Raw genomic sequence first — 288358 nt, 5'->3', positions numbered from 1 at the left:
CGGGGCTGAAGCGGGTGAGTGTCGATCCCTTGGCTGAGGCGGATTGAGGTGGGGAATAGCCCACCGTTAGCCGAGCTAGCTTAGCATTAAAGGGGGGGTAAGACACACACACACACGGGCAGACAATGGGGTTAACGCCAGTGCAAGACGCGGGGTGTGTATTTTTAGGAGCTGGTTTCGGGGTTTTGTGTTGAAGCGAGGAGACCTGGAGGCTGTGGAAGAGTGGACGGAGTCATTGGTATTCCTAACAGACAGACAGTGGTGCAGTGGCCGAATCCACCCCTCTCTGATCCCATCTGATCCTGTGGTAGGTGCAAAGGTCCAACAGCACTCCTAACGAGATGTTATTAATAATGCAGTGGTTTTGTTGATGAATGAGTTGCTCAGACTGAGATTTGCTGTTTGGGTTCGAGACAAAAGGAGGCAGATCCGACTTAACCTGAGCGTCTCAAGTGTTTTTTTTTGTCACACACAGTACTGTGCACTCACTGGGGCTTTGGGTTTATTGATGTGCATTATTATTTCAAGCAGGTCCAGATTGAGGACCACACAACATTATTCGAACCATCCTTGGTAGGATTACTCTGAAATGTCTCTGAAATGCACAGAGCTGTTTTTAATATGGTGCCCAGCAGCTCTTGTGGATGTGATTTGACATTTGAGTCTCTGGGATTTGGGAGTCAAAGCTGCCTCTGTCCTGTCTCCTTCAGATTTCAGTTTTCCTGCCTTTTCCCCCTTCTTGTTTCCTGCCTTCATACGACTGTCGCCCCGCATCACATCCCTGCACATGCTCCACCAGCCACACCGGAGGGTCAGGACCCAGAGTGTGTCCTCACATGTTTTGACACAACTGCGGATAAAAAGACTGATATTAAATGAAACTGCGAACGTATTATTATTCCTGTAAAGTCAGAAAAGGGTAGCATCAGATCCCTCTTCAGTGAATAAACTCAACATTGTCTTCATGTAAGTGAATCATCCAGCTGTTTCACTTTCCATTGGCCTTTTCATTCAGTCGCTTCCATTTCCATGGCCGTCCACAACCGCTTTCCTGTCAAGATATTACTGAAAGGCTAGTTTAATGTTTGCTGGATTGCTTATCCAGTCAGTGCTGCAACTCCTGGCTTTCCTCCCGTAGCTTAAACATATGTGCAGTCGGATGGATAAAAGCCTGACTTGTGCGTATACCTTTTTTGCCCTATCTGTCTTTCAGCATGTGCTTTTATTTAATTTCTGATCATTGAGTCCATATGCAGAATACATTTCACTTGGATTGCATTTGTAAGAATAAATCAAATTGTGTTTACACTTGATGCTCATTGATTTATAAGGAAGCTTGTGGTTTGCATTACTTCTCTCCTTCCTCTGCCTTGCCCTATCTCATCCGTTTCCACTAGTCTGAAGTGTTCAGGATAGGGTTAGCGACGCTGAGGATGGATCGATCTTTACACCTGTATGTTTTCAGTCAGAGGCAGATAAGGACACATGTTAAGATGAGAAGTGAGTAAAGGAACTGAGAAACCAAGGCTTGGGAGAAGGGAACCAGCGGTTTGGACAGGAAACTCAGCCCCCAGGTGTGTCAGTCAGAAACAATCAGTGGGCGGGTGTTTTCCCTAACCTATAAGTGACAGCATACAGTACAACAAGGAAGTGGAGAGGCAGCAGAGGGGTGGCTGCGAGTGAGCAGAGGTCCGCTCCTCTGTGAAACCAACTGCCAACATGCAGTTCTGGGATTTCCTGGGCTGCACCGACACAGGTATGAGCGTGTGTAGTCGCACTGACGGCTCACAGTGACTGCGTTTGGCTGGGATTGGACTGGTCTATGGGTCCTCTGTGTCAGGCAGGTAGAGAGGGCTACTGGCAGGATGAGGGCTGGAAAGGAATTTGTGCTGTTCACCGCTGTGCAAGCAGTTGCATGTGAAAACCTCACACACAGGTAGAGTGTGGAGCACAAAGAAAGACGCAGAAGGCTTTGATAAAGTGTTCTTCTGTGGAGTTTTCCTTTTTCCTAAACCAGGTCAACTGCTTTTGACCAACCGATTGACAAGGAAGCGTGTGTTTGTATCTGTTGATCTGGCTGGTTTTGGATCTGTGCTCACCATGCTTTCCAGAAAACCTGGCTTGAATGTGTGCGATCCCGCATGTGTGGAGTGTTGTGTGTGTCTGTGATTTTGTATTTTATGATTGTTTAAATCTCCACAAACGAGGGACTAATAATGGGATAGAACAACCATTTCTATTACAACATATTGCTGTACTTACAGTGACTATAGTTCTCAGAAAGGGCTGTCAAACTATCTCAACATAAGACAGAAAATCCTTACTTGTAGGGGTTCATTTGACTGTTCCTAAGATGAGCATTGATTCATTGTGCCCGGACGACGCCTCACACTCATCCTGTGCATCTGAACTTGTAATAGTATCGTCAATTCCATTTACCACACAGAGAAGCAACATAAAGACCGATCTTCTGGTCACTTCTAAACACTGACAGCCAGGTCCGGTCAGACCTGTACCACAAGGAGTTAAACATCAGATTTCTGTTCCTGTATACACAGAGCCAAACAACCACAGGCCACAGAGATCAAATGTCACTTGACTTGTCCACGAAGGCTACACGTAGATGTGCAACCGGCAGCAGAGTATGTGGAGCAGATGTCTGGCTATTGATAAAGTAGTGAATAGTTTTGGTCAAAAGGGAGTGGGTTGTCTTGTGTCTTGTCTCACTTGTGGTTATTTTATTCGTTTTGTATTAAATTCCATTGACGGTTCTACCACCAACACCCATCCTGTGCCCCGGGCTATGTGTTCTGTTATTGCACTAATAGCTACGGCTAAGATACCTGACGGCTGGTGTCATGTTCTTCACTCTTTCTGACAAGTATCGCACATGGCAAAAAAAGCATTGTCGGACACAGTTCTGAATTTTTAAGTTGCCTTTTACATTTAGTTTTGCGCTTCAGCTGATTCTTTCATTCATGACGGTTTCCTGGAAGAAGTTGTCAAATTATAAATAATAGAAAACAAATGTGATTTTAATATCGAGCATATTTTCAGTTCCCAGTCCAAAGTCTGAAAAGAACCGAGGTTTTGTTGGGACGGTGTTTTTCAACGGGACAATACAGCAGCTCTGTCTGGAAAGAACAGTGAAAGGATTACTGGAAACATGTGCTCATGTTGTGTCATCGTCAGTCTTCCCCCGATTTGCATCCATAGCTTACAATTTTGTTTAACTTGTGCCCTGCGGCTAGCACTCACTGCCAGGCACTTTGATTGTGAAATGACTCATATCACAGATCATCAAAAGAGTTTTCCTCACCAGGTTTACATAAGGCTCTTGATGTTATGTGAAATCTAGAGCTATGGTTACACTAAGCAAGTTTATGTGACATATTTGACATTCCCTAATGGCTGACATCACTTTTATTCTCTGTGATATGGAAACAAATCAAATATATAGGTAATTAGAACATCTGCTTCTAAAAATCCACATACATTTGCAACATCTGTTAGGGCGTGGAAAATCCTGTGCCAGGTTTTGTAGCCGATGTTTATCTCACTGGTATATGGTAATAGGAAGTAAAGCTGAGAATTTCGGTATCATTCATTGTCTCCTGAGTAAAAGCAGATGAAGAAGTGATGATACCCTGTCTTTACTGCTAAATCGGTTGGGGGCGATGTGACTAAATTTACATCAAGATTTTTTTAAAAATCAGTCTATATAAAATGTTCACATTATTATTTATTTTATGTTTAAAGAAAGACAATGATATATCAAAATCCATGGTTATTCTACAGCAAGATCCTGATTTCTCACTTCCAGAAAGAATTGAGAGATGTGACGTTTCTGTGAGACTCCAGAGATATGGTGGTTTAGATCAGTGTATTTGTGAATATCTGAACATTAGCTTAGTTGCCTTGCGATGCATGCTGAGGTAGAGCCATAAAACAGCTTGTAAAAAAGGCTTGTTTGTGTAAAAAAAAGAAGAGGGTGGATGTAAAAAAAATCAAACTATAAATCTGTGAATTCAGAGGAAGGCAGCAATAACGAGAGATCATAAATCTATACGAGTGCATTACTGCAGTTCAGCCGTGTAAAAACAGTCTTAAAAGCCTAATACCCGCTCCTTTCAAATGAAGCGGATAAAGGTACTAATAACTGACCCATTAGGACATTAGTAATTTGGTTCATTTCACCAATAAATAGACCCGTCTATAACATAATTATTTGCTTGAAATAACTCATGTTAGAATGACTCGGAAAAAGTATCAGTTTGGATCTGATAGATTATCCCAAGTTGGTCAAACATCTGGATTTGTTATGTTGAGTATCTAACACATTTCGACTGATGTTCGTTTTACTCCTTTGCAAAGAGCAATTTAAAAACATTAAGCTAGTATGTAAATTATAGGAAAATACAATCTGTAGAAAAATTTTTTTGAGTGTCTTTTATTTAGTTCAGGTTCAGATACCCTTTTACCTTCCTAGTACCGATTCCCATTCCTGGGATACGGAGTATGGATCATTACGATGCATACAAAATCAGAATATCGTATTTTAACGCCTTTATGCTAGTAATCCTGTATGGAAGTGATGATTGTTGTCTTTGTTGTCAGGCCTGGCTCAAGTTAAATCCACAAATACACAACAATTCTCTACATTAAATAGGTTGAAAATAAAGTCTTGCATATGGTTCACATTGCCATTTTATCTGTGGGACTTTCCAGCATTAAATATTGCCATATCGCTGACATTTCAGCTAGCTCTGGCTAATGCTAAACTACTGGAAATAAATAAAAAAGGCACTTCTGATGCTGCTATCGGAAAATCTTTATATTGAAATAATCCAATATTTTAGCATTGTCAGAAAATATAATAATTTAATCAAGTCTTTGCAGTAGATTTTGTTGTTTTTAAAAGAGGAGCATGTGATTTTGTTTGGAGGAATGCTCTGTGTGCTCTTGGACTCCGGATTCCTATTGATGAATTGGAATGTGTATTAATGCATTATGTTCAAGCACTTATGTCAATGCACTGTTTAACAAATTGAGCGTACAGCTTCATCTGATTGAGTGTGCACACATACTTGAACCTACAGGGTGGCCTTCCTCGCATTATATCGAGGGTCCATGAAGATTATCAACACTTGTGTTAACAGATACCAAGGTAAAATGTTCAGCGAGGTATATTCTTCTGCCACATGAAAATTCAGATGTGAAAAAGGGGCCTTGGTGTAAACCAGAAAGTCCTCTGCCTCACTTTCGTATCACTGCAGTAGTCCAAATACCACAATAATGTTGTTAGAGCTTCTCCTTACAATGACAGCCACCTCATTAAAGCTGTCGCTGCCACTGTGGTGATTCTATTCTGCGCTCTGATGTCGCACTCGGTGCACCCTGCGTTCTAATAGATCTGTGCTGAGGAGCGGCAAAAAGGCTGTTGTTGTTTTCTTGATGAGAATGGAGTTGTGCAATGCCCTCAGCAGGGTGTCAGCTGTACCGTAGTCTCCACGCTTTACAGCCAGAGGCAGTAGTTTTCGAGAGAGAGAGAGAGAGATCGAGTAGGAGGGAGAAGTGTTTATGCAAGTGAAAATGTTTTAAGCTGCTTCTAGTGACAGATGTTTCAGCGCTGTTTTAATAACAGGTTCTCGTTTGGGGTCGTTATTTGTGGATGTGAAAGATCAAAGTTGGCTTTAGAGCGAGGTCAAATCCTTGTTTCACTGAGGACATGTCACTGCCAAGAGGTTTGTTTGGAACCAGGAAAGGAAGTCTTTTTACCAAAATATGTACGAGTGGTGATGAGCATGTTGTGGCACTTCTGCTGCTTGAAGCATTCCAGTACTACAGTAACTGTATAAACTACACGTAAATGTGTAGGGAAAATGTGTCACTAAATTTCTAGGGCAGTAGTGCTATAGGCATATTTTTAACACCATGAACAATTTCAATACACGCTGGAGCCTTCTTTACCTAATGTTCTGCCAGTCCAGGCTTAATATGTCTCAGTGTGTCAATGCTTTAAATATTACATAAGTCACGAGTGAATATAGAGACAAACTAAGAGAGAGAGAGAATAATGCCACTGCTGCTGTTGTGTTGCTGTTTGTTAATAACATCCTCCTTGTAGCCAACATTTTGGACAAAACCGTGCCAGGAACAAATTGGATTATGTGATTAGGGGAAATTATGTGGAATGGCAGAACACACACGGTACAACAGTGAATCAAACCAAGTAAAATGTATGTATGTGTGTGTTGTATCTCAGTAACACATAGAGTTTATTCATACACTTAATATTATGTTCTTATTCTGGCCAAACTCAAAAACATCATTTTGTGGCTGTGTACGATCTGGCCAAAAAATGACATCAAGATAACATTTTCACATCAGTCAATATTGCTGATTATCACAATAAATATCGCATTACTTTTCATATAAGTTTGAAGACAGAATATTGATCCTGAGTGAAGGATGTGTACAGAGAAAAAAAACTTGATAAATAAGTAGATGAATTATGTGTTATGCCCCTTCACTGCAATGGATGAGCATTACATTGATATAGAACATTTCAGTGTTCACACTCAAAACCTAGTAGAAAATCTATCTGGAATCAGGGCACAACTACAAGTTCAGTTGCATTTTTGAGTTGCTTGTATCTTTTGTAGCTTTTCAAGCCTCAATTTGGTGTGCCTGTCATATTTGCCCTACTAAGAAGTATCTTTTAATTCCTGCATACTGTCTGCATCAAGAACGTACTTTAGGTGATGGTATATAGCTCAGAATGCACGGTAGTACTGGGTCATGTAAAATTGGGACAAAGCTTTTATCTTTCATATATCATAAGACAAAGCCCTGGCAGCCTCCTAAATCATTCCTGCTTCCTGGCTGTTGCTTAGTAACAGATGTCAGCATAGCTTCACAGGGTTGGACATTTCATCATGTTGCTCATTTCGGTGTCATGATAATGTAGCACAGAGCCAGTGAGAAGATGAGATAGAGGAGCAGGGAGAGGAAGCCGACTGAGGGTTCTGAAACAGATTTGATTCGGGCTGAATGAACCCAGCAGGTGTAGTTCCAGAATGACGGCGCATATATATAATTTGCCATGTCATGACTCTCGCCTCCCTCCGGTCGTCTGGAATGTGGCTCATATCAGATCCTCCTGATCATGATTCATTAGAGCTGCTGCCCCGTCAGTGGTTGGTCAGTGCTGACAAACATCTAAAGGCCTATTCATGGTTCTGCGTCGAAGCTACGCTGTAGGTACGCATGTAGCCTGTGCACGGGGCCTATGCCATTGTGAGGATTCCTAGCAATGCGTAGGTGTTTGTGTGCGTCGCTCTGCAATAACACCGAAAGGCTAGTGACTGTAGAGTTTCTATGCTACTGTGTTGAATTTCTTCCAGCTTCCAGTCTGCTTATTTAGTAATTCTATGGTGTCTGTTTATTTCAGAACAATGGCGAGTGTTGGAGTTAGAGCTGATCGATTTTTGATAAATGGCTTTTTAACTACAACAAAGATAGGCGTCAGAGGAAATAGTCTTTACGAATATTAAACTTAGTGTAGCAGGAGTTTCCCGCAAATACTGTCTGCCTCGCGTCACATCCTTGGGGAGGTGCACGTCAGGGTGCATTGTAGGGTTCTGCTTAGGATACACATCTACACTCAGGTTACTCCGGAGAACGGCTAGATTCAATGCAGAAGCAGAAAATGGGCTAAAAGCAGTGGATCTGCTCATTGGGATAAGAAATGGACCCTTGTCTGTCAAACAGAGCAGCGAAGCACTGTAATTATGTGGATTGGAAAGGTGGACTTAACAAGTGATGAATGTCCTCTTTAGTGGAACTGTTGTAGTTACACGCTAAGTTATAAGTAATTAGTCCTTCATTGCACATAAAAGTAAAATGATCATCATGATAAGCGATCAATGTTGTTATTACTGTAATTCGTAATTTATGGCAAATCGGAGAGTTCTTTCTGCCAATGGTTGCATTTATCTTAGCTCTGCTATCATGACCTTTTCTAATCTCTATAAACACATTCTACATGTGAATATGCAGAATCTCTATGTGAGTGACTAGATTATGTTGCCAGTGGCCTCCTAGTTTCATCTTGACCAATCACGTTTGAGCAGGCTTTGATTGCCCGCAGGTAAAAGAGGAGGACACATTGATGGAAATTCATCAGCGATCGGCTTTTTAATTTATTTGCATTCATGTGCAGATAACTGTTAATGGTGATGAGCCAAAATGTTGTCTGGACCTAAAACACCTAGAATATCTCCTTATCACTGTTTTGTTCAACTCATTAAAGCTCTACACTGGAAACCCCAATGTATTGCTGTTGCTCCAGAGACAATTTTTTTGTCGTCAAGGCGTGATTGAGACTTTTCTAGCTCACATCTTCTGTTACGCCTCTACCATCATCATCATCTATTTGAAAACTCTTTATTGCATCTGCCAAGGAGGTTATGTCTTCATTGCTTTTTGTCTGTCTTATTACGTTAAAGTCACTGAACGAATTTTATTGAAACTGACCCTAACCCTAACCCTAACCCTGAGAGGATGTGATTAAGGGGGTAGATCTGAGTTGTTGTTTTTTTTCTTCACTTTCTTTTATATTTATAGGCTGTTGGTAAGCATTTTGTGAAGTTTGTAGGGAATAATTCATGGATATTAATGAAAAATATCATGCATATTCAGAGTACTGATATCTGAATGTGAGCAATGTCGGGGCTTGATTGAAGTTAAAGGGATTGTGCGCTACAAAATGCCATTCTAGCTTTATTCTTTTTCCTTTTCATCCATTCTCTTCCACCTTTGAGCTCCCTTTTTGTCATGTTGTGGAAGGATAGGGAGACGCTCTTGAAATATAAAAACATCCTTAATCTACATCTTGGAACACTTTATCTCACTTAATTTAAGAAATTTCTTGGGGTTCGATAAAAAGAGACACCACATTATTGTGCTATTGTGTCACTTCTAGGCATGCTGTAGTACAATGCTGTATAACAATGATTATCCCTTATACATGACATATACATATATATAGTTGAATAATTTATTGCAAACGTTCCCTTCACAAATGTATTTAAGTAAAATCTTGTTTTTCTTCACTCTTTTCAGATATTTCCAGAATATCATACTACACTGGTGAGTAAAAAGTTAACCATGTCTTTCTTTTTAGTACAAGCGTCTTTAAACCAATCACAGTTGTCTTGTGTAGCACAAAGCTCATGCAGGGGGAAACTTGTTTTAGTGGAATATTGGACGTGAAGGCAATTACTGTTATTGAAAGTGCTAATTCCCAAAAATGAAATCATAAAAAAGTAAAAGAGAAGTTCATTGCGTGATTGCAAAGTCCCAACAATTGTAAAAACTTGCCATTTTTAGAGGGAGTGTTGCAGCTTGGAGATTGTTGTTGTTTACCTTAGCAAAGAGGATTTAAAACCAGTCAATAGACAGGAAGTGGAAAGAGATGAGAATGCCATGTGAAATACGCAGCCATTTGCAGGCGTATATGCCTGCAGATATAGACTGCAGGCAAAACATGTATAACATGCCTAATGAGATGACAGCTAGTACAACAACACAAAACATCAAGTGTGTGTGTGTGTGTGTGTGTGTGTGTGTGTGTGTGTGTGTGTGTGTGTGTGTGTGTGTGTGTGTGTGTGTGTGTGTGTGTGTGTGTGTGTGTGTGTGTGTGTGTGTGTGTGTGTGTGTGTGTGTGTGTGTGTGTGTGTGTGTGTGTGTTCATTCATGCATCAGCCTTTCTTCTGTCAGAAGTTGTATTAATTCAATGTAACTTTCAGTATGAACAGACATGATGCCAGCCTCTGAAATTAAAATTACATCATCCATTCAATTTAACTCTTCTTTTTTATTTTATTAAGACAGAACTTATTTGGTGTTAGTCATTTTATGGTCCTTAGCTCCAACCTGTCTCCATGGCTGTTGCTAGGTAACTGTTGGTCCTTTGTCTTCCAGCAGGGTGTTTTCTATTTGGAGCCAGCAGTTTATCATTCCTGAGAAGGACAGAAACACAATTTACGTATTAACCATAACCCTGGCCACTCTCTGAGTTGCCAAAGTTGAGATCAAGTTTGAGGTTAACTGAAACTTATAATGAGATGATGCTCTCTAAGTCTGGTCGAAAGTAAAAGCAGCATGGTACCCAGTGTACAGAGTGGTTAAAGGGAGCCTGTGAAAACACTCAGTAATGCTGATAACAGTGATTATTTACTAGCTTATTTTGAGTGGTGAGGATAGTGAACTTAACGTTTAGCCTCTGTATCTCCGTCTGAACAGAATTTATGTCAGCTAACAATTTTAAATGGTGATTAGATTTAAAACACAAAAGAAAACATCTGGAGTTGTGTTTTTTTAGTTTCTAAACAATCTAAGTGCCACTTGTGGTTTAGGAGCCATTACATCAGTGAAAGCTGAGGAGATTCCATGAAACATTTGCATTTACATTTAACATTTAAACATTTTGTCTTTAAATGTTAATAAATTGTTATTATAATTATTATTATTGTAAAGTAAATATTCTAATCACTGTGATGGTCTCCTAAACCTAACCAAGTTGTTTTTGTGATTGAACTTAACACGTCTTCAACATTATCACAATATAAAAGAGATTCATTTTTCAGCCCCGATTTGTTTCAGTCTTGAAAGGTACTGACAAACAATGTTGTCATGCTGATTTGGGAGATTCGGTTATTAATAAGCTATTGTGAATCATGTGAGGGTTCATGGACACATAAAATATTACATATTTTATTTCTAATTATTCTTATCCTAAGCAAAACCTAAAATTGTATTGATCTAAATCAGGTCGTTGTTGTCAGTGTTTTGCAGCTGGAGGCGTATAGCTGTAAAGTGTTCTCGAGCATCTCTGGCACATCAGACAAATTGAATGTCAGAGTGCTTTACTGCCGATGAAGAACGTAGCTGCTGCAGAAGCCGGTGAAATGTGTGTGAAAAGGAGACGAGGGAGGACAGAGGGCAGCAGTGACCCGTTGCCTGCAGAGACGGACATTAAGAGAGAGACAGACAAGTTAGGAGTTGTAAGGGGTCAAAGAGTGGAATGTACTCGTCCGTCGGTCCATCCGTCCGTCCATCTCTGTTTGTAAAAGTTGTAGTGTTGATTGAACAGTTTCAACCTATAGCATATTTATAATATATTTATTTATTTAGTATTTAAGTACTGTCCTACCAGTTTGCTCTCTTTCAACTGCATCAAGTCTCAATTACAACATTTCTGTCTCTCCTCCCTCTCCTTCACTGGCCTCCACGAACACACACGCACACACACCCCTTCCTGCCTGTTAGTTAGTGGAGCAGCCTTTTTCGCAGCGTGGTAGCTGCAGCCTATACTGAAAACACAGCAGAGGGGAAACACTTTGCTCACATATGCGCAAACTCACTTTGAGTATATCGCACACTCAAACACACATTCACATATGTATGTGCCCAATCGCATACCTGCTTATCCACACCGAATGCATTCTTGTGTACATTCACTCTCTCTCTCTCTCTCTCTCTCTCTCTCTCTCTCTCTCTCTCTCTCTCTCTGGCTTAAGCACATATTCTCTCACTGTACAGTCTCTATGCTGCACTCATTTGACTGCTCAAGGATTGCGCTAGATATACTGTGTGTGTGTGAGTGGCTGCGGCTGTATGTGTGTGAGTTTAAGGATAGAAATGATGTTGTGATCTAGTTGCTCTTCCGCTGCTGTAGAGGAAAGCCTTCAGATGCCAGACGGAACAATACACAAATGACTGACTTCCATAAGGATTTATTGCATCAAATCTTTTTATCCAGGCGACTCCTGTGAAATTCTTTTCTCTTCATATTTATTCGTCATGCTGTCTGACTGAATCCGAGCACAGCAAATGTCCTTTGCTGTTTTTTCACTCCACCTCGCCCTTCAGGACGCTGTCGCTTTATGTCTCTCTCTGACATCAGACACCTGCTATGACCTGATTTACTCCTACAGGCTCAGAGCATTGTGGGAACGCTTCGGAGGATGTGGGGATCTTCTTCTTACTGGGATTTCGCCGCTCTCTCTTTCTTCTCTTTTCCCATTCTTGTCTTTTTAATTGGCTCTCTTTTTTCATAATTCTGCTCTTTCAAAGCTCATCTTTTAGTCTCTCTGTGCCTCATCTTTCTACTTTGTACATCCTTCTTTCCCCCTCTTTCTCTCATTTTTCCCTTCTGCGTCGGCCACTCTCATACCTCACGTTCACTCTGCTCCATTTCTCTACGCCCCTCTATGCCCTACATTTCCTCTCTATATTCACTGAGGCCAGTTTCTTCTTTTTCGAATCCATCTTTCCATCTCCTTGAGACAACGTTTTGGATATACCGACCAAACTACTTCTTCTCTTGGGAACTGCTACTTTGCTGAGGTTTACTTTGCCAGCAAGGGCTGTCAGCGTTATTTTGTAACCTGCGACTTGAGACTCATTGCTTCAGGGCAGCTGCCTTCTTTGAGTTTCACATCAAGGATTGATTAATTGAATCAGCAGCCCCACGGAAGACCTGCATCTGATATTTATTGGGGATTTAGTGGACTGCAGCAGAGCTTAATTGGAAGAGAGGCATCGCCCGGCCACAGAAGCCTGGCTTGAATGTCTTGTTTTGTGAAGCTTACACCCTGCTGAAGTGTCCTTGGGCAACTTACTGAATCTGCTGCAGCCCAGAGGGCTCAATCTCCTTGACGGGAAGGAGCAAAGAAAGAGCTGCCTTACAGGGATCATTACATATCGCATTGCACAATGGTAAAGGAATTTGGTGGGACTAAAGTTCACAACATAAACTAGGACGGATTGATGACTGAAACCTGGACCCCAAGCCACTTCAACAAGTCTTGAAGTAACATTATGTTTTAGGAAGGCTTAGAAGAGGTTGTCACAGTCCTGTGTTCAGTAACTCGGATTCCTGCACCAGATACTGCACATTTGTTTTTGGAGAATTCAGTGGTTTTAGTATTGGAGAAGAGTGAAAGAAAGCCTGTCCTTTATTGATTTGGATCATTTCTGCATCCTGGACCATTGTGAGAAGCTGAGTCAGACCTTTATCTCAGTATTGTTTAAGGTAAAAGATTTTGAACATCTCTATCAACTGGATCTGGAGCCAGATGATCGATGTCTGCATCCATCGTGGAGTGATGCAGAAGTGGAGCGGATGCTAGAGAGTTGTCAGTTACGGACTGGTGTTCTCTCAACCTCTTGTGGGTTCACTTGCTGTGTCACCACATTTTATAGTACAAAGAATATTTGACATCCTCTGTTTCCTCTCACCGGGCTGTCTGCTTTACTGGAATTACAACCCTGCGGGAAACTGTCTTTGATTGATTTTTCTTTTTTCTCTATTGCATTTCCTGTGGCTGTCTCGTGGCTAAAAGTTACAAATGGATATTACCACCCCTGTTACCATGCTGTGACAGTCCTGGTACCAGCACAGCAAGTCTCACTGTCAAGCTTTTTTGGGAATATTTTTGGATATCTCAATTTGCACATTGTTAGCTTGTTTAAATTCAAAAAAATACATTTTCCCTGGTTGCAAACAAGCCACATCAGCAGCCAGTCTTGCGATCTATGCTGTACTCGGGATTCAAGAGTTTTGGCTGGAGACCTGTGAATAGATCTGGACCTGAACCCTCACAGCACAAATGGAAAACAGCGGCTGTATCCCTCTCTGCTGGAGCAAGGGGGCTTGCATCTATGCACAGCACCCCCTACCAAGTATGTACTTAACAGAATATCGATACAAACATGCTGCAGACCTCAGTAATAGAGAATATTAAAGTCTGTAGTTAAATATGCTGTTGCTTACTGTCCACTGGTCATTTCATTAAATATTAATAAGATAGATCGTAAACATTCATCATAAAATATTCAGCTTTATAATTACAGTGCACCTGCCTTTCTTCCAATATCGTTATATATGAATGAAAAATAAGCTTTAATTCATCATGACAGTGGGTTGGACTCAGTTTAACTGAGCCACAGTATATCTGCTGCTTCGTGAAGTCAGGATCAGCCACTGGCATGGATCTAATTTGTATTCTTGGTTTTGGGAGACATTTTGATCATACGTAATAATTTATATCCATATAATTAATCAGACAATGAAAAAAGTAAAAGTGCTGCATATTTAAGCTTTGTTTTGACATTTCACAGCCGCTTTTTGTTCAGTATAGCTACAGCATGACAGGTTGCTGAAACTGCCCAGAGAGTGCGTAACTTGATGCATCAAACTCCACAGGATATTATTAAGATTATTTCTCCAGAGGCAGCAACACATCACCTCATGTCTCTCATGTGAGCTCATAGGGGAGCGGATGTAAGCAAAATGGAGAGGGGCTAGCTGAGGTTGTAATATAATGGCCTCATAATGTTTACCGTTGCATTGACAGCACCATCAGCTGGTCCGCTCTCCAATTAGCTGTTGGAGAGCTGATTCTGCTTGGAAACAACTTGGGTAGTTAACAGGGTCTTCCTTGGTCCACACCCCACCCGTTCACCAAGTTTCAAGAAAATCGGAATAGTAGTTTTTGTGTAATCCTGTTCACAAACAGACCAACAGCAATGAAAACATAACCTCCTTGTTGGAAAATGAATCGCAAAGATGTTTCCTTTTTCTTTTGGTTTAAGCCTCGGCTGAACCAACTGATCAACAGTGGAGAATCCTTCTCTGTTCGCCAAGGTTACAGCGAATATAAGTGGTGGGAGGTGGTGGCTGTATTCACTCGCCCTTGAAGCTTTGATGTCATTGGAACAACGCAGATCTCACACACACACAAACACACACATACTTTTATTGCATCAGAAGTGACATTAAGACCAGCACTGAACAGTCACACACCATGTCACATATGTTGATAGACAACCAGTGTCAAGCTTTATTCAGTCGCCTCAATGAGAGAGTGAGAGGAAGAGAGAGGGGGAGGTTAGAGGAAATTGTTTGAGGATGAGAGAAAGATGAGAGGGAGGAAGGAAGAGAGTGGTTCAATAGGACGGAAGGATGAAATGGAGATGTGAAGGCCGGAACTAAAAGGTCTGCGAGCATGTGTGACGAGTGGCAGGAGGAGATTAAGCAAGGTGGGGAGGAAAAGAGTTGCTGATGAAGAGAGAGGGATGCAGAAAGAGAGAAGTTCCAGTAGAATTGGGTTGTGGGAAGTGAAAGAGGGGAGAAGATGCACACTTTAGAAAGCAGGACATGAAAGAAGGGATAAATGTGAGGAACGAGAGGAGGGGGGCGGTAAAAAAAAAATGCCAAAGCATCCCAGGCTCCCCTTAGGATTGTGCTAACCAAAGTAACCCAGATACCAGCTAGGGGAGAAGATAAACCATCCTGCTGCTGCTACGGGACAGAGCTCAACTCCAGCCTTCTGTGGTTTAACAGGCTGAGTGTCAGTCAGTGGAGCCCCACTGAGAGAGAGAGGGGGGTGGCGGTGGGCCTGGCAGCAGCCTGCACCCCTCCTGGCTGCCTCCATGGCCTAGTTGATTTGATTCCTCTCTTGTGAGGCGGTGAGAGCATGCATGTGGGGATTTTGTGCAGTTATGCTGAGTAGAAAGTGGTGCAGTGAGATATGGTTTCATTTGTCCTGTTTTTAAGACGTTCATTATTGCAGCTTAGGATCCATATGGTTTACTGCCTTGAATCAATTTTGCTAGGTACTCGGTTGGGACAGCATCAGTAATGTGTTTCGTTTTTATGGCCGTTAAAGAAGTTTTCAGATATGGACTCAGGAAAATCTACAGACCCAATTTAAGTTTGCCCTTAGAAGCCTCACAGCTGGAGATTGTCTGGAACACAACAACAGGAAACATTTCCGAACACACAGGCGAGCAGTGAGGCCCTGTAGAGCATGCATTCAGAATCTCAAGGTCTTTTTAGGTGACATGTCCGTCAGTGTCTTTTACGTGTATGGTACCTCTTTTTCATCCTGACACATTTGTATTCTTCCAATATAATGTCTGCTGGGAGTTTGAAACGTCATCAACTCTCCGACGTGCTCTGGAACAACTGACTCTTACATGTGCATTCTCACATACAGCCCCTCCAGAGAACTTTTGGAAAATGTCCCGACATCAGTGCATGTCTTAGTTGAAAGCATTGTACGTCTGTCATTTGATTTGACGGCATTATGTCCATCACTAGCGAAACCCTTTCAAAACTATTTCAGATATTTTGCTAAGGAACAGACTCAGTGAATGTCGGATAACATTTAATTTCCACTTCCATTTCATTAACTCCATCACACACTCGCTGGAAGTTTTATTTGCAGGTCATATATACTGACGCTCTTTTGATAAAGGCTTCTTAGAAACTACACTTACTCATTTCCTACATGTGATGTACAGCACAGCAGTAAGTAGCTGTGTGTACAATCTGTAGGAATGTCCACTTTTCTAATAGGATTTCATTAAGCTCTCTGTAGTATTTAGGGTTAAGGTTATGTTGTTGGTTTTTGCACCACTATTGTGTTTGTGTCCCCGTGTGCTGTGGTGTAAACAATATTTGCTTAAAGTCTAACCTGATTACTGAATGAATGAGCAGCAGCAGATGGCTGACTGTGGTTTGTGACTCTGTTTCTCCCCTGGTGAACCTACTTCTATTTAAAAATGAGTTCCAGTCAAAATAATGTCCCCAATACATTTTTCAAAGTTGCCCCCCTGAGAGGAGGCATGGAAGCCAGAGCTGGTGCCGTTAAAACAACTGTGTTGGGCAACTGTAACAGATCTTATGTGGACAGCAAATCTTGATATTTGGAATTAAGTAAAATGTTTTGTAGTCAACATAATTCTAATGTGTTTTTCTCGATTTTCAACTCTAATGTCCACTAAACACAACCTGACATCTGCTCTCTCGCACAGTCTGAATTCATACAGTTGCACAGTGACAACAGAACATTGGAGGTAGAGACATTTGTCAATTATGTGAAACAGTAGTGGTTGTTATTGGTAAACATTACTCAATTAAAATGATGAGCTGTGCACTGCATTGTATTGTGTGTATAAGATTAATCAGAAAATTGATTTTTGCATATTTTTGCTTTGTTATAAAAATCATCTGAAGAATCAGATTGGTACAGAAGCTTATATTTTTTAGGAGGAAGTAAAAACCAGGTTTAATGCACCGGCACTGCAAATAAAGTGACAAGAACAACTGGAAGGGTTAAGAGTTTAAACCATCTTCCTTTTCAAGCACTTCACTAAGGTTGTAAAAAATTATAAAAGCTAACAGCAACTATTAAAGTGACAGTGACTATAAGTGATCTGCTCAATAAAACACTGCTGATATGATTATTAGGACCAATAATCATTTTAATAAATTGCACCTTTTATATCTGTAATTATAAAGGAGTTATATAGTGGTAATGTTAAAGGATTTAGAGCACTAGCACACTCTGTTTTAGGGATTAAATAATAATCCAGTAGTATCACAGCCAAAGTACTGTAGTATCATTTAATTGGATGATGTTAGTAATTGTGTTTGAGTGACATTTTTATTTTAATCTAAATCTGCATTAATCTGTTGTAATAAAGCCTTGAGTGAGGGATCTTTGGCTATTATACAATGACCTCAGTTTATCAATTCTCCTGTATGAGATCATATTTACACAAAGAATAGGCTGTTGTAAAATCTAGAATTTATTATTATTATTATAATCATTATTATTATTATTAGCAAAAGAAAACAAAGTTTGTCCAGTTACCATTCTAACAACTTCAAAGTATGCACAGCTCAAGTGGAGGTAAGAAAGATGTGATTGATTCATAGAACAATAAAACTATAAGCTTAATAACACAAAATTAGTTTGACAATATGAATGCAATCTCGAGAGTATAGACTAAAAAAGAAAGCGAGCGCATTCACACACACACACACACACACACACACACACACACACACTATTGATACAGCCAGTTCTTAAGATAATGCTGAGTCAAGTTTCAAGATGCTTGATGTCATCCAATACACTTCTGTTGTACTTGCCGTGTTTGAAAAGTCAACTGTAAGTCAAGCTGTTAAAAGTGCTGAGCAAACTTTCCCTGGATCAGTTTCTATACTTCTGTTGCTGTGTTTCCTCCTTTTTTCTCAGTATGGAGCCTTCTGGCCGTAACCTTAGCACAATACAGAAAAATGCTGATGTGATTTATTTGGCTCACTACTGAACTGTATTGAAACAACCAAGGTCGACGGTAACAGTAAAACACCATTTGGGAGTTTTGAAAAATTTACTGACTGACTAAATTTTCAATGGGTATTTTGTAATAACATTTTGTTTTTGATAACATTCACGATTCTGGAAATGAGCCATGATAATATTCTCTCAGACTTGTTTCACCACCGTGACAGCCAGAATTCACAGTTAGCTGAAACCAGTCACTGGAGTGACGATGACTCAACAAGGCCTGCTGGGATATCCACAAAGTCACAATATGACACAGGAATAACAGGGAGCTGCAGAGAGCGAGTCTCTCAAGACATGTGAGGATCAACCTGCAGTAGAAAGAAGATGTTACATAAACAACTTACAAAGGGAGTCAATGGGTTAAAAGGGAGCAGAGAGAATTTCTAGCAGGATGGTTTGTCCCTTCCTCTGCCAAGCAGGTTATGCTTCAACCCCTGTTTGTTGGTTGGTTTGTCTCTAAGCAAGATTGATGTAAAATGTTTCATCATAAGGGGATTGCTGAGCCTTTATGGACGTATGCTCTCCACCGAGTGCCATTCTAGTTCTGGTTTGCAGTACTTTAAATATATTCAATGAGATTTCATTTGGTTTTGTAGGCTCCTCTTATCCGTATAAATTATTATTTAGACCTCCACCTAATAGTAGTATCGAGTTACTGACATGTGCTGGGAACCTGGACATACACTGACCAACTTGTCTGATCCACATTAAATACTGTTGATTAATCAGTGTCTCTGTAAAATTTGTCACATCCTTTTCTAGATGTTGGAAACAGAGATCAACTAGTGTTGGCAGAAGACTTGGGTAACATGAGCCAGAGCCGATCCAAGTCCACTAAAGTGTGTCCAGAGCAATTAGGTAATCCTCCTACTGCAGACCCTAGCAGGTCTAGCCGTATTATTTTTTTCAAACCACCAGATTGCAAAGTGTAGCTGAGTAGCCACGCAGGCAGGGCAGAGTAAATGTGCTTCCAAAAGAGTTCAAATGTGGCTTTTGCCTGTTGGCAAGTTCTGCTCTCCGCTGCATGGAGGACTGAATGATCAGACCACTGAGTGACTGGAGCTGCTCAAAGATTTATTTATTTATCGAAACTCAACTGATTTAAGTGGAACGGCGTGTCCAATAGGTCCTTCGGAAAAGACCTTGAGTCTGTATTCTGCAGGGTTATATTGACTCTTTGCTGACTGACTGTCTGGTTAACCCCTCCTTATCACGGCGGCTCATTTCGATAAAGTTCAATGCCAGCGGTCTTGTTTTTTTCTGCTCACTAACAACAGCCGTTTGTTGAGTTTCGTCCCAGTCTTTCTGTCTCTTCTCCAGCTGGATTTGTTGTGCATCAGTGATCTTTTCTGTCTTACTGATTATTAATGCAGCTTGTTTTGTGTCATGATAAATGTGTATAGTGTAGCTTTAATGAAAGGCTGCCGATGACGTTTGTGTGGGTGTTTCATTGTCTTTATCAGATTTGTATTTACATTTTTGAAGTTTTTTTTTTTTAAAATATCTTTTTATTTTTTTAACTTTTGACTACCCCCCCCCCACCCCCCCGCCCATATAAACTCATTTCACAGATTACTTGTCAACTATGAAGTCATGTTTTTTGACCTTCTATGTATTTGCTTCTCTTTTTCAGAATATGACGGACAGTTAGCCCCAGCAGCAGCATTTGAGTCAGGCATGGCGTCGTCTTCCTACCTGGAGCCCAACCTCAATCACTCGGCAGCGGGTGGTTGTGGGGTGAAATCCCGGTCCGGGATGCCTGGCGTTGGTACCAGCAGCTCTGCCGGCGGCCTCGAGCGCCCCGCTGGCTCCATGGACCGGGTGCTCAAGATCTTCCATTACTTTGAGACAAATAGTGAACCAAGTATTTGGGCTAGTAATATCAGGCATGGAGATGCCACCGATGTCAGGGTAAGTCACACAAATGTTTATTTTCTTTCCATCTTTCCATTGTCATTTTCTCAACCCTCAACTTCTCCTTTATTTATCGCTGTTTTAACAGGGTGTTATCCAGAAGATAGCGGAGATCCACAAATTGCGCTGTGTGTCCTCTCTGGGTCTCCGTCTCACCCATCTGCACTCTGATGCTCTCCATTGGTTACACCCAGATTTGGGCGTGTCGCACGTCCGGGAGAAATATGAGAAACAGCACCCCCAGGAGGAGTGGAGGTAGAACTACAATAACGTTCGATGTTTCAGATTCATACTTCTGCGTCAAAACTACTAAAACTAGCCACACGCAGGGCTGAGCATTCATAGTTGTCTGTTTAAGTTGCTCTGCAATTACACTGCCGAAAGCTAGTGGCAGTAGAGTTTCTAAGCTTGTGTTGAGTGTCTTCCGGTTTCTGGTCCACTTCTTTACAACTTCTCTGGCATCACTGTTTACTTCAGAACAATGGCGAGTGTTACTAAGCTGATCATGTTGAAGTTGGAGCTGATAGCTGATAAAACACTGCAGCGAAGAAAATAAATTCCAAAATGGCGGCGAGTCTGCCTGAGATGCGATGTGTAGTTACATTTTTGGGGAGCTGCACATCAAGGCTCTGCGTAGGGTACAGGTCTACATGTAGGCTACGGCGCAGTTTCAACACAGAAGCATGAATTGGGCTTTACGCTGTTTGCTCCCCCTCCCCATTTCTTCCCTTGTCTCAGTAGGAGTGTCAGGATGTAATGTGTTTGTGTGCTCACTCAGTCGATGAGCGGGGCTGGATGTCGCAGTCCCTTAAAGACCATTAGTACACACTCATGCTTGATGATGCCTCTGTATGTGTTTGTAGCTCAGGTAGCTGTGGGTCGATACCTTTAGGGTAATCAGGAGGGCACTCACCTTCCCTAATGGTATTCTAGTACCAAAGATCAGGCGTAGTACGTTTGATTATTTTCAGAGGAGAACAAGAGATCGTTACTATAAAGTCATCTTTACAAATTCCCTGTTTGACTGTATAGAAGCTACACAGCTTCAAGCTACTAACCTGCCAACCAACCATATGAAATTGATACCTTTACAAGGTTACAGATATATAATATGGTCCCAATTAAACCATTTTATAGACACTAAAACCCGAAGCACACAGAATATACGCATAAATAAATACAACAACCAAGTAGTTAATATTAATTTCCTCCTTTTACCAAGGCTCTTGTTGAGATTTTCTTGAAATTCAAGTCTGTATATAATGTGTTTCCTCATTCATCCATATCTAATATCTAAACTTGAATATAGAGGACATGATAGCCAACAGGGATTATGGCATTAATCTAAAGTCACCTGGTCAAGGTGGCAATGAGTAGTTTATGTTGATACTATTGGTTTGCCTATTATAATTCCTCATGCCTTAATCTACACATTTAATTATCTGTTCTATAATAAAGAACATCCATTGGTTCTCTGTGCTTCTCATGATTTGAAAGCAGCTCTGTCTGTTTTCCACCTACAGTCCGACTGCGCTGGCGCTCTGCCACGCTACACTGATATTGTTAACAGCTTTCTGACAATTCAGTCCATTGTCCTGCAGTCAATGTGTGACACCCAAAGTCATGAAAAATTTAAATGTATTTACAATGAACCTGTTGTTCACACCACTGACATGCAGCAGAGCAGCACTGCCAGTTGTTGCAGCTCTGCCTCCGAGGGTGACGGAGCTGCAAGCCCACAGGAGCTTCTGCTGTTGCCAAGCTATTGTTAGAACAGCAGCAGTAGCCCAGGGGATGGACCGACTCTATCTCACTCCTCTCTCACTCCCTCGCATGCTCTCCCTCTCTTATGCTGTCTTGCGTGCTCGCAGTCACTCTTTTTCACTTTGATCCTTCTCTCCATCCTTCTTTTCCCTATCTAGCATCTGTTTCCTTTCTCCTCCACTTTTTGGGGTTCATTCATTATAGAACAGGGATTTTTTATTCATTTTGTCCTCAACCTTGATTACTTTTGTTATCTAGCTGCAGGCCTGTAGCATCACATCAGCTTGGAGCTCACTACTCCCCTGACCCATTTCTCTCAACCCTAGTCACTGCAATATGTCAGTCATAAAATAATATTTGACTATAAACAGGGATGACACATCTGAATACGTCCGTGACACGGCTAACTGGCAAGTGAAACAGTGGGAATTTCGTTTTGCTATATGGTATCATATTCGGTTAGTTCACTGTCAGCTTAATATAAAAACCACGTCTCACTGTGCCACCAGACACTGACATAGTGATTAGAAAGGGAATTTTAAAATGTTAAAACCGGGTTTCAAACGCCCTTGATGGCAGTCAGCCATCATGCCTAAGTGACTCTGACTCAGAATCTACCAGATGCTGGGATGCTCATGGGTCGCTGACATTAACTTTAGCCTTTTTTGCAAAAGAGTGCAAACAGCAGTGTCATTGCTAAAAAAAAAGCAACTTCCCTGTGATAATTTACAACATGCATATATATCAGATATGTATGTATAATCTCTGAAAAGATGTGAGATTGAAATGCAAACTTCTGTGTTAAAGGTTGGTGGGTATTGTTTGTCTAAACATGCCAGTTTTCACACTGTTGACAATTTCTAGGTTGAGGCACAAATATTTGAGCTATAAGTGAGACACTTTTCTATTGGAAAGTGTTTAAAAATGTTAATAAAATGTGTTGATCAATAAAATACATTGTTAAAAATAATATTGCCAAAAACCACAGAGATCTGTTTTTTAAATCCGAGCTTGTCGTGCCTTTCATCTCTTCTATAGTTCACACTGGGCCAGAGCAAGGCCTTTATATGCGTTGAGGTTTGTGTATGCGTCAGCTGCATGAATGAGTAATCACGATCCTTCTATGCGTCAGACATGCATTGAATATGGATGCTGCAGGTTGTGCGTGCGTGTGTGTGTTAATGTTATTTATCCAGATTGTCTCTGTCATTCTCAGGTATGAGTTGCGGATACGGTACCTTCCTAAAGGTTACCTCAGCCATTTCTGTGAAGACAAACCCTCTCTCAACTACCTCTATCACCAGGTGAGACACCACAGTGGGATCATAGAAAAATAGGTGATAGAAAGCTGTCCTCCTTGTGAAATAAAAAAAATAAAATTTGGTTTAATTGCTGTGTATAATTTTCTTGAACCTGCCTCATCTTCTCTGTCACCTCCTCCATCACCTTATGTCCATCAAGGGGTATCTTTAAACAGGTGGATAAAAAGATACCAATCCACTCAGCTCTTACCTGACACTACTGTCAAAGACTACGTGTATTGCATTAGTAAATTTAATCTGTTCAACAGTGTTGTTATTAAATGTTGGGCTGCTTCTCTGTGTTTCTCCAGGTAAAGAGTGATTATATGCAGCATATAGCTGATCGGGTGGATCAAGATGTTGCCTTGAAACTGGGGTGTTTGGAAATTAGGTAAGAAACACGCACACATTTTTTCTTATGCCATAATAATGACAAAAACCAACAGTACTGTTTTCCAGAGTGTCTGGAATAAAATTTAAATGTTTACCATTTAATCCTGTTTGTTAAAAGAATGTTTCCTTCTCTGTGTTATCATACAGGAGGTTCTTCAGAGAGATGCCAGGCAACGCCTTGGATAAGAAATCAAACTATGAACTACTAGAGTAAGAATTTAAATTTTTATAACGTTACTTCTAATTTAAATTAATGTATTATAATGATTTATCTGAAGGGAAACTTTAACTACTCAAATATAAATGTTCCAATTCTGTTTCTCATTTTAGGAAAGATGTTGGTTTGAGAAGGTTCTTCCCCAAAAGCCTGTTGGACTCTCTCAAGGTGAGAATAAAACACTTATAAAAACTAAATAGAATCAGTAAGTTTCAAGTGGCCAAAGTGTCCTATTGAAACTCCATAGCCTGAAGTGACTGAGGAAGAAATGTCTTTGGGAATCCTCGTTCTGCTCAGTCAGCTGGATGCTCTAATGGCTATTTGACTGAGTGACCGGCTGACTGGCAGGGAGAGCGGCTTGATGACCGACTGGATGTCTGGCTGAATGTCTGATTATCTGATTGTCTTGAATTAAGTTAAAGCTCCTGTTGTCACTCGCACTGGGCCTCGTCACTTGTCTGTTGTGCATTTTCTTGGCTCTCAACCAACTTTCTCGCAGACAGACTGAACCCTTGGGAATGTTTTTTTTCTTCCTTCTCTCCCTCTCTCCCTCTCTCCTCTCTTTGTTAGGCGAAGACTCTTCGTAAGCAGATCCAGCAAACCTTCAAGCAGTTCGCCAACTTCAACGATGAGCAGAGCATCCACAAGTTCTTTGAGATACTCTCGCCCATCTACCGCTTCGACAAGGAGTGCTTCAAATGTGCTTTAGGGGTAGGACCACATTTAATGCATGGACACGATGTTGCATGTGAAGATGAACGGAAAACAGTTCATTCATGCATTGTCAGTAAGATGTATTCATAGTCATGGCGTGGGAGGTTGGAGCCTGTTTAACATGCACAGGGTAGGAAACACGCAGAGTGAGGCTTCATCTTTAATTTAAATGGCTTGCAGAGCTACACAAGAGAGGTTAGCATTTGTAGTTTTTGCATTTTTCCACATTCATACTAAGCACCAGTATATGGTTATTATCTACAATGTTTTATCACTGTCATCTACAGAACGCACATAATCCTCCGTCCTAAATCGATCTGAAGTAATATTGAAAATAGATGAGAATGTTTAAATCGCTTAATGGAAGCTATATTACAGTCATTATTGTGTATAGTTTATAAAGCAGATGATATGATTAAATATGATATTTTATTATAAATCTATTTTAATGCTGTATTTCTTTCTCTCACTCTCTCACTCTCTCACTCTCTCTCTCCCTCCCTCCCTCCCTCCCTCCCTCCCTCTCTCTCTCTCTCTCCAGTCTAGTTGGATAATATCAGTAGAGTTAGCTATTGGACCAGAGGAAGGAATCAGCTACCTCACAGATAAGGGCTCAATGGTGAATAAGTACACACACGTACACACACGTACACACACACACACACACACACACACACACACACACACACACACATACACACACACACTTTCATACCATAAAAGTTTCCTCTCAGCAGCACTGTATACAACATGCTTTTTTATTAAAGATCATTTTGAGGACATGGTGTTAATCACCTGTACTGCCCTCTACTGGTTGATCCGGCCTCTCTGATAGTTGTCCAGGTCGAAACGAGTCTTGAAATACCGACGGCCTCGTAGGTTTTGTAACAAAACAGACAGTAAAAGTAGAACAAGACAGATGTTTGAGCAGCAGATGACGTTATTATGAAAAGTGCACAGCTGCATGAAGGAGGTGCTCAGTGCATTGACAACTGGAAATGTGTAGCTATTACTTCAGTGTACAGATTTAGTTATTAAATTCTGAAACAGTGAAGACAGACTGTCTGTCATAATGTCAGTGGTTAATTAATTGAATTAATCTTTCCATTAAAAACGAACAAGCACTTTTCCTGTAAGGTCTTTATGAACACATTCAAATTCCCTCTTGATGACACAGTGTTAAATGATTTACTTCTGTAGTCAGCATTGTTTTATTGAAAAAATACAACATATCAACATACGTTACACGTGTTTTTTAATATTTCTTTGTATCTGTCTTTTCCCCTGCAGCCCACACACTTAGCTAACTTCACCCAGGTTCAGTCAATCCAGTACTCTTCCTTAGAAGAGAAGGACAGGAAAGGCATGCTGCAGCTCAACGTAGCAGGAGCTCCAGAGGTAAAAAACCACACAATACACACACACACACACCTTGCAAACCATTCTGTCAGCTGGAGTTTGGATATTAAGTTTGGAGTAATACTTCGTGTTGTATGTGACTTAAATCATAAAGGATAAAGAGCTGTTATTTTATTGAATCAAATGGACTCGATGCATGTGATCAGTAACACAGTTCCTACATATGAAAATAAGGCAAAAGTATGTGTTTTTAGTTTCTTTTTTACTCACCCTGATATCCGGCTAATCAGATTTATTTTCATGTTTAACAAATCTTATGTAGCTTTTTGGAAGTACCACATTAACTTAAGTTTAAAGACATGTACGGCTATAGAAAGGATCAGGGCGGGTTTTGCCATCTGCACTGGAGTGTCAGGCTGAGTGTGTCTGTTTAGAATGTGTGTTGATCACAGGAGGCTTGTACCAGAAAAAGAATGTGTGCAGCCAGAGCATCTGTGTAGCTTGTGCATGTGTTAAACTGTGTGTATACGTATGTGCACCGCTAGAAGACTTTATCAATTATAATGCTCTCATTGTGTCACTGTGAAGCAGTTCTCTGCCCTACTCACACTAATCCTTCTGTGTCTCTCTCTGTGTGTGTGTGTGTGTGTATGTGTGTGTGTAGCCTCTCACAGTCACGACGGCATTGCTGACTACAGCAGAAAACATGGCTGACTTGATTGACGGATACTGTCGGCTTGTCTCCTCAGCTACACACTCCTTCATCGTCAGAGTCCACAAAGGTAGGATCCACTTATTACATGTATTTGATGCTTAATACAAATCCTAAGTAAATAGATTTCATGGGGTCTTTTGCACTACGTGGGACAGTTGTTTGGGATTATTGAGACATTATTTTGTATTATTCAGATGAAAACTTAAAGCACCATTTTTTTTTTTCCAAACATGTTTTCCCTTCTGCTATAAATAGTTCACAGGACTGAAATCAGTTTCAGCCATGTTTCTAATAGTTGTCAGGTCTGACTGTGGCTGTTGAGGCTTTGTGCTTGTCACTTTGAATAACCTGCACAAGTTTGGTTGGGCTTGTCTAAAAATAACTATGGCAGCAGAGTATTTGTTAGAATCATGTTGTTGCTCTAACATGAAGTCGGCCGGTTCTATTCTCTGATTCGTGTTTTCTTTTTGTGTCTGCAGAGGGGGACAGAGCTCTGCCTTCTATACCCAAGTAAGTAAACTGCTTCATTTTTCATCTGATCAACTCTTGTTTGTTTAGCACTTTTATTTAGCATTATCACTTATTGTATACATTTTTTTATTATCTGAATATGAATGTTGAACCGTGAAGCTGCCATGTCAACCTTCACAGATTTTGAGATAAAAATGTTTGGCTTTTGTAATATAATACAATTGTCATCTTTAGATATAAAAGGGTCTTAGTTTTTGACTTTGTGAAGCAGCACACATGACAGGATGTGGGAGGATCCCTCATTACTCTGGCTCCGCTGATATCTTCATGACTGTGACTGGAGGGGCATTCAGAATACATAGACCTGTCACCAAATGCCAAAAATCTTTTTTCTCATCTCTATTGCAGAGTTTCAAATCATGAGAGGCGAATGGAGAAGCGGATGGAAGGAGTACGGACCAGAGCTGTTTGCGTCTCAGGTATAAATCCCTGTCTCGCCTTCTTTGCCTGTTTGTCTCTTTCTCTTCTGTCGGTTCGCCTCTGCTCTGTCCGCCGCTCTAAATGTCATGAATGACAGTGACTGCTAAGAGTGAGATAAAGGGACCATAGATTATGTGTGCACACCCTACTTCCCTTATAAAGCCTAATCTGTGTGCGGAGTGAAGGGCCCTTGTCTCGCCAGATGTCCCCATGGAGAGTTATAGTCCCACTGTCTACTCGCCTCTGATAAACTCCCAGCTACACAGAATTAAATGATAATAACAAACATATCTCATAACATTTAACCTATAAAATTAAAACTAACACTTCTCTCCCTTTCCTTCTTCTTGCTGCATGTGCAGGTCAAACTAGTGGCGATGGTAAACAACATACTTTCTCTTAAACTAGTAACACAATATAATTCCTGCTCTATGTCTGGATTTAATGTGTATGTGAGAACAATCTGCATGGAACAGTTTCTGCCTTATCCATGACTCAACCTGTTTTTCTCCAGCTTGTTTCTCTGGAAAGAATGAACTTTCCATCCCTCCCCTTTCCTCATGTCAGTCTCTCTTTATCTCTCTTGCTCTCTCTCTCTCTCGTTGCATTGTTGTTAGCAGTTCAATAGTCCATGAGCATATTAATTGTTGTGCATGTGTCTGGAGTCAGGTATGGTGACAGGCTTTTGGAAAGGTACTTATTGTCTGACAATGTTGTGTTTCTGTTGCTATTTGAGTGTGAACGGGTGTTCACTCGACTTATTGAGCTCCACATTGTGTGTCGTGTGTGTGTGTGTGTGTGATTTGGGAGGAGGTGGAAGTAGAGACGAGGAATATAACTACAGGAATAGATCCCGGTGATACAAATCCTTTTGTATTGATGACAGAAATTGCACTTTGTTTTGTTGAGCTAGTTCAATGTGAATGCTGTCCATAGGTCTCTGCTTGTCACATCACGGTGTGAGTTGTAGATTTGATCTTGCTGTCAACTCTTCTCTGCAGAAACGGACGACTATGCTGAGATCATAGACGAGGAGGACACCTACACCATGCCTTCAAGTAAGTGGACATGCACATGCTGGCATAAGTGTGGGAGTCAATGGGGTGATTAAGAAATTAAATGTGTGGTGGAGTTGTATAATTATTTATATGATGGGTTTAGATCAGAGTGAAGAGACTATAAAAAAAAAAAAAAGACGTGAGTGTGCCTTGACCTTATTTTGATTATGTTTGTGTTGGGGGGCTAAAATTTCTTTCCCAAAACCGATACGGATTATCATATTAAAGTCGCATGCACAACAAAGATTTACATCAATATAAAGGGTGAAGAAATGAACTTAGAATACAGAATATAACTCTTTTCAGATGGGGTGATAACAGCGTGACTGATGCTTTAGTGAACATATATTTTCCGAGGACACATGCAGCAATCTAACCTAAAAGGGGAAGCCACTTGAGCCACGTACTGTATGTGTGTAATATTGGGCAGGAAAGCTATACTTGTCTGTGTGAGTTGTCAGAAGATTTAAGGAGAATCACAGCTTCCTCAGGCTGTATTTACACATTGTGTAACCACAATGCTACAGAGCACTTCCCCATATCTGTTCCATCTAACAATGTGCTGTCAGTTCAGTTTGAGGTATCTGTGTCAATGCTGCTCTGGCCTTAAAATATCAATTGATTTGATATTGAAATTGAATTTGATCTGAGTGATATGAGGGTCTGCTGTGCTGTTGCTGTGTAGTGCGTTATCACCAGGTTTAGGCCTGTTGTTTTTATATATATATATATATATATATATATATATATATATATATATATATATATATACAATACTTAAGTGGTGATGCTACATAGGAAACATTTAGAGGCAGTGAACATGGATTTGGTCGAGACAAGGTAAATGTGAATAACTTGCTGTGTTGCGGAAATTAACTACTTTAATTTAAACTGCCTCAAAAAAAAATTGTTTTATGCAGCCAAATCCCTGCGTGGCTTTGTTTTTTGACCATTCATGAATAACAGCTTTCATTTTATTCCTGTGGATTGAGCTGTGAAAGTTGTGCAGAGAAAACAAGAGTCAAACAGCACACAGATAGTGAGCTTCATTCACAGTAAAGGATTAGTAACAAAAATGACTGTATCCATGTTATTTACTGGTCTGTTAAACACGTTTCATGACTTTTTCTGATTTCTAAATGACTCTTGACATATTATCTAGTTAGAACATTGCACTGACACAGAACACAGAAGCCAGCAGAGGTCAGATTTAGTTGTTCATGTCTAGAATATTTTTGTTTTTGTTACATAGCAGGTTGCGAAGCAGTTAGATAGATAGACTGTAAGGGTACTCAGAGTGTATATCTCCGCCAAGGCCCTACAGTCTCCTTATGAAACCACATTTCATTCTCTAGATCCTGATTTTTGGGGGGATCTGCATTAAATTCAACACACTCATCAATATCAGTCCCCTAAATGTATATCTGAAAGTACATTTTATGTAGAGTTTTTTTTGCAATTCAATACTCTCTCCTTTTTGAGTGTGTAATGGTGAGTGTGAGGGTTTGTTGCTTTGTTTGCTCTTTGTATGTTCACAACAAAATTACCTTCTTCAGACAAAACACACTAAAAGCCTTTAACTATTCAAGAGCTGGTTACTTGATATTATTATCAGTGACATTAAACAGGCTTAAGGAACCTTTAATGTAGCTGCATCACTGACACACTCACAGTAACGGAAATTGTTATTCTATGGCTGTCTGTACTCACAGCTAGTTATTTCTGTCTCCTATCACTAACCCATTTTCCCAGAATACTATGGACTAGATCAAGGTAAAGATTGGAACGTGCCATAACTATGGTTTCATTGTGATGGCTCTTTCAGTTGATGGCTGTTGTGATCCTTTTTTTTTCTGTTATACTTTTGCTTGCGACTGGAAATTAAAATTCAGAATTTATATCTGTGTTTGAACCCCGTTGATTTCCCTCCCCCCTTTTTTCTATGTTGATGTGTGCCGTGCTGTCAGTTGTTGACAAACTAGTTGTACCTTCAGAGCTGAGACCTGGTGGTTGGACTTCAAATTTGGCCTGAAGGAGGAGGTGCAGTGACATAAAGGGTTCAAATAGAAACTCACATCCACTAGACAAACAAGCTAGTCTCACTCCTTCCTTTAATTATAGTTTAACTGTAGTGTTTGACTTTTTAAACATCAGGTTACACCAGCGACATTTAGAGGCTAAGCTTTAATCTCGGCCCACTGTTTTTGTCACTGTGTGTTTTTGCCGATTTCCAAATTTAGCTCCAGAGATCTTATTGCCTGACATCATTGCCTCTAAATCTACACATGTGCTGGACGTTTTTACAACAGTGATCATTATGAAAGAGAAACGTGAGGTTTTCTAAATGTAATCTGACATGTATGGTTTATTCGACTGTTGATTACATGGACAAAGTCAGGTCAACAGTGTCGTACCTCACAGAGCAAAGCAAACCACCAGCCTCTCAACAGCCAATATCTCACACAATTGAGATATCAAGATTTCAGATAAGAAAATTGACAAACTACAGTAACACGTACAAATTTGCTTTTGGACCAAGAAAATGTAAAATCTGTCCCATTACAGCCTGTTAGATTTCACCATGATCTCCAGTTATCTTTCAGCCCTATACAATCAAACTGACTTTATCCGTATTACATTTGAATTACTATAGAGGTTCATGTTCATATATCCATTCGGTGTAACTGGCTGTTGTTTGTCTGTTACTTGGCATGTCTGGCTGTGGTTTGATGATGTTGTTGCATGCTGTTGACACTGAGCCATGCTGATTGCTGTGAAGCCAAGATTGTCAGAGTCGAGATGTAGATTATTATGATTCATCCAAAAACTTAAAATAGATTTACGATACAAAATTATACAAAATGTTCACATCCACATGAAATTGAGGAATTTGTTTCTCACTGTGTTGTCATGTCTGAAATGTTCAGAAAGGAGCATCTTTAAAATATATATATATATATATATATATTATTTCCCAGAATTGGTTTCAGAACAGAACAAACCTGCACAGTGTAAATCACTCTGACAAGCTTGGTAGATGCCTGACTGAAAAGTGAACGTGTGTGTGTAATATGAAGTTGTTCTCTGTTTGTTCTCGCTGTGCGTCTGTATCTGGGTGCATTCATGTTCGTCTTCATTGTCTGTCTAGCTCGGGACTATGAGATTCAGCGGGATCGTATTGAGCTGGGACGCTGCATAGGAGAAGGTCAGTTTGGAGACGTCCACCAAGGAATCTACATCAGCCCGGTATGTACACTGGTCTCATGTTCTCTGTCTCATACTGTGTGAAACTAGTTTTCATCCTTTTTGCATAGAGGACACCACTGGCCTTGCTTTCCCCTTAAATCATGTGTTACAAAATGTGAATTGAGACCCGGTGTGCAGTTGCACATCAGGAGATAATTATTGTGTTGAAGGCAGTGAAATAGCTTTTGAATCAGTAGCTATTCATTTCAATTTAAATAATCTAATAAATCCCTTTTAAAGTCTAAACCAAAAGTAATATGCTAATCTTAGTATATTTTAATAGGCCACTATTTAAAGGTCATAGGTAATTTTGTGGCCACATAATATCTTAAATTTTGAGTTACTTATTTTCTTTTGCTCTATGAGCAGACGCTGGATATGCTGAATATAGATGTTTCTGTCGTGATGCTGATACTGTTATTTTGTGTTGTCATATACGTGTCTTGCAGGAGAACCCGGCTCTTTCTGTGGCAGTGAAGACGTGTAAGAACTCGACATCAGACAGCGTCAGGGAAAAGTTTCTCCAAGAAGCACGTAAGTTCATCATGTGGATGCATTTGTCACGTTGCCTAAGAGTATTTACTCATCCTCGGCATCAATTTGCAGAATAGCTTCTCTAGTAATGTAAAAGTTGTGAACTGACCTCTACTCCTCCCTGCAGTGACCATGCGTCAGTTTGATCATCCGAACATCGTGAAGCTGATGGGAGTAATCACAGAGAATCCAGTTTGGATCATCATGGAGCTCTGTACACTCGGAGAGGTAGGAGACTTGTATGATTTGGTAGAAGTATCTATCTTGTATTTAATTGGTCTGTGGGCTTACATAAAACATAGAGCACGTTTTATTCAATAATTGTTAAAAAAAATATTTATTTACTATATTATATATTATATTAATTTAATATGATCTGCAATTTTACCTATTAGCTTTTTAAATGAGTAAGATTGTCTATGGTACATAACCAGTAGCTCATCTTAGATTTTCACTCACATTTTTCGCTGAATCTGTGAAGACAAAAATCCGACAGAAAAGCTACATTTTTATATTTAGGTATTTATGGAAAATTGTTTTCATTTTCCAACAAATTTCTCCTCAGATGTTTCTTTTTCTTTGTAGCTGTGGCTCAGTTTGTTTATTGAAGTGTTTAATTGGCTGTTATTGTTTTCACACTGTGCTCGTCTCTCTCTCCCACCACTCTACCTCAGTTTCTCTTTGTCTCACTCATTAAATCTCTATTCAGTGTCTTTGTGTGTTTTCAATGGGTCTTACACTCTCCTAACATTTTATTTCTCTGTCTGTCTCTCTCTCTCTCTGTGTTCTCTATAGTTGCGCTCATTTCTCCAGGTGAGGAAGTACAGTTTAGACCTGGCCAGTCTCATCCTTTACTCCCACCAGCTCAGCACAGCGCTGGCCTATCTGGAGAGCAAACGCTTTGTACACAGGTAGATAAGAAACCACAGAACACCAGAATTGTAATACATCATAAAACTGTTGTTCCAAATACAAGCCTTGGGCCAAGCTGTAGTTTTCAGTTTTTAGTTTATGGTTTATCTGACCAAATTATTGACAGATTATTTTTTCCAAATAGTAATTCATCATGAAATAAAGCAGGTGCTGCCATCTATTGGTAGGACCCTTACAAGTTCTGTCCTTCTCAAAAATGTATATTACTTCCTCTAACGCTGGTTCTGTCGTCTTTAGGGACATTGCAGCGCGGAACGTGTTGGTGTCTACAGTCGACTGTGTGAAGCTGGGAGACTTTGGTCTGTCGCGATACATGGAAGATAGCTCTTATTACAAAGGTAACAGAATCATTTCCATAGTCACAGGTTACCCATACGAGCACACTCTCTATGTAATGTTATCTCTTACAACATTTATAAGAAAAAGACGATTTTATTTGTCGGAATCATGTGACCTAAACGGAGCAGTTTAACAAAGTTCTTCTGAATCCTGTCTTTTAGCATCCAAAGGTAAACTGCCCATTAAATGGATGGCTCCAGAATCAATAAACTTCAGACGCTTTACCACAGCCAGCGACGTCTGGATGTTCGGTGAGTTTAAAGCCCTCGTTGCTTTCTTTCTGTGTCAGTTTTGTCCTGTAACAATGTGTTTTCACTTAATCACCTGTTTCACCTTCAATAGGTGGTTTCATTATTATTATTATGTTTTTCTGTCTTTCCGTAGGCGTCTGTATGTGGGAGGTTCTAATGTACGGCATAAAGCCTTTCCAGGGTGTGAAGAACAACGACGTAATCGGCAGGATAGAGAACGGCGAGCGGCTGGCGATGCCCCCTCAGTGCCCGCCTACTCTGTACAGCTTGATGACAAAGTGCTGGTCTTATGATCCAAGCAAGAGGCCGCGCTTCACTGAACTCAAAACACAACTCAGGTACTAAATATGTGTGTGAGTCTCTTTTTTTAACCTCTTGGCTTTGGTACGAGTACATCGAGTGAAAGTAACACAAAGATCAATTGGACTTGTGGAAGAAAAGATCCACTTAGTGCATTTACCAGATTAGGTTAATTAAATTTGCTCATGAACTGAACATTTTAAATGATTGTCTTTACTTAGACAGCCTCTCAATACATATACCCTCTATTGCTCTATATTTCTCGATTTTGCAGTAAATGTATTATGCAGTTAGAGATAAAGAAATTGAATATAGTCTTTTATGAGATTGGAGATTTGACTCGATTTGAAACAATTTCTAGCTGCTCTCTAACAGCAGGTGTCACTGTCAGTCTGTATCGATGTGATAGAGGTAGAGCAGACAGAGTGACAGCAGATGTTCCACCTTTTTAAATTCAAGACATGTGCTGTGTCTTTGTGTGTGTGTGTTGCTGGTTTAACACCAGACCAGAGTGAACAGTTAAAGATGGGCGTGAAAGAGAAGCAGATGATATTTCAGTCTGTTACAGGCGAATAAGCAAAAAAGGCAGTAATTTCATCCAGCTGAGGTCACTTTTACATACCTCCTTATTTTCATTGGAGAGGACAGGGTGGATCATTTCAGTGTGGTCGCAGGAAGGTGATTCATCTGCTCGGATTTAATCCACTTTTCAATTTACTACTTGTTTTACTTTTGACACATGGATGTAGTGGGGAAATCATTTCCTGTGTGGTTAGAGTATATAATGAATTAATGAATGAATAATGAACAAAATATATTCTGATGTTGTACAAATGTTATTAATATCCTCAAATACTCTGTTGATTTTTAGATTTTGGCAGTAGTTACCAGAAGTTTTGAATTTTGCCCATTCCTTCCCTGCAACAGCGTAATTTAAAGTGTAGACTATAACTAGACGAACACTAATATATTTTTCTTTATTTTGGCTAAACCCTAGCACACTGGAATTTAAATATATATAAGAGCTATACAGGTTTTTTGTGATGTCTTTTATATTAAGTGAACAGTGTAGGACTAGTACGATTTCCTCTCGGGAATAATTGTAGGTCATACAAACTTTTTGGGGGTTTATGGTTGATTTGATGTGGATTTGAATTAAACATGAAAGTCAGCTCTTTATCCTCCTTCGTAAAGTTTCAGTGTGTAAGATTTAGGTGAATATAATATAATTCTAGTGATGTTTTCACTGGGTGTTTCATCTAAATTGTATAATTTGTTGTTTTATTTACCCGAGAAAGGGCCCTTTATATTTACATACTTTGTATTTACATCTGGACCGGGTCCTCTCTACGGAGGCCGCCATGTTTTTTACAGTAGCCCAAACTGAACAGACTAAACACCTTTTTGCGTTTTTATCACAACTGAAGGCTACCACAGGCTCTGTTTCATGTTTGAAAAGGGAGGATGAGGTGAGGGGTGTTCAGCTGCAACATGCAACTTCACCACTAGATCTCACTAAATTCTACACACTGAACCTTTAAAAGACTGCTCTGTACCTCCAGTTTGGTCGAATGGCATTACTGTTGGCATAGCAAAACAAATTTGATGATGACAGAGATGGATTAAATGAAACACGCCTTGCATCCTTAAATGACACATCACTGTCTTGTTACCAGCTTTGCCTGGAGACAGATTTGCAGTGATCTTATCTATCAAGAGTCCCGGGCATGTTGCAATCAGATAAGTAGGAGCTAGACAACGCCGCTGGTAAACCTGCTGCGTAAGCCCCAGAATAATACATCACTATGATATTTCCATTCAACAGAACAAACCAGCCTATTGATTAGTCATGTAATGAAACTAGACCAGACAATTAATCATTTATTAAAAGTTTGACAAATACTGATTGAAATACCTTCATTTCAATCCCAAGAACAGTGGGGCAAGGTGTCATTCATCTTCTGTCTGGAGGAGAAAAATGAAAAGCAAGGAAAGAAAGTCATTGACTCCATAAAACTGACGTGTGATTTATGTCTTGCTAGTGAAAGGCTACAGTATGTGATTATAATTAATGCTAATCATAGGATCCTTACTGCCAGGGTAGCACAACCAGCACTCTGATTATAATTTTCCACAACACGCATGCACTAAAAGAAGGAACACCAACGAACTCAATGTTGCTGTGTAAGATCTGTTCCTGCATGATGATGCTTGATAAGACCATTCACTCTGCCTTGTGTCACAGATTCAGGATTCCTGTTAGAACAGAGATTAAGGGATCCCCCTTCTCACCGCCAGCTCAACTAAAATAAGTAAAGTATCACTCAAATGTCTCGAAGACGTAGTAAAACAAGAGTGGAACATATTTCGTTTTACAATGAGGCCAAATTACATATTCTCCTTTTTATTGTTATACAGTGTACAGGATAAGAAGGTGTACAGGAGGGGTAGAGCTTTCCTCAGCCACCATGATACAACAATTCTTAATCATTCAGGCATGTACAGACCTGTAGTCTTTGGGAAGTGATGTTTCCTCATCGTCTATGATGGTGAAATAGATTATAATAGCAGGAGTGGTCGCGATGAAAGAGCTACCCTGTGAGTCTGAGACTGCTGCTGTAAAAGCACAACCCGTCAACGGCTCATTACACTGAATCGTGAAAGAGGTTTTACATGAGTTGTACATCAGATAAAGTCATTATCTGTACCTGAAATCAGCCATTACTGGAGCTTAATAATACACATGTAGTGAGGTTGTTTTCTCTTTTATTTAGACAGTATTACTGGGGTCTGAGGTCAGTTTAGTTTTCTTTTACACAAGCAAGAATTGCCAGATTTATAGAAGAAGGCAGTTTTCACAGCACTGATAGAAGTTGGATCAGTACTCCATCTAAGTAATAATTATACTAAAGATGTTCTCCCCTTAAATACCAACTCCCTCTCTTCTTTAACATTTCCATGCAACTAGGTTTTATTTAAATTGTTGTTTTTTAATGGTTTAAATAGTCATTTGCACATTTATTTTTACTACGCTTGCTTATCAGACCTGGTCAGGTTGAAACTTGAAGGAACTATAGTGGGAATTTATGATGTCACAAAAGACCAAGTACCATTAAGTCATTATGTGCACACTTAACAGATGCTGCAAAAGTAACTGGAGAGAGGAGATGTCACTCATACCCAATTTGTCCCATAGCCCTGGCCAATGGAGGGTTGGAATATAGATGTGCAGTATGGAATGAAATAATCTCATATTTTAAGCTTGCGAAATGATCTTGTAGTTGTACATCAACCTTTTGTGTGCGGGTAAAAGAGTTATCCATTATACTGTATGTGAAAAGTATGTGCATCAACTTCAATAGATGATATATCATGTATATACTAACACACAGGATATCATGAAGAGTTGAAGTGAATGTTTTCATGCAGTGCGATTGCTTATCATACCAAACTTAATTAGCCACGAGAAAACTAAATATAATTTACTGCATGTAAAGTTGTAGATTAGTTCACATTATTTGAGCTAAAGCTTGAAGCAGTTTTCTACACACACTCACATACACCAGTAGAAAAACGCAGGTTTCAGGAGCACAGCAAGATGCCATCATTGTTTCCTTCAGCAAGCACATTCTCTCTCCACCTTGTTCTCTCTCTCTTACGCTCACAGAAACGGGGAAAATAAAAAGTGCACATTAAACACCCGTAGTTTTACGAGTTCGCTTAAAACCAGCATGACTCACACCTTAAATTCCACCACGATTCCTCTTCCAATTTTGTCGATGTCAGCTTTCCTCTCTCTCCCTCTCTCTCCCCCTAATTCCGCTCCTCTACTGCAAACTCTCTTCTACTCCATCGCTTGTCTTTTGAATCCTGAACTCTTTCACCGTTTACCCTGTGTCCTCCTGCTTCTCACTTTCTGTCTTTGGTGCCAGAAGAGTTAGAGGCCTCCAAATCACAGAGGTCCACTCATCTGACAAATGTACAGTATGTTTGCGGTCGTATGTTTTAATGGGCTGAAAACCCAGTGTGGAAAAGCACATGGGAACTGCCTTTGGGTGCAAAACTGACATTTATTCTATTGTAATTGACTATGAAACCTTGGCATGAAGAAATAGCGAGGAACCCCTTATGTGCCCCATCCAGTGTCTTGGAAACCAAGTCAATATTGACCATGTCCACTGTGGTCACTGGTTATTAATAGGAGAAACTCATGCCATATAAGGTTCTGCAGTTTGGTGTACTTTGGGTTTGGCTGGCTTATATATCATAATATCAATTATAGGTCTCTCCTGCCAAATATGCAGCTCTCAGCTACTAATGCAGCTTTCCTAGACGGCAGACCAACGTTTGTGTGTGTGTGCGCGTGTATGTGTGTGTGTGTGTTTGTGTGTGTGTGTTTACACAGTGGGCAGCTGCCAGGAGCTACAGCTTTCCAACAGAGAGGGAGAGAGAGAGAGAGAGAATGTAAGAAGGAAGGAAAAAGAGGAGCAGAACTAGTTTAGCTCTGTACTTCCATGGTCAAAGCTCGCCGACCCAGGTTTCCAATCCTCAGATCTTATTAGCCTCATAGTGAAGTATGCGTGGTGATGTACTGCAGTTAGTGAAGTAAATAATTGCATCGTCCTGCCAAGAGGAGTAGGTTTTATCTGTGTTGAGTGTTGCTGGGACCCAGTTATTCATATGGAGTATTAGTGCTGAGTGCTGCTGGCCCATCATCAGCATTCTAGCGGCTAAGAGGATGTTCTTCTAAAAGGTCTCGACGGGAAATACTGCTGTGCACTCTGACAAGCCTTTTTTTGTTTAAGGTAAAGTATGGTCACTTCTGTCTCATTAAGGATTTTCTCAACTTTATCAGCCTCTAGTAAAATTAATGGTTTATTTGTTTGTTTGTGTGGACGAGTGTTCTGCATTCAGTGGATGCTACAGTGCCAAAGCTGTTTTTGAGGAACCATGTTGAACGTTTCTGCAACAAACTCTTAGTTGATTGCTCGCCTACCCTCTACAGAGGCATGCATGTCCCACTTAAAGAGTGGGTTCTTCTTATCTTGTCATATGTACATTGTTACAGTGACTGGTTTCTTTGATTGTTACCGGTACTGGCTGCTAAGCGATCACCAATAATGATGACAAATTCTTATATGAGGGTTCAATGGATAATTCATGTTTTTTCATAGATGATGTTTCCTTACCGCTGCAGTGAGTTGTTAAAACAAATAAGGAATTATTTATCTTTAACAAGAACAATTGATTAACAAGTCAATGTCTAATTGCATGAGTTTCAGTCTGATTTAAAGGTGAGGAGTACGTGAGATTGAAGCAGGGTGGAGCTGAAAAGCCTAAGATTGTGCAGTCAGCCTCAGCCTGAGTCAATAAACTTAAAAGGCTGTGTTATTCCATGTGGTGTCGTAGTGTATGTGGGGGAGGAGACAGTTAGTGTTAATGTTGCTAGGTGCTGGTGTTGTCATCATCACCCATGCATACATACATACATACACATTGTGTCATTTACTGTTAATCTCCGAGGCAAGGTTTGCAGATTAATCGAGGACTGATCCCATTTGGAGTTGGTTTGTAAATGCTTTTTCAAACAAGGCCATGGCCTTTACACGCAGATACAAACCATTGTAAGATTTAATGCTGCTATTGTGTTTATGTTTAATTCACAGGGTTAGTATGATTTAGATTAGAAGAGGAAATGAGAAACACAACTACAGGATTGTTTTCACAAGGCATAGGGAAATGTTTTTAAACAAAAATGAAAGTTTTGTGTTTCTAACCTTATAATTTAAGTTTTTGTATAATATAAGATATCATTTGTTTTATGAATTTTTAGGGTAAATTATTGAAACATTATGGATTGGGTCAGGGTTATTTCAGTGTAAAAATATTATCCTTAAAATATTTGTGTTGTGATGGAAAAGGACAAAACGTGACGAGAGACTGACCAGGACAGGTGCAAGGACACACACACACACACACACACACACACACACAGCAGGGGACAACAGAACAGGAGGATAATGATGTTACTAGAAATAGCTTTAACCCTTGTTGAGGAAAGGAGAGCTTTGTGTGTGTGTGTCTTCGTGTGTGTGTGTGACTACTCAGTTTTCTGTTTTGTGGAAGCATCGACTCTTAAGCAGCAGCTCGTTCCTCTGGGAACCTGGTTTTGGTTTAGCAGCCGTTTTCCTCAGGGAACAGGTCAGTGAGTTATTTAAGTAGGTCAATTCAATTGAGTATCTTTGGCTACATTAGTCCTAAAAATGCTTTGCTTGAGTTGTGGGACGTTGCTTAGTTTGCAAGTGATTTAGTTTAATTTGCTAATTTCTTAAGCAATATCACCCAACTATTACTGTTGTAATTGTTGTCAGAGTTTTGTCTGACACAGCAAAAAGATGTCGGTAGTTTTTGTCAAATTTACAATAAAGAGTAAAATCCTAAATTTTCACTTTGAACAGTTCAGTTGTTTTCAAGAAGTAAATGTACAAATTTAACTAAACGCCTGATACAACAGTGACGAGCTCAGCACCCCTGCAAAGAAGAGAGATTCAAAATGTAGTTCATAAAGCATCTGAGGCCAAAGCTGCTGACACAGCTGTTGAATTGGTTCTATTACTGTAGCTGGCAGAATTCACTGTAGTTGAACACTGGTGGGAATTATGGGTTTTCGGAGATGGACTGTTGTGGTGGTAAGAGACTGAGCAATAAGACATTTCATAACTAAATGGAATTAGTTTTTTTGTGTTTTGACATTGTGTACGTGTGAATGCATCAGTTTGTGTGTCATGAAAATCTGAAACTTTATCTCTAAAATTGCAGATAGAAATTCACATTTTGTTATTCTGTCTGGGAAGACCCTCACATGTGGATACCTGACCTCAGCTAGTCAGGACTGTTTGGAACCCGTCCGAATCCATCGGGACCTGACGAGTGGAATTGGTGAAATGATATTCACTTTTGGATTCTCTCACATGTCAGGCTTAGGTTTGGTCACAAAAAACAGAATGCCTCCAGGTTCGGGTCAGGCTTTGGTTTTTGTTTCTGGCTGGGTTGTGTTCAGACAAGGTATAGAGTAGTGTGTACCTCATATTTTCCAGGTCAGGTGTTTGAGTGTGTCAATAGCTCAACTTGGAAGTGGTATTATACTGTCTTACAGTACGTTAGTAAAAAGAGAAGTCTTCTGTGACTTTTTGTGAAGAGATATCAGTCCCAGATGTTCTAATATCAGGATTTATAGACATTATAGCAGCAGATGGTGTTGCACTGTTTGGTGTGTATTAATAACAGCCCATAGTGTTTAAAGTCATGTCCTCACGGTTGCATTAGTACTGGAGATTGTGGCAGAGACAACCCTTTCTATTTATTTATCATATGCAAGCCTTCACTTTGCCTCTCTCCAGTGCCGGAGTAAAATACTCAACAATTCCGTGAAAAAGAAAAAAAAAACACCAGCACCATGTTTGTCTCACAGGCTCTTTTTACCTTGATTTGCAGCACTATCCTAGAGGAGGAGAAGCTCCAGCAGAAGGAGAGGAACAGGATGGAGATGAGGAGACAAGTCACTGTGTCTTGGGACTCCGGAGGGTCTGATGAAGCACCACCAAAGGTAAAACATACATCACACAAGTGTGTATCTTTGTGTCTATTCGTGTTTGTTTTGTCTGTGTGCAGGAATACAAAAAGTCTGTGGCTTGCATTCTTTAGTTTTAGATGCTCAGATATGGTTTCATGTGGAGTTTTCTGCATTGCACTTTGACTTTAAGTGGCCCAACATGTACATTAAGGGTTCTGATGGACCCTGGTGACATCCTTAATTCAGTTCATGTTGAAGTCATCATTCAAGGGAGTTTTTCTCACCATAGCTGTTTGTAGACATGATCTCAGGAAAATGTCCGGAAAATTGTGCTCGGACATTCTCCGGAGTTTGTCTTTCAATATGAAGGAAGCAGCAGGATACTGTCCGGGTCAGACATGTCCACAACAACAGGAACAGGTACATCAGTAGAGGATTCAGTGAGCAGGACATAACGTTTACATTTTGCAACAGACATCACATGTTTGTTTACAGAGCATCAACGAAATCTAATTAATCTTATTTTCTGTATGGCACCTTTTCCCCCTGAGAAATGTGTATTCTTCTTGTTTTCTCAGTTTCTCTGGCTTGCTGTGAATTCTCCAGAAATTTTCCCGCTGTATTCTCACACACACACACAGACAAGACTCTGGAGAAAGTGAATATTACTGTTGTGATGCAAAAGTATATATTTTAAATGATCAAACATCAAGGAAAAGAGCTTTTTGTTACTTGCTCCCTTAAAACATCTAAAAAAGGTGGACATCTTTAATAATCACCTTTTTACAAATGTGATTAGTAATTTTACTAAGACCGTAAACCCTACCCCCACCCCTTCCTCCTCCACTAGTACCATCCCACACCTCACAGCTTGTTGCCCCAGCTGCTGGCTGCTTCACCCACACTCACTGCCCCCCCCCCCCCCTGCTGTTTTCGCATCTGTTACCTGTTTCTTTTGGTTACAACTAAAGCCATATGTGCTGAACACTAGCTTTTGGATTAAGAGATTAGATTTCTTTTTCTTCTTTATGTCAGTGATGCAGTTGCCCCAAACTCAACTTAGTTTCCACTATGTTTTCATTAATTTGACAATAAGTAACAATTTAAATGTTGTTTCTTTTACTTTTATTTTCACATCACTCTGTATGGCTTTGGTTATAGTCGTGCACATTTTGTGTCTGTCCCTCCCTGTCTCTCTCACCTGTCAACTCTTACCTCTATGATACTTTTTTATTTCCATTCCCCCCTCCTCTACTTTTGTCTTTCTGTACGCAGCCCAGCCGTCGGCCCTCCCTGCAGCCGACCTTCAGTCTGGATTGTCTTTCTGCTCCTTCTTCTCACCACCATTGCCATCAAAACCAGCACTTTGCCTCCCAGCTTTCCCTTTACCATGGAAACCCTGCTTCTTTATCCACCTACGCCTCCTCTCACTCACCCGCTCCTCCACTCTACCCCTCCTCTTTGCAATTTCCCCATCACTTTTCCTCTTCTCCTAATCCACAGTTTGTACCGGCTCCCCTTCAAAACACCACTCAGTACAATCGCTCTTTCTCTCCACACCACACTAGATTGAATCCCGACTCCAAAGCTTGTCCGAGCTCGTTGCAACAGTTTCAAACAAACCACTGTTCTCTACCTCGCGCAAATTCAGACAGCATGTCCAACGGCAGCTGCCCCCACAAGATAAATCCCTCTTCTAACAGCCACCTGCTCTGTTCGTCTCAGCCAGCGTCACACATCTCCCACTCCCATCCCAGGAACTTCTCTCCGCTCCTCTCCCTCTCCAGTCCTAACATTAACTCTCTGCCCAGCAGGATGTCAGATGTCTGTCCCCTCACCCTCCAAAACAACCATCCCAAGTCAAACTCTAATCTTAAAACCCCGCTGTCATCCAGCTTTCACCACGGCTGCCAGACTAATCCCAGAACCTCACTCCAACCTGACTCTGACCCCCAGGCCCAACACCATGCGGTGCAGTCATGTGGGAGACCCCCGCTGGTCTCTGTTGCTCCCCTCACTCCCTATACTCTACCCTCCACTAACCTTCATCCCCCCAGTAGAAAACCAAGTCCCGCTGTAACTGCCCACATGCCATTTTCCATCCCCTGCTCTGAAAGACCCATGTCCATACCTCTGAAGGCAGGTGGTGTTAAGCTACTCTGCTCAATGTCTGTTTTTAATAACTGAAACAAGGCTGTGTGTGTCCGCATCAAAGAAGGTTGCAACATTCTTGGTAGTGGAGCTTCTGAAAAAGGTCCAGGGGGATTCCAGAAGAAAATTACATGATTTCGATTGTGGTTAAGGTTTCGATTCGGAGGAACTGATAACAGCCAGAGCTAATGTTAAAGTTTAAAAAGACAGTGAAATTTAATAAGCCAGTTTTATAGAAAAACAAACAAACTTTTTTGCCTGAAGGCACATAACCAACCCCAAACAATCCACAACCAAAATGTTGCAAACATCTTAGACGTACAACTTTAATCGTCACCACCTCTGACTAAACTCAATTAAGGCTGCGAGTCATCGATTGGAACTAAGTGCAGTGATGTCGATGCCAGTAACTGTGCAGTCAGCATGTTTGTGCTTATCCTGGTGGCATGTGCTTTACAACATGAAGGACGTGCTGTCAGAACGTCCTCAGCTGTGATTGAATGTGGTTACATGTATCGCTGTTTGTCTACGTCAGGCCTTGTGTTGATGTGTCCTGGGATTATTGTAGCCTATTTCTAGCCTGTGCCGGATGCCTGTGCAAAAACCTAATTCCGACTCTGACTCACCTCACACACTTGGAGCCTAAATGCTGTATTTCATGCATAAGCAAACTCGCCACCTCCTGGTCCCATTTATGTCCAAGAGGAAAGACTTTAAACCTCTGTAATACTGAGGATCCTCATTTTGTATTGAATTCTGCCACGTTATATTTATACACACCTGGAGCTCAGAAGAATGCATGTGACTCTTGTTTGTTTCTATCAATAGCATCTATGTGAGCGTGTTTACACAGGGTACGCTCTCTTTCACCTTGACCCAGCTGTTGTGTTCTAACACTCGATGAAATCATGAGCTTGATTTTGCCGGTGACTCGGTTTCAGGGTGAAAGTTCAGTCGGCCCTCGTAACTGTAGCAGTACTGTACCCTGAGAGGTTTCTTGTAAACATTTGAAATGCTGCTGCGATCAGAGATAGTGGTACCATTGACAAACAAGAGATTGAAAGTTGTGAACAAAATGGAAGTTATATAGAAGATATCAAGTTGTATGAGACAACTGAAGGATGGGTTGAAGTAAATTTCCTGAAGAAAACTCATCTCTGTGATAAGTGACTGTGGGTCCTCCCTGTTCCAGAGCTGCTGGTGTGGGTTTGTGCAGCACTGTGACCCTTGTAATGGTGATAGATGTGTCTCTGTGGAGGAGGCTATGAGTCGTACCCCAGAGATACATGAGGCAAAAAGAAAATCTTAATTACACCTCGCTGCTCAACATTCCTGAAATTCTTCATTGAGTTATGCCATTGGGCGATGTGCTAGTAACGGGTATGCGCCTCACGACAACAGATTCATGTTAACAAGAATTCCAATGACTGCGTGGGCGGCCCTGACATTTTGAGTTCTTGATTTATACAATCAGTTTAAATGCTCGAGGTGATGACACATTTAAAAACAGTATTTTCTGGCAACACATAGACATAAGTGTTATTAGGTGCAAAGTACCTCATGGAGACAGATTATACAGGGTTTCTGCAGGGTCTTAAAAAGCCTAAATAGGTCTAAAATTTAATAATCTCATAACCGAGTCTAAAAACCTCCTAGTCAGAACTTATCTTAGTACACTCAGCTTGGCTGTGGAAAACACATACTTACTGTCTCCGTCTGTAGCTTGCAAGATAATGTAGCCTATCAAGTGTTATTCTCTACTAGGCTTAGTTCACCTTAGCTTCAATTATGTGAAAGTGTCTTCTATTTATTCATTATCATCTAAAAAGGATTTAGAACGTCTCAAATTAAACTTGTTGAAACCTGCAGAAACCCTGTTCCAGTAAACGCACACTGTTTTGCACATTTACTTTCGACACGTTGCGGACGCTCCACAAGGTGACCCCCAACGGTTCATCTGGTGGTTTATGTGTATAATTGTATTTTTGCCCGCAGATGGTGTTCATTGGAACATCTGCAGTTGTAGAATGGCAGTCATTTGGTCATTAATCCTGTATAAGTATTCATCCATACGTCTCCAGATAGAAACAAGTGTCTGTGTGTCAGTCCCGTCTGATTAACCTCCCGTCTGTTCGTCTGTCTGTCTGCCGTCCCTCTGTTTATCTTACTATCTTTAAACTGGGTATTCCCAGGGTAACCTCTCCTGACATGGACTCACTGTGACAGGGCTGTGAATTTGGAGCACATCGAAACTTAGGATATAATTTTCCTCTTGTGTAAGAACAGTGTGTCCTTCCAAGTGCGAGCACGTCCACAAACTTGCTCATGTTGGTCTGACTCTGTCTGAAAGTGTTGCAGCTCCCTTTTGTCTCGTCTTGAGTTTCTTTGTCTTGTCTGCTTCTTTGTCCTACCCCCTTTTTTTCTTTCCTTGTCATCCCTCCCTGTCTTTCTTTGCTGTCTGTCTCCTTTCCTCCCCGTGTGTCTTTGTTTCTGTCTTGCTGTCGGAGGTGTGGTCCAGAGAAAGCTACTATGAGAGACTGTGGAAGGTAGAAGTCACTGTAATATTGTACTGTAGACACTGGCTCTGTGTGAGAGCAGTTTGAATCATTAAGACAAACATGTCCCCCCCGGTCATTTAAAGAGAAGAGGGGAAACTGTTCATCAGCTTCTAACAGCTTCATGTCGACAAATCACCTGAAACCAAGAAAAGAAACAAGGCTGTGGGTTCACCAAGGACTTCTGTTTTTATCTACAAGTGTTAACCAAAGGAGTAGGAAAGAATATAATATAATCTATACTCTGTCCTCTACTAAACCTTAATCCTTTTGCATCTCATTGTCTTACAGTCAAACGTCTTTTAGCATGTGAAATCCAATTATTATCTTGATAGGAAATGTTTTACACCCCATTTAGCCTGGTTACAAATGTACTGAAAATAGTGGTTTTTGGTGAACATCATAACACACTGTTTACACCCCTGTATCACATCTAATCCGATTTCCCAGGAACTAGTTATCCAGGAATATAACATAGATTGCACCGGTGACCCGTGGATGTTGATGTTTAGCATAGGGACAGTTGCTCATGCCAGTCCAACTAACAGCTTGCTGGACTTGCAGCCCAGTGGGTAGTCCCTTTTGATTGACAGCTAACCCAGCCACACAAACAGCTCCTGGAGGTTTGTGTGTTGATTGTCTGAATGACCTGGTGTCCCGTCCTCCACCGTTCAGTCTGGAAAAACAATTAACAAGCATTTTAACTTTGTTTTTGTTTTTCCTTCTCAACCTCTCCTCCTCTGTTTTTCTTCGACCCTCTGTCTTTCTCTCTCTCTCTCTCTCTTCTTTGGTTCTCTCCATCTCTTTCTGTAGCCGAGTAGACCAGGCTACCCCAGTCCTCGCTCAAGTGAAGGTTTTTACCCCAGTCCCCAGCATCCTGGACACTACCAGGTATGTTCACAAACTCCACAACTCGTGCTACTGAACTACAACTCATATGGTGTAATACAAAGTGTTCTGAGTTACAGTCATGAAAACAGAAAGAACTGATAAAAGACGTTTTGTCTCTGTTCCTGTGTCAGATGGCGGGGTACCCTGGCCCTCACACGCTTCCCTCAGTGCCCAGCGCCCTGTACCCGCCACAGGCAGCCATGCTGGACACGCACCACGCGCACACACACCCTCGCCACAACGTTCACACACACTCGCACTCGCAACTCCTTCCCCAGCCCCATGGACAGGACATGGCACTGTGGGGCTCTGCAATGGAGGTAGGAGACATCGTACTTGTAAAAACTCTATTTTCATACATTTGTTTTGAATTTTCAAGACCTCTGTCATATGCGGCTCTAAGAAGTTAAATATTATTATTTTTTACATTATAGTAAATTCTCTTTTGACTCCTTTGAACAAAATCTGCCATTTTGCAAGAATTGCATTTGTTGCCTGGTAGCCGTAAGAGACTGATCAATCTTTGAGAAAATATTGTGAAGGGGAAAAAAACTTGAGCATCATGAGTTCAGACGATAAAACCTATAATCCATATATGAAAATATTACAGATTATAAAACCATTATTTTTAGTTTGTATGTGTGTCGATTGCCTCCCTTCAGCCTCTCATCAGTCTGGTGTATGTGTCTGTTTGTCTCCATGTCCTGTGTGTTTGTGATTGTGCATGTCTCTCTTCATTTGTGTGTCCCTGTGTCGGTGTGCATGTCTGCTGCTACGCCTTGTTTTCTTTTGTTGCACGTTTGTTTGTTTGTGTTGTGTGCTTGTGTGTAGGACAGGGCAGTAGACATGCAGCAGTGTGTAGGCCAGCAGTGCCTGTTAATGGAGGAACAGCTGATGATACAACAACAGCAGATGGAGGAGGATCAGAGGTGGCTGGAACAGGAGGAAATGCTGCTGGTAACACACACACCACACGGTGCAAAACACACAGACAGACACATTTGCATCACACGCAATAACACACAATACTAACAATTATGGTATATTCACATACTAATACTAACAAGTACATTTGACTTAACTGGAAAGTTTCCTCCTCAAATTACCTTAAACATAACTAAGCAATCTCAGAAGATTACTGAGAAACAGGTCTCCAGTCTCCTCTGTGTGTTGTTGTGCATGACACAGTGTGTTATCCTTACTGTAATGCAAAGCTATAAGTTGCCATCTTCGACTTGTCAGTTGTGTTCTTGAGTTTTTTTTAAGTTCCAAGATGCATGTTGTTGTGTTTTTGTTATTTTGTTGAAGGTTTCTCTGAAACTCATCACATCCGTATTAATTGTCTTAATAAATAAAAAATATCATCATTTAATCTACCTCAGATCAGGAATAATTCTTAAGTAATATTAGATTTATATTTTCTAATAACAGTGCCAATGAAGTTCCCAGCTGTCGTGGCAGTAATAATATACTTGCTTAGAATTTTTTACATTAACTAAGATTTTTGATCAATATAATCAATGATCAACAGCCATCTCTGCTGCTTATAACAGGAGTGTTGAGCAAACTGCTGCTCAGTTTGTTTCAGAGCTCGGCACAGCCAACCAGCCACCGCGGCTTCTTCTCGTAAAACTCAAACTCAATTGTTGCTGCTTCGTTGATAAAGTGTGAAAATGTTAAATGTTTTGATGGAGGGAGCCTCGACAAGAAGAGCGGGGGAGAGAGGAGGGAGGAAACGTTTCATGTAGGATGCATATTTCTGTGAACGCTGATTGAGGATGTCTGGGGTATTTTGCTCAAGAATTTAATTTTGTTGTGTTTTGTGTGTGTGAGTGTGTCTGTGTGAGAGAGAGAGAGTTTGTAGGCTTGTGAATTCCAGGCTAATGATAGGCTTAGAGAATCTAACAGCCCTTTCAACAGTCTGTATTTGACCCACAACCACTAACTGACAACAGACAAGATTACTGAAAAGTTTGGGAGGTGTGTGTAAGTGTTGCAGGCTGATTGTTTTTATAAAACTGTCACTTGGGAGGGGCGAGTAAAGGAGGAGGGTGGGGGGAGAAAGGGTGGAGAAATGAAGGTTTTTGGAAAGAAGTGTAGGCATTCTCGTGGACTGTTGGCAGCGCGTTCCATCCCTCCTCCCTCCCTCCCTCCCTTCTGTCTCTCTCTCTCTCTCTCTCTCTCTCTCTCTCTCTCTCTCTCTCTCTCTCTCTCTCTCTCTCTGCGTCAGAGTCAAATATAAGTGTGGTGGAGGCAGGAAGCCGGAGTTGAATTTGAATTCTTGTCTTGATGAAACCGCTGGCACAGACAGGGGTGAAGGCTCAAATTCAGACAGGGAAAACCCTCAGTTCCAGAGGCAGACGGAGCTACAGCTAAATATAATAGGGCCAGAAGACAACAACACAGACACAACCTTTCAAAAACAAACTTGGACATAAACAATTCATCAGGGAACGTTGATGAACTCAGTGGCAATGCTGGTCTTCAAGTCCTGTCTTGGAAAACTGGTAGGCGAGGATGGGTGTGTGTGAGAGCGAGGTGGATTGATATGGTTATTCGTATGTACGGAAGTTGTATATGTAGACGTGGGTATGTTTTTTTATATTTTGGGGTTAAATTTGGGTCTGAAAAGTTCTTGAAAAGTTGGAAATGTTAGTCGGTTGAAAGTTGTGGATGTTTTTATCCCGAGCTTTGAACAGTGTGTTCCTGTTTGGAGGTTTCATGCAGGGAAAGAGTGTTCTGATGATTTTCTTTTTCGTGTGAGCTTCACTGTTGCGGTTCATTTCCTCATCTACTTAATCATTGGTAATTATATGGAGAGCAGGATTCTGCCCACTTGCTCTGTTTTCAAACCATCACTCATTTACTGATGTCATGGTGACTTGTTTTCATGTGTTCCTAAACTGGCTGCACGTGGTTGTCATTCGGTGGTAAAAGATCTTTTAGGAATCAGTAAATCAACCGGATTATTGATGGAGCTTGCACCCTGTAATGCATCATTCTGACAACAGCATGGGACATGAGCTCACAGCATGCCTTAAAAGGGTAAATGTCTCCAAGAATATCCCAGGAATCGAAATCCATCACTGCTTGGAAAGATATTTACAGAGAAGCAATGTGATTTTCTGCTCAGTGGAAAAAACAACGGGAATCATTTTGAATAACCTGATCTGTCTCTCTCTCTCTCTCTAATCGATTGATCCACTGCTGCCCTGAGCCCCTGAACTTCAATACTGATGATATGCCGAGGCGTCTAATTGAATCTTTCTTATTTGTGTGTGTTTAGAAACCGGACGCCAGGACTTCTCGAGGGAGTCTGGACAGAGAGGACGGTGGACTCCAACCTCCAGTGAGTTGTTGTTTCTGTGTTAGTTGGTGCTCTTCATGCAAGCAAAAGGATGATATCCCTGAGATTTGTAAATGAGTAAAGATGTGGTGAAGGGAGGTGTTTTCTTTTTCTTCCTGGATGAACTTTGTTTCACCCTCAAACTTTATCTTCACTGTCAAAAATCCTGACCTCCATCACGTGTCCTCCTGCTTCACATGCACATCTCAAAAATAGAAGTTGTTTTTCTGAGCTGCTTGTTTTTGAAGCGAGGAGGATGTCCGATAGAGACACACGCAGACGGAAGTTCACACTCTGCTCGGACTCGCTGCGATTGGCCGAAGCATGTGTTTGTTTTGATTAGAGCAGAGGGGATTGATCCAGGGACAGGAAGTGACCTGCGAGGGGGGTGGGGTCATCAGTGAGGGGGTCAATAGATTCCCATAACAAGCCTGAGTCAGCTCTCCATCTGACTGGTGCACAAAGTACCTCAGCCTGCTGCAATCTACTGTGCTCTCACTAATTGCACAGGTTACAGTGTGAAAATGTGTTAAACCATTAGAGGAGGAAATGGTGAATGGGGACTCTTAGAAAGTCGTGGGCTTCGTCAATTTGAAATAACTTACAAAATGTATGAAAGAAAGCGCATAGTGTTAGTTTTCTCAATTGTTTTTTTTGGTCTTATTTGACAGTAAACAGGATATGTTCATGTTTTTTACTGTTGAGTAACAAGAACATTTTAATCTGGTGCATCACCTTGCGCTTTAGGGAGTTGGGAGAGGCAACACACACAAATGATTACTAGTTGAACCAAGTAGCAGATTAATCGATCATGAAAATAATCTGCAGCAGTAGTCACATGAATAATTAAAAACTTGCCTCAGTCCCAGTGTGTGTGTGTGTTTGTTTGTGTGTGAGCCCCCTTCAGAGAGCTCACCACATCAATCTTACATTCAGAAGAGATGACACAAATGATTTGCACAGTGACAGATGCACATTTTTATTCAGAAACCTCCTGATGGTGAGCAGCTGATGTTGATGCCTCTTACGTCTCATGGTTCTAATCAAAGAGTTCAAATAGGAGTCCATTCTGTAATTCATCCTGACATCAAAACGTGTTGTTAATCTGCGATTTTACATAGCGTTAAAAAATTCGAGGAGCCGATTTCTGAGTTGTGTGTTGATGTACGTTGTGTCCTTGATGCCAGCAGAGCTTGTGACAGAAGTTACCATAAGAAAGACAGATATTTTTATCTCTGTAATTCATCTCGCTGCTAGTCCTCCTCCTCCTCCTCCTCCTCCTCCCATCGAATGGCTGTGGTTTGTGGTGGGAAAACCTCCTTCGTTTGTATGTGAATGAGTGTCTTTGTGTGTCTTTGTGTGGGTAAAATGCTGTAGTAGAGTATTTTGGGGTGTTGGTGGTTGTCAGACCATGACTTTTTGAAGGCTGTTTCAAGCTCTCTGTGCTGTTTTCTCACACAGAGGAAACAACAGAGATGCAGTCAGTAATAATGCAACAGAGTTAAAATATGAAATATTTCTGGTGCCACAAAAGAGTTTGTGGCATTGCTTTATTCTCACGACCATCAAATGATAAAGAGCTGCTCTCAGAGGTTTGTTTCTGGTTTTCAAAGAGTTGCACTAACAAAGGAAACCCATATTCCTGTCATCCCTGCGTCGCCAGACAGAATATCTTTCTTAGAAACACAGTGCTCGACCACACACCACTGGAAACAGAAATGGCTCCTTGACTGGTTTTACAAGAACAAATTGAGACTTGATGTCGTGTAACATGAAAATTAAATTGGATTCCCTGAATTTTTCAGAAGCAGCTGGTGGTTTTTGCTTGTGAGGTTCTCATTTCCTCTCAAGCTTTGGACCGTGCAATTTCTAACCCAATATTTTGTTGTTTATGTTTGTTTGTGCAGACGGGAAACCAGCACATATACCAGCCCGTTGGCAAAGCAGGTAATACACAGACCTTTAACCCTCTATAATTACAGTCAAGCAACTGCTGTTGTTTCTCTCGCTCCTCTTTTCCCGTCTTCTAATCGAAGTTCACACATCACATGGCTTTCCAGCTCTTCTTCACTCTCTGTAAACAGATCCTTTATCTTCAGATAGTGTCAGTGTGTGTGTGTGTCAGTGTGTGTGTCAGTGTCTGCCGACAGAGTTCACAGTCTGTTGCCACAATATGACAAAATCCGCCTGTTGGCTTAAAATGAGTAAATGTATTTCAAAGGACGCAACATGTCAAGATTGATATTCTGGGAGAAAACACCACAGCCCTGCAAGCAGCCGAGTGCAGAGGACATAGAAAAACATTCTGCTGAAAATAGTTCCGCAGTGTGGAGACAGTTTTCTTTTTTTAGTATGAAGAATTGCATTTTTCCACTGTAGCTTAAGTTTTTTGTTTTTCTTTTTAGACTGGGACAAAGCAGAAAAACACTGTAACAGTTGTTTTAGCCGTAGGAACTTGATACTCATGCACTGCCCGGGCTAATCCCTGGTTTATGCTTTTCCAATCTAAATATGTCACAATACATTATTATTATAGAAGTATAAGTAAGGGCCGGGTCATATGTGAATATATTTCAGTGCTGAAGCTTCACACACCTCTACCTATAGCTGTGTGAAGCTTCAGATAATCACTTCGCATTTCCTATGTGTGACCGTGCCCTTAACCTGATACACATAAAAAACATTTGTTTTTGTTTACTTATTTTTTATTGTGGAATTGTCGTGACTGGAGATTAATTAATTCATTCACTTTTAGTTTTAGGTTTATCTATAAACAACCAAGAGTTGAGTGTTCAAACATGAATAAAATGTATAAGGAATACAGGAGTAAAATACAGTTAATTAAAATTTAACTAAATTAATATGATTAACCACAAAAACAGTCAAAAGCCTGAGAGAACATGTGGGTCTGTGGAGAGGGAATGTAAAAGGTCAAATGTTCCAAAGCTTTCTGAGCAGCATGAGACCATCTGCCTTTTTCCCATGAGTTATACTTTTTAGATTTGATTAAACCGATAGACCAACAGAACAACGCATTGGAAGCTTCAGGAAAACAAAGTGATTATGAAAATAATCTTTAGTCGCAGCACCATGATGTGAACTAGCACTAAGAGGACAGACTCTAGGCTGAGAGCCGCTGAGGGATCAATGTACAGTCTGTCCAGAACATCTTTAACATGTAACACGAGATTTAATTCTCACTTTTTTTGTCGTTTCCTGCAGAGCATGCAGCTCCTCCAAAGAAACCCCCACGACCTGGAGCCCAAAGCCAAGTGGGCAGTCTGGCCTGTCTAAATACTGGAGACAGTTACAATGATGGAGTAAAGGTATACACAAACATTACAAGCGATGTAAACAAAAATCAAACATGTGACTTTTTAACACACAAACCCAAGAAGAAAATATTTTAATGCAAATATGCATGGACATTTTGATAAAAACACACTTTTGTATAAAATATACACAAATACACACAGTGCATGTTTTAAATGCTTTGAGCATTAATATTTTCCTGTTATCTTCTTCTCCTTTGGCTGCTCCCCCTCTTCTCCCTCCTCTTCCTCCTCCTGCACTCTGCCTTAATGCTGAACCTAGCCCTGGCGGGTAAGCAGCACACTGTCTGTGTGGGTTTACTGTGCGTCTTGTCTCCTGGTGGATCACACACTGACTCATTTGCTCCTTTTTCTTCCATCAGTGCAACAGATCAAGTTTCTGTTAACTAGACAAAACAAATATGTGTCATCCCTGTAGTTGTCGTGTGGGAAGCTTTTATCGTTTCGATTTTCTTTTCCTCTTAAAACTAACATCTCAAACTAAATGGTTTGGTTTTGTTACACTAACGATATCTAACCCCCGTCACACTGGAAATCCTGCGTAATTAATTTACTTTACTCTCAATAGACGGGATTTTTGAAAATTTAGATTTACCTCTGTACGATTAATATTACCAGTGGTTTCTTTATGCTAATAATGGAGGGTGTCGTTTTCTGTTAACCTTGTAAAAAGCCTGTGGAGGGAAATTTGTGTTTTTCGACTATAAATTACAAAACTCCACTCTAACGTACTTATAGTATGTTAATCTACATGAATATGAGAAGCAGAAGTAACAGGCCATAATGTGAGCACGGATCAGGGCTGTAGTGTTTTTTTAGATCCTGTGTCTCAAAAGTAATTTAGCACTGGAGGGAGAATTGGGTCGAGGGTGATTAAGAAGAAATAAGATGAAGATGATGATGATGATGATGAGGAGGAGGGAAATTGTTCTGAGGAACAGAGGATTAGATTCTAAACAATCATACATTGATTCAGGAACAGGTCATAACTACAACAGGACACAATTAATCAATGTATAAATAATCTGCTTCGGGATTATTTTTAGATTCAACTGACATGATTAATATACAGTAACTGACTGGACCGGTGTGACACCACCATCTAGTGGCCAAAATAGAGAATTGATAACTTCTGTAGTCTGCACGAATGTCGAGGCATGTCCTAGATCCGAATAAACTACTGACACATCCATTCATCCATTCATCCAATCATCCATTCATCCATTCATCCATTCAATCAATCATCCATTAATCCACTGGTTCACCTCTGTGATGTAGTTTAAAAGTCGACAGTGCTCCAGCTGTGGCTTCACCTCTCCATCTATTTGAAAAGCAGTGTTGTTAGTGAGTTAGTGTGATGCATGATGCATGATTCATGTTCTCTATAATCATGCAGAACTTGCAACTCTAAATGATAATTGTTAGGATGTTTTTCTTCCATATTGTCTCAAGTGGTTTTCTGTGTTTAGTTGCTTGATTCTCAGCATCAGTCTCCGTCCACAGATCTTCATTCAGTAAACAAAGCACTAACTGGTTTTCTTTCTTCCTCGCTGTTTAGCTGCAGCCCCACGAGATAAGCCCGCCCCCCACCGCCAACCTGGACCGCTCCAACGACAAGGTGTACGAGAACGTGACGGGCCTGGTCAAAGCCGTGATCGAGATGTCAAGCAAGATTCAGCCGGCTCCTCCAGAGGAATACGTTCCTATGGTCAAGGTAGCAGATGCAGTCGGAGTGTTTTCCCCTCAGCAGCTCACGTTGAATCACAGATTAAAACTATATTTCAGCCCATGAAACATCATCTAGGCTTTAACCAATTTAGTAAAAATGTGTTTGATTTTGTTTTAATGTATTCGTAGAGGTTTCAATGTGTTTTAATTAGATTAAATATATTTCTGTGATGTTTGACATTTTTTTAATGAATACATAATTTTGCCCTGATCACAAACGCAATGTGTGTTTCTGTGCCTTCCAGGATGTGGGCCTGGCATTAAGGACGTTATTGGCCACAGTGGATGAGACATTACCACAACTTCCAGCCAGTACACACAGAGAGGTATGAAAACAGGCACTTACACAGTGATACGTGCAGGTTCCTTATCTGTTTTACAGCAACAAAGGGTTGGTAAGGACGCTGTGTCTTATTTTTCTTTAACAGATCGAGATGGCTCAGAAACTGTTGAACTCTGACTTGGCTGAGCTGATCGGGAAGATGAAGTTAGCCCAACAGTATGTGATGACCAGGTAGGATCACACACCAACTTCACTACGTGCAAAGAATAGTTTTGCTGCCTTATGAGACAAAATCCAGCAGCTTCAATGTAATAACTACCGTATTACATTTTTTGTCAATTTACTGGATAAATGCGATAAAAGTGTAGAACACCGCAGAAGCCATAGAATAATTATGAATGTTCTTTTTATTGATTTCTGGGAAAAAATATTTGGTAACAGCCGAAAAAGGCATCTACTCACTTGGATTAATTTTATTATGGGGGGTTTGTTGGTATTTTTGATCTCTGCTGCATTGACTTTTTTCATGCTACCACTGGGAGGCGCTAAATCGCTACACCTAGCTTCCTTTTATAATCGCTACCCTTCTACCCACTAGTTAAAATCTGTTGTATTATAAATGTATTTGTCTGTGTCTCTGCCCCAGTCTCCAGCAGGACTATAAGAAACAGATGTTGACGGCGGCTCACGCCCTCGCAGTCGACGCCAAGAACCTGCTGGATGTTATTGACCAATCCCGGCTCAAGATGATGGCCCAGTCCCGCCCACACTAGCCGGGCCAACAGGAGCTGGTCTGCTGTTTGAGGGACAGCATGGTGACGGTTCCTGCCGGCGGTGGAGAACAAAAGACTCCTGAGTCGTGACTCCTGATACGGGAGAAACAGTGGCTCTGTTCATTACATGTTGAACCCTGCTTTAACCGAGGTCGTCCGTTCATCTGGGATTAAACTATCCACCACTGTGACTTTCTTTGTACAAGAAACCTCTTCCTGAATCAGGGACTTTACAGCTTCGCTCTCTTTGGACATATATTTAAACTGAGCCGGATTCCCGAGGGGGCAGAAGCTCCACCGTGGGCGACTGGATCTGGATTTGATGACATCAGGTAGATCAGTCTTGGTGGAATCCAACAATAAGCAGGGCCATCAGATCGGACTGCCTCTGGTCGGCAGTGGGAATAGGCTTCAGACATCAGCCAGCAGCCATGATGACGTCACGTGTTCTGACCCGTGGATGTGAAGCCTCCAGCTCAGTTGAAAATACCTCCACATCTCCATGGATGCTCATGTTGTGCACGGTGCTTTTTACGATGGACGCTCCAACAGGAAACCTCCCAGTAAAGAGACACTCCTCGGTTTGGTCAGGAGCTGCAGCCTCACGCCCTCCTCTCTTTTCTCTCCTCCACTCCCGTCTTCCCTCTGTCTCACCAGCTTTTATTTATAGACTCAGAAATTGCTGAGGAGGAGACAGAGGGAGAGGCAGGAAGAGTCGGTTGAAGTTGAGCACGGTGCAGCGCCAGTCTACTCCCTGAAGAAAGAATCCACTTATCCTCCACTCTCCCTCTTTCATTCACTTTCCATCCTCACTGCTCCTCTCCCTCCTGCAGTCTTCCTCAGCTCTTACCTGAGCAGATTTTTAAGACTCCAAATGTGAAGAATCAAACTCCCTGCTCGCACTCAGTTTGGTCTGCCCTTTTTATCGGCTGCCTCCATGATTTTGTGTTATTTTCCGTGGTCACAGTCTTCTTCCTCGACACTGAAAACTGTTTAGGACTTGGAATACAAGCAAATATTCAATCCCAGCATGGAAAGAAAAAACAAACAATATGTGGACTTTGAGGAGTCGGTCTGAGTGACTGGATACTTTCAGATGTGTTTCGTCTTGACCTGGTGTCACACCTTTAACAGCCCCTTTCCACCAGTGTCGTAAAAGGAATTTTCCTGCAAACAAACCTCACAGCTGGAACCTTTGTGCTTTGAGTCCCAGTTTCTGTCAGGTGTTACACTTTAAAAATGTCCCTCCCAAACAACAGTCCCTAGGGAAATAAACACACATGAAATGTGGAGCCACATGAGTGGAACTCGTCTCGCACACGCAAAACACTGAACTGAAAATACAGCAGATCCCACGTCTCTTTGTTAATACCAACCCCACATGGAATATGACATACTGCTATATGACATATACTGGTGACTGTACTAGTGTAGCATGGTATACTGGTATGGAGAAGAGCATATTTGCACAGCAAACAGCTAATTTTCTGGCCCTTCTTTACACCCAGATTTGATTCAATGTTTAGCCAGCAATGAAACTATCAAAAATGTGGGTGTTATAGGGTTAAAAATGAAAAAAAATGAAAAAACACATCTATTTTATGTTGTTGCGTAAATCTGCTCATGTTGGTATATTGTAAACTATACTGGCGTGTATCACTGGTGAATTGTACAGAAGTCGTACTAGTAAACACTGGTTTTTATTTTGTCTGCTGGGCTCAATCAGCCACCTTGTCAAATAGGAGGAAAAAACAATGAAATAAAATAATGATGAATGGAAATCCGTCTGTCCACTTTCTTATCCAAGATAGATTTATTATTTTTCATCCTTTCAGATTCTTTATTTCTAGAAACTAGAGTTGGTAAATGTTGGTGTGTGAAGGGAGGCTCCATGTTGTAGTCCATTTTGATTCTTTCCAAAAAGGAGGGAAAATGATACCTGAACATAAAATGACATTTCATTTCGTTTCTACTATAATATTTACAAAATATTTAAGCCCAAAACTAGACTTTATCAGACTGCATGGGCCCAGGATTGTGTCATCTGGTGAAGGGTTAATACTGGAGAGCCTGAAACCTGTATTTTCTTGAATGACCAGAACAGGGCGTCTATATTTGCTGCAAAATGTTTATGAATATGGTGCTGGACAAAATCCCAACCTCCAGGCTAGTTAAGGTCAAAAATCTAATCAGACTTTCAAAGATTCGTACAGTTTTCACCAAAATATTGACCAATAAATTCAAAATGGCAGATCTCCTGCTGAGTTTAGAGTAGGGATCCAATTAGGCCACACCCATACTTAAGACCCATACAATACATTTATCCTTCTCATGATGTGCAGTACAACCACAGGATGGTACATAGACTGTATGTTAAGAGGGATGAACAGGTTCATATGTCAATCATGTATATACAGGAGTATTAATATGAGCTTTGTGTGTTTACAGCACAGTCTTCAATATAATTAGAAACAGTTTTAAATAATATAATATTACATCATATTACAGCCTGTATAGATCCATTCTATTCAGAGACATTTATCCCAGCAATGTCCTATACAGAGCAGCAGGGTAACTTAGAGCATCCTCCGCTTTTATACAGAGTTGGCACATCACAGTGACAACAGTCGTAACACAACTCCAGTGAGCAGCAGAAGGGTCGTGTGCACGCGGACGGACTCGGCGCCGCTAAAGTTACACAAGTTGAAGCTGTTGCAGCAGCTGACGGAGTTTCCGTTTCCGTTTGCATCGACTGAGGAGGACGCGGCAGCTCCGCTGCACGTGGCCTCACTGGCACATTGCTTCACTATGGCTTTGGCTTGACCTGAACAACACAAACACAGGAAGCAGGATGAAATGTTTATACTTTTATTATTCAACCAAACCTTTTACTTACTACCAAGAAGCGTTAGAGAAACACTGACAGAATGCTGAAAGGCTGCAGGTCTTGTGTTCTCTGCTTGTTTGTGTTTCTGAGTCACAGTCACCTTCAGTGTCGACGGACGTCATGCACGTGTCCAGCGGTGACTGACAGTCCTGAGAGTTCTGGTTGCATTGTTCGTTGGTGGAAGAAGCACTGCACACGTAGCACTCCAGTGCCAAAGCTGAAGGTGGGACAACAAAAAACATTGACACAGATAAAGAGAGAGACAAGATGGAGTCCACAAGACGAGGACATGTTTAAAACCCGATGATGAAGGCCCAATTGAGAACATAGAGTCGTATTAAAAAGCCTAAAGCAGGGAAGGCAATATTGTGACTGTGTCTGAAAGTTAACCCCATTAGCAGTTTATACATTTAGTTATGTTTTAGAATATGGTTGGTTACTGATGATCAGGTGAATAGGAACAGGTAAGCACGTCCTCTGTTACAGTGAAGCTCTTAATTTGTATTCATCACACACTGTAGATCTGGGTCGTTTACACTGTGAGACTGTGAGAAATTGTTCAGTTGACAACTCACCAGTGAAATACGTACAACTCACTGAGTCACGTGATATCTCTCGTCTACTTTCAAGAGACGGTATCAAACAATCTCTACAGACATAAACACAAATGAGTGATCTGCGATCGTCGGTGCTAATCTTGTCCATCTTTATGTCAGGAATCCAGATGTTTCAGAGAATGACGCACAGCTAAAGCATAAAGAATTGCTCCTGTTCTCGGAAGAAATTCTGAATCAGATTAAGGCTCCTGATCGTCTGCTCCTGTTTTTAACCAAGACCAAGCTTGTTAAGGGTTTCAATGTGGCTGCAGAGGAAGTCATAAAAAGGGAGAGACCTTTGTGTCACGCCAAAAATGTACCCAGAAATACTACTCCCAAACTTGTCAGGCTCGCTTCTCTAATTCTAAAGACAATTGAAGAGGAGGTCGAGCGCTGCTCCTCCCATCCACTGGTGGTTGTTCTGCTGTCGCCTGTCATCAGGCAGATTCGTCGCAGTAAACTCTGCTTTCTCACGTTCATGAAAATAACCTGGATGAGTCATTTGATTCAGTGAAAGTGTTAGAAGTGCATTCTGTTCGTCTGTGATGAATGCTTTGGAATGACTGATAGAAATCTTTCCAAACAAGATTGTGGATTTAATCTTTGCTAAAAGAGTCTCAGGATTGGTAAAAGGACTGAAGCGGCTAATATTATTCTCTGCACGTTCTGAGACTTCAAATCTCTTCTTGTTAGAGACACATCGAGACGACCAGGACATGTGAGGTTATTGAATGAGTCACTGAACTAAGACTTTCTACAGACACAGCCTGACGTGCTTGGTTGAATCCGGGATGGTGGAGCAATGCACGAGTGCTATATTGACTCAGTTGTTGCAGTGTTTTTGGTCTTGCCACTATACACACAATATGACTTTAACTCTTAATGGGACTGGAGTGATTAATATTGTTCAAATTATATAGGAAAATCTTCTGCAGGTCACAGAGACGTTCTTAATTATGTGTACAAATCTCTTCTCGGTATAGAATCATGAACACTTTGGAACCCTGAGGAACTCGTGCACATCTAATGTTTGCACCATACTGGGATTGATTTCAAAGATTATTCATTTATTCCGATGAGAATAATCCACAAAACACTTTAAAACGTATTCTTCATCTTACCGAACCGCGTTATGTTACATGTCTTAAGAATGAATGCTATAGTTGCACAGTTCCAGTCTTACAGCAGCATTAACCTGTTGCAGAACCACTGCAACAAACAATACAAACACAATTAAAGTACACAGTTGAACACATGCCTAAACCAGTGATACCAGTTTATTTAAGTTCAGGTAAAGACACAGCAAAATATAGTATGCAGCCTCCCTTTTAACAGCACAGCCAGTATGAGGGTTTTTCGTGCTACTCTAAATAAATCTCCAGAAAAATGAATCTCAATTTACAATAAGAAAACATATGACAGTGTTTTAATTTTGTTTAGTCTTTCAGTTTCAACAAAAGGCCGGAAACACTCAAGAACCCTTGAGTTTTAATGACAAAACACAAATTCCTACCTATGACCCTAAAGCGCAAACTCACAACCACAACAAACCTTTTTAAGGATCGAGGGATATGGGTGTTTTTTTGTAACCCCGAGAAAGATTTACACACACGTCTCCGAACTGAGTACCACCCTCACCCTGCCGCTGTATGAATGTCCCTGACCTCTGACCTGTAGCCAGTCTGAAGTGAATGTATGCGTACCTGGGGGGAAGAGGAGGGAGAGGAGCACAAAGCTGAGGAGCATCTTCATCACGGCTGTTGGCGTGTGTTCACCTGCTGAACCTCCGCTATCTCCTGTCGAGCCCGCTGTGCCCTGCCCTGTGTTTTGGTGTGTGTCTGACGGAAGCACTACAGCTGATCCACCAATAACATGAAAGCATCTCATTAATGTTGTTCCTATGTGTGTGTGTGTGTGTGTGTGCGCGCGCGTGTGTGGAGAGGACATTCCTGGATCGTGCTCTGGTTTCACAGATACCTGTCCTGTATTTATCTTTTGTCAGTTACAGTCACACCGAGGCTATTAACTGTAACATTGTGTGTCTGTGAAGATAAACATGTGTTATGTCATTATTGTTAGCTCAACGTGTGCAGCAGGACACGCCAAGAACTGTTGGCTTTATTTTCTTGAGTCCGGAGGTGAATCCTATCTTTATCTCACGTCCAAAAATATTAAATGAAGAAACAGGAATCATTTAAGTGCGGACATTAAAATTGACATTGGCAAAATGATCTTGCAGCCAAGAACACAAAATCGAAATCTAAGCGTCTCTAGTCCATGAAGGTGCAGTTGCAGTGAAACTAAATATCAACTTTGAATATGGAACATGATCCTAAATATTGTAAGTATACAACTTATTTGTCTCTGGAATAATTTGTGGATTTTTAAAGTATATCTGACTTGAAGTGACTTCATATCTGTCACATCACATCTGTCCAGTGTCAACAGAGGAATGCAGCGACACACCCAGACCTCACCTAAGCTGCAACTGCACACACCCACTTTTATAGAGACAACCCCGTCAATTAACTTTCATACCAACAGGCCAAACCTGAAAGTCAAAGGGGCACATCGAGCATATTTTATTTTGATATATTTATACTCACAACAAAACAAAACAAAAAAAACACAAACACACACAGTCACACCCACACACCCACCGATATGTCCTCAATAGAAACCAGTCGGCTGAATGGGTTGTGTTGTCTCCTGATTCCATGTGTTGATAGACTCAAGCACATCAGTGCGTTCTCAAAGTGGCCGATCAAATTTAGATAACTGCTTATATTATTCCCCCTTTTTAAATGTTTAGCTTCCAAAGTGATGACAAATAAAATAAAATAAGCTGTTCAGTCAGTGGACAAGCAGAATTTAGTTCTGAGCTCAATGTGATACAAAACAGTACTCAGAGTACTCAGAGTAATACTACAAGTAGGTCATACCCCTCCCATCTTAAAGCTCTGCGCTCATTTTGATCTCACATACACACCTGCAAAGATTTCTCTGTCCATAGAGACTCACATGGACACACACAAACACACAAACACACACACACACACACACACACACATACCAAAGTACTTGACACCAAGTCTCCAGGACACAATTTTGCCATGGCAACAAACAAACACACACCAAATACCAGCCCTGCTGTTACGGCTGATAAATATGAAGTACTCATATAATAAAGTAGTAGTTACTACCGAGTACTTCGTTGTCAGAACATCACCATGCTGAATCTATTGCAGCTGGTGGGATCCCAGCACAAGTTGTACTTTTACCTCATGCCTGAGTGGATGGGAATGATTGACCCTAAAAATGAATGTGGCCCCTTCCCTTCTGTTCCACCCTTCCACTTCCAGCACCCTCGGTCTGACCACAACCATCTTTCCTTCAATTTGATCTCAGCTTCACAGTTTAGTGACGGCATCTTGTGACGCTCTAGCTGATAGAAGAAAATCTGTCCACAGATGAACACACTAAAACTGTGTGGTAATAGAAACAATTTGTATAGTTCCATCTTAGTGCTGTGTTTATGTCTTCTCAAGGTAAATGCTTCCTGTGATGCTACTGGGTGAAAGGAAGCAGACTTATTCTTCAGTCAGGCAACTACATTGTAAATTGTCAAACTGCTTTGTGAGGATTTTACAAACACAAACCATCTGCAGCAACTTGTCGGGAGCAGTCGTCTCTCTTTATAGATTATCTATCCATGATCACGATGCAAATTATTTTTTAAATCATTTTACAGTACAATGACAGAGCAAATACAGTAACTCAGTATGTAATACATTGTGGTGAACATTACGAATGACAAAATACAAAATAAACGTAAGTATTGGCATTTTACACTTAAGAGACATTATATCGATACATCTGGTCGTAGGACCCTGTGACCTGTTCACCAGCTGATCAGCTCGGACTGAACTTCCATGCACCTTGATGTAAATACAATTTCAGGATTTGGAGGAACCTAATGTGGGTTGTCAATTAACAAAAATATAAAACAATAATTTGATTTATTTCCCCAAATGGATAATCAAAAGAAAATTGCTTCTCATTGCTGATGTGTTTAAAGTTGTGAACTTTGCTCAGAATAACAAAGTTTCCAAAGAACCTAAAAATGCTGCTCTGAGCTGATGCATTTGTGCAGAATAACTTACATTTGATGTAATGGTGCATCCATAAATTGATGTGATACAAGAGTATAGCTTCATGTAGCTCAAATGAAATGCTTTCACATTTTATTGGGCATTTTATGCCATTATTAAAAGCGATCCCAGCTTCAGTTAAATGTTGGATCAAGCATACAGAATATATTCAATGCATATAAATCGATACAAAAAATATGTCAGATTATTTTTTTTTGTCTTTGGAGCCTCACAAAGTTAAGAAGAATAATCATGATTCAAGCTTTTGAGACAGCAATATAAAAACCAGTGAAGCAAAAGAGCGAAACTCAGTCTAGTCTAATCGAGTCTGGTTAAAGCAGATGGGAACTGATGGATCAAGCTATCTGTGCTGTGGGAAGCTCCGTCCTTCACAATGTTTCAGGAAACACCCACATGTGCATATAGAGCAGAATAAAGCATTGCATGTGCAGCAGAGAGAACCTAGAGATGAATGAGTCACTGTCGATCCCAGTATCGGTAACAGAGGAATCATGAATGTCAAGCAGAAAGCAGCAGCACTGTGAGTGTACAGCAGCAAGGATCCAGACGCAGAACCACTGGCCTCGGATCTGACGATGGTTAGTCTCTGTTTCACATCTTCCCTTTTTTTTGTTTTTCATAAATGAGTTTCACCACATTCACTTCGGGAAATATATCATTTCTCGCCTCCTCACTGAGTTTTTACTTTCTTGCTGTGGCTCCCAGAGTCTCGCCTCCTGGCCTTGGCGGCGTAAAACCTAGTGGAAACATGAGAAGAGAGCAGTTATCTTAGCAACACAATAATAAAAGCAAACTAATCATTGAAGTGAGAGACCATAGACTGAATGATGGACAACTAGTGGCCACTATCCAGAAATGAAGCCAAAATATGCTGGAAATGAACGTCGCCATCTTGTGCATTAGGAGCCAGAGTCTGCGCAGTAGAGATCGAGGGATGGAGCTGCCTTAGCGAGGTCCCACCAATACACAAGCTCCACCAATCACGTGTCAGTCTCAGCTGTCAATCACGGCGTTTAACTCTTTTTTAGCATCAAAAAACTAATTAATACAAAACTTACGTGAAAAATAAACACTTGTGGGTTATAAGAGCTTCCCTAAAATTACAGAAAAGTCCTCTTACAAAAAGTTTTATTTGACTTTTTAGTTCGACCCATGTCCCATTTGCTAATATGGAGTAAGTAGGGGTTATGACCTATACTGTAGCCAGCCACCAGGAGGCGATCGAGATGCTTTGGCTTCACTTTCAGGGAGCCCTCATGCCGTCCATCTTTATACACAGTCTACGGTTTACATGTCATACCTTCGCTGGTAGAGGTAGAGGAGGAACAGCAGCTCATCTCTGAAGCAGGAGAGTTGATGAGAGGAGGAGAAGGATCCGGAGGTAAAGAAAAAGGAGGCGCAGGAGCACAGATCTGAGATAAGGGTGTTCACTCCCTGGTGGAGAGAAGGGCAGAAGGAGAAAGAGAATAATGATCGTCATTATGAAGCAAAGTCTCTCTAGAGGGTAAAACTGGTCACAGAGCTAATGGCCTTCATCAAGGTGATGTTTCCAGCTGTGTTTATCTGTTAGTTAGCAGGAATACACAAAAACTAACAGACGGATTTACACAGGACTTGTTTAAATTATGCAGCATGGGTCAGAGAGGAACCCAGTCAATATTGGTGTGAATTTTCTTTCACTCTCTTTAACATTGCAAGCTTCTTTTTCTGCTTTTTACCAGACATGTTTAGAGGACTAATATCTATGAGTGTGTGTAATTTGGTGCAGCTTGAATGAAATTAAAGGGATTATTTTGCTAAGCTAATTTTGTCTGACAGCAGGAAACAAGTGAATGTAAAACTCAGTATAAAACACAGGAGATTAAATAACTTGCAAACTGGGACTATTTTGCAGTAAAGTAAGAAGTGCTGGGTGCACATGAGTATGATGGAGCCCGAAAGTGTTTGTACTCACTCTGTACATCAACACCGTCCCCTGCAGGTGACTCACAGACTTCAACTGACAACCAGACAACCGGAAACACAAGACAGAGCCATAAAAAGAGAGGATAGAGTTCAGTGTCACTCAGCACGATCATCAGGTTATTATAGATACTTAATACACTTATGGTTTTCCTGCCTCTGATGAGGTTTGCAGAACAGACCTTGTGGTTAATGAAGAGCTGAGGGGCCATAGACAGGAAGCCAAAGGCGTAAACTCCTGCGAGGAGATAAGCGATGTAAAAGTAAAGGTGTCAACTGACACTAATTCAATTAAGTCATCATTATAAATATTAATATATACCATTCAGTCATATAGATGAGGCTGTTTTATAAAGACTCACCGGTCACCAGGCTGTTGATCAACCAGGAATAATAACTGTCAACATACAATACAATTTAATGTTAGTTTAACAATCACGAAAACAGATAGTATATCTACCAGCTTTCAATATACAGTACATTTGGTAGTAATGCTACACAATAATCACTAAAAACATCTTACTTCACAGGTCTGATTTGAATCTTACTGGATAAAGCAGATGCTTGTACTGAAATGTTTGCACAGGACCTGGATATTTGCTGGCACTGCACTAAGACCGCATTTGAATTATGCGGCAAAGCAGAATAATGGTGATCAGCTCACCTCTTTTGGCGTAAGTAGGCCAGAGAGAAAATAGCTCCACTGATACACAAAGGATAAACCAAGTAGGACAAGTATCTGGACGCCTGCAGAGAGAACCAGATAGAACATTCAAATGAATTAAAGATGGAGGCCGAGACGTAGAATCAAGAGCTCTGACAGACGAGACAGAAACATACTGATACCTGTGTGTCATACTCCAGCGTCTTCCTCTCTTCTTCATCCAGTTTGTTTAACTGCACAGTGAGAGAAGAGGACGTGTTAGAAATAAATAAATTAATAGAGTAACAGGGCTGGAGCCAGGAGGCTGGACTAAGCTATTTTATAAGAGACTTTGAAAGTTGTTTATACCACAACAGCTCTGCCACTTCATTTTAACTATTAACTAAGTTTGAACACAAATCAGTGACTCACGTGCAGGTTGGAGCTTTTCCACAGCAACTTGAACTTAAACACTTTAAACACCTTCCACACCTGGTGAGAAAACACTCTTAGTGTCATGATCTTTACATCACTCTTGTTTTGTTGGAGGTGACAGATAAAAACCCTAAATACCTCCACACAGGCGCCCAGTCCAACAGGGAGCAGCACCAGCAGACTGGTCTCCTCCAGCAGATGGAGGAAAATCAGCAAAGTACTGAGACTACGCCACAGAACTGCAAATACAGGGGGGGGAGAGAGAGACACTAACTGTTTCAACATTTCTCAGGTGATGTCTTAAGTTGTGTTCCCAATGTGGGAACTCTCCCCAGGAACCAAGAACCCTTGCAGGGAGGTGATTTCAAATTTTCTCTATGTTTTCTGTTTCTGTGTTGCTCGATTAAAACCGCTCATTTACACCGCCACCTGGTGCACCAGAGATGAACTGCTCGATGTAGCTGTTGGTTCTTCAAACATCAGCAGGCCGAGTTGTCTTACCTCCCCTGGTCTTTAGATCGAAGTGGAAACGTAGAACTTTTAGTTCCTTGAAGAAGTTGCTGGGACCACAGAGACCAGGTGATTTTGGTCGAAACCAGACTTACTGTTACCTACTGTTTTAGATCATTAACATCAAAACTGTAATGATTCTTGTCACTGCTCTCAATTCCTCCGACATTATCTCATTGAAGCCTTAAGTGATGCAAACTTATTTAAAAAGTCAAGCTTGAATAATGTGAAGATGTTCTCACCTGACTTTCGGGACATTCCCACCAAGTTCTTCTTTTTTCTCCAAGAGCTGATGTCATTTTTAAGAGCCAGGAATTCACAGATGAGCTTAAGAAGAATAAACAAACACAGAAAAACAACATGCTTTTAATTTTACAATGCCTCAGTTGCCATTTTCCCTCATGACACTCACAAACTGTGCTCTATGAAGTAATACATGACATTTTGTTTCAGGTGCATTCCAATATGTGTGGTACGGTGTTTTACTAGGTGTAACATCATCTTACTTGCAGAGCTGTGATGAGTGCAGTCAGCACTAACAGGTAGAGGTTGGATCCCATCAGAGTTTCTTTAATTTCATCAATGTTTTCCTCAGTGAAGCCTTAATAAATACAAAGAGGCAGCAACAGAGGATTCAGATCAGTTTCGTGGTTATGAACATCAACAGGCCTATATTTAAAAAATGTATCATTTGCTAAATATTGTGCGAAAGTCATTCCTCAAACATAACAAGTTTCTATTACAATGAAAAATACTAAATAACCCTGAACCCAATCAGTATTTGTGTTAATCAACTTTCCCTTGATCGTCATATAACAAAATATCTGTTGTGTTATTAACTCACCAAACTGTCGAAGGGAATAAACCACATCCTGCAGATGAACCCAGAACCTGAATCCCCTGAGAGAGATTCCCTCGTAGGACACCGTCAGAGGGAGGTGGACAGTGCTGCTGTTGATCTCCTGTTGAAGGACGGATACATACATGTGTGATCAAGTTAAACTAACTGACCCAGTATTTAATGGAAAAAGATTTGACTTGGCGTCATGTGGATAAAAGTCTCCAACCATGAGGTCTCTGACTCTGACGCTGAGTTCATTAACCAGCAGCAGAGGGAGGTAGATCATGTGATGTCTGTCCTGAGACCTACGATGGGAGGCAGAGAAAAACAGTTATATTCAAGCACGTGTGCTCCTACAGAGCTGCAATCATCTGGTGATGCTGCACTGTATTTTCTGAAGTATGTGATTTGTGAAAAACAAAATGATCTATGCTGGTTATTGCTAACTTTGGATACAAGTGTTCATAAAGTGTTATACAAGTAAATACAAATTAAAAAATATTCTTACTTCGTTGTCATCTTTTTCTTGTTGATTATTAGATCATTTTACCTCTGTATAAAATATGATATATATATATATATGTATGCTACTGGTGTATGAAGAGTATAAGCAGCAGGGTGTACAGATGAAATAAATGCTTATTTCTCTAGTTTGCCACAGCACATTAATATTGAGAAGTTTGGACTCTCCCATGCTTCTCTTGATATCATTCAGTTCATCATTTTTTTGTATTTTCTCATTCTCAAATACTATATATAATCCACTTAATTCTCTTGCAAACGGCTAATAGAAGAGCTTCTTAAAGCGTAGCTCCAACTCTCATGGTGAGCATCAGTGCTAAAGCAGTGATCAGCAGAACTTTGCCTGATCCCCTGGCGTCGACCTCCAAAGGTTCCTGTGGACACTTACACTCTCATGTATCGCCGCACATCACTGGGAAGCCCCGCCTTGTTGAAGGTGAAGTCCTCTGACATCATGGTGACTGACAGGTGAGGTCTCCAATGGGACACAGGATTCTCTACTCTGGGGCTGGACCTCTGATGGGGCCAGAAAAACGAACGTATACGTACATGGCGCCTCACATGGCTTCTGACACATGAAAACACTTTGAGAGAGGAAGCTGAGTTGCATTTTTACCTTGTGCGGGTCCCTCGGCCCCTCAGTGTGTGTGGCCGTGATGTGGGTGGTGAGCTGAGCCGCGTAGTGGACTTCTCTGCTGTCCTCCAGAGGGGAAACACTGGCTTTGTGAACATAGACCACTGCGAAAAGAGTGCCATTAGACCGAGTCTGCTCTGGCAGAGAGACATTCACCTGCCTATGAAGAGAGACAGAGAAAGAGAGAGAGCGGGGGAATGAGGGAGGAAAAAAGAGGAAAGGGGATAAACATTCATAATATACTAATGTTGCGCTTTACAAATGTTATTTTAAAATGTACATGTTTCTATGCTTTTGGTTTAAGTTTTACCTCTTTATGCTCTGAGTCTATGCAAGATGCAGTTGTGGAGGATGTACTACTGAAGTAAAAGTACAAATAAATAGACAAAACTGTAATCAAGTAAAAGTACTACATTTACTTTTCTAGTGGAGTAAAAGTAGGTCTCTACTTGCTTTTTAATATACCTTAGTTAAAAGTTAAAGTACTCGCAGAGTGTGACCCATTTCCTAATGCAACAGTCTACTAAATCATTATGGTGACCTACAGTGGTACAGATATTTGCTAAGCATCCATGAAATAAATCTACTTAAGTAAAGTAGAGATACATGAAAAGTGTACTTAGGTACATTAATGACGTAAATGTACTTTATGCATCCCACCACTGGCAAGAGGTTTACAGCTTTGTAACTGCTCCTTTAAATTTTACACATAAAACTAAACTTTCCGTCTTCTGTGTTGCAACTATTATTGACCTGACTAATTTGCATGAATAAGCGAACTCTGTGTGTTGTTTAACAAGTTGGGGATACATGGCTGTATTATTAACTTCTCAAACTCACCTTTCAAATGCAGAATGTGGGTCAAATGGGTCTATTTTTACAGCGAGGCTGAGTTGGCTGTTGTCTGGCATGAGGCAGGTAAACACACTCAGCTGGATGAAAAGAGGAGAAGCAGTGAGTTTATCGGGAGCAGCAGAAAATATAATGCGGTGGATTTTTAAGTCATTCACTGAAATTAAACACTGCATATCATAAATACCTAACAAAGTTGACCCTGAGGCAGAGAAATAATCATTATTCATTTTAAAGAGAACAATGCATCAGGGGGTTTCCTGATTATAGTACATGATCAAAGATAAACCCAACTCAACCGGCCGTGTCTTGTTCAGAATAATAAAACGTGTGGTGATTTCCAACATCACCAAATCAGGCCAGAGGTTCAGACTGATCTAGAATCTTCTCTGTTGACAGGTCCATGTTGTAATAAATGATAATTATCATGATAAAAGATACATTATTATTTCTTTCATGTTTACAGGTTGAATTAGGTTGAATTAGGATGTGGTTTCAAACTCTACTTATTAAATCTTAGTTTAAATTATACAACAGATACCAACAACAATAGATTACAGTTAAATAGTGTCATAGGTTATTCCTAGAATGGAGCACAAAATGTAGACAACTATATAACTTACATTCAAATGAAATAAGATTGGAATGAACATTTTAAACTCGGTTTTATGAGCAGAGAACAACAAACACTTGATAAACAGCAAAACCGTTTACAGATCGGATATTGGCCAACTTCTACTTCCTCACTGTGATAACACAATGCATAATTATTATATTGATACACACTGGTCCTTTGTTATATTTCTATGGATGAAAATGATAGTGCACTAGTGGTTGATACTGTTTTATGGCCCAGCCCTGTGCGTTGCAGTGGTCTCGACCTGGATGTCACAGAAATGAAAGGCTCGTTTTATTACTGATGGCTGACTGATCTGCATGCTTGCTGGGATCAGAGGCCCGTGCTGACCTGGAGTCTGGGTCTGCCTGTCAGGTAGGAGGTGATGCAGGTCTCTCCTCTGTCTTCGTCGCAGGGTCTGGTGTTGAGGAAGCCGTACAGCAGCCAGGCTGTGTGCAGCGAGTACACCACAAACACACCGAGCAGCAGCTTGGCCACGGAGCTGCTCTTCTTACCGCTGCCGTCCGCCGCGGGTTTGGAGCAGCACGACGGAAGCATGGCGTCGATGCCGACGCAGGTCTTCAACAAGAACAATACTAGATCGTTTTTTTTTTTAAATGTCGGGTTTGAAACGTTTATAATCCGATCAGATGGTCAAAGCGACACAATCCCCCACGCTTCCTCCTCGCTGCAGCATCCTTCCGGTGATCTGTGTCCGGCAGAGGATGCTGATGCTGACTAAACTCCGCCGGCTCAGCACAGACACGTCTGAGGAGATAGTCTCGCGATACCGGGAACGAACTACACGTGGTATCACAGTCTGTGTGAATGGCTGCGGTAGAATGGTCCTGAGCTTTTTATATCCAGTCTATGGTCCTGATCAGGCACGTGCACAGATAGACCCCTATGGTGCTCAAGCACTGGTCCTTTTGCCCTGGATGAGAAAAGTGCCCTTCTGCTGGAGCCCAACTTTTTCTTCATTCATCAATATTTAAGAATAAAAATTACTCTCTGTGTCATCAATTCCCCCCAAATGTGTTTTTATATCTGACAGGGCATTTATTTGAGTTCTTGCGTTCATTGAAGACGTTCACCTTTATGAGAACGATGAACTGAACGCAACTCAATGACAAATAATGAATTTGAACGGTGAACACGTTCATATTGTAGCGTCCTCGCATATAGACGTCGGGAAACTTCTCTCTTTATGTCTAACTTTATTAAAGTCCAGCGAACACGACACACTTCTTGTTCGTAACTCCGACACTCCTATCATCCACCACTAGTGTTGTGTCGTTCGTGAACGATTCGTTCGTTTTGAACGAATCCTTACAAGCAGGGGCGTTTTCTAGGATTGAAAGAAAGGGGGGACTTAGCCCCTAAGGATGCCCCGAAGGAGGCTCATTTGGGGCTGCGGATATCCATGTTTCATACAGTTCATAGATTGGCTCAATCAGAAAGAGTGTGATTTTTCTCTGTATCTTTGCTTGCATTCATTCAGTATAAGATAACAGAAAAGACAGAATTTCAGGGTCATTGTGAAATTTGACAACACAATTATGAACTGATTATAAACAACAACATTCTATAGGCACTGATATTATTGTTTTAAAATACTAAAGATAGATATTAATGCAAAGAATAGAGAGCTGTCGATAGTTATTTCTTACATTTTAAATTTACTCGTTCACACTCTTGCTCACTGGAGACGTTTTCTAACAAAATAGCTAGCTAGCTAGCTTAGTTAGGGTGACCATACGTCCGTATTTCCCGGGACATGTCCGTATTTCACGACCTGTCCCGGGTGTCCCAGGTTATTTTTAGAAAGTGAGGAAATGTCCTGGTTTTTAAAATTACCTTCTTTGGACCATTACATTTACATGCACTTGCACTAGGGCACTGCCCACGGCGCTGCGTGCGACGTAGCCTAATCCCCGCCCCTATGCTGTCAGCCCTATTAATCAGAACGTAGACAACGTGACTGTCAGTCATACGCAAGCAACATGCCGAAGCGCAAGTGCTCGTTTACCGACGAATTACTAAAGAGTTTCCCGGCTTTCAGACCGGGTCGAGACAAATGAGAAGCCTTGTGCACAGTGTGCAAAGCAGGCACATATGTCTCGGTGTCCAATGGAGGTGCAAGAGATCTGAAAATCCACCTGGACACCGAGAAGCACAAAACAGCTGTCCGAGGCGAGGGTAGTGCTAGCTCGATCACACAGTACTTTCTCAGAACAGGGAACGAGGATGCAGTGAATGCAGCGGAGGCTGCATGGTCATTTCACACAGTGAAACACCACAACAGTTACAGATCCATGGACTGCACTAGTGCATTGCTCAAAAAGACCCTCCCCGATTCAGTCATTATTGGAGTTATTGTTATTGACTTTTACTGAAAAGCATTTTTAATAAACCAACTGTAAATATCTTGTTCTATCTATATAATATAATATACCGGTATAATTGAATAATAATAAAATACTATTAAAGCAGCAGCATCCTCCACATGACCGCCCACCCCCCAGCCCCCCCCCCCCCCCCCCGCCCCGCCCCAGCCACATTCTGTAACTACCTGTACTTATCATTTCACTCCGTGCATCATTTACTATGAGCTAAACTCCTTGGCTGTAATCCTGCTGTCTTGATGAGAGACGTTACTTGGCAGAGTGAGAAAGCCAGCGCAGCAGCGATGCAGACTCCCCAAGGTCCTAGTGCCTGGTCTTTTATTGTTAAGTATGATGAGAGGCTATTGGATTGTAATTTGAAGGGGGAGAAAACATACGAACCAGAAACGCATTTACATATGTAGCATGTTAGAGTTATAAATAATTTGTCCATGTGTAAAACAATAGTTTAATTAAAAAAAAATCTAAAAAAATTCCAATAATTATTTTGGGGGGCTGAAGAACATTTTAGGGGGGCTTCAGCTTCAGCCCCCCTAAAAACAGGCCTAAGGACGCCCCTGCTATCTATTATAGTATAATATATTCTATTTGTATTTTTTAATTGTTTTTATATTTCATTGCATTAGTAGATGTTACGGTTTGGTGGAGGAGATGGACCCAGGATGCAGAGGTTATAACAAAAAGGGGATTTAATATACAAAAAGGTCTTTAAACAAGACAATAAACAAAACACTAACACTAACAGGTCAACTTCTGACGACAAGGCGCTCGGAGAACAAAGAACGAGGAAGCTGGTCGAGACAGCAGAAAAGACTAACCATATCTGACACGTGTAGACAACGAATACGAACCCACAAAGGGCTTGGGGAACACAGAGGCTTAAAATAGACAGACAGAGGGAAGGCAGGAGCAATTACAACAGGTGAACCACATGAGGATTGGAGAAGACAATCAATGACAGGAAGTGAGACACCGAGAAGCTGAAACAAGACAGTGACAGCGGGGCTACAAAATAAAACAGGAAATAGAAAACACAAGACAGAAAACCATAAACATAAATGACTGAGCGTCACAGTAGAAAGTATTACATGTTCACTTATTATTACTTTTCTGGTGTCTATTTCTGACTGTCCCCTTTGCTGCTTTATCAAGGTAGAGGGTGTCGCTCCTTGTACAGGTTGTTGAGCCCTATGAGGCAAAATGTGATTTGTGAATACTGACTATGCAAATAAAAGAAAGTATTGATTTGATTCTGGGTCTCCATCAACTAAGATGCTAAATGGGAAAGACAGTTTAGAAAATTGATGGAATTATTACTCTGATTCATCACTCGCACGTATATACAACAAGAAACAGTACAAATTATTATCAAAATGTTTATTTACAATTGGGACTCAGTAGTAGATTTCTGTATGAACAGAACTCTCCACAGCTCACAAACCCCTATCGTGCACAACAGAACAGATCATTTATAAAGTGGATAGAAGTTTTATATAAAGAGTTAAAGCCTGAAAATAACTTTATTATCTGGATTTCAACTTGAGAAATTTGTAAAGTTAGAGTTTAAATGTGTTATATCATCTTAAATAAAACCTCTATTTAGTTCTCAAGTAAACAAATGAAGAGGACAACATGATCAGATTAACTCAACTTGGAGCTGCACTATCAGAAAATGTATGAATATGAGTCTGTTATCAGGATTTGTTATGTTTCCTTCTCTTCCTTCATAATTACTGGATGCAGCAGTTTTTCAGAAGCACATATTACGGCGATAAGACATCACAAACCAAAATCACACTCTGTGTAATATCATGTCATATCCTTTATTTAGAATAGAAAAAAGCACAAGTGTATTTACATTCACAAGTACAATACAATTTTACAATAACGGCGTTCTCCAAAGTCTGTACAGGGTTAAAGTGACAAATGTTGAGTTACAGTGTGGAGCGATGAAGACGAGCTGGAAACTTTCAAACCGCTGACTGAAGGAACTATTCACCTGAGGATCAGAAACATGATGTAAAAGTTTTGAAAATATCTCATCTCTCATTTGCTATTTGACACATTTTCATAAAATCAGACACTGATAATAATAATTATTCTTGCTGACAATGTGGCTGATGATACAAACAGATCTCTGCCTGTTTTACTCTGTTTCTCTGCAGCACTGCGTAAAGTAGCCAGGTGGATAGTATCATGTTGTGGTCACCTTGCCTTCACCGTGTCCTTCAACAAAAGGGAGAGCCTTGGTGCCCTCCTCCCTTTCTCTGCGACGAACTTCAGCTGGTCATAGTACGAGTCCATCACCTCCCTGGATGTGACCACCTCCAGGTCCTGCTGGATGAGCAGGAGGAGCTCACAGAGGCTCTCGAGAGACGGCCCGTCTCCATTTTGCAGCAGCGTCCTGATGCAGTAGTGCATTGCTTTCTCATCCAGAACCTTGGAGAGGAACAGCTCCCCAATAAACCGGATGGTATGTATGGAGCAACAGGAGGGTTTGGCGTTGTTTTTCTCTTCCCTCAGTCGATCAATAACCCTCACGTCCCTGACTGGCTCTAGGCAGGACCCCCCCTTCCGAGAAATGTCCTCCCTTTCAAAGTTCTTCTTAAACTCTGCCTGGCAGTGTTTGACCAGCAGGGACCTGAAGGAGACGCTGGCCGACCAGTCGGACAAGGATTGGAATTCCACCTGAAGAGAAGAAAACCATAAGGAAATATTAACACAAATGCAACTCACATACTTAGGAAAACATTGTGATTATTTATGTGTAAAGAATAACTTTATACAGCAAACACCAAATGCAGTCAGCAATTATCAGTGTGTGCTGATTATTATCCTCAAATCTAAATTAACTTATTGTTTGATTAACCAAAGTGACGATTCATTTTGATTAATTTAGTATTTCAGGTATTCCTCAATTATCTTGTTTTTGATTAACACAAATCATTATTTTCTTTTTTCCTTTCTTACCTGATGAACAAATGTAAATTATTATTAAGAGTTTCTTCACAATCCAGTACTAGTGAGAAAGAATAATATGTCCAATACAAAATATATGTTTGTTCATAAAGTGATAAAGGAAAAATAAAGATCAATATTTCTGGTAATCAAAACCTGGATATTTAATGAATACCTGGAATATTAAATTATATAATACATTTATCTCAAAGATATGAGCCATGGTGTGCATTAAGGGGTTAGCATAGCCTGTTTATCAAAGTTTTAAATGAATGTTACAACCTGCAAAAAAAGATCAACTTCTCAACTAAGTAAGAATCAGGATAAAAGTAGCTTCCAGTCATAGATGCATCACTTACTGTTGAGAGGCGCTGACACAGCTCCGCGAAGACTGCAGCAGAGTCTGGTTTCTGCACGGCCCTCTTGAAGATGAGCTCAACCGTTTCCTGCAGGCTCTCCTCACCGTCCATCTCCTCGTGACTTATGAACGCTTGAAAGTTGTCCGTGAAACAGCTGACGGTCTCCTCAGGCCGGACCTGCTCCTTCCTCACAGCTTCCTCCTCCGTCTTCTCGGTCCTCTGGATGGATGGAAAGCCAAAGGCGATGTTCACCTGCGGCTGATGCTCGTAGGAGGCAGCGTGGAGAAAGCCCACGGGCTTGGATGGAACGATGCCACTTCTCGCCCCTCCGATCAGGTGGGGTCCATGGCTTCTTGCTATGGCAACAGTAAACGACGTTAGCAGCTCTTAGCTAGCTTAGCTAAATCATCTGAACAATAATAACCCATAATATCACAATTCAGCATATTAAAACAAAATCAAAAACGTTTCCTACTTTGTTTTGGACATGTCTCAAAAATGTAGCCTAGCCAGCCCCAACGTTACTTACCATAGGTCCGTCAGTTTGGCACAATTAGCAGCCTCCACCCACAGAGACTTCAGCTTTTTTTTTCGTTGCTTCTCAGCGCCACCCGGGCATTTTTTACTCTTAATATCCATTTTAAGTTTCTGTCTCAGCAGCAGCCCGTCCCGCGACTCCCCCCGCCAATGCCATGAGGTCCCGCCCCACCCTGGTTTGTGTTGTGATTGACAGCACTGTCAGCCCATGATTGATTGACAATGACAAACAATAGACCAATAATATGTGTCGATGCTGGCAACACACCGCTAGCCCTCTGTAGCCAATTGGCCGGCCAAATTGGAGGGAATTTAGAGAGGAAGAAGAGAAAAAAACATAGCGGACCAGACTGGCCCACATTGGGTCAACGGCCCACCGGGACGATGCCCGGTATGCCAGATGGCCAGTCCACCCCTGTATGCAGACCAAACAAGCAACGTATTCCAAGTGTTTTCTTCTCTGGCCAATGTCTCGGCTCCGAACCGTAGTTGGGAGCTCAGCTCACTGGTCAAGAACTTTTGGACTGTAAACAGATGCACACACAGGCAGACAAATTTGTAAGCTATAAAAACAATAAAAATATATAATAAAATATATCAAAAGAGTCCTGTACTGATAGCATATCATGTCATGTCGACACAAATAAACATTAATGATGTCCACAATCGGGGTGATTCTTGCCTCTATATTGTTCTTTCCTCTCCAGGGCTACTTTGCGGTGCTTTCTGAATTGTGCACCTGGGTTACGTCAGGGACACACCTGAGACGGAAGCGCAACTTCTGTGCGAGCCGCCGCCTGACTGTTCACACAGGGAGCCATCCTAGAGGATGTTTTAGATGCTGGCTTGCATGTCCACGGAGCCTCGGGTGGTGACATCAGCAAATGTCCCTACTATGCTGCCAAAAGGAGTGGGTTTTTATACCTCTCTTTGTATGCATCATGCTTCTATGAGGAACTGTTGTGAAGTGAAATGAAACTCTCTTCTTTTTTTTCTGTTCACGCTGAAATAAAGTGGATTCACTTGGTCTGACGTTTTCGATCACATCTTTATAAAACACCTCATTAGCTTCCCACTACAAACCCTATGGGGGGGGAAATATTTTTTGAGAAAAGATTCCAGATTCATTCATTCACAACAGGAAATTAAAAGTAGATTAGAATATCTAAATAGTTGATGAGTAATTTTCGGTAGGTCGACTTATCAGTTCATTTATTAAAAGCTAATTTCCCCCTGCTACTTAGTCTATAGGGTTTTTATATTGTGTTTTATTTACATTGTTTATATTGGTTTATTTTTGTTGTGCACTGATTGCTGGTTGTACATCAAATTGCCCTTGAAGGATATTAAAAATTGTCTTTTATGGACAACTTTAGTTAATCACAAGCTGCACAAACCAAGCTAGAGCAGCAGAGGAACCCAGCAGCCAGCAGGGGGCAGCCTCAGGACATCACAGCAGACTGTGATTCTTGTAAGGCGTTCAAAGACAAGGTTGGAAAACGTACTGGGTTATTCTCTAACAATCATCCAGTATCTAAAAGGCACAAATATAAAAGTAACTTTTAACTAAGGCTGTCAAATATATGTAGTAAAGTATAAAATCTTTTCTGTGAAGCAGCATAAAATAACACGGACATACACACATGATAATTTGTCCATCTTCTTGGTGTGCTTAGTTCCTCACAGCAATCATCAGGCGGTGTGGCCTAGTTTTTAGAGCGTCCGTTCTTCGACAAGAAGGACCCGGGGCAAATCCCACTCCTTCCCATCTTTAAGCTGAAAATATATTGAACTCTTAAAATTTATAGGATTTCACTTATTAATTGCAAAATATCTTACACTATGTAAATTTAAATTAATTAAATATAAAAACAGGGGAAACATTTTATTGAAAAAAAAAAAAGAAAAAAAAACTGCGCACGCAATTTCTGCGCAATAGGCTTCTGCGCAGCATGTGCGCAATGGGCTTCTGAGCAGGATGTGCGCAATGGGCTTCTGAGCAGGATGTGCGCAATGGGCTTCTGCGCAGCATGTGCGCAATGGGCTTCTGCGCAGGATGTTTGCGCGCAGTTTTTTTTTTTTTAATTTTATTTAATTTAATTTAATTTGATTTTTTTATATTTAATTTGTCATCATTATCATCATTTCTCCGCGCTGGTTCAGGGGTAAATGATGCTGGTCTTCACAGGAGATTATATGCGTATGTGTGGCCGCGGAGCTTCCTGGTTCTTCCCAGCACTACGCTGCCGGTGCGAACATGGGCGAGGAAAGGAAGCGGACCGCTTTTCGCAGCGCTTCTACCTCCGGTGCGTCCCCGGGGTTAAGAGAATGATGGTGTGACTTAATGTATTGTTTTACATTGCATGTGTCACGTCATGAGAAATCCGTCTCCTATGTCGCCTGTACCAGGAGCCGCCCCTGTCACTGGTTATCTTGGCTCGCTGTCTGGCCGGTAACCAGCTGTCCAGACCGCTCCGTGAAGAAGGGGGAGGAGATGTTTCTTTACTTGGAATGCGGCCACTCTATTTCTCGGATATACAGCAGGAGCAACACTGGCATCACCTCCAGTTGGTCCGTCACTTCTCGTTATACACACACTTTTAGCGTCTTTACCCACAATACCCAGGTGCACTACGTCACACACTACAAACTTTCCTTAAAGGGGCAGGCCATACCTGCAACACATCAGCTCTTGGTCTCATATACAGATGGCAAGAGAAAGCAGAGAGGGATTTTTACACACACTGATAAAGATTCCGACAGTAAAGGCAAGGGGTAGTGATGAATAAGGTTTTCTTTAACAAGTTAAGTCTTTCATTCTCACTTTCCACCTTAAAACTATGACATGAACTGAACTATGAATTGAACTGAAACCAGAATTTAAATGGTGAACTATGAACGTGAACTATTCATGTTTACTTGTATGAACTGAACTTTGAACTAGTTCACGAGAGGTGTGAACTTGCACAGCACTACCCGCAGCATCAGCCAACATGTAATGACGGTGTTTGTGCAATCCCCGACGTTGTTTGGTTATAAATTTACCACATTTTCTAGAAAATAAACAAACAAAAAACTCTGTGATTTCAAAGCCTTGTCCAGCTGTTTTCTGACGTTTGTCATGTTTAATGAAGAGAGAGAGGGAGAGAGATACAGACAGACAGACAGACACACCGACAGACAGACAGAATTTAAAGGCAGTTTTACTGTTCTACAAATTAGACAACTTCATTAGTTTTGTTTCACTTAAAATCGTAATTATTGAAATGAAAGGTAGGTCTTAAGTTGAGCTACATGACAGTCTGGTGAGGTATATTGTGGTATATTACTAGTGTAATGCTGCTTATGCTTCAACTCTGTCAGAAAACAGTAAAACAATAATGTGTGTGTACTGTGCTGTCAGCTTTATAGAGATATGTAAGTCACTCTTGATAATTATGCCCAACATTGATTTATCCTATTTACAAAATGTCCAGCATAATGCCAAGAAAAGAGAAACTCCAAAAGCAGAAGGATAGGGGTCTGCAGCAAGCAGCTCAGGATAGCAGCTCTCTTTTATCTTGGATCAGGCCATCAACTAGTAAAACAAATGAGGGAGAATCAATAACCCTACCTGGTCCAGAGGAGCCCATCACATCACGAACCCTAACCCTAACATATTATTTGGTTATTCAATATGGCCTTGTTTTGTCTGTTTTTGCCTGTTATTCATTTATTTATTCAAATTGATAATTTGAGTTAGTTTGTTAACAAAAATAGATATATAAGTTGAAAATATCTTACTGTGTTTTTTATTTATTTATTATTATTATTATTTTTAATTTCATAAATAATTTTGGCGATGGGTGCCCTTTTTTTTGGTTTGAGTATCTGCCCCCCAAAATGTCTGTGCACGTGCCTGGTCCTGATAGAGGAACTACTTTATTGAGGGTCACCTTAACATAGGTAAACATGACAACACTTGTACATGCCACCCCGTAGTTATGCTGCTATAGGTCTGGACTGCAGAGGAAACTCCCATCATGCACTGAGCACTATTTTTATTTATTCGACTACTTGTCACTATCTCTGTCTGTCTGTCTGTCTGTCTGTCTGTCTGTCTGTCTGTCTCTCTCTCTCTCTCTCTCTCTCTCTCTCTCTCTCTCTCTCTCTCTCTCTCTCTCTCTCTCTCTCTCTCTCTCTCTCTCCCTCTCTCTTCTCTCCATCCCCCCGATCTCTTTTCCACCCATCTCTCCTCTCTTCCCCATTTTTCTCTACTCTAAAAGCTGGTTAAAATTCTCCAAAATGATCAAGGAGATAAAAAGCTGAATATTTTTCTGAACTGTCATTATGTTGAGGTGAAGGGTCGGGTTTATTCTTTTTTTCAGTTCGAGTGATTCACTTTCCCACAGACGATCTTTGCCCGTTGGTCCCTGTCACCGCGGTGCATTGTGGTCAGGCACGCTGCTCTTGCTAGTGTCCTCTCCATCATGCTAACACCTGCGAGCTGCGTTTTGGGACCAAAGCACAGCGTCACGTGTTGATTCACTTCAGTCTGTTGTCATCCACAGGCAACATACGTGTGTCCGTTGTGTCCTCGTTCCATGTCATGGGGGATTTTAAACGGATAATTAGCAAAAAAAACAAGCTAACGGAGCTAGCATAACACGGAGGAGCTGCTGAAAACACCGTGAGGAAAGTTCGAAAGTGGCTCAGGCAGGAGTGTGTGACTGGTGTCACTGGAGTTGAACCAGTGGCTACACCAACTAGGTCTGTCATGTTAACTTGGGAACACTTGTCATCCTCCTCGTGCCTGTGGATTCGGACTGTCACCACACAAACAGCTGGAGGAAGAGACCACCAATGACACGGCTCAAGGATTTGACACATTCAACCCGAGTCTGAGCGCCTGAGAGGAACACCAGCCGCCATGTCCGCCTGGGTGAAGGCTGTGTGTGGGTGTGCTGGTGGTGGTGGTGGTGGTGTGGAGACCAGGCTGCATAGACTGCTGCTGGCTGGCTGCAGGAGCTGCATCAGGATGTACCCCCCCTTCAGTGGGAACTTTTATCCAAAGCGACCCTTCACTTGTCTCAATGCTTTTCCCCCCTGGAGACATGGCGTCCGCCGAGGCCTCTGCCCACTGAAGTACAGTGTGCCAGCAGGAAACAGGAACGTGTCTGTGCACAGCAGGATCTGGAGTGATGCTGGATCAAGGCATCAACACAAAACATGTCAGTCCGGTGTGGGGAGGAAGGAGAAGCTGCTACAAGAAGGAGCATCGTGGCCTGGTGAGCATGAGGGATTGGTTAGTTAAAGACATACTGACAACAGGTGACCTCACTGTTACAGCTGGTATGAGACATGTGCACATCTTTCACTGTCCAGTTTGTTGTAACACATAATCGTAGACTGATATTAGTCAATCACAGATATATTTGCTGTGTGTGTTTCTAAGGTTAAGTAAAAAGACTCTGCAGGACATAACTGCCACGTTGTAGATCATGTTTGTGTATGTAATGTGTTAACGTCTAAAATATCAATATCACCATTAATCTCTTAAAATCCAGTATCACTCAGGCTCTACACTACTTGTGCCTGTAGATGAGAGTAACTCTATTTAGGATTCATATTTCTTTCCACTGTAGAGGGATATTAAAACCATGAAGAACCAGTTACACAATAGCCCAGACCTAATGTCATCCTCTGTCAATAATTGTCATCAGTGTCTTTAATAAGAGTATCTATGAAACTGACATATATTAAAGATTAACCCTAATTGATTTTGCAGGTTCAATACGCATCTGCAGGGTTGTTTTTAGACATAGAAATTCCTTTGCCATCCTTTGTAGCTCCTCTACTGTAAATGTTAATTTTATGCAACTGCTTTTGACACCTTCAAAAAGCTCCTGAAACAGAACATGGAGAGGTTACTTTGTGATCGAGTATCCTTGAAAGTCCCCCCAATCGTAGCCAGTTAGCTGTTCAACATCATTGGGATTTAAAAGCTAAAATGAGTTCATTAATGTCAATCCAGTCAAATAACAGAGCTCAGTATATTCATATTTTAACTATCATATGGGTATAGTCAAGCATAAAAACAATAATTTCCCAGTGCCTACATCGCTCTAGTAAATCTCTACAATTGTGCAGCTTCATGGTTGAAATATTTAGCTTCACATGTAGTTTTCCTTGTCTTTTTTTTAACAGTGTCCCTTGTCCGCTGCAGAGTGACAGATGCCCCGATTTCCAGCGTGCTTCCAGCTTTCGTAGTGGTAAGAAATTCACAGAGAGCAGTTGGCCAGGATAATTTCAGTGGTTGCTGAACAAACTGTTTTTAATGGAAAGGTGCTAATGTGAAAACAGAGGCAGATTGGAAATAATCTAGATTCCCAAAGAATCTTAAACCAATCTACTGTTGTACACTTATGTATTGAAATGTTTTAAAGCTGGCTGTTTGAAAAACTGCAATCCCTCGATGTAATAAACTTGTTTGTATATTTTATTTATTTCACAGATGAAATTTGACCAGGAAGGAAATGTTACATCGTTTGGTAAGTGAAAATAATTCATATAAACCATTGGCTGGCTTCCCTGATGTGTTTCAAATCAAGGTTGTCTCAGAAATTGATAATTGTCTATCTCTTATCTGGTAATGTTACCATTGGGACCAAAGTGTAGGTATCAAAATATCTCAGAATTTCACATTTTCAAGCTAGTCGTGCAAAGTTGGACACAATACTGTTGCTCACCACTGCTGCGGTACTTCTGCTGTGACCTGTGGTTGGACCCTCACTGTTTGACTTTGCTCCCTCACTCTGTTATGTAATGTTGCTTTGTCATTATTGTACACGATTTGCTATAATGAACATTTTGGATTTGGTGTAGATTCCTACACCATATGAAGTCAGAAATACATGTAATAGAATTGTGTTTAGAGTGTTCTAGTTCTTACTGAACTAGTTATTTTTTTTCTCCTACAGAGAAGAAGAAAACCGAGCTTTGCCAGGAGCTAAGTCTTCAGGCCAGAGACCTTCGCTTTCAGCACAGTACCAGCCTCACTGCCAGGAACAACTGCATCATCTTACGAATGGCGGTATGCTCTCTTCTTGTCTTATAAGCAAACTCAATGAATCATGAGACATTTCTGTTGTCAACCAAATGGACATCCTATTTGATCAGACACCTGATCAGGAAACATTCTCTGACCAAAGGTTGAGACCAAACAAAAGTAAACCAAAAACTATTTTCCTGCTGATGCAGGACTTTAAACAGCTAAACCTGAGACATTCAGCCTGTCTCTAAATGAGACATGATGCCACCACGTGGATGGTATAAAAGTGCAGTTAATTAATGACAACTGGAAACATTTGCAAAGACAAAAGTTTTATGAAGTGGTAGTATCATAACATTCTTTTGAAGGTTATAAATTATTTTATTAGACTATTTCTCAATAATTACAATGAATAAGATTGTTAATAGAACAAAGAAACAGATTAGCTAATGTCAGCAACTAAAACTCAATGCATGTATCTGATATTACAACTGAAATATAATATAATGAAAAATTTATTCGGACAAATTGGGACGCTTTTCATCTCACCCACTCCAATTCTGCCCTCCTATCACTTTGACAGTCCTTGGGGACAATCCTTAGCCCGCGCCACAATTGACTGTCCACCAGAGGGTGTGTGTGAGAAGGTGTAGTAGAAGAAACAAGAGTCATGGCGGCTCATCATTTTACAGAATGGAATATTTTCTTCAGATTGAGGCATGTCCTCTCTGGTCTCCACCACGGTCACTCTGAGCGAGCCACATTGTTGCTCACACCTGATGCCGAGTCAGAGAACACAAGCAATTCAAGAATTATAAACAAGATAGTCTATAAATATTTGCATTCAGTTTATAAAATAAAATAATTGTGAGCCTTCGTAATTAACAGTATTCTACAGTGTGGAAATGGAATAAAACCAAAAGCCTCATGTCTCAAATCAGAAAAAGGTCAGAATGGTATCCTCATAGGAAGCAACAGGTAGTTTTTAGTTGGAGTTAGTCACATTTTCTCACAACCCCCTGTATTCTCACCTGTCCTTCTTCTTTCCCGTCCCAAACGCCCGACACTCCACACACTCCATGTGCTGCCTGACATGTGTTCTGACAGTGAGGGCAGCTCTCACAGGTCGGGCCAGTATATGGTGGCTCACATTTACATTTGCCGCACTGACACATCCCTCTACCGTTGCACAGCTGCTGGTTTGTTGCCATACAGGAGGCAGTTTCCATGGAGCAGCTGCAGTCTTCACCTGTCCAATCGTCGTCACACAAGCAGTGTCCACATTCGCACGTCCCATGGCCTCCGCACATTCTGTTGGACATTAATCGCATTTTTTTAAGTAAAAATCTGTATTTTTAAATAAGTAGACTAGACAGGATTTGACAACTGCTTTTCACACATCATACTTGGCGTTGGCGTAAGGACAGTCAAAGTTGCTGCACTCGCAGTATCGTCCACTGTATCGTTGTTGGGGGTTAGCTCGCTCCTCGCACTCACAGTAGCCGTCCACGCACTCCCCCCTGCCGCTGCACACAGGGGCCTTACGGCCTGAGCGACAGGAGTCTTCATTTCGTGAAAAAGATGATTCTTTGTCCCTCTGGCAGTTTGGTCCGGTGTAAGAATCGTAGCACTCGCACTGTCCACACATCAGAGCTCCGTGGCCACTGCAGGCAACGCTGCTTTCCTCACGGCTTCTCGAGCAGTCACACTGACCTGGGGAAATCATTGTAAAGTATGTATTCATAGCATTATAGATGAGTGCTGTTTGTTCCTTCTTCTGACACAGGTAACTTCATATTAATCTTATTGAATGAGGTACTGTATTTCATTAAGACTGAGTTTATCTCATTGTCTTAATTTCAGGGCTTTTCTAATACTCAGCCTTTTTACCATATATATATATAAACTATAGTCAGGTTCTGCGGTTGAACTCACAATCCAGAGATATTTCTAACTTCACACCCAATGAAAAGCCTCTGGGTGTGATGTGGACAAACCAGGGCCCAGTACTGTTCTGGTTTGAGTCATCACTCTTACTGGGACACTGGGCGGCCTCCACAGTCACCTAGAGAACAAAGCATTTGTTATTATAGTAAAAACTGTTTTTAACATGAGACATTGGCTCCTAATGTCCTGTGCAATACATCAGCCTAAATTTTGGTGACATTTACAAACAAGGGGTGTCCAGTCATGACTCTACTGAGTGTGATGTTGACTCCCGCTGGCACATTGGTGAGGTCAGTCGTCAGCTCTGGGACAGACTGGTCTGTCGGCATGGTGATAGTTAGAGGGAAAGTCTGGCTCACACCCGGCCTCAACCGGACGGAGAACTCCTGGGGCTGGAGGAACAGGGTCTTAGCATCTGCTGGTTCTGTGCTGCAGAGGTTCAGGAGTCACAAGCAGCATGATGAATAAATAAGAAGTAATTGTGGCCTTGAACAAATTATGAAACTATAAAATAGCAACAATTATATCAGCACAATTTGATACATGTTTTTTCTTTTCCCTTTGTGGTTTCGCAGAGGATCTTATAAACTTACTTGCTCTCATTCTTGACCACCTGCACCAAGCCCTGAGGGTTGTATATATGACTTTTATGGCAGCCTGCTCGCCGCAGCCCCTTCATGTTATGACACCGAACGTCAGGATTAGGGGCAGTGCACCAGGCACATTCCGGACCAGACTGGACGCACTCGTCGCAGCTGGAAGCAGATCTGAGACATGTTTGTTTTCTGGCCCAGCTGGGACACAGCGGAGCCAGCAGCAGGCAGAGACAGAGCAGCTTCACAGCCATCCTGCAATTAAACATTAGAAGTATGTTATTGAAAGTAAAAATGTAGTCATCAAGTTATTTTCTATCTATCTGTTTTCTCTATGTTTTAATAGCCCAATCTTCTGGGTCACTTTTAAAATAAATTTTAAAGAAAAGAATTATTATTATACAAAATAATTTAAATGCTTGCACTTCATTAGCCTGCTCAACAGCAAATATTTTTGACTGGAGTCAGGCCTGTTTGTATTTACCTTCAGATTTAAAACAGTGTCAGGTTTGAAGATGTAAATACACCATGCACCAGCACTAGGAACTTTATTTCTGTCTAAACTTTAAAGATGAAACAAAACATAATTTCTATTTAACTAAGTCTTACTTGATCATAAGAAAAACTAAGTAAAGAAGTGTGCATCAAGTAATCTGCAGTCTGTTTCTGTCTGGTGCTGTGATTGATTATGTGCTAAATAAAACTAAAACATAGATAAAGAGCTGGTGTGTTACCTGAAGTAGTGAAAGCTTTCTGTGCTGTAGCTGCGTCCTGGGCCGGTGTGCCTCTGCTGACTGTGTTACACTGACGAGCTTCGGTCGTATATATCGGTCGTGTGTGAATTCTGCTTGAGACCCCTGAGATCACATCAAGGTGCTTGGTTACACAACAACCAGTTCTCAATTATCAGGTCATTCACTGCAAATATTGACAGATCAGAGTCAACTATTGAGCTTGTAGTCTCCCAAACACAGATCTTCACGTACCGACAGTTGCACACACTCGTTCACATCAACAAGTGAAATGTCCCGTAGATAATCATGATGGTAAAAAGCCATTCATCAGCTACTGACAAAATTACTTTTAGGATCCTCAGAATTGGAGTCAATATTTTCTAATGTAGCTGCAACACTCCCCTTCAGTTGACATCTTCATCTGCGTCCTCTACGTGTATGGCACCTTTTTCATCCTGAGATAATTGTATTCTTCCTGTTTAACGTCCATAATCAGCACGTCCACTTTCTCTCTGCGAATTCACTTTTTCACTAAACTTGTCCTGCTGTTTTCTCACAAGGGATCACATTGACATTTCCAGATAATTTACGATTAGGCTAGCAGGAAAAGTTCTGGAAAATGTCTGGAGCAATACACTCTGACATCTACATGCTCACATACACCCCTTCTTGATTTCAGGGAAATGTTCGGACATCAGTGCATGTCTGAAAGCTGCTTTACTGACTAAATTCATGTAACTTTAAACTGATTCACCTTTGTGATCTTTATGGTACAGTACTTTCTAACATGGCTGCTAACAACCCGCCTGTCTTCCCATAGTCTCTGAAAGCCATCGTAACGCCAGAGTCCCTCTTGGTGTTGGATTTCCGTGGTCTGGGATTGGAACGCTGGTTGGTACTGGAGCTCGCTCCTCAGCTTGCCTCACAGACTCACTCTCTGCCCTTTGAGTTCAGAGCACTGGAGGCCATACTGCAGCACAAGGTGAGACAGATTAGAGAGCATCCAAGCATATTCTAACCAAGATAAAACCTCCCTGTAAACATACATGAGGTGAAGGCTTGTACACGTGTTTGTTTATGTATCTGTGACAATAGGTGAACACGCTACAAACCCGGCTGAATGAGGTCGAGCCAATTATATTGGATGTGTTGGAATCCTTAGTGGATCCTAAAATCCTTTCTGCTGACAGAAGTAAACTACACATACTTCTGCAGAACAGCAAGAGGTAACACACACAGCCATACAACTCTACATAGCTTGTAATTCCTCAGGTGGAGCAGGGGATTGCAGTTTTCTGTCACTGCTTCTCATCCTCCAACATGCACACTGGTAGTTTTAGACCTTAACATTCACATATCGTCTTGTCTCTCTTGTTTCCCCGACAGTTTATCAGAGTTGGAAACGGACATAAAGGTTTTTAAGGAATCATTGCTGAAGATTTTGGATGAGGACGAGATTATTGAAGAACTCTGTCTGACCAAGTGGACCGACCCAAGAGTTTTGTATGTTACATATGCACTCACATATACTTACACACATTTTAACAGCAAGTTTCTTGTCAAGTTGTCAAAGTCCGTTTAGGCCGTAAATAGGTTTTCTGCTCCAAATTCAAAAAATGATTTGTCTGTTCTGTTTTGTCCTCATTGGTAGGGTTAGGTTATGTCAGGGTTACGTATTGCAGAAACCACTGGTTGGTGGCAGGTGGAAGTTAGGTAGAGTTTGAAAATCCCAGAAACTGTTGTTAAGGGATTAGAGATACATTCGGTTTCAAGTTGTGCTAATCTATGTGCACAAATAACATTTGCTAACTAATCAAAAACAAAAAATTTGACTTAAGAACTTTATGATTTTTTGTTTCCAACTTCAACAACAACTACAAAGAATGCAACTGATAATTCTTCACTTCGTTGATGAAATATGGAATGATCATTAAGCCTTGATATCGATATACAAAATAAGGACATATTTAATGTTTTATAAGTGTTCGGGCCTGTTTATAAAAACCTTTCCTTGCCAAAAACAAACTAGTAAGAGATTTTAATCCAAAGTCAGATGCGTCATCCATTACGCCACTTGGCCAAATGTGAAGGGATTTATCGATATGACTCTTTGTCTGCTTTTCTAGCGAGGAGAGCAGTTTGGGCATTGACCATGCTGAGGAGATGGAACTGTTACTGGAGAATTACTATATGCAGGTATAACCATCCCACATAGCAGCTTTTTTTATTATTATTAATTCAAATTTTTATGAAATTATAAATTAACTACAATGCAGATTTAAAGCTATAAGGAGATTATCAAAATGGTCTGTTTAAGACTTGTGGACAAAATGACACATTTTTTGCCTTCAAAAGTAGTATCTCCTATTCTGCTTGTTTTGATTTAAAAAATAATACAATATTAATGTCATCTAATCAAAATCAGAAATAAATATTGTTGCCTGGGGGGGAGAAGGGTCATGTACAGTGAGGAGTTAGACTGTGTGTTGATTGTTGGTGAATTTGAACTGCTCCCTTCAGGCTGAGGAGCTGGGGAACAAGGCCAGAGAACTGAAAGGGCTGATAGACGACTCTGAGAGTGTCATCTTCATCAATCTAGACAGGTACACACAAACACACACACACTGGGTGTACTATACCTATACCATTACCTACAGTACTCTTGAATAACTTAGAACCCAGTGATTAACTGCCACTTGTTATTCTGTGGTATGCAGAATATTTTTACTGTTTAAATTGTGTTTTTATAATTGCTGCTCTTTATTCGCTCTGACTCTCAGATATGATTAAGATCCATATTTGTATTCTCTTGATACAGAGTGAGTTGTCTGTCTGTCTTATTGCAGCCATCGTAACGTGATGATGCGTCTGAACCTGCAGCTGACCATGGGTTCCTTCTCCCTCACCTTGTTCGGTCTGATAGGAGTGGCCTTTGGAATGAATTTGACATCGTGCTTTGAAGAGGTGAAATACTTCCCTTCCAAAGAATAACATCGAGTGTGGAGTTTGACTGTTGTGTTTGCTGTTTACGAGCCCTCAAATATTAGGGTTATATTGCTTGCTTTACTTTTTTCAGACTTTTGAATGGTTAATTTGATAAAATGAGCAACTTCAGAAAAAAATATATAGTTATTCGATTTAAAATTGAGTTTATATTTTGGTGTGTTTTTCATGTATTTCCCATTCATGTTCCTTGGTCACACAGTTTTTCTGTGTTTAAACCTTTTATATATTTTTGTGTTTTACTTTTGGTGTTCATTACCAGGACCCTCGTGTTTTCTGGCTGGTAACGGGCTTCATGTTCTTGGGCAGCGGGCTCATATGGCGACGACTGCTGTCATTTCTGGGACGACATCTAGAGCCCTCAATGGTAATAGACACGCAGCCACAATGGGTAGACTATGTCATCTCTGCACATGCATGTTCTGAGGCCACTTCACACCCCAAAGTCCTGATAGATACATTCACAGATAATAATTGGATTTACTGTCAAATGAGAACACAAATGTAATTTCTTCTGTCTGTGATGCAGATCCCTCCAGTTTGGAAGAGAAGTCTGAAAGCATCAGACGTCAAACCAGGAATCAGATGAAGTGCCACCTTTGCTATGTAAACTGCCTTCACACAGACTCTGTAGCTTTAAAGATGCATTTTTAATCTTACCTCATTGTTTTACTCTCCCATGACTATGGCAGAGATCGAGACTACATCCCAACGTCAGGAGATCCCACTGTGTCCTTATATCCCTCCCACTGTGTTGGAGAAATTTCCGATGCGTGGATGTCTTCATATTTAATTATATCTGTGGATAAAACAAGTGGGTATTTCTCTGTCGTCACAGATTGAAAAATGTTTGTTAAATGGAGCCATGCGACTCTATTAGGTCTATTGTTTCTAAAGAGTCAGTACTTTTCTAAACGGACCATTTCCACTACGGACAGTTTGACTTGTCAAAGCAGGAAAGGCACCGGTGTAAATAATGTGAATGCTGGCTCCGTCCATTACGTGTCTCAGTTTGTCATGTCCCTGAGTGAGCATCCAGTCTTCTGGATGGTTTGCAGGTACTGTTCATGAAACAAGGAGTTATCAGATGATAACCTTCTTTTTTTTTTGTTCTGTAACATGTTTCTAATATGCTTCTGCAGTTATTTTCTCTTTCTTAAAAAACAAACAGAAAAACAATTATCTTTATTTTTTTATTAACTATCTTACTCTGTGGTTGTCTCAAATTGACTTTTGCCCTAAAATCAAAGGCTCTTGTTACACATGGAACATACATGACAATGACTGTGACTGCTTCTAAAGCTGGGTTAACTTTTATTAACTTTACACCAAAACATTTTTCATAGTGCAGGAAAGAAACAACATTCAACCCAATATACTGATAATAGAACCTCAAACATAAGAATATCTTAAAATACACAATTACAATACAATAAATAAAATTAAAAAAATGCTAAATCAATATTAAATGTGGGAAGTCTGTGTAGTATTCTATATGTTAAATATGCAGACCCTCAATGAAAACATGCATAAGCCCTCTACCAACTGAAACCTTTGTCATTCTAGGGCAAAGCAAACTTTAGTGGCCACACAGTGGTGGTTCCCAGCTTGTGGTTCAGAATACACGCAAGGGGTCAAAATAAATCTCAAGGGTCATGAGATGATTATCCGAAAGCAGAAAAATAAAACGTCTCCTTAAAATCATATTTCCTTTTTCAAATTTTCTGTAATTTTTCCATAACTGAATGGTCTGATCTATCCCTCTGGGCCGCTGCAAAGCCCTCTATGGTTGAACTGGTCAAAGAGGATCACAAATCGATCGATTTATGATGAAGACTTTGGTAGATTTGGCTTCATCTTCAGGGTTCACAAGTAATAAGTGTTAGAATCCCTCCTTATTGTGCTGTGTCTTATTTATAACAAGTTCAGCCAGACCCTTCGTATTTTGGCTGTTGTCCTGTATTATACAAGTTGACAATAAAAGTATTCACAATGTTCTAAATTTTTTCACGCGTGTTGTTTCACACTGGATGTAATTCAGTTTCTCTTATCACCAAATGACCCAAAAAAACAGCTTAATTTAAAAGAAATCTTATAATACAAATTGATTTAAATATCTGGTTCTGACACTTTGAAGGACTTAAGTGCCATGACAGAACTGATGCTGTTGGTGTTTTTCTGTTCTGCTGCTGTAACCATTCGTCTGCACTAGAGGGCGTCATATCTACAGTTTTCAATCCTATTCGTTGGCTGATGTTCCTCCACATTACACCATGATGAAACCAGTGTGGGATAAAGGAATGATCATTAATCTTAATGTGTTTATAAATTACTGTGCAATAAATATCTGACTTTTGTTCGTAGCTTGCTGCTATTTATTCCAAATTGATAGTCATGCTTAACGTAACAATCTTTAATATTTGTAAGGTAAACAGTAGACAATGGTACAGTTTACCTAATCATTAAGGAGAGTTTGTACATTAATCCATTTTGAGAGACGGCAAAGAAATAAATATAGTAATTGAAGAAGTACTTAAATCTTTTACTTAATTAGTAGTACTAATATCACAGTATAAAAATACTCCAGTAAAAGTAAAAGAGCAAGATATATATATATAACCCACCCTGTGACTGAAACATATACTAACACTGTTGTGTCAGTGTGTAAGCAGTGTCTTACTGTTACTCTTACTATAAGTTCTTGTATATGCAGTCAGCTTTTTTAGTTCAATGGTCACAAGATGAATCTGGTGCATCCTGGCATTACCAGTGGGAAGGGAACATGACTTCTGATACACAAACCTTTGTTCATGTTTTAAGTTTTCCTGCTTTCTCTTTGTCCAGTCCCTTGGGGCCTCGATTGGAACCTGCATGTCCAACAAGTTTTTTTTTCTTATGACTTTAGAACAAAACTATTAATGTAACATTTTAATTGGAATAGTAAGTAGTCAGAACAAATTTCATATATATAGTTATTGACAGATAGATGGATAGATGGATAGATTGATGAATAGGTCGATGGATAGATGGATAGATAGATCATACGATGGACAGATAAATAGATAGATAGATATATAGATAGATAGATAGATTGATGAATAGGTCGATGGATAGATGGATAGATAGATCTATCGTTGGAAAGATAGATAAATAGATAGATAGATAGATAGATGGATAGATGAATAGGTCGATGGATAGATGGATAGATAGATCAATCGATGGACAGATAGATAGATAGATAGATAGATATATTGATAAATAGGAGACATGTACCACTTCTAAGCATGTGACTAAGTGTGGGTGTGTGGCTGTCCATTGTGAACTCTCCCCCCCTCTCCCCCCTCTCTAGCCCCCTCCCTGGGGCCCCTCCTTCTCCTCCTCCTCCTCTTCTCATTCCTCAGTGCACGTAACGTCACGTTGTGCTGACGTCACCGCGGAGCCACGCTGCACCTCCAGTCCAAACAACTTTTCCAGAGGATCCACATCACAGCGCGCGTCCAGAGGAGCCGAGGTCCGACCGAGAGAGAGAACCGAGAGAACCAAGAGAACCGAGACCAGGACTCCGCCGAACCACTTCACCTCACCTCTCCCTCCAGTCACTTCAGTTCTCTGCTCACCGCTCGGACGCTTCCCTCGAGCCGGCCGTTCGTCCCATAGATATGGTTCGTCCCCTGGGAGTTAAGATGAGGAATCCGTGGTTGTTGTTCCTCGTCGCGCTGGCTACTGGGATTATCAGTGAAAAAAAGGTGAGTGGCTTTTTTTTGGGTAAATTGAGCTTTAACTCTCAAATTGGACCAAACTGCCTTTAGCTAAAACTTGACTATTGTTCAACTCGATCATGTTGAACTTGTTTTTTATCCATTAGTTCGAGTTTTGGAACAAATTTATCGTCAATAACCGTTTAAAGGAGACCACGTTTAAGTATTCTCAGTTCTTTCAGTTTCTCATTCAGGTGGCCTTAAATATAGTTATTTTTAAAGAAAAAACACGTATACATAATATTATACCTTCCTGGTTTGCTCGGCATGTTTATTTTTCTAAGACATTCTCTGTAATTGTCACGTTCGTCTACCTTTTTTTTCTCTCAATGTGAGAAAGTGAAAGCTAAACTAGCTCAAGCTAACTGTTGTCCTCCAGGAAGCAACAGTATATTTACTCAACAGATGTGTTATTTGTTGGACAAATCCAGGCTCTGCTGATAACTCAGCCTCAGACTGTGGCTCCGGCCCAAGTTCAGGCGTCCAGTTGGTGTCAAGTTCACACAGGGCCAGAGTCTGTTCAGCCTCCAGCTCAAACCTCCGGACCTGATCTGCATTCATCTCCCACATCACCTTTTAAATGTCGTGATTTGCAAAGGTGAACTTTTCACAAGGATGCAAATGACAAGACACAAACCCGAAAGACCCCCCTGCCTCTCTCTGCCCCCTCCTCTCCACCCTCTGTGCTGTGAAGCTGGAAATGACAGGCTAAACCAGAGCTCTGCACATTGTCACAAAAAGTGTGAAAAATATATCCCTGCTGCATGATCTACTGACTGTAGAAGTCCCCAAACTGAGAGCCAGGGAGCTGTGACACCTCACCCGGAGATGCATGGTGTTTATGATTTATGGTCTGGGTGTTGTGAAAGGGAGAGGGGCTGAAACCTGAGACCCTCCTGCTGGATACTTGTTGTGGGGAAAAAAGAAAGTGCACACATGCTCTATAGTGGAATAAACACAGTTTGCCACTTCTTTGCATTCGAGGCCCTGTGAGCTTTAGAATATACAACCTCTATAAACAACTTTTTTTTACTGCCATGTGATGTGTTCCCTTCTGTGATCCACATACGCTTTGATTCCTTCTAACTTTAGGCAACTAATTCACTGACTCCGGTCTTAAATTGCTGGGTGTGATGGCTTACGTCACGTACTGAAACTGCCTCTTGCTCCTGAGTGCGGCCGCAGAGCTGCTTGTTGAGTCAGTCGGTGATATTGCTCACATCTGAGGAGATGAGTGTTCAAACAGGCAGGCAGCTTGAGAGCCGGTAGTTGTGTCATTTTCTGGATGGATGACTCACGGTGAGTCCCACCGGGCCAGTCCAGGCAGGCGCACGTAGTTTTCCAATCCAACCAGAAAAGGCAGCAGGAGGAATGTAAGTTAATGATTATCTTCATGCTGCATCTAAAGCCCATTAGTCAAACACTGACACAACAGGAAGAGCAATTTAATAAAGTGGGGTCCAAAAGTTCACTTTCCCAACATAAGAAATGGCTGAATGATAAACCATGAATGTCAAAATTGCTGGGCTGACATCTCTTGATGAATTACTATACAATGTGGTGAACATGAAGTTTCATGTGCTCTCAGTTAATCAGTAGCACACTTTCAGTCACAACATATAAGCAGCAACACTGTACTAAACACATCTGTTTAAGCATCCAGACTATTTCTGTGGCATTTTTGTGACTTTGCTGGTTGTGTCTGTGTTGAAATCTCCCCATGTTCTTCAGGGGCTTTCACAACTAGATCTTAAAAGATTTGTTACCCAGTTAAGAAATGTTCAATCACATATTGAATGTCAGGGGACTCTGTGGCGACTAGGATTCTTTAGTTTGGGTTCAGCAGAGTCAAAACATCTCAGTTTTCATGTGTGAAAGACAACAATAGATCATTTTCTTTTACTTTTCTATTTGTGTTCCACTTTGGAAGTACAATGTCCGGATCTACAGAGACGGGACCAAATATAAAATGGTCTCCCTTCTTGAAAACGGTCACTTTTCGTCCTTTGAGAAGCATCTACAGGCTGTAATGCCATCACAAGACTCAGGAGATCGACTTCATGTTAAGGGGGGGGGGCGTTGTGTGACTCGCAGCCTTCGTCAAACATCCTCCCCCTCGAACGCAGTGCGGCCCTGCTGCTCTCCTCGATGTGATGACAGGTCTTCTGTGTGCTTTTGGCGATTACACAACCTCATTCTTGACCCGGCTGCTCTCTGGCCGACTTCTAGCTCATCTGGGAAATACGTAACTTTAATAAGTGTCAGTGCAGCAGACTCAGAAAGAAAAAAAATGTTGATTACAGATTCCCTGTTGTATTTCTGCAGTGTTTTCACGCTGTGACCTTGCGGTTTCCAGAAAAACTGTCTTCGCTATGACAGAGCACCGGGATACCAGATGGTCATATACAGTGTGGATGTGTTTGTGCACTATATGGTCATGTGGATGTTTTCCAGATGTGTGTAACCCCTGAGTGACTGAGTCAAGTCTTCCAGTAAACCCCCAGTAATAACCTCTGGGGATGGACACAGAGCCTGATTGTGCCTGATTCTCATTTGACTTGTTACATTGTACGTGTGTTTGAGAAAAGCGGCGTTTAATCAAATAGTCGATTAAATTTATTCATATTTAGTCAATAAACATTTTGATACAGAAGCATTTGATCAAGACATTTATCAAGCAAACCAAAAAAACCTTCCTCTTGTTCCAGTTAATCAAATTTGAGGGCTGTTTATTTCTGTGTAAACTGAACATGTTTGAAATCTAGGAAATAACAAAATATATTAAACATACGATTATACGATGTTTATTTCACCAGTGACTTTGTGTACATCTGCCATTTTGTGTATTCATTCATACTGGAATATGTCAGTATTAATGGTGACAATGATTTCAACCATACGGCCGAGCCCGATGTCCCTGTGTATGGGATTTAGTTTTCAAAGTAGTGTAGTAAGGGGTTGAGGCTGTGTGTGTTTAAATCCATCTGTTCAACACCACCTGAGGTCACAGTAGGGTTGGATGTCATTGCCTTATAAGGGAGTCTCGATCCTTTTTAGTTTGTACATGGTGTGCTTCCCTTTCTGTGACGATTCAGTCAGTACAGACCTGAGCTGAAATGCTTTCTTCCAGTTCAAGAGCCCAGACACACAAGACCAGTGATGTCCAACTGGGAGTCAAATATGTATAATGTTACAAATGCTACCTTCGAATGTCACATGTGAAGTCATGTACCTGTGTACCTATTATTACCATTATTAGTAGTAATTTAGCAAACTTTTACACATGGAACGTAATGCAGGAAATTCAAAGGCTTAATGGAAAAGATGAGACTGTTAATATATACTTTTTACTCTAATGTATTATACATATTCAAAGTATAAAGTTACAATATAATACAATCGAATGACCAATGTACTTGCGTTTCCTCCACCATTTAAAAAAAACGTCGGCAAACACGTCACAACTTGTGACCTGGGGAAATTCCTAAGTCTGAGGTCATGAATAGCTCAAGAGAACATAGTAAACATGACCCCATTCGAAGGCAGCACTACTTAAAAGACAGTAGATGGTAATCACATTTGTAGCAGTTTGGGCTTTGTGTGTTGTAACACTGTGTGTGTCTGTGTGTTTTTGTTGTGACAAGCCCAGCATCTGCTTTTGTAATCCCCTGCCTGAAGATGGTAGGAATGCGAGAAGCCCGTCTGCTATTTCAGTCAGTTTCGCCATGATGTGACTTCAACGTCCTTTTTTGAAAATTTATGTTGATGATTTTCTGTTTGGCCTGTTTCACCACTGTGTGAACATCTGGTTGGTCTCCGAAGGGTTCTCTCTTTACATGTTGTTACATCTCAGGTAGCTCAAACCTCAGATATCACAGGCTCCATTGTGGAAATGTAGATTGTCCTGAGTTTTGATTTAGTTTAATTAGCCCAACAATACACAAACCTGTAGCTTGCTGATATGTTGAAACATAATTTAAGTGTTGGGTCTGCAGTTACAGAATAAAGAACACAAATCTCAAATCTGTAGAACATCTGATTCCCGGCTCATTGTCATTCCAGTCTAATCATGTAATTTGAAATATTAGAAATGACGTGCAGAAAGACCGTCATGCCATTAATCACATCAGATACTGCTGCCCACTGAAAGGTTGTATTGGAGAGGGAGCACAGATGCCTTAAGAATGTATTTATACCTTTACGTCTCTGTGGTCATATATATTGCAGCACAGGACAGAGGGGTTCACCTTCTCACGTCTTCTCCTCTGTCCTCAGCACCTGTTTTATTACCAGAAAAATACAGTACTGTCCCTGTCTCTCCCCTTCGTTTCCCTTTCTCCAGTTTCCCCCCCTTTCTCCCTCTCTCAGCACCTGTGTTAGTGGAGGCATAGTATACATACCAGACATACTTCAGCTCTCAATGGGCCATATTCATCCGCGTGTGTGCGCACGTTTCTATCATATGCTACCTTTGGGGACAAATTCCAGAACAAGAACCAGTCAATTGGGGACGGCTCGTCCTAGAGGGGTCAAAAGTCTATGTTTGTGTCGGTGGTTAAGGTTCGCAAAAGTCTCCAGGAAAAGACTGTACATCTATGTAAAGTCCACTGTCTGTCCGACTCCTTATCAGTTGGTTTTACCGGATTCATGTGTTGTTCATGTCTGGCTGAGCTGTTCATTATATCACCTTATGTCTAAAGTCATTGGAGCTCATTTTATTCAACTTCAGACAAAGTCGTATTTCATCAAGCCGATGAATAACTTCATCTATTCGAGTACCTCATCTCTTTGGCTGAAGTTTTTATTATATGACCAGGTCTTTTCAACAAAGAGACATGAAGGGTTTTGGTTTTCATCACACTCTTTGTGGAGTCCTTGGGTTGGTGGGAAGATATAAACCAGTCTTTCCGTGTGTGTGTGTGTGTGTCCACTTGTCTGGTCTGTGCGTTGTCTTTTGAAGACTGCTCTATCTCTCCCCCTCCCTCCTCCTCCTCCTCCTCACACACGCTTAGATCTCCGCTGTCTGGCTCTGTGAAGTTTCACAAATTACTGCCACAAACATGTGAAATGAGCAGGAAACAAGCCTCTGTCTACTGTACATGTGACACTATGGATGGGATACACTCAATGGTTAAAATCACAGAAACCAGTGGATGCTCATTGTGGCATATGTGGCCAGCTTAGGTTACTGGTTGTGAGAGGTATGGTCTTGCTGCAAGACCGTAGAGATGCTCACGTGTTTTCAATTAGTGGAAGGAATTTTGCGAGTGAGAATGAAACAGATTTTGGTGAATCTATGTCTCCACCTCACCTTCTTCTTGGTTAGTATTTCTCTCTTTCTTGATTTAAATGAGTAATAAATGTTTTTCTGTCATTTCTCTTCCCTCCAGCTTTTGGTCTCCTCCCAGTCCCCGGCTTCCACGACAGATGACATGTACCTAGAGGGCCTGACATCAGGCGACCTCCCTATAGATGACGAAGATAGAGAAGATGATGGCTCAGGCTCAGGATCTGGAGACTATGGTAAGGAGACTAGTCTAACGAATGTCCCTGTTTTGTAATTATTTAGTTTTTTACCTCTGCCAAGGAGGTTATGTTTTTCGTCTGCGTTTGTTTGTCTTTTAGTTAGCAGGATTACGCGAGAAACGACTGGATAGATTATAACAGAAGTTGGTGAAGGATGTGGTATAAGTCAGGAAAGAACCCGTTTTGGTGCACATTCGGAGCGGGGGGAGGATGTAGTAGTTTTATTTCACTTTTTCTAACATTGCGAGATCGTTCATTTTTTGACATTTCCCTTGATATTTCTGAGAATAATTCATTCAATCTTGGTTTAAAAATAAGGCATGTTTAGGGGTACTGATATTTATGAGTTTGTGCAATTTGGTGCTGGTCTAAATAAAAAGTTGGATCCGATGAATTTGTGAGGACTGTTGGCAGAGGTATGCACTCTACTGAGCGCCATTCTACTTGACATCTTTAATGATTGAAACTGTTTTTGTTCCAACTTTAAATTTCAGTTGTAAGATGCAGTTCTGAATTGAGGGTTCATTAATCAATTAACACATTCAAACCCTTTTAGTCTGCTCTAACCCTCCAATCAAATGCCCTCAAATTTCCATACAAGCAGCCCAACAGTTTTCCATTCACTGTGTTTTTCCTAATCTACCATCAATCAACCCAGTCACACATGTCAGAAATGAGCAATGCTATTGTAAAAGTGTCTGTAAGTTGAGACACAGAAGCCCTCACTGTGTGCCAGATGTTTGTCCTGAGGTGAATCAGGTGGGCTTTTATTGGGAGTCCACAGATACGGTCTCTCTTTATTATGAATGACTCACTTCCACACCCACTGTGAATGATGTGCTGGAACATTCAGTTCATTCAGAACATTCAGTGTGACCCTAGTATGCTTCCCCTTAAATGTGGTATAATGTGGTAAATTATTTTAGGTAATAAAAGTCATGAGTTGCATTCCTCCTACATGTTAAAGAACTGCTTTGTAGAGTTCAAACAGAGCATTTACTCCAAAATCTGTTCCTCTATCGCAGCTTTCATCGACATCTCAGATAAAGAGAAGTTACTCGAGAGGTTCCTCAACTTCTCTAAGATCCCAGTCTCCAATGAAACCGTTCCAGTGCAGCCGGAGCCAACAGCAGATTCTACTCCCATCCCATCAACCACAGCAGGGATATTGATACAAGTCAGCGGTGAAGACAACAGCGAAGAGAAGGTAGAGGGTTGCTTTTCCTTTTATTTAACTCTGTATCTCCACGTTACACAATCTTAATGGATTGGGTCCCAAAACAAACCACCATTTACCATAGTGATGTTATGATCAATAATAAAGGGTCTGCATCTTCAATGATTTTTTTAGGATATTGTTACATGTATTTATCTGCTTAACTCAAAGCTCAAATATACACCATTGGAAACTTTTTGACTTATGATGATGGGAGTTTAGTACAAGTTAATACTAACTTCTTCTGGAAGGTGTAACAGTAAAACTAAAAACAAGGACTCATTTAGTTTTACATAATGTGTAATAAGATCCATTTCGTGGTCTAAATTTTGAGAACTGTTAAGTATTTAAAACCACATGATGTTTTTTTTACTGTTTTTCAGTTTATCAAGCTTTTAACAAAAGTATATGTTCTCTCAGATCTCTGCTATTCTCCCAAAAGAGGACCACGACTTCTCCACGGACCATATCGCCCCCAGCGCCTCCAACAAGCCTCCCATTGAAACCACCACAACCGAGTTCAGCATTGACATAAGTGTAACCAAAGAGGAGGACAACAGTCTGGATACTACCTGGGACATTTTCGAAGAGGGTTCTGAAAACGTTTTGATCAAGGTTGAGGATGACAATGAAATTCGGGCCGCTGGGCGAGGCACATCGAATGAGCTGCCTGCCCCTGAAGAGGTGACGTCTGAGAACTTGTGGGAGAGGACAGACGTTTTGGCAGGTAAGGACAGAATTTTACAAACTCCTCTTCATTGATGATGATGATGATGATGATGATGAATACTTTATGAATTTATGTCTTAAAATTATCAAAAGATATATGAATATTCTTTATGTCCTCTCCAGCGGTGATAGCATGCGGAGTGGTTGGATTCCTCTGTGCAGTTTTCCTCCTCCTCCTCCTCGCCTACCGCATGAAGAAGAAGGATGAAGGTAGCTATGACCTTGGAGACACCAAGGTTTCCTCAACAGCCTATCACCAAGCGCCCACCAAGGAGTTTTATGCCTGAACTGACCAAGAGGGACTTTAAATGCAATCTGTCGCCTGCCAATCAGGGCTGAAAATGGATCTATAAACCGCTGAAGACGATTCCTCTTGTTGAAGTTTGAAGTCAAGCGCCTCTTCTCTTCTACAGTGCTCCATCGATGTTTTTAATTCTTTCATCTTTCTTATCCTTTGCCATCATTTCATTTTTTCTCTCACATATTCCGGGGGGGGCTTTGTGAAGAAGAAGTGATTAGACAACAAAAAGGACTATTCGAAATAGATTCCTGTAATTCCATCCCAGTGAATTGGACATTTAATTCACAGCCTAAATTTTAAGGAAATAATCTACTTTAAAGTATCGATTACACTGTGCCTTTAAACTGACATCATTTTTTTAAGCTGAAGCACGTGTGGGCTTGGCTTGGTTCTGCATTACAGACGGATCGAATGTCTCATTTAGAGTAACTGGAAAGTCCAAGCTCAGAGAAACAACATGAGGCAGTAAATGTATAAATAGCCTTAACATATGGGATTATTATAACAAAGAACCTTTAAACGTCGACACCCTTTGCCCTTTATGTGAGGTCAGGTCTGCTCAGTTTAACAGCTTGCATTGTTACATTTAATTTTCTGTACGCTTTGCTGAATTGAAGATTTTATGTCACTATGAAGAATGAATATGTTTTTTTTCTCCTTATGCTGCCCAGTATTGGAGCGAGAGATTTTGTTACTCTGCAGGTACTTACTGTATTTTTTGTTGTTATCCCACATATGTTTGATACCTGTACAACTGGCCAAATATAAATGTTCTTTATATGTGTTTTGGGAAAAAATATTTCTAGTAATCTTTTTTCAAATGTGTTTGCATATTATGAGATTATATTTCTGTAAGCAAAGAGATTTCAGTCTTTTCATTCCACTCATACAGTGTTGACCTTGAGCGGGTAAAAGCTCCTCAACCTGGAATCTGTCCGACAAAAGAAATATTTTCAGGAGTTTTTTATATTTGGTGCAGCACATGTGGGACAGCGTTTCTAAGGTCGAGCCAAGGTTAATCACTATCATTCACAAGCCATAGAAGTGACCAGTGATGTCTGACACGAGCCAAAGCACATTCCTGTCTTGTCAGCTGTGCACCGTTGCAATGACGGGTTTGATGTTAAAGGGGCAGCGTCAGCATCTATTGTTTTCTACAGTCAGTTTTTTCAAATAATCTTCCTGCGTGTCACAAGCAGTGTACACCATCGGGAGTTTCCCTACTCTGTAATGGTGACAGTGCCAGTCTGAATGTTACCATGTCAGGTTTTAAACAGGTTTCCTAATTCGAAGTCTGTACCTCAACTAGTCAACCAGAGGCGTGTTGGGTCTATTAGAGCTTTCATAAGGACACAGTTAACAGGGCAGTATTTCCTCCTGTTAGCACATGCTTTTTAACTTGTGTATATCATGTAAGAAAGTGTATTGAATGGAAATATTCGGGATTTGCATCATGTGTAGGCTGAGGAATTTTATCCAGCTCCCTACTGCTTATATTGTGTTAAAGAGGAACACTTTTTACATCGGCCTCAAATTTACATTGGAGAAATGTCTCGAAGCTCTGTATGGTGGCCTTACATTCTGAATGGATAGGTGACATTTTGGTTCACAGGAGGACAGGGTTGTTGATACGAACCGAGAGGTAGGGGTTAAGTGGTTAAACTATTACTTGACCTGGCATTAACACAAATTCTTATCAAAACGACATTGATTTCAGAGTTTGCCCTGAGTTTGTTGACTTCGAGTTCAAGGTTGATTAAGAAATGTTAAATCGATATTGGCATTTCCTCGAAGGACTGTAACGGCCATATTTGTTCGGTTATTTTGCGTTGTTAAAGCTCACTGCCCAAATGTTAATGTCTTTAACAGTTTGATTACCTTCATGCCACATCTATCTTTAATGCTACTTAAGAGTTTTTTTCATGATATAACTGCCATGGTCATAATAGATTTATAACTGACTTAATTGTAGACTGAGTGCAAATGAAGACTACCTATTTACTATGGCTGGAATAAACCGGACGATCTGATCACTGACCCAAAGTGACTTACTGTTGATAACGTGACTTTTACTGTTCACTTGAATCCTCAGTGCCTTTGCAATTCATTGTCTACATTAATGCAGTATTAGTGTCGTGCTTTGACCTTCAAGCCGTACAGAAATGATCTGTTGTTCAGAAATAAACAATACCCATGAGGTTTTAAGACACTGCAATGCTGGCAATCCAACAGACAATAACCTTCCTCTTCTTTTATATCTGTAAGTTGATTTGATATGTTGATGTTACCATAATTTATATGTATTAATTTATACTTGCATAGACTATAGTCCAAGTTAGTTTGTCAGTGATAAATTGGTATTGTACAGTATTTACTCTCGGTCGAAGCCTCTTTGTGCCTTCTGCTCAGTTTGTTTGATTTTTTTATATTTGTTTAACTTTAAGTTCAATTTGATTTCAATATCCTTTTTACCCCTATAAATGGCTTTTAAAAAAGGATAATAAATAAGTTTATTGTGAATATTTTGCAGCTTTACTGTTCGTTTTCATCAAAGTCCAATGAATTGATTGAAGCCTTGAAATAACTAATAAACACAGACAAAAGGGTGAGGACCAACCAAAAAATCAATAAGACCTTCATGTATGTGCATACAGAGAACCATGTTGCTGAAATGGTGTATCTTATGAGGTTCTCTACTGAATAAAAGATATGGCTTTAATGCAATGCTGAAACTGTCATTCTTTTGGTGTGGGATCATATGTTCCTTCTTTGCTCTTGGACACACACAAGACAACATTTATTCACTGAACAGCATGTTTGCTGATGCTCCACAATGTCCCTCCTACTTTCTGCCCTTTCATTAACTTTATCATTCAATTTTTCCTTTCTACTGTGTCCTCATTTGGCACTCAGGTCACAGATTCACATCCGCAACATATAATTTTTCTATAACCCTGATTAAAAAAGCAAAACCCAAAGACTCAATAATAATGTCCTTTGATAATTCTACATTTGGTCAGCTGCTGGTAAAAGCACACAGATTTGGGTTTTAAGTATTCAAGCACCATTTGTTTGCACAGAAGCACAGAGAAAACATTTCCTACTGACCTCAAGAAATATCCTCTCACAGGCGTAGGTGCCAGAAAGAGAGGCAACGTGTGAATGGAGCCAAATGGTCAAGACGTTTTCCAAAACCCACTGATGCAGAGAAGAAAAACACAAATGGCAGAGGAAAGAGGAGGCTCGTGAAAAGCCGGGTGTCCTGTATCATCATGTGAAAAGCAAATGGAAGAGAGAAAACTATAAGTCACCATGAATCTGATCATTCCTTACAAGGGCAGTCATTCGTTGCGCATGCAATTGACTGCAGATGAATGACGGGAGTGTGGGTGGGGAGAAAAATTGAAACGTGGGTGTGATGTGCTTTGTTTTTTTAGAGTATATACAAAACATTTTCTTATTGTCCATTGTACAAAAACAGTAAAGAGTTATAGAGTAATATTGAAAAAGTGCATAGAGCATTATCAGGATAACATCTTCTCCGAAAGCTAACTATGCTTTTGTGTGACATTCCCATTGGAGTTATAGCTGTAGAACAAGTACAAACTTGGAGAGCTCAACACTTGATTTGTACTTGGTTTACATTTGGAACTTCATATTTTGTTTTGTCTACATCACTTTTTATTAAATGTAATAATGAAACAAGACAAACAGTTACATGATTAATATTGCTAAAGCGTTCATTTCAATTGTAGATCTAAGTGTGTGTGTGTGTTATGTAAAAAGTATGTAATAAGTATTATTATATTAAAAGTATGGCAAGTATCTGTTTTTGCCACACAATGTAAATGCAATAGTGTAATTGTAATATATAATGTTATGTATAATATACATGTGTTATATATAATATGTTATGTTATGTAGCTCCTAACTGGTAGTCCTCTGTTGGACATTTAAGCCATTCAAACTAAAAAGGAGAAGACAAAACGGCCTCAACTAATTGAACATTATCTATAATTTCAAGTTAGAATTTTTAGAGAGATTCATATATAAAAATAAGATGTTGCTTTTGTTTATATATTGAGTTACTTTATGGTGATATTTTCTATTCTTAAAAAGACTGTGCTTTTATTGTGAAAACAGACAGGGGGGAAGTTTACTGTCGTTGTGCAAACTGACGTCACGTGGAAGGAAGAGTTTAAATTCCCGATTTTTAAATCCTGTAGCTTATTTCACTCTTAAATCTTGTAAAGTGATTTTTAACAAAGACACGGGCGTTGGCCTCAAAGGTTTGTGCTTGTGTTTGTTATTTTATGGACGTTTAGAATAAATGAATCATCAAGTTTTATCGTTACTGTTTGTGTTTAACCTGAGAATGATCCAACTATACAACATAGTCTGAAGAAATAGTCTTTGTCGATCATGTAGAAGTGACCGTGTTGTCGTCATGTGAGTGCAGCTATTAACCTTCTCCTTCTTTGTGCAGACAGGGCTTCTCTCGCTCACTCACTGGTTTGTCTCAGTCCACAGATGATGATGATGACTCGGGAGGGGGAACAGTTCTTCCTCCACTTCCTCCTCTTCGTCGTGCTGTCCTCTCTGTGTGCATGTCACCCTCACTCTGCTCTGCGCAATGGTTCCACAGCTGCATCCAATCACACTGCAAGAAACGGTATAGGAGCTTCCCTTACATCAGCAGTTAAGATGTTTCAAAAAAAGCCCGTGCATGAAAATCAGAGTAGACATCAGTTTGTAGTCAGTGTTTTCTGGAGCCCGACTGATGTGGATTTTTGTGCCCGATGCCAATATCGATATGAGGTAGCGAATCATTTTCAGGCTAGAGGGGGGAGAGACAAGGAACAGTTGTGTAAGCATCATGTTTCAGCTCTGACAGACTAGTTGTTATATATAAATATAAATACAGATATCGAGATGACTGTGAAAGTCTCATATCGTTGGATTATAGCGACTTATCATAAATCGGTTGAGCTCCGGTGTTTTCTCTTTGAATGTTATAAAAAGCAGTGGTACAGAAATCAAGTGGTCAAATATAGAGGCCTAACCACTGTCCTTTCATTTAAAGATTATGTTGATCCTGGAAGATACGAACCTATGACTATCCCCAGCCTTTTATCACTGGATCATTTTGAAGACGGTACAAGTTCTACCACCACTAATTCATACTGTACAAAGCTTCTTTTTCGAACTTGCGGATGTGACCTGCCTTTCTTTGTGTGTCTTTCTGTGCAGATTCACGTGTAGCAGCGGAGGTAGCAGGTTACGCTGATGTGGCAAAGAAGATCATTGAACTGGCTGTGTACGGTGCTGCCCGGAACCGCTCTTACGGACGCCTGGCCGACTTCACTGACACTATAGGGAACCGGATCAGCGGCTCACACAATCTAGAGATGGCTATCAAATACATGGCCAATGCTATGACGCAGGACGGGTTGGACGTCCACCTGGGTGAGTGCGTGTGCAGTTTGCTGGTATTGAAGAATCTCTTAACACAGGGCCTTGTTCGTCCTCTGCTGAATGTAAGTGGTAAGTTTATTTGGTGTCCTCCGGTGTGGTTTTGTCTCCAGAGCCTGTTAAAATCCCACACTGGGTGAGAGGGGAGGAGAGTGCAGAGATGACTTTGCCAAGGGCCAAGAGTCTGGCTATACTGGGCCTGGGCAGCAGTGTTGGGACACCACCTGAAGGTAAATCACTGTATCCAATCATTTTAATCATGTGCCATCCACGCCCCTCTCACTCCTCCCCCCCTGTCTCCCTGTTACCTCTGCAGGTATCGAGGCAGAGGTGTTAGTGGTCGAGTGTTTCGAGGAGTTGAAGCGGAGAGCCAGCGAGGCCGTCGGCAAGATCGTGGTCTTCAACCAGCCATTTGTCAGCTATGGGGAGACGGGGAAGTACCGATTTGTCGGTGCCTCGGAGGCATCTAAAGTGGGAGCTGTGGCCTGTCTAATTCGATCTATCACCCCATTCTCCATTAACAGGTATCTAGAGTGGTTGCAATTAACAGATTTTTCATGCATCTTTACCTTCCTTTAGTACCACTACATTTCCTCAAACCATTGTGTTACATGTTCACTTAGTTTTTATATTTTTTAAAAGAAAAAAATAATGAGAGGGGAATTGATCCACTGATCCAATCAAGGCATTAGGAAATGATACACTTGGCACTTTAATGGAACTTTAGTACTTTAATTCATTGTTCAATGTAGTACTTTGGTTTTGCTTGAGTACATGTTTGTCTATTTATTTGTACTTAACTAAAATGTGTGCTTACAATCCATCCATCACTGCTTACTTAATTAATTTCCCTTATTTCTGAAATTATGTAATTAAAGCATTTGATTCTAATTGAGATCTTTTAATTAATAGACGTATTGGTTATACCACAGCGCAGCATATTTAACTCTTAGTAATATGGTGTATAGATATTTGGTATATTAATCGGCAGCTGCCAGCTCACCGCATATGGAGGCTTGAGCCCTCCTGCAGCGGCTCTGGGTTTGTTCTGAACCGGCCGTTTGTGGCATGTCTTCCCCTACTCTCTCTTCCCATGTCATGCTTTCTGTCCAAACAATACAAATATCTGAATATCTTCACCAATGAAATTGGCCAACCAAGGACAGGGCCGTCCATCTGTCTATGATATAAAAATAGCCTGAATTCTAGTCGTTTATCCCCAGTTTATTTTTGATCGAATACTGAGTGTTTAGTCAACAGTAACATTTCAGTCTTTGTCTTTCTCCTCTCTAGTCCTCACACAGGCTGGCAGGACTACCAGGACGGAGTGAAGCACATCCCTGCAGCCTGTATCACCGTGGAAGATGCTGAGCTCATGTGGCGTTTTGCGCAGAGGGAGCAGAAGATCGTGGTGAGACTCAAGATGGGAGCCAAGACTCTGCCGGATGCCGACTCCTTCAACACTGTGGCTGAAATAAAAGGCTGGCAGTACCCCGAGCAGGTAGCACCCACTCCCACTCTCACAGTGTTTTAGTTTTGAGGTCAATCTGGTGGGTGGGTCTTCGAAGTAAATAACTACACTCTTGGAAGAAAGACTGGGATGGTTCTCGTTTCTCTGAGTTTTCTCTTCCTCTTTTCCTTAGTTCGGGTTAAAATGTATTTTTGCTGAGTCCTCATATTCCCTCATATATATAGTTAGTCCTTATTGTGCCAGTGGGTGTGTGTACGTGCTCTGAAGCTTGGCTCAACTGGAAAAAGGAAGAAATGTCTCTTTCAGTCAGTCAGTGCGTTTCTATGGAAACAACAGTGTATAAACATGTTTTTAAAATAATCCAGGAATTAGAAGGTTTTAAAATTCCCATAAAGTATTCCTGCGTTAATGATTCCCTCTGACTCTGACTGTATTCAATTATTTATATTATAAACCTGACATTACTGCTTTTTTCCTACATCACTGCATTTTTTTCCTGCTCTGGCCAGTCTAAACAACTCAATGAAAATTATAGGCCTGCTGAAATTAACCCATCCTTTTATGGTATGAGCAGTGTCAGTTGTGAACACATGGTAATGTGAGCAAATTGAGTGAAGATGTGGGTACTAAGCTGCTACCCCTTCTTTTTTCTTGGGTAAAATATATGGCCTCTCTTTGTGTTTAAATGTCATCGTCAGGCTTTGTAAAATGGGACTAATCAGCTGTGTAAATGTGAATGGATGTAAACTCATGCAGGAGCAATGACCTGCAACCAGGACAAAGTTAATCTGATTCTAACAAGCACTGTGCAGAATGTGTGGTGCACCCCAGGCAGGTTGTCAGATAGACAGACAGACGATGTGCAAATTATAGCTCGAGTGTTTTTTTCACTGGCAGTCTCCTCAGTCCTAGAACTAAAAGGCAAATTATGCTCTAAATCAAAAGCTCATCACAGCTCAACATGGGTGACCCAGCTCGCAGCTCTGCAGTGAAGTGTCACACACAGCTGCTCGGCCCTTATCTGGATCCTGCCACATTCAGCAGGTACAATCTGATCAACAGATATGGACCCGCTGCACAATGGTACGCAGCGTTTGTGAGAGTGACCCTATGAAACCATTTAAAAATATCACACTACTGGTTGTAGTCGTGGACCAGTCACAGCAAACAAGCCAGACATATGTATTGATAAGTGTGTTTACAAATTAAATTATTGATCTATAAACACGTAGGCTGCGTTCAAACTCACACACTACTCACTATAGTCCGCCATATAGTGAGTTTGCCTTTTTATAGTCTAAATGTTTAGTTATAAATTTAGTATATATATTTATATATTTATGCAAAGAATGAGAGAAAAATGGTAAAAGGATGAGAGAAGAGTGCCGTATGATTCTCTGAATTAAAGGAATGAATTAAAAAGCAGCTGATGTGACTCAGTAGAAGGCGACAAACAGGAAAGCCTTGTTTGAAAAGAACTGTAAGTTGTAGAAGTAAATGTGTTAAATTAATTAATGTGGTAAAATTTGGTCTGTATAATATAAACTGACTGCAATTGTTATACATCGTGAAACAGTAATGAAGTATTTACCTGTGCACAGAAAATAACCCAAGGGTTTCTTCTTTACATTTTGCAGATAAGTTTATTATATATTACTCTAGTCAGGATTGTCTATACAGTGATTAGTAGGGAGCGAATCAATGAGTGAGTTCAGACACCTGCATAGACCATAATTGCACAGTAATAAATATTTCATATTTTAATGGTCAACAAATAAGAAGAATTACAAAAATTATTTACAAATATAACATGAACCCATCAAACCAAAATTTAAACAGATTTACAAATTTAACATTAAACACTGAATACATGCATCATTTAGAAATACATCAATGTATTCATAAATAAATAATTAAATTTGAAAATAAGTGAAGATGTAGGTTATATAGAGAATTGAATAATCACGTTCACATACGAAGTTAAGAATATAGATCTGAATAAGGCTTTTAACAGGATAACTTCTTAACATTTGCATTTCATTTCCCTTCTGCACTTCCTCTTCCTGTTCCATGACACAGTGTATGCCGAAAACAAGTTAGAACAATGCAAATGAGTTCAGGGATGTTTGGAGCTCTCTGATAGCCGGGGTGCTAGGCGGGTGCAGCTCTCTTACCTGTCAAAGGGCTTGGTAAAGATGTGGTTATGCCAGAGGGACTAGAGGAGCAGATTCAATTTGGCTTCCTAAGAAAAAAGCTGTCCAGAGCTTCCGTGTTGCCGCCTCAAAGTTGTCATGTCTGTCTGAATTAAAGTGGAAGAGAAGCAGGATTTGCATTCAACCATTCTCAGGGACGCCCTATTAGTCTGTGGGGAACAGAGACTGCAGCACAATGGAGGAGACGCTTCTGGTTTGACTGGTTAAACAAACCGAAAGAAAATGTTTCCATTTCTATGCATCACTTTCAAATTTCCAATGTGTGAATTCTGTTGTATACTGTAGTAATGAGTAATGAGCACTTCATTAGGAACACCATGCTAATACTGATTCTTCTTGGCAGCCTAAAACTACGACTTTATTCTTGAAGATGTATGACTTTTTTTCTCGTAATACTACAACTTTATTCTTGATTTTAATTTTTTTTCCATTAAGTGGCCCTAATACTGGGGCAGATACTGGACGCCACGTAATATCTGGCAGGATAGGTTGTGTGGGCAGATGAAAGTAGATGGTGTTTGCTCTGGGACCCTTTACGGGAATGTGACTGCATGAACTGTATGTGTGTAATCCAGCCTGTAAATATTAGGCCTGCTGTTCCAACAATTGCAAAACTTCAAAAGTCCATGATGTCCAATCCAGCCTGTAAATATTAGGCCTGCTGATCCAACAATTCCAAAACTTCAAAAGTCCATGATGTCCAAACACAAGATTTCTCCCTTTGATCGCCAACAGAGAGCACAGACTGGATCTGCTTGGTGTTACAGTAATAACAGTATGTCCGATTTTTTTCCAGAGCTCAGTTTATGTAATCTATATGAAGGTCTTTACAATGTGCCGCCTCCATCTGTGGAAGAAGAGATAACTGAAAAACCAGGCTTGGATTAGAGGAGCAATGATGTCAGTTATTACTATTTTCATCTGGGCACCAAAGATTGGTCCCTCATTATAGAAATGGGAAATGAAACACATGGTGTGGTTGACTTAATTTCTGGCTCAGCTACTTCTTCTCCAGCTGGCAGTAGCTGTAAATGTGGTTGCTGTGTGTGTATGCATGTGTGTTGTGTGTGTGTGGGTGTGTGTGTGTACATGTTCACTTGAGGTATGGTGAATCATTTCCACAGAATGGCTTTTTCGGACTTGTCAGAGTCGTCTGAGAATGATAAGTTGCTGTGATTCTTTCCGCTCACTCAGCTTCTACGTTTCCTATCTTACTGTTCAGATCTAAAATGTTCTGATGTGTGGGCTGTCTGTTTATGATCATGTCAAGTCTGAATCACTGGGCCTTCCTCTTCCTCTCAGAAATAAAAATAATAATACATTTAATATTCACCATAAATCATTTTATTCCTGATTGTAATGAATACTGACAATAAATGTAAACAAATATGTATTTGTTGGAAATAGTGCTTTTTGTTATCCCAATCTAAACTGCACTGAACCACAACTAAGACATGGTTTGGGTACTTTGTTAGTAGTACTTTGGTTGTACTTTAACGAATTATATTGTAATCGTGCCTTTTCATAATAACGTCACCATGACATCATTTGTTCTATATGATGATGTATGATTGGTTAAGAGAGGCAACGTTTATTAATATAACTCAATATGAGCAGAAGGATTTTTTTATTGAAAAAATTCTATTTAAAAAAAAAAGGAAACTGTTTCTGCCGGTTGCGTAATTTATTGCAAGATTAGTATGATTATGAGCATATTCCTAACTCGATGACTACACTTTAAAGAACAATGATGCATGCCGTAGCCTGTGACTAACCCTTAGATGGAAAACGCTTATGCTGGATTTAGAGGAAGGTCTGGTATTACAAAACAAATCGGTTGATTCATGGACACAGAAGCCTGCGTTTGACAGTCTTTAATGCTTAAGAACATCTTGTTTTCCCAGCAGTGTTTGACCTGAGCATTACACAAATATCAAGATAGCCGAGCTAATCTATTGTGGCACTTTCAGGTCTAAGCAGAAAACATGTTATAACAGTTCTTTTTTATGAAACATAGACCCGCAGGTCTGATGTGTAACAGGGGAAAGGCTTTCTTTGTAAGGGAAAGGGTCATAGTCCAGAGAGAGGACGGAGGTCAGAAAATGCTCTGTAACCTGAAACATCAGGTCAGGATCGACCTACTTACGGGATCCTCATCTTTAAAATTCCTGGAAGTAGGATGATTTTACTCCGAACTGTGTGTTTTTGTCTTTGCGTCCTGTTTTTATGAGTCTGTCTGTTCTAGCTGAAACCCCCAAAACACATTTTTATCCTCAAAACTGAATTATATGTAAAGGGTGCATGTGTTTGTTGGAATAAAATGCAGACAGGATATGGCTCACACAACGTTATCTCTTCCTGTTCTATCAGATTTGTCTGAGTTAGACTAAACAAAAGGGCAAATTCTTTCACACCGGTAGAAAGTGTCCCACTGCTCTCTCTCAAATGAGCAGCTCTTTGTTTACATGTCTTGTTTTTGTTCAATCTGCCAGGTTGTTTTACTGAGCGGTCACTTGGACAGTTGGGATGTGGGCCAGGGTGCTATGGATGACGGAGGTGGAGCCATGATTTCCTGGGAGGCCTTGTCACTCATCAAGGACTTAGGTGATGTACAGTAGAGACAGACACTGTAGAGTCAAAGCACGTACAGTATATCGACAGCAACAAACCTTCACCAGCTTTCAAATAAACACAGTCACATAAATGATTTGACTTTATTTAGCCTCGCTCCACGCCGGCAGAGGCCAGACTGTCCCACTCTTGTGAACATGATATCTCAAGACGGTCATAAGGGAATTTCTTCAAATTGCCACAAATGCTCAAGTTGACTGAGAGATGAACTGAATCGAATTTCGTTTTCAAAGGTTAAGTTCACCGTGACCTTACAAAACACATTATTGGTCTTGTAAACACAATATCTCAGAAATGTCTTGAGAGATCCTTTCAAACTCAACACAAACGTTTAATTGGATTCATTGATTAACTGATTAGAATTGGGTGGTTGACGGCAAAGGTCAAAGTCACAGAGGCCTCACAAAACAGGATTTTAGTCTCTTGAATTTCTTCAGACTAGACCAGTTGTCACTTTGACTCAAAGCTCAACGGATTCGATTTTAGGAGTCAAAGGTCAGGGTGACCTCATAGGAGTCTGTAAAGAAATATATGTAGATTGAAACTGCACTTATTAGCAGAGGCATACAACCGCAGGGAAGTGATATTAGTTATTGTGTAACCTTTTAAGTCCAACTAAGATCAATGTTCTTCTTTATAAGCAAATGACTTGGCCAAAAAATTACAACCCCCTCGGATTGTAGAACACTATATATAAATAAGCAAAACAGAATAAAATGCAGTAACAAATACATGAACAGGGGGCAAAGAATTGTGAACCATGAGGTGCAGAGTATTCAGGTCTAAACTTAGGAACAAAACAACAAAAAACTCCTCAGACTGTGAACTGTGATTTCCTCCAACTGGTGGATTTCCTCCAACTCTAGAGGAACAATAACAACACAGAGACTTAAGAAACAGACTCTGATATATACGGTTGCAGTATTCTGAACGGGACAAGAACGTGAAGTCCATTGAGGAAAAGTCTTATATAGAGGAATACAGTTATATCCCCTTGTCTGAATATATTTGATGTACATCGCTGTGTGTTCATTTGTCTCTTCATCTGTGTCTAGGTCTGCGTCCGAGGAGAACTCTGCGTACGGTGCTGTGGACGGCTGAGGAGCCGGGTGGAGTTGGAGCTCAGCAGTACTTTGATCTACACAAGGTTCTGTCTATCTTTACTGTTGTATCAAAACCATTATGGTTCTTGCTTGAAAGAAATAATAATGGTTGCCACACCTTGTGAAAATCGAGACTGCAGCCGTGTAGGAGTAGGCTACTTCCAGTGAACTGCAGAGGTCTTGGCTAGCTACCAGTTTTTTCCATGTGCAAAGGATCTAAAGAGCAATCTACAATCTAACAGTTTTCTTCTTCTGAGATCTGGTTTCCTAACAGGCCTTCGCACTCTGCACAACAGAAATTTACTGCATTCTTTCCTACCACTTTCACTAATGTACCGTAATTCCCCAGTGGCCTGTTATTTAATTTATTTTGATGTATTATTAGAGTTTGAATGAACTCATTCAGGTAATGCAGCTGTATGAGCAACGCCTGGTGGTTGGTTGGGTGCCTTTGTTTGAAAGCAGTAATGCTCACAATATTCAACTTTACCTCACAAGGCCTCTTAAAAACACGATCCAGCGGTTCTCTATTTCAATCGTCTGACGTCCGTATTGCTTTCATTTATTCTAACACACCTGAGACTGATGGTTTTTTAGTGTCAATGAACTTGTCTCACTTCTTCTGCCTGCTCCCTCTCCACGTCCTCTCCCCGTCCAGGCCAACCTTTCCAACTTTGACCTCGTCATGGAGTCCGACTTGGGGACATTCACACCGCTGGCTCTGAAGTTTACTGGAAGTGACGCAGCACGAAAGGTGAAAACAAGAACACTGTCGCACAATTCTAAGTCGTCATACAGATATTTGTATATCGGATCTCTAATCGTATTGGTTCCATTAGTACACAACATGAAACCATTCCAACCATCTGATCAGGAATTGTTTATTGATTTATTTAAGCCTTCGGTCATGTATATAATCATACAGGATGCAGAAATACCCTGAGAAATTCTAAAATGTATGTACAACACCATTTTCTGACTTCTTTATGATGTCACTTATCATATGATATATGATGGAGATACATTTTCTGATCATTATCTTGAAAATGTGTATTTTGGACCATTTTGTTGTTGACCTTGACTGATCAGCTCCATACAGACATCAAACACACACTGACTATGCTGGTGTTCAGGGTAATCATCTTGAAGTATGTTTGAAAAGCTAAGAAATGTTTTTGCTGCATTTTCATCAACAGGTGATGGAAGAAGTGGTCAAACTGTTGGCTCCCATTAATACGACCAAACTGGAGACAGAGGGAGAAGGGACAGACATTTCTTCATGGATAAAGGCTGGAGTACCAGGTCAGTTCATTCGGTCTGTCTCACACTAGCAGGAGAAATAGGAAATAGATCTGGCATTTATCAGATCCCTTTTCTTTGGAAAGTGCTGCACGTACAGTTCCACATCCTCATTGGTGAACCTTAAACTCACCAATACAATACAGGGAAGTTGTGGCAAATTTTCTCTTCAAGTGACATTTCTTTATCTGAATTGAAGTTACAAAATAGGTCAAAGTCAATAAGTCAATAAGTAAACTCAACGCCTGACTGCACACTTTATGTCAGATTTTTTTTACTAATGGAGACATGATGTCCTATGGGCGTGTAAACACACAATTTCATAGGATCACTTCACACAAACCTAAACCAGAGTATTTGAAATGGCTTTGCATTTTTTACATTAAAAGTGCAAGGGAAGTTTTTCTGTATATTGCTGGTTGGATGCTTCAACCCGTAAAACACAAATCTAATGGAGATCTAACAGATCAGGCTTTATAGAGGCTGCTGACACTTTACTCCTTCAGCTTTCATACAGAGCCAAACACCTTTTTAAAACACAGATTCCACTGCATCTTGTTAAAATCTTAGATTAGCCCAAAGGGAAAGATACTGCAAAAAGCTATAGTAATATGGTTACATGTTATTGTTTTGCAGTCATTTAAAATGAAGATAGTGGAAAGAGAATGATCCCTCAACAGTGTTATAAATACACTTAATATCTGAGAGTTGGTGTTGTTGTGGCTTTGGTAGAATCTTAGTGGTTCACACATCCTCTCTGCCTCTGTCTAGTTTCTGTAGAAGTGAAATTACATTTAACTCAGATATACAGTGCTGATCAACATTTAAAAGGGGAACTGAAAGCAAGACAAAAACATATTTTTGAAACATTTCAGGACATAGCCTGGAAACAAAAATGGTCCTATAAGCTTTGAAAGGGAGAAATATGTGGTGCTGTGTGGAGACTGAGGTGGTCTTCCACCATCTAACGTTTGAGAATTCTAGTGGAGCTGCTGAGAGTTTGGGGCCTTGATCAAAAGCATTTAATAAGTGGTACATTCTGGAGCAGATTAGTCAAAGATCTTCTTCCATGGCCCTGTTCAGAGCATTATATAATTTGTATGATTATTAATCCATCCATTAAGTAATCTCTACAGACAGTTTTACCCTCAGAACAGTGACAGGTCACATTGAATCTGAAACTGTGTTAAGAGTTTTCCTCTCGGTCTGCATAGCTGAGCCCAGGTCTCTTTACTAGTGTTCGTTGTTGAATCAGGTGAACATGGCCTAATGATTATTTCTTAAATATACATAATTCAAATTAGTGTGTTTTTTTTTAACACATTTTCTATGTTCTAGAGCTACACTGCATTTCAACAAAGATTGAATAACATCTCTTTTTAAGATCCAGATCATATATATAATATATATGAATAAAAAAAGATATTGTGTACCTCTGCCCTGCATACTATGCATTTACCTGATTTATTGAACTCGATATGGTCTGGTCTCAAACTGGCAATTACCCTTCCTCTTTAGTCCTCCGGGTCATGGCTCTTATTACCACAAACTTGTCTTCCTTGATATCTTCAACGTGTGTCAGAGATTTTTCATCTATAGATTTTAGAAGCACCATCAACCCCCCTCAATTGCTGGCAGTGAATCCTGCAGAGGTTCTCCTCACATCGGCTCCTCAAGAGCTTCTGCGGACTTTACACTACAGAACAGGTGTAAAAAGTAAGCAGAAAGTCTGGAGGCTGTCCCTCAGGCATGTGCATACATCCTCAGGAGTTCAGTGCATCCCTGAAAGCAGCTTTACAGATTATTTAACAGTTTTAATGGCCAACAGAGGGTTTTTTGTTGCATATTCTCAGGAATACAGGAATATTAGGACAGTTCCTCTTACATCCAAATCACAACATTACAACAAAAAAAACTTCAGTGTGCAGGCCCCTCGTAAGTGCACCAGTCACTTTTATACAACTTGTTCAAAGTGGGAGTGTTGCACCTTTATTATAGGGTGGGATGTCTTTATAATAGTGTTTTGCACCATAATTCCTTTTTGTGTCTTCTTAATTGTTCCATTCACCAACTCTCCTCCATGGAGAGATTTTTTGAAAGGATGAAAAACACACAACTGCTAGTCCATGACACTGACAGAGTCCTCAGAGTCATGTTGAATCCTTTACTTTGTGAACCATCATGGATCAGCTGCATGCAGAGGGGCCTTCGTCTTCGTCATTAAGGAGTCTTCGAGGTCTCTTTGGCTGTCTCTTTACTTTTGTAGGTTGAAGGAACAATATGGGACTGTCCATGGGGAAAGTGATGGTGCAAACACCACAGTCTTTACTGGGCACTTTTGTCTGGGTACCTTAACAGACAAAGAAATTCATGTCAGTTAAATCGACATTAGAAAATGTGCCAACATAATTTTCTTTTACTGAAAGCAAAAATTACTACAGTCCGTTTGTATATGCAGTTGATAATTTGAAGGATGACAAACCTGTACTTCGGAAGCGCTTTTGTGCATTGGTTAAGAGATGTATCTCTGGTCTTCTCGCCATGGGGTCAGTCTGCGATGCTACGTTTCTCACAGCTTGTGTACCGGTACTAGTGACCTTAACAACAACAACACAAGGAAGAGCAAGACTTCATCAAAATCAGTACTCCAAAAATATTTTATTCAAAAATAATAATATTTAAACAATGTTTATTTACAATTTTAACATTGAACCACAGGGTTGATAAATAAGAACGTATACAAAAATAAATGCTCTTTTTCTCTAATGTCAAGTAAAATCACACCAGAGAAAGCTTCTATAAAAATGTATATTCTTTGAAAACTATTGCTCTAGTTACAATACCCTAACCCCTTAAAAAGTTTTCAATAATTGTTAATAGGTCCAGATCTGAACTGCACACCCTGTTAGTGACCTGATACAGTATACTTTTAAGGGTTAGGTGGGTCGTTCTGTGTGAAATCATCACCCATTTGGGCCGCTCTGTCACATGGCTTAATGATTGTTCATGCTGATTTGGTCACATGAGAAATGTATAGAACAGAAATTTCATGCGTTTTAGTTCCCCGTTATAAGGAGACACGGCTAACAAAGTTTGACATTTTGGGAGTGAGTGTGACTGATCATATCTCCCTTAAGATATGTCACCTTTTAATTTAGTGATCTGACCAATATGTTATCTCTAATATACATTTTAACAGCATTTTACATGAAGATAGTCATGTTAAATATCCCTCACAACAAAATGCTGTGGCCATGTAGCCTTATTATTTTCATCATGATCATCACTGCAGTATTCATCACTTTACCACCCTGTCGACGCATCAAGCTACTGTACGGACTACGTGTATGGATCTAGACATCGCAGCAACACTGTCCAGTTGTGGACACAATTTGAGAATTGGTGTTGAGAACGATAGTCATTAGCCAGACTGTCACTCTCTCAAGCGCCCGTCCCTCGGCAAATCAGGAGTGTGAATGTAAGGCGGCCAGTAAGCTTGCTGCTGGTTGGTGGAGTTCGGAGAGCTGTGGCGGAAGTTTGGGATTTCCTAGGTTCCTTGAAAGTAGCGCATCCACCACAGCTTCCGCCGGATTGTTACTTTGCAAACAAATAAAGCTTCTCTCGCAAATAGCCAGCAACTCGGTGTTTAGCTTAACTAACCGCGCAGGAGCTGTGTGTGCATCGGGGACGGAGATACGGACACACTCGGCGCGGAACGGAGTGGTGGTGGAGAAACAGCCGGAGACTCCGACAGCTTAAACCAGATTTTCCGTGGTTATGTTCTACACAACAATAAACAACCCCACACACATGCGGTGAAAGCTTTAATGCCGAATTCGGTCTGAATTCAACCCGCTCAGCTCGACTCTCCAGCCGATATCTGCAACTTCAGTGAGAAACTTGGCTAAACGCTGAATTCCATACAGTCTGGCCACGTTAGCTGCGATGCTAACGCCAGGCTAACAATCACAACACACAATAATAAACGCAACCCCAACATGGCACAAACTCCCAGCTCCCTGTTTTACCGTTGTGTCCCGCAACGTGGGCACTGATCCGTTTCTCAGCTTCAGTTTAGACGCAAACCCTCTGTTGTACTGGCCCTCGTTGAGGAAGCAGTCTGAAGTGAAGTGGTTAGCACACACATACAGCACTTTCACCGTGGCTGTGGGCACATCGCCATCGAAAATAAAATGAATCCACTGGGTCTTTAAATCCTCAGGCGTGGGGAGAAGATGGAGGCTTCTGTGTTCCTCTGCGCAGCCGACCACGGAGCAACAGGCGTGCTTTCCCCGTACCTTCGACATCTGTGTTTACAGGAGCAGGCTTCAGTGAGGAAATTAAAAATGGCCGCCGCGAGGTAGATTCACTGGGACTCAATGGGCGGAACATACCACTAGAGGGAGTGTCACACAACCTGGAGCCCCTTAGGATGTCAAATGGGGAAAGACTTGTGACTGGCTCGTCTGATCAAACCTTTTCTGAAAGCTGGAATGGGCTTTGGTCATTAATCGTGGGGGTCTTTAGACACATTGAGGACAGATGCATGTGTTAGAGAACCATGAGAAAGTGTATTCTGCACAATATGAGACTAAGGCTGGGATAGTTTAAGGAGACCTTTTATAAAGCCGTGCGCTTTAAGCTGCCACTTGGGCTCCAGCAATGTGTCCCAGCAGTACAATACCAAAAATAAAAAGCCCATTGAACTTACAGTTCATAATATCATCATCAGAGCTAAATAAAAATATAAACGTTATTTCAGCGACTGTGGAATGCAGAAAATAAATGTTCCTTTTAAAGGCCACCCTACCTTTAAGTTACTACGTTGTTTCTGAAACACTTTTCTTTTTGTTGAAATCCTTTTCACTTCTCAATAACCGTCAATAAAAGAAGTTGCTTGGTAAAAAAAAGGGGAAAAGCTGATGTCTGTGGCCCTCACAAGACGGTAATGAAAAGATAGGCTGACATACCTATCTGTTGGTTAGTGACAGACCTGTCTACCTGTAGGCACTCTGCCTATACTCTCACTGTGACTGACCGGATCTTTACACGCCAAAAAGCTGGAGAGGCTAGAGATGATAGCCACAAGTTAGAGAGTGAGTCATGGATAAGTCGGCTTCTATCAGTCCAAATAGTGTCAGCGGCAGTTAGCTGTGGCTTTTACCTGCCACTGCCAAGACCAACTACAGCGTTGCCAACCTGCCAATGCAGCTGGACAATATTTACCTTTTAAGTGTTTCAAACATTAATGAATTCAGCAGCTGCCAATCCACCTGCCACACCCACACGATGAACTTACCACTTCACCCTCAAGCCCGCTCCTACTCGCTCTGTCCCCAGGATACATTGTTGGAACAGCATTAGTCTTCAGTAGGAGTTTTTTGGCAAAGCCCATATTCATTTGCGTCAAATTTTCAAAGCAGTCGTCTGAAAAATGGAGACTGCACACACGCGTTTTCTCCGATATTTTGGCGGGGAGGTCACGATGCCTCCAAATGAACTGGATCCACTTTTCCCGTAATTCTGGCTGTTTCGGTAAAACATGGAGACTCACAGAGTCTGACTTTGTGCTGTTGCACCGGAAAACAAAACAAATGTCAGTCATTGCGTCCGGATAAAGAGCAAAAACAACAACAAAACAGAGGCTGGGTAGTGATCTCCTCCTTCTAGCTTCTCGCTTAGCTGAACAAGCGTGTCCTCCTCTCTGACTCACTGAGCCACACCCCTACTTTCACATGATTGGTTCCTCGGGTTGGTGACGAAACAAACCCTGGATCACACAGACTGGCATTTGTTTACCGCGGTGCTCAGGAGGAAATACCGCAAGCTACACGCTTTTAAACTTGATATTCACCTGCGGGAGCTGTACATCCCCCTGGTCTGGAGCTTTGCCGCGGACAGTTGGTACCGCTCCCTCCTTGAGGAACAGCTTTCCGGCCAGTCCCGCGTTGTACTGTCCCAGGTTGGAGAAGCTGTCGGCCGCAAAGTGGTGTGAACACACCAGCAGATTCTTCGAGGGGTGGATCCGCGGCGCGTAGCCTCGATAAATGAACCGTATCCACTTGGCTCTTGTTTCCTCCGAGGCCGGCGGTCGGTGTAAGGACGAGTGCTCCTCTGTGCAGTCAATAACCGAGCATCTGGCGTGTTTGGCTCGCTTCGACATGGTCCTGTGATCGCTGTAAATCTGTGGGTGTGTGGTCTGACAGGTGGATACTTGAATTGACCGGTCACATAAGCATTTGTAATAAATCCCCGCTGGAGCCGCACAAAGCAATCAGATAGTGTGCGGTTTTAATTTGTCCATAGAAAAAGGTTTCCCCCGGAGCCTATTTTATCGGAGCACTATGTCTGCATCCGGTTTCGCCTTGCTTTAGCTCTGCCCAAAATGATTATGATTGGTTAAGAAATACAAATAAGCCTAAAAACACCAGATAACTTCTTACAGTAATATAACTTCGTAGCAGGGCTCAGATGATACTATACTCATTCGAATACTTTGGTTTGACAGCAGACTAACATTCAAAAATCAATATTCAACATTTAGTTAAAAACAATAAAAAAATTATACTGAGATTCCTTAGTAGAATTAAAGGATGTTTGTCTACTGCTGACCATAAAACATTAAGACCCTGTGCATTAATATTTATCGCAAATGACAAATTCACATTCATCATTGCTCCCTGTACCACCCAGTTTCAAATTTGATGTTAAACTAAGTGAGAGCAACTTGTAGGACAACACACCTGAACTTCGGAAGCCATTTTATAGGGTTCTGATGGACAATTGTGTGCTGACTCTTCTTCTCCCTGGGTAGTCAGTCTGGGTTGCGGTTTGACTTACACCAGGCACAGTGTCGACCAGTTTGTCCCTGAAGCACATTGAATCCTGGAATGGTTGGGGCTGGGAAGGAGCCACCTGCTGTAGCGTTTGTTTATCTGGGATGGAAGGACACTTTTGTTGCGGGCAATTGATGGCTTTTACACATGTAACGTTGAGTGTAAACATTTTTTATTTCATCCATCTCTCTATCTCTCCTGCAGGTGCTAGTCTCCATGTGGAGGACAGCCGGTACTTCTGGTTCCACCACAGCGAGGGGGATACCATGACCGTCCAGGACCCTAAAGAGATGAGCCTCTGCTCGGCATTGTGGGCCACTGTTGCCTATGTAGTGGCAGACCTGCAGGATATGCTGCCCAAGTAGCCAGTTAGCACATAGGGGCCGTAGCCTGCAGTGGACAGGCTGATCACTCTGATGGCAAACCACATTCAGAGTGAAGCTGCTGGGGTGTTGTGAAAGCCCTATGAGACGAATTGTAATTTGTGAATATGGGCTATATTGATTGATTGAATGTGACAACAGTGTTGTGAATGTGATACAGCTGATCCACTTTGAAGTGCAGGCATATATTACTACAAAATGAAAATTCATACATTTGTAATAATCCCAAAAATGGAACGTTTTTTTGCAGCTCAGCATGGTACCATGGGTCTGCATCCAAAACAAGATACAAGATAGAGCATCTGGAAGTTTTAATTATAAAAGAATAATGAAGAACATCAATTAGATCATACTAATAAATAATTTTAGTGATTCTCAGCAAAACATGTGGTGAGAATAAGTGGAAATTAAGGGAATGTGCCTTCCTGACTTTCTCTGTACTGTATTTGTTGTGGTGCCTTAATACCAAGCTCGTTGAACAGGAGGACAAAATAAAATAATTTCTATGCCTTTTAAAGTCTAGAAATCAGAACTGTGAAACTTTATCCTGAGAAAATGAGACAAATCCCCCTCAATGTGACTTGAGACCAAAAGTGTTACCAGTAGTGAGGACACAGTTAACAAGCAACAACTGGATAATATCTGTGTTGAGAAACTGCGGAGCTGCCTAACTTTACCAGTGTCCAGTATTATCTAAAAGGAACAAAGTCATCTTTAAAAGCCGGACATTTATTCAACTGTTGATCAGATTACAGTGGTAAATGCTGACGTCTTACACTTCCTGCCTCTGTTGTGCCTAATTTAGTCATGGCACATTTCATTTTCACCTCATGTCCATTTTTACGTAATATTCTGTGAAATCTTATACCAAGAAATCATTGCCGTTTTTGGGTATCGTGAATAAAGTGTGAATCATTGTGTGACGCAGTTTCTTACGTCTGCTCTTTATGCTGTCATGCTTTGAGTTTTGCTGATCTTGTGGTTTCTGTGAGTGAGGAAAGAGGAAGATGAGGATAAAGGAGAAGGGCACAGAGTGGTAGTTGTTTTCTTGACGAGGAGGAGGAGGAAAGGGGAATGAAGAGGTTATAGTCATGATGGGTGAAGTAATGATTAGTTAAAAAAAGGGAAGGGATCCTCCAGTAGTGGAGAGGAAGAAAAGGGAATTCATAATTTTTAAGGCGCCTCGCAGACCAACGAAGAAGATATAACACACAGAGCTGGGATTGATTTCCCCCCTGAGCTGATAAGTTTTTCCTCCCTTTGGGTGATGTCAGGGTTAGTCAGACAGCCTGTGCTGATACAACACAGATGCATGTATGTGTGTGTCTGTGTTGAAACCAAGCTGTGTTTCTTTTAGTGTCTGCTCAGCTGTCTTTCCTGCTACTAAAAGAGTCACACACAGACAGTTATTTTAGTGAAGAAACATGATTCACACACACTTCACTGTCACCTATAGAAAACTAAATACACACAGTACCATCACAGAGACAGTGTCTGACAGATAGGACAGTTTGAAATTACACTTGGAATTAGGGCTTGGTGATATGGCCAAAACCTATATCGAGATAAAAATGTTCATAAGGACTTTTTGCTCCTGAATGAAGGTTTAGGTTTTAAACTCTTTATTATGGGTAAAGAATTCTCTTTTAAATGATTTTAGTCATTAACCAGTATCTGCTCGGAATTTGAATCAAATTTCCTTAAATATAAGTCCTGATAAATAAGTTTTTCAATTAAATGAAAGGAAATAAGAACAGAATCGAAACATAAGACCGCACCAAAAACTTTTCGGTTGTTTTTGTCTTGTAACCTTTGATTTCTACATGGTAGCTGCAGTGTAAATAATTTTTTCTACCTTTGCTTAAAATACTGTTTTCAAAATAGCGGCTGATAAATCTGCTGTCGATTGATGAATCATCAACCATCTAATTGTTTTGGCTCTACTTGTAATTTGAGAGTGGGATCCAGTCATCTGAAACTTGATTCAGTGAATTATTTGTTGTTCTCTGTGATACAAATAAATGCAGTGAAGGACAACCCAGCTGGTAATGTCAGCCAGTGCCCTCTGTACCTCTCAGTGTGAGGGTACATTTTAAGCACAGGGCTCCCCCTTGAGGACAACCTCCAGCATAACAGCTGCGTAATCTAAGCCGGAAATGAAAAAGAAAATATGGTAATCCAACTCAAGTTAGTTAAAGACAATATGAGACAGAAATAATAACTCGTATTACAAATTTAAGAAACAAATTTTATTATCAGCATACAACAGTCTTTTTACAGGCAAGAAAACACAAATAAAGTTAGAGTTTAGTGAGAAAAACTTGAACTTTAGGGAGGATAGTTGTAATAACTCTTCAACTGGTTGATAAATATCTGCAATGCTAAAGGCATTTTTAAGTGAGCGTATAATACCGCCTTTATTTTCAATGTGACACGTTCATGTGGCCACAGGTCTCCTGGAGTTGAACACCTTGATCCCGTTTTGCATTGAGGAGCGGGCGTACTTGGTCAGGAGGGCTCCGGTGCTCTGTTTCTCTCCACACAGGTCTCTGCACAAGGAGAAGGGAACCATTACACCACAATACGCTTGAATGGAAGTTAACAATTTCTCAGTGGGATAACACCTACTGAATGTAGGGCGTGATGTCGTCTTCTGTCCATTTCTCTCTGAGTGTGAAGAGCTGGTTGAAGCGCTGCAGTGTGTCTTCTGGGAGATCGTCCAGCCGCAGCAGGCAGATGGTCTGTGGGCGGGACGTGCGGTCTACCAGCGCGACACTCTGGAAGATTTACAAAGCCATCGGCACACAGTTCAGTTTCTCAAAAAGGTCCATCGGGTAGGACTAGTAGAGACAAACAGCTGAAGCGGGTCGCTAATGGTGGAAATATGTCCGAGGTATGTTGCCTCACTCCAGATAGGAGGCATTTTGAAATTTGAAATAAACAAAATGTAAACTGTCTTTAAAGAACATTATCTTCTTTTGAAAAGATTCAGATAAGAGCAAGAGTCCGGTCTTTTCAACAGATCCCTGACTCCTAGAAGCCACAACACTCAATAGCTGTAAGGTTTAGTGGATTTATATGTATTATAAAGGCAACTCATTTAAACCTTGTAAAACATTCAGACTGAGGTGCCATGTCTTTTTAACCAAAAGACAACATGAAGCTCCTTTAGAGGGGAGATGCACTTCAGTTACATAATCTCAATTGTGTAAATTACCATCTCTTCTCTTTCAAAGATTCTGAGGCTTGGGCCGAAAATGTGTAGAAAAATAGGTATAATATGTAAAACACAGAGAAAATAGGAAACTCCACCCCCCCTTCTCTACTCAGATATCAGTACATAGTGCAAGCGGGGTGCAGGCTAACCTTCAGCTGCTCCAGTCTCGTGCTCATGCCCTCTGGGACGCTCTGTTGCCAGACCTCCTGAAACTCCCTCAGGTTGAACTTGACAGCGTTCTGCAGCAGCATCAGTGCGATGCCCCGACAGACTTTATCCTCGTTCAATGCATAAAATACTTTGTCTGTGCAGGAGCAAGAGGAAACAGAGAGTTCAGAAGTGTACTTCCAGATTGGGTTCAGATTCACAATTTACTAATGAAATCCTGTGATCTGTCAATTGAATCCACACAGATTTATATCGTACCATTTTCAAGATAACGTTTCCCATAGCAGTTCAAGCAATGCTCGATCATCTCTCTGTGAAAAAGAAAGATAATATTAGTGTTGGAAACTGGCTTCATAAATGTTTCTTATAACCAAAAATCGAATTTACTGAGTCTACATGTTGTGAACATGAGGATCCTGCGCCTTAACTCACTTGGGCTCCAGAGGGGCTAACTCCTCCAGACATGTTTCAAGGGGAACCTTGTTGAAGGGCCACGACTCAGAATCCACCAGCTGGGTCACATGACCGAGCAGCTTCATCTCATAATCAAAGTCTAGTACGCACCAGTAACCTGGAAGAAAGACATTCTGATATAAACACACATCTGGTAGGTTTTACCATTCATACACGTGTTTATGTCAATGATGAACAGAGGTCACTGTTTACCATCGATCTGACAGGCATGGACGGTTTCTAAATGGGTCTGTATCTCCTCCTCACTGGCCTGGATCCTCTCCAACAGATCTGGCATCGTGTACTGACAACACAGGAACGCAACAGGAAACTGTTACTAAGAAACACTATAACACTTGAAAGCAAAAACAGCAAAGATAGTTTAACTCCAATTTATGGTTTAAATGGTTAAAACCATTCATTTTCATTAAGGACAGGATACAGAACTTACATGGGTACTACTGAGAGAGTACATGTCCTCTACCAACTGCATGTACTCAGTCCTACAGGATATTATGTTTAATTAATATGTTTTACCCTGTTCTCTGTGTTCTCCAGCTGCCCCCCCAAAGCAGGTCCCTCATACGGATTCTCCATTAGCAGCTTTGTCAGTTTCTTCAGTTTAGGACGCCGCTTCCTCAGCTCCCAGTAGCTGTTACAAAATCCCCAGATCTACAACAGAGGTAGTAAACCGTCACAGTCATAAATCCAACCACACATTATGTGCACATGTGTGTTTACGTGATTTGATTTCCATACCTGAGTGGGCACCACATGGGAGCTTTCCTGGCTGTTGGTAAGTTGGTCCACCGTTTTGCATTCTGGCAAAAACAGCAGGACGTTGGAGGTGTCGGCTATTTTGAGATCGTAGGTTGTGTCACCACTGCAGAGCACAGCATGCTCCTCCTTATCCCCCCGAATCACCAGACTGCAAAAAGGAGCAAATTAAATGGAATGTTTGTTTTGTCTTGTCCACCACTCAAAGAGCTTTAGAGTAAAAGCAACATTCACTCACTCACTCACAAACACACTTTTTCTATAACACACTGTTCAGGAGCAATTTGCAGTTCAGTGTCTTGCCCAAGGTTGATGGGCATGCAGACAGAAGGAGCAGGGCATCAGACTACTCCCTTTCTTGTTGGTGAATGACCCGCTTTACCCCCTGAGCCACAGCCGTCCCCAAAACGATGAAATAAATTGTGTTAAACAAGAATAAACATGATAGCAACAGCTAACACATCATATCAGCTTTTGTAGTGATGAGCAGTAGTGCAAACGAAATACCTGATGTTAGTTTAACTGGCTCAAGGAGTTATTATTGTTTTTGTTGGTGTTAAAAGTCACTGTAAATTAAATAATCATTGAAATGTGACTTGCTGCAATGTCAACCGAGTTTGTTGAATATATATCTTTAAGCTTTTGAGCACTTATGAAGCGTATTTACTTTCTATTTTTGACATTACAGAGATTCAGCATCAGTAGCTTCACCAGTCATGACACTACTGAGACCAGTGTTTCCTGACCGAGTTCCCACCCTCACCACTTTACCGTTGTCCAGCCTCGAGGTGTTTATACAGCGTCTCGTCCAGCTCCAACAGGCAGTAGTCTCCAGAGGAGACGTTTTCTCCAAAGGACAGACAGTGGATGGTCTTCTGTAGATCCTCCTCTTTCAGTTTGGCGATCTGCAGCGTGGCCTGCACCTCCTCTAAACTCCTCGTCTTCAGACACGTGGACATATTAATGTTGATTGAAATCGACTCTATTGACCTGTGTGTTTTCTATCAGAGAATAAAACAAGAGGAAACTCTTGTATATGTGTCGCTGCTGTCGGGGACTTGTCAAATTTCCCCGCTCTCTTTCTGCCGTAGGAAGGAAGCGGTAGTTGCGTCATAGCACGATTTCAAAATAGCTCCGGGTAGAAGCTACTGTTCGTGAGACTATATGTTATTGCAAAAACGAATAAAAAATATATTTTTAAATGTCATGGATGGACGATAAATGCAGAAATAGGAAATATACAACCCATGACATATCAGTAAGTTTCGCTGGACCACAAAGCTGCAAGGTAAGAACGGTTAAATATCAGATAGTTGTTTCAGTACGAACTAATTTACCAACCGGACCACTACTCACGTTGAGGGTCAATATAAGGATGAGCCGATAGAGCCGTCGACATGTCAAGTTTCTCCAGATCTGCTCAGGTGATTTACAACACTATGAAGGATTCGCTCTTATTCTCATCTCTCATCTCAATCGTTACGTGGGTGTAATGTCCTGCTGGTCGATAGCTACACTGCTGCTAACAAGCTAGCTGCTGTGCTTCACTAGAGACGTCATAACTGTGCACCCAGTAGAACACCTGGTTAATTCCTGGTAACGTTAACGTGAAATCGTGTTATCCCAACCTGAAGTGTTATTATGGGATATTGCGGGATTAGCTATTCACTGTTTCTTTAGACTCAAACCTTTCAGATCTGCGTGTGTTTATCCTGAATGACTCAGGTATGGACATGAAGGGGCAGTTAACTGGCTGCTACTCATTTCAGAACTGTCAAGGACATTACACAGAAGAAACCTATAATAAATTACTGAAATATGCATAAATTACAGTTTTAGTTACTAAATATAGAGTGAGGGAAGCTTTCAAAGTCATCATAGTGTTAATCATCAGTTAACTGATGCAAAATGCAGTCATCAGAAAAAACCTAAATCAAATCACCAGTATTTACATTTATTTGGCATCAATTCTTCCAGCTTCACTTTACAAACTTGTACTTGTTCCTCTGTGGATGGAGGCTGTTTCAGTTTTGCCTGTTCTGTCTCTTCTTGCAAACTCTCACTGATTCCATGATGTTAGGATCTATGACATAATAATATATGAGTTTGCTCTTTGTAGTGGAACATGCCAGATTTATTCTCCTACCTTTTGGACTCATTTACAGCACTAGACTGGAGATCATTACGATTTATTAATATAATCAAATAGTCTGGCTTGTTACACACAATGAATTGCAAAGAAACTTTCCTGTGTGTGTTCTAACTTAGGTTAGGCTACAGTTTCTGCATCTGCCACAATCAGGGATTGACCAGCAGGGAATTTGTTCTGGTGATGTTTAGTGTGTTCTGTAATAGAGTGTCCGATTCCAGATCAATTGTTAGGTTTTATTTGATTTGGATATGGGGTTTTAGTTAAACATTGCAGGTTGTCAGGCTTTCTGAGCAGTCACTTTAATAAAGGAGAAATACAGCAACCGTCATAATTTAGAAATTAATTTTAATATACATTTATATTAAATTGCTTCAAACACCATGACACAAGTCTATGGCCTTAATAACAGCAGACATTTTATCAAGCAGGGTATTCTGATGTTAACAAAAAATATTAATGGGTCTGTTGTGTTTTAACTGTAGCTGTACATATGCACGATACCAAGATCAGAAAGTTAAACCATATTTAATAAGCCTTTATTAATATCGTTAGGAACCCTTTCGTGTTTCCAACCTCGAAACCTGTTCCAGTCTCGTGTTTATTCATCTAATTCCTTTTCACTTTCTGTTTTCAGCAATGGGCAACCTTCGCCCGCTCCTGGTTCATAATCGATGCCAAGATGCAGCCTCCTGGCAAGATCGCCACCATGTGTTCGGTTCGATTACAGGGGAAACACAAACCGATCTACCATGCACTCAGTAAGTAAGAGCTGCCACCCCACCATCCCAGTGTAAGGTTATGCCATGGAGTGGCCACATGATGGCAGCAGAGGATCAACTTTCAAAATATGTCAGCTGTGTTCTCACAATGTCTTCATAAAATATTGTATATACCATGATATTCATTATTTTCTGGAAGATGAGTATTAACTGGACCAAAAAATGAGCTGCTGTTTATATGTAATCATTGGTAGTGCAGCTTTGTCTCTACATTTTTGTCTCATGTAAAACACTGTCGTGTGTCGTATAATTTCTAACATAACAGTGACCTTGCTCCTCTTTGCAGGTGACTGTGGAGACCATGTAATAGTAATAAACACCAAACACATAGCGTTCTCTGGAAACAAATGGGAGCAGAAAGTCTACTCGTCGCACACAGGGTGAGTCCCCACGTTTTATTTTTCCCTTTTTCTCTTTTTATTCTACATTACCTGTTAAAAATGTAATATAAACAATGCCCTAGTAACCTCTTGTCACAATCCCTTATGTTGTGGTGCATTTGAGTCGTGTTGAGTCTATATTCGGGAGTTGGAGTTGTGAAAAGCTGTTAAACAGCTGAACTGTTTAAAAAATAAGAATTTGATTTTCCCTGCATGGAACTTCATGGATTTACATTAGACATTGGAGAGATGAGATGTTTTTTGTAACACTTTAAAGTGGCCAATAGTGAGGACAGCCTTTTCTTCTCAATTATCCTTTGAAAGCTGAAGATTATGAATTACCAATTATACCACAATTAATTCACACTGTTTAAGAGTAAGGAAACATTTCATTAGAAGTGCAGATATATAAAAAATTGCTCTTAAATGAATTGTGTTTAGTAGAGAATCTTATTCTTCCTAATGTCTGGTATCTGCATGCTTTTATTATTATACCTACATGCCTATGTATTTACTGTAAGTGCAATAGAGTGTGTTGGGGGTGTTAAAGCGATTGTCAACACAACAGAGACTTATCTTTTTTTTTCTAAAGGTATCCAGGTGGATTCAAACAACTCACAGCTGCCCAGTTACATCAGAAAGACCCACAAGCTGTAAGTCTCCCTCATTGGTTTCTTACCTTCAGAAAATCTACCAAATCACAGAAATGCCACAGCCTTCACACCGTACACTGTGGATTTCTGTTCTACTGTATGTAGGATTTTAACCCACATCCTGGGAGATTAGCATAATTTCTGTGTCTGCCACACGCTCTTTTCAGAGTAGCCACGTCATGGTTTGACATTTATCCCTTCCTTCATACTGGATGTGCTGATGGTACACGTCTATGTGAAGTGCAGAGGACAGGGATTAAACAGCAGTGGATTTACAGCTGAGGCGTTGGTGTTTGGTGAATCTCAGTATGAGAATGTCAGCTCAGGGATAATTCCTGCGGTTTTAGTTTGTTGCATATTTCACTGTGTTACAGGAATGGCAGAGTTTGACGTATTCCACCCAGATAAAACTAAACTTAGACCTGGTTGTGACCTAAAAACTGTATCTGGCAAACCACTTTGATAAATATCCAATATCATAATAATATTGCCATCCTAAGAGATAACTGGAATTGCACTCATACCTCCACCAACAGTCTGCTTCAATTCAATCAACCTGCACCAGATATCACTTCCCTAAATGTGCCAGATTTTCATGTAGAGCCATGAATTTTTCTCCAGGAAAATGTTGAAAAATACAAATTCTCGAAATATTAAAGAAAGTGGGCACGCCGCCTGTTTAATAGCGTCTTCCCTGACCTACACCACACCCTTCCTCTAAGCTTCGTCCTAATCCATTCGGTTAGTTTCTAATCATTTATATTTCAGTCAAACACAAACAAACATAGAAATTAATGCACAAATGGGCGGGGTGAAAACTCAACCTCCTTAAAAATCAGCCTGTTTATATCAGTTAGGTTTTACTCACTTATGGAGACACATTAGATGCAATTCAGTTCAAGAGCAAAAACCCACTCTTTCTTTCAATGTTAAAGATGATGGGAAAAAATCCCGAATCTGTCACCGGATCTGGATCTGGATGTGTTCTTCCCTGACTCTTACTGCAGCTCCCCTCCAAGTTTTGTGGAAACAAACACACAACCCAGCAACGAACAAATGGATTGGCAGTGTAAGGTCTGATGGGGAAAATACCAGAAAGGTCCTCATCTTACATTGGAACCACTAAAAGTAGCGGAATGACCTGAACTGGTGCCCGATCATTATTTTAGTAAACCAGGAGAGACGTGCACTCGGCTGCTGGCTCTTTGCTGCTGCAGGTTGAAGTTCAGCCTCTAACCGCAGATGTGTGTCCTGCTGGTGGTTTAGTTGAAGTGAATTGTGGAGGGTTGGAGTGAGAAATGGAATTTGACAGATGAAGAATTTGTCAGTGCCGTCTCTGTCCAGTATCTCAGTCCAACATATTTTCTGCCCAACAACAGCTCAGTCCAATATCTCAGTCCAAGTTCAAATTCACATCCTTAGCAGCCAGCCTCACATTGAGAAACAAACAAGGAAAATACAGGAGAACTTGTGTGAGGTCGCTGTAGATACTGTTTTACGAGAAACGGAGGAGTTGACTGTGTTCCAAACTTTCCAATGTGCTTCTTCTCACCAGATCGTGAAGTTGGCAGTTTACGGCATGCTGCCTAAGAATCTACAGCGTCGCACCATGATGCAGCGATTACACATCTTTCCTGAGGATGTAAGTCCAGGTTGTCTTTTCTCTCTCAGAACGGACAATGTACAGATACTTCCCTCTTCCAATCAAACTTCCAGGCTTATTAAATGTAATAATACACATAAAATGCATCACTGTTATTTTGCATAAAGAGGCTGAAACAGATGAGGCCAGTTTTATCTAATGCTCCCAACTTTCTCTCATGTCAAGGTTTTCATTATTTCAGGTGCTTCACCTTTTATAGTTAATTATCATTCACTAATATATAAACTGTTTTCGCTGTAGTAGAGCATTAGTTGGCACTTCATGTTTTCTTTTCCCAGCTGCTGTGGCTGTTTTAACTGCTGCACAATTCAGTTGGATATTAGCAAAGGGTCAAATAACTGTGTTGTGTTACTCAGTGGTGATGAAGCATAGAGTTATCAGCTGACTCATCAGTTCCCCTCACCTCCACCGAGCTTTTTGGCATCGTTTGGCTCATTGTTTGTGTTCAGAAGTCACAGTTTACAGTCGCGGTTCATTCCCACTGCTCCTTGTGTCCAGATGCTGCAGGCAGATGTTTTCAGCTTGCTCTGATAAACCAGCCACACGTACCCTGATCAGCACCAGATGACAAATGATAATTGTGGAGCCTTTAGCTGAGCTAAGAGCCAAGAGCCAGATATTTTTCAGGAACTGATAAAGAGGAAAAACAAACAGAGCTAACAGGAGAGTGAATATTGGACTAAAATGACAGAGACATGAAAACAAATGAAAGCTAATGTTGCTCTCTGACTAATGGATGTGTAACAAATCAGCTTTTTTTTTTTATCAAGGTTGTCTTTTATTTTCTGCAATCACAGGATGTTCCATTTCCCTCAGAAAGCCAAATCTTTGAATACAGTTTTTTGAAGATCATTCTTTAGGCATTCCTTTTATTGACAGGACAGTTTCAGAGAATAGGGAGGGGATTCAGCAATGGGCCGTGTCAGAGCCGAACCAATGGCTGCTGGAGGAGAACGGGGGCTTGAGTCTAAATTCAGTTCTGACTAGATTTATCTAAAATGTTACTTTTGAGGCATTTCTCAAAGTGTGTCGAACTTTGTCTTCTTAGTTAAAAGATTATTGTGAATAATGGTCTCTGTAGTATATAGACTTTAATTACTCAGTGGAATTAATTGTTGATTATTTTAAAGTTGCATTGGAAAGAACCGCCAGTGTCAAACATCACAGCTTCTGAAGTGAACTGAAACAAAAAAAGTACTAGACAGGCTCTTAATTAAATGAACGACAAGTCCAAAAGGAGCTGGATGTCATTTCTATCCACGTCACTCCATATAACTATCATGTTATTTTGGTCTGGACTGGTCTTGATATAAGAACTGATGTTCTCTAGTGTACATCTCTATATACAACCACCTGGACTTTCTGAGCCATGTGAAAAACTGCATCTGCAACTCAGAACAGTGTATATAGTGTAAAGCTTTGGGTAGATGTTGCAAGAGCGTATCCTTGAAACTATTTTATTCAGGACTCTTTGCTGGCTCCTTAATGAATCTGTCGCCTCACATGCACCTTTAATGAATATTAATGAGAGGGACTATCTGTGAAGCTTGGAGAGTGATGGACTCTCTGTAGAATATTTTAGCTGCTTCTATTAATGGCGTAAATCTTAACATCTTAATGTCACCTCCTTTCAATTCTTTATTTCATCCATTTTCCTTTCTTCTTTAATCTGGTGTCCCGCCTCCTCTCCCCACCCCCCACCAGGAGCTGCCAGAGGACATCCGAGCCAACCTGACGGAGGAGCTACCTCAGCCCAGAAAGATCCCCAAGAAACTCAACGAGTACACGGAGGAGGAGATCGGCGCCTTCCCCAGGCTGTGGACACCGTACGTAGGAACACACACACGTCCAGTCTTCGCTCGAACACAACACACAAGTGAATGCAGACACCACACACAGCGCATGTGTAGGTGACACAGCGCAAAAACACAAATACAAGGGGAGATGAAACCACGGCACTCGCTGGATTAACTGGTGCCTCATTGTCTTTATTCTTGTCTCCATTGTCAAAGATCTTTTGGTGTTCATGCATTTAGTGTGTGTCGCATTAGGGCTAAACCTCTAGTTTTTATTTTAGTAATAGAATATTCTATCGATTATTCAATCAAGTAATCTGATAAAAAAAATACTTTTGCCATAGTAAATACCTATAGTAATACTAATTATGTCTTTCAACCTTCTTTTTTTAATTGCATGACTTCCAATAGACCTTTACTTTGGAATCCTTCCCCCATCCTTCTGCCCTTTGAATACCGTCATACACAGAGCCATGTTTTTGTATCTTGTACTAGCGAGGTACAGCCGATAGGGGGCGATGTTGAATTGAGCTCCATCTCACAGTGCTGCTTCTTGTTTCATCTTTGATGTTCCTCAACCTGCCTCCGTGATTCATTCTTGTTTGGAATAAAGCGGCTGGTCGGGCAGTTATCTATAAAAAATAAATGATGCGTTCAAATACTCTTTTAAGGCAGTAGAAAAAAGGTCTGAGATAAACATACATTTTCGTATTTTGTGTTTGGAAGAATTACAGGCTAAAAAATCCACAGATTATATAAAGACTCCAACAAAGTGTTGTTTTCATTTATTTGCCCTCTCAGATGTGATTCATTTGGATTTCAAAGACGTGACTATAGAGGAGAGTCACAGTAGTTGTCATGTCACTGATAATTAACCAGGACAGTGCAATCTTTATGTTAATGAATAGGGGGGGGGGGGGGGGGCACTCGCCCACTCCTCAGACCTCATCTGTGCTATAGAGCGCATTGTTTTCATCCTCTTATTGAGCAACGTATGCATGAATAGATCCAATTCAAAACCCACCCTGCCTGTTTTCACTTTCCCCGTGTGCAGGAGGAAAATAAGATGCAACATTCTTCATTATAACTACAGACACATGTGGCTGTGGTGTGAGTGATTGTCAGCCTACAAAGCGCGATTGTGAAGTGAGGCACAGACACTAAGGACGGTCTGTTGGAGTGTAGGCTCCTCACTCTTGGGAATCCACATCCTAGGGTTCAGAATTCACTGTTTATATCCAGTCATAGGATTTAATGTAATATACGACATGTTTCACCAAGTCTGCATTTTTTTTTATTTTTAAACATTAATTTATCTTCTCTCAAGCTTACATTTATTTAAATTTTTTGGTGGTATGCATAGTTTGTAATAACCCTGTGTGTTGTAGTGCTTTCTCAACAATATTAATTATTAGCACACACTAGTAAACCTACAAACAGGACCAACATGGAGCTGATAACTGAATCAACCTCTTAGCTCTGTAAGAATTCTTCTGAGTAAGCTCGGCTGTGAGAGAGACTATGGACACCTGCTGTCTCTGTCTGAGAGCTAACGTGATATATTGAGGTTAATTCTCTACTCGGCTACTTCACCTTATCCTCAATTATGTGGAAGTGTATGTAATTCTGGGATGCTGATATTCCTTCTTATCTGTCGTACGCGACATAAGACTTAAATTTGATTGATTATGGTCGTAAAATAGTCCTTAATTTAACTTGTTGAAACCCTGACATCACAGGCCGATCAGCTGCTTCTCTACAGAGGCTCTATTGTTCAACAGACCCCTTCTATCTGGTCCCCTGGTCTAGATGCTGTGCCAAACCTTTGAATGTAAATAATGAAATGTCACAAACGCATGTATGGAGAGTTGGCTGCTCCTCCACTCCCTAACTGTGTGTGTGTGTGTGTTGGTGTGTGTGGGAGAGCATCTTGTTATTTGACATAATCATATTCATGGCTTTTCTGAGTGAAGCGTTTGCTGGTTGCAGATTAGACTGACACTGTGACCCGCAGTTTGCTGTCATGATAAAGTCGTCCATGTTGCATTTCTCTGGACTCACACGTTGTAAACATCATTCCGAAGGGTCACCCGAGAGCCTGCTGCGATCCACCTGCTCAGCATTAGCATTCATCAATGTAGGGCGACATGATACATTCGATTTGAATTGGGACCTCGAGTCGATCCCTCAAATCTCATTTTTAAATGACAGCAAATCATCAGTTTGCATCATCAGGGTGATTTGCCACATGTAACCAAGAGCTGCCTTTGCTGTGGCAACGAATGGCAGAGCTTCTACACCATGTGGTGACCCGGGAGACGGGATAGCCCTGTAAACTGATCTAATGAGTGTGTCATTGGGAAATAAGAAGCAAAATGAGTCAGATAAATGATGACATGCCACTGCTGAGCGTTACTTAACACACTTAATCACTCATGTTTTACAGTCACCAGCACATTGTTGGTTGAACCTCAGTATTTATAGTGTGAGCGAGCGATAAATAAACACGACTCCGTTCCTGTTTGAAAAGTTTAATTTATGAGACAGCAGCAGGAAAAGGTTTATGATGTTGTGTTGGATCATATAGCCTAGTACATACTGCTTTGTTTATACTTGTCATTTACATAGTGAGAAGCAGGTTTCCTGGCTGTGTAAAGGCATTATGTTTTCCAAGAACACACATAATGCATTTATAACTAGAAGGGCAATCGGAGAGCATACACTTCTTCTAAGGTTAACTTGGTTCTGGCCCCTCCCCTCCACAAAATGTCATGTTAATCAGTTCAGCATTTTGCGAGTAATAAGCATACGCCAATAATACATAATCTCTTTGGGGGAGGCAAAAATATTAATAATAGAGAAAATCTTGCAAAGAAATGTGATTTGATTTGTGAAAAAAGATTTCTCCTAAAATTCTTCGTCCAACCTTTGGTCCGTCTTCCAGCTGCTTATCCTGGTTAGAGCCACTGACCTTCATCTGTGGAAGCTGTGGCTCAAACCTTTTACATATATAAAGTCTTAATTGAATTACTGACAGATTGTGACTGTTGGTGAGCTCGTAAAAAAAAAAAAAAATCGAGTAGTAAATTCAAGTGCTGCCTTATGGCTCACCTCACTTGGCAGCGTTAATATATTGCATTATCATTTTTAATGCTCTCTGTTGTAATTATATCAGTCTCCAGCTATGACCTCCCACTTAACAAGACTCTGAAACACAACCATGCAACTTTTTAATGTTTCTAAATGTGTCACATGTGAACGTGCTCTTTACGCTACATTAGATACATAATATGTTTGTATTCTAAATATAGCTAAAACGAATGCAGTCGTAGCAGACCCTTAATGAATGTTATCTACATGAAGGTTTAGTTTCATTACATCTGCCAAGGAGGTTAGTTTTCATCCGTCTGTTTGTCTGTCTGTCTGTTTGTTTGTTTGTTTGTATGTAAGAAGAATTGTATAAAAAACTACTTGGTGGATTACCACACTGGTGGAAGAATGGGTATGAGTCAACGTTTAGAATATAGGACAAGATGTTGAATATCCCTTCTATACAATTTAAGTCGACAACAACCAGTAGATGTTAGTGACCATCAGCGGATGTAGGAACCTGTCTTCAGTTGTGTTTTGGAAGATATGTCCGTGTATCAAATAACCCATACAACTTTGGTTTGGATGCACAATATATTTTGTTCCACTTTCTTTTTCCATTGCGAGATGTTCAACATTCTCTTTGATTTCTCAGAGAATAATTCGTGGATCTTGATTGAAATAGGGAGAATTCAGGGATATGATTTCGATGAGTGTGACATTCGGGGGCAGCTTGATTTAATTTAAGGGGACTGTTGGGCCTGGTTGGGGGGATACAGGACTACATTAGACTGCTAAGTGTGTGTAATCAGTCATCTAGGCTTAGAAACACCTTTGGTTTATACAATAATTACCAGGACATTAGGACAACAACATTTGGGCAATTTTCAAGTTCAGGAAGAAGCTTTTCACCCAAAATGAAGTGAAATAACTTTATAAATTCAGTGAAACTGCTGAATTCCTAGAGGTCTCTGATCCAGAGATTGTTGTTCTCACTCAGTTACTGTCCTCCGTGGTTGGGTGCCTTGAACAGATGTGTACAAAGCGTTCAGCATTGTCTGTGTATGTGTGCACAGTGATAAATGAGCCACTTCTTATTGTTTACTGATCCAATCTCCTCAGCCAATCAGTGCGCCTGCTCAGGCCTGTTACTGTGTGGTTGTCAAGGTCAAGCCAATCCTGGTTTATTTAAGAGACGGGCGTCCCTCTCACTCCGTCTTATTCATTTTACTGATCAAATATATATGTGTGTGTGAGAGGAGCCGGAGTGGAGGTCGTTCAGGGCGATAAAATCGTTGCCCTTTATTAAACACAGTTAATATTCTCTCAGAAAAACCTTGGAGCAGGAGGGAAATGTTATTATTTTTTGATGGTAAGATTATTGGACCCCCATCAACAACATAAACACACGGCTGTAGTTGATAACGAGGCGATTACACTTGATAATACTTTTTCTACTTTGTATCAAAACTAATATACAGCTCGCTGTGATAATATCTTTCCTCTGTAATCTCTGCTCGAAATTAAAGGGAAGAGACAAAAGGAGGATGCTGCGTCTGGTCTCATTTTGAAGAGAGAAAACGATAGGATCTGTCGTCTTTCTCATCCGTCACTTTCTCTCCATGTTCTTCCATGTAATTGCGTCTTTTGCAAGACTTTAATCCCCCCCCATACTAATGTGTTGTCCCATGTTTATTTTTCTCCACAGACCTCAAGACTACAAGATGAAATGAAATCAAAGCCGCCCGATGTGAGCAGAGCTGGAGATCTTCACATTAACGTCTCACTGGACACAACCAGTTTCCTCACATTTATTTAGAAAGGATAAATGACCAAAGCAGGACTCTGATAGTTAGATCCAAACATATAAACAAACTGATTTTCTCTGTTCAGGTGAATCATTTCACCAGCAGCAGGTCTGGCTTTTTTTTTGAAGAGCGACTGGACTTTACTAAATCGTAACATCAACACAAACATTTGTCACTTTTCTTGGTCTTCAGGCCTGAATAATCAGCCTGAGATTCCCCCAGTAGGCTCTGATCAGAGAAAGTCAGATTCTGTGGGTTTTTCTGTGATTATAGAACCATGAAATGGATCCGATGCTGCTTTTCGAAGTGTTGTGGCTTTTACAAGCAAACCCAATTAATGTGTTACCATGACAACATTCAGTCCTCTTTTTCGTTTTCATCACTGTGCTAAAGATTTCCATGTTGTTGTCGAATAAATATTGGTTCTTCTTATTTGCATTGTAAAATAGGCTAATAAACAATTTAATTAAAACGCCATTGTAATGTTTTTTAAACAAACAACCTAAAACACAATGTCGGAGTCTCATTACAGATTTATTGGTTATAAAAGCAAACAAAATACAAAATAAATAAGGGGCATGTTGGTGAAACACATTCCTTATTAAGACTGTGTCAGTTCCACAGTTTAAATATCCAAATAGACCGGGGCCAGTTCACAGCTGAACTTTTGCTTTAGTGCTTGTTTTTCCCAGGCTGCAGTGCAGGAGGGACAGAGGTGACACTGATGGTTTAGTCTTTTACTGGATCCAGGTGAGAAAACAGTTTCCACAGTGAACAGGCCCAACTTTGCATAAGAACAATAAACAAAGCAACACAAGACACAAACAACGTTGATTTGTCCCTTTTTATTCCCAACGAGTCTGACGATCAAAACCCAGAACAGACATAGTAACAGATATGGCTGGACAAAATGTAACGGGGGGGCAGATTTTCTCTGAATGAAAAATAATTTAAAAGAGATTTGTTTTCCACAGTGTTAAGGTAGATTAGCAGAAATTTGATGCTCTGTTTTTCATTTTACGTGGATTCACTCCCATAGTATTTCAGCCCAAATAAGCAAAACTCAACACAATACTGTAACGGAGAAATCACTTAAAAAAACCATTTCAATATTCCTTTAACACATTGAAATAAGCGATTGAAACATAATTCATCGTTTTATAAAAAGCAGCCTGTACAAATGTCGCCAGCCCAACATCCTCAAAGGTGTGGGTTGTAAAATAATATTTCTAGTTGCATGAAACCGAAACGAGATGCACGTGTCCAGTTACACACTCACTGATTGGCTCAAAGGAGACATGCGGCTTCACACAACAAAAAGACAAACCATGAAGGGTTGAGTCCTGGAATCAGATGTAAGATGGCAGGAATCACGTCTTACCTTTGCATTACCACTGGATGATGCTAACATAGATCAGGCACTTTTCGGACCCCGTGTTTTTACAGATATCGTACAAGAGTCCACAGAGCTATTTACACCGTCTCGCCTGCTGGAGAACCACACAGGGAGAGGGGGGGGGGCTTCTAACCCCAGGTTCAGGAGGGGGTCAGATGTGCATGTGTGGAGATACCATGTCATCTTCCAAAACTGAGAAGAAAAGGCTTTGAAAGGTTGAAGCTCAGGGTTTGCATGATTGAAACTAAGTTTTGAAGACATGGATAATGTTTTCATTGAGAAAAAAAAAAGCAAGGATCCCGTTTTTTTTTTTCAAGATTAGAGATGCAGGACAACAGGGCCAAAAATCATCAGTTTCACTATCTTGTCAAGGTGTGGGATACATTTTTGGAACACGATAAGTTAACAGACTGCTATAAGAGTGCAAGTGTACATTCGTTTAAAAATAAAGATTTGCCCTTTCAAAACTCAAGTCTCAACGTTTCAGTTTATCCAACGTACGTGCTCCAGTTTTCAGATCAGATCCATTTACAAGGTTCCAAACCTGGAGAACAAACTGTTGATTGTATTGGACAAACAAACTTGATTGAAGAGGAAAACTCAAATACAAAATAATGTTTTTTTTTTTCAGCCTATAAAAACATGCACAGCCTCAAAACTTAATTTCAACCCCAAAAAATTCTTTTGATCAGATCTCAAGCTTCAACCTTTCTTTTTGAGTTTTGGAACGTGGCATGACATGCATCCCATACATGTGTATGTCAGTGTTTCCGTGTGTGTGTGTATATAAGCGAGTATGTGTGTGTGTGTGTGTTGTGGTGTGCAGGGCTCAAGCACTTTAGGTGAGTCCATCCTTCCTTCTAAAGTCCTCCCTCCTTGCTCTCCTCCATGACTACGACGTCCCGTGAAAACCTCCTCACGACGCCCGGCGACCTCAGCTCCACATCCTCAGAGCGGGCGGGGCCCGAGTGGTACCCGCGGGGATCGTGCCCGGATGGGGGAGGCTGCTGGGGGTAGTACTGAGGGGGGTAAACACGATGGTAGTAGGGGTCCTGCTCTTCATCTTCTTCTCCCTCCTCCTCTTCGTCCTCGCCTCCTTGGTCGTTGTTGTAAGGGGGATTGTAGCCGGCGTGAGGCAGGGGTTGGACTGGGTGGTGGGAATAGGTGGGGTCAGTTTGAGGAGCACAGCAGGGAAGGGGAGCATGCACAGGTTGAAAATTGAACTACACAGCAGGTTTTAACTATTTGAAGCTGCTAAGGATTATTATCTTGTATCATTGACCTCGGGACGCTACGATAACATCCAAAAGATCGGCTTAGTAAGGAAGTCGGTTAATGAAATCAGAGGAACATTATGTCTTCATCACATAGTGTCCAGATGTGATCATTTCCCACAAATGAAAACATCACATCTGATTTGGGTTAGGGGTAAAATTTAGATTTCCAGCTTCCAGTATAAGAGATGCACAGATAGAAGAGGTTGGTTAGTGATGGGTGCAGCCGACCAGCATCAAAGCAATTCATCAGTATTTAGCTGAGATTAGCTTTGAGATGATTTGAGCTCGAAGCGGGGGGGGGGGAGAGGAAGCATTGTGTGCACCAGTATTTGTTGACAGATCTCCGGTGGTGCTCGTCCTCACAGCAGTGGATTGTTTGGGAAGTAAGCTCAGCCATTTTTGTCTCAAGAGGATGAAACAAACAGCTTAACGGCTCCATCAAGAAATTCCGCTGATGGTGGAAATCTATCATATTTTAATAGATGGGCTTAAAAGAAAAATCGTGTCTAAAAACTTGCATGTGAACCAAGCTTGATGTTACAGTTGCTAAACAATACTTTCTCTATTAAAAAGGAATAAACTATGATTCGCTGCCCTCAAAAATTCCTGATGATTTCACTACTGATATTTCACTAATGGGTGAAAATGAGAAAAAACCCACTGCTGCAGGGATTAGAGGGGCCAGGAGTTATTATCCATCCCAAGAATTATGGAGGTCTTGAGAGAATCATTGAATTTGTCATTTTTCAATCTGATGCACAGGCCACAGAGTGAGGGAGGGAAGGAGATGAGCACAGGAGGAGGAGGAGGAGGAGGAAGGTTGGAGAATGCTCCTCAGTAATCATTCCCATAGTCCTGTTGAACTTCAGTGAGGAAGATGAGGAGACGAAGGGAGGGGAACACAGGGAGTTGGGGGGGAAAAAAAGTCAGAGAGAAGATGTTACCTTATATCAGGAGAAATAAAAACCAACGACCCCAAAGAGTTAAACCTCTCAAAACCGCACTGACAGACACTTTTCCAGCTGTCGGGTTGTGGTTTTGGAGGTAGAAAAAATTATCTTGGACTCTGCGTCTCTCTCTTACAGGAGGAAAACACACAAACCGGGACCAATCCTCACAGAAGAGTCAGCACGGATAAATATAAAGACATTCATATAAAATGTTTGGGAAGAGGGAAAATGTGCCAGATCCCTATTTCTCTTTCTTTACAAGAGAAAGCTCAAATAGAGACTTCCAACACAGAAAACAGAAACACAAGAGTTTGTAGATCGTAAAGTTAACCGGGGAGAGCATGCCTTGAGAGAGCCAAACGCTGTGAGGGGATGTCTGCAGGAACAAACCACCACTGCACCGTTAAACCAGTAAATACTCAGTGAATGATCACGGTGCTTGGTTCCATGCACACATCACTAAAGCTTTGGAAGTTTGAAGGAATAACTCAGTTTGAGGTGTTTAGCTACTTAACAATCAGAGCAGGACAAGATCATAGATGAAGAAGAAACACCCAGTGGTGATTTGTCCATTTACTGTATTAAAGTGTATTTCTCCCACTTCTCTAAAAGAGGGAAAACACCCATTAATCTGCGCCCTATAAGGATGACCGGTCCAATTTAACCACATGTAGTGGTAATTAGTAAAAAAGTATTCTAACAGTGGGATTGAGAATAACATTTAACCTAATGCATGATCTGTATTTTCTAAGAACTTGGGAACAGAAATTCTGAAAGAATAAATGTTTTGATTTTGTAGGCATACAATTGTGTAGGATTGCTCTCTTGTATCAAAGGTTTCAAAGAAGGCGCTTCAGACTCAAATCGATAGTCCTGTCTCACAGGACGAAAAAAGAAATGAAAGATTGGTTTATTTATTCCATGTCTGAACACGAAGAGAGAACATCTATTTATCTTGGTCGTAGGAACATTGGGCCATACCTGCATATATACTTTAGATATTTGTTTTATCAGTGTGTATAGGGCTTTTTTATTATGACATTTTATACTCTATCATTAAGAAATAGTTAATGGTAGATCAAGGATGATTAGACCCTCAGTCTTACTCTCCGCAGTCACACCTGGGAAACACTTGCAGAAAGCATAAAGTAGACATAAAAGCTAAGTTTGTCTCACACTAGTTAAACAGGAAAACACATTAAGTTAAACACCTCACATCCCTTTCATTGTCACAAAGACAAACTAAACTAAATTAGCTGTGAAAGGAAGAAAATACACCAAATAGATTATTTAACAACGACAGTTTTTCAAGTTGTCAGAGAGGTCTTTCAGATTCCTTGCATCTTAAGTCATGAAATGAAATAACAATTATGGCTGGAATAAATGTATAGGAAATAAATCTACCCTGACGGATGAAGTAATGTCTCATCCATCAGCTACTTTTAGCACATGATACATCATCAGGGCGAAGTGTCAGGAGCTGTTAGATGTGCAATGTCCTTGTTGCAACGGCCCAAGACCAAATAGACATCAAGCTGCAAGGTCATCATCATTATGAATATTCAAAGATGCCGAGCGTGTGTGTGTGTGTCTGAGACAGTAAAGTGTATTAGATCTGAATGCAGACAAACATCTTTGGTCAGTGATGCAGTTAACTTCTTAATCCACAAGTGTGGACATGAATGTTTAAACTTCAGAGTGGAACAGCTATAAGAACCAGAGGAGTCCGAGGACTTTAAAGGAACAATCACTGTCTCAAGAGACGTCTGTCACAGTGAGAACAATGTTTGCTTTATTAGTTGGACTGTTTGAGCTGTTTGTGTTAATAAATGAGCAGATATAACAAAAGGAAAGATTTAATTATTTCTTCAGTAGTCAGTCCCTTTCAAGTAACTCTTCTCAAATCCTAAGATGACAGAATATAATTAATGCTCAGTTGCAAAAAGACAAATGAAAGGTATTAAAGAAAATAAACAATGTCTTCTTTTAAAGGTCTTACAATTTTGTGTTTTAGTTTTTCAGGGAAATCATCCAATCAAAATTGTAATCTTGTAAACGACTTTTCTCTGTCATAACTGACTGTGGAAGACGGAAAAGATTGAAGATGACAAGATTATCAAGGACGTGTGTCTCGTTCATCTCTGTGGCGCTAAATTAAAAATGAAAAAGTCTTTACACACCAAAGACTCCCCTGCTTTACTGAGAGAGAACTTTAGATTTAAAGATGTGTCCCACCTATATGGCCTCTGTTCCATCACAAACACATTTCAGTTTCATGTGGTTCAGTGTAACTTCATGAAAATGATGGAAGCTATGTCATTTTGTGAAGAAGCATTAATCACATATGATTCCACATACCTTGATGAAGAAAAAAAATCAAGAACAAGTTTGACTAACTCTGGTTAAACAGGAAAACACTTGTACGTTTCGGAATTATTCCCACGTATAACTATCATATATTATTAATTAATGAATTTGGCACTATTAATTTGTCTATAACAATAACTCTATAACTCCTCCTGTGGGCTAACAGAAAGACAATGAATGCAAACATAGTAAATAAAAAATATCTGTTCATGTAGTTGGAGGAGAAATTATAATTGTTGACAAATGCTGCACATTAAGAAACCCTTAAAGCTAATTAGTTGCTTTTAAGGGTATTTCTGTTTGATTTCATGTTTCCTCTTTTTTTTGTTTCCAACCTTTTTTAAGTTGTTTTTTCCCAATGTGCCAAATTTTGATAAACCCTCTTTTCAATCAATCAAATTTGATTTGTATAGCCCATATTCACAAATCACAATTTTTCTCATAGAGCTTTAACATGGTGTGTCATCCTCTGTCCTAAACCCTCAACAAGAGTAAGGAAAAACTACTAAAAACCCTTTTAACAGGGTAAAAATACATAGAAACCTCAGAGAGAGCCACATGTGAGGAATCCCTCTCCCAGGACGGACAGAAGTGCAATAGATGCCAAATGTAGGAAAACACATTAAGATTAAGGTTTTAGCAGCATTGATGAGGGTAAACATTTTGAAGGATAACTTCAATACTATATGTCAAGTAGTCCTGCTGCAATCATAGTCTATGGTCAGCAGCCAGCAAGATCATGATCCGCCATCCAGATTTGATCGGTTTTGAACCTGTTATATAATGAATTTGCTTACAGCTTTGAAATGCTAAGTTATGAGGGTTAAAGTTGACGATGACGGTTTCTTACCTCCAACGTTGTATCCCAGACAAGAGTTCTGGTCACAGTATCCTGGCGACCCGGCTGGTCCGGTGCCACCAGGATTCCCCGGCCTCCCATTTGTCCCAGGGTTGCCGGGCCGTCCGGGCGGACCCTGGCTGCCTGTGCGTCCTTCCCCCGGCAGGCCTGAGGACGAAGGTGAAGTCCGGGTTAAATGGACGGGCGAGCTCAGAGAATCACGTCATCAATGAACATTTGATTAAACGACACCGGCAGTGCAGTGATGGGATCACGGGTGACAGAGGAAGAGGGGGAAAGTAAAATGAGAAAGTGGCTGCGAGGTTTGATGCTGTCACTGCACTATCACCTCCTCAATCTCCTCTAAATCCCCCGCTCGGCTGCTGCAACAACATGACACAATATATTAGGGGGCAGCAAATGTTCGCTTGTCATTTCTGGATCAGGGAGATGATAGTGAACGTCCCGAGGGCAGGCGCAGGAATAACACTTCTGAGCTGAAATTTTGCCGGAGGCTCCTGTTTCCTGTTTACACAGACGCACCTCAGCCGTCAGCAGAAACATGAAATATTTAAAAAATAAATGTTGAAGGGACGTTTCATTTGCCAAGTGCTAAAATTGTCACCCCACTAATATTCCAGAAAAACAGGACAGATGAAGACAGACATCCTCTCCGCTGCACCTTTCTCTCAGAAAACATTTCCTCTCCTGTACGTTGAAGTTTGGTGGATTTTTTCTTACAGTTATCGGATCACAGAAAAGTTTCCAGGGAGTTCTGTCAGCTTGTTCTCTGAGTATTGATCGCACAACAGTAAACAGAAAATCCCAGGCCTGAGGGCGACATATTTTCATAACACAAACTCAAACTCCACACAGCACACCGAGAAATCAATACAGAGAATTTTATTCCCCGTCCAAAACGTCTGCCTGCTTCTCCCTGTCGAGGCTCGACAGAGAATAAACCCCAAACAGATTAGTTCTCTGTGCTATTTGATTCCATTGTTTAAATATTGAAAACTAATTTTACTTTGGTTCAGAGGGAATATAATGAAAGCCGTTATACAAACAGCAGCTGCATTGGGTCACAGGCTGAAAACACCATAGAATATCATGTATTAATGTAGCTACAGCACCTCCACATGTTATCTGAGTGCAGAGGCTGGATTCAGTCTGTTGTGCTCTGACGAGTGTGTGTGTGTGTGTGTGTGTGTTAGTGTTTGTATCTTACCTGGAGGTCCGGGTGGTCCTCGAGGTCCCTGACTCCCAACACCTGGACTCCCCCTCTCCCCCTTCTCTCCTGACAGACCTACAGACACACACAGTTAGAAAACAGCCATATTTAGTCACATCTCACTTTGGACATTTCTTGGTGAACACAGGTCCATGAGGCTTCACTAGGAGTCTGCCAACGTTAATGATTCTCCCGGCAGAGGAAGGGGAACGAAATACATTTACCTCAGTACTGTACTTTTGAACTAAGCAAGGATTGTTGTGTATTTCATTTCATACCTTTACTCAATCTTGCAGTAATTGTACATTAACTGTACTAATGTGATTGCTATAGTTAAGCTACTTTTCAGATTAAGCTGAATAATATATGTATAATGGCCAAAAATGATATCAGGATACAAATATTCATGTATCAATATTATTAATTATGTAACATAATTTTTTTTTAAAAGTTTAAATAAGGTAGTTGTTGTGGTTTTAAACGCAGAGAATGGCAAACACTTTTTAACATTTAACAAATCTGAGGTAGCTCGTTTATGTGTTATAGCTCCTCAATGTGCTCAATACATAACCATTATATCGATATATAGTGAACTTTTGTTATATTGATATTGATGAGAATTTAATTGCAGAATTGTAATGCCTAGTTTTAGTATTAACATTGAATAAATTAATATATCTCAATACATTTGTCAGAGACTATTTTCCTGCAGAATAAGAGCTTTTGTTTCTGTATCTTTTCATTGTTGTAAACATTTACTTTGCTAAACCATCTGCAGACTCTTCCACCACAGTTCTACGTCAGTGTTGCATTATGAAATATAATATAATGTATGATAAACCCACACACACTCTTTTTCACTCTAATATGAACGAACCACAACTGCGATCTGCAGATTTTCTGTTCTGTGCGTTTATGTCCGTTTTAATCAACTTCATCGATAAAGAGGAAGAAAGGACAATTAACCAGAGAGAAAATATGTTACATTACCTCTAATAAAAGTGTATTCTCTACAGTGTCAGCTTAGCCTTGTGGTATTCTCTCTCCATAGTTTCTCTCTGAGCTATGCAATATTAAGTTTAACATGGTTTTCTTTATGTCAACGCTGGTTTCTTTCGTTGGGCCTGAGCACAGCTTTCTACCTAAATGTGTGTGTCTATCCTACATAACATCTGTGATAATAACATGTCTACGTTTTATAAGCCATCCATCTTATGTAATATTTGTCCTACTCTGGTTTCATTTCAGCCTGTAAAAAAAGTGATATATCTGTGTGCGTGTTTGTGTGTGTGTGTGTGTGTGTGTCTGTGTGTGGTGTCTGCGGCTCCAGATAATAAATGTTATTGGAGAGAATCAAAGGTCTGACTTGTGGAGGAGGACGTAACCGCTGGACATTTCCTGACAGAAGTTCTGCTGCTCTGCTCTCCTCGCCCTGTGTGTGTGTGTGTGTGTGTGCAGGCTCACTCAGACTGTGGTTCTTCAGTGTGGGCTGCATGTTTTAGTGATGAAGCCTCATAAAGGCTGGTTCTTTTCTAAGGACTCATGGCAGAGGAATGACTTAATGGATGTCGGAGTTATTGTCTTCTGGTTTGGACTGAAGCTTGTGGGAGTTTGTGTGGTGAGATCAGGCTGCACCGTGAAATACACCAAACAAGCAGGTACACACTGAAGATCCAACTGGAGAAATACACTATTTCTTTTCAAAGTAAAAGCCCTATAGCAGACAGTGATTTCCATTATAACGCTAAATAATATTAGAAATAATTTGGGGCAGATAATTATACAACTAAATGTAGACATCATAATCAAAGTTGCTTCAGAACCAGAGATACGTTTTTTTAAATGTATTTCACAAATTCATCTTCCTCATCCAAACCATAGTATCTATATTTCCTAAAGGATTTTTACACAATAAAAAAAAAACACAAGCTCACCGCAGTTTACTTTGCATAAGCCCTAGATTGTCTCTCCTCCTAGTTATGGTGACTTGTGTGAGACGGATGGACTTTGATCATTGTATAGAAAATTAGAGGGAAAATAAGATATAAATATAAGGTTGTAAAAAACGTCTCCCTCTCACCTCTCTCTCCTGCTCGTCCACTCTGACCATTGGAACCAGGGAAGCCTGGTCTGCCGGGCGATCCTTGCTCTCCCTGGGGCCCCGGGGTGCCTCTCCTACCCTGCTCCCCTGGTGGTCCTGGAACTGTTCGGATGGAGACCGCCGACTGGGCGGGGATCTGGTTCAGTACGGAGTTATAGCGAGACAAATGGCCTGCAAGAGATGGAAGCATAGGTTTGAAAGTATTCAGATTAAGATGATGCTTTTGGTGTGTTTTTTTTAAACGACAAAAGTATATGTATAATTGCTTGTGTGAATGTTTAAATAGAAGCGATTACTCACTCTGGATGAGCTGTTCACACACTTGTCGTGCGATGGCGCGGACAGCAGCCTGGGATTGCACATCTCCCTTAGGAAGAACAACAAACACACACACAGTTCTTGAGATGTGACAACACACAACCACACAGTAGATTGATTCCACTTTTACTGTTAGAGCGACCACAGGAACATTAACTTCAAGACCAGAGGTTGATAAATTAGTGGGCGTGTGTTTTGTGGGTGTTTTAATGAGCGTACTGCACCTTTATTCCACACTCTGACGTCCCATTATATAAATAGGACAGAACAGATCACTGAGAGTATCTATGAGTCACACAACTATATTATACAATATACAACTAAGTTTCATTATATAAATATCTGGGAAAAGCTGTTGACTCTGACAGTGGCTCCACTGATCAATGGTGTGTTTCTAGATAAAACGTCTACATTTTATTACAGCTGAAATTAGCCGTAGGAAAGTGTCAACATATCAAACTGAACTGCTGGAGTTTTCATTTTTATTTGACATTGTTACGGCCAATTCTTGTTTCAACTTTAAAGGGACATGTCACCAATATGGTAAAGTACTGGAAACTATCATATTGTCTGTATGGGCATCTATCCTCTATTTTTACAACAAATGAGACCATAACGTACAAAATTAACATTATGTTGTATTGAAGAAGACTTTAAACTAGATATAGAGACCATGCACTTCTGTTAACTGACGGTGGAGTCGCCCTCTGTTGGTCATTCCAGAGAGTAAAGGTTTGCCTCACTTTCTGGACCTGTAGTCTAATTTTACATTCAGTCTTTGGTTCCGCTCACTTTCCGAAGGGTTAATTAGCGACCGTTAATTGTGAATATGACAGTAAATGTCAGTGATTAACTGGTGACCTGTCAATCCCTTGTGACCCAGTATGAATGTCTGTATGACACACTGGTGGTGATTCCTCAGGTTGAACCTTACTTGATATTTAATTTAGGATCTACTGAAATTAAATTTTAATCTAAGATGATAACTAAACTGGTTTCTTACGTTTGGACTCTGTATTGAAATTGAAACTGGTTCTTAAATCAATGAAAAGAGCTTTTCAAAGAGCTGAATTGAAGTTAAGATGCAATATGGGAAATGTAGGATCCAAGAAAATGAAGGTTTGAACCACTGTCACTTTGATTTTGAGACTTTTGTTTTTTATACAGATTTTAATCCCTTTCATTTTCATCCTTTTAACTAATTGTTTTGAATTGTGCTTTTAGACTTTGAGTTTATTACACAGCACCTTGAATCTTATGATCTGTGGTTTATAAATAAAATTGCTTTGCCTTGTGTTTAGAGCTGCCTTGGTCTCAACTCTAATATAAGATGTATGAATTTTAACATTATAAGAGTACAAATGCTTTAATCAAAGCGGCCTCGCTGCTTCGTGAGGTTTATAGTGTTTATAATGAATTCAACAGCTGGCAGCCTCCTCTTCTGCTATGTAGTAATCATCACCATTCAGTCGTTTGATGTGACTGTGTACACAAATTCATTAAGAATAAATTCTTTATCATAAATGTTTACTTTACCCCTGTTCAGTTATTGCTGTATAAAACACCAAAGCTTAATTCAAAGCCAAACAACCCCACACGAATTGTATGACACAGACTTTCTTGTTGAGCTCTGCACCAAAAACAAACTGCAGAGAGGTACGAACGTCCCCATTAGTTGATAAAAATGTAGCCGAATCAGAAATTACAGGTTTGATTCAAGCTGGCAAGTTGCTCGACTCTGGAGCTCCTCGCGAAGCTACTGTGTCAGCAAAAAATCACTGCAGCAAATTTGAACCGTGAACACTGATTTGATTTGGTTTGCTCTAATCGAGGCTAAGGGAGAGAAATAAAGTGAAGGTTTGTGCAAGAGACAAACGGGAAACAGTAAATGTGTTCTGCAGCGTAATTGGGTTCCTTCAAAACAAGGGTGCGGAGCATTAGTGAGAAATTGCCGGTGATCTACTCCGGCAAAATAACGATATTTTCACGGCAAAATGAAGCCGTGAAACCTGATTTGCTCTAAACACAGCATTTGAGGTGTGTGTGTGGGTGAGTGGAAGGACTTACTCTTTCTCCCTTATCGCCTTTGGTACCAGCAGTACCCTGGAACATAAAAGCACAGGAGGAGAACAAACATTGGACTGGGATGTGTACTCAGAAACAGCCCTATTCATCTCTCTTTCCCTCTCTCCTTTAATGCCCCCACCCCATTATTAGGGCCCAAGCACTGACAGGCACTGACAGACAGTGAGGCCCTAATGAAAGGATTCTTAAAAAAAATTTCAGGCAAATTAATTGGCTTTTTGAGGGCTTTAACACGCTCAAATTCTTACCAAAATTCGCAGAAAATTAGAAAGTGGTGTAAATTTACATATTCTGGAGGAATTTTTAATGGGCGTGGCAAAAAGGCTCAACGGAGCCCAGCCGAGACCCCCGGAACGTGTTCAGAACTTGCAACTGCTTGATGACACTCTCCCTGGGTTAGAGTGTAAACGAGTCCTGGGACTTGATGTGAGTAATATTCAGACTATGCTCTAACATGTGAACAGGAACATGAGAGACTATCCCCTAGCAACTCATATAAACATCATAATGTCAATAATGTCTTAAAGAATCCAATCAATAGTCAGATTATTGGTGTCCATGTCAATGTAGATCATCATTATGTCTTGTGTCATTCTTAAATAAACATATTATAATTTATTCATGTATTTCATGTATTGTGGAATATTTGTTCAAGTCAGGAGCTGTTAACTTGTTGGGCTTTCTAATTTATTTCTTTGAAATGTCTATGTGCTTTGGCCTTTGAACCACTCCCCTTGTAAAATTAATAATAGTTTACACAGTTAAACTGGAGCCAGTCGGGCTCATATGATTTAAGTGGTCGTACAAAGGCGTTTTGTTGATCTGTTCAAGAAAGTAGTTTTTGTCCTGAGTGGCAAATCATAATTTTAGTTTACTTTGTGTCTCTACACACACACACTCTAGATCTACTCTGATCCAACAGCTGAAGAAACTAAGTGCTGCTAAATTTTGACAATGCGCGTCCAGGTTCTTTTGCATCAGGCCCATAGCTGGTGTATGCCCACAATCCGAGTCTGTGTGTGTGTCCCCGGATGGGCTCTACTCTCTACTGCTGCCAAGGCTGTAAAGCACACACATGCATATCTGATCACAACACACACTCAAAACCCAGCCAAGCACATAAAGCCTGTGAATGCATATAACTGTGTAATGCAATGTAATCCGCAGGCAAATAAAAGGCAAAAATGTCCTGGCCACAGAAGCATGTGTCGATATGATGAATATCAGTTTGATGTTACAGCTTTTGAATAAAGGCCTGTTTATCTTGGAGGGACACGTCCTTGACCACTGGCTGACCGGCTGCGTTCATGTGTGAGTGTATAGGGATAGAGGAAATGTGTGAGCAGACCTGGCGTATCACATGCATTATATTGCAGCCTGTGTCAGAATTTGACACAGCTATTGAAGTGGAGCGGAGGTCTCCACAATAAACGTCTCCCGGATCTCATAAATGTCTTCTGTCTTACTAGGGCAACATGGAAAAACTGAATTTAACTTTGTTGGAGCCAAAACAAGTATCAAGACATAGGACACTATCTCTCTCCGTCTCTCTCTCTCTCTCTGAAAACGAAAATCTGATTTAATTTGTTATTCTATCAAATTAATGTTCCCACCGTGCCCTGTAGCTGTCGTCTGCCCAAAGTGAAGTAGATTTTTTCTCAATCAAGATGTTTTAAAGTTTAAAACATCAACTCTCCACAGAGTGTTTATCATGACTTTGCTCTTGCACGGCGCTTCAGGGTAGAATGATAAAACAGTTCAAAAAGGTAACTGGCAAACACGGGGCTGCTCACTACCAAGTCAAGCAAATAAATAAATAAAAAGCTGGTTGAATCACTGGAAAGAACTTTTGGAGGAAGCAGTACTTTGTCTGGGTTGGACCTACACCCAGGACACCACAGAGTGCGATGACAAGCTGATGAACCTGTGGTTCCAGCTGTAAATACAGAGGTATGCACATCTGGTGACAACTGCTGTGAGTTTTGGAAAAGTGTGGGTCAATGAAACAGCAGCTTCAACTTGAAATTTATAATCCAAACGTCTAATGAAGGTTGGTTGGTGTGACATCTGTCTCATCTGGCTCCTCGAGACTTTGACAACTTGGATCAGTCGACTAAAGAGTTTAGACATTCTGTACAAAACACCAAACATAAATTCTAATTCGCATTATGAACTATAATGAACTATTTCACTACATTTCCAGATGCATCATGTCTTTCCTGAAAGAGAAGAGTTTTAGATGCCACACATTAGGTTGTGCTCCTGCAACTTTGAATCTTTCTTTATATCCCATTTCTTCTTCAGTGGATTAAACTCCCTGTCCTTGCACACATTTTCTCAGTGAAGTATCCACAAGGTTGCCTCGGGTCAGCTGGAACACGATGAAGCAAAATGAAATATTTCCCCGCAGATTTAAATGGCTGCTTTTTCTGATAAGACCCTCTTGTTTAAGCATTACAAACATTATCTTGCAGCAGCGACCAGGCAAAGGGTTACAGAGGTTACAACGGGACCTGAATCAGCAACTCGATGCTGAGGTTAGAAAAGTTCGAAACCAAAAAAAGTTGATCAGGAGATTAAAACTTCAGACTGTTTGTGTTGTAGCTCCATGTGCATACATTCATACGAGGCATCTGTGTCTGTCGACGTTTTGGAGATGAGGCAGATGTGATCTGTCATTGGTTTTGTGAGTGTGTTTCTGTCAGGGCGTGGGTTGGTGGAGAGAGAGTGTCGGTTAGTGATTTATCGCTCCCCCTCTCTGAGCCAAACTTTGCTGCCGGCCTGCAGAGCTGACCTGAGACTAGATTACCTGTCACCAACGTCACAGCATCATCTGTTCCTGTTAGCATTACACAAGGCTTGGAATGCAACATCTCCTCCATCCTTCTCCCGGCTTGTGTTGTGTCACTTGCACATCTTTCTTCTTCTTCTTCTTTTTGCAGAACTGAGCCAAACATGACTCACTGCACTTTTACAATTAAAGTTTAAACCTCAACAGATCGTCCTATTATAATTGTGGCACGTTGTTGTTGTTGTACAGTGTGAATGCACACTGCAGGCTGTCTGTGTCTGATGGATGGTGCATAAAATAAATCACATTGACTTTTGACCTTGCATGAAGCATTTAATCTCTACTTCTACTGCAACTCTCAAAACACACCCATGCTGACATTCTGCACACTCACACAACTGATACTTCAGTCAGCTACATGTGGTTTCCCCCCTGAATTCCTCATAAGCTCGGTGAAGCACATTAACACACGTTTACCGTGCAAACTTTGGTATAAACCTTGTGTTTGCATTACTCACACTTCAATACTTTGGCTCACCTGGAAATATAGTACATGGAGATTAACACAACGTGGCTGCACACAGAGGACCCCATAGGCTGCCCAACCTATTATTATGTATATATTTATGTATATAACATATATCATGTACACATCAATGAAATAAAGAATGAACAAAAATGAAAATCAAATATGTCTTTTGTCGATTAATATGCCCAACATTACTGTGTGTCCCACATTATTAATTATTAGCTCTCACCTTATGAACTAAGATTTGACTTTTGGATCATCTACAGACATCAGATAACTTATGAGTAAATGATAGCTGTTAGGGTTAGTGTGTGTGATTTGAGTCCAACACTAACAGGTTGGTTGCAGTTCCAGAGAATAGAGCTCAGGAAGTGTAACAGGGCAAGGAGGAGAAAAACAAACATCTGCAAAAGTACGAGGTCCTTGTCAGTTTTGGAATCGAACCACAGTGTTGTTTATATTTAAACAAAGCTGCGGCTCTGATGTTGCTGTTCCTGCTCTGTAAGTGCAGGGAGGCGTGATGAGAGAAAAACATCCAAAGAGGAGAAATCGGAAGGAAGAGGAGGAAGTGATGAAGAGGTCATGCCCTCCTCGTTTCATCGTTAATTTGGATATGTGGTGTCAAAGTCTCCTGAGCAGATTCACACTGATAAAGTGTCGGAGGAGTTAACAAGCTTCATTTCAACAGAACAAAACAAACATGCCTTTCAATCTCCTGACCCTTTTTGTGCGAAGGTTAGTTAATGTGGTTCAGATCAGGTCATGGTAATAAAACAGTGTCAGCCCACACAGCAAAATAATAGTGCGTGTATTGCAACTGAGTTTGTGTCTCACACAAATTATATGCACATTCTATACATAAATCTTAGCAAAATAAAAGAGAAAAAAAAACACTCACAGGAACCCCTTGCTCTCCTTGGGACCCGGCTGATCCAGCTGATCCTGGAGGCCCAGGTGCACCCGGGGCTCCCTGAGAGAAAGAGACAGAGATGGAAGAGGAGCAGCAGGATCAGTAAGTGTGAGGATGAGCTGCCAAGAAAATGACGCTGAGAAAAAAAAAAGGACTTACAACGGGTCCAGAAGGTCCTTGTCGTCCTTGTGTTCCAATATTTCCTGGAAGACCCTGAAAGGGCAGGAGAGAAATAAACAACATTAATAAAATGTTAGTTTGTGCACTTTCCTAAGTCTAGGTGGAATTTTGTTATGGACAAACCCTTTCCGAGAGGCGCCTGGGGGATTTCTCACAGGTCTCCAGACTAAACCAACACTAACGATGTTATTTTGTGATGCAATTAACATCCAGACTTCTGACGGAAACCAAACTCAGCAGCTGTTGCATCTGCTTCTTCTACTGGTGTATGTCACACCTCCCATCCGCCAGCACCTGCCCTGAATCAAATGTTTGACTGTGCGAGACACAGCAGCTTCTTCCTGACTGTACGGATCTTCACTGTAAGACTGTTGACTGATTCTCTGAGTCTGAGTCGCCTCAAGGTGAGTTAAACCCTCAACCACTAATTTAATGTCTTCTCCATGATGCTATGAAAAAGAAATATCAGCTTTCACTCCAGAAGCACATATTACAATTCTATGGGCCACTTGTATGGCATAACAACGTGATCATGATATTTCATAACGTCTTTATATTTACAGGCCATTCAGATTGAACAAATTCATTGATATTAACACAAAGTTTGGAAACAGATCTCAGCATAAGATTGTTCTGGAAAACCGTTTAACTTGAGCTTCAGCTAATCCTGTTTGCTCGGATGTCTGTCGCACTTTGTGGTCACATATTGAGGCTGATACTTTTCAACATAGACACTTCTCATATGGTTCCTGTGAGGGAAGAAGTCATCATAAATTATAAACAACAAAAGGACGTAGGAATCAACATGTGATGGCACTGATGGACAAGATGAAGATGTAGAAGGTGGAACTAAAATGACCATCCTGCAGCTGCATGCCCTCAGACAACCAGTTCAGTTTCACTCCAGGACCTTATCAGTTCATCTTTGAGTAACATTGAGCCTTAAACATAATACCTCCGGCCCCTGGCTTCTGCCACAAGCTGCAGTTTGCTCTTTGCTTCCTTAGCATGCATACTGGATGTGTGTTAAGTCCTGCTTATACAGTTAGTCATCCCATTCAGTAAACAAAAGAGGGATGACATACTGTATCTCTGAGGGGAATTCATCTGGTGTTACATCATAGCTCTCGCCAAAGCAGCTTTGTTAAATTCTCTTGGGAAGCTTTACCTTCCAAATAAATACAACAAGAGTAAGTGTTTGACTGCACAACAAAAAATCGACATTCTTCACACACTAACATAAACATGAGCTCCTCTGAAACCCTCAGCCACATCAAAATCCTCCTCGAGGGGAGTCACTCTGGAGTCACACAGTAAACACTCACTGTGGTCGACCAGAGGCCTGAGCTCGTACCAACACTCACGTCAGACACGTTTTACTTTGAAATCCTCTCAGACCGAGCAGAGGCACGTCTGGAACAAGCATCGCCAGAATCCTAACACAGAATAAAGGTCACAAAATTCCCTACAGTGAGGCAAACAAGCATTTGATGTGGTACTGGGACATGACTTGGACTGTTGTCACACAATAAACACTCCAGTAAATCACAATAAAAGCTCAAGTTGTGGACGTATTTGTGACACAGTTTATGGATCCACAGCTGGAGCATCATGCAATGTCAAAACAGCCACACGCAAACTATATTATATTAAAATCCAGACTTTTTTAAACTTTTTTTTTTCATTCGAGGTTCGAATAAGAAGATCATTCTCTCAGCTTCTCTCACAGGAGTCTGGCTCATGAAAATGCATTGCTGCCGTTACATTTTTCCAAACTGAGCAGCATCAGGTTTATGGTCTGACCTGTGGTCTCGGAAATTGGGGCGAGGCTAATCTAATTCAGAGTTTTGTATGCACGCCGAAACAGCCGGTAACAGTGTGCAGGTTCTCTCTGTGTGACCTCTATTCAGAGAAACTGCACTTTTTTATACGTATACCAAACTTTCTTTGCAAAGGGCTTTGAGCTGGGCTTGGAAGCTCAGGTACAAATGAGATGTGAACTGTACCTGCTCAGTGTTGGATGATTTACTAATCAGCATATGTCTACTAGTTTTTACCAGCCTGGATTCATGAACAAAACCAAGATCTATTCAGCTGAGACAGCTTTGCAATGCAGGCATCAATGACAATTTTTTCCCTTGATGTAGTTCTCGTGTCTAAGGTCTGAAATAAAGCCCAAATCCACAGTAAAGTGAAAACACTGCTCCAGAAGCTCCTGAAACGCTACATCAGGACTCCACAGGATGCTTCATGTGTCCCCATGATGCTACTACAATCGAATAATGCACTAACCCCCCAATCACAAAGCCAGGTAAAGCCAGAGCAGAGGTCGAGGCGGTTGACCAATCACAACAGAGTGTGAGAGAAGTTATGCGTTTTCTAAACCTTTAAATAAAAAATTGAAAATATCAAAGTGAATATGTCTTCTTTGAGTGTGATGTGAGCAAATTAAGTTTGAGATAATTACTGCTGCTGTACAATCTTTTTTTTCTTTTTTTTTTACTCTTTTTTTATTGCTTGTATACACCTCACAAAACGTTTTATACTGTGTGTGCGTGAGTTACTACGAATCACGGGGATATCTGTGTTCTCTTTTCCCTCTTCTACAAATCACTTGACACAGATGAGTGATTAGGATAAATTCCCATCAAGCAGCAGGGATTTTTAAAGACGCTTCTTCTTGTTCATAATTACTGTTCAGTGGGATACATTCTACTTTCTAGAACGCTGTCAATAAAACAGCAATAGCTGTGGCATTGATAACTTCTTATCAGGCTTCACTGCAGCGCCCTCCGTTCTGTTCCAGCGCATACAGTGAGAATAATCACTTTAGTGTGACTGCACCGCCGGAGGCATCAGTGTGTGACACTGCAGTTAATTCTGCAGAAACAAAAGCACTGATTTGAGATGTTTCCTCACTTGTATGGAAGATAAATTATAATAAGTTCTCTGTGATTCTATAAAACACGACCATTGTATTTTCTATATTCGCCTCCACACTGTTAAAAAATATAATAAACACAACTGATCTGTAGCATTGTGAGTATGAATATGGGAGGCTGTGTTATAATCAGTGGTGAGAAGAGGACGTCAATTGCTCCTTGATTAGTAATTCCTACATGATTACTCTCGATAATTACAAGCCCTGCATCAAGTTAAACGGTGCAGTCGGCTAATATGAGAATTCCAACATGACTGTATTCAGTTAAATAAAGATCAAGGCTTGATTTAAGAAATTGTATTTGAATAGTGCTTCTAAAATAAATGATTTAGTTGGTCACATTTTTGCTTTGGTTTATCTTATCAGAGGATCTGAGAGCACAATGTTTCAAAATGATGTGTGAATGTTAGAAAATCTAAAAATAATAAAGGTCAGCTTCAGGTTGATGGGATTCAGTTCGCTTTTTCATCTTTATCTGTTAAATAACAGTTAAAAATAAGGAAGAGTTTGGAAAGAGTTTATCAAATTAATTAAATAGCAATTAATTAGCACAGAAGACATATTGTTTTCTCTACATTTACAAGTCTGCTGTGACTTTTTAAATCAAACTTGGAAATCTTCCCATTGACTCAATACATTCGTTATTCTTAGAGCCAGCCTGTAGTGACTATGAAGGCAAATTGAAATCCTTTTTTTAGAAAACTCTGCAGTGGCTTCCATCTCCTCTGTTCAGATCCTTTAATAAAGGTAACATGCACTTTTTGATGGGACTGCAGTAGTTCAACGTGAGCCTGTGTACATCCTGTGATTTGGAGTGAGAAGAAAAGGGATGGTGTGTTGGGCACTCAAATAAATGTAAGTGGTAAAATGGTTTGTATTTCTAAAACGCTTTACCAGGTTATTGACCACTCATAGCGCTTTTCAAATCAAGTCCTTTTCAGCCATTCACACACACAATCATACAGCGATTCTATACGCAGGGCTTTTTCTATTACACACCATTCATACACTGTCAGCATGGCCGCCAGGGTCCAGTATCTTCGCCAAGGACACCTGGGAAAGCAGACTGGAGGAACAAGGGATGGAGACAGCGACCTTCTGGTCAGTGGAGGACTCTCTACCTCCTATCACCCGTCAGTATTTCGGGGGAAGCAACACAAACTAACTCACCAGTAAACATAGATCAGGTATGAATTTAAAAGTCCTAGAAAGGTCAAAAGAATTAAACAAGTGCATGGCTACACTTTAGTTTAAACCCTGACAGGGCTTAATACCAAATTCGCTGACTACAGACTGATGACATAGAGGGAGTGAGCAACACTATCACTCATACTACATATGGAACAGCTCCTGATCCTGAAGGGAAACGTATTTGAGATGGCTTTTTAGCCAAATTGGGATGTAAGGTTCAGGTTGAAAAATACCAGAATAAACCTTTAAGCTGGACGTCAATTAGAAAGTCAGTAGCTGCTATAGGTACCTTTAAGACACCAAAGTAAAATTCGAGTTACGTCTTTCCCTTCGAGTTCAAACCTGTCTAGCACTGTGAGAAGAAACCAACCAATCTGAATACAAGCATTCTGAAGGAAACCACATGACATGCCTGAAAACTATGTATGACGTCTTCTGAAACCCGCCACGAGGGGAGCATCTGGACCCCTGTCAGCCAACGGGCAGACAGCAGATGGATTATGTGTAGAGTCTTTCCCCTCGCCAGGAACCCGGATCCAGGAACCCGGAGCCAGGACCAAACTCCTCTGTTATCATATTATGCATTTGGACAAAACCTCCTCTTTCGGCTCGCAGACACATCACCCTCTGGCTGCGTTTCTGCTCTGGTATTAACAGCCATGCTGGGTATTGTATGGCCTGATTCCTCTGTCAGCATCAACTACAGTGAGCTGGTATCACAGAGCCTTCCTGAATGCAATCTGGACCACTGTGCAAGTTGTGTTCAAAAGCATATCTATCACAAATATTTTCACAAGAGACTTAGAGGTACATTGTGAAGCACTTTTAAAACAAAAACAAATATTGTACAAATTAGACTTTTGCATTGTCTGGTTTGTGGACAGTCAAATATTTTTGTATCCTGGCATATTTATTTAGCACCTGGAAAAATGTCAGAAGTGCTACACAAATTTCTGAGAAGAGTTTTAAAAAACCTGGTAAATGTTGACAGTTTTTTATTTCTTTTTAAATGTCTATGTTGTTATGTTTTGCTAGCCTGGATGCCAGATGAACTTGGCCCCGCCCACAACATTTTAGGTCGGGCAGTTCGGTCTGGAGTCGCTCCTTTGGGAAAAAATTATGCCCGACCGGGCCAATCAGATTGTCAGGGCGGGCTTTATACGATGATTGACAGATGATCAACGGTAACGTAATCAACCACGTCATCAAAGTGCCCTCGGGTTGAATTCGTTTTCAACAAACATGCCTGCCGCTGGAGAGCTGAGATGTGTAGATGCTGCCATTGAGTCTGTTTTAGAAGACATCGACAGCGCATTCATTTTGAAAGAGGAACACAGAACGTGGAGGCGACGCCAAAGCACCGCGCTAATCCCTATCGCCCCGGCGCTTGGCTGTTCACACCGGACACTGAAGCGACGCTGAACCGACGGGCAGCGCTAATAATACCACCCGTTGATCCAGTAGATCGCTGCACGGCTTTGTGCCGGTCACACCGGAGGCTGAAGCACCGCGCTGCGCCAAGGCTGCCTCGCGGTGCTTCAGCCTCCGGTGTGACCGGCACAAAGTTTTAACATGGGAGTGGATGGGAGCCAGCTGTTATTTAAGGCTTGGCGCTGCGCTGAATCGTCCGGTGTGAACCCGGCGTTAGTAAATAACTCACAATGCGTTGCTTAGCATACGTCACATACTACGTTGCTCTGATTGGTTGTAGGTCTATCCAATTGAGCGAAGAAGAATTTTACTTCCTGGTCAGTTGAAACACGCCCCATAATCACAGCCCAATGGAGCGGTCTCAGACTCACATTCTGACTAGAATTGTGAGTCTGACAACGTCAGGCTAATGTTTTGCTATTGGTACCTGACTTTTCTCCAAACCATCTCCAAATGGGACTTTTCATATCCCAGAGCACCATCTACTAACACTAATGATGATGTCTGCAGAGAGATATGCTGCTATGATCATACCCATTTGTCTCTTTTTTTCCATCTTCAAGACTTTTACACCCCATTAAACCCAAAACAGAATAAAAAAAAAAGTCTTATTTTGTTATATACTGTTTTTCTAAATATAAGATGTATCAGATACTATAGATGAATGTCGTAAAATGAAAGACTCCAACACAAACACTGTCATAAAGTACCAATGTAACAGAATGCAACAGTAATCAATAGAATTGATGTTAAGCCATTATCTCACCCTTGGTCCTGGGGGTCCGTCTCTACCAGTTGAGCCTTGGCCTCCAGGGACACCCTGTAAATAACACAGAAGCAGGTTTTAATCCATTAGGCAAAACTCAACAATGTTAACAGACAGTAAAAAAAGTGACAGAACATTTAATGAGGATATAAAGTTACAAAACCAGCGTTTTGATTCGAATTTGAATTAAGGCGAATCATGATAAACAGTTTTCCTCATGATCACTTCTTTGACATGTTTTTTATTCATTCAAGTCCATTACAGCGCATAACTTAATTTTAAAATGCACTTCATCTGCCAATTTACATCCATTTTACCAAGGAATTTCCTCAAATATAAAAAATGCATTAGAGGACATTAAACCAAAAGGTCAAAAACAGATAAGGGTTTCTCTGTCCGGCTCAATGATGCTTTGACACCTGGGGCCATAAATCTGATTTGTGCAAAGAAGCAGCTTCTAACCATCTGAGCTGATGACAGTCTCTATATCAGTGGGCCACCCTGCTTCTCCTGCACCATTTCCACTTCATCCACCTCTCTGCAGGTCAGTGCACACAGTCAATTCCAAAATACAGTCATGGATTAAGTGTTGAGGTGATTTATCTCTGCACTTCAGTATTAGTGGGGAGCTCATAAAACAGGACAGTTAACACTGTTAAAAGGTTCCACAAATTACAGCATGGGGGTCACAGAGGTCAGGCCTCATATGATTAATGATGGACTGTTGTTTAGATGTTGGCTGATGCGTATTTACAGACACACACACACACACACACACACACACACACACACACACACACACACACACACACACACACACACACACACACACACACACACACACACACACACACACACACACACACACACACACACACACACACACACACACACACACGGAAAGTAAGCCTTCACATCTACCCCAACCACACTGCAAAATATATCCATCCTAACACTGTCTGTACACCAAATGGATTTAAACTTACATTTTATGCAGAAAGGGAAAACAATCTAAAGTAAGAATTAACCATTTTTTTAAAAGTTTAAACAACTTGATAGGAAAACCAATATTTCCACCTGTTCTAAGAGAGAACAAAGCTCAGGCCCTAAATGACTTGATAAGAAGTTTGTTTCTAACAAATTGTATTTTACACCTCCACTCTCTGTATAAAGCAATATAATATATTATAATGAACTTGTAGGTGCACATTAACACAGCAGAGAAAGAGCATCTACAATTTTTTCTAACGGCTTAAATAGATGATAATCAACAACAAAAATCACAAAATATTTTATTTATAATCATTAACATTAACATTAACAGTAAGGATTTCAATGTGTGAAATCATATCACTACTGACCTGTTAATACATAATTTACAAAGGCTTCATGGAAGTTTGACGAATATATAAAAAACCAACAATATCTGCTTACACCTGCGTGACAGTTCATTTAAACCATTTATTAAAGAAATATGCAATATGCACCATTGATTGATAGCATTCTCACGTCTACCAGTTAAAAATATGAAGCTAAAGTCAAGAGGGAGCTAGCTTAGCTAAGAAACAAGACTGGAAACATGAATATCTTAAATCTTAAATCTTAATGGATTAATAAGAGAGTGGTATCGACCTTCTCATGGAATTCTCTCAAAAGGGTGAAGAAGCATATTTCCAAATATATATATATATATTTATACACACACATACACGCACAGCTTACACATGCTAAATTAGGAAGGGAATTAAAGCTGTGTAGCTGGCATGAATCCCAGAATACAACAAACACACATACACACACCTTCTCAGTACACACAACAATCAGAGCTTCTCAAACAGGCCTTGAGAATAATATGAGCGAGATGAAAAAAAAAACGTCTCATCAGAAACATCAGGTGCAAGTGATTCTGATTGAACACGTTAGCATTTGGGTTTGCTTTGTACCCGCTCCCTGTGTGCATCAGTGTACATTGATGAATAAGAAGAAGTCTAAATCATTGCCAAACACACACACACTCTTATATCTTATTCTCTAGTCTTTGAAAAGCAAACCAAACTGATAGCTGGAGAACACCTACCCACACCGATAAACACAAGGCAGGTGAGAAATGAGGACGACAGACACACACACAAACAATATTCAATATTCATTGCAGCTGCATTTCTCACTGTCAAATTGAAACAGAGGTGGAAGGGACGCTGATGACAAGGTTACATTGTATTTACTGCAGTGAGACACAGAGGGAGGGAGGGGAGGGGTGAGACATGAGGGGAGTGAGCGCAGCAGTGGGGGGGGGGGGGGGGGAGAGAGAGAGGGAAGGAGGGGGGGGGGGGGTAATTGATGATTTTGAGTTGTGATATTCTCTGTGGCCCCTCGTATATTACAACAGGGCCCTGGAAGCTACACTATTCCCCCGCTGAGCCACACAGACACACACACAGCGACACACACGCACAAGTCCACACACACACACACACACACACACACACACACACACACACGCACACACACACACACACACGCACACACAAACCTCTGACAAAACACATTACTACTCTGTAATATAGTGCAGCACAGGGCAGCACTGCCAGCTTTTATTAATAGGACTATGCAGGCAGAGAGAGAGTTTTGCAGCTCTGGGTGAGATGGTTCAGAGGCTGGTTGCTCTCTCCTCATGAGACTGGTTATTACTCCTCCTATCTAAGAAAATTAAACAACTGTTGCAGTAACTCAAACAGTTTGAAAATGATTTCCTGCCTGAGACTGAATTACAGTCACATCAACTTCTCCTTCTCAGCGTTTCATCAGTCAGAAAACAGAATGTATAAAAATCCCCAGGGACATTAATCAGCCATGATTATCAGTAAAAAAAAGCGTCTTTACTGTGGCCTCTGCCGAACACAGTTTATTTATCTGCATCAGCACTGTAATGAACACCTGTCCGGTCAGTAAATATGATTATCATCATGATCATAACAAAAGTTAGTCTCACACCATGACACCACTGAAGAGTTTAAGTAACTTATCAGCATCACTACTCAGTGATCAACCCTACTACTAAACGTTTTTAAAGCTGTCTAACGGCTCTAACCTCAGCCACTCAGAGGGTATAGATCAGAGACTATGTATGAAAATATCATGGGATGGAGCCTCATCAGGGGATGAAGCCCTGCCAGCAAAGTTTCCCTGATGGACATGCTACGATAATAGAAGGGTACAACCCATTACCTGCAATTGACTCGGCTGTGCATCACCCAGAAAACAGTTGGCCAATCAGAAGAGAGTCTCATTAGACAAGACACAAATTCCCTGTTGTTGCTTTAGAGCTCCAGACAGAAGCATGAGGGGGATGTTAAACTGTACTGCGTTGGCCTAAAACTGCAAAAATATATTATGGCGTATAAAAACTTCAAATAAAACACTGGAAAAGTGTAAAATATGAGCGCTTTAAGTAGAAATCCGTCTTAGCCAGGAGAATATAAAAAGTAGAATGTGTTATTTTTCCAGCTCATAAGTTTGATGAAAGTGTTTGAAGGACGGAGCTGCACTCTCTCTACAACAGGCACAGCTGCAGACTGAGGCTGCAGATATCTGCTGCATTACGATCTACTTCCACTCAGTGTGGGAGTGGGTTGGAGGCGAAAGAGCTTTTATGGATGTTGGCCTCCACACACAACTTTCAAGCAATTTGTTGCAATCACCTGAAGCGAATTCATCAAAATAAAACGTCTAGTGACAACTACAAGCGATTAAAAAGTAGTACGCTGAGTGGAAATGTGAGCACAACATGTGTTTTTGTACGCTTGATTTAATCTTTATGGCCCAATCTGATATTCAGATGTGTTGATAATGAGGTTATCAGCTGAGACAGTAAAACCGACTAAGAAGAATTAGACCAATTATCTGTCAGGAGGCTTATTCAACATAATAGCCCTGTTAATATTTAAACCCGTCCCCACTAATGTGGAAAGTAATAACTGAATTTGGGCCCCTTGGACGTCTGCATTTTAAAACACTAATCCAGAGCTTTTCTACAAAAGCCTTCCAAAGTGCAGATTTTCAATACTCCTGTCTCTGCATGTCTGTGTGTAAATGTCAAAAGGAGCATTTTGGAAATTAACTCACTTTATGCAGGCCTACTTTTGCTTTGTGTAATGAGCATGTGCCAGAAACAGCAAGCAATGGTGACAGGAGAACAAGTTCTTCTGATGATGAAGACCTTTATCGCCACCTACTCGCTTGCTGGTTTGAGTGTTTGAAATAGTTTTTATTTTCTCGTTTGGACATAGATATTTTGTAAAACAAAGATTGTGTGGACAGAGACTTTTTTTTAAATGGAGGAGAAAATATACGTTCAAAGAACTATCAACAGTACTGTAGACGAGGCCTTAAAATCTGCCCTTTGAGATTCTATATGTTGCTAATCTTTACAGATTAATCCACGTTAAGTACAAACTACTTCACTAAAATGGACGTTTAATTGTTGCCTTCATCAAATATCTAAAACAACAATCCTAAACTGTTACCTACATACTACATACTATCATGTCAAATGTTGTCTCAGTGATGCAATTACACACACGTGCATACAGACAAACACAAAGAGAGAAAAAACCAGTGAGGATGAATGTGCATTCATCCTCACTGGTCACTGATTAGGCTGATTGGATTTCTCCTCTGGAATCTGTGTGTGTGTGTGTGTGTGTATGTGTGTGTGTGTGTGTGTGTGTGTGTGTGTGTGTGTGTAGTGTGTCTCGTTTGAGCTTTAAACAATTATTATTGGTGCACTGAGTTTGGTGAGCGAACATATTTCTATTCCCTGCCCAACTTCAAGCCGGGCAGATTTTCTAATAGAGCAGAATAACTAACACCTGGGGGGTGTACAGGCTCTTTAAGTGTCAGGAAAGCCGTTTTTACTGGAATATATAAAAGAAAACCACTGTCCCCATCATTAATCTGAGAGACGCAGTGACAAAAGGAATAAAAAACTTTTCCTGGTGTGTAGTTACTAGAACACAGATTCTGTCCTTGCTGATGTCCAGAGCTCCCACAAGAACGCCATCAAATTAGTTCAGTATCACTTCTGATTGGTTCACTGACCAATAATGGAGATGCTGATAATGATTCTGCACATCTTATTGATTCCATCAGACTGCTGTGTGTCTGGGTCAATGTGCATGTGTGTGTCATCAACAAAACACTCAACACATTCGCACGCACGCACGCACGCACGCACGCACCCACCCACCCACCCACACACACACATAGCACTACCCCACCCTTCATTTTCATTTACCCTCTCACCTCCTCCTGCTCTTTCCCTCATTTACATTGTGTAGTTATTAAACTATGAGGGAACAATAGGCAGCATGTTTTCTGCACCGGATACAGCTCTGATTTAGAGATCTAAATATTCATTAACATTGTGTTATTATAACTGCACATTAAGGATTTGAACTTAAGAACTTAAGAATTTTAATTATACTATAACTGTCTTTGTAGCTAACGTTTTCAAATAACAAATAATATATTTTTATTGGAATAATAAAACAATAATAAATCTTTTTCTATTTATTGAAGAAAATTTATGAAAGCCTGTAAGGTGGTCAATATTTTTGAACATTCGTCTAGAGGTTTTTTTCTGATTCTTAACTAATTGAAACTGAAACCGATTTATATCACATAAACTTATGATAAACTAGAATGACACCTCCACCAAAGCCCAACATTCCTCTTATGAAAACACCTTTTAATTCACTCATTCATTAATATTTATAATTAACTCTGGGTTTGTTATAAAAAAAACTTGGTCCAGTCTCTTGGTCCAGACAAAAACAGAAGTAGAGTCTGGCGCATGTCAGGCAGGTTGTAAAATAGTTCTCTGTGATACAGGGAGTCATACAACACACATCCCCACCTCCGTGTCTTACTATTAGATCCTTTTTTTTAAAGGAATTGGTGTCTTACCATTTGTCCGGCTGGACCGTTCTCTCCCCTCTCTCCCTTTGTTCCTGTAGCACCCTGTAAAACAGATAGCATCATCACGTCTCAGCTGGGCCACTGGTCACACTGGTAGCTACCACAGGACTGGAAAAACCCAACATCAGTTATCTTAATAAGATGCAGAGGCACCGCACGTCCGCAGAACAGCCTCTGCAGTCTTTGGACAAGAGCCACAAGTGTGAAAGTGTATCTGAGCCAAACGTCAACATTTGTCAGCTTATATTGGCAGGTGGTTAGCGGCTCGATGCTAAGTCAATTTCTAATTGCATACATTTTGTGACCTTACTGCAGACAGGAGGGAGGGGAATGGCTCACAACACATATTTTATGAGAATGTTTTCAACAGCTATGCTTGGGAAAGAAAATAACTTCTGGTGCCATGTTTGGTGTTTGTCTGCATTCCAGATTCTGCTCAGGGACCAGTTTGATTTCTAAAAATATTTTTCTTTCGAAACTCCATCTAAACATTTGGACCGTGGTTCTTTCTTCTGTCAGATGAGTCACGATGTGCAAATTGTTCCTATTTTATTGAAGAAATTATAAAGTACAAAAGTTATTAAAATGTTCAATATGTGACAATGCACCTGAAAATGTGACATTCACTACCTTTCAGCATGCAAACAAAAACAAGCAAAGCCTCACCGGGGGCCCCTGAATGGAGAGTCCACTGGGCCCCTGAGGACCAGGCGGCCCTGGGGGTCCAGAAGTGCCAATCTCTCCTACTAAGCCATGAGGTCCCTGTGAATACAAAACACAAAGTTTATTCTCTGCATAAATGTGAACAGGAAATGCTCAATGTGCTGTGAGAAATTTGAGCAGCTCATGTTAAGTTACAACTCGAAAGCTTCACGAAATTATCGGCATTATTGTTGGCAAAATCAATGATTTAGTGATAAATTATTATTGATCTCTTGACCTGCTGGAAGCCTCATCTTCTCATTAATACTAGATATTCTTGAAATGCATTTTAACTCTTTACCTTTATGGTCCTAACTGAAAGCAAAATCAGCCCATACAAATATATTGACTAAAAAAAAGATTTAGATTGCAAAACGCTAAAATGAATTAAATCTAAACATGTTATGCATACATGATAAATACAAGTGTATGGTTGATCTCAATATAACTAACAAATGTCTAAAGTTGTACAGTTGTAATTATTATATGACAATGTTACACTCATGTATCTATTCCCCTGAAGGCTGATCCACTCTACACTCAAACTACAGCATCATCACTACAAGGTGGCTTTTACTATCGCTGACTGCTGCTATAATGAGATCTACTACAGCAGATGGATGGGGACACTTGTCCATCCATCTCTACTCTGCTTGTGCCACCGTGTCCTCGTTTGATTCATGTGTGGAAACTGCAGAGGACAGGAGAGGATAGTAGAATAGAATAGAATAGAGCTGTACTGAAGAGAAGAGAAGAGAAGAGAAGAGAGCAGAAGAGAAGAGAAGAGAAGAGAAGAGAAGAGAAGAGAGCAGAAGAGAAGAGAAGAGAAGAGAAGAGAAGAGAAGAGAAGAGAAGAGAGCAGAAGAGAAGAGAAAAGAAGAGAAGAGAAGAGAAGAGAAGAGAAGAGAAGGATTCCAATAAACGATCCCTGATTCCCAGCATTTGTATCTTGTTGGCTCAGCAGCAGCGGTAGCCAAAGTAATCTTCACCCCGGCTGTATTTATTGTTTTATTGCTCAACCACACTGTTACTGGCTTCACGTATTTTCTTATCCATGCAAACGATCAAAAGAAACCGTAGATCAGATACACATGAAAAGTGGGAGGAAGGAAAAAACGAGCAGGACTGAAATGTGTTGTTTTTATTCAAATAATACAAAATGCCGCCAAACGACCTGAAAAGATCAATCAGTTGAGGGGTGATGAAATTTAAATTAGTTGAAGGGTTCCTTTTAATAACTGCACAATTTAATCGACCATTTATCCGGTGCTCATACTGTAGCAAGCAATGCATCCAAATTTATTCCTGAGGATGAATAACGGTAAATTCATGGGGGAGCTGAGTGATAATGCAAATACTCTGAGTGAAGATAAGTGCGATCTGGCAGGCATGTATTTATATGAACTGTATTTGTGGCAGCAGGACAGATAGCCAGTCCAATACCAGAGCCCAAAACAAAACACACGTGGTTTGTATTGAGAAAGCCTTTCATGCGTCGGATCCCATCTTTGCTTTCTAGTCATGTTTGCTTAGTTCTGGGTGGGCCGCTTCATGTGCTGCACTTGATACGCTGTCACTCAGCGGAGTCAGAGAAGGACACATGGTGGAGGAAAACCAGCTTAATTTGGGGATTGGCAGCTGTGTGGGTCTGAGCAGAACTGACGGGACCCCTGCTGCGTCTTTTAAAGTTTTGTTTCAAAGCATATATTTCTTTCTCAATCGAAGATTAGATTACTATCATGGTAGCGTGAGGGAAATTCCGAACAGCATCAGGCTTTGTGGTGAACGCCACAGCTTGATGGTTTGTAGCAATTTTGAAGAGACTTCCACAGCAGAACTACAGCAGACGCAAACACTCCAATAAGTCTTTGGGACGGTGTCGGGGATAGAGTGCGGTTCAGGCTGCAGTTTTCTGAGCGAGCCCCGTCTACATCTGAAAGAAAACTAACTGAGCCCGACAGGCATTCTGTTTTTTTGTTTGTGTCCAAAACCACCCTGAGCCCCATGTTGTCCTCGATTACAGGCACATTCAGTTTAAAAGAATTAAGTAGATAGTCCGGCCAAACTCGATTATCATTTCAAAGTTTTAGTCCCTGCGGGCTCAGGTCGGGTCTCCATTCTATGGTGTCCACGCTCGTCTGTTAAAGACAAGAGAGTAAGAGTGCCGATCAGGAGACAGCCATGGAAAACTGATGTAGGAGTTTATCCTGTCTGGGGGATGGAGGGAGCTGCTGATGAAAAAGCTCTCTGTTTGTGACTGGTGTTCACTTCACACCTTTTAATATGTAATCACTGGGTTGATCAGAGGATGGAGCTTGTTTCGCCTGTACTGTTATGTTTTTATTCACAAGTGCAAAGTGAAGCTGCCACTTTTACTTAATGAAGATTTCTGATAGAAATCTGATACATTAAAGGAGGCTCTCCATGTCCAGCCATTTTGAAGGAGGGGGTTTAATTCATCTAAGAAATATTGATTTTCTACTCAAGGTTTGAGAAATGATGCTGTATCCTGCTGATTCTGCCCTTGCCTGTTGAAACACAGTCTGAATCCTGCTGTTTACTCCGGGGCTGCTTCCTCCTGCAGGAACATGCTACCTCACATTTGCTCAAACGAGTGAAAAAAATATACTGTTTGGGATTTCAGTGTGCTTTACTCACCGTTATTCCTGGCTCTCCTCTGTCTCCTCTGGCTCCCCTTATACCTGGACCTCCCTGGAAAACAGGTAACATCGAAAACACCGTTTTCAAAAACAGCACATTATCAATTCTGTGCCTAAAATGTCTGAGAAACATGGAAATTGTGGCTTAATCTAATAAAACTAGACGTGCACATCTCTGTGATATGTCTGGATTATAAATATGATGGACAGAAGCCAGTGGTGCTCGGCTGTAAACGGTCCCTCTGAGCTCTGCACTTCATTACTCTGCATCTGGGGGTAACAGCAGGAGTCTGGAGCTGTAAACCCTGGGCTGACCTCTCAAGCCCTGAGGTTTATCCGGGGACAAACCGCACACATCTGTTAATCATTGGTCCATTTGGGAAACATCCTCTTCCTGTGTTTTCTTGAATAGGTCTCCCGTGGGAGCAGGTCGGGGGCTAAGTTAGTTCCTATAGCGTTCAGCCAATGTGCAGAGGATAATGAGAAGGGAAACGTGGATATAGTAAAAGCAATAGTTGAGTCCTAATAGAAGAACTGTGGATCATCTCTCTCTATCTTTTAAATATAAAGTTGTATTACTTTAATAGACAATACCAGTGTACATAAAATACAATTTTCAAAATTTCGGACAAAGAAAAGTCGATATAAGCAAACTTACGCCCCATATACTGTAAGTTGGACCTTGTGATAAATTGCTTTACCAGTCAGGATCACTGACTGCTGTATATCTCTTTTATAAACTGTACAAAGATGATGGATGTATCTGCAATTCCCCCCATTATTGAGATATGAAGCTAAAATATGTTGGATACGGACGACGGCACATTAAGTAATAACAGCCTGAGTTTCACTCAGCTGTTAATCATGACATTGAACCCAGTTTTTAATAGCATCAAACAAGCAAATAAAACCAAAATTACAGTTCAAATTAGCACATGAACTTACATCACTATGATAAGAACTAGATAGAATCACAGAAACCATCTTTAAGAAAGAAATATTTGACATTTAGCTTGAGCCATGTCCCATTCATCAACATGGAGAAGGCCTGGTTTAAAACCCAAACTGCAGCGAGCCACCAGGTGACAGTCAAGATGCTTCGGCTTCACTTTTGGACAGCAGTCATGTCGTCAATCTCTAAACAGAACATATTTTGGTTTTCATTACTACTGCTAGACATGATGTCTGCGTGGTTCCACGTTTGTAACTTAACACACTGCTTCTGATTTTTAAGCTCTATGTTGATGTGCAACATTGAAAGAACTACTTTAAATGATTCACCCGACTACTGCTCAGTCATGTAAAAGCTGTGAGACTTCAACAGTCTGAGTGAGAGAAATCAAGTGGGTATCTTTGAACGCCTCAGTCTCTGTAGTGGAACAATTCCTCGTACTTCTGGAACAAGGTTTGCTGCTGGGTCTCAAAGCCCAAATGCTGAGCTGCAGAGTGGAGCTGGAGATGAGCGAGGGAAATAACTAAAGCAACCGATTACTCTTTCGACTGCATATATAGTATATGAGAATTGAAAAGAATATACCTTAAAAACGCAGGAAGTATCATTAAATACTTTTTTTGGGCAGCGAAGAGACACATTTAAATTTCAGACAATAAATATTTTTTTATTCAAATGCATTCACGTCACGGAAGAGAACATTTTCCTCAAAATGATTGATTTTGTCTGTAAATTCAGCAATTTGTCTCTGCAAGAGGTTTTACAGTAAATGGATTTTCTTCAAACAATGTGTACCCATGAACCGTTGGGGATACAAACCTGCAGAGAACCTGAAATGATCTTTAAATACAAACAACTTGCGTTAGGATTTTTCAAGGAAAATAAATTACAAAGCTATTTTCATTTAAGTGCACAATTTGATGGCAAAAGCAAGTTACATTTTTTGTCGTAACATTTGGATCTCAAACCGCAGGGGCTCAATTCAGTTTTAACAAACAGAGAGGGGGTGTAGAGAAACTCTTTCTTTTCGTAATGTCGGATTGATTGCCCACTGATGTTCGGTATCGAGCCGAGACTGTGCCCAATCGGGGGGCACAGACAACACTGCGATTCAGCTGAGCTGATCAATATTATAACAAATGTGACTCAAAGATTTAGAGAAGTGAAGACGTTTGCTGCAGTGCAAGGAGACATTAACGGTAAAATAGCAGAATAAAATACCATTGTTTTGAATCTTTACTTCCACCTGTCTATGTGTTGGGGATCAAACTAAAGCAAATCTGTTTTGAAAAAAGAATATAATATATTAACAGGAAAACAATTAATCTCTCATTATAAAATCAGCTACTCTATTTAATGATAATTAAATCCATCTCATTTTGGCGAGTTGTCTCTTCTCGACAGCATTTTGTGGGTTCAAACACGACATGAGGTATCTCCATGTAGAGCAAAGTATTAATTTCCATCTATTCACACTTCTCCACTTATTGCATACAACAACATCAAATTCTGTGTACATCCGATGTTTACTCTTTAACTCTCTGTGTTCACAGTGTGTCATGGAAGCTGAAGGTTTTCCTGTCTGTCTGAACCTGTTTCTTCCGCAGGGGGATTTAATACATTTATTCTGTTAACAACCATTATGTTGTTTTAACGAGGGGAATGGCATCGTCTTTTCATCCTTTCTCAAAGCCCCACCGACTGCAGAGCGCAGCTTTAGCACAGAAGTGGCCATGATTTTGTCAATAAACCATTCATCTACACCTATATGCTGCAGCTAAAATGTGATTTAAGGAGCCCCATTCTTTGCCAGAGAGAGAAATAGACACGGACAGAGAGACAGACGGAGGCACATGGAGGAATAAAATGAGAGGGAACAGGAAGAAGCGCCTCAGGCTCTGGGATGAATTGGAGGCAAAATATAAAAGAAATGAGAAAAAGAGAATGAAAAATTGAAAAGGAGACAAGAGGTGGAGGTTACAGAAGAAATTACAGTAAAGAAAAAAACACAGAATCGTGTTCAGACTGGTTAACCAGTTTTACTCTTCTTTTATTCTAAATTACAACGAGAAAATTAATAAAATAAATGTCATTAAATACTAAAATTAAGCTTATTAGTTTTCACACAAAAAATGCAATCAAATTCATCTTAATAGCCATTCAAAATTATTTTATTCGAGCTAATATTTACCTGTAGTGTAGGTCTTTGATAGATAGTGAGATAGAGGGATATATAGGGAGAGATAGAGAGAGAGAGGGAGATATAGGGAGAGATAGAGAGGGATCATGGAGATAGAGAAAGAGAGGGATCATGGAGATAAAGAGAGAGAGAGAGAGCTACAGATAGATAGATAGATAGATAGATAGATAGATCGATAGATAGATGGATAGATGGATAGATAGATAGAGAGAGAGAGCTACAAATAGATAGATAGATAGATAGATAGATAGATAGATAGATAGAGAGAGAGAGAGAGAGAGCGCTACAGATAGATAGATAGATGATAGATAGATAGATAGATAGATAGATAGATAGATAGATAGATCGATAAAGAGATGTAGAGAAGAAGAAGGGAGGGCTGTGGCCTGTAGATGAGTAAGTGAATGTGGCTCCACAGACAGGGATGAAAAACTGGGCGACGTGACTGTGATTAGTTTCTCAAACCATTCCTGTGTCGATCCACAACTCTCCCCTGACCTCAGCCCCACAGGCTGGAGACAGACAGGGAGAACTTAAGAAAGGACAAGTAATAGGAGAACAAGAAAATGAAGACATCAAATGTGAGACACAGAGATAAAGAGAGAAAGAAAAGAAGAGCGAGAATATAGAGAAAAAGTCACAGGTAGTAAATGAGCTCATTTACTTGCTCTCATCTTTCAGCCTCTATCAGGTTTTACCTGCTGCTGCGTGACATGAATACAGCTTCTCTGTGAGATCATCCCTCTTTCTCTAACACATGTCACCTCAACGCCTGGAGATTTCTCTCCCTTATTTTTTCCCCTTTTTTTATTTCTGTATCTGTGCCATCTTTAAATCAAAATGATTTTAGATTAGTTTCTTGTTGTTTGCTCTGTAAAAGTTGTCCTATTGTCTGCTTTCAGTTTTTCCTTTTTAACTTGTAAAGCAGCCTGTAACTGTGTTTTGAAAGGGACAATATAAACCAAGTTTATCTTTGTATATATATATATTCATTAAGATTATAGCTTTAAAAGCAACTGGTTACAGATGTTAATGGATCAGGGACAAAAGACGATATATCGAATGATATATTGTCACTGAATCTGTTGGTCAGGCCTGGTTTGACCACTGTCATTAAGCCTTCAACCTTTCATCCTTACTCATTGATATTTTACACGTTTTGATTATTTTATGTGTGAAAATGTATTTTTAATGTCCTATTATGTTTGCAAACCAACTGCCCGTGAGGGGCCACTAAAGCGTTTTGAATTGAGGCTTTTGAATCGACTTTCTGAACATCCAATAGTAAATTCCACGGATGGAAATTGACCTTTTAACAAAGCTGCCAGAGTGTCTGTCTCACTTTGAAAATTACCAGCAGGAGCCATTATTGACAGTCTAATAGCTTTTCTGGAATAGATACAAACACAGGCACTCAAAGAGAATGAGCGACTAAGTGACACAAGGGAGAAGTGAAAATGCAAAAGGACAAAGCTTGTAAACAAATGCATTGAGATATGAAAATAGTGTGCAGAGAGGGGGGGGGGGGGGGGGGGGGTTCGGGTTATAATTTAATCAAATAATTAAATGTAGGTCGTGAAGCAGTGTGTGATCAAGAAAGGTGTTTTCTTCGCCACCAATCTACGTGACGCAACTCAGGTGCAACTCATGTTGACAAATGAAGTGAAGTATTTGAGATTCATTCACGTTACGCTCCAAACAACAATGAATAATCACGATCCATTACGAGCGACCAATACAAACAGTGGAGGGTAAAAGCTGCCGACTGGCTTACTGGATACCAGTTTGTTTTTCCTTTGTCATACATCGTTTGCCCAGAAGGTTTTAGCAGAGACGAACAAAGTCACAGGTAAAGTGGATATGACGCAATTAAAAGACGACCGAAATGGAATGTCCTGTCACCATGAACTTTGTTGGGAACATTTTGTATAATTTAAGTACACAAGTCACATAAAATATATACCATACGTTTAGTCGGGTTTAGACTCTTTTCCATATCATATTTTTTTAAATAATTAATGAATAAGAAAGAGTGATATCTTACAGGAGGTCCAGAGGGTCCTGGAGGTCCTTTACTGTCCTGGGAGCAGGTGCAAGCGTGAGGCATGGAAGGGCACTGCTTCTCAACTCTCTGAAGACACAAACACACACGTTAGATCGGTGTACAGTTGGGATACTGTACGGGGTTGTTTCATACATAAAGCCGACTTTGCCTCATGTATGGCATGTGGGGTGGACAAAATATAGAAACATGCTGCACACAGTAATGTAATGCATGTGCAATACAGGACCAAGAACAAATTCAACCTAAAAATGTCCACAGAGGTAAATAAAACCCTTTTTTGACCTCTCTGCGAGGGCAGCACGAGCTGAACATTGGAATCACCAAAAGGATATTGCTTTGTGGTTGCATCAGGTTGTAGAGTTACAATAAATTAACAGGTAACTATTAAGTGTGTCTGTTTGTTGTGTGTTTTTTTTTTTATACCTTAAATGTTAATTGATCATTGTGTTCTCATACAGAGAGACTCTCAACATTCTGATTAGTGGAATTTAAATCGCATAAATTAAATTACCCACCCGACCACAGGCCCCACTAACAGGGACCAGTGCTGATACTCATTGATTTAGTACAGAGTCAAGGTAACTTGGCTTTAAACCTGGTTTCATCATAACTCAGTTGGATCAAAACCACTGTGCACTCACAGAGGTAGACTGTATGTGTGCACGTGTGTGTGTGTGTGCGTTAGAGAGAGAGTGAGTGAGAGAGTATGAGCGTGTGTGTTAGTTTCTTACTAATGCTGGCAGCTCACAACACTTATCTCTGCTGGCCCAGGATGTACTGCATATGATGTCGAACATCTGGAGCTGGAACTGTAAACACACACACACACACACACACACACACACACAAGTCCATCATGATATGTTGTAATGGTTTTGGGGTGTTTCTAGTTTTGATAACACTTTGATTCAGCTCTAATGAAGCTGAAAGTGCTGGAACTTGTTCTGGAGGCTACTCTAATCTTCAACTGTAAACCAAACTCTAAATTACATCAAGGTCTTGTGTATGATTCATTTCTTAAATTCAGCATCAACACTGAGGAAGGTGCCTGCTGACATACACAGTTTATTTTATTCGAAGGGTGGCGATGAGGATCTTCCATGTCTGACTATCCAGAAACTAGAATTCCCCCATTACCTCAACCGTCAAACATCTATATCAAACTTACTACATGTATATATTACAGAGACAAGTTAAACTATGGAAAACTCCCACACAGAACAAACTGACTGTGAAACTGTTTTATCTTCAGTTCAAAACATGCAGACACGAACACATCATTAGAGAGTGAGAAGAAATTCAGTTTACTCTTTTCCACTGTTTCATTTACACAATCATTATCTGTATTTGTTGAACACAGCTTGTGTCATGTTTAATTAGGGCCTGAGCACTGACAGGCACTGACAGACTATTGAAATTGTAAGGATTATTATTATTATTTTATATTATAAATTATTCTTACCAAAATTTGCAGAAAATTCGTTGTTTTTCTTTTCTATTTCCTTTGTATTTTAAATGTTTTAACATATTCTTATGTTCCTTCAAATGTGTTCGCTTAGTAGTTTATACCTGATTTTTATTAAATATTCTTTCAAGTATAGATAAGGCCCCTGAAAGTCTGACGTACAGTAACTGAACCGTTCTTTAATTACACCAATGTTGATTCAAATATCCAAGGCTCAGTTAAATTAGTTCAAGTTAAAAAGCACTCAAGGTCCTTATTTACAACATAATCATTTTTCAAATGTCACATCTTCAAATCCACAAAGAGACCAATTTATTGGAAAATGAATTGCAATTTCTGAAAGCAAAATGTTTTTACGCCTGAAGGGAGAAGTCTGGCCTTGTAGTCTGTGTGTGACAATCTTATCCTTGTAATTATAAACCTGCAATCACAGAACCACAGGGCGTCTTTGAATTAAACTAGCTGAGCAAATTCAGTCAAACTGGAACTAACATTGAAACTGATTGAAAACCTGCTTGTTGTGTATTCATGCTGATTCTTGCTCAGGTTCGTAATGCCCCCAATCAAACTCATCCCCTAAAAACCCCACTGTCACTAGAAATGTTATCAATATAAGACTCTTCTAACTAATGAAAATGATTCTTTGTGTAGCCTAATACAAACCAACTCTGAAGAACAAAACCTCTGCTCTGTGTATAAAAAGAGAGAAAACTTATAGAGCCATTAGGCTCTTTTTTAGCCACAGCTAAAAAAGTATCAGCCATGTAATCCCATTGTACATCTCTACTCGTTATATATACTTAAATTTACTACAACTCAATAAAACGTTTTGGGATTTTTATTGCACAAAAGGAACGGCTATAACTGGCAGATTAATATTGCTTTGCTAAAGCAGAATTTAATTTACTCTTTGGTTTACGTCATCCAGCCAGGCTGGGGCAGGCAGCAGGCTTTCTTGCTGAGTAAGAAAATGTAAAAGAAAATCAAGAGTTTATTTGTTATAAAATATGTGGAGCTGGCTGGAAAATAAAAACCTGACATTTTTACTTTAACTTAAAAAATTGTCAACTTCTTGATTTTGCTCAACCACTTGTGCCCTACTGCTCTGATAATCCCTCTATACATACTGTAATGTATAGAGGATACTTTAAAATGTTCTAGACAAGAAGGAATACTAAATTAATATTCATTGTGCACTCTACAATAATGAAGACAAGACTGGGTACTGACTGGAGCAGAGTTGTTCTCTATTCCTCTGGACCGGAACATCCTTCCCAGGATCTCCACCCCGTCTGTGGTGATGTTACCGGCTGCGGTGATGGATTTCTCCCCCACCGCAGAACAATCCAACACCACCTTCACCGATGTCTTACTGATGGTCACATGGAGCTGTACGGGAGACAGAGAACAAGGTCCATTAGCCATAATGTGGAGTATACCCAAAACAACAGAGAAACTCCTCAAATCTTGAGATAGAGATCCAAAGTATTTCATCAGGGTTGTCATTTTTAATGGGATATTTACAGAGTTCATCCAAAGTCCCCTGTGGGTATGTGCATCAAAAACACTCCACGTAATCTCTTATTTATCATAGTGACACTAAGGTCCCTGTGTATGTGGATTATGATATAATCCAAGCACTCAAATCAGCCAGTCCAGTCCAAGTGTCTGTGAGTTTAACCTGTCTCCTTGGAGGAGGTTGAGGCCACTGCCAAGAACCGTGAAATTCAACTAGTTGCATGTTTAATGAGCACAGAGCGCTGCAGTTGCAATAAACTAAATTTATCAGCAGCCGCATGGTTCATCGTTATGAGAACTTCTTTGTCGTACGTGTGCTCTTTCACACCCTTAGTGACATTACATATGCAGTATGTCATAGGAACATTTATAAACACATACACACGCATGTGCACATGCACGCACACAAACACAGTCACAGCTAATGTGGAGTTAGACAAAGTTCATATTTGAGTGTCAGCTCCAATTCCCCAGGCTGACATCTGGATGGCTGCTTTCTAATGACTTTCTCTTCTCATCCTCCATTCTGCACACTCCACTGAGCATGCTGTGTGTGTGTGTGTGTGTGTGTGCGTGTGTTGTACTTTTGTGATATAAAAGATCAAATCCTCTAAGGTGGTGACATTTTGCTGGTATTTGTGTTATTTTGTGGTTTCAGTTTCAAGTAGTTTTCGTGGTTATAGTGAATTCATATAAGGCAACGATGTGAAACTGTATTTTAGTGTGTGTGTGTGTGTGTGTGTGTGTGTGTGTGTGCGCGCGTGTGCATGTTTACAATTCCAGCTCCAGATGTTAACGTTGTCATTCTCTCTCCTTCAGGCTGGTTCTTCCATTTACTCCAGCAGTGACTCAGATTCAAATTTAGACCGGAGGAAGTTTATTCTCAAAAATGGACAATTTGAATAAGTCCTCTGTTCTCACACTTCAGAGATATGAACTCGCGGCCACCAACGGTAGCAGACATCATAACAGAGGCTGTTTATTTTCAAGCATTTTTCTACACGTGGCAAACATCTGGGGTCACACAGTACAATACTCTCTCAACTGTTTCAGCTCTATGTTTTAAAGTCGGAGTTAAATCTGATAGTGAACATCGTGGGAGTTAGTGTTCTGATAGCTGCTGTAAGTGTTTACAAAATTGTATATACAGATTGATTTGTCTGCACTACATTCTTAGGCCACGGCCACGCATGTACAGGAATGTAACAGAGACGAACCTTCCAATATGTGCGAGCGAGGGGGCGAGGTGAAGGACACCCGCAGCATGGCTTCACATGGAGTTCCACTCTGACCAGTGACTTCACAGCGTCAACCAATTGCAACGTTTGTGAGTCTGACCCAATTGGCCGTCATTGGCTGTAGTTTTCATAGCACGCCATGATGGAGGAGGCCCTGACATTAGATGTGTCGAGCCAGCCGATATAAGCGATCCCCCAGAAGAGAAGCTGTCTGGCTGGCAGTGAGTTGGGACACCGGTATTAAAGTTAACAAACTGCAGACCACGCGACTGATGTCCGTGTGCGTCACATCCTGCGTCCTGAGTCCAAATTCAACTTTCTCCACATATTTATGTTGGTCAAGCAACTATATATCTGTATATCTGAGAGCAGCAGAATAAAGGACAACTAACATACCCAGTCGCCCAGAGGCTGGCAGGAGACTAACCTCAAATTTGAGACTTTGGATCAGTTTTGGTTCACAAACAAAGAAAGATACAAAAAACAGCGCTGACCAATAGAAATAAGGGTGAAATATGAGAACAATAAGCAGCATGTTCCTCGCTGCACGCTGCTGCTGCTGCTGCTGCTGGCAGGTCAGACGGCTGGTTTCTGTCCACAGGATTCTTCCACAGCTAATACTAGGGCCAGGACAAGATGAATTAGCCTTCTTCTCTTCCTTCCTCTCACACACACTCATATTCAGATAAACAGACGTTCACAGTCTAATGCTGCTGCTGTCGTACCAATCAGCAGCATCTGTAATATAAAGCACCTCATTTCTTAGCACCTATCCCTCAGATTGTTTTAAGAATTATTTGTTCCTTATCATATTTCAGACAAAAGATAAATTACTTTTTATTGTATGGCCCGCTGATAGTGCTTCATTGTTTTTGTCATATTGCACATTTGACTTTGGTAATCTCACACAGTGAACATCGCTGCTGGGTCTGATAGTGGAAACAGTGAACCATCAACTCAACGTTATCTCCAGTGACTGAAAAATGTCAAAACAAAATCAGCAGGAATAGGAGAAACTGTTCCTGTTCATAATTTATAATACCATACAATTAACTGACTACATTTACGACGGCAATATTCTGATATCAACCCGATTAAGACAATAGTTTGAATAAGACAATGCCAAGTAAACACAATATTATTTAGATATTAGTAATATAATATTATTATCTTAACCCAAGTAAGGCTTTACTAAGAATAGTAAACAATCAAATTAATTCATGTGGAATAGTCGACCTTAGTCACATTATGTCAACATGCACAAGTTTCATTATAGTATTTTCCACATGTACGACAATTACACACTGCTTGGCGCAATAAATCACACTTTGCTCAATAACATGTAAAGTGAAATATGATTGGAATATTCAGTTTTTTGCAACTCACGTTAACATCATATTCAAAATAATGTCTAATTTAGAATATAGACAATATTGTGATATTGTTATCCATGTACATGTAGTCACTGTTTCCATTGGGAACATTTTTTGGGGACTCGCACATCCCAAAATTACACATACGGCACCTTATACATACATGTAATATGACACGTCTTACACCTATTGCATGAGCAGTGATAAAAAAAGTTTCTGTTGGCGAGAGTGTGAGGCCTCGTCATTATGGAGAACATTCGAATGAGTCCGACAATATTCTCTGACTGCTCATATAGTGACTGGAGGGACTGTTGTTCATTCCTCCCCATAACTTTCATGGAGCGCTGTAACCAGACGAGTGAGCTTAAATTTTAACAGTACAGCGAGACTGCTGTACCATGCTGACATCCCGAACGAGACCATGCACTCCAATGCAGTCTGGTAGAATAAAAACAAATGTATCTGGTTCAGGCTGAGTCGTAAGGAAGCACGACTTGTGCTATAAATGAGGATGCACACTTTCAACGTGAGACCTGCAGTTAAAGGGGTTGTGTAAGAGAACTCCAGCGTGCTTCTGGGAGCCGACCTGGATAATTGGCTCATCATGTGTTACCAGTGGACGATGATCTCCCACCGACCTGAAATTCTGAACCTTCTCCTTAGTTTTTCTCAAATTTATAATGAGATGGTTGGACAGGCTACCAGTCTTTCAGGAGGCTGACATATAGAGACACTCTCACACTCACACCTACAGTTAATGCAATTAATCTAACAGCAGTCTGCATGTCTTTGGACTGTGTGCAGGAAGCTGGAGCACCTGGAGATAACCCATGCAAACACAGGGAGAAGATGCAATATTACATTATTACATTTCATTTAGCTGACCCTTTTATCCAAAGCGGCTTACAATATGTGCTCTCCACCAATATCCACACAGAAGGATAACGGCCGAAACAGGATTCGACTTGGAACATTCTTTTTGAGGGGCTAACCACCACACCACCGTGTCGCCCAGGAAAAAAAACATATAAAAGGATTGACATCATCTTCTCTGTTTTTAATGACCAGAACATGGATGAAGTGCATTAAAAGCACAGCCTAAATGAACAAATAGCTGGGTGTGTGAATAATCCTTGTGGTCTTCCAAGTGCTTAACAGTCAAATAGTTGATACTGTTAATTCCCCCCTGCCCATCCCTGTAGGCAAACAGGAAAGGATCGAGGACAGAGTTGACCTCTGCCTTGAGTACAGGCTTCATGTATTTTTCAAAGCATTTCATCACAACCGAAGTCAGAGCCTCGGGTCTGTCATCATTATTTTCAGTCGGACAAAGTTTCTTTGGAGCTGGAATAATGATGGATTCTTTCCAGAGGGTAGGCACAGTGTGTGAATCCCAAAACAGCTGGATAACATGGGGCACATGCAGGGGGAAGCTCTTCTGTGTACGGCTCTTTGAGAGAAGAGCGGAGATGTTGTCGGTAGTAAGGCGGATTGTTCGGGTAAACTGTGGTGTCCTTATTGGTAACCACACTATCCACACCAATAAGCCCCTGAGTGTCTGTGTTTTCACTCGATCTAACAGGCACAGTCCAGGTCTGTGCTTTACTACTCTTGAAATAATGTCAGGATTTGACAATAGGCGGCCGCACATGGGCAGTGTGGCTGTGAGACAGGCTCTAAACAACAATCCATGGGTAAAAAACACCCAAAACCCATGAGAAAAATGTTCCCCTCACTTGCCATACCTCAGATCAGGGTAAACCAAGGCAACGTTGGGGCTATGGACAAATCTCAACACGTATTTGCTGATCCGCCACAGCAGAAGTATAACTAAAATCCTGTGTAAAACAACAGCTAATTGCGAGGACTGGTAAGATTTAAACACTTTTCATCCATTAATATCTATGTAAGTGTTTGCAGATTCCTTTAAGACACAGCTACACAACACTCTGCAAACACACACACACACACACACACACACACACACACACACACGCACACACACACACACACACACACACACACACACACACACACACACACACACACACACACACACACACTAATAATATTGTTACAATATTCCTCCCATAGCTTTGGTTTAACATGTTTCCATAACATTTATTTAACACTGTGTAAATATTTGTTCAAAACCAAGTGAGGACAGATTTAATTTACAGTGATTCAAAATCTAAGTTTACACCACAACATCTAAACAACAACATCTGGAAGAAGAGGAAGAGAAAAGTGTAGTAGTTGTAGTAGAAGAAGAAACAAGAGCGAGGCCTGAATCAGCATATTCCCTTTCTCTCTCACCTCTCTGTAACTTGGAAACACAAAATGAGGGAGTGGTACAGTAATGGAACTGGGAACATTGGCTGCCAGACAAACACACAAACGTTTAAAGTGTTATGGCAGTTTTTAAACGTGCTGTGAGAGATAATGTTAGGAGGAGCAGATGAGGCTATCAGCTTTTCAGCTGACTCAGCTCTCTCTGCCCTGCATTGAAAATTGTGCATCCGCATGCTCGCTTATGCATCTTTGAATGTGTGTGTGTGTGCATCGTGTGATTGTGTATATGAATATATTTTTTACACATACACATTAGAGTTTGCATATATACTTTCTCATCTCTGCTTCTTTAACTTTATAATAAAGTTTGCTGCTGGAGTACAGTTTGCTGCTGGTGTCATGTTAAATCCAGAGAAGACCACGCCTTTGGCACAGACACGGTTTTGTAGTAAAAAAAAAAGAGATTTGTAAGCAAATAGTTTCATTACAGCTGCAGACGTGATCTGTTTTAAGATCTTAAAACCGTCACATCTGGATTTCTTAAGCAGTAGAGAAGACTGAAGGTCAGTCTAATCTCTGCCTCTGGGATTCGTAGAAACAGTCTAACAGAGATGTAACCAAATGTGTTTTTTGAGCATATAAAGATCTGCAGTTTTGAAAAAGATATCAAATTCAAGTGTAATCTGGACATTTACACAACATAAAGTTGAGTATGACAATGCATTTGTACTTGTATATGTTTTCATGCTCCCCTTGAAAACAAAACCTACTTTGGTGGAGTACTTCTATCTCTGATGCTGATCCAGATAAGCAGAACCAATTTTGAAGCTGTCATAACAATGATACGGGGCTGCAGATAAATACAACCTGCTTTGTAAGCGTTAGAGTTTTAAAAAATGAACACCATGTAAATGTAAAAAAAAACTACTAGAGATTGAGGTGCAACTAAGTTCTCCTATGTGCAACGGTTTTCGCCTCTATCTGTTTTAAACATCAACAAATACAAACAGCATATAAACTTATTCCGAGGCCCGTCACGCCATCAGCTTCAGGTATCCTGATTCTTCTCCTATCAGCAGCCATATTTATTTCCTCTTTCTGCTTATTATTTGTTCTCCTCTCCAAGCTTTTATAGAAACGGCCTTATAACTGCATGGTTGACTGAATTAACAGTGAATTTTCAATTTCCCTGAAATATAGTGGATTACTGTAAACTAGAGAGCGACCAAAGCACTGGAGCAAATTTCCAGGGTGTAAACTTTTACAGCACACAAGGACAACTTTTAGTGCTGGTGGTCATTTTTAAGTGTGAGGCCTTTAGTCCATTGGGAGGCACAAAAAGTCTTCATACACTTCGGGAGTTTAATATGAACCCAAGGCAGCATGCAAATTATAAGAAAACAATGAGTTCTGCTCTCTCTGTCTACAAGTCTCTTTATTTTACTGTTATATTTCGTCTGTGTGTGTGTGTGTGTGTGTGTGTGTGTGTGTGTGTGTGTGTGTGTGTGTGTGTGTGTGTCTATGTGCTTCGCTGAGCGGTGACAGATCCTGCTCGGTATCCCCGCCTTCACACGAGGTGTCTACATATGGTAATCTATTTATATAGAACACACTAGCATCCCTGCACACGGGGACGTGCGCACACTATTCACTTGTCATCCTGTCTAAATGGAGACCAAGACTTCCGCTGGCCGGGCGCTGTCCTGCATGTGTTCCCTCTCTCAACACTGTCATGTTCTCCCACAAAAAGATGGAAAACAATGGAGGAAACAAAAGACACTGCGGATGATGGACAGCTATTCCCTGACATTTTGAGAATTGAGATAAAGGCAGACAGAGAGTTGGTGGGATGCTGTTGGTTTGTTATTAGCAGAAAAGCCATTGACAGTCCCGGTACAAGAACTACACAACAGCAGCCCCACAAAAATATAGTCTGTAAAGACTTTGCCTGGACAGAACTAATGTGAGCCACTAATTTAAAATGTTACAAAACAATGCATACAAATGCCCCTTTCCATTAGTTCCCTAAACACACCTCCTAAATAGTGTGGCTGATTCAAATAACACGTCCGTGAAGACAAAAGTATTGATTCGATTCTGCAACTTGCTATTATTATTCTGCGTTGGCTAATGTTGTTGATATTTCATGACAAAGTGTTCCTGCAGTGTGAATTACTCATTAACTGGACCTGTTGGATCCAAACCAACATTATTATTTATGCCATAGAGCATTTCCAACATTATTTATTTCCTGATTAAAAACACAATATCATCTCAAGTGAGCAGAAAATTGTCTTTCACTGAGAGGATGTCATCAAAGTTTGCCATTTCCATTTTCAGTCCAAAATAATTTGATACAACATCATTTACATATAAATATTGGAATACAATCCCAGTGATTGAGGTGAATGTGACATGTCTTTGTCAGAGAATTGGTTGAAAGGACAAATTAATACTGACTCACGCTGAGTGGAAATCCATCAAAAATGATTCCAGAAACCTCTCTGTCTGTCTGTCTGTCTGTCTGTCTGTCTGTCAATCCGCTGTCTGTCTGTCTGTCTGTCTGTGGAGCACATGTCTCAAGAACCGATCATCGTATCGGCTTCACCCTTGGCATGTGTATTGTTAAGGGCACGAGGAAGTGCCGTGTTGAATCTGGTGTGATTTGAATATTAATTAACGTTGAATAAACAGGCAACCAGCTCCCTGTAGCAGTGTCGGCTTGAATTCATCAACGCAAGTGAACTTGTCGATCATGACAACAGAGCGTTCATGGCAACAACAACTGATTCTCTTGTTTGGGTTGCTGTGTACTGAGTTCTGCTTCACTGGACTTGGAATGAACAGGGGAACAGCTCTATGTGTAGCTTCAGGGCTCTGTGGACTCCAGCAGCAGGTCTTTACTTCTGGCTCATTAATGCACTTCACAACCAGTTTCACCACAGGCCAAGCAAGCAGCCCATTCCAAGCAGGTAGGTTTAGAACAGTATTGTCAATGAGATCCTGGAATCTATCATTGAAGATACATGTGGTTAAACTGAGAGAAACAACTGCTTTTATATAATTGCATTTTGCTGTGATGATCACTTTAATGACATTTAAAAGCGGACCTATGGTGTGTTCATTGTGTTTCATATAATGGCACTAAATAAAAGTTGCACAAAAGGGCTACAATGATAACAGTGCATTATAATGTATAATTAATGGTAAAAGAAAACATCAAAAAGAGAGGTGTCAAAGGGTGATGCAATCTGCAGTTTCACTCCTACAATCCACCACTTTAAAAAACAGGGTGCAGCGAGAACAGCGGCGAGTGGGAGTGAGAGAGAGCAGGAGAAGAGAATCATCACCTGCACACACAAACACATCACAGCGGTGCTGACAGGTCAAGAGAAGAAAAAAAATCCAGCACTGGATAACCACCTAACAGGCGCCACAACTTTCAAAACATCAAAAAAACACCAGACTAGACCTTCCCTATTTTTTCTTTCCTAGCCGCTTCCTGCTCCCTATGTCCCCTCCTGCTCAGCAGTGGATCTGAATATTTATCTGAAAAGCTGCGGCCTAAAAATTGTCAGTGGGAACTGATATGCAATGCAAACTGGTAAATTTAGTCACTGCAGGGGACGCGGTCTGAGGCCGATAATGACTTTCAAGTCAGTTTTGAAGTGGTTCTTACTCTATAAAGGAGTTTGACAACCCGCCTAGCACAGACCTGCAGCTCAAAACCTCTAATTATACTTTAATGATATCAAACAAAATAAAGGCCATTAGCATGAATTCTTTACCTGCTAATAATGTTATCTTGCACAGATTAATCAGTTTTGGATCATTTACCTTTCAAAGTTGACTAATCAATAATTCTCACACAAACATTGTAAGACTGACCTTGTGGAAGCTGCCATGGAAGATCTTTTTGATTTCTGATTCTTCAAAAGTAACCGTCTGGAAGTCTCCTTTATAATCGTAGTTGAAGAACGTCAAGGTCTTTCCAGAGTCTGTGGGAGGACAGAGGGGGGGGGGAAATGTCAGTGTTGCTTTATAGCCTTGTTCACACTTATCTCTCCGTTGATGTGTTGCTGCTGTTTATTTGAGGTTTTAGCTTAATGCAACTCCTGAAGAAGTATCAACATCATCAACTGATAAACTTTAAACGTTTCATGTTATTTCACTGTGATATGAGTTTGAAATACCTTTTGTTTGTATTTATTTCCAACAAGCACTGAATGCAACCATCAGGGGGCAAGAACATGAACCCATCACTCCCATTATTATAACAATGTATATGATATAAAATAATTATGGAGAGCCTATAGAGTTTTTCATTTGTTTGTTACTAAAGCAAGTGAAGCCACTAGGGGACTTTCATTCAATACAATACCAAAGACCTTGTTTGATAACGTTGTCTTCCCAACCATTGCTGATGAAAATATACCTGATGCGACTCAGGCTCAAATTATGTTAACATATATTAAAGTTTTTTTCACATTACGCAACAAACTGCATAAATAATGATGATTCATTATGAAAGACCAATACAGGTAAAACAACTGACTGCGTGACTGGATAACTGGCTAGCACTGTGGTTTTCCTTTGTCATAGGCTTCAGAATTTGTCCCATCATTTGCCGTAGAGACGAATACGAACAATGTAATAAATGTGCCATCATCAATATTTCCTCACTCTAGTTTTAGCCCATGAACCGTTTCTCTTCAAGTTAGGGATTCTTCTGACATGGATGTTTTTAGAGCTCTCTGGATCAGTAATGATAATAATAAAAAAACATCACAACATAAGAAGGCATATTTTTCCTTCCCAATTTGTGCTACTTCAGCTGTGTCACATCAACCAGAATGCAACTTCCTCCCCCAGCTACTCCTGGGGCTCCCAAGATGATGAAGGACAGCTGGTAACATAATCTCCGCAGCAGGTCATGGGTCTGCTCGAGGTCTCCTCCAAAGTCAGTGGTGTCCAAAACACCTCTAAACATTCATGTCTGAGCACAGTTCGCCTTGTGTGAAGTGTCTCTATGCTTTAGTCTGACATAAACACAGCCACTGCACCACAGGGAGACTTATGATAGCATCAATATTTATCATCCCATCTGCTTTGGCTTAGGAAACTGGCTTCATGTCAAATCAAAGAAAGGAGCTCAGGAATCTCTGCATCTCACTGAGGAGGTAATATGAGAAGAAAGCTTTTTTTTAAAGGCACATTCGAATGGATCAAATACGTAGATAGACCAGGCAGGTGGAGAGCCAAAATGGTGGCACACATTGAGGGAAATACATACAATACAACTATCAGCTTTTTAATTTATCTACATCCATATGCAGGTAACTGTTACTTGGAGAAACGGTCCACTTGTTTAACAAAAGGAACCAATCGAACTGTAAATGGTGAACGGTGAAAGGGAGATGGCATTTTGCCCGGATATCCAGCCCCCAGAAGCTAAATTTGACATTAGATGATACCCTATGAGTTCAGAGATCAACTCCATCTTTGATCTGTTATGATTCAGTAAAACCAAATAATAGATATAGAAGTGAAACACATGTTCCAAACTCACTGTCCAGGATTAGTCCCACTAATGGCTTGTGGTCTTTGTTGAGGATTTCCCACAATGCAAAGGGCTCTTCTGGGGTCTCTGGAAGTAGACGGATCATCATTGAAATGGTGTAGTCAGAGGGGAGACCCTCAGGGTGAAGGTACCTGGTACACACATGAAAGCACGCACACACACACACACAGAGACACACACAGACAGACACACACACCATATTTAGCTGTGCCCTGCAGACTTATAACTCTATTTCCTAGGTGTGTGTTTCAAAGTGCCATTGTCTCTTTCATCTGAAGTGAAGCTTTTAGACATCTGTCGCTGCCTCAGACTCTTTGAGCGCTCGCCACTTTTTTAAATGTTGAGACTCGTCTTTTTCTCTGCTGTTGCCTCCAAGCACTTGAAGTTTATATCATCTTAGCTAAGAGCTCTGCAGAGCACTCATCAGTCAAATTTTTTACCAAATGAACAATCACAAAACAGGAGGCTGTATAAAGGAAACTGATTTAAAGCAGGGAAATGCTCCACATTGACAGTTGAAGGCAACTGAGCGCTGCTGTTAAGTTTTTATACTTATATGATATTTTATAATATTATAGAATATTTCCCTCTGGTATGGTGCTGAGTAAACCTTAAACCTTTTGATTAATTCTAAGAAGGTTTTTCATTCATCATTCATTGCCGGCTTCTGTAAATGTTGTAATGGCTGTTAATTACAAGTGGTCTTTTAATAAATCAGTGATTTGTAACATAATTGAAAGGAAATGGTCTTGACCTTAAAACACCTTAAAATTTGGTGAACACTGGGTCACAGTGTAATTAGACTAAATGTTATAATAGCTCCCGCAAGTACAAGTGTGGGGTTATTACTAGAACCTAACTGATTTATCCGCCGGTCTATAAGAATCAGGAAATGTGAGCCTTCGGCAGACCCTAAACCCTCTGCATTTGCATTGCAAGTTTTGTGTTTGTCTTTTAATCATAGGTATTTATTAATTTATGGTTAAACAAAAAAAATCAAGCCTCGATTATATTTCCTTGTCTTTAAGGTGTAAAAACAATATTCACGTAATAATTGAATAATTGGTTTTGGAAATGTTCTACTCCTTAATATTGGTATTTGCATCAGCTCCCATAAATTGGTTGCACCAGAGTAGATTCTCCGTTGGCCTGCTCAGCTCGGACCAGCTGAATTATTGTTACTGATAAATTTGTATCACGTATAGAAAGAAGAGGGCATTAAATGTGTATGAGTGATATGTGCAGTGATATGATAATAAGTACATTTATCTATGTTCCTTTTTGAATTCATTCTGGGACTGCCAGCTATCGGTTTAATGTTATGAATATTTTCAAACATGAAACCTGAGTTGCAGTTTTTCCAGAAAGTGATTATGTTGGGGAATAAAAGGAATTATCTGAAATGGACAATTTCGCATTTTGCATGAATTTGCAGACTTGAATTTCACATATTACTTCACTGATATGCTTTCACTTAGGGGCTTTTATTACATATTCTTTTTGTAGCGGCGTTTTCTAAAAGTGTGTAGGGTTTTAATACACTGGATACACTTTATTTGTAATTATTCAACAGATATTTCTGTGTAATAAGCGTCTGGCTCCCACAGCCTTACTTCAAGATAGTGAAAAATAATGAGGCCCAGACAAAAGATGTAAATTCTATAATCTTCACTATCACTATATGTGGTGGTTGGCACTGTACAGGCAGTGTTTTAAGAAAGATTATGTTGTAACACAGCCCAGGTACTGTGAGAGGGTTGTGAATCTTTGTGCAACAAATGATTTTCCAAACCAAGACAAAGGGAAACTCTGACATGTGAGATTTCATGTTAGTTCCCCAGCAGTTTAATATCAGCTCGAAAAGTCCTGTCGTTTTCTTTGGCAGGACTTTTGAATAGTTCTGTGTCCGCTGCTGGCTGATGATTCAAAGTGCTGTGAGGTTTGCGTCCTGCTGACCACTGACAGAGACCACTCTCACATGTTCAAGACAACATGTGAGAGTCACTGAGGGATAAACTCCAGAGTAGAATGAAAATAAGACTTTAATAGCAGTAAGCAGCACTCACTGCTTCAAATTATAACATGCCTTTAATGATAAAGGGACATATTGTGTAGAAGAAACTGAGAGTCTGGTTTCTGGTTCAAGAAATCTGACTACAGAAATGAATTACACAATTGCCTTCAACTTGTCACATGTTCTGAATATATCTGTAGTTGAAAAAAAATGTCGTTGACATAATGCTATTGTGACACTGAACTTAACTATTTATAACTTTGTGTATTTGCGATTGTCACAATTCTCTCTTGATCGCATAGACAGGATATATAACCTATGCTGCAGCCAGGCACTAGTCAATTATCTAATACAACAACAATAAATCCTACTAAATCTAATGGTTATTAAAATAAATGTACAGATTTTATGGAATTGTTTAATATAGGTTTAGAATAATTTTAGCAGATTTAGTTTGTTGATAATATTTTTTTCCCTGCCTCACTTTTAGTAATGGACAGAAGTTTCCTATGATGCATATTTTTTATTATTTTGGATCTGATGTGTGTTTTCACTTCCTGTGGACCTGGTGTTACTCACTTGGTGGGCTGGGACACCAGAGCGTCACGGTGTAACCTGTAACAGGGGAAGCTGTTGAATGAACCCGGCTCCAGAGAAACACCAGGTATGATGCTGTACTCCTTCTCCACCAGGCCAAACTTCTCCATCATACGGAAACCTGCAGGGGACAAATCATCATCATCATCATTATCATCATCATCATCATCATCATCATCATCATCATCATCATGGCATTTGATACAGTACTTGGGTCAGTGGGAGTGTTAGCACCTCTTACCTGCCATCGTGTTTCCACTCATCAAAACAGTCGGACAAGCTGCAAGACAGAGAAGCATCTGTCAGTCTTTAATCTTTAATATTTAAAATATTCAACCCTCACATAAATCCCTGTCTCCCCTGGTTTTCCACCTCAGTCATCTTCCACGTTTCTCCATTTCTTTCACAATCTTCCCTCGGTGCTGCTTTTACTCGGCCTGCATTTCTATGAGACTTGTCTGAAATCTTTTTCCCTCCTTAACTCTCACCATCTCTCTCTCTCTCTCTGTTTTAAACATGCGTGGTGTTACTCACTGGCAGTGGCAGCCTCGCAGACAAAGGTAATGAGCTGTTCCTCTATTTTCTTCACAGCATCCAAATCGTCCACGAAAAAGACGTGTCTGTCGCTGGGCTTGCTGGCAATGTTCACCAGCTCTCCGTAGTCCGCGTCCGCAAAGCCAATGGCAAAGATGATATAGCCTAAGAATGGAATACAAAATTCACCATTCATTACATTATTAAACTCAATACAAAGGATTGATAGCCTGGAACAATGGAATACATTAGTGGTTGTGAATTTGCTACATAAATGTAGAGTCTGACGGCTCGTAACTGTAAAATGTGACATATAGTTTATCCAGAATCCAAGAACTAGCAGGTTGAATGAGGCCTACTGTACATCCAGAATCAATTTCTCCACAAAAACCTGTCGATCTTTCCAGGACTTGACAAAACAACCAGTTATTTTCTTTCTGTGATTGGTCTGTAAAATACTCACCCTCCATCTGCATCTCCTTGGAGACTTTGTTGACATCGTCCTGCGATCGCCCATCAGTGAGGACAACGAGGACTTTGGGAACGCCCCGTCTGGCTCCGCTCTCTGAAGTGAAAATGGACTCTTTCACATGTTTGATGGCTCGACCTGAAGGAGGACAAAGAGAAAACACTCGATTTAGAAACAACCAAACCAATGATCATTACTGCTCAGACTCTGACCCCAGGTGTATGCCTTGTGTGCAGGATATTTGAGCTTCCTTTCTGGACAGTTGGAGGACATGAAGATGCCTCATCCATCTTCACATACAGTCTAGTTTCACATTACACAAAGTAAGAATGGCGTCTTTTCCTGCAATGGACTCAAGTTACAATTGTATTGCGTGTTTGACATCATCATCTGTTTCCAATAAACCTCACAATCCTTGGCTTAGAGCTTTGTGGCAAGTAACGTCCACACGTATCATCGCAGGTGTATGACACGGATATAAAACCTGACATTTATAACATTTACACTCCAGCAAATGTCTTTTTCCGAGCAGAATACGGTGAGAGAGTTCTAAAAGAATCTAATAAAAATCAAATAGTAGATGATTTTCCAACGCATCAAAATGTACAACCATTTTGCTGTATTCGGTCAATTTGTTTATGTTGAGTGTCTCTGATGGAGCAATTCAAACCCTGATAAAAAGATATGACATCGATATGTTTGTTGTCATTATCTGCAGTAGCTCAAACCATTTCCAAAGGTTATTTTCATGCTGTAGTGAAATGAATGTTAGCCATTGGCTGCCTTGAAGGAAAATATACTAAAAGAATCATAAAGGAAACCACACAGCATGCATGTGAAAATGTCCAGTTATAATGTAGCATATATATACACGGTGCATAAAATTAAAAATATGCAGAATCACTAGACCGGCCCTTCAACATAAGTGTTGCTTCCACCCTCTCCAAACCACTTCAACTGTAGTACCATCATCTAGTATCAATCAATCAAATTGTATTTGTAAAGCCCATATTCACAAATTACAATTAGTCTCAAAGGGCTCACAGTGCCATATCCTCTAATCTAAGTAAGAGCAGCATGAAGCTACATTTTTTTTCATATATTTTGTCAATCCATGTGCATACATTTTTCCCAAGGGTAGCTCAAGACTAGATACCAACAAAATTATTGGAAGCACGAATGAGCCCATTAACAATCTAACATCCTCTTCCCCACTGGTTACACAAAGGTGAATGTTTGAGACCTTTGCTACAATTTTAATGTACTCACTAATTACAAACATGTATTATTTATTCTTCCACTGACATGAATAAAATATATGATATGGTCTATAATTACTCCGTGACAATGGGGTATCGATAATCCCCTTGAAACATGATTTTGACGAAGATTTCATTAGCATATAAAATGAGAAGACAGACAAGTTACTAGGTATTTTAATGAGATCTAAACATGGAGGAGAGAAAATTTGATTGAAATGCCAAAATCCAGTCTGTAAAAAACACTGTCGTGAAATTAGACGAACTTTAAAAAATGCGGAGGTCAGCTGCTAATGGACTTAATCAGTCAATAAAATGTGTCCTGACAGCTTTAAAAGGTTTCAGGACCCGCCCCAAAACAAGCAGCCTCGATGGTGTAAGAGCACATTTCACAGAGGATTTAATGATGCCTTGTGTGTTTCACTGTTTTTCAAGCACTTTTCTAACTAATTCCAAACAGTAAGTAAACACTGTGAAATGAACTCCGGAAAAGCACTATTCTCATGTTTTACTGCATTTTCATTATAATTCCGTTGATGAGGGAGCTCTGTTGCTGCTAAGTGCAGTGAACCTGACCTCTGAACAGATGAAGGATGATTATTATTGTACACATGGGCGACACATCTCCACTTCCTCCCACTATCCAGAAATAAAGTAAAAATATCCCAGAGGCTAACGCTGCCATCTTGGGAATTTGGAGCAAGAGTCTGCACAGCAGCGATCGTGGGATGGAGCTACTGTAGTGAGGTCCTGCCGACATACGTGCAGTGAATCACAAAGTCATAGCACCAAATAAATGGGTAAACAAAATTTTCCAGAAATGTCCAATCTGCAATTCGTTACGCAACATTTTGTACCTATACTGCAGCCAGCCACCAGGGGGCGATTGTGTCCTTCATGACTCGATACTACAGGCGTGTATACATGATCACTTTTTGCATACTGTCCATCGTGATTTGCATCAATAGTCCATACAGTTCATCTACTCATCCCCCCCGACCTTTTCAAAATTACACAGACAATCCCTGCGTTTAATCCTTAACAATTTGTATCCCTTTAACACTTTCTGCTCCCACTTTTCGGGGGTATAAAGTATATACTGTAGTTACTGAGAGAGGAGTATCATGGAGTTTGTTATTGTTCACTGATTGTCCTTATTGTTCAGAGGTCAGGTTCACTTTGCTTATCAGCAGCAACAGAGCTCTCTGGAGGCTATAACAGTATAATTGAGCATAATGCTTTTCTGCTGTCAGTTTTGAATATCATATGAAGCAGTAGACTCATAATTCACAAACCACTCGCAGATGTAGGAGTGTGTAGCCTACAGAGCTCTTTGTGTACAGTGTCCCAATTTCAACTTCTAACCAAATAAAACCCTGAGACAACATCTTCGCTTCCTCCTCCTCCAGTTTTTTTTTCTTCCCTGAGCTGTCAGTGGTGAGACATGATAGAGTGCTCGGCCTGTAAAGTGTTGTGCTGTCAGATATCTGCCAGTGATACATCTGTTTCTACACTGTCCTCTGATCACGCTGGGCGAGACTGGAAATACAGAAGCAAGCCAAGCATGAAGTGAGACAGAGGACAGAAGGAGAAGAGGAGGAAAAGGAGGAAGAGGAGGAGAGACTCAAAGGAGTAAAAGTTTAAAAGAGGAAAGGAAGAGATTGGGCAGACTGGGAGCATCAGTCAAGTCTGATCTAAAAATTCGAGAAATCTCAAATCTCAAGGACACTTCATCTTTATCGGCTTCACATTTGGCATGGGCACTGTTAAGGGCCAGAGGAAGCGCAGGTTCAAATCTGGTGCAATGTGGACATGTCATACGTTCAATATTCATAAACATTGAATAAGCAGGCGACCAGCGCTGTGTAGCAGTGGATTCAGTCCAGCAGCAGGTCTTAACTTTACCTGGCTAAATAACTGCTGGTCACTTTCACAGTTTCATAAAGAAAAGCTGCACCCAGCATCCACAGACCAAGCTAACACCCCATTCCAAACAGGCAGGTTTAGAATAGGCATTGCGCTAGTGTAAGAAGGAGGATGAAGAAAAAAACCCGAATACGTCCGTGTTGAAAAGCCTGCCATTGATCGGTGATCCATCACTTTGCGTTTGGGAAATAATCCGTGTCTGTTTGGCTTCAGCCTCGTGTCTGGCAACAGTTCTCTTGCTGTCATAATATTAGAGACACATTGAGAATGTGGAAACGGTAAGAGAATAAATAGAAAAAGAAAAAGAAGCTGAAATCGTCTCTCTTGCTTTAGCGTCCAAAAGCCTTGGTTTGATATAATGAATGAGGAGACTTTTACCCTGCTCAGATGAAATCAGTAAGACGAGAAAATGACTGTAATATTCTCTCTGCGTGATTATAAGTGCTATAAAATCTTTATCGAGTCCTAAGAGTGATTCGGATAATCAAATGCATTGCATAAAATAAACTATTGACTCTGAATGGGTTATTTTTATAGTCAGAGAAACACATTCATGGGCCATTCATACATTTGTTCCTGAACTCGTTTAGGTCTCATAAACCTTGTGAATTTAGTGAGGGTCTAAATCAAAGCAGGAAGAAGTTAATCACTGTGCTGTAGAAAAATCATTGAAGGGAAACCACATCCTGATTAATCTATTGAATATATATCTGAGCTGTTAAAGATTAGAAGTAAGACTGGTTTACATACAGTACGTCAACTTGTCCCACACACACGCACCCAGGCGAACACACTCTATAGTATGTGTATGCACAGGTAAAAGACTCACACAGGAGCAGCTACATTAAATCAATCATTCGTGAAGCCACTCAGAGTCTCACTAAAGCCTTAATGAATAAATGCATAGTGAAAAGCTAAATCCCAGATATAAAAGCTTCAGAACCCTCCATCCTCAACACGCCTTTCTTCGCAATCATGGGTGGGGATACTGAACTGTGTCTAAAGTCTTAGAACCCATTCAGTCCTGGTATTAACATCCAGCCTGAGAATGGCAGCATCAGGTACAGGTCTGAATGCACCCAAATGAGTGCGTCCTTAGATCAGATCCCTCAAACCACATTGGGAGGTCGTCTGGGACACATTTAATCACTGTGTGAACTAAAACGCATCCAGGGCCACATATGAGGGACCATCTACTTGGCTGACATCTTCTTACTCGCTACAGTTTCACAATGGAAACAATTTATTTTTATGCTTTTCAGTATACGTTGACCCGAGGCCATTGGTACAGAGAGATGAGGCATGTGACTTGAAGTTTGCTCAGAAAGAAGCTGTCTCTTCTCTTCCAGTAACAAACTGCAGTTCCACGGAGTAAGAAACTCCTGTTGCTAGAGGAGCAGCTCTGTGGTTAAATGTCTGAGATGGTGAGGTTACCGGGAATGAAGCGGGTTGCAACCTATTTTCTGGTTTACACTATGATGCCATCCAAAAAGAGAAAGGAAAATAAATCTCCTTGTTACTGATTAAGTTTTGTAACTTTACAGTGAATTCATGTTTACTTTAGACAATTTCACAATCCAAATTCAATGTGTTTGCTTGCCCTGAGGATTATTGGACAAAGGCAGTAAAGTATAAACTAACTGCTTACACAAAAAACATTAAAATAACACATTGAAGCGTTGTGGTTTTTTGTTGGCTTCTATACGCAGATTGATTTGCCAGAGGCCGGGGGTTGAAGAGGCAGACAGCTACAGCCTCCTATTCGAGGGCTTTAATGGATTTAGACACAGGGGGGACCTGGTGGGGTCTCAGAGGAGACATTGAGGTTTAAGAATGAAAGGAAAAGGAATCGTTTCGGGTTTAAAGACTTTCCTTAAACATAAGAAAGTAGTCGTCTACCTCTGAATGGACTAGAGGAGTAAGATGTAATTTAGGAGGTTTGGGCAAAGTCTCCAAAAGTATAAAGCTCGGTATAAACCCTGTTGATCTATGTTAGCGTCTATCACAGAGGAAGTGGAACAACTGAAACCCCCCAAATCCTCAATAAACTAAACAAGGAAAACATCTCCACCTGTCTGAAGCAGTAACAAGACTTATTATATCTTTATAAGCACATATGATGATTTGTTTAATAATTTACAAAATATATGGAAACTATCCATATATATGGAGGCAGAGTTTTAAAGGACTGTCACCGAAGTGATGGAGGCGAGGAAAGTAGGGAGTTGGCAAGACAGTGGAGAAAGAGGAGGAAGAAGAGGGAGGAAGAGTTAAGTGGGGAAATTATAGTGTGATCAGCAGTCGAGATGATAGAGAACACAATTACTCTGAGCCGACACTGAGCCATGACCTGGACTTATGGAGATTTAAAGTGCTCAGAACGAGCAGCACTACCTGTAAATCCACAATAATGACATGCACCTGCACAGCTGGACACCTTCACATGAATATTACAAAAGATTCACAAACCAAAGTATTTTCCCCTCTGCAGTATGTTGCGACTTCTTCCAATGTTGGTTCTGTTGTGTCAAGTTTTAAAGTCAATCTTTGACCTTGACCACAGTGGTGGCTAAACCAAGACCACATCAGATCTCACCTTCTCACTAGAAGCTGTCAGACTGTGTCTTCCTCAGCAAAGTATGTCCAGCTGCCTTTAGCCGCTTCCCAATTCAAGGGCTGCCTCTTTTTTAATCATCAACTGATCAGCTACATGTTAAAAAAACAAGATGCTTTCTTGTAGTGCTCAGGTACAGCTTTTTTGATAGGCGACAGCAGCCAGCCAGGGAGAAGATGGTGACGTGGATCAGGTACGGCCTTCGTGGTCTACGTGGTCCACAAAGGCCTCAAAACTCCAGATCAACTACTTAGGGAGATTATCTTGAGACTGACTGTTCGGTAAACTGCTGATTTCAAGGTCAGGAATTAACTTTGATCTGAACATACATACATAAGTGCTACGAAAAACAAAAATGTTAACTTCAAGATGTTCCATGACAAATGTAAAAACTAAGGGGGATTGTGTAAAAGTGTCCAATGCTCCAAAACAGCCAATACAGGTCTTGTGGTGAGATTGTTGAGGTATATTTAGACCGAGGTATCAAGCCGACTCTGGTTGGACTGCATGAATTATCATTTCACTCCTCTGACCTGTCTTGGTGTTTCCTCCTTTGTATCTGATGTTCTGAATAGCCTCCAGCAGTGCTTCCTTGTTGCTATAGGAACTCAGCTGGAATTCCGTCCGGGCATCGTCACTGAACTGCACGATGGCCACCTGGAGAGGGGCGGAGACAGTGAGACAGGCAGATGAGTTACCTAGGCTCAAAGCACACATCAAATCAAATTATAAACTCACTTTCTTTTTAAACAATAAAGAGACCGTTAACCTAGAAATTCCCATTCAGTCATTATTTTCAGAGCACCACTGTGTTTCGACATAAGTGCCCAGCTTTGTTTTTTTTCTCTTCTTCCACAACAAAAAGCAAGAAGCCAAATCCCTCAAAGCAACTCATGCAGCATTAACTGTGAACTTTGAAGCCAGAATACTCGGCTCTGGGTCCAAAAATCGAATACCTTTCCTCATTATCACCTGCAATTTCTGCATTTATATATATATATATACAGCAATGACGGAATCAAACAGACGCAGCCTTTGTTCGCTGTAATTATATAAAATTGAGCGAGTGTTCCTAAACAGCCCCACAAAGGAAATGCTGTGCAGATGCCAAAGTTGAAACCGTACACACATGAGAAGCCAATGCGAGACATTTTCAGAGTTTGTAATAAAATGTATAAAGTGTTTATCCAGAATGTTAAAGGTTTAATAGGTGAAAATAGTAATGGCTCATAGATTTGACCATTTTCTCACCTGGTGAGTGCTGGTGTTCTCGATATTTTACTGAGCAGAAGAAATTGCTTAAGATGCCGAACAGGAATATAACACCTTTATCTCAAGTCTCTAGGTTAAAACGCACAAAAGATTTCAGTGGAAAAGCTGTAAAAATATTCTATTTTTCCACCATATATTTAATAGATAGATATAATATTTCTTAATTATATCTGTATAATTATATTTTTAGATTTACTTTATTGTTTTCTTATAATCACCAGTTTGTATTTGTTGATGTGGAACTTTGTTTATAAGCCCTGGGGTTGTACATATATTAATTTATATTTGTTTTCTATGTAATTTAATGTGTCTGTTTTAGATTGTTCTGCTAATTTGTTCATTAATTAATTAATAATTTTTTTAGAAAATCACAAAGATTTACATTTATGTGTTCAAAACTCGCAAATTCATTCAGACTCCCAAATCTGAGCTATAATCAATCTAATTGCCTTCCTGTGAGAGGGGAGAACAACTGTCATTACCTCCAGACTGCTAATGGTGCTGTTCTTGGCTCAGGGCGGCTGACGTTTACCAGCCAACTCTCTCACATTACAGCCGCTGTTTAGCTCTCGGTAGCCTACTGCCAGAGGGTTATGGGACATAGTGAGGGTAGCAAACTGCTTAACAGCACACATTCAACAAATGAAAGAAAGGGGGGTTTAGTGAACACCTCTACAGTGGGAGAAATGAACCTGCTGAGCTCTGCTAATATATAGTGGTGGGCCATGCAGGCAGGAAGCACAATGAAGAAATTAGTCCTCAGTGACAACAGCGAGGTATTGCCCCAAGTTAAAGCCTGGCATTACCTATTGATGAGACCTGATACATGAGAGCCATTCTGAGGCGGTGAAAATGGCAATAGGCACTGCGGTAATGTGATTGCTTAAGTTTCTAAGAATCAAAATAATCAAGAATAAAGTGCTTTTGTCAGCAGTTGAACCATTTCATGTTTATACCGGCTTTTACTGCATCCAGACTTAATTTATCACGACTATTCCTGCCAGAGAAATAATGTTTTCTGGTACTGGCAGCAAATGAGTAGAGTTAATCCAATACTGCTCAGCAACAAAAGGTCCATCCGGAGAGTAAAGATTCACTCACAGGGGGTTTAAAGTTCCCTGCTACTTCTCTAAACTATTCAGATATAAGGCTGCGCTCATGCTGATTTCTCTGGGGATGGATCAAGAAAACGGGGGGAATTCTGCACCAAAGTATTTGTCCATATCAGTTAACACAGCAGCAGCAGCAGCAGCAGCTTTCCTCGGTCAGTCAAATGAGCCAAAAGCACAGGGGTGGAAAGGAAGAGGAGTATGCTCAAACTGTTCAGGGTTCATTATTTCATCAAATGTGCGACACTTCTATTTCCATCTGAAATGTAGCAGTGAGAGGGAATCTGAGAAAAGGAGGAATAACTAGTAGACTAAAGAGAGAAAATCATAGAAGTTGAGAGTAAAGCAACCAGCGTCCTTTATTCCATTTATCTGCAGAATGAAAGCAGTTTCAGGGACATTTGAGAGGAAATTAAAAAAAAATTCTCCTTCTCTTTCTCTTTCTGAAATGGGCTACAGCATATGAGGCTGTGTGGGTGAGAGGAGGGAGCATTGTTGTTGCACGTACTGTGCGTAAGGCATATTGAATGTGCAAGGCAGCAAGGGAGAATCTTTGTTTTCTGGGAAATATATATATGTTTTTCACAACACTTCTCCCTGAACCTTTAGCCACTATGATTTATCATTTCTTTACCATTTCAACATTATTCTGGTTTTCAGCGCGGCCACGTTTTGGCTAGACCCTCAGCATCTGCTTTACATTGTATTTTCCCTAGGCATTCATTTCTCAAAAGCAAAAATGCTGCAACAAGGACAATAAATTAGAGAGTGAAAAAGAATTAAAAGCTGTCCATGTGTGCATTTGTATTTCTGTTGGTTGCTACTGTGTGTACAGTAATTTTCACTAGACATAGACATTAAGACTAGACTTAAGAACCGCCATAAAAGTGAATAGCAGCTCCCCAAGGAGACTCAGTGTAACATTAGTCCGTGTGAGGTGGTCGAGACGGCATTCTAACGATTCCAGATCCAAAATCTGTCCCCGTGTAATGATGAATGTGGGGAAAAGGGAGGTAAGAATGAGCAAAACTTAAAATTTGAGGTTTTAATCTTGAGTTCTTCCTCTCTGACGTAAAGGTGTAGTCACATGACTGACCTGGGTGCCATCCGGTCCCACCAGATCCAGCGATCCCATGGTGCTGTACAGGAAACGCGTGATCTTCAGGAAGTTGTCGTCTCCGATGGACCAGGAGCCGTCCACCAGGAACGCCAGGTCAGCCTTGGCCTCCTTGCACACTGGACAGACAAACAGACGAGCAAACGGCTGATATATATGCATAATGATTTAGCCAGCACATCATTTTCTTATTCGAAAACTAATTTCATACAGAAAGAAGGTCAGTGGAGGAGAGAGCATAAGCTGAATGCATAACTGCCAATCTAATATATTCGGTAAATATGCAAAGTATGAAGCACTGCAAATATACATCAACTGAAACAGGGTAAATGTGCAAAGAGTGGATATTCAGTTTATAGGATTTAAATAAGATTAAACGTCTAGTGCACACTCTGTTACACAGAGTTTTAAACTGACCACGACATTGTTCTATATCTTCCTTCTTTTGTAGACCGCTCATTCATATTCCTGCTCCAGCAGTGACTTCTGCTTCTGCTTTTATTCTTCTCATGTTTCTAAATGACTCCCAGCGGGGTTATCTTTGCTGCTGTAAAGTTGTTACGGGGTTTTAACAAGTTTTCAAATTCCAAGTCTGCACTAAATTCCCAAAATCCATTAATGATCATGTCAGCCGCCATAAATTCCTGGGGAAAAAAAAAATTTTAAAAAAAAAGGAGAAGAGAGGAGCATATACAATAAAAAAAAAAGTTTTACCTCCTTATGATTTTATGCCTCAAGTAGCAGTTTACAACCATCTCATCACTTCTTTATTTGACCAAATTAAACATTTGTGAAAAACTAATTTGACCTTTGACCACCAAATTCTAATCAGTTCATTCTTGAGTCCAAGTCAACACTTCTGTGAGATGCAATACAAATCTTTCGAGCTGTTCTTGATATATCATGTTCGAAAGAGTGAGATGAATGTGACGTCATATTGATCTCTGACCTCTGACCAACAAAATCTAAACCGTGAACCTCGGAATCAAAGTGAAGGTTTGTGGCCAATCTGAAGAAATGAACAACCTGAAAACATGGCTCACCTATGCTGAGGCTAAATTAACTAGACTACATGTGTTTATCATATATCAAATAACAGCAAATACACTTTGTGGAAACATAATTGTGTTAAAGTTAAAATATTTTACATTATTTACATGATCATAATGAAATGTTACTAATGATCAGTTTCTGAAGCTGATATTTGGTGAGTTACAAATATAACACTGAAGGTATCATTCAAACGTCCACAAATAAACAAAAATTCTTAGAAAAGATCTGATCTTGGTTTAAACAACGATTTAAAGTGGCTACAATTTTTTTTTACTTTGTTTGGTTTGTGTTTATACACTGAAAGCTCTTGGTTAAGGTTATAATAAAAGTTGTGGTCTGGATTAATACAGAAAAAATTTAATTTCAGACAAACCATGCCTGTTTACATTTAACCAATACCATGATGTTTCCCTAACCCTTAACAAAAGAACTTTAGTTGCCAAAACCTAACCACAGGCAGTACTTTCTGGCACCTCCCTTCTGCTTTTAGTCTACGGCTCTATTTCTTTGATTATCCTGTCCATCACTTTGTTTAACCATCTTCCTTTTCCTCTTCTGCTTCCTCTACCTTGCTTTCTCTTTCCTCTGTCTTTGTGGTGCTGTCCCAGGTAAAGGTTGCATGTCATCATCACGGACAGAGGCACTGGTCTGACAAAGGTCAGATAGAAATGCTTACGGACGGGCTCAGCAGGCGCGTGGCTTCACGTCTAAGGAGTTGGTCTGCAGGGCAGCCTCTAATGTGAGCCCATCAGACAGGAACACAGGAGACGCATGGTCTGGGTACGTGTTGGTACAGGGTGTTGGGTCTGTACCACTTTATTTCTGTATCTTTCTAAGGTTCTCGATCCTGCACAGTGTTTGCTCTGACATATCTTGTCACGCATTTACTGTAGTAGCTTTAACTGCAGTTCTTTAGGGCTCAAAGTACAGTAAAGGGAAATCTTTAGGAATTAAGTGGTTACGATCCAAGTCAAGTTGCCATCGATTCAGCTCTTTTACGAGTACTAGGACCTGGATGAATGTTGTGACAGACAGTGCATCCTATAGTTATGCATCCTGTAGTTATAAGAGTCATGTCATGTAGTCAGTGTAGTGCCAGTTCAAACTCAAAAAGAATAAGTTCACGTTCGTAGGTCATTTATAAATGTTTTAAACTTACTTCACGTTTATTTGTTAAGATGACAAACTTACGATCATGTATTTAGTTATTTAGTTTGGTTATCGATGGTGTTGGATCATGTATCTGTGTCGCTCCAGTCACTTCCTGACTGTGAGCATCATGTCTCGTGTTGTATTCAGCACAAAATGTTGTCGACTCATTTTTCATTATGTTTAAATGCAGTCTCATGAACTCTGGAGCGAATCAAAAAAACTCGAAGTGAAATTCATGTACTGATCAGGTCCTAATAACTTGTTAAAGTGAGAGCAGGTTATCACGAGTGTGGAGGAGGTCACAGGAAACTCCAGCATTCTACAAATCAACTGCTGCTTCTGCTCTGATCATTGAGCAGCGCTGGACCATCGTGGAAACTCTGTATTTTCACAGTTTGTTGCCACTGTTCTTCAACAAAGTAACTCACCGGCTTCACCTTTACGAGTTCTGCTGCTCTGCTCTCACTCTGTCGCCGTGAGTGAGTGTGGGCAGGGCCCCGGGGACCCGCGTGTGTCTGTGTAACCTCCAGCTAGCAACTCGCTCCTGGTATTTCACATGATGGCCTATACGCTGATGATTAAAAGAAAAGTGCCGCTCACGTTCATCATTTGTAAATTGATTGGTTCAGTACGCATGTCAATCTCAAGTGAACCCTGTATGTTGGAGCCACTATGCTCTGTGTGTAGCTGGCAGTTTGGCTGAGGACTCTCGCGTTTTGGGGCTAAAACAGAGACTATACTGATTGGTGTGAGTGATCGGGTTAGTTCTGCTAAACCTGAGCTAATAAGCTAATAAAGCAGGATAAGAGTAGGGTTTCTTTACTTTGGAATAGATAGGCTGCAACCCACTGTAGCCTGACAACAGTTCACATAATGAAGTCGCTGTGGAATAAAGTAAAGGTCCCATAAGCTTCCTGTGAAACCGATTCTCTTTACATTAAAGATACCCCCTAGTTTTATTATAATGACCCCTGAGTCCTCCAATTTTCCTCCAGGTCACTATTACTATTTTCAAAGTAAACACAGTTCACAGTTGTGTAAAGAGCAGAGATTGACATAACATAGCTGCTCGTTGAAAGTAAATTGTCTAGATCTCTATTCTTTTCCTGTTTCAAATTCAGGCCAGAACAACATTGATTGTGCTGGCGAGTGTGGGAGCAAAATCACAGCCCTGCTTTCTTTGGTTACATTTTCCCATGTCGACGTATTTAATTCACATTTTATTACTCCCAATCCTGACACAAATCATTTTCCTAGGTCATTAATCCGCCTGGAAGGAACCTCATCCAATATTACACTCAATTTTTGTGCATCAAAGCTATTAAATGCACTTCTATTAAAGTAAGTTATATATTGCAAGAGACACTGAACTTAAAACCTTTGTGTCACAATTTCGTGATAGGAATATCATACCTTTGTATTACAAATGTACAGTGAAAAAGAATATTTCACTTAAAATAGTCATCATCTTAACCATAATGACGTTTGATAGTTACTTTACTGGAGATGTTGTAAAAACTGCTGAAATTAAGTTTATTCAAAGAATATTGCGCACGTTAAGCAACTTGTGTATAAACACAGTTAGGGTGCATGAATGTTTTTTTCTTTCTTCTATTTGCTATCTAAAATGCTTCTCAAGACTGTTAAACTATGGTAACAGGTGACTATTAAATCTGTTAGATATACAGCATATTAAAAAATAATATACAATTGGTGTTTGTTTGTGTTTAACTCACCCTCCTTAGCAGGCGGGATGGTGGGAGGGGGCTCTGTGGTCGGTGGTTCAGTCGGAGCTAGAGTGGGCGCTGGCACTGGATCCACAGACACAGACATGGACACAGATGAAAATTAACACTCAGACAGGGAAACAAGACAAGGTCCTCAATCCTACTAGCAGTGACAAGTGGCACCATCATCAGGTTTGTCCACTGACTGGGGACCTTTGTAGTGAAAAGATTTCTCGTCCAATCTGTGTTCACAACCTAAAGTTACATGAGCAATCTAGCTGCTGTGTTTTGTCCTCTACATCTCCGGCAGACAAACTTTAGCTACACTTTCCTGTCATTTGCTGTATCTCTCTTCCCATCCCCATATAAGTTGGGGCGCAGCAAAAGAGCAATTTTCATCAGTCTTAGTATCAGTCTGACCAGAGGCTGTTTTTCTGAGTCGAAAACAGCCACAGGTTAGAGCACGCCTCAGTGCCAAGCCAATTACTTTACGGAAAGGCAGTGGGTTCTGTCAAACCACAGCAGAGCGAGTAAATCATCTCGGAAAGATTGGCGACTCCCCACATATGAGGCACATACTTCATGACAGTAAATAAAATGATCTCGGCAAATGATTCTCTTTCTTCCTCTTCTAAAGATCATTTGTTTATAATGTGCTGAGCATCTTTACTGACTTTCGGGGGATTTGAAGTGGTTCTGAAAAGTAACAGACATGATATCAATTTATCAAAAAGTACATTCAAGTCAAAGGGAATTTTGAGATAGTTTTACCTTAATTAACATTTTCATTTTGCTTTCACTCCACTACGCCTTTGAGGGAAGTGTTGTACTTTTTACTCCTCTGCATTTGTGTGACAGCGATGTCGTCACGATGCAGAATTTACACGTGAAGATTGAGATCATCTTATAAAACATGATGTATTGCTTTAAAATAAACTACCCACCGCTACATTAAGAAGTTAAATGATCTCCATCTCCACCAGCGACAACATTAAATCTCTGCCTACACGACAGTGCATTTAAAAATAGGCCCTGTAAGACTTTCATAATAATTTAGGACTCTAAAAGGAGCCATTCTGCATAACGAGCACTTTTATTTTGGACTGTTGAGCACAATTTCCTGATAACATTTAAGTGCAGGATTGCGGTACTTGTAATGGAGTGCGTTTATATGCTGGTTTTAATACTTTTACTTAAGTGAATTATCTTAGGACTTCCACGGGCAGTGAGTGTGGACCGGCCACCTTTGCTGAAAGCAAACCTTCATGTCTCCACTTGAATTGAATACACAGTTGTCTACTCAAAATCTGTGGAGCTACAACATAAGGTTGTGTGTGTGTGTGTGTGTGTGTGTGAGTGAGAGAGAGAGACCATGTCTATCCATCCATAAGACTGGTACTGAACTGAGCCCCCCCCCCCCGTTCCCGAGAGCTGTGTGCTTCACCTCAGCTCATCAGTTGACCAATGAACTGCAACAACAGAATCTATCTTCACTGAGAGGGGGAGAGAGAGAGAGAGAGAGAAACCACAGGAGGTTGGAGGTAGAGGAGAAAGTGACAGAGGTGAGACAGATTCATGGTTGACGGGGACAGAGGGTGGAGAGTGAGACATAAAGAAGGACTGGGAGGAATCATTTGGGAAAATGAGTTAAGAGAAAGAAAGATGAGAGGAGTGAGGGAGAGACGGTGAACATGGTCGAGTCAACCTCCTCAAAAACGTTAAAATTAAATATTTAAATAAATGGGAGGAAACTAAAAACTCAATAAAGTCGCACTTCACATCCTTTGTCTTGAAAACAAAGTGTGAAGATGAGATCACGATCATACATGCTTAGATACAATATATAAAACATACACGTCATGTCAGTGATGGAGACCGACGGCCCCTCCATTTCTTGAATCTGCGTGTGAACACTGATCTGGTATTGGCTGCTTGGAGTGAGGTCATAGAAGCACTGTCGGGAAGCACCACCCCCCAGGCTCACTTCCTGCCTTTGGCCATCTGCAAGTAAACAACAAAACAACAAACAATATGACGTCAAGTTCAGATCAACGGTCACAAAATCGTAATAAGCACAGATCCCTCGAAAACTCCTCATTGTTCAAAGAGCACGTGTTCTGCATCATATGGTCTGTATTTTGGTCTGTATTTTATAGAGCACACTTCTAGTCTCGATGACCACTCAAAGCACGTACAGTTTATTTTTTGCCATTCACACACACACACACACATTCATACAGTTGCTTCTATGTGCAGCACTTTCCCCCCTGTTATCAAATGAAGGCCTGGGAGCTGCTGAGGTTAATCACTTCCTTTCAGAGCTGGATTCTAAGCAGCAGTATTGGAGTTGTCAGGTGACAAAGCTTCTTGTTCAAGGGCGAATCTGAAGGTTAGTCGCTGAAGGACAGAGGCATTCACCACAACGCACAGACATGCTCACATCATGTGGAGATTCAAGCCAGCTTTGAAATTCTTGCCTCACACTGTAGACGAGTCTGTTCCCATGGTGAGGCCTTTACTTATCCATTAGAATGATCCTTATTCATTAAACTCATCTGATCTTGAATTACTGATGCATTGTAGATAAACGTCCCATGCAAACAAACACTTAACCTGCAGCGTGTGCTGCTTTATCCATTCAGTGCACCAACCAGTAAGATAACTGGAGGATTCTATCTCTAACGAAAGAAGGAAAACATCTTTATATCCACTGGAAAAATGAACCGAATCATATCATTGATTTATTTCCTCATCTCATGTCAATTTCCTTTGGATCTCAGACCGAAAACACTTTCAATTAACTGTTTGTTTTGAAAAGCTTTAGAGCGACGGCATCACTGAGAAAAAGAAAGAAAATTAATGTTGGCAGCCAAAAAGAGACAAACTAGAAACTGGAAACACACAAACACACACACACACACACACACACACACACACTAATATCCATAATTTGTCAGTTTCATTAGTCTAATTCTATTTGCTCATGTGTGTCTCATCTTGTGGAGTGACAAATTAGCCCCTCCTCCAGACAGGAAGCAGCCGTGGATAAAGTTTAAGGAAACAGCTGTATCTGAGGAGCTGCCACTCTTTCATCGGAGAAGGTGTTTGGGCAGCTGATTGGCTCTGCGAGGATTAAACCTCTATAAACCTCAGCAAGAATATCTGGCTACCACTCAGGAAGCAAGGAGAGACAAAGATGCAGAAAGACATAAAACATGGGATGGAAAAAATGTATGAAAGCGAGCAATCTTCCTTTTCCTTTTTGGTGTCAGAAAAAGCTGAACAAATTCCTCAACTTATTATTTACAAATATTTCTATACCTTTTACTGTAACTGTAAATTTCACAACTATACTTGAGTGGGAGAGTGCATGTAAGATGGAAATGTTTTACTTATAAGAATAAGACTTAAAAGATTTAGTCTATAGGAGTAATACTTAAAAAACAGGTCCAGCAGACCTGGCCTTCCGGCGGTAATTACCTCGTCCACTTTTTCTGTTTTTCAGAAGGATTAAGCAAAAACTGCTGAACCGATTTTGGCAAAAGTTGATGGAAAGATGGGACATGAAAAAAAAAAGAGCCCATTAAATCCTGGTTTAGACCAGGAACTTTTTCTCACTTTTATTGTGAGACAGAGCGTTTTGTATGTGCATGTGCAGGTATAGGACAAAGGAGTGTGTGAAATCAGGTGCAGCTTCATTGAGTTTAAAGGGAGTGTTTGGCCTTGGTGGAGATGTGTGTTCTACAGTGTTACACCAATTCTAACTGCAGTTTGAGCCACTTTTTTTTACTGCAGATTCCTTTCCTTGGTGCTGGTGAGGCCAGCAGCACATTATACACATATTCTGTTTGTGACAAGATATTTCAGATTTTGTGCAAATTTTTTACCCACTGTGTGTCACTGACTCTTTTTATGCAACTTCTCCCCCCTCAGAGCGGTCTGTGACAAGATCCCCGACTGCACCAGCACACTGGACTCACATCAATAAATGAGCCAGGACACATCTTTCACCAAACAGCTACCAGTGTAAAAATCACTTCCATGACACTTGGTGAAGAAAGTGGCAGAACATTTAGGATCTGCTGAGCAGAGGACTGCCAACCTGTACTGTCACATACCCATGCATATGTTCTCTGAGGGTTTTGGGTGAGTAATACATCCATTGCTACTGCAGTTTGGACTTTTTGACACAATCTGACATCTACAAAACTATATATCAAAAGACTGCATAGAAATCTAGGTATTTCCTGTGCCATCCTTACACTGAATTGAACTTTGACAGAGTTATCTGAGGATCTACGTGGCATTTTCTATAAATGTCTGTTAAATGCACAGAACTGCTGGAAACATCAGGAACAGTGCCATGATTTCAACGGTGTATTTTACTGTGGATTTATTACGAGCATGTACCGCAGAAACCACAGCTCTCTGAGGAAAATTCAAAAGAACTTGAAGTAGCTCACTGTGAGTGGAGCAGCTCCAACTCTCTTGCTGACAGGACAAAGGTTTCTATTCCAGCTGAGGTAAAGGGGAACGTAAAGGACAAAGTGTAACAAACTGGACATTTTTTTTTTTTTTTTTTTTCTGATTAATTTGTTTTATAATGGTTAATTTCTCTTGTTTTTAAAGAGCTCTTTTCTTTTGCTCCTACTCTGTCTTCCTGAGCTTAACATTTAATATCTGTGTAATCTGTGCAATAAACAGCTTCTAAAGGTTTTTGATGCTGTGACATGAGCAGTTCAGAGAGCCCTTTTCTCCCAGGTCGTTTACTGGGGAGAGAGATGTGAGCATACCATTCCTCCATTCCTTTCTCCAAACAAAAGAGATTTATGAAAATCCTTTGCCATGTAAATCAATGCCATGTGAGAACGAAAGAAATAGATCACATTTATTTCCTCAGAGCCGCACATCAATAAGAATCCAGATGACTGAAAGGCATGTGTACCCAAGACACACACACGTGAGCTTAACGTGCACACAGAACTCTGAGACCTGAGCTCAGACGTTTTCATGAGGCCAGGCTGTAAATCTATAAGGAAACATATGTAGTTTGGCGCAGAATGCAGACACTTCACCAGATATCACAACACTAGTAAACATTTTGATTTACTGACTGAATATCGTTCCAGTCACTGGGCTGGAAAATGCCTTATTTCAAAAATAGCAGGGATCGCAGAAACAAGTTGGGTTGAGTGAAGGTGCACCCAGAAACACGGAGGGGACAACGTACTTGTTCCCAAAAACTTTGCATGAGTTCAACTTTGGTGAGGACACATCTATATACTTCAATAGAGTGGTTGAAAGCAGTGCCCCAGCCCACATTTCAACAAGCTCATAAAGTTTCAGCTAATTTGAATTCAGACCAGATGAGTTAATAAAGTTAAAGCTCAGAGTCGTATCACATTCTCACACAAAGAGCAAATCTAATGAAAGCACTAAATCAAGAAATGAACCATTTGTTTCACCTTCTCACACAAACTGTTAGCGGTGAGGGGACTTACTGAGCGTGGACTGGATGGAGACTCTGTATAATGTGGCCCGTAGAAGAGGCTGCCACTGGACACACATGCTGCTGGAACGCACCTGGTAGGTTGACAAGCCGGAGACGCCGAGGAACACTGGATAGAGAGAGAGAGAGAGAGAGAGAGAGAGGGAGGTCAATGACAGACATCATTCAGTATAGATTTCCTTATTCTTTATTTAAAAAATGTCTACACACATCTGTGTATGAAATGTGCTTTGATCAAATTGCTAGCGTGTTTCTGAAGACAAAAGGAAGAGCAGTGTTGAGTGTGGAGTGGTTTTGATTTTGCTCTTGAAATATCTGCGAGATGGATGAACACAGGCCAAGCAATCAGCCCTACGCAGACGAGGCCCATTCTAAACCAAAATAAAATGGTGGACGTGCAACAGGCAGTAGCTGGAACCTGGGTGAAATTCACAGAACATCCACATTTAGCCGAATAAAAACCTGACGCAGAACTGGTCACTTCTTTTAAGTATCCATCTAAATGGATTTCAGGCAGCTGCACTGTTTGTGGTGTTTAACAATGTTAAAACGTTTTCTGAATAACTGTTGCACCTTTTCACACTTTCTAACCATGAACTTCACCCATTTCATTCCTGTCTCTCTCTCACTTCAGCCCATTAAGCCCCCTCCACCATCCAGCTCCTCCACCCACTTGTGAGCCTTTCAATCTGAACCAAACTACTCCATATTCATTAAACCTACTCTGCATCTTATTGATGATGCTACAAATTCTCTCTGAGCTAAAGTGGGACTTTACAGTAAGTAAGCGAGATGGAGAAAATGTGTCTACATTTTGGGGAATAAGTTTAGTCATTTGGAGAGAAATGGTTCAGGTTATAATTCTGCTTTAAATGTCACTGAAACTTTGACTGACGGTAAATTGTGTGAAAACATTTCAAGTTCAAGGTCAACAGGCAGCTTTAGAATGATGCAGACTTTGGTTCAGAGCCACACTGTCTGCATCATGCATCAACTACACAAGCTGCACTTTGTTGTACATCTCTTTGGTCTGCTGGAAACAGGAAAACAAACACATATACACTGTAACTGGTAGAAAGATATCTATACTGACAGTTCACATCAAACATTACTCAGGATTGATGTTTATCCATCATGTGAAGAAACAATGAGGAACAATGCAGCAAAGTGTAACACACAGTGAGCAATTTAAATAGCTGAAGCTTGTGCGATACTGAGATTCCAGTGTATAGTATAGGTAATAAAACCTCTCTCTCTTTTGTTTCTCTCTCTCCCTCTCTCGTTCCCTCTTGTTAACAGAATTTGCTGATGGTATCAAATAAACTTGGCTCCTCTCTTGCACCAGTAAATGGATATTTTATGCTGGGACCATATGGCAGGTGCTTCATTTTAAACACTAGTGAATAATGCATACGACAAGACATCATTCCGTTCAATAATATACAAAGACGCACACTAGCCTCACTCTAGTGCAAGCAGACATGCCACATGCACATTAGCATGCACACGTACAACACATGAATATGGATTAACTGTATATAATCATGTCTGGACGCATGTGTGTTTACATTCATACATCCAATTAGGGACTTTGTTACATGACCTACATGTGACACAGAATTTGGATAATGAATTGTCCTTATCGCAAAAGTTGGCTCGCCAACTCCTTTAAAAAGTTAAAGGAGTATCATGGATATAAACTATTGTAGACCATATGGAGAAGCTTCAATCAGGAATGGCCTCTCTGCGTGCATGTGTTTTTTGTGTGCGTGTGTGTGTGTGTGTGTGTGTGTGTGTGTGTGTGTGTGTGTCTGCTGAAGCCGCCTGGCTTGAGGCCAAACATTTGCACCCATCTGCCTTCACGACCTCTCCACCCTCAGTTTCTTCATTCTACCTCTGCCAGATTTTTGTCAAGTAATCCTTCCAAAATGGGAGCTTAAGTCAAACTCCTTTTTACTTTTAGTCCTTAAAACACGTCATTAAAATTTTGTGTAAATCCTAAAATGTTTCTTCATACTACATTGACTTAGCTCCCTTTGGTGTCATGTGGAAAACAGATCTTGCACCTAAAATAACCTAACACTTCATTAATGGGTAACAGTTTTATTGCATTCAATGGTACTCAAGGCACCAATAATTACCCTTCTATGCCATATGCTTTGTGTTATTTATTGGTGTAAACATGCCAGTTGGCCCCCATGGTAAAGCGGCGATTAATACAGTGCACCCTGGGAAATATGTTACTGTATCTCCCTTATTGGAATGAGAAATGACCGAACACATGTTCTTAATAAATCAGAACTTCTCCAGAGAATAACTACAGACCATGAGTTAACTACACTCTGTGTAACATGGGAACATCTGACACACGTGAAAATGTATCAGTGCTCTGAGAATTTCTTGCAACTGACAGAGAACAGAGAATGTGCTGAATATTTAGTGAGTCATTCTCCTAAAGCCTGGCCAAAAGTTACTAAAACCCAACTGCAATGTGGTTTACAGTCCAATATGCACAGATAGAAGTTTAGAAAAGTGTGGAAGGAAATGCAGATCTGAGAATCCAACATGTAGATTAAAATGGAAGCTTTAAAACTAGTTTGATTGAATTTGAACAGGAGGAAAGGTGCCTGTTCTGGCTTCATGTAACTTCACAGAAGAAGTTACATAATGTGAGAAGCACGTAACTGAGTGATATGGTCACCAGAATCAGGATGAGCAGGCTCAAGAGTAATGGCAAAATGTAGATCAGTTAACGAGACATAGAAGTCATACAAAAGCAGTGTTTATTTCCAATATTAATCAACTTAACTTTTAAAATATGAAGATTTCTAAATGGAGTCTGGTGTGTGTGGCAGCGGCTGCACTAAGTTATTATCTACTATAGATTTTCACATGGTTAGGAGGCACAGTGGTGCAGTTGTTAGCCATGTCTCCTCACATTAAGTCTCCATGTGTGGGTTATATTCAGACAACCCTGCTCCAGTGCTAAAGACCATAATTGGCCGTAAGTATGATTGTGACCTGGTGTGAATATGCCTCTCGCCTAATGTCCCCCTCAACCCTCAAAGGATTAGCAGAATAGATAATAGATGGAAGGATGATGAACGTATAATTATAAATGTTACTTATGAATTCACAGTCCTTGTTAAATTTGGTAGGGTGGACAGTCGAGGTACCATCATCGATAGTAAATCAGGCCAGTGTGTCAAGATGGGCGGCTGATGAATCTACATGTCAGTGCCTCGTACTTTATCTTTATCTCATTATGGAAGCGTGTTTCATTACGAGAGCTTTACAGAGACAGGGAGGCATGTGGGAACTGTCACTCATCCTCCAGGGGGATGATTAAAGCAAAGAAGGAGGATAACACGTCACAGCAGCAAAGTTTAATGATAAATCTGTTAATCAAAAGCTTCCCATTTAATTGATTGTTTGTAATTGCATGCATGATCCAGAATTGAATCGTTCTTTATACTTTCCAGAAAAATGGGAAACTCAATTTTTGCTTCGTACATAATCACGGATGAGAAATGTAATTAATATGTAACATATTTAAACTAGAGTGTTGTGTTCCATTGGGTTCATCCCATTGGTTGTGCCAATCAGCCAGTGAATCCAAAAGATTTTAGAGTATGGACAGATCATACAGCAGTTTTCTAAAAGAACCACACACGCTGGAAAGGACAAGCACAAAACATGCACATGCAGAACATGCACACACATATAACTAGAGACCTTTCTCTCCCTCTCTCTATAACCCTGTCAGTCTCTCTCTACCTCTATCTTCCTCCTTCTTTTCGGTTTTACTGCACCCACTGATACCACATTTACATAGATAAAGGATTGTGCTCCTGGCTGACTGGTATATATCCTTCTGTCTATCCGTCTGTTTGTTAAAGTCTCAATGGAAATTAGAGTGTCTGCTATCAGCAGGTTGTTAATTTGCATGTTGTACCTTTCTCGCTTTCTTCAAACCACTTCGCTGCTGCCGTCTCGGTCTTCTCTTTCTAATAATCACTCATTCCTCTGTGGCAACTTCTAGTGCTGGTGACAACACCATTATGTTGGAATGACACATCTTAATAATGTTTGACTTTCCAAAAGTAAATCAGGTAATAGTATTCAACAACTTTTTAATATAAACATTTTGCCTGAACCAACTAACGGTGACACAGCCTCTTTCATTTAGAGTCATTGTTGACATTGTTCCCTACCATGTCAACACTGCCACACGAGGAGTTCAATTCTGCATCGCACCATATTCCCCCCCATCTTACAACAAAGTGTGAGTAGTTGTGTGTGGTACGGATGCTCACATGTCTTGGTGTTCACTAGCTGCGGTTCACTCTGTCCTGAAGGGTAGGAGGCCGTCACTTGAACACTGTATTCCGTCCCACTTAAGAGATTCAGAAGCATCATGGAGTTCATATCTTCACCCACTGTTGTCTCCAGAACTGGTCCTTGATCTGATAACACAGATGCGTTCATAAGCCCAAACAGAAAAGGACAGAGAATTATCACAAAAAGATAAAAAAAATGCATAATGCAGTGAGCAGATACAGCAACTCTACCAAGGTTGAAATATCCCACACGTGATTGACTAGTTCTTATAGTATAAAAAGAAAAGAAAAACAAAGTGTTATTAAAAAGTATTTATTTGTCATCAAACATATTAAAGAAAGTGAATTCCTACAAATCATATTATCAATAATCAAAATTCCTAGATCTGATCCTATAAATTTAGTAAGGTCATATATTTTGGGCAGTGGTAAAAAAATAAAATAATGATAGAACTGAGACTGTTTAAAAACAATTTAAGAATAGAACGGTGCAGGATTATGATTTGCAACTGAGTCAGCAACTGAAATTATTATTTTTAACTTATTTATAATACTGATAACTGATGACAGCTCTACACTGCAATACAAAGCAATGCTCTTAGTGTTTTCATGTTTCGACTTTATTGGACATGCAGCTCAAGCATCAGTATTTTATATATATATATATATATATATGTTTGTATTTTTTACTAAATATGTTTTGCCATTTGCTGCCCTTGTTGGACCAGGGCATTTAAGACAAACCGGAGCTAATAAGCTGCTAAAATTTATATTTTTGAATGAAAAGCTGCTTTTTTGTATTTCAGTCTAAAATCAAGGGCGCATTGTTTCAGCAACTGCTACAAAATTGAGGTGGAAAATGTGTAACCATTAACAACGCAAATTGCAGAAAAGTAACTAGAACCGACTGACGCATACACGTATGTGGTGCTACCATCACGTACACAAACCTGCACATATACACATGTATGCACTAGCTCATTAACAAAGAGAGTCACAAATATATGTATGTACACAAAAATATACAGCCACGCATTCTCCCAAAGTACACAATTATAAAACTAAAATATAATAATATAAACTTAATTTATGCTTTTACAAATACCTGCTACAAAATTATTTACATAATAATAACAATCCTGCATGAATATGATAACGTGCTTAATTAAAAAAGATACAAAAGCAATAGAACAAAAAAAAGACATATAAAGGAAGAGCAGCCTTATCTATACAACACACCATCCACTGAAGCGCTATTAAAGAGGACACAAAGTGTGTGTGTGTGTGTGTGTGTGTGTGTGTGTGTCTTCATGTGCATGAGAAGGCGTGAGCATTTTCTACTACAGTATGTTAACTTTAAAGTGTTTGTGTGGAGGAAAGACATTTGTATTTGGGTAAAACCAACCATCTGACAGTAAAAGCTCCAGCCTGTTGAAATGTATTAGATTCCTAAAATCGGATGAATGCAGCTTTTGTGCTTGAGGCTTGAATCTTAAAGACAATTTATAAATGAGGAAGGTTAATGTATTATCTCAGCAGTGGATCACTGACGTTTCCCTTGACAAGCCTTTCTCCTGGAAATTACATCTCTGTAAACAACACCAAGTACAGTTTGTACATAACGTAACTGCTGAGTGAATTAGGTTCACAGGCAACATGTTTCTCAATGAGTAAAGTGCTACATATAGTAATGGCAGCTGATTTTAGTGTTGTTTGGTGGAGGGCAAGTGTACAAAGTGAACAACTGTCCTACCAGAGGTGTGGACCTTGCATCGACAATCCTATGTGTGATTCGGTGCTACCGTTGAGGTTGTGGTGACAAAAATAAGTAAACAATTTCCATCATTGTGAAAAAAAGCTTATATTAAACAGGATGACCTTTGTTTTTCTCTTCTAATTTACTAAAGGGAAATCTCAATCAGTACATTTGACAGGTCATTCCCTTTGATCTTATTCAGGAGTAGAGGTTGATTGTCCAAATTATGTTAGGATTATATTTGTGTGTGTGTGTGTGTGTGTGTGTGTGTGTGTGTGTGTGTGTGTGTGTGTGTGTGTGTGTGTGTGTGTGTGTGTGTGTGTGTGTGTGTGTGTGTGTGTGTGTGTGTGTGTGTGTGTGTGTGTGAATGTGTGTGTCTGTGTACCATAAATGGGCTGGTAGACAATCCTGTAACCCAGTGTAGGAGTCTGCGGTGGATCCCAGGTGACCCGGAAGCGGTTGTACCACTCCTCTGATACACGGAGGTTTCCAGGGGACAAAAGGGGAACTGCAACAACACAAGACAAACATCAGAATATACAAGTGCTTCTCAGAACTACATCTGAAATGTAGACTAAAACACATACTTTAATTGAAAGATCAATTAAATCGTCAACCGTAGCGTTTGAGCATAAATTCTCAGATGAAGTCAATCAGACACAGTTTTAATATTAGGCTGTAATATGAATGGGAGTGTTTGTTCCCTATAGCTGGTGATAGTATTAAAAACCAAGATATTTTACTTTGAACAAACTGTGAATTAAATTATGTAAAGTTTTGTCTCTCGTGTTTGTTTGTTGTCAGTGCCAGGCCCGGATGAATTTGAGTTATCGCAACGTTGTAAAGTCCCACAGACGTGGATTTATCTGAGAAGACAGTTTCCTCGCCCCAAAAATATAAAATGGTGACTGTACATGAAGTGTGTCTTGGCTGTGGTTTATGGCCTTGCTGTTTCCCAGGCTCCCAAGCTTTTTTTATTTACAATATGACGAGCTATAGCACCATCATCTCACTGTAACAGATGACGCATTTCATGTGACATTTCCGTGCTCGGTACAATGAGAAGAAATCACTACTGTCCATGAGAGCTGATCAACAGAACGGTTGAGAGAATCAATTAGATCGTGGCAAAATAATTGAATTGTCCCACTTATGAACGGAGCCGCTGTAATTATGAACTGTAATAATGAACGGCCTTCATTAGGACAATTAAGAACGCATCAGTATTTGTCATCGTTTTTAATTTACATTGTCCTTCAGGAACGTGAGCGAACATGAAATTAATTCAGTGCAAATGAACATTCTGCTCCCCGCAATGAGATTCATTTCCATTAGCGCTCAGCTTTGTCAGATGTGTTCTCCTAAACTGGGAGCTGCATCTTTGCTTAATGAGCAAGGGAAGGGAGAACTGGCACCAGTGCTCATTGATTCAGAGAATAGAGAGAGAGTGTGTGTTTGTGTGTGTGTGTGTTTGTATGTGTGTGCTGTGCTGTGTGAGAGAGCATGGTTGTAGGTTTGTCAGGCTTACGTGTGGATCCCATGGCAGAGACGCTAATGCCATCTTGTCCGTCTCTGTACACTGGCGTGACCGTCACTTTGTACTGGGTGTCTGACAGTAACGGCTCCAGCACAGCTCTCCTCTCTCCTCCAGGAACCAAGACCTACACACACACACACAAACACATAAACACACACACAAAGGGGACACATTTAAAGCAGTTGGAGAGTGAAGGTAGTTTTAAAGCAATGATGAGTTTTGCCCATTTGGGACCAACTTGCACACAGGAAAACAGGCAAGCATACAAATAAACAAGAAACACATACACACACACACACACACACACACACACCATATAGCAGAATACATACAGAGTCGGGCTTCTCTCTGTTGGTTTGCTGGGAAATTTGGAGAGAAAGATTAAGGCCAGGCTTAATTTGGTGAGACAGAAAGTGCCTGCAGAATGTTATGTATATCTTATGGGATTCAAACCACAACTGTTCAAGAATTCTGCTCACTTCTGTTTAGTCAATGAAGTCAGTTGAGGTCAATGGTGAGACAGAATTGAGCCGGGGAAAAAAGCCCATTACTGCTGGGTTTTCATTCAGAGGAGTTGCAGTTTGTTCTCCTATGCATCCTCAGGATTCTTTTATATAACTTCTAATCAAAAGGTTTGCAACAAACCACAGTGTCACATAAATATAACACTTGCTACACTGACTCCCAGACAAAGATAAAAACCCTGATGTTGCTACTTTATAATATAATTGACTTCAGATGATACAAACAAAAAGCTGGGCTGCACAGTTTTATTGACCTTGGAAAAAGAAGCTGACAAAACAAGCTCCACTCAAGGTCCTCTTGCTCGCTCATTCTGTAGACCCCTAAACTTTATTACAGGCAGAGTTTCAGGAGCAGGGAGAACACCTCAGCCACGGCGCTTCCGGCGTTCTATAAATGCTCTCAGAACCTTCTTGCCTTTTGTTCTCATATTCTGCACATCCCTCACCCCCAACCCATTCTCCCTTTGTTTTTTCTTTTGTTTTTTTCTCCCCGTACAGTCCTGAGGGGGTCTGTTGTGCCCGGATGCTACAGAGAATTCACACTGCGATTCTTCCCCAATATTGCAACTGAAACTCAAGAATCCTAGTGTGGTCCGCGCTATTGAATAATCAGATGACGTCAGTGGTCATGGCACTGCATATTCATTTAGGGTTGGATTGAATAGTGAATTTTACGTGAAGCCTGGAAGAAATGGCTAAAAGCTGCAGAGTTAGTGGACCTTGAGTGAAATTGTTTTGTAAATCAACTAATGGTAATCTTAATTAGATTAAATAATTTACAAAATCTTGAACTAACTGAGTCACCGGAGCATTTCTTCAGATATTCTCACACCACCTTTTTTTCATAAAAAGTCTGATATCTCCTTCTCCCTATTTAATCAACTTTCACATTTGTAAAGAAATAATATTGTTTGAAATTCACATCAGAGATCCAATCTTCTGCTTTCTAAAGCACGACTGCGTATGTGCGTGAGTGTGTGTGTGTGTGTGTGTGTGTGTGTGTGTGTGTGTGTGTGTGTGTGTGTGTGTTGTGTGTGTGTGTGTGTGTGTGTGTGTGTGTGTGTGTGAAAGGGAGAGAGGGGTATAAGATAAGGCCAATGCATTAGAAGGAGCTGTCCACTCTGACTGAGGTGCTGAAACTCCACAGTGTCAAAGCAGGGAGCCACTCACAAAGAATTTTAACACACACCCACTACCTTAGGAAACACAGAGTTGTCCGTGCTGTCTGTCTTGCCCTCTATCTGTCTCTCATACACATCCACATCAAAACACATCCTAACTTCCAGGAAGAGGTGTGACCTAAAACAACTCCTCTATCAGCTGGCAGACAGGTTCAAGTCTTTCTCCCCACTTTGTTTTGCTGTTGTTTCTCTTTCACTCTTAGTTTCTTTTTGCTCTTTTCTTTGCTGCCCTCCATCTCCGCTTCCAGTGAGGCAAAAGGCTACTGAAAAGATAATGGGGTGTCTTCTGGCTTGCCCTGGCCTCTCCATCTTCTACAGCCCCGACACCACATTGGGAAATTAGAACAGGGGAGGGAAGGGGGAAAGGGGAAGAGGGTAGGACAGTATGGAGAGACAAGAGGGAGAGGGAGAAGACGCAGAGGAAGAGATGGAAAAGAAGGGAACGGCCGTGTGTGTGTGTGTGCACATCAGTGAACAGGGTCAGTACATGGCACTGAGCTTAAGGGCTCTTACCACAGATCGAGGGATCAGGGGGAAGAGGTCGAGTGGCCCGGGACTACAAGTGTAATCATTTTTCTGATTTGAGATGGATGCCCCGACGCTGACCGCTGCAGTCACCATCCAGCTGACTGGAGGTTTGTAATAAAAGAAACCATCTTCCTCTCAACTCCAGTGTTGTCTATGTAATTAGTGTCGACAACTGAACAAGGGGAGTTAGTGTGTTGACTTGTAAGTGTTTGAGAGCTGCACTAGACTTTAAGGAGGGAGATCTGAGAAACTGAAGGCACGTTGTAATAGGCATCTAAAAATAGACGTTGGAAAGAGAACTAATTCAAATCAATAAGAGATCAAAATCCACTGCAAACGCTCCTTAAACCTCCAACATCTATTCATGATTCTTTTAATAGCAACAGATCATGATCCACTCACCGACTCCTCTTGGTGGTTGCCCCTGAGGCCAGCATAGGAGACCCTGTAGCTCTCCACGTGGGGGTCTTCCATCTCCCATGATGCATCTAAACTCCGGGGGGTCTCGTCGCTCAGCTGCAGGTTTCTCACAGCCTGACGTGGCACCGCTATGCCAAATCACAATTATTGCACAAACGTTACTGTGGGATGTGAAGCAAACACTTGGATTAAGCCCCATTTTCTTCCCGCTTTCAATGTGGTTTGGTAAAACTGTGGATTAGAAAAATGTCAGCTTGCCATGAACAGCAATTGTTAAACTGCCAATATGGAAATAAAATCTGGCACAGACAGACAAATCAAAGTATTTTTGTTTTTAGTTTCAGCCGTCTATGGCTTTAAACCAGAGTAAACGTTCCAAACATAATAACAGTCATAATAACAACTGCAGTCCTTCATTTTTTATTTTTTTTAGAAACAGATGTGACTGACTTTGAGCTGTGATTTTCAAAGAAGCCCTTGCCCTTAACAAAGCAGAAACACATTAAAAAAAATTGCAGGATAGTGAGAAGAGACTAAATTGCTGCGTGTGGGCAAAACGCTCTGACTCCATTAACTGTAGCCTGCTCCTCCAGGTCGCCTCTGAGATAATAGAGTTTGAACTACAGTGTCTGGGTGAAACCAACTTAGTTAACACAATTTTTAAGAGAGTAGATCTTCTGAACTCTTTTTATGAGGTGCAACCAGCTTGAGAATGGCATCACTGATTCAGTTTTCCAGTTCATCAACCTCAGTAAACCGCCAGCGATTCTGGTTTTGCTTTCAGAAACTAGATGACCAATAAAGATTGTAACTCTGCTACAGGAAGTAGAGCTGTGGTTCAACATCTTCATCTACTGTCCACGAGTACAGACTCTCTACAGAATAGAGGGCCAAGTATGAGAGAAAAAAATGAGAAGATTTATATTTTTATGCGAAAATAAAATCGAAATGTGGAAATAAAGTAAGACTAAATCAACAAAGGAAATAAAAAAAAATTCAAATCCAGAATTGAGTAAATATTTCAGGAATCCACTTTTAATTTCAAGATTTATGGTGCATATTTTGGATTATACTAAAAATGAATATTCCTCTACATCAGAGACTTGAGTCTCAACATTTCAACTTTATTCTTGAAAACATAAGGAGTAAAAATGTCCTCCTCTCATTTTGTTCCTCATGCCTGATTTCTTCCGTGGACTTCAAAATTCCAAAAGATTATCTGGATGCTTTGGTTTCAACCACGGTTAAATTGTTGCCATGCATTTCACACCAACACAGATTTTGACTGTATGCAAAATAAACGGCACAATTTGACTCCACCGTGACATGTCTCACCTGCGGTTGTGGCAGCAACTGTCGTCGTCCTGGTCACTGGAGACATACACAGAGTACAAATCAGATAAAGGAATAGTAACTCTCCTCAATAAATCTCTGTGTACAACTCAAATTGTTAGACAGAAATGAATTAAACAAAAAAAAACATAAAACAACTCCAGTAGAATGATAAAATAAGAAGATATAATTGGGGGAAAAGAGCAAGAAGCTGACCATAAAATAGATTTTCTTCTTCTTAGGAAAGCTGTGACAAACAAATCAATGCAAAGAGGCTGAGGCAGAGCGAGGCTTTGAACCCAGAGATGTAAATTTGATGGACCTGAAAGACATTCATGACCGGTCTCATCTGCTATTCTCAGCGGAGAGTGAAACTTTAGTCTAGAGGGTTACTTAAGTAAAGTAATTTCAATATCAGAGCAACCAGGGGGATTTCATTTTCCAATAAAAAAAAGTACCACTGCTCCCCTGAGCATGTGAGTACTCATTTCTAACTACACGTGGGACTTACATGTGGTCTCTATGACGGAGACAGTGTCGCTCTCTGATTCATCACTGAACACGGCCGTCAGCATGACTTCGTACTCAGTGGACGGACTCAGGCTGGCCAGCAGGTATCTGTTATCACTTCCACTCAAGATCACCTACACACACACACACACACACACACACACACACACACACACACACACACACACACACACACACACACACACACACACACACACACACACACACACACACACACACACACACACACACACACACACACACACACACACACACACACACACAAACACACACAGACACAGTCTCATATTACATTTCACTTACAACAATATCTTCTGTCTGATTTTAAAAGATGTTGGCTTATATTTCCAAAACTGTCAACCATGTGCTCCTGCTGTTTCAAAATCCTTTACGTTTATTTCAATTTATTTGTAATTTATTTTGATAATCAATATTTATAATCTCACACTGTCATCAACCCCTAATCGCTTTTGACTTCAATTCTGTCCAGATTACAAACTATATTTAAAAAAGCAAAACTTAATAAATATTTCCTATTTTCATGTATTAAATGTTGTTATTTTCTGTCTCTAAGTCCCGACATTATTTTTGGCTACCTTTTGTTTTTGTATCTTCATTCGCTGTTACTATATTTACCAGAGGAAAATAAGTAGGACGAGTTTCCTGAGTTACCCTCAAGATATGATAAACGTTTGGGAATTAACCAACAGTCTGACAGGATTATTTATACTCTAAGTGCAACAACAGAATTTCAAAACACGAGGTCATCACTGCGTTCTAGTAGAGGAAGCTGCTAAAATCAAAAAATAACAAATCGTCACAGTCAGAGCTCGTAATTTCATGTCATGAAAACAGCAGGAAACGGTGATGCATATTTTAGAAAGCTGGTGTCTGTGAAAACAAAACTGTCATACTCATAGAATTTGTTTTAATACTGTGATGAATAGAATTTAAACAACAGCGCAGCATTTAAAAGCACTTTACATTTTCTTTGTTACAATACGCAAAAGTAAAAATTGAACGAGGTTATGAACTGCTTCACAACGATACAACATAAGTTATTCAGAAGAGTGAGTTTTCGGCTGAATAGATCAGCCGAGCCAGTTGGACTAACTGCTGCTGCAGGAGTCCAGACGACCACGATCATTTTCACAGCACAGAAACGAATCAGACCCGAAGGTGAATACAAAGAGGTCATCAAAAGTACAGCTTGTCCCGTGGAGAGCCACTCTGAAATTGGAATTTACCGTAGACGACTCAACAGCCTGATAGCGTTCGGGAATTTGTTTCTTATCCGAGCCCTTCAAGGCACAGTTACATGCAAATCTTACCCGTGGGGCCGGCCATTTGTGATTTCCCCTGGAGCAATTGCATCTTTGCTGATTCATTCTTTCCCCTTAATCTTTACATGTCTTTGTATTCAGTGAGATGTATTTTCACACTTTATAATAGTGTGTCCTTTGCGGAAAAACAGCAGTGACTGTCTGTGCTATTCCCCTGATAAAATAGTCGGCTTTATTGTAGAGCAAAAGAATCTGCTTTCAGAGAAGGATATCAGGAAAAAACTTCAAACAAATGCTTGACAATGATATCATTTACTTTTCTAATGGATATCTAGATGATATCATTTTAATCTGCTTAATCCGCGTCTGTAAATATGTGTCTGTTGGATTGTATTATGCTTAATCTCTCAGAAATAACAATACAGAGCAGTTGCTGGTGAGTGCGTGTGTATTTGAGTGTGTGTATGTGTGTTCGTGCATGCATGCGTGTTCACAGTACGTGGGTGAGAGACAGAGAAAAACCTTTTCTCTATTGTGGCAGTATTACCAGCCCACCTCTCCAACTCCCCAGAGTGTTATTTTCAGCTCTGATGACTCTCAGCAAAACACACACACACACACACACACACACACACACACACACACACACACACACACACACACACACACACACACACACACACACACACACACACACACACACACACACACACACACACACACACACACACACACACACTTTTACAGACCTGAGGGCTCTATCACTGCCTCCCAGCTGCCTCTAAACCCCAGATCATGGCAATAAAAAAAAAATCCCAAGCCATTAATTTCTAGATTTATTCAGCCTTTACTTATACCCAGCCACGCCAGGGGTTTTACCAGCTAACAGTGGAGTGGTTGAGCTTGTGTGCACGTCTATGGAGTTCAGGCTGCCTTTATCTGGGCACATGGAGGGCAGCCACTTCTTCCTCCATAAGCAGAGGTAGGTGGACCGCGGGCTAAATGAAAAATTCAGAATCCGAGCAGGATATTTGTCTTTTCATGCTAAAATATGAATTATCTTGGTGTAAGATTTGTCAGCTTGAGGGAGTGAAAATACAAGTTTGTTTGGACTGAATAGAGAAGCTGGGAGAAGGACTCTGGACATTTCAATTCTTAAGTTTGTTTTCAAGAAACCAGAGTGTAATACAAACACCCTTATATCTGTATAACATTGGTACTGACCTCTTTGGTGTCGCCACCCGTGAACGGTGCCCACGAGAGTCTGTAAAGGACGATGTCATTGGCTGAGTGATCCCAGCTGACCTGGAAGCTGTCTGTGCTGATGTCACTGGAGCGCAGGTTCAGAGGACCGGGAACTGGAGCTGAGAGAGGAGTAGCTGGATTTCATTGATTTTTCTTTTAATACCAACGGAGACTTAACATAACTCACTACAGAACTGACAAAAACAATAAACACAAAAAACACACTCATTAATACCAAAGCAGACAAAAACATGCATTATCGTAAGGCTATCAACAGGTCATACATTTTAATAAGGAAACAAGAGGAAAAAAGAAATAAACAAATCAAAAAAATATTTATAAATATAATTTTTGGGTTGAGCAAAGATATCATTCCAGCCCTCTGCGTCAATAACCTTGTTATTTTAAAATTCATGATTTTTCTTTTGCAACAAAAACAAAGTAATGTCTAATAAACAAGTATTCAAAAAATCCCCTTTTTTCTCATTTTCATCCAGAAAGCTTTAGGTTTTTTACCTTGATTGTTATTATTTACACTTGATTTTTACTGTTGACTGTTATAATTACACAGTAAATGTTTCAGGGTATAAATTAAAAGTCAACATCAGCCCTTCAGAGTGAGCAGTTTAACGGCCGCTTGCCAGAAGCACATTTCTTTCAGCTGACCCAGCACTGGAGCCCAGCTGCTTGTTGCTTAAAGTGATATTCCTACAAATCAATATCTGTTAACGTGACAGAAGAGTCAGGGACAGTGAAATGACCTTTTAATGTGACTGGGCTATTATACTGAAGTGTAAATGAGATGGGCAGACTTCCAAATAGCAGAAGGTGCAATGGGGGTAATAAAATCCAATATTGTTCAGCACTAAAAGAGAAATGCGCTGCCTTCTAATGGTTTTGAGACTATTTCCTGAAAATTGAGACAATATTGTCCTCAGCAGAGATGAGCTTGGGAAATAGAAGAATTGTCAACGAGGAACTCAATCTGGTGGAACATATTTGAATTCCAGGTTTGCAAAGAGTCCTGATAATAAACTTAATACTTCTTCTAATGTAACCCCACAGACGAACAGTGACAGTGTCTTACTGGTCGTGAATGAATCAGTGAGCGGCTCTGATTGGCCGTTGTCGTACAAAGCAGAAATGGCTACTGTGTACTCCATCAGAGACGTCAGCTCACTGAGGTCGTAAGAGCTCACTGGGCCGACCTCCACCTGGAGGACAAACACAGACACAGCTCATTTTTACACACATGTCTACAGCTAGTGGACATCTGTATATAGTCAAGTTGTTGAGAAGGCCCCGTTATAACACTGCTGGATGGAGGAGAGATGATTTCCAATATGGAAAAAAAACGCACACAAACACACACACACACACACAAACACACACACACACACAAAAAACACACACTAACACAAACACACTAACACACCGGCACACACACACACACAGACAAACACAAAATGATTGTGTAATCATTATATATTACATTGTATTAAAATGTCTTCTTTATTTTACAAGATGATTAATATTTATAGTCAATACTCATTTGTTTTGGTCTGAACTTGTCATACTTAGAAAAATAATGTCTACAATTCATCTTCCTTCCTTCCTGTTTTTTCTCTGTTCTTTCCTCTCCTCACTCAGACACAGATGCTCTCAGATCGAAATGCTGGCAAACACAATCACACCATATTGAACACATTACATCTCGGAGTCGAACGTGTCATGACACTCACCTTGACTAGTTTGCCTGTATTGTGCCACATGATGCGGTAACCTTTGACCCCTTGGGGAGCAGGGTCCCAGCTGATGTGGGCGGAGTTATGGCTGACATCAGAGAACTGGAGGTTACTGGGAGAACTCAGAGGCACTGGGCAGAGAGAGAGAGAGAGTCAGAGAGAGTCAGAGAGAGAGAGAGAAGAGAGAGAGAGAGAGAGAGAGAGAGAGAGAGAGAGAGAGAGAGAGAGAGAGAGAGAGAGACAGAGACAGAGAGACAGAGAGAGAAGGGAGAGAGTGTGTGTTTATATGCTTGTGTGCTTGATGAGAATCAGTTTGCTGTACTGTATGTGTGTGCACGTGCGTTACTCACTTGTACTTTCCTGGTTTGTTACAGGGTCACTGGCTTCCTCTCCGTACATGGCGTAAACAGTGACGGTGTATTCAGTGTGAGAGTTCAACCCGTCCAGCTCCAGCTCTGTCACAGCCTCCGACACCTTCACCTGTGGACAAAGACGCACAAAATACAACATTTGACGCACAAGTTGGTTGTCAGTGCTATCAGTCCAACTTATATCTTTCTCTCTGTCCATACCTCCTTCTCGTCCAACTCTCCATTTTCTATGAGAGGTCCGTACAGCACCATGTAGCCGGAGGCCCCGTCTACGCTGTCCCATCTTGCTTTCATGGTGCTGTGAGTCACGTCAAACAGCTGCAAGCCTGTCACTCTGGGTAGAGCCACTGGAGACACACACACACACACAAACACACACACACACAGTGCGACCACGCACAGACAGACACACAGCTGTTAAGTCAAATCAATCACTTTTTTTTTTATGTAAAAACTCTTATCTTCGTTCCTGCATCATGAGTGCACCATGACTGCATTTACATCTGTATAGTATTCAGGGTTTTATCAGGTTTTTAAAGTAGTATCCTGATTTGAGTATCCTGGACAAGCCCTTATCCTGGTTTTAAGAAACCTGATTTTACTTGCTGGAGTACTTCGTAAGTAACTGGGATACTGGTGCATGATACATCTTATCCCAGTCTGTGAATACTGCTGACTACCGGCACAAACGTGGCTTCAGCCAAGTGATGTAGCATAAACACAAAATATGGCGGCAAAGAAAGCTTCCCACTTCTGGAACGAACCGTACTGTTGTTTCCTCCAGTGTCATGAACGTTTCAAATGTGGCACACAGCCGGGAAAGTGATGCCCTACTCTACAGAAATGCTATCTCCACCCAGCGTCATTCATCTTCATCTTGACGACCCGATCCCACCAGTCAAAGCTGCGTATCTTCATCCACTGCGCCCTGGTTCTGTGCGGTGGCAGTGAACCAGAATGGGTCAAGTGGAGGATATGTTGAATATTTGCTGTTGCTCTCGTCTCCCATTGCTGGCAATAAGGTGGATCAGATAAACCTGCAGCGTGATGTTGGCATTTCATAGAGCTAAGCCTGGTGTGAGCTATTTTCCACAGCCACCACAGAGGAATCTAAATTTCCGGTACCTCAACCTTTTTAGTCACAGCTATTATCTTGTGGCCTTGGATGTTGACTGAAGCACTTGGTGTGTGTGTTGTTGTGCTTGAGCAGTTCTGCCACATGTGTGTTTGTGCGTTAGAATAAACTTACGAGTTGTTTCTGATCCCCTCAGAGCTTCACTCCCCTCGTTTGCATACACAGCGAACACAGCCAGCTGGTACTCGGTGAGAGAGCTGAGAGGCTGTAACACCACCGAGGTCTCAGCGCCGTCCACCACAGCCTGCGGGGGTGCAGGAGGGCGAGTCAAGGTTTGAATGATGGATGCGAGGGGCAGAGGAGAGCGATGGGGTGCAAACATGGATAGAAGAAGAGAGGGGTGGGGGGAAGGGGGACAGCGGACCGCAGGGGAAATGGAAAATGGGACAATAAATGTGGGAAGATGAAAACGACAAATGGAAGAGAGGGAAACCAGGAAGGCAGGGTAGGAGAGAGAGATCGAAAGAGAATGGAAGAGGAAGGGAAACAATCGATTAAATGAATTGGATAAGGCACCAGCGTCTGAAGCTGAAGAATTTTTGTTTGTTCGCACTGAACTGAATGGATGACAGTTGTGATACAGATTAGATGTTGGATAAGCCAGCTGGGAAGGTTCCAGAACATCTGGTCCCTAAAAACCCAGCTAAGCAGAAGATTTAATGGGCTTTTTTTTGTGGTCAAATGTTCTGGAAAAATCAAGCAGGTGCCTCGATCGGCTACAGTATCATTTCATATTCTAGTGAGCCCTCATTACCTTCACCGATGTTCTGCAGAGAGGTGAACGGAGGGATGAGAGAACGAGTATGACTGAGTGATATCATCAGAGTCTCAAAGGGAAACTGAGCTCAATCTCTACACTCAGCAGGTGGTGAAGTAGATATGATCTCTGTGCTGCTCCTCAGTGAGGTATATTTTGTGTCTCTGCATATAGCCTTTTGATTGCAGTAAACATAAACAGATTTGCGGGGGGCTCTGATTGACATAATGGACATTATCAATGGAAATGTCACACTTTTTTAAAGTGATGCATTTGTTTGTAGTGGTTAATTACTCCTGGTGAATTGTCCTGCTGAGGCTTTAAAGTTTAAAACACTTTTTTTCAATTGACTGATTCAATGTTCTGAGTAAAAGAAAAGAGAAAACAAAATGTTCACCTCCTGTGGTTCTCCTCCCTGAGCGGGATAATAAACCACTCTGTATTTCTCTACATCTCCAGGGGCGTGACTCCACGACACCCTGAAGCTCCGCGCCGCGACCTCGGATGTCACCAGATCGAGCGGCGCTCCGATCGTCTCTGGTACCTGTTCTGAAAAAATAAAAGCAGACGAACATGGAAGATGAGAATTGTTTTTAAAACGGAAAAACGGTGTTAAAATATAACCCAAACAGATCAAACTAGCTTGACGCGCCCTCTTTTATTTTCCATCCTGCAGCTGCTTTACACCCAAAGAGGTGAGACAGAGACAGTGACACCTCCCTCCCCATGAGAAACCATCTATCACCGCTTGTCTAAATATAGAGGGTTTGACTCAAACCAAACAAAACCTACTTTGAGACTATGACTGCCGTTTAGCTTTGTAAGGACTTTAAGGTCATTTAAGGATCAAATAGCAGCCACAGTGATCACATTGCACTGTACCATTACCGTTTTATTCAACAAGTTGATGCACATAACTGCTACTCTGACATATTACTGCACCGTGTCGCTGTCTCACTGTCTGCCATTGTTTCCTTACTCTCCTTGATGTCTTTATCCTGCTGCTCCACCTGATCACACACGGTCCTGGTCAGACCCTCGATGATGGAGCTCATGATGTTGAAGTCGGCCACGTTGTAGACGTGAGTGTCTTCTGGCTCTGAGGCGATGGAGCGCAACTCATTCTCATCAGCGTTCTTCACACCTGGGAGGTTGTAGAATTGTTTGGAACACAACAATCAATCTGACTAGTACAAGCAATTATCATATGAACAGACGATAGCACAGCAGGATTCATGCCACCTATGCATGTCTTGTTCTCATTCTTACCGATAGCAAACAGCTCAATCCCAGAGTTGCGCAGGCTCTCTGCAGGTGGTATCACGTCATCCTGGGACTTCCCGTCCGTGATGAGGATGCCAATCTTGGGCACGCCAAGCCGTGAGCCAGACTCAGGCTTGAAGCAGTTCTCCATGATATAGTTCAACGCAAGGCCTGGAGGGAGATGGAGAGTGAAAAGGGAGGAGGAAGACAAAGGTACCAGGGCAAAGTCAGTTATTTAAGGGAAAGAAGGGGAGAGGTGCAGGGAGAGCAAGATGACGACCAAAAAGAAAAGATTAATACAAAACACTGGTTTGGATCTTCTGAACAAACTAAATGAGGAAAACCACCTGTGAGCGTGTTTCCTCCTTTGTAGGGCAGATTCTTGACAGCGTCGATGACGGTCTCTTTATTGGAGAAAGCATTTAGATGCCACTCTATCCTCGGGTCCCCGCTGTACTGAGCCAGACCTAAACACACACACAAAATCTCACGGTTCAAATCGGTCATTTGAGGACAGCTTACACACAATAACATTTCTCTCCAGCTGTGATCAAGTCTCTGTATCAGTGCCATTCAGATAAGTTCAGGAACATCAGATGGCAATGTTGTGCCAGTGGTGTATCCATCTGTTCGACGGGGAGGAGAAGCAGGGACCCACCTATCCTTGTCTTATCGAAGCCGACATCGAAGGCGTTGACCAGGTTTTCCAGGAACATGCGGACGAGCCGGAAGTTGATCCGACCGATACTCCAGGAGCCGTCCACCAGGATCACGATGTCTGCGATGGCTTCGGTGTGGCACACAAACTGATCAGCTGGATGAGGGAGAGAGAAGAGGACATGAAGGTGAGCTGAGGACTGTCTCTGTGGTGGCAGCCAGAAATAAGAGGGATGAGAAGGGACTTAGATTACGATAGATTGTAAATTAACCAGGTGATTTAAAAGACACCTCCCATTGCAATAAATCACAAATTTTATAATCGATGATTTCTCAGCCAAACGTCAGAAAACACAATAAACACACACCACAAGTCAGCAGGTTCCAGGTTGTCTTTATTGAACAAAACACACACTGAAAAAAACATATTTTTCAAAATTAGAAACTGTGCAAAAGAGATACTGTATTTTTTGCCTATGGTGACAAAACACATTCATAGGTGACCACCATATAATATTATACGGCCAATATATGATGTAAAAATCATATATTTCTCTAATAATAAAGCAACGATTTGATCTGAGGCTGAATACATTTCCCCAAAGCTCCACTGAGCTAATTTGTTCTGAATAAATCTCTCTACACAATATTGGTAAACTGACTCACTTTTCATTATAAAGACAGTTTTAAAGTGAAATCTGATCTCGAAGCCTCACACCTGGACGTAAGTGAGGAAGCAGCTTTAATGAAGAGAGTCACACCCACACACACAAACACTGGAGGATTTGCAAAGAAACAAATGTGAAATACACAGTTATGCTGAAGTGCACATAAAACTAAAAATATAACTACAGATCACTCACACACACACACACACACACACACACACACACACACACACACACACACACACACACACACACACACACACACACACACACACACACACACACACACACACACACACACACACACACACACACACACACACACACAAACACTAGGCCATCTATCCTAATTCCATAACTGCTTATCTTGTCACTCTGCCTAGTACGATATCCTGACAATGAATACGTTCACTTTAAGATGCATCATAAATCTGTCTTCAAAGGAAGCAGTGAACAATCCAGAGCATGCTGATTAGGTTGGACATTTGTGTCTCAATGCAGAAAGGCAATTAAAGAGAATGCTGATGCTAGGAAATGCCAATTATTACCTGGAATTTTTGTTGTTTGTCACATTTGAAATATTGAGAAAAAAGACTGTGGACATTAGGACAGGAACGCTGAGGGTTTCATTTCTCATCATGTTCTAGCAACAGATGTTATTTTAGTGGCTCAGGTGCATGCTGGGTAATTGCTATACTCTGGGTCTGTCCCAACACCCTTGGTACAATTTTGTTCCCCATGTGTTCACCTCTTGATGCACTGCCATATATCAACTGTGAGATGATGCACATGAATTTACGTTTTTTATTTTTATTTATTTATATATTTGCATGAAAAAAGAACTCCTTATTTATCCCCTGTGCTATTTGTGGCGTCGTCTCAGGCCCACGCAATCACAGGCGTGAGATTGATATAAGACAGACTTTCTGATGACAGTTGTTTTTAGAATGATTTTCCAGACAGAGCCGTCTGTCTGCTGTTTGCATCTGCCTGACCGTTTGAACCATCCATCTGCTGCAGACGGAGGAGAGAAGACAACAAGGTCAAGACACAGAGCTGAGAAGTCATTTTTTTGCAAATGGATAACAGGTAAGACTGAGTGAATATATTCTAATGATCTAGGTTGACTCTCTAAAGCATGTGCTGCATTTCAGTCCTTCTCCAAATTGAATTTCACAGCAACGAGCAGAAAACCATATTGTCATTCCCTTTAGAAGTCAGGTGCTTTTCAGATTGCCATGATAAAAGCTGATTTTCCAGGTAGAGAATGCTTATCTGCAGAGGAAGTAATTCAACTCAAGTGCAAAGTAAAAGCATAATCAGACCACTATGTAGGCCGTTCTATAAATATTATATATAATGTATCCAGCACTTTTCTAAATACTGCACAATTGATCCGTTTTTGTTTGTAAATAGTGCAATTACTTTCAATTTCTTCAAGATACCAATGCAAATGCCCTTATTTTGAGACCATCATGCCCATGGGCGCTCAGAGAGGCCCAATTGCATTTGTTATCTGTACAGCTCTGGCCTTGGAAGGAGAAACAAAATTACAATTGGTTTGAAACTGTCAATCCTGAGATACTTTGCACTTGGTGTTCGAGAGGAGTGGGAGGAGAGGAGAGGAGAGGAGAGGAGAGGAGAGGAGAGGAGAGGAGAGGTTTTGGTTTTTCAAAGACCATTTATTTTCTATTCCCAGGAACAACTACACTTCTTACTTCAAACACCAGCTGTAAGACTCAACCAAGCAGGGTTATTAAATAATACATATAGTCTCTTTAAGATATATACACACACATATGTACACACGCATTTACATTCCCATTCACACATCCATAAAAACTGTAGCATCTCACATTACAGGTTAATATTTAGTTCCCCGTCCTCCCCAAGGGTGCATAAAATCCCCCCAACAGCCCATATACGACTGAATGTCATCACATTGTCCATCATTTTGTAGTAGGCATGTTCTACTTTTAGCCTGGCTTTCAACAATCCAACCAGCATTGGGGCCGGATGCACGCTACCAGTGTCCAGTGCCTTGTTCCTGCGTGTTAGCCAAATGGCTAGCTTTGCAGAACCAGAGACAAAGTTTAACAGGTTTTGTACAGCTTTTTCCTTTACAGAGTATTTCGGACCATAAATGAACAAACCAAATGAAAATACCTCTCCCAGGCCCTGAAACCACCCTTTCAACACATTAAAGAGTTCTTCCAGCCGTGGACACTGAACAAATAAATGCTCCAGTGTCTCAGCTTGGGAGCAGAACGTACACCCCTCCCCCAGCTCCGGATCAAGGTGCGCTCTGTATCTGTTTGTAGCTATCGCCCCGTGCACTACCCTCCACTGGAGGTCTGCTGTCCGTTTTTCAATGGGTAGCTTGTACAAGGACCGCCAGCTGCCTTTCGGGGAAGCACCTGGCTCCAACAGCCCAGTCCACCTCGACTCTCTCATCCCTTCCAGAGAGTGCAAATTACGAACCTTCACACAGGTCTGGTAGACAGCCTTTTTTCCTACAGTCTGAAAGCTGTCCAGGTGAGGAGTAGGGAAGGACAACAGCTGACCACCCCTCTCCTGCCACTCCCCTACAGCTGGGCTGATGGATAAGGAGGGGAAACTGTATTTTGAGTCATCACTCCACTGGTCACAGAGAGCATTGTTTCTTGCAAAGACTGTCATGGTTTGCGGCAGTGCGGCACAGACCTCCTCTAACACTTTGTTGATCAGTCTTGTAGACCTGATGTTGCTTCTCTCTCTCAGGGTATCCACTGATGCTGCTGTCATCCTTACTAGGTGGCCCAGTTTGGTGCATCCAGCTCGTCTGAGGTTGTCTCTGAGGCTGGCAGACTGCAGTGTTTCCGACCTCATAAAGTCATTGAAGAACAGCGGTTCATCAAACAGCCACAAACCAGGTGTTATATTGTTTACTCGTCTGGCACGAAAAATCTGCCAAGCCTCTAACATTGATTTGTAAAACGGGGTCAGCCCGGTGAGATCCATGTCCTCCGATCTTAATAGGAAGAGATGTTTATCGTAGCCTAATCCTCCGGCTCTCCTCAGCAACAGACGTGCCGCATCAACCCATCTCGGGCCACAATTGTATAGAAGTCTTTGTGCTGCCCGAAGCCGGAAAGCGGCAATTTTGGACTGGATATCCACCAGTCCCTGCCCTCCTTCGACCACCGGCAGATAGAGGACTGCTGCCCTAACCCAGTGCTTTCCAGACCAGAAGAAATCCAGTATGGCTCTTTGTAGTTCCTCAATTAGTCCTCTTGGTGGCGTCAGAGCCGTAAGCCTGTGCCAGAGAGTCGAGGCAACCAGACTGCCAGCAACCAAAGCTCTTCCCCTATACGATAGCTGGGGTAGCAACCATTTCCACTTAGACAACCGAGCACACACCTTCTCCTTCACACCCTCCCAGTTGTTTTTTTGAAACCCGTCGCTACCCAAAAATACACCCAAAACTCTTAACCCCTCTTTCCCCCACTCAAGACCACCAGGCAGACCTGGTATTGCCTGACCTCTCCACTGACCCACCAATAAAGCCTCACTTTTTTCCCAGTTCACCCGTGCAGAGGAAGCCTTACAATACAATGAAAGTGCTTTTTGTACAGTAAGTACATCCTGTTGATTTGAGACAAACACATTTACATCATCCGCATACGCCGAGACTATGACGGAATTCCCAGGATTTTGGAAACCAGGCAGCGAGAGGCCACTGACCTTATCCCTCAACCTGCAAAGCAAGGGCTCGATGGCCAGACTGTATAGTTGCCCGGAGATTGGACAGCCTTGTCGTATCCCCCGCTGTACATTGATTGGTCTACTCAGCCCTGTCCCCATCTTGATCATGCATTTTGCACCATTATATAATAGGCTGAGCCACGCAATAAACCCATCACCTACACCAAAAGCTCTTAATGTGTCAAATAAATACGAGTGATCTACCCTATCAAAGGCTTTCTCCTGATCTAGCGACACAATTCCACAGTCCAACTCATACTTTTTACATAAATCAATAACATCTCTTAAAAGAAAAATATTATCCATAATTGTCCGTTCTGGTATACAGTAAGTTTGGTCTTTGTGGACAATCGTCTCCAAATTGTTTTTAAGTCTATTGGCTAGGGCTTTAGAAAGCACCTTGTAGTCCGCACACAGGAGAGCAACGGGCCTCCAGTTTTTAAGTAAGGCCAAATCTCCTTTTTTTGGCAGTAGGGAAATTACCGCTCGCTGACACGAGACAGGAAGTGAACCTGTTCTCATGCATTCCAAAAAGACGCCATGCAGGTCCGGACCAATGATGCTCCAGAATCTCCTAAGCAGCTCATTGGAGAGACCATCAACTCCTGGCGCTCGTCCTGCTGCCATCTGGTTCACCGCTTCGGTCAGCTCCTGCAGGGTTAGCTCAGAGTCGAGGGCAGTTTTCTCGTTATGGCTGAGCTGCGGTAGTCCCTGCAGCAGCTCCTCACGGGACTCCATGCAGCAACTTTCCGCTCCAAACAGGTCGTTGTAAAAAGCTGACGCCTGGCTCCTCATCTGGCCTGGACAGGTGGTTATTCCGCCCCCCGGGAGTCTAATGCAAGTAAGCTGTCTTCTCTGGGCAGCTGATCTCTCAAGATCGAAAAAGAAAGCAGTTGGTGCATCCATGTCTGTTAGGTTAAGCATCCGGGACCTTACGAGAGCTCCCTTAACCCTCTCCTGCAGGTATGAGCTCAATTTCAATTTTTTTTCCTTCAGTGATGTTTGACCTGTGGTGGAATCTGCAACTAAGCCCTCCTCTATGTTTGTGATGCTAGCCTCTAGTTCCTGAATGACTGTTTTAGCTGTGGTAGTGGAGTACGATGTGTACTGCTGGCAAAACACGCGAATTTGTGCTTTACCTATCTCCTACCAGAGCTTTGAAGAAACGAAATCTGTTTTTTTGTTTTTCCACTGCTGCCAGAAGAACTCAAAAGCCTGACAGAACGCAGTGTCTTGCAGCAGTTTGTTATTAAAACACCAGTAGGATTTAACCCTCTCCCCTGGTGCAATTACTAACTCTATGCTAATGAGATGATGGTCTGTGAAACCAACCGGGCTAATGATGCTTTGACTTAGTCTGGCTCGAAGGTTTTGGGATATAAGCAACATGTCCAGTCTGGCTGCAGTCACCCTGTTTTCTCTGACCCTCATCCATGTATATTGCCTGGCTTGTGGATGCTTTATCCTCCAGGTGTCAACCAGATCTTGCTGATTAATGAGACTGTTAAGGGTCTGCGATGACTGGGGGTGAGGTTCCTCACTGGTCCGGTCCACAGTAAAGTCTATGGTACAATTGAAATCACCACCGACAATTATCTGATCCTGCTGATAGTTTTTAAGTTCGTTTTCTAGTAACTTAAAAAAGCGTACTCTCTCTGCACCTTGATTAGGGGCATAGACGTTCACAAAAACCAGCACTGTATTTTCTATTTCTGCCTTTACTAATAACAATCGCCCCTTCACTAATTCTGAAACGGATAGGATGGTTGCATTTATTGTTTTGGTGAACATTACAGCTACTCCTGCAATGAAGTTGGAGCCATGGCTTAAGGCATGAGGACCCCTCCACCATAAACCCCAATCTACTTCATCACTCGATGTTGTGTGTGTCTCCTGCAGAAATAACACATCAATGTGTTTTTGAGCCGAGATCTCCGCTATTACAGCTCTTTTTTTACTTTCTCTTCCCCCGTTAATGTTGAGTGAACCTATTTTTAATTTCCTCATAGAAAGGTCAGAGCAGAAAATAAACAAGAAAGGTACAGAAAGCAGTGAAGGAGAAAACACCAAGTGATGCATGATTATCTTGACCTGCTCCTCGTCGTTCTCGTTGTTTGTCCTTTAGCCTCTTTCCTCAGGGTTGTCATATGTTTTTTCAGACGGAAGCGTTTCTTCTCGTCGAGCTGATCCATCCCATACTGTCTTTTCAGAACAGCCACAGTTCTAATAAATTTTTCTATATCGTCAAAATATTCTTCCACTTTAGCTACCCTCCCGTAGGTTTGGTCGAGAAAGATGTTTATATCTTCTAAAGTGTAGAGGGAGATATCTCTAGCTGGGGTCCCAAAAGATGCTACACTCTCTAGATCTGATTCCTCCTCCATCTCTCCACCTGCAGCCTGACTGACTGGCAGACTCTGTCCCTCATCGTTGTTCACACAGTTCTCTGTGGCATCTGAGGAGCCTGCCTCATCAACATGTGACATTTCTGCCGCTGCAGACTGGGAGGGTTTCTCTACGTCCTCAGACACACGTAGTTTCTTTGACAGGCTCTGCCCCTCTGACTTCTCTGTTTCAGGCTGTGCAACGTCCCCCCCACTCACGGCATCACCGCCACTCAAGGCTCTGCCGCGGGTGGCTTTTGCCGCTCCAGCGCGAGGAGCGTCCACCGCTGCTTCGGCGCTCGGAGTTGCCTCGGCCCCTGAGCCGCTGTGTGCAGCCGCTGGTTCAACGCTCGGAGCTGCCGCGGCCCCCGAGCCGCTGTGTGCCGCTGGTTCGGTGCTCGGAGCTGCCGCGGCCCCTGAGCCGCTGTGTGCCGCTGGTTCGGTGCTCGGAGCTGCCGCGGCCCCTGAGCCACTGTGTGCCGCTGGTTCGGTGCTCGGAGCTGCCGCGGCCCCTGAGCCACTGTGTGCCGCTGGTTCGGTGCTCGGAGCTGCCGCGGCCCCTGAGCCACTGTGTGCCGCTGGTTCGGCGCTATGCGCACCTGCCGCCTCTCCGGGCCGCTGATGATGCGGACACGAGGAGCGTTTGTGCCCCACGTCCCCGCATTCAAAGCACTTGAAGCTCCCGGAGCTGGCGTACACCATGTAGTACCCGTCCCCGTGCTTCACTCTGAAGGAGACCTCCAGAGTGTTCGTGGGGGATTTCAAGAACATAAATGCCTGCCGTCTCAGGGACTGTACATGTCTCAGTTTGGGATCCTTACAACCTAAATTAAGCGTTCTGAAACCGCTCGAAAATTTACCGAATCTGCTCAGTTCGGATTTTAAGATATCGTTTGAAATAAAAGGCGGAACTCCGGATACCGTGATCCGGGTTGCGGGGACCGACAGCGGGTTCACCTGCACGAAGCCGTCCCTAATAAACACTCCACTCGCAATCAGCTGGTGCACCTGTGGTTCCTCCTTGAGAAATACCACCACCGCTTTGCTCATTCTGGAGGCATAAACTACATTATCGTGTCCCACCTGTTCTCCAACAGCCAGCAGGACCTCTTCCACCCTAACGTTGTCCCCCGGCGGGACTATCCTAACTCCCTGCCGGAGTGACGGAGGTGGCGTCTCCGTGGACGCCATTCCACCAGAGACCCCCGACAAACCCGCGGTCTCTCGGTTGTTACTTGAAAACGATATTAAAGAAAAAGAGCTTACCTCCTCATGCAGACATGAAAAGAGAAAGAATCCAGAGGAATACCGGTGAAACAGGCAAACCCAGTACAATTTCAAATTCTCCGCGCCACTCACGCTTCCACCACCACCACTCACTCACACCGGAAACGGAAAGAGAGGAGAGGAGAGGAGAGGAGAGGAGAGCTTGCTTAGTTTCGGTTGAGTTTCAGTAAATGGTAAAAGGCTGAGAGGCCAAAGAGTGAGAAGACTACTCTTTGTAGAGCTTTTCCCTTCTAATAAAACAAACAAGCATGGCCTTTAAAGAAAGTCTGAGGCTAAATAACAGAAAGAAAGGAGCACCAATCTTTTCAGAAGAAGACAGTGAGAGACGGTATTGGTATCTTCAGTATCAATATTAACTGCTGTTAGAGTCAGAGACAGTTGGGTCCTGTGAGAAACCATCAAGATTGACGACACAGACCGTAAACAGAGGATTAGAGGTCAGTAATTACCGCTAATTACACCTCACTGTTCATTCCCAAGTCCATTGTTGACCGGGTGGTGAGAACATTTTGAAACCAGTCATTACATTGTGTTTTACATCTGAACCAGTAATCCAGGTGGCTCTCTCTCCTTCTCATTATCCCTGCTGCCTTCTGTAAACAGTCGGCTCAGATAGTAACGAGGGGTCATTTCAAAACAAATCAGTTGCTGCCATTCATTCTTTCACAGTGGAAACAATGTCCATATTTGTCCACTGTAGACATCCCATCAGTAAACGTGAAACATAAATATAAAATCTAAGTTTTACTCTTATATCTTTATCTGTTCCCCGGCCTTGTGCTTGCTCGGGTCAGTCACCAGACGAGGCAGAAAAATGGAGTCTCAACAAAACCAGTCATCTTATGAAGTTAAATGCGTAACAGGACTTTGGTAAGGGGGTGGTGGTTCATTTCAAGCAACACTAAATTTAATGTATGGTTTGTGTTGAGTAATGAAATACCAACCAACCTAATTATAGTGGGATTGCATGCATTGCAAATTTTATTGGGATATGTCACCCTGTTGTAAAGGGAGCGTGATTCTAAATGACCGTGGATCTGAAAGCTACTGCTCTGCTCAAGTGAGTTTATGTGTTATAATCTCAAGCATCAAATCAAAATGTATTTGAGTTTATCAATATACTAATGAAGGCTTTTCTCTCATTAAATACTTTTTTTAATCTCTCACTGAAATTGAGACTGTTCAATGACAGCCATTTTCACATTGTGCCAACATCAACAACGTCCTCGTGCTACACTTACTAAGCCACTGTGCTTTCAATGATTTAGCTGGAGCTGCCTATTAATAACAGTCTTTTCCCATCACACAGCTGTCAAATAAAACTTACAGTGCCTTGCATAAGTATTCACCCCCTTTGGACTTTTCTACATTTTGTCATGGTATAACCACAGATTAAAATTTATTTCATCGTGAGTTTATGTAATGGACCAACACAAAATAGTGCATCATTTGGAAGTGGGGGGAAATATTACATGGATTTCACAATTATTTACAAATAAAAATCTGAAAAGTGTTGAGTGCATATGTATTCACCCCCTTTACTGTGAAACCCCTAACAAAGATCTGGTGCGACCAATTGCATTCACAAGTCACATTTGCAAGTCACATAATTAGTAAATAGGGTCCACCTGTCTGCAATTTAATCTCAGTATAAATACACCTGTTCTGTGACGGACTCAGAGTTTGTTGGAGATCATTACTGAACAAACAGCATCATGAAGACCAAGGAGCTCACCAAACAGGTCAGGGATAAAGTTGTGGAGAAATATGAAGCAGGGTTAGGTTATAAAAAAATATCCAGAGCTTTGAACATCTCTCTGAGCACCATAAAATCCATCATAAGAAAATGGAAAGAATATGGCACAACCGCAAACCTACCAAGAGGAGGCCGTCCACCCAAACTGAAGAGTCGGACAAGGAGAAAATTAATCAGAGAAGCAACCAGGAGGCCCATGGTTACTCTGGAGGAGTTGCAGAGATCCACAGCTGAGGTGGGAGAATCTGTCCACAGGACAACTATTAGTCGTCTACTCCACATATCTGGCCTTTATGGAAGAGTGGCAAGAAGAAAGCCATTGTTGAAGGGGATCCATAAAAAATCCCGTTTGGAGTTTGCCAGAAGCCATGTGGGAGACACAGCAAACATGTGGAAGAAGGTGCTCTGGTCAGATGAGACCAAAATTGAACTTTTTGGCCTCAATGCAAAACGCTATGTGTGGCGAAAACCCAACACTGCCCATCACCCTAAGCACACCATCCCAACAGTGAAACATGGTGGTGGTAGCATCATGCTGTGGGGATGCTTCTCTTCAGCAGGTACAGGGAAACTGGTCAGAATAGAGGGAAAGATGGATGGAGCCAAATACAGGGAAATCCTTGAAGAAAATCTGATGCAGTCTGCAAAAGACTTGAGACTGGGGCGGAGGTTCATCTTCCAGCAGGACAATGACCCTAAACATACAGCCAGAGCTACAAAGGAATGGTTTGGATTAAAGAATGTTAATGTCTTAAAATGGCCCAGTCAAAGCCCAGACCTCAATCCAATAGAGAATCTATGGCAAGACTTGAAGATTGCGGTTCACAGACGGTCTCCATCCAATCTGACTGAGCTTCATCTTTTTTGCCAAGAAGAATGGACAAACCTTTCCATCGCTAGATGTGCAAAGCTGGTAGAGACATACCCCAAAAGACTTGCAGCTGTAATTGCAGCGAAAGGGGGTTCTACCAAGTATTGACACAGGGGGGTGAATACTTATGCACCCAACAGATGTCAACTTTTTTGTTCTCATTATTGTTTGTGTCACAATAAAATTTATTTTGCACCTCCAAAGTACTATGCATGTTTTGTTGATCAAACGGGAAAAAGTTTATTTAAGTCTATTTGAATTCCAGTTAGTAACAGTACATAATGGGAAAAAATCCAAGGGGGGTGAATACTTATGCAAGGCACTGTATGTCACACCTTGACACAGGTGAGGATCCACATGCAGATGCCAAATGAGGAAAACTCTCTTAAATTAGACTTAAAGGGTTTGGTGCATAGGTAGGAAGTCAAGACCAGCAAAGGTTTAAAAAAACTACAAAGACGAAGACAAACAAAACAAAAATTAAAAGGGGGATCAACTCTAGAAAAATGCCGGAACGTAAACAGAGAAGTAAGTGATGACAAACTGATTCACAACCTATGGCAGAAGAACCACGGAAGTCATGTTGACAGAGAGGAGCAGGAAATCAAGATACACATGCATGGTGCTACACATGTGCACACTGGTGGCTGCCTCCTCCATGAATGTTCGAGAAAACGCCTCATGTATCTTACAATTGTATTTGCTATTGAATCCCTCCTCTCTCCCTCCAGCAGGCTGGTCAGAGGTCCCTCTGCTCCTTCTGCACACTACTTGCTTTCTGATTTCTCCTCCGCTTCTCTAACCCGTTCCTTCCTTCTCTGTCCCCGTCTGACGCATTGCCCGCAGGTCAAAGTGCAGTTACTGGGGCACAGCAGGAGACAGTGTCTGTGTGCCTGCATGAGAACGAGGAGAAGCTCGAAAGAGTGGAAGAGAAACACAGTGAAACAGAGGGAGAAAGACAGTTTGGGGGTGAAACGCTGTATTGGGTTTGATGAAACACTGCAGATATACTGAAGGATTCTGTGGTGCCAAGTCTTTTATTTGTTTAAGTTTACAATTACTCCTGTTCTCTCTCTCTCTCTCTCTCTCCAGCCCTCTATCTCACTCTGCCCATCTCTGTGGCTAACGTAAGAGATCTTCCAGACAAAAATAAATTGAATACGCGAACATGGCAGAGCAACAAGACATGTCACTATCTATTATAATTTGTATCTGTGTTTCTATGAAGCTCAGCGTAAATTCAATCAGGAGGAATTCTCCCCGTCAATTAATCTAATTTCTCTCACTCGCTCTATGCTTATTAATCAGCTGATTGTGGGCGTTTTTTAAACGGCCAATCAGATTCTGCTACAGTCTCTTCCAGCCAATCATGTGGCTGCTGTCAAACTCTAAATCCCTTCCCACCCCCACCCCAATTTCCTCCAGTCTCCAGCAGAATCATCATCACCTTATCTGAATCCTCAACCCCGAAAGTTGTTTTATTACAAATGAAAAAATGAGTGGTGCATCACATCAGAGGTTGCAGCAGTGAAGATCCTGCTGATTTAATGCACCAATGGGCAACAATGTCAAGTAACACAAATCAAAGACTCCTACAAAGTTGTGCGAGGCGCACGCTGGGTTTGGCCAAACAATGGATGCTAAAGTGCTGACAGTAGAGCCCCTCAGCTGTCTCTTCTATATTCACCTCCACCATCACTGAGGTGTGCAGCACTTCTCTGCTGTGTTTGATTATCCCTGCTGTGACTGCAGAGCTCATTCTGCTCAGTGCCTCAAAACGTGGAGGAGTAAAGTGAGATCGGAGGGGCTGAGTGGACCAGGTGTATTTTACATTGAGAAAGGCAGGAGTAGCAACGATGGAAATTGGATTTGGAGCAGTTTGCAGAGGACTGAGACTCAAAGAATGACATTCAGACCGGCACTGACTGTACAGAGGACAGCATTACACTGCGTTGTGCCTCCAAGCAACACAGCGTTTTGTGTTGTGTTTTCTCGACTGCAGCCGCTGTGGAGTTTGTGCTGTTCACAAATCGCCAACTTTTCTGCTGTTTATATGGTGGCTTATTTGGTTTGTGTCCCTTGTTTTTGCCAAATTGAATCTATTAACAAGAGCATTACATATTTCCCCACTTTCAAAACCATACTAAAGTATTTTTATTACATAGCACATTTTAACTGACTTGTTTTATACCTCAGTAAAATTTAAAAAAGTAATTTTACATTTATTTAAGCAAACTTTAATTAAAGTAAAGCTGATAACCCTCCAACCCTGTTTGAGACCAGAACTTTAAACCCCCGTTATAACTAAAGCATAATTTGAGTCTGGGTGTCGCATGTACATTCTCGTACAGTGAACCATGAGATTGGCTTAACTATGTTTGAACTTAATTTGCATAAGGGCATATAGTTAGAAAAATATGCTGCCATCACTGAACCTGTACATGTGATTAGACGGACCGTAAACCCAAGAGAGAGTGAGCGACCACATTTTACAACTCACAGCTCACAGAACAGTCTGCAGAGCTGTGGGAAAACGAGCATGCGGCTCCCGCACAATTGAATTAGCTCATGTGGGAGTGGAGAAATGTGGGTATTAAAAATGTGACTGCAACAATGGGAGCCACTGTCGGCTGCAGCTCATATATTTGAGCAAAGACAGACAGGCAGTGACAAAGACAGGGAAAAGACAGAGAACAGAACTGAACACTGGAGGAGAGATGATATAGAGTAGAGTAGTATACATAGCAGTTAGTACTTTAGTATTTACAGTGATAGCGGTATACAAATACACAAATAAAGCAAATAAAGCTCATTGAGGTTTATAAGCTACATGTGATCTGCAAAGCAAAGAAGTTTAATTAAAGAAAAGCAGATTGTTGGGTAATCTCCTATTCCCAGGATGTAATACACACACACACACAGGCACACACACAGGCACACACACAGGCACACACACAGGCACACACACACACAAACACACACACACACACACACACACACACACACACACACACACACACACAAGCATACTGATAAATTGTAGAGGTGCGCACTCTACACAGACAAATGCCTAAAGAGACTCACACAGCACACATTCAATCTAGAATGGCACTCAGTAGAGCGCATACCGCCGCCAAGGCCCAACAGTCCCCTTAATTTCAATCAAACTGCACCAAGCTTCACACACTCATGGATATCAGTCCCCTAAATCTGTCAGATTTTTTTTTTTTTTTTTAATCAAGATCTATGAATTATTCCCTTGGAGATCTGGGAAAATGTCAGAAGAATCTTGAAATGTTAAAGACAGTGAAAAAAACAAGAAAACAGGTGCTGCCATTTTAAATTGAATTTGCTCTTTCTTGGCTCATGTCCCATTCTTCCACCAAGTTTCTTGGAGATATTCTTAGTAGTTCTTGCGTAATGCTGCTGACTAACAAAATAACTCATCCAAAGAAAATATCATGTCATTGGTGGAGATAATAAACGAACATATTTGTACTTAATTAATCTTTTCTGCCCTGATCCTCGACGCACTTTGTTTCTCCCTGTTCTCATTAAAACTGTTTCTTCTCAGCCGATCCTGATTTACTGCTGATCTCCATTTAGCCAGGGATCAGACAGACTGTGCTGTCAGTCCAATCGCTCTCTAGTTAAGTTAAGTGTGATTGTGTTTCAGTGTCTGGAATTAACTTTGGGCACATTGACGGACATGCAGATAGATGGATAGTAGCAGCAACTTTCTCCACATCAGTGAGCACATTTCCCTTATTCTCATCAGCTTGAGTCTGATTCCTGGGAGACGCTTCTTTTAGAGGAGGACTTCAACCCCGACATAAGGCTAATTTGTCACAAAACTAATTGGACACTCATTACCAAACAGTTAAATAGGAGTCGAAATGATTTCTGATTTATTACTCCGGTCAGAATGAAAACCAAACTTCTGAGAAATGCTGAAAATGGAAATAATATCTCGCAGCGGGTGAGATGACTCTTCTCTGGTCACCCGTGTCAGAAGTTTTCTCAATATATCATTTCAGGATGAGGAGTAATAAGATCAATTTCTCCTGCCTGCTGTTTATCATGCTGAGCCTAATGTTTCAATATAGCAATTTTCCTGTGTGGTGCAGAGAAAATGTCCAACTTAAATCAATACTGTCTGCTTTTTTACTGCATCTCATCTGCTCACGTGGAGGTGCTGCACCAAAGTGAGACGAAAGATGCAGATCACATTTAAAGAGACGGCGCCAATGAAGCCATAATGACGGGAAGTACTGACTCTGCCAGTCAGTTCTCCATATCACAACTTTGGGCGTGCACCTATTTAACCTCATGTGAAATAACAGATTTTAAGAGACAATTCTTATAATTTGACTTGGAAATAGGTATAAATATTATACTTAAATACTTTTTCAGCTGTTGTGGTAAAGAAGATTTAGTTAAGAATTACAGGGTTTAGACTTTTTGTCACAACAAACGTTTTTCAAAGTGGGAAAAACAAAGGTAATAATGATAAGATTAACTACAATGGCAGCAACTCTGCTGTGTTTCTCTGCACCACTCTCCGGCTCTGACTGGCTGTTATATAACACCACCTTTGTTTTGATGCTATACAGATTGGGCTTCCAGATGCAGGCCCCCAAAGACAAGACAAACTCCAGGCCTTCCACAAAAGATGTCTAAGAAGGATCTGCATCATCTGCCAGTCAAAGATATTGTAGGCGGACCTGCAAGAAAAAGTCATGTCCTGAGGATGTCCAATGATAGCATCACACAACCTGGCAGAGAACAGCGATGGCTGAGCTGGAGGAGATGGATGTGTCATGAAGACAATGAGACATTGACGCGTGGAAGACGCTTCTAGCAGCCACGTATCCCTCAGGGCTCAGTGTGGAGAAGTAACCAAGAAACTCAGTCCGCCAAGGCAAAATAATCCTAAGATATTCTTTTATCGAGAAATTCACAAAAGTAGGAAAGAAGGCCTGTGTCATATCTCTATGATAAGGAAAGTGATTTTTAAAAGTTTCCTTGATCTTTAACTGTCCCTAACTTTTATTGGGTTCATCCCTGGCCCAGACACAATGTCTCCCCAACTTCAAATTGGTGCAGTACTTTTGACCTTATGAAAACATTAATTATGGCAGACATAATGAGTATAAAATTGAAATGGTAATAGAAAGCCTTTATTGTTATTGTATTGCACAAAATAAAACAACTGTGGACTGTGAAACACTAGGTAATGAACAGTTCATAACAATTACTGCATAGTCACTTGTAAATTGAATGGAAGTGTAAATGGCCTGAGGAAAGAAACTGTCGAGGAGTCTGTCTGTTTTTAATGTCCTGTAGGACCTGCCTGAGGACAGAGGGTCACACAGGCAGTGACCACAGTGAGGACAACAGTCTTTGACAATGTTCTGTTTGTGTCAGGGTGATATGCTCCAGTGTGGAAGTCACCCAGCATGCATCTCACCATAACCTTGAAACTGAAGCAGCTAAATGGAATTATGGTGTATTGTCTAAATAACTTGTTTCCTTTAAGTACAGCGCTACCTCATGTTAAGTTTGGACGATTGTAATTAACTTTTCATCACTGCGGAAGGAGATGATGTTATATGAGCCGAAACTCCAAACAAGCTTCTTAATGGTGCCTGGGATTGTGACAGGTGAGACATGAGCTTTAATGGTCAACCATTAAATCAACATGGAGCAAAGACCACAACTCCCTGACATGGAGGTAATGTCCAGAACAGCTTCTAAATGGTCCATGAGGTGAAAGCGTTCTTTTGTCAATAACCTGTTAGTTGTTCATTGCCTCTTAAATTGAAAGCAGTGCTGTGAAAGAAACGAGTAACGCAAACATCTGAGAGTGGAACTGAGGAGATTATTGTTTTCAAAGAAATAAAAAAGGTTATTTCTAAAGAAAGCACCATACCAATCATCTAGACTTCAGAACTTTACTAACATCAGCCCAAAGAGGGAGTTTACACCACTGGGTTGTTTGTCCCCACGAAAATCACTGGTGCACACAAGGGCTCCAAAACTAGATTGTCTTTGTTTTATTGACTCGTTCATTCGATCAAAAGAAAGGCAGCAGATTGATACACCTGTCGTTTGCTCAGTGGCCCTCAGAGCAGCGCAGACAAACATTCATATTCATCTGTGCGTCCTGTGGGTCTGCAGTGTGTGAGTGTGTGAGTGGGAGAGAGTTACGTGTGGGTGTGAGTAAGTAGTGTGATGCGGCAAGTTTTTAAAGTTGAATTCCAAAGCTGTTTTCAGACAGTTTGCGTCGTTCCAACAGAGACCCGCTCGTCCTCCTGATCTTTAATCCTGTTTGGTTCTACAGTCCACATCACTGGATACACACATTCTGATGGGACAGATGCTGTATATGTCTGCTGAAAGCAACTCACAGCCCCTCTACCCCTTTCTGATTGTCTCTCCATCTCTTCAGTACCTGCCTCTGTTTGCATTGTTCTTTTCTGTCTGTGCATATTCCTCTAATCTCCGTCTAGTACACACACGCACACACACACACACACACACACACACACACACACACACATACACACACACACACACACACACACACACACATACTTCAGAAACCATGTGGATTTCTATTTCGAAAGCTGAGCCCCTCTTATCGTACCTGGTTATTTTTTAGCTCCATGCAAACATGGTGAGCACTTCAAAGATGGGTGTGGCTCTTCTTTTCTTTCAATATATAATGCACTGTTGGGTTAATTATGAACTCTGCAGGAGCATGAGTTTGCATGCAAGCCAACCTACCTCTGTTTCTATCAGAACAGAGACCCCTGTGCACGGAAATGCTGTTTTAAAATATCTTTTTATCCCTGCTGCTATTATGCAGCTCAACAGTAAAAAATACGAAAATCGATATATTCCGACCACAGACCTGATTCAGAATAGCACATTTTCTCGATTATTTTATATGAGTTGCTAGTAAGATATTTCATTCATATTCCTGTTCACATGTTAAAGACCATAGTCTAAAAAATATTCAGAACTTCATTGTATATTTAGTTATTCCAACAGTTTTAAAACTCCATCTGAAATGGTTTAATGTACAGTACGACCGTACACCATTTGGGTTGTTTTCTGTCTTATATTGCAAAAACTATTCTTTTTATTTGTTCAATTTGAATTACACCAAGGATGTGTGTCGTCAAGTAGTTGGTAATGTCACCAAATGCTGTGAAACTCCAATCGGATAATCGAATGTGATCAAGACGTATAGACATATCAAATTATGAGAATCAGGTCAGAATACTCCACATGTCTTAATTGGATTATCTCAGGTATATGACCTTTTCAGGGTTAAGGTAATAAGAAAATGCTGTTGACAGGGTTGTGTCTTATTCAGACTACTTGCTTGATCAGGTTACTATCGGAATATTGCTGTCCATGTTAATGTAGTCATTAACACAACATATATTTATATTTATATTTTAATGTTTCGTTTTTAATAGTCAAAAAAGGTTATACTGTTACTGCAGTATTTTGTATTTTCTGGAATTATATTCTTGCTAAGGTATCCTGTTCTTTTGTAATGCGCTGTATTATAAGTGTGCTATATATCAGGGAAAGATAAATTTCCACTAATAGCTGCATTATCGAACAATAAAGTTTTAAATCTTAAATCCTGGTCAAGCACAAACTTCTATTGGTTTGACACATGTATATATTCATCAAGTCAAATAAAGGTTACTGTCGGGTTTTCTGTGGGTGGAAAATAAGCCAGGAAACAGTGTTAGGAGGATTTACTGCTGCTAAACTAGTTATTATGAACCACTGGAAAATCACGGGAATATATGCAAAAAACAGAGCTATAATTTTTTACTGTACTCCGCAAATGATAAACTGGCAGTTGTTGTTTTTTTGCAACCAGAAACCTCGAAGCAAAAAATGAGTCTGTCCTCAAAATAGTGGGGATGTGGTTAATTTCACCGACCTAAAAGAGCATCTGGTGTCATTTCAGAATAAAGCTCCAGGTCTGATGCGCTTTGTCAACCACAGAGTTCAAACCCCGGAGGGATCACAAGAGGCAGAAGAAGGGAGAAAAAAGGAGGAGTGGGTGATAAGGGAAATGAGGGAGCGGAGAGGGTGAAAGGGGGACACGGAGGTAAAGAAAGATCAGGCAGTTAAACAAAGTGGAGAAATAGAGGGAGGGGGGAGCGGCATAAAGGGATTATAAAGAAAGTACAACAGAGGGGGCTGCGAGGAATAACTGTGTCCTATAAGAAAGAGACAGAAAGAGCAGAGCTGAAAGATGTGAGTATAATATATAAACAGCAACACAGCAGGGCAGGAACATTTTTTACTGGATAAACTCCACCTGCAGGGGACTCGTTGTAGCTCATGCCACAGCCACAGAACAGTGTGGTGCCATATGACTTGTGTTTGTGGCCACGAAGAGCGAAGGACCAGGAACTAGAGCAGGAGGAAAATCAGGGAGGAAGTGGGCAGTAATTATTCTAAATGACCTCTGCACTTAAGGAGTCCTTGCCACTAATGACCGAAATACCATTAGCACATCGACACACACACACGTGTTAACCCCTGTCATGCAATTAGCTCAACTCAGCCTTGAACCCCCCCCCCCCCCCCCCCCCCTTTCTTAATCCAGGACAAGGACATAGACCACACACACTCTGTGTCTCTCTCTCTGTATCTCACACACACACACATACACACACATACACAAGTGAGCGATGGCAAATCTGCTCCCAATTCTCTGAACACACGTCTCATGAGTGTGAGGATGATATTTATATAAATTCAGTGTTTGACTAATGTTTAAAACAAAACATAAAACACAACTTGCGATGATGGAGAAACGTTTTAGTGAGAAGAGACAAATGGAGACAAAGTGTCCTTTTACCTGAGCAGGCTCTTTGTCACCTCACTTTTCATCTGGGTGTATTTTAATACTTTCTACCCGAAACGCTTCTTTAACACTCTCCTTACTTCGCCCTTCACGCTACAGTCCATCTCATATTCATACTGTGCATTTTCAAATCATCTGTGAATCACCTCAACGACATAATTCAGAAGGTCTTGGAGCCGTGACACGGTTCTTTTCTGTCCCAGATGGAAAGAGCTGATGTAATGTTCAGAGGCATCCATAGGAACTGATATCTCACCAGTCAGGAGACTGGTCTGCGTGTGTTCGCGGTTATTTGTCTCCGTTCATTTGTGGTATTGGTTTTGGCCTCCTCGCTCAGTCTCTTTAGCTATTTGTCAGCCGGCTGACACATCTCTCTGGCCACAAACCTTTTCGATATCTAGTGTAGCCTCCGAGCTTCACGCTGACTGATGAGTGAAGGAGGCCAAAGTGCTCAAAGACAGAGGGAGGCCATAAATGCTAATTCTGGAGACTAATAAGGCCATAGATAAAGCAAAATGCTCTTACAGTTATGCACAGGCACACAGAGATGGAGCGATTAAGATCAAATGAATGTTGACGTTGGGAATTAACAAGGTGATAAATACACAGAGAGCCAGAGCTGAAATAAATGATAATGTAAGGAATTAAAGTCAGCTATAAATACAGGAACCTTTCTCTCCAAGTGTGTATCTATTACCCTCTGGAGACGTGATGGATCGCCTTTCACTATCAGAGTGGTGAATGTCAACAGAATCTCATTGGCCTCCAGTTCAACTTTAACTGCGTCTGTCCCTTGGGTTCAACATGCGTATGTGTGTGTGTGTGAGTTTGTGCGCTCATCTGCCATGTGCACGTGCTGGTTTCAAGATAAAGACAGGGGAGGGAAGAAGGCAGCCCTCCACTCACATCCTATTAGGTAAGTTGAATTGAAAAAGGCACCAAAGCATGGAGGGAGGGAGACGCGTTTGTCCTTTATTGCTCAGTGATTTCTTCTTGTGCTTGGGTGTGTGTGTGTGTGTGTGTGTGTATGTGTGTGTGCGTGCTGCTGGTGATTGCTCCATGTACAGGGAGCTGAAACAAAGTAAGTCAACCATTTATTATTTAGTCAACCAGCAGATTGGTATTGACTCCAAAGTCAAAGTTAGTAACTTCGGACTTGATTGATATCTGCAGTTTTAATGAGCGAGGGAGAGAAGGGTAATGAAATACCAAAACAGTGTAATTGTTAAAACATGTTGAAACTATCTGGCTGTAACACTGGAACCTATTACAAACGTTTTTTTTGTCTCTGTGCTTCGTCCATCCATGCAGCATTACTCTAAAGAAACTAAGTTTCAGTATCTGTTGGATCTTCATCGGCTGCAGGGCGACAACCATCTGTTCCACTACTGCAGGCTACTGACCCGGATTTGGAACAAACACAGTCGTGGACACACTAGCAGCACATGCACACACAAAGATGTCCTCTGAACTTCTATCACCCAGCTGTCAAAATAAGGGCTATTGTTTTAGAGGAAAGACTTTTCAGGGAAAATTTCCAATGAAAATATATCACTGCTGTGCACAGGGGACCTGTAATGAATTTTATTCTTGCTTTGATAAGCGAAACACAGATATATATTGTCATTGGCTGCAGAAGTCCTTACTGGATGAGGCTTGCAGCTTTACGGTTAATACAAAATATAATGGAATAAAAATCTATGGTTTTTAAATTGTAATGTGCAGACGGGCAAAAGAAAATATGCCAGATGTTGCTTTTATTGGACAGTTTATATGAAGGACGAGCGGAGAGGAAGAGAGAGGGATGACAACCAATCCTTCACCTATGACAAATATGTCGTCTGTCATTTCCTCCATACGTCTGTTACGAAAGTGCTTCTCCTGAGTGTTTTCTGAAATATTACCACTATGTCTGGGTCTGGTTTAGGCAACAAGTGTTAAATATTCTTGGTTAAGTTTTAGGAGGATTGATGATCATGACTAAAGGGAACCGAAGCTATGTTTTTGTTTGAAAATGCGACAACTCTGCTATGGATACGCCTGGTGTCCACTCGACTCCGGATTCTTAGAGCCTCTTAAACGAAGAAGTTTGGAAACACTGCTGTAGATGCTCACAAGTGCTTGATCGTTTTTTTTGGGTCACGACGTAACCTTCGCTAATTCCTCAGGCTCCTACCACATGACCCTGCTCCTGTAGGAAAACAACCACCATTAGCCTCGGCTTCTAGTGTAGAACGCAACATGGATAATCTGTTTTCAAATTAAAACCTAGCAGTACGGGTCCAGCCTAACCAGTATGGACGTAGCATTACCAACAACAGAAAATTGCCATGACAATTGTCACTCAAACCGAAAAAATATCAACCCTTGTGGTGGCGCTAGAGGAGAGATCAGTGGGCTTCACCCTCTGGGGACCATGATTATCTCTGTAAAGCGGAAAAACATGATTTGTTATTGCTATGAAAATACAATTATTTGCTTAATTTTTTCTAGGACAGACGCTGTTGAAATTAGAATAGGCGCTAACATTTGGAACTGACAGCATATGGTCCCTGTGTATGAAAGCATAAAATGGAATTTGCACTGCTTTGTCTTTGTACCTCAGTCAAACCTGAAACAAATAGATGTTTTGATAATTTGGACTCACTAATCACTGAACTGTCGATGCAGCAAGTTGATAAAGGAGCCCAGATAGTTTTTAAATAAAACTCACAGGAAGAAATAAGAATGTAAATGTACGACAATTATTTTGTTAGTTGACAATTTAAGACTAGAGTACTGTAACCTAACAGACACACACACACACTTCAGTGCTCTCGATGAAGCAACTTCTCTCTGAGATATAAGAGATGTAAGATAGATTCATAACCATAAAAGTTTTTACAAAGGAACCAGATATTTTCTCACTGCCCTGCTGTTGTATGATTTACCCAGTGTGTGTGTGTGTGTGTGTGTGTGTGTGTGTGTGTGTGTGTGTGTGTGTGTGTGTGTGTGTGTGTGTGTGTGTGTGTGTGTGTCCCACCACTTCCCTTTGAACAGTGTAAAAAAAAAACAACTCCACATGTGTTACTGTATTGAAGTTTTCAATTATTACTTGTAAAAGGAAATACAGTCCTGTGCATTCATTGTAATTACTGGAGTTTTTCAATAGGCTTATTTGATGTCACTAAATTACAGCGAACAGTTAATTAATTTGACAGAATAAAATATCACCGTAAATGACTGAGACGAAACTTGGAATGAACCTAGATGAATCTGATTCAGCAGGAAATATGCAAACTATGGGGATGTCCCTGTTGCGTCAGAGTAAATATGAGTTATTTTTTCTCCCATAGTTTCAGTGATATTTATATCCTGCACAGTAGTTGAGGCATTTAAAACGTTGTAGCAGAAGCTATTGAACCTGAAGCTATTTAACCTCTTTTTCTCTGCAGACAATGACACAGCAAGAAGGAAAAAGAAGTCCGACACTTCATCTGACTGAGAAATGGATATTCAGGGAGAAAGAGAGAAAGTAATTCTCTTCACATCTTCAAGCATCGAGCAGCTGAATCCTGAGCACAGATCACTGATTGATTTACTGGCTGTAAAAAAAAAGAAGCCTCAGACGTCTCTCCTAACTGAGAATTCACTCAGGAGTCCCTGACCAATGATTTGAATCGTTGACTTTTAGGGTGCAAAGCTGCAAATGACTAACACCAATATGGGAAACTTGGGCAGAGTCCAAACTCCAAACCAAGGCAAAAAATATCCCTTTAAGAACTTCTGCTGTTTGCTCAGAGCGCGTCTCAGTCAATGACACTCCAAGAGCAGACAGGAAATTAGTTTCCTTTAATGGCCCTGGTTCAGACTCCCTGTATTTTGTTCAGGGCAGCTTGTGTTTAGGCTTCGTAAGATGTGGTTAAGTAATTTGTAGAGTGTCATTAGAACAAAAGTGGGTGGCTAAGGGTTCTTATTTCACTGAGGCTGGAGGAAGTTTCAAGACACTTCCTTTAGCTAATGGCCCTCTCCCCTCTACTTTAGAACACACCGGAGCTACTTCAACCCACCTTGCTAATATACTCACAAACACCCGGCTAACACACACACAGGTTTGCGCAGCTGTCCTTATGTGCCTCGCCAAATAACCTTTACCATTCATGCCTCACCGTATCCAAACCACTATTCACATCTTACCTTTTACCTTAACTAGTACCTCAGAAATGACGTTAGGTCTACTTTTCATGAAAAGGTCAGTGTTCATGTTGGAAAAGGTTTTATAGAGGTCATAAATACAATGAGTACACACAGATACACACACCAAAACACATTGGTGTTTCTGCTGTTTTTGTCTCTGCATTTCATTTCTACCATGGCCGACCATCTTGAACATATTTCATGAAGAGAAAATCAAATCATCTTCTTTTTTTTTGGGAGTATGTGTCTCTTCTTTTTCCCTCACGTTTTTAATATGTATTATAGAAAGAAGACGTAAGTATTATTAAATTATGGGTGTCTTGTGTTTTTATGAAGTGATGGGCCAAATGCATTGGCATGACAAAGAAGTAAAAATCATATGTATGTGTGTGTTTTCTATCCAAACAATAATCTGTCATTGTATCAAAACTGCTTCCTACAGCTGGCGGGAAAGCAAACAGACAACTGACTTGTCTGATGTCTGCACACACACACACACACACACACACACACACACACACACACACACACACACACACACACACACACACACACACACACACACACACACACACACACACACACACACACACAAACACACACAGACACACACACACACACACACAGGTTTTGTAAACAATCCACCCTGACATAAAAGCCACACACACACATGCACAGTGGGGGACTTCATACAGCGCTGGTATTAGCACTGTGGTGTATAAAAACACACAGAGCATGATAAAGAGGGGGAAGAAGGAGAAGCAGCCACATGTTACAGTGCAACACAAAAGAGCACCTACTATTGAGCCACTGTGAGCGATATGATCTTCTCTACCGTACACAAAGCACAATACTGCACACACTGCACACACACACACACACACACATTCACGGATTCCACTGAAGCACAACAGGATATTAATATAATCCCCAACAGGTACGAGGCAGAACACCAATCAAAGTCACAATGAATGGTGAATGTCACCGAACAGCAGACACACATTTGTGGCACAGCTGTGAATTTCACCAAAACAACGACAGCCTCACTCCTGCTCATACACAACACGTTTCTCTCTACGTGTGAAGAGATCACAAAATTAAGATTAAATTAGATTTTCCATAACACAAAAAGAATCATATACAAAATAAATAATTCATCACACAATAGATGATGCTGAGATATTACAGCACCACATACTAAACCACAAAATCAATTAGTGGTCACTGAAAACAAATCTTCTCAAAATCATATTTCAGGTCAAATAACATGACTTATTTTTCTCATTCATAGAAACATAGTTTAATGAAAATGTTGGTTATTATTGAATTTTTGCTCAAGTTCTAATGTTTGAGGCACTGATTCCTATATCTTTCTTTGTACCTTTTATTTTTAAAAGAGTAACACTATGATATTATCATTACATAAAGAATCTAAACATCCTTTGTTATATGTCTGCACAAACACAAATATTGTGTAGGTTCTGAAAATTATTTCTGTGAATCTGATTCATTGTGGTGAGGCCACTTTAAGCGCTCACAATGAAATTTGCATTGATTTACTATCGATGCGTTTTCATCTCCACCTAAGAGCCACTTTATTATGTATGCACGGATGCAAAGTGTCTATAAATAAGTTTTACAACATGGTTAATTGCTTGGTGATGCCCTCGCTCTCCCCTCTCTCTCTCACACACACATTCTTTTTCTGTGTGTGTGTGTGCGTGTGTGTGTGTGTGTGCGTGTGTGTGTGTTCCTCTCTTGCTCCATCAGCAACTATGACTGCACTTAAAGCATCACAGGTAATATTGTTGAAATAATATATATGAGTTCATAAAAATGATGACGTGTGCAGTTCCTCGGAGGCTCAACATATTTAAAGCTAGACTCAATAATTCCTGCTAATTTCTGTGCCCCCACATTCTTTTAGTGCCCGATGATAAATGATCACCCAACTAAAACCAAATAATAAGCCCGCCAGAAGCAAGTGTACTTAAATAAGAAGCGTCCAATCGGCGAGTAACAAGGTTCTGTCTTCTGCCTGAACATTAGAGTACAAAGCTCTGCTACAAATGTTGCAGGAAGTGACATTTAAATAAAAACAGTCACACTCGCACAACAGCAGCAATTAGATTCTCAAATTCAGTCGCAAGCAATATTCGTGTCTGAGTCTGCAAATTGCCATGTACACGTTTGTCTCCCAAACACACACACGCATACACACACACACACACACACACACACACACAGGAAACCACTTTACAAATGATCAATTACTCTGCAGTCGAAGATTTCTCGCGGAACTCACAGTCATGGTAAAGAAATCAACAGATAAAGGGCCGTTTCTATGCAGGCGCAGTCTCAATCATGAAAATGAATGCGTTCCTTTCTTCTCTCACATTACATAGAAAGTAAAACAAAATCAGACATTCAAATACGAGAAGTTGGCCGCTGCCAGACAAAAGAACAAACTTCAGCTTCAGTATTAAACCGAGCTCGGAGCCCTCGACCATCTCCAGGGGCAGCAGCCTCTATTTTGACAAAACGCAGGTTTCTCCAAACAAAACACAAACAGCCATCATTTATGTCTAGCTGTTTTAGCTGCAGACGATATTTTGGCTATTCTCTGTTAACTAGGGCTGTCACTTTTTATTCAAAATTCGAACATGTGAATGTGGGGGGGGGAGTTAGACCCTTTAATGATCAGTTCATATTCCAATCATACAGTCTAGAAGCACATCAGACAGTCTGAAGTGATTTGTCTCCAACAGAGGCCGATCACTATCAGGGCCAGTGATATGTTTTACTATAAAAATGGAGGACACTGGCAGACAAAGCCGTCCTGAGTGGACATCATGACACCAGAGCATCTGAGAAGAGGTATTCAAATGTATTTGAACCAATTGTGTCATATCAAATGAGTTTGCACGTGAATTTTGGAAAATCTTACAGCTATACTATTAATAGCTGTCTCAATATGAATGCAGATTAATTAAAAAGCAGATAGCCGATGCATTTCGGTCAATGAGCTCAGCAGCATGGACTTTACCTGTGGGCACAGCCTGCTCAATGTGATTGGTCAAACTAGAAACAAAATCTTGTCCTTCACCTCCAGATTCATTAACATCAGAATGTCTTTATAGAGATGACTGACAAATCAATTCAATCGTCAAATTAACAGGCGAGCACGAATAGGTAAGTGAGACAGAGTGGGTCACTCATCGCCTAATACCATTAGTCACAGTCACCTCATATCACTCAGCACAGAGTATGGTAAAGAGTTTCCATAGAGCACCACAGTGAATGATTCACCACTGAGCCACAGACAGTTTTGGCTTCTTTACTCACACATGGTTGGTGAGTTGACCACCAGGCCCACGTCTGTCTGGGTTTTTGCCTTAAAAGCCGCTAACTGGTCGCACACTAACTCTACAGTGACATCCAACTGGTCAGGGACAATCACCAGACTCATAGTTTTGGCTTGGTGATGCATGGAGCTGGTGTTAAGAGACGGCACCAACAGCTGTTATTTCCTGCCTCCAAACATCGCTATGGCAACTGACTGGAGGACTCTTTAAGCCGGGGCACTGCTCCGAGGAAATTCACTTTATTCATACGTTCATGTGAGGTCAGGATTTGTGCGCGGCCTTCCTCTCCTGGAAACAGTGTTTGTGTGCATGTGTCCTACCTCCAGAGATCTCGTTGGCATTATCTGGAGGAGCGAGTGATTCAGTCAGCCTCTGCGGCTCAGTCCCGTCTCCACCGTCACTCTCACCTCCCTGGGCTGCAGCTGATAGAACGGATCAATGTCCTGTTAGCACCAAGCCTTTCATAATTTGATATGTAAGAAGGCACTCACATAAACACATAGATATTACAGTAGGTCAATCTAGAAAGGTATAATAGAGTAAAATATTGAGAGAAGAGGTGGAAAGTACGGAAGCGTATTGCATTCACTTGAAGAAAATAAAAACTCTGGGTAAAAAAAATGAAAGAAAAAAAGCTCTGTTATCTAACAAATATTTTTTTTACTGTTTTTCAAACATTTTTTTTCCTGTTTTTCCGAGATAGTGACGTATAGCGTCGCTTAAAAAGGTTCCGTTAGAGACCCTTTCAAAACAAGAGTCCCAACCACCAACCTGCTTATAACAGGAACTACACATCAATCTTCCATAATAAAGCCACTAACAACGGAACAAAAATTGTAACTATCTTCTATCTGTAGCATATACCCCGAAAGATGGTCGACACTTTCAACTGATGTTTTCAGGTTTATTTGAAACTTGATTGAAGATAAATTATTTTTTTTCAAGTGAATGCAATACGCTTCCGTAGGAATGGAAAGAAAAGGATACGAAAGGAAACCAAACAAAATGAGGAGAGGAGAAAAAGAAATGTGAGAAAACATGAGAACATGTTAGAGGTGAACATACAAGTTAGAGATGTACACTGTAGAATGTTTAGGAAAGCTGAGGAAAGAAACTTTTCAGATAGTATAGGAAAGGGAAGTTTAGGACAGGAAAGGAAATTTCAAAGAAGACAGAGAGGGAAGAAGAGGAAACAGGAGGAGTGGAGTTGAGGAGAAGGGAGAGTAAATAAACGGATGAGAAGGGGGGAAGTGAAGCGTTTAATGAAGAGGACACAAGGAGAAAGCAGAAGAGATTTGAGAGAATAGAGTAGCAGTGTTAAGTGTCAAGTAACATTGAGGAGTAGAGTAGTACATGCTGTACTTCACTGTTGAATAGAGTGTGGTACAGTAGAGCAGAGTGTATGAGCAATACAGAGAGAAAAAACCATGAACCAACCTTTAAGTCTGCCCTGAAGAGGCGTGCTCTGCTCACTGCCTTTGACAGCGATCACACTCACACTGTAGCCTCTGGACGAGCTGTAGTCTGTTATCAACACCTTAGTGTCCGACTTGGACGCTATGATCTCCCTCTGCTGACCACCTGACAAGAGGAGGAAGAAGAGGAAGAGGAGGGTCAAAGGTCAGACTTGCAGACATCTTGAGCCATGTTTTTCATCATCCTGCTGCTGCTTTCAGTTGCTTGGAAGCCAAATATATTAGAATTGTCATGACAGAGCCACAAACAAAGTTAATGCAGCAGGAGACTCATTAACATTCTCCATTCTGGAGGCAGGAAAACATTCCATTCAAGGTCGCCACCTTTTATTCTTTGTTTGTCGTTCTTTTATACTTCTGTCTTTGTCTGGCATACACGGTGCAACCTCACAAAAAGTAAAAAGTAAAAAAGGACAAAAGAACAATTCTGATTGATTCGGATTTGTCGTTTTCTGTGTCATGTGTGTGAGTGTGTGTTTGTGTGTGTGTGCGTGTGATTGAGTGTCTTTCCTATGCAGTTAATCCACATCAGGCCAGCAAGTTACATTATCACCACATTTTAATTCAGACCCAGCAATCAATCGGGACATCAATAGAGTGTGTTTGTGTGTGTTTGTGTGTGTGTGTGTGTGTGAGTGTGTTTGTGCCTGTGTGTGTGTGTGTGTGTGTGTGTGTGTGTGCGTGTGTGTGTCGTTTGTCCCTGCAGGGTGATGACTAACACCGCTTCTGGGAGACAGGGGATAAATCCTACTGAAGGGGATGCCAGGTCAGGTGGGGTAAGAGCATGAATCAGAGCTCACACCACCAACTGGAACCTCAGTGTGTGCAGGTGAACCAAGCCACTGTCAGATACCACGACTGACGTTCACTTTGTCACAACATGACAAGTGCACAGCTCATTCTTACAAACCTGGAACCAACAGTACAGTAGCATAGCTTTAAATACCCCTACCAGCCCCTGAGAAGATCACCACAGACTAATTCAGTTTATTAAAAAGTGTAACGAGTATTAACTCCTCTTAAAGCACATTTCTGTTGGAAGGTACCAAATTTAGGATTGGAGACCTATTTTTATATTTTTTATCAACTACCCCTTAAAAGTAGTTGAGGCTGATAAATTAAATTTCCCGTTTCGAAGGACCTGAGCTCAAACAACATAACTGTTGATCACATTTGTTTCCACGATTAACCGCTCACATGCAGAATGACTCAGTTGTGGAAAACTCATTAAAATCATCATCTTCCTCCATATTAAGTTTAATTAGGCAGATTTTTTGGGACGATTACAGCACACAACTGATCCTGTACTTGTTTTCCAAGCTGTCAGAATCGTTTTAACCCAGAGTAAATAATTAAAGGTTGGCAGGAATTTCATGGCTTCCCCTGCATCACAAGAATGCTCCATCACAGATGTAGAACAGGCCTGGTAGAACCATCAGGCAGCAGAGCCATGATGTTCATCAATATCGTGGCCAAATGCATTAAAGGCAAGAGCAAAAAATACTGCCAAAAAATGCCGGAGACAAATAATCATAATCTAAAACAAACACGAACCCAATGTGACTTATAATGAAGTCTCTGAAACCAAACTGATTACAATCCTTCCCAGTGTCGGCCTTGTGTCCTCCAAGGTCCACCACCTGTTATTTTCAGTTACACTCCTCAATCTTTCCATGTTTACTTTCACTATTTTTAGAGTCAACTAATGATATGACATCAGCTTAGTCATTGTGATTCACAACACATCCTTTTCACGTGGAAGAACCTGCCTCAACTGTAATATCACATCTGTTATAGGAGTAACTCCCGTTGGTCAGTTAGTCCAATGCACATTTACCAAAACAGCTCGTTACTCCTCATCCTTGACGTCTTACATCTTGTAAACCTGAACCAGATCTTCGATAAAAGATGAGAGAGTGAGAGGACAGACCAGGGAGACAAATGAAGAGACAGAAAGGGAGCTAGCCACCAAGCTGAAGCAGAGAGGGTTCCAAATTACTTTTGTGATTTAGGGGATAAGGACACAGGTCCAAAACAGTGAAAGCTGTCCCACACAATCAATTTGGTACCCCAAAAAGATCCTTCCAACAAAACGGGTTCCAGAGCTTTAAAATGGCTGGAATGGTCCTCAAAGGAAAACACGTCTTGCTGCTTTGCTTGCCAGGTAAAAATCTTAGAGAGGAGGTATATGTGAATGGTGGGGTCAGGAACTTGAGAAAGGCACTGACAGTATAGATTGCTGGAACTATACCTGTCACATTCTCACAGGGGCACCCCTAAAAGTCTGATCCTAGAATCGGCCCTGGTGCAGCTCATTTGTTTGTGAGTGTGGAAGGAGAGCTTATGCTCCTTGTGGCCGTTTTGGGAATAACAGCTTCTGAAATGTCAGTTTTCATCAGCTGACTACAACCGTTTTGAGCCATGACCTCCGGAGGATGTGTGGAGAGTTTGTTCCAGACTTTCACAAGAGTTAACGATTCTCTGCTCAGACCCTTTTACATCAACAAAGAAATCCCCGGAGTGGTCAGGTGCGTGGTCGTGCAGCGGTCAGAGATAAGTAACACTATTTAATTGTGGAATTAACCATCACAAAGAAGTGTTGGCAGTTTAGAGTGTAATCAGTCACGATCTTAAGTTTCCTTGATTATAGGCAATGCAATTGTTTCCGATGTGTATATGTGTTTGGTGCTTTAGGTCTTATATCCTGTTTTTATTTGGAAACGAGACTGTAATTATCATGATTTGCAGATGGGTCATAAATGAAAAGAAAGCAATTATCTCCTCGCAATTATCCTTAGGACTCTATTATTTTAAGTTGTTCCCTAAATTGAAGCGGGTCCAGTCCTTTTTACAAGATTAATATATATTTAAGGCTGTAAATCAACTCATAAAAGTCAGCTTTCTGCTGAAGAACTATCACTTTTTGGCAGACTGGCATAACACCGCACCCAGACAGATCTGGACCTTTAACCAATATTGAGTATCACGATCATTGAGTCAATTGGTCAATTTTTTAAAAAGCATTTCTATTTTAACCTGTGCAGCTTTTTAGCCAGTGCTGCACTGATGTTTAGCGGCCCAGGAAACTCAGACCAATTGCATTCATTGTAAATCATCTCACGTGATGCCTCTCAGCCATCAAATCTGGGAACTTGAGTAGTGAGTGAGTCTGTGAGAAGGCTTTTCACATGCAGGGAGCCCCAAAACTTCAATCATTTTAATTTATTTTATATTAATGCATGCACTCCCACAAACTGGACACAGGAACACAGGCTAATGCTGCATAAGACATGGGTTACTTGTATACGAGCTGAAAATGAGCCAGAATTTGACCCAGGTCGGGAAAAGAACAACCAAAAACTCTGAGTCATATTCTGCTTTGACCCAAAAACTGAATTTACTCCGCTGCACTTAAGCTGATCCCTATTTTTTAACAAAACCTCTGCGGAGAAAAAGAACATTATGTTGAACCAAAGGTTAGCTGCCACTCTGACAGCACCCTTTGTCGTCTAAAACAAGCTTTACTGTGCCTGTCGCCCACTTCCTCCGACTCAGCGGGCAGACCTGACTAAACATCAGGTCACAGGGCAGGTGTCCCAGTAAGGATGCAGGGAATTTCTTTTTGCTGCAGTTGCTGAGCGTCATGCAGCAAACTACTGCTGCACCCCCTCATCCAGAGGAAGTGGCTGTAAATTATAGTTTTTGTTCTCTTTTCAATTGTCAGAGGCACCAAGAAATTGTCAGGCCAGACGGTTGTCGCAAAGGGTTGTTTGCGGAAAAACGAGATTTATGTTACTGAAAGCTTATTCAGTCCCACTTATTCATTTTTACAACGCCAGCAAAAGAATTGTCTGCAGCACAGCGCAGCACTAATCTGGAACAAATGCAAGCAGCGGTGCAGCGGTAGGAACCGATGTAAGGGGAGATGCATGACTGTGAAAGTAGGTGCGCTGTGATAACATGATGAAGGAGATGTCAGCGGTGATTAGGGTGATTACTGACTACACGGAGAGACAAGGTCATGCCCCGTGTCTGTCCAATGATCCGCTCCTGACAGATGCAGGATATAAGCGGGACGCCGGGTGTCCGTCCTGGCCACAATGTCGTACAGTAATAATTGTTTGATTCTGAATGAATGACTAATGTTGCTGCTGCTGCTGTCCCGGTTTGAACCCTATCACGAGAATCAGTGTCTAGCGCCTACTGTTCTGTGTTCCTGTCAGACCCATTTTCAGATCTGCTGACAGGCTCCAGGTGCACGGCAAAAAACACTCCTTTGTCTCCAACTTGGCAGAGGTGCAGGACAAACTTTGAGTCCTCCGTATCTCTGGAGAGCGAAATCCCTTCACAGGAGCTTTGATAAGAAGCAAATTACATAATCCCTCCTGACAGAGAGAAAACCCAGGTCATAATGAGATGCTTCCCCCCAAAAAGTCAACTGACTCTACTCCAACTCACCATTCTTTTCAGCGTGTGTGTGTGTGTGTGTGTGTGTGTGTGTGTGTGTGTGTGTGTGTGTGTGTGTGTGTGTGTGTATCTTCCTACCTGGTATACTGCTGTAGAGGAACAGATAGCTGTCAAAGTCTCCTTTGGGCTCCCTCCATGAAACAAGGAGTTTGCTCGAGCTCAGCACTTTGAAGCGCAGCCTCCTCGGGGCTGGAACTGAAAAACACACAAGCACATCTTAAATCTGCTTCAATAAAGTGAGGAGATGATTTGAAATAAATGTGTAGTACATACTGATAGGAGGAGATGATTTTAATTGAAAATGTCCCAGCCACCAATAAGCACACGTTGTCAGTATTTATGTGAAACACAGAAACACAGAGAAACAAAAACTCAACTATAAAGGACATACATTTTTAGAGGGACAGAAAGACAGAGAGAGAGATGAGTGAATTTCAATATTGAAGTTGCAACGACCATGAGAGCGACACATAGAGCAGGTCAGTGTGGCACAAAGCTCATGTTCAATCTGCTTCATATCAATGAAACATTAAGGTAAAACTATTTCCAGTCAAATTCTCTTCATAAAATACAGAAGGTTCATCCAAGGATGATTCCAATTTCTGTAAAAAATAAAACAGTGAAGAGTAGATAGGTCATTTTTGCCTGTGTGTTTCTGTGTGTGTGTGTCTGTGTGTGTATCTTATCCATACATATTAAACCATAGATTGTATATAAGAAATGTTGCTCTCAAAAGTGAAGCCTAAGCATATCAATTTCTATTAATTAATTCATTAATTCATTAATTCATTAATTCATTAATTTATAAATTATCCATAGAAAACAGGATGAAATGTCATGATAAGCGGCTGAGCCTGACATGTGATTGGTCGAGGTTATGTATCAGTGGGACCTTGATAGGCGCTGCTGCACAGACTCTGGATTAAAATGTGCAAGATGGCAGCGTTCGTATCCAGGATATTTTAATTTCATTTCTGGATAATGGGAGGATAGGGTGACGTGTCGTCCATCTTTATTTATACAGTCAATGGAATGAAAAAATGTTGCTGAGTTGTGTCCTCGGGAGGCTTGGTGTACTTTCCAGCTTTCTGTCAGAGAAAATGGTGACAGCAGCCATTCTCTGTGTGTTTGTGCATGCGGTCTGTGGCTTCTTACAAACACAAGAAGAAGAGAATTTGACTTTTTAATCTACAGACAATGAGACAGACAAGTAAAGAAAAGGATGGATAGCGGCAACACAGAAAGAGAGAGAGACCACGATGTCGTATTGTGGAATGCTACACATTCACCTCAGATGAGAACAACAGTCACCAGCATACACTTTATGTCTGTGACACATGTCACCATTTCACCGTTCTGCTATATTGTTAGTTTATCTGCAAGGAGTTCACTAATACTAATTATATTGGGTTTCTACAGAGTTTCTACGAGGGAGAGTGGACACCATTATGTCATCCATAAGAGACGACACTGGTGACACTGCCAGTGTAAAGCTTCTTTACTTGTCAGCACTCGTATGTCAAACTAAACGTGGTCGGTAGGGATCGGGCTTTGGAGCCATGAAGTAACCTCAAACGACTGGTGGATTTATTTTGCTTTTTTTCATACTTTGCAATAGATAGTAAACTGAATGGGTTTTAAATAAATCCCAGTTACTCTATAATCATTTTGAACTCAATCCATCGTCTCAAAAATGGAGCGTCTCTAAGAAAACCTGACAAGTTCTGATTAGTTTCCCCCACCGGATGCATTTCAGCCGCAGAAAGAATTTGTGGAAATCTCTAAGTGGAGAAGCAGAGTAAATCCCTGTGCTTTTAAGTGCTGAGGGAGTGAGAATAATGAGATACACGTTGTAAAGACAATAATCCCTGTAAGAATAAACTTTAAAGAACCTCAGACGTGAGCAACTGACCCCCATTATAGATCGTTCAGTCCACAGACACAGACGCTGCTCTGTAGGTTGGTGAGTGCAGACATGTAAAGACTCTGTACATCAGGCGCTTAAGGGGAAAAGTAACTACAGAAAATATGAGTGATATTAGGTTGACAAACCTGAGTTGTACTCTGCAGGATTTTCACTCGCTCACTCAATGGGAAATTCGGTTGGTTAATTACCACAAATGACAGACACTGATGTTTGTCTGTGAGTCAGCAGGATTACGCAAAACAACGAAACGGATTTCCATGAAAGTTAGTTGAAGGATCGGAAATTGGCCAAAAAAGAAACCTGTAAAGTTTGGTGTGGATGCAGATCAGAAGGCGGATCCGGAATTGTTTTCACTTTCTTGAAGACTGAAAGATATTCACCCATTTCCCAAATAACAATTCATGGATCTGGATGAAAAAGATCTGGGAACTGATGTCTATGATTGTGTTGAGTTTATTGAATTTAAAGGGACTGTGTGCATATGCTCTACTGGGAGCCATCACTTTATTCTTTAAGTTGATCCTTCACCTAGTGTGTTAACTAGGTGATGTTAAATTTCGTTTGAGCTTCTTTTAAAGAAAGCCGGGACAAAAGCTCGCAAAATGTAAGTAGATTTAGGCGAATAATAAAATAAAATGTAGACTTCCTCTAGTTTTAATATAATCAAAGCTCTAGTATGTTCATATACAACTAAAATATTCAGTTTAATTAAATCGACCATGACTTTATTTCCAAACATCCATAAAATGTTGTAATTTTATCACCTCACAAGTTTACGACTTGGCTTCAGTTTTATAGCAGAGGCCACAAAAGTGAAAAACAGAATTGAGTCTGAAGTTTCCAAACGAGGACGACTTCTCTGAGTTTTCATCATTGGATCATCTGAAGCTGTTTGATCGATTTGCAGAGACACACTGTGCAGCACTTTCACCGTTTTCCAATCCTGCTCGCTCGTTCCCTTAAGTAGTCACACCCTGCCAGATGTCATATGCTCAAAATGCATAGGATGAAACGGTCTAATTACACTGCACAATACGGATCTATGAATAATTTCCGCCGCGTGTGTACCCCGGGTAGATTATTGCTCCGGTATCACAGAGCGTGTGCTTGATAGTATGTGAATTGAGTTGGCAGACGGGGCTGCTAATAACAGGGTGGAAATTGGACCGAGTACCTCGATCTTTGCTTTGCATTTCAATGAACAAGCACACACACATGCACACATCGACTGATCCATAATAAAAAAATGATGTAAAAATGAGTGGCCAACTATGACTCTCTTTCATTCTATAAATACACGTCAAGGTCTGTGAGCTGGAGGCTTTTCCAGAGACAGGGACGATGATTAATGGATATGGACATGATAGCTCCAATAGCTGTGGAGGCTCACGGAACACAAGGGTCTTGGATATGAATTACATTTCACCAACCACCACGTCTGTTCTTGTTTACCACCATACAGGCATTAATATCATCCCTGAGCTCAAAGTTTCACACGCACACACTGAGTCAAGGTGCCAAGATGCTTTTGTGAAACACACTAGACGTAAAACACTCTATGGAAAATACTGTAGAGAGCATGAGGAGATTGCTTAAACTTTGCCCTGAACATACAGAGTATATATCCATGTATGAAGCATAATACTCTATCACGCACCACCCAGAGCCATCTATCTGAAAGAGTTACGCCGCCAGAGTCAGCGAGCTCCTCGCACAAGCTCCCTGCCAAGCAGTAAATGAAGCTCCAGCCATTTGGCAGAACTTTCGAGGGGACTGCTATAGCAACAAATTCAAGCTCCAGTAAATAGTCTGAGCCACAATCCTCCACGAGAACAAGGATATTATTGAAATCCCTTCTCTAATGATATTTAATACTTGCTCTCCTCAAGCAGCTGGACCCTTCATTCAAGGGGTCTAAGACCTGACTCGGTGGGGGAGTGTGAACCAGAAAAGTATTTGAGTCTGAACAGGAATTAACTGGGTTAAAGCGATACGGGCACAGTTTGACATCTCGGTTCGAGAGGGGATGCCTCTTCCCCGGATTAGCAGCGGTGAGAGTGAGCTGGAACTCCTCAGTGATGACGTTCACTGTCCAATCCTCTGCTTTACTTCATCTCGTCTCTCCATCCCCTTTCCCTTCAGTCTCTTCTTCTTCTTTATCTCTCCAAGTCCTGATCTGGCTCACCATCCAGCTCCTCCTCCTCCTCCCTTCTCACTGTTTCTTTATTCTTCCTCTATCTTTGCTCAACAATCTCTCAAATTCAACTTTTTCTTCATCCGTTCCGCTTCGTGTCCCTTGTCTTCTCGGAGCCTTCTGTCTTTTTTTGGCCTCTCTCCTTCTCTCTCTTTAACCTGCTTTATTCTTCTTTGGGTCATCCCCATCTTTCCATCCATTTCTCCTCCGTTTACCTTACATCTCTTTGTCCCCTCTTCGCTTCCTTCCCCTTCATTTTAATTCCTTATCCCCACCCCCCACTCCCCACTCCTCTCTCAAGATTAACCCAACACTGACTCCACTCAGTATAGCTTCACTAATACTCAGGATTTATGTATGACAACTACTGTCACCACAAGATAGCTGCCATACTGTACACGAGGGATGAGGGAAGTGTGAGTGTGTGTGTGTGTGTGTGTGTGTGTTTGTGTGTATGCGCTTTTGTGGTGCCTATTCAGCACAGCAGCACGTGTCGTTTGATGTGGTCGGAGTCTTGTCTGTACAAGAACTACTCTGCTCATCGAGGTAGCACTTAACCCAAATCCACTCTTTTTTTTCGTTCCACCTCTCCGCTCTTTTTTATCTCCTCTGCCGCTCTCATGCAACACTCCTCTCTTTTATTACATCTCTTCTTCTTGTCCTTGGGTTTAAACTCTCTCCTCCCTCCCCCCCTCTCCTCCTCCCTTGTCTCCACTTCTGTTCTTTTATCCCATATCTTCTCCTCTACTGTGCAGCCCGTACTCCCGTCGTCCTTTGGTGGCTCAACACCTTGTTCTCTCTTTTATCGCTTTACCTTTGTAAGCGATGCCTTTTTTTCCCAACACTTATCTCTCTGCTGCATTGTGTGTGTGAGTGTGAGTGTGTGTGTGTGTGTGTGTGTGTGTGTTTGGGGGGGGGGGGGGTTGTGTGTGGGTGTCTGTGTGTGGGTGTCTGTGTGAAATCTCTCTTAAGGACTCACTGAATATTGAGCACACTGGATGATCCCTCATCCCCGTATTTTTCATGCTTACCAGCCAGAAAAATATCACCATAAAATCCTCCACTAATTCTGCAGGAGATGATTGACATTGAACAAGAATGAAATATCGACTGCCAGCGTCTGTTATTGTAACACACACACACACCATTTCAAGGTCTAGGTCACAGCTTATATACTGGCTAGTCAATACAAGGTGAATTTAAAGGATAACTCCTGTAATTTAGTTGTTTCAGTGTTGTCTGTCTCTCCTATTATTCATGATATCATTACACTGTCCAAGTTAAAGACAAAGTAATTAATAATTAAACACTAAATTATTGACCCTCCTGTTTAAACGCAACAGGACTTCAACAAAGCAAGAAACACAAGCAGTTGTGAACAAGCCCGGAGGTTAGTTAGACTGTTCTCTGGAGTAAATGAAGACATAATTAAAATTAATACCCAGATTGTTGACCGTGCATATTGTAACTCTCCGGCGGAACGTGTTAAAAGTGGGTGAGAGGAGAAAAAGTCTCAAAATAAAATATACTCAATGTATCCTGTCCAATGTTCAGAGATGAGTTTGACTTAGATGTATTGAAAAGTGATCCAACAGAAATTCAGATTATTACCTCCACCACAAAGGAGGTTCAGTTTCATTGTTCATGTGGACGGAAAAATGTTTTTCTTTCACTTTATTAAACAAAGTGAGAATTGTAGTTTAAACAAATTACTTTTTTATCCACTGGGGGCTCGTTTCTGCTGCCTTTACGGTGTAACCGTCACTGTCCACGTGGCTACTAGCATTGGAAGGGTTGTTAAGCAACCCCTCCACAAGAGGCCGGTGCAGAGTCCAAGGTTTGTGACAAGAATTAACATGGAGGAGGTGGGAATGATTTAGCTCTTCAGAAAAAGGCCTGTAGTTCCTCTTGCTTAAAAACTTCTGATATAGTTAAAATGTCTTCCTAAGGCCAATGGACATATCCCTTTAACTATTGAATCCACTGCAACCCCCCCACCCCCCCCCCCATGATTTTTGGTGGTACTGCTCCGTTTTGACTGTTGAGCATAAATGAGCCTAAAGGCAGATTTTCTTGAGGAAAAATAAGACTCAATTCAGACCCTTGTTCCATGATATCAATCCTGAGTCACTTCAGGTTCTGCAAAGTATTGCACTTGCAGGCTCGTCTGTGTGACTCTCTAACTGTTTCACCTGGAACTCGCTTTTGCCCACACTGTGACACCCATGTGTCATTTGGCAAACGAGTGCAAAGTGAACTGATTTATCCAGAGTGGTGCTTTATTAATTCTTCCCTCAAGAGAATTATTTTTCAAAAGTCATTATTAACCCATGTTCCCATTAATTAAAGTAAATATTTGTTTATTTACGATGACAGACCTTTAACCATGTGCTCCGACGATAACAAGGGGAGAAATTAGAAAGCCTCCTGCGCAACACATCTCCCACGATTCAATGCTCCATTAGGCCAAAGTGGCTGATGATTATGACAAGCTGGATTAGCATCTGCAGCAGCGGCAGTGGGCTGAGGTGAAGGCACTGGAGGTTTGGATAATTTAGCTGTTTTTAAATTCAAAACAGGTTGTACCATCTCATCCGCTCTTTTGTTTTTTATAAATAAATGATTTCTCATCATTGGCTTCGCTCACTGTTCATTAAACCTGAAATGACTGGCCAACACTCACTCATACTAATTCACCTGGCAGTCGTCAAGGCTCACATTCACACCCGACAAACACACAGAGGTATCCCAACACACGTGTATAAACACACACATACACAACAAGTGCAAGATCTTTGTAAATGTCCTCTCAATGTTTGATGTGTCCTGAAGCATGGTATTCACCTACAATGTCTGCCATTCAACAAAATCAATTACAACAAGTAACGATGCACTTGGTAACTGTTGATGCATTTTTGACCCTCCTCACACATTACTGTATATGCCATTATATATAATGTAGATTTTATATAACATTATATATGTACAGGAGAATAGTGCCTGTCCAAATTCCACGAATAATCCATTCTCTCTTTAAGCAGTACCACAGGTCAGGTTACAGATAAAGGGCCAACCAACAATCCTTGTAGTGTCTACGCTTAGGGACTTTCATATCTAACTCAGATGCTTGAGACAGAGAGTCACCTACTTCAACTCTCACCCACTTCACCTCTTTTGTGTATTTCATCAGTGGCAAGACGCAAGGACCCAATGCAATTTAGCAATTCTAGCCATTCATGGATGTGCTGTTGGAATGGGTGAGTAGAGTAAGATATACTGGGATGCTGTGGGAGACATCTTCCGACTTGGGGGGGACAATTACTCATGTTACTTCTGTTAGCGGTTGTGTATTGTTTCACCCTCTGGTCTCCTTGATGCATCAAGTCTACATTAAAATCTTCTGCATAAGACATCAGCTGCTGCCTGAGTTCTCCTTTCACCAGCTTCCAGAAAACTTCCATAACAGTAAGCACCGACACGCACACACAATCGCACACACACTCACACAGACAGACACACACAATCAGACACTCACGCACTAACACAAAACTATTCACACAAATTTTGCATCTTTGCAATGACTAACTGATTGGTCCAGGGAACAAGGGCTGAACATGCAAACAGAAAAAGTTTGACAGTTTTTCTTTTTGCTTGTCAATGAGGTCAGAGTTTTGATTCAACAGCGGCAAACATCCACCATCTGGTATACTTCCTCCGTCTCTCCTGCTTCTGTCACTGCCGCGCTGGAAACAGCAACACACAACTCCCAGGTCACTGCACGCACCCTCTGAGGGCCGAGCAGAGGACAAAATCTGCATTTCCCTCTTTAGGGCTTTTTTTAAGGCCAAATTTGCTAACCAGTGAAAGAAAAGCCAGCCACAACAGAACACTGATCTGGGTACTGCTCAGGTTCTGCATGAAGAACATTATCGGAGCAGATCAAATTGACAAGGACGTGATGCCAGAACGCGACGGTGAACCTGAAGCATTTTCGGATCTTATAGTTTGTGATGGGATACGATGAATCTTCCTTTAAGAAAGGTAGAAAAAGATGTTGCCTTTTAACGCAACATAAGCATCATTTCCTTTTCAACATCGAATAGTAAATGTGCCGCATATAAAGATACGAAAGACTAAATTTAAAGTATTTCAATTCATGCACTGCCACATGATTTTGGTAGTTTCACGAAAGTCCACATCTTAAGCAAAAACGTCCGTGTTTAGAAGCTTATCCTTAACACCAAAAAAAGTTATGTGTAATAAAAAATAAAGATAATCTCTTGAGAATGAATGAAATATTCTGCGACTTCAAACATCTCACTACATGGTTCATTTGTCCAGATCATTTGCCTGCAGTGAGGAAAACTCTTCCTGGACGCGCCCACTCTTTTGTAGTGGGAGTTCCTGATGATATCCAGACATTTGTGTTGTATATACAAACAACCTCCATGGGTAGAACACACACTAATCCTTAAGCACAAACCCCCTTGGACCAGATGTTGCAGCTTACGGGGGACGGGACGGGGCAAAAATGAATGGCCATCACATGCTCCCTAATGAAGGGGATTGAGCCGGGCATGCTCCCGTAGTGTCTGGGAGGTCTTCCATGTTCTGCAGTGATTCACTGGGCTCATATCCCAGTCTAATTTATGCTGTCACACTTCTGTCTCTGCTCTCCTTTCTGTCTGCGTGCAACGACAAACACGACCTGCAGAACTGCTTGTGAGAATTGGAATAAAAACCTCTTGGAATGAAAAGAATAAGGAAGGAAACAAAGGATGAGATGACTGAAGAGGAACAGAGCGAAAAGAGGTTGAAAGTGTAGATGGAAAGAAAAGAGGAAAAAGTTAAGAGTGTCAACTCACAAGGGGTTGAGGGGGAAGAGAAGAAAATAGTAAAAACCCTATTTTCATTTCCAAGCAATCAATAAAGAAAAAGAAAGCAGCTCCATAATTTGAGGTAAAATGGGTCTGAAACTAAAACTAACCTATAAAACCTCACTTTGATCAAATAAATTATTAACAGGACAGAAATCAACTCTCACAACTTTTAATTTAGTTGTAAAAACAGATCAATACAGGCAGCTGTCATGTGTGGGTTATTGATTCTAAACAACTTCAGACAGGGGGGAAATCTTTGTTTATTTCTCTGTGTTCCTTTAACCGAGACCTGCCACTGCTGCTCCTCTAACTCCACACCCTGGAAGGAATGTGAGCTACACACACGCGCGCGCACACACACACATGCACACACCCACACGCATATATTCATGCACAAAGCAGGGTCAGCTAAATGTCCAAGTGTCCCTCTGGGTCATTTTCATATGATCTCTATTCAGATAAGTACCCCTGGTCTTCATAGGCTGCGAGTAGCAAACACACGCTACCATGAACTCATGGTCAACAACACACACACACACTCACACACACACACACACACACACACACACACACACAGTACACTGCAGTTATAGGAGTCAGATAACATATCTGGGATTCATTCTGTTGAAATATATAATGTTAAGATACCATTCTTCCCTTCCTGTTAACTTATATAATGGGTTTTTACTAACCCTGTACAGTAGTGATGAATGTTATCATTGTTGTTTCTACTGGCTCAGGATAACTTAATAAAACTTGTATTATCCAGTTAATATCCAGGTATTCTGTAGGCTAAAAGTTAAATAATAACAGTAACACAAATAAATAAATGTAGGACTACACAACAATCAATTCCCTTAAATAGCTGGTAAGTTATAACCACAGTTTATAAACATATAATGAAGTGCCTGCTGCCTTTTTTACTTGTGGGACTTTCCAGCATGAATTAACACACAACTGCAATTCATTTCTTCTCCACTGCTCTAATAACACAACTTGAAGAAAAAGTGATTTCCTGGAAAATAAAATTGCAGTTTTATCCGGCTGAAGCTAATATACGCAGGATTGGATCAGGATACAGATTTGTGTACTCGCCGATGCCTGACCTACCATTTTTGGCAGCATGGGAGCCTTTTCCGATGCTGGTATCAGTACCGAAACATCTCAAATAATAACATACAACACCCATCACGTAAATCCCCTGAACTCCTTGAGGAGGGAAAGATGTGATGGTAGTTTGTATTTTTTAGGCCTGAAGCCAATAAAGTGACTCATTAAAAGATATTAGAACAGATGACAAGTCTCGTTCCGAAAAACATTGATTCCTTAGACCCCAAATAATGTTTTTCAAAACAGTCAGCAATCAACTGTTTGATTCGGCTCAGTTTGATTAAACCAGGTTCGCTGATGTGAGGTTGATTGCAAAAGAACACTGGAGCGTTTTAAGTTGTGCAGCAAATTGTGCAGCGAATCATCACAGCTTGAAGCGCACAGCTACAACACATGGCGACACATCTATCAAAACCCCTCTGGAGCGTGGCAGCATCGGCAGGGTCCCGAGCGTCGCCGTGCTGCCGTGGTGAAATGGCATAATGATATGGAGGTGATATGATCGTTGAGCGTGGTTTGATCTGATTAGATTTTGCCTGCACATCAAAGAGAGAAGACAGGGGAAGGAGTGATGTGGGGACGGCAGAGAGAGAGAGAGAGAGAGGGGTCAGGTGAGGGGAGGGAGAAGGATATGGAGATGGAGGGGGTCGGTGAGGGTGAGGCTTGAGGGAAGGAGGGACAGAGAGGTGATGGAGGGAACAGATGGGTGGAGACTGAATGGCCAAGGTGGGACGTGGAAGAACACCTAGAGGCTAAATAAAGTCTGATGGGGTGGATGAGGAGGAGGGAGAGTGAAGGGGGAGTGGGATGAGAGGGTAAGAAGTAAGGAGAAAGAAAAGATTGAAGAGGAGAAAAAAAAAACATCTTACCTTGACCCTGTGCCTGACTGGGGAAATTGGAAACTAGGGCCAGTAGCACCAGTGGAGACCACAAACACAACCTGATCCGCCCTGCTGACAACATCCTCACAACCAGCAGTCTAGACCTGCAGAGAGAGAAGAGAGCACGCTGAGAAAATGAAGGAAAAGAAATGAAATGTGAGGAACAGAGAAGAAAGGACTTCAGTGACAGAAACACCAGGAATGCCAGCTGCAGAGAGGCTCTGTGGGTGGAGAGGGACCCACCTTGCCCACATGGCCCCAGGGCGCTGATCTGGAATCAGTTACTCCTGTCTATAATATCCACTTTGATACAATTACAAAGCAGCAACCCAACAGTCTAGACTGACCACAGAGCGGTTGTCCAGCCTCACGCCTACACAGAGCGGGCCGAGGGCGAGAAACAGTGGAGGACTTTGTTTGAGAGGAGAGGAGAGGAGAGGAGAAGAGAGGAGAGGAGAGAAGGAGCAATAGACACAGGCAGGAAGAGTAGAATTTTGATTGACGGTAGGAGGAACATTTCATGATGAGTGTCATTGTCCGACCACAACAGCAAACAGGACCCCTCATCTCCTCCTTTCACCCCTCACTCCTTCTCATCTGCACCCTCTCCACCACATTCCCTCCCTCTCCTCCACCCCTGACCCTCTTGTCCTCCGTCTCCTCGAGTCCCCTACTCATTATGAAGAGGAAGCAGACGTCTTATCATTTCACTCCTGAGAAAACACACACACACACACACACTCACAACTTGCTGTTGAGTCCTTTGAATAAAAGTAGCGTGTGCAACAAATAAAAGTTGATTGAAAATTGAATCATCCGCTGATGTGGAGGCCGAGCCCGGCGGTGGGAGCTGAAAGAACAGGCAGCTCCTTTTCGATTCAGACGGTGTCAAGAGGCCAGAAAAATGGCAGTGCATATTAATAAGCACATAATACTTTAAAAGCAGGATCAGGCTCAGAGGATATGAATAGGGGAAATGAAAGGGATTAAAAATATGTAATTAGTCTCCCTACAATACAGATGCACATACAAGTAAAAATGCATTAGAACTAAACAAATGAGGGTTATTGAAAGATCTTGTGATCCTCAAGAAAAAAACATAACGCATGAATCCAAAAGTTGATCCTTTCCGCAGTTTGCTGGATTTTCTCAGTCTTGCAGTGCAAAGGGCAACTTCACAAACAGTACATGTGTTAATGAAGAGCAGGGTCAAGGCGTCGCCCTCATTAAATAAGTGTAAATACACACTCCTTCAGGCTGTGTGTGAAATTCAGTTTTACGCACACTTGAATGAAATAAATGTCGGCACAGTACCACGCGCACGCACACGTGAACAGTGTTTTAACAAATACAAAATAAAGCTTAAGGCAAATACACCATTATTTCTTTAACCCATTAAAATCTACATTTGTTTTATTCCTTAACGATTTATCCCACCTGCTGGCGAGACTGCACAAGTTTGATTCCCTGACCGCAGCCGACATTCATCTACAGGGAGGATTTCAAAGTGCCACTGACTCATTTTCAATCCAGTTTCCTAAAAGCCACGTTTGGGTCAAACTCTCAGGTTCATTCAAACGAACTCGCTGCGACCAGACGGCGCCGCGCCGCGCACCTGAGAGCCGCTCCAACACACGCACCGTGGATGAAATCGTCTTTCCTACCTCTCCAGGCATCAATTCAAAAAGCGTCTTCTTATCCCCAGAGGAAAATCCCGTGAATACCAAACACTGCTGCTGCTTCTGCTGCTGCTTCTGTTTCTGTTTCTGCTGCTGCTGCTGCTTCCACAGGGTCCCTCTCTCCTCCTCTCCTTCTCTCTCTCTCACCGGATACAATTCGATCAGTCCGGAGTGGGTGTTTTTCTCCTCCTTATTCATGCATCCCTCCCTCCAGCTATCCCTCCTTCTTGTCCCAGCCCTTTTCCCCTCGCCCGGGCTCATCTCAGAGAGAGAGAGAGGGAGAGAGAGAGGGAGAGAGAGAGACGACGTGAAAACGCGCGCCAGTGACGCTGCGTAAAAACCTCCGCTACCAACCTGCAGCTGTAATTTTGGCTCCAGTCCCCCGTGGGGCCCCTCGATGTGCACCTCCGCGATAAGGACGACACTCGTGGGGCCATGTGTGTCATCTGTGGCTGCAGAGGAGCCACGTGGTCATTGACTAAACTCTCTGTCAATCTTTGGCGGTAATGATTTTTAGAGAGGAAAAGGCTTTAGGAGCAGGTGTCTGAACGTGTGCAGCTGCTCTTTGATGTTAAAGGCACATGACACAGCTCTAAGTGGAAGTTACAAAAGAAACAATCTGACAAGTTGTAAAGACAAGTGCAACAATTCAAGTCCACAGTGTGCAGTTGTAAAAAGTGTCCACACAGGGGACTCCCTGATGGAAGTGCAAGACATCCCTTAATGCTTAGCTATTCGTCTCTTAGGCACAGTATCAGCTTAACACACAGATATAACAGTGGTAGAGGTCCTATAATCTCTCATAGTATGTTTGCCAAATTTCTTAAAGGGATTGGTGCCCGAAAATGAACATTCCCTCTCTATGTTAACAGCGCTGCAGCCAAATTTAATACAATTGAAGTAGCTGGAGACTCGTTCAAACGTAAGGGCAAGGTGTACGTAAGCATCACTGCTTCCGGTAGCTGACATTTGATCTTTTTACAGAAATGGTCATTGGTTTTATGTACAGTAAGTGAGCCAGGCTAGCAGTTTTCCCGTTTCCAGTCTTTAGGCTATGCTAAGCTATCAGCTGTAGCTTCTTATTGAGGCTAGTTGACAAATGGGAAAGAGATATCGATCTTGTCATCAACTCCCCACGGAAAAATAACAGAACTGGTTTCTAAGTATGGACTAAAACCAGCTTTACGACGCATTGTTCAACAGCAGCACTTTCTTCTACGATGCTGAGAAAAGAGACTTGAGTTGACTTTGTAATCCTGTTTATATTCTCAGCTCCGCTGCTGTTAAAGAGACTTTGTGACTTGCCCTGAGGGGCTGAAGAATGAGCATCATGAGAAACAGAGGCTGGGGAAATGTGCCAGTGACTGAGCTGAAACACCGAATAGCTGCACTCCAGGTGTGTCCCTGGGGCACTACACACACACCCAGACACAGACACACAGACACACACACACACACACCCACACACACAGACAAACACACACACACACACACAAACACACACACACACACACACACACACACACACACACACACACACACTGACACACACACACACACACACGCCCTGGCCAAACAAATGTCCAGATGCCATAAACACTATAATCAAGGGGATAAGGATTCTCCATCCACGTCCTTCCTCCTCTTTTTCCTTCAGCCTCTTCCTCCCTTCCTGTTCGTCTGTCATCCTCTTTCTCCTTCATCTGTTCGCCTGCACACATCAGACCACACACTAAACAAATACACCACAGGCAGACACCACTACACTCAGTGAGCTTGATGGTATGACTTCAAATCCGTATAAAGATAAATGACCAGGTCTGGGCAATATAATCATATCTGTATCCGTCACTTCATGCATTTCCTTTCTCATTCTGCTTCCCTTCTCATACATTTCTCCTGTCTAATTAGAGCGGTCTGTCACTGTGCAGCTGTTTTCAGTTTTTGTATTGAAAACTGCATCCGAGGACATTTTAGTCAGTAAGAAATTCCTATAAGTTAAATTGATAATTTTAATTTATCGTCCAGCCCCTACAAATGATTAAATGTGGAGAATATCTTCCTGAGCTGCACCATGTTTGCACAGTCATGCAGTTATTATCTCAATTATAATTTCCCCACCATGTGAACACTGCAGGGTGCAGAGAAACATTACGTTTTAATTCCACCACTTTTTAGGACAACATCATCTTAACAACTATGAGACTGATGTTGAAAACCCCTGCATTAACAATGTACCCAAATGGCTTCGGTTGTTCCCTCCCATTTCATCTAGTTCCATCATTCTAGAAATACTAATAATTGGATGGATTGCCATGAAATTTGGTACAAATAACTCTGGTGCCCTCGGGACCCCTGACTTTGAGGTTTAGCAGTTGTGGTTTTGACCCTACTGTATATCTGTTGGATGACATATGGTCCTTATATTTATTTCAGGTTAACTTTGCTAATTTCCTCAACCTTATTTAACATGAGCATTCTAACATTTAGCGCTGAGCCTGAATACAGCCTGTACAGAAGTGCTAGCATGGCTGTAGACAAAGATCGGGGCTTTTACTCACCTGTATGGTCAAATGAGCTGGAAGAAACTTGAAGTCCCAATGCAAGCAGCAACTGTGTCATCCATGCTAAACTCAGTTAGTTATGCTCCCTGTGGGAGAGTGCACGGCTGACACTGCAGGATATATTAAAAATAATTTGCTTGATGATTCAACACATGAATAAATGTAACTTTTTATTCTGTGTTGCTGCAGACCTTGGTGGATTATGATTGACTGCTGCTCTCAAGGGACTCAAAGGCCAATAGACCCAAAGATCAGTCCAGGTGGTTATCCTTCCTGCATGTTCCCGTTTAGTTTTTCATTGTCATCTCTTAATTTCTACTGATGTCTTCTCTCTGTCTTCCTCTTTCTCTGTCCCTTTATTCACCTAGCTCCTAATCTGTTCTCCCTCCTCCTGCGTACCTGTCCTTTTCCAACTGGGGCTCTGCTGCATAAACGCATCAGTCACATGGCAGAGTTGATTCGCGGGTCATTTAGCTCAGCGCCATATGGTCCAACTGTGAAGCTTCACAAAGTTTTTGAAGTCACTGCACCGCGACACAAATCTGTTTATTGGAGGTTCTCTTCTTCCCTGGAGGCCATGCAGGTAAGATTGTGATGAGAACAGTCTCGTAGAAGTAAATACATCGGGATCTGCAAACAAAACTCTGCACAGACGTCCTGCATCCTCTCTGCATAGAAGCCTGGAAAGTTTAGGTGAAGTAGATCAGGGGTTGGAAAAATGTGTGCAGTTCAGATCAGCTGTGTCTGTGCGTGGAGGTGATGTGCGACAGATTTCACATTTGTAAAACCTGGATGGTGCAGCTCCGGGAGACTTAGTGGCATCACAGTATGGATAAAAGGTAAACACTTTGACAGACAATTATACTCCGCCTGACACTGAGAAGGTTTGGGAAGTGTTATCCACACAAAACACAACTCCCTTTTTTATATTAAATATGTATGCACGTCAAGATTTTTCTTTTTCGAGAACACAGCAGTAGTGTTGTTTTCCTGAAATTGCTGACGTCTGTTGGTGATAAGCAGCCTTTCCACTGGTCTTTAATGCTCCTGCTTTATACTAGACCCACATATTGTAATAATAGAAATGATCAAACTCGACCGCAGCCTCTCGAGTTTCCTCCAACTTCCTATAATTAACCAGCCGCCATTGTTGTTAAAAGCATTGTTCCCTGGCTAGCAGAGGATTTCACCCAGGAAACAGGAAGCCCCTCATTGGTGCTTAGACGCACGTTTAAGTTTGAAGTGGGTAAAAGATGACTGTTTACTGTAAGACATCAATCCACACGACTGAGAGAGTAGTGATCGCTGTGATATAATTATGACAAAACTGCAGCATTGAATAAACTGAGTTTTACCTTTTTTTGCATTCTACGTGTCAGATCAGACACATTTCTAACTGCTTGGTAATCTTTTGGACTGCCTGACCCCTCTGCAGATTTCCTCTCAGACATTCCTAATCGCACACACACACACACACACACACACACACACACAGTGTCACAGAAGTCTGCAATGTGCAAACACGATTAATATTACATTTAAACAAAGACCTCTCCCACTTTCTGTTCAGTTCCTTTTTTTTTTATACACACACAAGCACACACACACCAGCAGCCCCCTGCCCTACATTTTTATGATGTAGAGAAAACCCCAGGCGTGGAGTCTAGCACTTTGCCACAGTGACAGACAGCCCAGATCACCGTGTCATTCACACATACAATGAGCTAAGTTTAAACCAGCAGAAGAAACATGGTTTGTTTGTCTTGTAAGCTCAAGCAAAGGACCTGGACAAGTTCAAATAGAGTTGACAGATACTCAGGCGTGCGCATCGAACCCAGACGCACGAAACAAACGGCTTGTGCTGTGAATTTTTTCCCTGCTGGACACACACAGTTCTTGAGTTCTGTGATAATAACAAGCAGCAGGTTAATGTGACACCTGAAGTGGACTGAAGTTACCGCAGCCTATGATTAGTCCGACTAGTCACAGTTATTAGCCGGCTTGTCATCTCTGCCGGGTCTGCAGTTCCCAGAGTGCCACAAACCATACACCTCATAAGGTCAAGGGACATTATGCAGCTTTTCAAGGAGGGAAGCCTGGATGTCGAGACAATTTATTGCAGTAAATACTGTTATTTATGTAGAAACTCATTCAAGGCCACAGGCAGGTAGAGTACTCAAGACTCAAGGTATCTTTGATATGCACAGTGTGCTCAGCGGAGTACACAGTGGGGATTTCAAGCCATGCTAAGAGGCATGGTCAGCCAATTTTGTTCCATTCCCATCAGCCTTTCGCACTAGTTATAGACATGTGTGATAAAAACTACATGAATTTCAGAAAACCTTGTAAATAAAAGATGTAATTCACTTGTACTTGGACTTTCCATGTTCCTTTCACTAACATGGAGGAGGCAGGATTTGTGACCTTTACTGCAGCCAGCCACCATGTGGCAATTGAGAGGCTTTTGGGGAGCCCTCATGTCTTCCATCTGTAAAGTCTATAGGACTCTACAGAGCTACAAGCATGGCTGTAGACTGTATGCCATGTTTCACTAGTCTTGTTTACGTTCATCATCCCAGTATGGGACAGTATGTGAGGTCACTGTGTATCCAATGGAGTTAAAGTTAAAGAAGGAAACTTGAGTTCCCTCGCTCATGGCCTGCATCCCAACAAGTCCTTAAAAACAGCCTTTCCATTACCAATACAATATCAAATGTATTCTGACTATTTCACCATTTAGTCGGTAAAATAACTTTTAAAGAAGGAATGCTCATTGAACAAAGGTGATGTCCTGCCAGCGTGTGGCTACAGCCAAATTCACAGAGCTGGCAGCAACAGTCCAAGAAGCATTTGGCAGGTGGCTAACGTTTCTGCTTGCTGTGACTCGTCCTGAGCTCCTCGCCTGCGGGGAAGGAAGTGGCGGACAGGAGACAATTCACTTGAGAACTCTGTAATCATGCCTCACAGGCGTTCAGTCCATCAACCTGAATGAGCATTGAGACATTCCTTTTGTTCAGCTGGGTCTGTATTTTCTTCAAACAAAAAGAAGCTCCTCATTTCCCACATGTGATAACACTGATCACCTTTATTTAATCAAGGCAGTAGTCATACTTATTGGCGCTCTGTGTCAGAAAAGCTCATTAAACTTGAAAGAAAAGTGTGTTCTTCTGGTTTCATTTCTCTGGTATTACATATTTGCTTTGTCATGATATTAAATATGAGAATCTTTCAAAACAGGATTTAGAAATATTATAATATTGAAACCATACCATCACCACCTGGCCATCTATATATGTACAATAGAATAAATTTAATTAAATGAATTATGTCAACTTAATTAAACTGAGTAGATAACATTATCAAACTGAATCAAATTTAATTAAATTGAACGAAATAAATTAACTTAAAGTATAAGTACTGTTCACATCGATACATGTATGTTGCACATCACATCAGTGGAAACAAAGAGGACCTTCTTGTGCCGATTTTGTGTTTTTTATACCTCATAGGGGGTTTTCTGATCTGTATTATTAGTATCTAAAGAATCCCTTTTGGCCCTGAGCACAATTTTAACACATTTAATCACAGAGAAAGATTGATGTAAGAGTGAGGATAGAAACGAGCAAAGGATTTCACTGTCCTTGTTTAACACTGTGACAAACCACAGCACGACCTCTCAACAACTCCTCTCAACCTCCCTTTTATTTCTCCATACCTCTCTTATTTTGGCTGTTGTCACTGTCATGAGAGAGATTTTTTATATGTGTACTAATTACTTGATCCTGGCTTAGGCTGCCTACATCGCTGTGGCTTTAATTGGACCAACTGGGCTTTTCAAAACCTTAATATGATCTTATTATATATGCCACTCGGTGAGCACTTTCATCCCAGGAGTACATTTTTACTGTGTTGGCCCCAGTTGAGATTTGGACTCGCTCACTTTGGCAGTGTGACTGTGGATCTGTATGCACCGGGCTACAGCACGTTGTATCAACACATTACTCTCTGAGGCCTCGTGAACAGAACACAATTCACTATTAAAAATGCTCACAAAACCTCCTAAAAACTAATCTCTGCTTGCAACATATTTGTCCTTCAAATAATTTAATTTGAAACGGTGTAATCAGTGCAAATTGTATTTAGATTAATGTTTTCTATTTCCTAAACACATGTTTAATGGTTGAATAACTGACGGTTTAAACACTGGAATGTTATACCCTCATCTCTTTTTCTTTTTGATCATACCCTGGAGCTGAAACATCCCGCAGGCTTTCGGTCTCCGGTTTCTGTGTGTGTGTGTGTGTGTGTGTGTGTGTGTGCATAGCCTTCTAAAACACAGCTCTGTGTATTGAGCAGAGACACACATAGGACTGGATGGATAGTCGAATGAAAGGAGATAACGTGGAGGTTAGTTTCTGAGCAAATCGCTGGATGCGTGGATGCAAGGACAGATGAATAAAAAGGACGGATAAGTGGACGGAAGGTAGTGATGGTCTCATCTGATAAGGCCTGTTCTAGTTAGTGTATCTGTCCTGGAAGATAAAAGGGTGGAGAAGGGAGAGATACAGAAGCAGATACTGGTGTAACCTCTGTGAGGGACTCAGTGTTACTGCGAAATGAGGTGTAGTTCAACATAAATCGATTTTGATCTGGTATCTGCTAAGTGCTTTATCACTATAACAGATTTTTTATTTTCGTTGTATGCATTTCTTAATCTGTTTAAAAAATGTGTTGTCCCTGAATAAAATTTAAATGATATCCAGTCTGAAGATGACAGAGATGTGGAAATCAGGGT

General features: G+C 41.0%; 10 protein-coding genes and 1 long non-coding RNA gene across 23 annotated transcripts in view; 5 read left to right on the top strand and 6 right to left on the bottom strand.

Moving 5' to 3' along the window:
* LOC128450035 (focal adhesion kinase 1) overlaps window positions 1-58614 on the top strand; it is a 58838-nt gene extending 224 nt beyond the window's left edge. The window contains exons 1-35 of one of the 9 annotated variants that reach the window (XM_053433450.1): window positions 1679-1756; window positions 9127-9153; window positions 18975-19070; window positions 19846-20123; window positions 20215-20381; window positions 23107-23194; window positions 23503-23582; window positions 23732-23794; window positions 23915-23969; window positions 24372-24512; window positions 25057-25134; window positions 25806-25913; window positions 26539-26656; window positions 27069-27099; window positions 27469-27539; window positions 28542-28598; window positions 31747-31844; window positions 32294-32378; window positions 32506-32606; window positions 33174-33289; window positions 33549-33649; window positions 33812-33901; window positions 34035-34239; window positions 41696-41807; window positions 43050-43913; window positions 47294-47371; window positions 47503-47691; window positions 48203-48328; window positions 50658-50720; window positions 52625-52664; window positions 53940-54043; window positions 55608-55763; window positions 56023-56103; window positions 56206-56291; window positions 56707-58614. In XM_053433450.1, coding sequence (XP_053289425.1) covers window positions 1720-1756; window positions 9127-9153; window positions 18975-19070; window positions 19846-20123; window positions 20215-20381; window positions 23107-23194; window positions 23503-23582; window positions 23732-23794; window positions 23915-23969; window positions 24372-24512; window positions 25057-25134; window positions 25806-25913; window positions 26539-26656; window positions 27069-27099; window positions 27469-27539; window positions 28542-28598; window positions 31747-31844; window positions 32294-32378; window positions 32506-32606; window positions 33174-33289; window positions 33549-33649; window positions 33812-33901; window positions 34035-34239; window positions 41696-41807; window positions 43050-43913; window positions 47294-47371; window positions 47503-47691; window positions 48203-48328; window positions 50658-50720; window positions 52625-52664; window positions 53940-54043; window positions 55608-55763; window positions 56023-56103; window positions 56206-56291; window positions 56707-56833 — 4317 coding nt within the window. In that variant the 5' untranslated portion in view covers window positions 1679-1719 and the 3' untranslated portion in view covers window positions 56834-58614. Of the gene's footprint in view, window positions 15-133; window positions 308-1654; window positions 1757-9126; window positions 9154-18974; window positions 19071-19410; window positions 19651-19845; window positions 20124-20214; window positions 20382-23106; window positions 23195-23502; window positions 23583-23731; window positions 23795-23914; window positions 23970-24371; window positions 24513-25056; window positions 25135-25805; window positions 25914-26538; window positions 26657-27068; window positions 27100-27468; window positions 27540-28541; window positions 28599-31746; window positions 31845-32293; window positions 32379-32505; window positions 32607-33173; window positions 33290-33548; window positions 33650-33811; window positions 33902-34034; window positions 34240-38632; window positions 39007-41695; window positions 41808-43049; window positions 43914-47293; window positions 47372-47502; window positions 47692-48202; window positions 48329-50657; window positions 50721-52624; window positions 52665-53939; window positions 54044-55607; window positions 55764-56022; window positions 56104-56205; window positions 56292-56706 lie in introns of those variants that run through there. The other 8 variants (XM_053433444.1, XM_053433441.1, XM_053433445.1 and 5 more) reach the window with 8 other exon arrangements.
* An 8-nt stretch (window positions 58615-58622) lies between these two features.
* LOC128450036 (prostate stem cell antigen) lies at window positions 58623-62180 on the bottom strand. Its single transcript, XM_053433451.1, has 3 exons — window positions 62020-62180; window positions 59821-59937; window positions 58623-59657 (listed from the first exon to the last, which is right to left on the bottom strand). Exons 1-3 carry the CDS (start codon window positions 62066-62068, stop codon window positions 59446-59448), a joined length of 378 nt encoding a protein of 125 aa, XP_053289426.1. The 5' UTR covers window positions 62069-62180; the 3' UTR covers window positions 58623-59445.
* A 2978-nt stretch (window positions 62181-65158) lies between these two features.
* On the bottom strand, window positions 65159-72061 carry LOC128450034 (lipid scramblase CLPTM1L). Its single transcript, XM_053433440.1, has 17 exons — window positions 71855-72061; window positions 70876-70967; window positions 70010-70195; window positions 69790-69903; window positions 69106-69184; window positions 68883-69000; window positions 68545-68639; window positions 68281-68365; window positions 67667-67767; window positions 67526-67585; window positions 67297-67347; window positions 67115-67197; window positions 66813-66847; window positions 66633-66688; window positions 66443-66487; window positions 65789-65922; window positions 65159-65225 (listed from the first exon to the last, which is right to left on the bottom strand). The coding sequence occupies exons 1-17, from the start codon at window positions 72059-72061 to the stop codon at window positions 65159-65161; spliced, it is 1608 nt and encodes a 535-aa protein (XP_053289415.1).
* Window positions 72062-82164: 10103 nt separating this feature from the next.
* mrs2 (magnesium transporter MRS2) lies at window positions 82165-93071 on the top strand. The gene is made up of 12 exons (XM_053433438.1): window positions 82165-83029; window positions 83949-84013; window positions 84256-84292; window positions 84722-84834; window positions 88887-89048; window positions 89162-89292; window positions 89453-89569; window positions 90193-90262; window positions 90587-90669; window positions 90913-91030; window positions 91332-91436; window positions 91599-93071. Exons 1-12 carry the CDS (start codon window positions 82672-82674, stop codon window positions 91656-91658), a joined length of 1419 nt encoding a protein of 472 aa, XP_053289413.1. The 5' UTR covers window positions 82165-82671; the 3' UTR covers window positions 91659-93071.
* LOC128450033 (integrin beta-1) lies at window positions 85108-88225 on the bottom strand. The gene is made up of 7 exons (XM_053433439.1): window positions 88067-88225; window positions 87333-87587; window positions 86964-87168; window positions 86728-86857; window positions 86199-86505; window positions 85824-86103; window positions 85108-85568 (listed from the first exon to the last, which is right to left on the bottom strand). Exons 2-7 carry the CDS (start codon window positions 87584-87586, stop codon window positions 85563-85565), a joined length of 1182 nt encoding a protein of 393 aa, XP_053289414.1. The 5' UTR covers window position 87587; window positions 88067-88225; the 3' UTR covers window positions 85108-85562.
* A 1444-nt stretch (window positions 93072-94515) lies between the features above and the next one.
* On the top strand, window positions 94516-105318 carry LOC128449219 (syndecan-2). Its single transcript, XM_053432284.1, has 5 exons — window positions 94516-94815; window positions 100218-100350; window positions 101379-101560; window positions 101990-102296; window positions 102422-105318. The coding sequence occupies exons 1-5, from the start codon at window positions 94729-94731 to the stop codon at window positions 102583-102585; spliced, it is 873 nt and encodes a 290-aa protein (XP_053288259.1). The 5' UTR covers window positions 94516-94728; the 3' UTR covers window positions 102586-105318.
* On the bottom strand, window positions 95488-107775 carry LOC128449220 (uncharacterized). The gene is made up of 3 exons (XR_008339853.1): window positions 107067-107775; window positions 105708-105861; window positions 95488-97061 (listed from the first exon to the last, which is right to left on the bottom strand). It is a non-coding gene; the product is annotated as an uncharacterized LOC128449220 (long non-coding RNA).
* LOC128449217 (carboxypeptidase Q) lies at window positions 106729-124930 on the top strand. 5 transcript variants are annotated; one of them, XM_053432280.1, is made up of 12 exons: window positions 106729-106888; window positions 107123-107271; window positions 107683-107754; window positions 107850-108065; window positions 108185-108301; window positions 108388-108595; window positions 109365-109572; window positions 114248-114359; window positions 115442-115533; window positions 116148-116243; window positions 116686-116791; window positions 123829-124930. In XM_053432280.1, exons 2-12 carry the CDS (start codon window positions 107130-107132, stop codon window positions 123987-123989), a joined length of 1530 nt encoding a protein of 509 aa, XP_053288255.1. In that variant the 5' UTR covers window positions 106729-106888; window positions 107123-107129; the 3' UTR covers window positions 123990-124930. The 5 variants fall into 5 exon arrangements, with proteins under 5 accessions (XP_053288255.1, XP_053288254.1, XP_053288258.1 ...); XM_053432279.1 differs by having other exon boundaries at window positions 106730-106888; window positions 107090-107271; XM_053432281.1 differs by having other exon boundaries at window positions 106763-106888; window positions 107086-107271.
* Window positions 124931-126269: 1339 nt separating this feature from the next.
* Window positions 126270-129726, bottom strand: dscc1 (DNA replication and sister chromatid cohesion 1). Its single transcript, XM_053432869.1, has 9 exons — window positions 129394-129726; window positions 128605-128773; window positions 128383-128517; window positions 128059-128149; window positions 127825-127963; window positions 127651-127703; window positions 127374-127528; window positions 126636-126784; window positions 126270-126556 (listed from the first exon to the last, which is right to left on the bottom strand). The coding sequence occupies exons 1-9, from the start codon at window positions 129579-129581 to the stop codon at window positions 126445-126447; spliced, it is 1191 nt and encodes a 396-aa protein (XP_053288844.1). The 5' UTR covers window positions 129582-129726; the 3' UTR covers window positions 126270-126444.
* A 223-nt stretch (window positions 129727-129949) lies between these two features.
* On the top strand, window positions 129950-141415 carry mrpl13 (mitochondrial ribosomal protein L13). Its single transcript, XM_053432721.1, has 7 exons — window positions 129950-130046; window positions 131409-131532; window positions 131840-131933; window positions 132526-132586; window positions 134142-134228; window positions 135954-136075; window positions 140844-141415. Exons 1-7 carry the CDS (start codon window positions 130020-130022, stop codon window positions 140866-140868), a joined length of 540 nt encoding a protein of 179 aa, XP_053288696.1. The 5' UTR covers window positions 129950-130019; the 3' UTR covers window positions 140869-141415.
* A 1210-nt stretch (window positions 141416-142625) lies between these two features.
* On the bottom strand, window positions 142626-281229 carry col14a1a (collagen, type XIV, alpha 1a). Its single transcript, XM_053432371.1, has 48 exons — window positions 280985-281229; window positions 279309-279424; window positions 268407-268523; window positions 263824-263967; window positions 262707-262808; window positions 235229-235384; window positions 234918-235037; window positions 234577-234741; window positions 234287-234451; window positions 233705-233856; window positions 232665-232794; window positions 231617-231762; window positions 231395-231524; window positions 231042-231175; window positions 230387-230513; window positions 229279-229418; window positions 226752-226884; window positions 226244-226279; window positions 224891-225036; window positions 222247-222379; window positions 221104-221226; window positions 218939-219088; window positions 214615-214731; window positions 210968-211114; window positions 209123-209197; window positions 205161-205300; window positions 202217-202340; window positions 195879-196022; window positions 195416-195580; window positions 195123-195161; window positions 194864-195002; window positions 192259-192401; window positions 190578-190687; window positions 181499-181657; window positions 179535-179612; window positions 178783-178869; window positions 173585-173638; window positions 170891-170986; window positions 170213-170266; window positions 164246-164299; window positions 157896-157949; window positions 157725-157796; window positions 153489-153524; window positions 151404-151470; window positions 151083-151274; window positions 149000-149077; window positions 147791-147939; window positions 142626-143562 (listed from the first exon to the last, which is right to left on the bottom strand). The coding sequence occupies exons 2-48, from the start codon at window positions 279400-279402 to the stop codon at window positions 143200-143202; spliced, it is 5679 nt and encodes a 1892-aa protein (XP_053288346.1). The 5' UTR covers window positions 279403-279424; window positions 280985-281229; the 3' UTR covers window positions 142626-143199.
* Between the last annotated feature and the right edge of the window lie 7129 nt (window positions 281230-288358).

The sequence above is a fragment of the Pleuronectes platessa genome, chromosome 10, assembly GCF_947347685.1.
Source record: "Pleuronectes platessa chromosome 10, fPlePla1.1, whole genome shotgun sequence".
Classification (NCBI taxonomy): Eukaryota; Metazoa; Chordata; class Actinopteri; order Pleuronectiformes; family Pleuronectidae; genus Pleuronectes; species Pleuronectes platessa.
The sequence above is the reverse complement of the archived record's forward strand: the minus strand, read 5'-3'. Positions and strand labels throughout refer to the sequence as shown.

Bases quoted from the DNA above. Each gene is read 5' to 3' on its own strand.
- mrs2 (XM_053433438.1), top strand. From the start codon at position 82,672: ATGTCCGCCTGGGTGAAGGCTGTGTGTGGGTGTGCTGGTGGTGGTGGT. The intron at 84,293-84,721 runs GTAAGTGAAAAT...TTTCTCCTACAG, and splicing joins AGGAAATGTTACATCGTTTG to AGAAGAAGAAAACCGAGCTT. The intron at 90,263-90,586 runs GTATAACCATCC...TGCTCCCTTCAG, and splicing joins TGGAGAATTACTATATGCAG to GCTGAGGAGCTGGGGAACAA.
- LOC128450033 (XM_053433439.1), bottom strand. From the start codon at position 87,586: ATGGCTGTGAAGCTGCTCTGTCTCTGCCTGCTGCTGGCTCCGCTGTGT. The intron at 86,506-86,727 runs GTGAGTTCAACC...TGATTTCCCCAG, and splicing joins GTTAGAAATATCTCTGGATT to GTCAGTGTGACTGCTCGAGA. The intron at 86,104-86,198 runs GTATGATGTGTG...AATGTCCAACAG, and splicing joins TGTCCTTACGCCAACGCCAA to AATGTGCGGAGGCCATGGGA.
- mrpl13 (XM_053432721.1), top strand. From the start codon at position 130,020: ATGTCAAGTTTCTCCAGATCTGCTCAG. The intron at 130,047-131,408 runs GTGATTTACAAC...TTCTGTTTTCAG, and splicing joins GTTTCTCCAGATCTGCTCAG to CAATGGGCAACCTTCGCCCG. The intron at 132,587-134,141 runs GTAAGTCTCCCT...TCTTCTCACCAG, and splicing joins ATCAGAAAGACCCACAAGCT to ATCGTGAAGTTGGCAGTTTA.
- dscc1 (XM_053432869.1), bottom strand. From the start codon at position 129,581: ATGTCCACGTGTCTGAAGACGAGGAGTTTAGAGGAGGTGCAGGCCACG. The intron at 127,704-127,824 runs GTGAGTTAAGGC...TCTTTTTCACAG, and splicing joins TTAGCCCCTCTGGAGCCCAA to AGAGATGATCGAGCATTGCT. The intron at 126,557-126,635 runs GTAGGTGTTATC...CTCCTTGTGCAG, and splicing joins GACATCACGCCCTACATTCA to AGACCTGTGTGGAGAGAAAC.
- col14a1a (XM_053432371.1), bottom strand. From the start codon at position 279,402: ATGTTGTCAGCAGGGCGGATCAGGTTGTGTTTGTGGTCTCCACTGGTG. The intron at 226,280-226,751 runs GTAAGTCCCACG...GTATGTCTCCAG, and splicing joins CTCCGTCATAGAGACCACAT to TGACCAGGACGACGACAGTT. The intron at 151,275-151,403 runs GTGAGTAATCGC...CATCTCTTGCAG, and splicing joins GTGTGAACAGCTCATCCAGA to GCCATTTGTCTCGCTATAAC.
- LOC128450036 (XM_053433451.1), bottom strand. From the start codon at position 62,068: ATGAAGATGCTCCTCAGCTTTGTGCTCCTCTCCCTCCTCTTCCCCCCA. The intron at 59,938-62,019 runs GTACGCATACAT...TCCCACCTTCAG, and splicing joins CTCCCTCCTCTTCCCCCCAG to CTTTGGCACTGGAGTGCTAC. The intron at 59,658-59,820 runs GTGACTGTGACT...TGTGTTGTTCAG, and splicing joins GACGTCCGTCGACACTGAAG to GTCAAGCCAAAGCCATAGTG.
- LOC128449219 (XM_053432284.1), top strand. From the start codon at position 94,729: ATGGTTCGTCCCCTGGGAGTTAAGATGAGGAATCCGTGGTTGTTGTTC. The intron at 94,816-100,217 runs GTGAGTGGCTTT...TCTTCCCTCCAG, and splicing joins GGATTATCAGTGAAAAAAAG to CTTTTGGTCTCCTCCCAGTC. The intron at 101,561-101,989 runs GTAGAGGGTTGC...ATGTTCTCTCAG, and splicing joins AAGACAACAGCGAAGAGAAG to ATCTCTGCTATTCTCCCAAA.
- LOC128450034 (XM_053433440.1), bottom strand. From the start codon at position 72,061: ATGCTTCCGTCGTGCTGCTCCAAACCCGCGGCGGACGGCAGCGGTAAG. The intron at 69,001-69,105 runs GTTGGAGACTTT...GTCCTTCAACAG, and splicing joins TCAGAGTCAGAGACCTCATG to GAGATCAACAGCAGCACTGT. The intron at 68,366-68,544 runs GTAAGATGATGT...ATTCTTCTTAAG, and splicing joins CACTCATCACAGCTCTGCAA to CTCATCTGTGAATTCCTGGC.
- LOC128449217 (XM_053432280.1), top strand. From the start codon at position 107,130: ATGATGATGATGACTCGGGAGGGGGAACAGTTCTTCCTCCACTTCCTC. The intron at 107,755-107,849 runs GTACAAGTTCTA...CTTTCTGTGCAG, and splicing joins ACTGGATCATTTTGAAGACG to ATTCACGTGTAGCAGCGGAG. The intron at 108,302-108,387 runs GTAAATCACTGT...TTACCTCTGCAG, and splicing joins TGTTGGGACACCACCTGAAG to GTATCGAGGCAGAGGTGTTA.